The 288,358-nt window shown below is 43.4% G+C and overlaps 1 protein-coding gene, 1 long non-coding RNA gene and 2 pseudogenes across 5 annotated transcripts; all 4 read left to right on the top strand.

Annotated features, from left to right (window-relative positions):
* The first annotated feature begins 86,128 nt into the window (after window positions 1-86,128).
* LOC113600493 (40S ribosomal protein S15-like) lies at window positions 86,129-98,179 on the top strand (annotated as a pseudogene).
* An 18,610-nt stretch (window positions 98,180-116,789) lies between these two features.
* Window positions 116,790-288,158, top strand: GRHL2 (grainyhead like transcription factor 2). Of its 4 annotated transcripts, none has more exons than XM_053208642.1 (16): window positions 116,790-116,812; window positions 167,533-167,728; window positions 174,459-174,526; window positions 179,443-179,836; window positions 191,816-191,871; window positions 194,960-195,116; window positions 199,176-199,287; window positions 223,819-223,913; window positions 242,917-243,075; window positions 250,570-250,657; window positions 251,127-251,266; window positions 256,401-256,432; window positions 268,183-268,277; window positions 272,330-272,415; window positions 282,968-283,032; window positions 285,157-288,158. In XM_053208642.1, exons 2-16 carry the CDS (start codon window positions 167,561-167,563, stop codon window positions 285,269-285,271), a joined length of 1,830 nt encoding a protein of 609 aa, XP_053064617.1. In that variant the 5' UTR covers window positions 116,790-116,812; window positions 167,533-167,560; the 3' UTR covers window positions 285,272-288,158. The 4 variants fall into 4 exon arrangements, with proteins under 4 accessions (XP_053064617.1, XP_014933493.1, XP_026919915.1 ...); XM_015078007.3 differs by lacking the exon at window positions 116,790-116,812 and adding an exon at window positions 116,909-117,114; XM_027064114.2 differs by lacking the exon at window positions 116,790-116,812 and adding an exon at window positions 116,912-117,317.
* On the top strand, window positions 210,362-214,027 carry LOC128312900 (uncharacterized). The gene is made up of 2 exons (XR_008292823.1): window positions 210,362-211,574; window positions 211,927-214,027. It is a non-coding gene; the product is annotated as an uncharacterized LOC128312900 (long non-coding RNA).
* On the top strand, window positions 243,567-246,325 carry LOC106980016 (26S proteasome regulatory subunit 4-like; annotated as a pseudogene).
* Window positions 288,159-288,358: the final 200 nt, after the last annotated feature.

Below are 288,358 nucleotides of genomic sequence, written 5' to 3'. Positions count from 1 at the left end.
GCTAAAGTGTCCTTAATCTCTGTATGGTTCCTGAAGCTACGGCTGATGTCCTTGGTTTCAAATCTATCTTTTGTCCTGCTTCTAGTAGATCATTAACATAAAACTGGAAAATGGCACTCAAGTCAATGAAAAAATCTAAAATAAATCTTTTAGATCATTGGATGCAAGTGTCTCTAAACTGTCCCTGGGCAGGCTAAGTGCCCAAGGTACTAGGATTGAGACTATGTTGGTTCCCTGGCCGTTGCTGGCTGACTGTAAGATCCTGAATACATCATTTAAATCTCTGACTTGGACCTCATGTAAAATACAGCAATAGCTATTACATATTTTGTGTGTATGTCTGTGTGTGTGTGTGTGTGTGTGTGTGTGTTTGTGTGTCAAATTAAATGAAATAATAAATTGTAAATACTTCATCAGGCATCTGGCCTGAGAAATTATGATTTATTTACTTAGACTCCTTCCTTCTCCCACTCTGTGTCCCCTTCTCCCTGGCTACTACATACACTTGTTGTTCTAAAAGCTATTTAAAAGGGGATGCTTTAGGGGTATCTGGGTGGCTCAGGTATAAGTCAGTTAAGCGTCTCACTTCAGCTCAGGTCATGATCTTGCCGTTCAGAGTTCGAGCCCCACGTCGGGCTCTGTGCTGACAGCTCAGAACCTGGAGCCCTGCTTCAGACTCCGTGTCTCCCTCTTTCTCTGCTCCTCCCCTGCTCACGCTGTCTCTGTCTCTCAAACATAAAATCAACGTTAAAAAAAAAATAATAAAATAAAAGGGGATGCTTTATACATATTGTTTGCTTCACTCTCTTCCTAACCAAATTCTTTGTTTATCCACATACCTGGGGTTTCTTGTTTGGTGAGAACAAGCAATGTTGTTAAAGTGATGTGCAATTGGCCAATGTTCCTTGCACTAAAGATATCCTAACTGTCATGTCAGTATCTGTTGCATCTGTGAAGAATTTTGATTGGGATCAAGTCCAAGCAACTACCAGTGGTGGCTCAAGGTATGTTCCTTAGAGAACGAATCTGAAGCATTTGATAAACCAAGGCGGTGATTCTCCACTGTGGCTGCACATTGTGATTCCCTGGTAACCTCTAAAAGTACTGATGCCCATAAGAATCAAGAGCTTTTAAAAATTTCATACCATTGAACTGGGCAATTCCACTTCTAGGAATCAATCTACTCTAAGAAAAGAGAGATGTGAACAAAGACATATGCACAAAGCATCTCAAGCATTAAAAAAAAATTTTTTTTTAAATGTCTATTCATCCCTGACAGAGACAGAGAGAGAGAGAGACAGAGAGAGAGACAGAGAGACAGAGAGCGCGCGCGCGCAAGCAAGTGGGGGAGGGGCAGAGAGAGAGGGAGACAGAATCTGAAGCAGGCTCCAAGCTGTCAGCACAGAGCCCGACGCAGGGCTCGAACTCATGGACCGTGAGATCATGATCTGAGTCGAAGTCAGACACTCAACCGACTGAGCCACCCAGGCGCCCCGTCAAGCATCTTTTAAAAAGCATTTTCCAAGTCTAATTAAATGAATGGGGAACGGTTAGATAAAATATGATATGCCCGTAAACAATTGTAGATCCATTAAATGACACTTAGGATATGGTGTTAGAAGTTGGGATATCATTACTCTTGGGGCAGGGATTGTGACTGGGAGGGGTATGGAAGAGGTATAAAGGGGTGCTGGTAATACTGAATTTCTTGACCTGAGTGCTGGTTGTACAAGTGTCTTCACTTCGTGAAAATTCATCAAGCTGTACTCTTTTAACATATGCATTTTTTAAAACACACATAAAATTTACCATATCAACCATTTTAAGTATATGGTAGTATTCAGTACTCTCACATTGCTGTGCAAGGGATCTCCAGATCTCTTTTCATCTTGCAAAACTGAAACTCATACCTAGTAAATACTTCCTCATTTACCTGCTCCCCCAGCCCCTGGCAATCCCCACTCTGCTTTCTACCTCTATGAATTTGACGACTCTAGGTACCTCATGTAAGTAGAATTATTAACAGTATTTGTCTTTCTGTGACTTAGTATAACGTCCTTAAGGTTCATTTGTGTTGTACTGTGTGTCAGAATTGGCTTTCTTTTTAAGCTGAATAGTATTTCATAGTATGGATAGACCACATTTTGTTTATCCATTCATCCATCGATGGGCACTTGGCTTGCTCCCACCTTTTGGCTATTGGGAATGATGCCGCTATAAACATGGGTATGCAGTTATCTCTTCAAAACCCTGCTTTCGGGGCGCCTGAGTGGCTTGGTCGGTTAAGCATCCGACTTCGGCTCAGGTCGTGATCTCACGGTCCGTGAGTTCGAGCCCCACGTCGGGCTCTGTGCTGACCGCTCAGAGCCTGGAGCCCATTTCAGATTCTGTGTCTCCCTCTCTCTCTGCCCCTCTCCTGTTCATGCTCTGTCTCTCTCTGTCTCAAAAATAAATAAACGTTAAAAAAAAATTAAAAACCCTGCTTTCAATTCTTTTGGGTATGTACCCAGAAGTGGATTTGCTGGAGATAAAAATGCACTTTCTATCTGTATGTTATACTTTAATGAAAATTTAACTTTTTATTTACATCAGCAAATACTGATGCCTGGGTTTTACCTCTAGGAATTTTTATGAAATGCCCTGGGGTCAGCCTAGGCATTAGACTTTGTTAAGCCCCCTCAGTGGATTTTAACATGCAGCCAAGGTTGAAAGTCTCTGACCTCAGAGATTCATTTAGAGCATTCTTACATACAGCTTGCAGAGAGCTGTGCAGGCATCAGGGACTGGGGTATTCATTCTTCACCCAACCTATGCTATCCCTTCAATATTTTAACTTCAAATCATTCCCATCACATGGTGACCTAGACCAGGAAATAGTAGGTCAGTCAGTGCTTTGTGCCTTCCATTGGTTGCAGGTAAGGGAGACAGCACACCTGGGTCTTCATTTCAGCCCTTGCCAGAATGAGTGCACAGCGTGCTCTTTCTGCCCATGGAACAGGTAGGTGGGTGCCTCCATGATGAGACTATTGGGATAGCCAGAAGGGCCTCCCCAACATGCACACATACAAAATATTTCTCCCTGGAGCTTCCCAAAAGTCTTCACTTCCTTTTTTTGCATGATGTAAATTCCTGCCAATGAGTAAGAACCTCCTTTATTTCTCCAAACTTTTTTTTAATTCTAGTTCATTAACATGTAGTGTAACATTGGTTTCAGGAGTAGAACTTAGTGATTCATCACTTACATGTAACATCCAGTGCTCATCGTAACAAAAATCTCTTTTAAATGCCACTGACCCTGGCAGGTTATATGTAGACTATTGGCCATTTAAACCATATTGTGAATTCGTACAAATAGATATTTTTCAATAGTAAAATTATTATTTTCAAAAATAAAAACCTGTGATGTCAAGACATGGAAGCAGGGTTTTTTTCAGCCTCAGTACTGACATTTGGGCTGAATAATTCTCAATGTGAGGAGATCTTCTATACCTTGTAGGATGTTTAGCAACATCTCCAGCCTCTACTCACAGGAGATGCCAGGGGCACTATAACCCTCAGGTGGAATCACTAAAAATATCTCCAAATGTTGACAAATGTCCCTTTGGGGGCAAAATCCTCTCCAGCTAAGAGCCGCTATACTGACAGAATGAGAAGTTTGATGGAATAAGAGAGTAAGAAGAAATTTTGCAACGTTAGAAATTCAGGCACGGTTAGAGCAGATCAGGCCTGGATAAGGGTGAGTAGAGGGGTGTCAATGCCCTTTTACGTCTCTACTTGTGTCTCAGCCCCAGAAAACCCTCCTCAGTATTCTGAGGTGAGAAATAGGTGCATCATGGGAAGCAGCAGGGCACTGAAGACAAGACCATCCATATGAAATAGTGCCTTGCACCTGCATGAAAGCTCTGTGTCCCCTGGACACAGGAAACCAACTGGTCTCCTCTCCTTCGCTGCCTCCAAAATGTGGATGTTGTGAAGTTAGGGCGTATTATGGGAATCGTCTTGCCCCACCCTCTCCCATTCAAAAATTTTTCCAGTTTTTCATGGCGACAAAGGTACCTCTTGTGAACGTCATAAATACGGGTGTTCATGGACACAACATTATGCCAATTTATCACCTGTGAAACCATAACACATATTCCTAAAGTTTCTTAAGTCTAATCTGCCCAAATTCTAAACGACTCTGTGTTGCTACAGTACATAGATGGAAGGCAGAGGAGAAGCATGCTGGCTGGTGGCTGAGGCCCTGCTTTCTAGGGTGACCCGGAACTTCTGCAAACCACCTCTTCCGAATCAGGTCCTTTCCTCACCTTGGAGCAGGAACCTTAAAAACTATTTCCCAAGACTGTCTCTAACTAACAGAGTGTGTTTTATGCCTGTTTCCTTCCAGTTCATTCTCTTCACCTGAGGCTTCAGCTTTATTCAGGTGATGGGACCCTCAGCCTCTCACCATGAGGAATAAGCAGCCGTAGGCAGGGGAGCCAGCACCCCTGTGAAGGCAGATGCTAACCCCCATCCCCGAGACTTCTCCGTCCCCTGCTCCACCCAGCTCCGCTCATGACCCTAGTGGGGCGGCCATTTTGCAATGAAAGACACTGAGTAAACAAAGCACTGGCCAGGGAGATTGGCTCAGATTTAACAGAGGATGTGTACAGGCCTTCAGTGCTCCTCGGCTCACAAGCTTTAACCACTGTACAAACTGATTTAGAACACTAAAGCCCAACTGTTTGTTTAGTGCCTTTATTGACTCAATTCCCGCCTCTAAGGCAGGTGGCCTCAGCCAGCCACTCAGTCATTGTTCTGATCCGTTCTCCTCAGTGACACGGTGGCCTCCCTGTTGAGAGTTCTTTTCTTTATTTCATTTTCTGGTCCTTGAAAAGTCGGACAATTGACTCACATTTACAGATGTAGTGTTTCATTTCTAAAGAGGCATAATTCCCTCTAGTAAAAGTTTTCAGCTGTCGAAATGGGGTTGTTGCAAAATAGGGATTTTTCTACCTTCCTCTTGGAAAGCGAAGGACTGATTTCCCTGGTGACTGTGAGGAGTGTTGTCCCTGTTCTGGTATATTAACTCTTTCTGACCCTTGCTTGTAAATGGCTTCCAAAGTGCCCTAATGTATAATTAAGATGGGCCAAAAAGCTTCTACAAACCTCCCATTGTGCCTGGCTCCACTGTGAGAGTTAATGATTTCTCCAAAAGGGCAACTTGGAAGAAAGAAGCTGGATTGTTTTTCTCGTGGTCTACTGGAACAATAATATCATTTATTAAGCATATATTTTGTGCAAAGTACTATGCCTGGTTTTGTTGTTTTTAGATGTGTTGGCTCCTTTGATATTCACCATAAACTTGTGTGCAGGGTAGAATTGCTCTCTTTTATCAGATGGGGAAGCTGAGGACAGAATGGTTAAGTAGCTCGTCCACAGTCCCTCAGGGTCCACAGGCAGAGCAGGAATTTGATCCCAAGTCTGTTTGACTCCAAAGCCTGTGCTACTCCCTCTCTGGCCCCTGGTCACTCATCTAGGAGAAAAGGAAAACCCACGAGACCCCAGGTAGGGGGCGGCACGCACATGGAGTGGGCCAGGGAGCCAGGCCAGAAGTGGCACCAGTGGGGGGTTTGCTATGGCCTGGCAGGTCAGAGTCCACTTGGCCACCTCCCCCAGGGGCACAGAGCCGACATCCTCTCTTCTTCTGTGGCCAGGGCTGTCCTGGGACAACTTCCTCAAGCTTTTCTGTCAGAGAGCAGAGCTCATGTGTCACTTGATCTTTTTTTTTTTTTTAATGTTTATTTATGTTTGAGAGAGCGAGACACAGAAACAGAGCGCGAGCAGGGGAGGGGCAGAGAGAGAGGGAGACACAGAATCTGAAACAGACTCCAGGCTCTGAGCTGTCAGCACAGAGCCCGACGCGGGGCTCGAAATCTGAACGGCAAGGTCCTGACCTGAACCGAAGTCAGACGCGTAACCAACTGAGCCACCCAGGCACCCCATGTGTCACTTGAACTTGCCGCCAGTAAGGGAAGCTGGGAGAAGCACACAATACTCACACATTCACACACACACATATGCAACATGCAGATACAAGTACACTTGTGGGTCACTCAACCACATGCACACGCACATGTATTCATTCAGACACACACGTGCGCGCACTTGGACATTCATATGCACATTTGCAGACACACGTATACATGCATATGGATGCACACACACTAACGCACACACATCCACACACATATCCAAATTCATCCAGACACATTTACATCCATCCGTACACATCCACCCTCAACAATTCACGTGCAAATGCATTCACACTTCCACTTGCACACACTCACACATGCACACTCACAAATGCACGCTCGCAGTGAAATCCTTCCACTCATATAAAGTCATGCCTGCCCACTTACAAACATCCACTCACATGCACATTATTCACACACGCACACTCACACACCTTCACACGTATTTCTCTTATTCCTGCACGAAGCTAAGGTGCAAGGTCAAGAGGCCAACAGCCAACATAATAAATTGGAAGCGGGTGGTGTGTTGTGGGGTTTTGTGACTGCAAAGCCACTTGAAATCACTGGAGAGCTTAGAGCAAGGGCACTGGCTTTATTTTAAGGAAATGTGGTCTCTCTCCTAGCTTTAACTGGCTCCAGTCTTCATGAGCCAGGTTTTTGGCCTCAGGCCCTTTGGTAAGAGTATCCGCTTTGGAGTCTCACACACTAGCTCTGCAACCTTGGGCAAGTAGCTTAACTTCTCTTTGCCTCTATTTTGTCATCTGTAAAATGGGGATCATAACAGTGCTTACTTTATAGAGTTATGAGCACTAACCAGGCTGATACATGTGAAGTTCATGGGCCAGGGAAGGGCACAGATTGTTCAATAATAGTGGGCCATGATTGGGTTTACTCAATTTCATTAATCAGGCAAACCTGGTTAATTTCATTAACGAAAGGCAAACATCAATGGAAATTTTGTTATGGAAGTGAGGTCCAAGGAGAGTTGCCAAGTTTTAAGGGCTTTCTGCCCTGGTGGCTGTAATCTATAAGCTTGAGAAGGCCTCAGGGCAGAGGACAGCTATCTTTTCTTCTTCTCAGTCTAAGTGTCCTAGGGTCCCTTAGACTAGTGAGTGATAAATTGGTGGTGGGGGGGGGGGGGAGAGTCAGAAGGGCAGCATCTCAGACTGATGAAGAGGCCAGGTTTACACCTTCCTGTCCTCCCTCCCTCCTCCTTAGTTAAATTAATCCTTATCTTGTGAAAATTTTGGAGAAGGAGCCATGCAACAAACAAGACTTTTATTTTTGTGCTCAGCTTACTTGCAAGCAGCTCGCGTTTAAGGATTAGCACATTTAATCTGCACTCCCAAGACCTCTCCTCTTAAAAGTTACAGAAGAAAGTAGAATTATTTTCATTAAAGAGTAGTTAGACCAATGGCACACTATTTCGTTCTATTTCTTTCTTTCGCTCAGATTCTGGATCAGTTTGCAAAATTTCCAAGTCTTCATTATCCCACCACTTCCCCCCCACCCCCGTTCCACCCCCGGCAGGCAGTATATTGCTTTGCTCTGGCAGCAACTCTGGGTCATGCCTTCTCTTTCCTTCTTCCCTCTGTGACAGTCTATATCTTGGTTCTGTCTTTCCCTCAAAAAGTCCCCGTGGGGACTAGAGGCTGTTTCTCTCCTTCCAGCCTGCTTTCCACCCGAGTAGGTCAATGCTTGACCAGAAAGGCACTATTTGCCTTAGAATTCCAACTATTTTGTTATCAGAGCAGTCATCTCATCAAAGGAATGACCAGAAAAAGGCTATTTTACAGTCTCTGAAAGCACAAGTTCCTCTCTTCTTTGCCACAGAGATAAAGGGAGGTTTCCCAAGCAATTTTCCTTTGTAATTTGTTTTTTACGTTTGCACCCATGTTTACCAAATAATTCCTATCTATGCCTAGAGACTAATTGGAATGATATTCACTGACTGCTAATAAGAGTTACTTGGGGAGGTGACATGGGGTGATTTTTATTTAAGATTTCTGCTTTGTACTGTTCCACATCAATTGACTTAAAATGAAGAAAAAACTTAAAAACATACACACAGCAATACAGCAATCATTTAAAAAAAAATTCTTCAAAATGCACCACTTTTTTTTTTTTTTCTGTAGTAGTTTTTGAACACCTCATTCAGCTGGCCAGTTAAGCGGGACTCTTTTCAGAGCTCTGTTCAAGACAGGTTTGGGGATAAAAAGAAAGTTACTCTGGACATGGAGCCAACATTTCCCTTCATTTTGGAAGGCACGGTTGAATTATCAACTCAGAAAGCTTTTATAAAATACACCTTCTGGGAGCGCCTGGCTGGCTCAGTTGGTGGAGCATGTGACTCTTGATCTCGGGGTCGTAAGTTCGAGCTCCATGTTGGGTATAGAGACTACTTAAAAAGAAAAACCTTTTTAAAAAAATTAACAGTAAAATAAATAAACATTAAAAAAATACACCCTATGGACATATCTTTCTTCAGGTATTGTTTTGTCAGATTTCTCTAAGGACAAACACCACGGTCAGTTGGGAAGGGTGTTCAGGGGTTAGTGTGTGGGCTATTCCTGGCGTCTTTAAAATGAAAGGAGGTCCTTCTTGTACAGAAGGAAAACGCCAGTTTTCCCTTGGTGAACACCACTGGCTACACTTCAGATATACACCCTTGGGGTTAATTTCAGCTTCCAGTCGAAGTCTAGCTTCTTTCATAAAATCACGTGTATGAAATACATCTAACTTTGCATATAATTATAGATAACTCATTTTCTTTGTTGTGGCAACATATTAAAACTTATTTATCCATTCTAGCGCATATGGTCATTTGGGTAGTTTACGGTTTTGAGCTATTATGACCTGTGAGACCATAAACATTCTAGTACATGTCTTTTGGTAACCGTATGTTAGCGTTTCTGTTGAGTATGCGTGTAACAGTGAAACAGAATACAGTATGTGAACGTTCAGCTTTACTAAATACTACTAAACAGTTTTCCAAAGTGTTTGTACCAATTTACATATCCAACTGAGTGTATGAGAATTTCAACAGACCATTTTTTTTTTAAAAAGATTTGTGATGGACAGTGACTCTGGAGAGAAATACTAGCCTGAACTAGCAGATAATAATGCGCCCTGAGGACTTCCAAGAAGTCCAAAGCGCCATTCATTTTCACGTTAGACGGAAACATCCCTCTGAGATCGAAAGATCGAAACATCCTTCTGAGAGATAGAGGGGCGTGCCTCATGCCATGTTTTCCTGAAGCGGATGAAATTCTATGGAAGCAACTGAAATGCTTTTTCTAAACGCCTTACTAAGCTCCATATCTTCCCATGCTCCCCCAGAGCTTTGATTTTAGGTCCAAATGCCTGTCTGTGAATTTGTTACAGGAATTTCATGCTCACGGTAGCATTTCTACTGTAACATTACTAGTCTCAAATAACAAAGCCTAATGCTGTCACCCCTCAGAGCATTTCCCAGGCATTCAGCCAGTAAAAAGGGGCATATTCGAAAACTCTCAGGCCTGACCTTGAAGGTCTTTGGACAGCCTGTCTAGGTTTCCTGGCCTGGCTGCTCCTCAGACACACCTGGGCAGCTCTTCAAACTACATCCCCACTCTAGAACAAGTGAGTTGAATTCTTTGGGGTTGGAACTTGGGGATCCGTATTTTATAAAGTTTTCAGGTGATTCCGATTTGATTGGAGACCACTCGTCAAACTTTGGAATCACTGTTGCCTCCAGATAGAAGAAGGAGGAGGAGAAGGAGGAGGACAAGGAAGATAGAAGATAGTCATCCAATACAAATACAATAGCAAAATCCCAAAATAAGAAGGGAAGATGAGGGAAAGGTCAGGCCTTATCCTCTTCTTCAAAGTATTCAGTGGTAGGTGGTTCTGATTCCAGGGTAATAATAATTATAAGCCACAATTACATGACATTTAGTAGTTTGCTGAATGATATCACATATATTATGTCACTTAATCACTCAATACTTCTTCATGGTAGAAAGGATAATCCCCAATTTACAGAAGGGGATACTGAGGCTAAAAGATTAAGTGAGTGACATACATGCATTGAATAGTAGATCTAGGACACAAACCCAAGTCTCCTGATTCCCAATTAAAAAAAAATTTTTTTTTAATGTGTATTTTTGACAGAGAGAGAGAGAGAGAGAGCGAGCAGGAGAGGGGCAGAGAGAGAGGGAGACACAGAATCCAAAGCAGCCTCCAGGCTCTGAGCTGTTAGCACAGAGCTCAACGCAGGACTTGAACCCCGAACTACATCCTGACCTGAGCCGAAGTCAGACGCTTAACCGACGGATTCACCCCCCTGATTCCCAATTTTATGTATTTCTCTCCATCCCCTAGTACTCAAAGAGTCAGAAAGCTACATGGAGGCCAGCAGGAGCTAAGTATTCCAACTACTCTGAATGATCCCCATGAGTCTTACTGGATACTCTTCCATTCTCCTCCCTCCTCCTCTTCTCCTTTCCTTCAATATGCTTTCAATGTCTCCCATGCACCAGGTAACCTGCAACATGCTAGGGAATCAGAGATTTTTATTTTTAATGTTTATTTTTGAAGGAGGGAAAGACAGAACGTGAGCAGGCCAAGGGCAGAGAGAGACACACACACACACAGAAGCCAAAGCAGGCTCCAGGCTCTGAGCTGTCGGCACAGAGTCTGACGTGGGGCTCGAACTCACGGAATGTGAGATCATGACCTGAGCTGAAGTCGGACGCTCAACTGACTGAGCCACCCAGGCGCCCCTGGAATCAGAGATTTTTAAAAGTTCACCTTTCGGTGGGGAGAAAAACAAATCCTCGTGCAGAAATGCACCAAATGTCATGGTCACATCTAGAGAAATGACAGACCGCCACAATTAGACCAAAATGGAAAGGGGAGATTATTGCCGTGATCACCCATTCAATTGGGCATGTGGATTCATACTCTCTACTCCGACAATAGGTCCCAATTATTAACGATAAGAACTTGCTTTGGGGCGCCTGGGTGGCTCAGTCGGTTAAGCGTCTGACTTCAGCTCAGGTCACGATCTCGCGGTCCGTGAGTTTGAGCCCTGCATCAGGCTCTGGGCTGATGGCTCAGAGCCTGGAGCCTGGAGCCTGCTTCCGATTCTGTGTCTCCCTCTCTCTCTGCCCCTCCCCCATTCATGCTCTGTCTCTCTCTGTCTCAAAAATAAACAAACATTAAAAAAAAAAATTAAAAAAAAAAAAGAACTTGCTTTGATATACTCTCACTTCAAAGGGGGACTGTTTTATTTTGAAACAATCCCACTGCCTCCAATACCCTGTTAGAAGACCCTTGGAAATATGCTGTTAGGTTTCCCATCTATATTCTGTAACATGTGTCTACCCTCTCCTGACTAAATTTAGAGGCATGCTGTCTTATTAGTGGTTCATTTAGATGCTCTTTAAAGAATTATCGATGTTCAAAAGAGGTATAGAGGCCTTAAGTAACTGTAGGGAGAAGCTCAGGGATTCCCTCCTGGGTCTGGTGCATAGGACAAATGGCTTCCATGCACCAGGAAATAGCTTTGTTTATACTCAGCCCCTGGGCTGGACAGAGTAGGGGTAGGTACGTGTGTGTGTTCATATTTTCGCGGCACAGGTTGGTAGCATGTGGATTTTTTTCCCAACAAGCTATTTCAGTAGTGACAATAAACCACTCACTTTATTTTCAAACACCTACGAGTTATTCAACAATAATAAATAGTTGTCAGATGCCCAATGGGCACCAACAGCATCTTAAGCACAGAGTCCATGGTGGTGAAGGAAACAGATACGTCCCTGCCCACACTCCCCGCTTTCCAGGTTGACTACTGAGAGCCCATTAAACATTTCTGGAAGAGCAAATGTGGGCAATGCTCTTAAAACTGACACTTCACATCACTGCTTAACCCGCTTGACATTTCTGAAGCACCGCACACGACTGATGGCCCATTAACTGTGCCCTTGTTCACCCTTTGGTTTCTGTGTCCCTGTCCTTCCAAGTCCTCACATGCAGGAGTGCTTGCTCGCCTTCTCGTGATCAGTCCGTCTCCTCGGGACAACCGTGGCGTCCTCTTGACTGCTGTCCCTGCTCCAAGGGCTCTGACTCTTGTCCTATCTTCCACGTGTTCATTGGAGTTATATTTCGTTTTTCCCCTTTCCAACTCAAAATAGTCATAACTGACAACTACGTGTGTTTTAAAAACATTTACGGAGAAAGTTCCATCTATTGTCTGAATCAACGAGCCCTCGTTTGGAGCCTTCCGTGGACCAGGCTGGTACTAACCTGGAACTAACATGAGGCTGGTCCAAGATAACACAGTCAGGATGTGATAGGCACGAACACAGTCTTCTCATCCTTAATTCTGGTTCCTTCCATCTGCTGCAAGGTGGTTCCCTAGGAAGCAGACCCTGAGACGATGATTCATGTGCAGGAGGGTTGGAAGGAATGTTCTCAGGACTGGAGTCTGTAGAAGGGAAGGGGAGGAAGTGGCATTGGGCAGAGGGAGAAGTTGGGTGACAGCACAGTCTCAAAAGAAGTCTTAGCGTTCTGAACACGGGGTGGCTCTCGGAGTGTCTGCTTTGAAGTAAGACTCACAGTGGGAGGGGGTGTGAGTTCTTCGGTTTTGAAGGGGGATCAGGGCGGTGCATCTCAGCCTCCACCACACCTCCCACATTGCTAGGATTCACTGCAGGTGACTGATTTGACTTGTTGCATTGAGCTTTAAATAAAGGGCAGGGAGTTCCTGGAGAAAGAGAGCTGAGTTCCTGCGGTCAGGACTACTGCCCTAGGTGGTGGTAGAACAGGAAGAGGCTGGAATGGGTCTGATCAAGTCCCACCTGATAAATGAGCAAAGGCCAAGGTCAGGCCAAGGTGGACAACCGTATTTCTTGGCTCAGGTCTTCCTTTACAGATGCTGCCCCTTTTGCCTGGAATGTTCTTCACTCAATCTTCAGGCCTCTGCCCACATGTGACATCCTCTGTGCTACCTCCTTGGGCTCAATCTAAATTAAAATCTTAGAGACCCACTTGCTTAATATCCTGAAACCTGCTTTTGTCACATTAGTCACTCTGTGGCCCACTGGGGGACTGTTTATTCAATTTTTTCTCCTATTTTGCTGAGAGCCTCATGAAGGCAGACATTTTTTTTTAACATGGCATCTCCCGTGACTACTGGGTGCCTAACACATAGTAGGTGCTCAATAAATACCTTTTAAATGATTAAAATTGCAAAAAGAGCTACATCAGGGTTCTTTGCTTGCACAAAATGGAAACGGACACTGACATTATTAAGCAAAAAGGGGGTTATAGGAAGAGTGTGGGAGACTCCCAAAGTCACAGAGAATAGGGGTGAAAATAGGCAATACCCAGAAGCTCTACAGAGGGTCATGAGGCTGGGGCTCTTGGACAAATCAATCATTTTCAGTCGCTACCATTCAGCCTACCAGTCAATTTCCACAGGGGAAAGGGAGTGTTTGACTGGTCTAGCCTCAGTCTTGTGCTACCTCTGTGGCTGGAAGAGAACAGAAAGAGGAGAACAACCTCACCAGGGTATATACAAAAGGAAATCGGGGGAAGTTGAAGGAGAAGAAATGGATTAAGGGCAACCAATCAAACCAAACAAACCCATTTCCATGATAGGAGCCAGAGTGAGGAAGGAGAGTCCTGACTACCTGGGGGTATCAGGGAAAAATCCATGGCAGCAGGGAAGAGTCTACCCTGCTTTCTCTATCCCAGCACCAAGCATTATGCCTGCCACCCTGTAGATGTTCTAAAAATTTGTGTGTGCGGATGACGTTCCTACCATAAGCATCTGAGTCTCTGCTCACTGGACCATGAGTGGTGGGCCTACTGGAGTTTACACCTGGGAGCAGCCTGCAGCCCATGACAGATGGAAGATGGTGGGTGAATATCTCAGCTTCCTTGCCCTTGTTCTACGATGTCACCCAGAGGTCCACTGTGATTGACTCCCAGCTGCCCATGGCAGGAAGCTGCTCTTTTTTTTTTTTAGTGTTTATTTATTTTTGAGAGAGAACGAGGGAGAGAGGGAGCAGGGGAGGGGCAGAGATGGGGGCATAGGATCTGAAGTGGGCTCTGTGCTGACAGCTGAGAGCCCGATGTGGGGCTCAAACTCATGAACCATGAGATTATGACCTGAGTCATAGTTGGACACTTAACCCACCGATCCACCCAGGTGCCCCAGGAACCTGCTTTTTAATGCACGCTATAGACTTCCTTTTCTCCTCTGTCTCACGTCCCCACACCCCTCCTGGGGCTTCCTGGAATTACTTCCCAAACAAGTCACTTGCATTCAAGTCCTTGTCCCAGGTGGGCTTCCTAGAACAGCAGGCAAGAAGGCAGGGGCAGTGAGGAGTGGCTGCTCTCAGTAATTACATGAAGACAAGCAACGCTGTCAGGAGGCATCAGAGAACATTTAGTCTCAGGGTGATTCACTCCAATGTTCTTCCCACCCCTGCAACCTTCCTCACAACTCTGAGCCTTCCATGGTCATGTCCACTGGTACCAATGGGTAGGTACTCAGAATGGTAACTCAGTTTTCAGTCGATCTGAGAGAGACATAGTCAGGTGGTGGCTTAGTCCATTCAGGCTGCTATAAACAAAACACCATAGATTGGGTGGCTTATAAACAACAAATATTTATTTTCTCACAGTTATGGAGGCTAAGAAGTCCCAGATCAAGGCACCAGAGCAAATGCAGTGTCTGATGAGGGCCTGCCTTCTGGGTCATACATGGCCATCTTCTCTGTGTCCTCACATGGTGGAAGGGGCCAGGGGTGTCTCTGGAGTCTCTTTCATAAAGATACTAAGTCCCGTTCACCTCTCAAAGGCCCCACCTCCTACTCCCATCACCTTGGGGGTTAGGATTCCAACATATGACTGTGGGTGAAGGGGACAAATACTCAGTCGATAGCAAATGCATAAACTGCTATCAGAGAATCTCCCTACACACTGCCAAAGCTGCCTGGATGGCCCGTCTTGTGGCTTGCCTACTTGCCTGGGACATGGGATTTCCATAGCTCCTCTCCCAAATGATCTCCAGCGTCACCCCTAAAGCATGAGAGCCCACACAATGATGTCACTTCAGTGCCAGGTCAAGGATTGGGGGCCCTGTCTCTCAGTGATCTCTGAAACGCAGATCTAGTCATGACCTGGGTTTGCTCAAAACAAGGACTCCCCGTTGTTTGTGGGATGACATTCAGACTTCTTTTTTAATGTTTATTTATATTTGAGAGGGAGAGTGAGCACAGGGGCAGGGCAGAGAGAGGGGGGTGGGGGGACAGAGGATCTGAAGCAGGCCCTGCACTGTCAGCACAGAGCCCCATGCGGGGTCGAACTCATGAACTGTGAGATCACGACCTGAGCTGAAGTCGGATGCTCAAACGACTGAGTCACCCAGGTACCCTGACATTCAGATTTCTAAGTGTGACTCTTCGAGTTTTTCATTCATGACCTGCCAGCCTTTCTAGAATCTTCTGCCACTGCTCCTCCTTGTGGCCCCCAGGGAGCCACACCAGACTGCTATTCTCACCATCCTGCAAACGTGCACCTGTTGTCCTAAACTTGCAGCTTTGCTCTTGCTGATCCTTACTCTCCCAGGCCCCTCCCCGCCCCCATCTGGGTCTGGTAAAATCTCTTCTGTAAAGCTGCTCAGAATGCCCCTTGCATACCTAGCTAGGAGTTATTGCTTGCTGTTTCTGTCTGCTTGGTTTTTACTGTTAGCGAACGTTACCGCACTTAGTTGCATGCAAATCTGATTTCCCTAATAGAACTGAAACTACTTGAAGGCCGGCTTTGTAGCTGCTGATCTGCCATATGCTACTATGGCTCCATAAATAGTCTGCTGCTTTAAATGAATAACAATAAGCGCTTTAAAGAATACCTTTCTCCTCCACTGTTACCATATCTTTCAGGGAGAACAAGCTAGAAAGAAATCGTTTCCACTGAGAAGTCACTTCATTATTTTTTTTCAATATTTGGTTTTTATTTGAGAGAGTGTGCATGTGTGAGCGAGAGAGAGGGGCAGAGGGGGAGAGAGCATCCTAAGCAGGTTCCATGCTGAGTGTGGAGCCTGATGCAGGGCTCATTTCCATGACCCTGGGATCACGACCTGAGCTGAATTCAAGAGTCGGACATTCAATCGGCTGAGACACCCAAGAGCCCCGAGAAGTCACTTTAATATAAGGCTCCCTGAGGGGCGCCTGGGTGGCTCAGTCGGTTAAGCGTCCGACTTCGGCTCAGGTCACGATCTCACAGTTCGTGAGTTCGAGCCCCGTGTCGGGCTCTGTGCTGACAGCTCAGAGCCTGGAGCCTGTTTCAGATTCTGTGTCTCCCTCTCGGTCTCTGACCCTCCCCCATTCATGCTCTGTGTCTCTCTCTGTCTCAAAAGTAAATAAACGTTAAAAAAATTAAAAAAAAATATATAAGGCTCCCTGAGAAGAGGCCTGAAATAGCAAAATAACAAGCAACATCAAGAAAGCCTAGATATGTTCCTGGTACGAACCTGAAGGTTCTTGGGGCACCTGGGTTGCTCAGTTCGTGGAGCACGTGACTCTTGATCATGGGGTCATGAGTTTGGGCCCCATCTTGGGCTAAGAGTTTACTTTAAAAACAAACAAACAAACAAACCTGAAACGAGGCTCCCAGTGCCATTTCCTGGTAGGATCTCTCTCTTCTCTCTCAGAAAGAAAGTTTAAAGGAAGGAAGGAAGGAAAGAAGGAAGGGAAGAAAGAAAGAAAGAAGAGAGAGGGAGGGAGGGAGGGAGGGAGGGAGGGAGGAAGGAAGGAAGGAAGGACGGACACAAGGAAGGAAGAAAGGAAGGAAGGAAGAGAGAGAGAATGAGTGGGGGGCGGGGAGGAAGGAAAGATTTCAAATGAAAATTTCAGATACAATCAGCACATATATTCAATTCCTCAGAAGGAGTTCCCCAGTGTTCAGTTTCCTCTGCTGATATTGCCTGTAGCCGGGGACCTTGGGCAACTGCAATTTCAGTATTCTCCATTTTGCTCCAAGAAACTGGTGCAGTCTACAGAACAGTTAAGAGAATTGGCACCAAAGAAAACCTAGGCTCTAAAAGGACAAGCTGGTGCTTTGCTAAATGACCTCAACAAGTTCCTCCAGAAAAAGAGAGGCAGTAACTGCGGCCAGGCTTTCTTAGCCCCAGGCACTGTTCCTAAGCAGGCTGGGCACAACATGATGGAGGAGGACAGTCATATCCCAGCTGGTGGAAACCTTGTCGGTTACTTAGGCCTTAGTGTGAGCCAGGCACCGCGAGCGGAGCCCAATGCTTGCAGGTCTCATTTAATCTTCACAGGAAACTAGGAGACAAGAAGGACTTCTGTGACTTGCATTTTGCAAATGAAGTTTCGAGATGTTAGGGAACTACCCAAGGTCATGGCACCCCTCGACTGCAAGACAGGACTGGAATGGATGTCTGCATAACTCTGAAGCCTGTGCCCTAAAGTTGCTCCTTGCAAACTTGGCTGCATGTTAGAATCACCCTGGGATCTGGGGAGATGAAAAATAAACCAGACAAACAATAACAACAATAACAAAACAAAATATATAGCATGTTACATGGTGATAGGGATCTAGAGAAAAATAAAGCAGAGAAGAGGGACAGCGTGGGTAAAGGGTAGGCTTTAGTTTTAAATATTGTCAGGAAAATAATCAATAAGATAACATATCAGCAAAGATCTGGGGGGAAAAGAAGAGGAAGCTTTGTAGCTATCTAGAGGAAAAGATTTCCAGACAGAGGCTATATGGCAGGTATAAGGTCCTGTTATCAAACAACTGGCCAATATGGCCAGAGAGATGGAGGTGGGGGTGGGAGTGGGTGGGTAGCAGATGAGGTCAAGGAATCATGTGGAACCTTGTACCACTATAAGACTTTTCTGACTCTGTAAGTCTACTGGTCAAATTACTCATATTCAACTTCAGCAAGCATTTAAAGCATCTTACATCTGAAAGTAGAATTGACCTAAGCTTCATTAAAAAAATGTATCTTCAAAGTTGGAGCACCTGAGCAAATGTTTGGGACCAGGGTCCAGAGAAGGGAGGGCTGGAAAACTGGGGAAGATGGCAGAGAGGGGCAGTAGGGTCCAGCTAGGGCTCTAAGGAGTCACCCAACCACCACAGGCCATCCTTCCTTTGAATAAAAAAGAACAGGCACACCTGAGTGGCTCAGCTGGTTAAGCACCTGACTCTTTATTTCGGCTCAGGTCATGATCTCAGGGTTTCTGGGATCAAGCCCCACATGGGGCTCTATGCTGACAACACAGAGCCTGCTTGGGATTCTCTCTCTTTTCCTCTCTCTCTGTCCCTCCCCTGATCATGCACGCTTGCTCACTCTCAAAAAAAAAAAAAAAAAAAAAAAAAGGACTTAAAAAAATAACATTATAAAAAAGAACATCACAAGGGCTACTTGTAAAATCCAAGCTCCTTCATTTAAAAAAGTAATGGTACATGGATTTGTAAGCATTTCATTTCCAATTCTCCTCTTTCAGAAAGAAATCAGCAACTTTTTCTCTCCATTGCCTACCTTCTGCCTTGCCACCTATCTGACTTCTTTGATTTTTATCCTGCTCTCCTAATGATGCTCTAGATGGTTTCTGTTTAACCAGCCACAGTCCCTTTGTTGGTCTCTTCAGCTTGATCTCCTTGTCCCCGCCCCCACTTCCAGTTAAAGCACTATTTTCGGTGGTGGTTACATTCTTATTGTGGCCTATGCTCAAGGCCTATGTCCCACCACAGCACCCCCCCTTCCCCACTGCATCCTCTGATCACATCCTCTATCTCATCCTATGTCCACATCTTGGTCCCTGTGGGAGACTGTTGGACCGAGGGCCCTCAATAAACCACACCTTGGAATAGTTGCCACCTGTACAGATCCTCCTACGTTGACCGTGGGGCGGGCCATGTGACCTGCTTTGTCCAGTGGGACATTAGCAAATATGAAGCAAGCAGAGGCCTCATTAGTGCTGACACATCGAGGCTTACATTCTGGAAGTCATCTGCGCCACTGTAAAATTGCCTGAGCTAGACTACTGAAGATCGGGAGAGATCCTGATGGATGAGATGCCACCTCAGATACCGGGCCAGGCCAAGTTCCCAGTGGAACGCAGCCATGTGAGGTCAGCTGCAGCAGGTGAAGCAAAGAAAAGCTACCCACCAGAGTCTGTTCAACCCTCCGGCTCATGAAAACATAATAAATACTGTATTTGTTTTAAACCGGTACGTTTTGTGGCGTTTTGTTATAAGGCAATAGATAACAAAAGCAATCCTCATCTGATCTGGCCCCAAACCTGTCAGTCCCAGACTAGGCCAGGACATCCCCATACCTGTGTCAAGGTCAGTTTCTGCACGTCTACATGCTTTCACCGAGACCTTCTACAGGCATCTGGTTTGGGACAGCTTTGCATTTGGACTTTCTGAGCAGGAAACACATTGAGGGAAAATTGGGTGTACAAATATTCACTAATAGCATGCTGTGTTGTGACTTATGTGTGACTCACCTCATTCACTCCTAAGCCTGTATTCTATCTGTCATTACGCTGAATCATTGTTTGGAAAGGGATTCAAATTTACACTCTCTGTCAGTCAGGGAGCACAGCACTTATGGTTTGGGGTTTGTTTGTGTTTTTGAAAAATGCCCTCTTTGTGGGGTTGCCTGGGTGGCTCAGTCAGTTAAGCATCCAACTCTTGATCTCAGCTCAGGTATGGATCTCAGGGTCCTGAGTTCAAGCCTGGTGTTGGGTTCTGCCCTGGGTGTGATGCCTACTTTAAAAAAAAAAAAGTGCATTCTTTATAACGGTATTGTCTCTGTATTGATTTCATCCTCCTCACATCCTTTAGTGTAAGAGAGTGTTGGCAGCTATAACTAATTTTTTTTAAAAGATAACTGATCCGGGGTGCCTCAGTGGCTCAGTAGGTTAAGTGTTCAACTTCGGCTCAGATCATGATCTCGTGGTTCAGAAGTTCGGGCCCTCTGTCGGGCTCTGTGCTGACAGCTCAGAGCCCAGAGCCTACTTCAGATTCTGTGTCTCCCTCTCCTTCTGCCCCTCTCCCACTCATGCTGTCTCTCTCTCTCTCTCTCTCTCAAAAATAAACATTAAAAAATTTTTTTTAATAAAAAAAGATAACCGATTTAAAACAACTTAAATGTTCATTTTATTTTATTTTAAAATATTATTTAAAAATGTTTATTTTTTTTAGAGAGAGAGTGAGGGAGACAGAAGTGAGAGAGGAAGAGAGAGAGAATCCCAAGCAGGCTCTGCACTGTCAGCACAGAGCCCGACGTGGGGCTCGAACTCACAAGCTGTGAGATCATGACCTGAGTCAAGATCAAAAGCCAGACACTTAACTAGCCAAGCCACCAAGGCGCCCCTAAAACAACTTAAAATTTTAAATTTTAGCTTCAGAAATATTTGAAAAAACATATTCATTTTTCAGTAAGAAAGCTATATTTTCATTTTGAAGGGTTACTTATAAGCTTAGGCTAATAAACTTACTTTTGGTCCATTAAATGTGCACTAAAGGGACCTGGGATTTTGGACGAGTGGCCTTCACTTGAGAAGCGTTCACACTGGCCTGAGGAGTGGGTTGCCAAGATATGTACACATCCAGTGGGTGTGCTCTGGGCCATGAGCACAAATGCAGAAGTGATTTGGTCTGGTCTGTGTCCTCTATTGTCAGCCTTGGGCACAGTGCAGGGACAGAGGTGTGCTTCATAAATATTGACTGCATAAGTGAGTGAATTACCTTTATGAGCAATACAGTACCTTGGAAATGGTGTTCCATTTTATATAGGAAATGCAACATCTTGATAAGTAAAAAAAGAAGGAAAGGAAAGGAAAGGAAAGGAAAGGAAAGGAAGGAAGGAAGGAAGGAAGGAAGGAAGGAAGGAAGGAAGGAAGAAAGAAAGAAAGAAAGAAAGAAAGAAAGAAAGAAAGAAAGAAAGAAAGAAAGAAAGAAAGAAAAAATTAGAATAAAGAAGCCATTGCTCCAAAAATAGTAAAAACCAAGTTCAGTACTCTCCTTCAATCCCTATGTCAAGTATTGATGTGAAAACAAGTTCAATGTATGAGCAAATGAACTCTACAGAAGGTCAGGGAGAAATTAATTGTATGTGTCCTATTACGCATTTCATTTGAAATATGAAAGGGAAGGTGACATTTTGAAGGCAAAAGAGATTTGAAGGATCATTTTTCTGATTAAAAGGAATAGTTTGCTTTATTTTTTAAGATCCAGATATGTAAAAGTGAATGATATAAAAACTACCTCTACAGATAATAAAAACCAATTGTTGTCAACCCTATACACATATAACAAAAGTAAGGTTACATTTTGCAATACGCTTTATTTTCTTACCAATGTATTAGGCATAACTTTTCATTTTGTTATCTTTTCAAGGATTGCATTGTGTTACTCTACCCCATTTAATGTGGCTACTAAGTTATCATGGACAATTTTCCAATTTTGGATATTTATAATTATATTGTTAGAAATGGTGCTATGATAAACAATCTTATAAGTGAATCTTGGCAAATATATGATTTTTTATAGCCAAATCCTAAAACAGTGGATTTCCTGAGTTAAGTGGTATGCATTTAAATCTTTTCATGTTTCCCTCCAGAAAAATATTGTACTTTTTTTCTATTCCTCCCACTTAGTTCCTGGACATTCATCACACCACTAATTATTATGATTTTGTGTTATCTTTTTAAGCATGATAGATAAAAAATAATAGCTCATATTTGAAAATTAGCTAATTATTAGTGAGATTAGATTATTCTAATATGTTCAGGGATCATTTGTATATCTTCTTTTGTCAAGTACCAGTGTGTATCTTCTGGCTACTTTTTCTATTGTAATGTTTTTATTTTATGTATTACATAGAATTGACATTAACTCCTTGTCATGTAATTTGCAAGTATTTTGCCTGTGTGGTCATTTGTCTTTTAGTATTGATTGATATTTTTACTTTTTCCCCAAGAGAATGCGAGAATCTTAGGAAGAATTTCATGGATTTTGATAATACCATCTGGTCTCATTTTGCACTTGATTATTTTTTATTGACTTTCAGATATTGCATACACAACGTTGTAGAATAATTTCAAGTCTCCAAGGATGCTATCATCCTTCAGAGAGGACTTACACTTGCTTCTGGAAGAAAGCTTAGGGTTCTAACAATCCAGGATCAAGCTAATCTAATTCCCAGGTTTGAGATGATTGGAAGCTGCGTTCAGTGTGAAGGTTCATGTATTTCCACACTCTGTCAGGTCAGGTGTACCTTTCAGGATGCCGAGCCAATGCATGGGGCATCTACTAGAGGCTTCCCCTTTCAGTGATCTTGTATTCTTAATTTTTATCCCCTTCACTCCTCAGAGCTCTCCAAAGTGCCGCTGTCTCCAGCCTCTTGGCCACCTACTTTGGAATCAGCTAGCACTTCGAGGAGTAAAGCATCCCCAGGTGCTGGGTTTATGCCCCTGAGTTTCCTCCTTCTTTTAGACCTTGGCCATGCCATTCTTCACAGGTTTTTTAGCTCTCAGACGCCTTCAAGCAAATGTATTTTAAACTCTGTTCAGTTTTTGAAATTGCAGCAAAGTGGTCGATCTCAATTGCTTAGTCTGTCATTGCTGGAAAACCAAAGTGCTTTTGAAAACATGAATTCAGTTGGAATGTATTTAGGGTGAGTTACCCTTTCATTCCCAGCATAATTCATGGAGCAATATTTTTATAATGACATGAACCGTCGCCATTACCATACTGTAAGTGATTATATAAATCCTGATTATATAAATATTTGGGTCTATTTCTGGACTTTCTATTCTGCCGTACCCTTTTGTATATTTCTGCACCAGAACCAAGTCATTTATTGGGTACAGTCAATTGCTCTAACTTTATAATACATTTTAATACCAGGTGAGAGTTCTCTTTTCTTCCTTTTTTTTTTTTTAACGTTTATTTATTTTCGAAACAGAGAGAGACAGCGCATGAATGGGGGAGGGTCAGAGAGAGAGGGAGACACAGAATTCGAAACAGGCTCCAGGCTCTGAGCGGTCAGCACAGAGCCCGACACGGGGCTCGAACTCACGGACCACGAGATCGTGACCTGAGCTGAAGTCGGAGGCTTAACTGACTGCGCCACCCAGGTGCCCCTCTTTTCTTCCTTTTCACAAAATGTGTTTTGGCTCTTCTCATGTCTTTGTTCTTTTGGGTGAATTTTAGTATTTTTAAATTACATCTGCCCCCCCCCCATCTCATTTATATTTTAATGGGACTCTTAGGAACAACTTTTAATATTTAGTTTTTAGTGCAGAAGCATGGCATAAAATCTATTTAGACAGGTCTTTTAAAATTTATCAAAGCCTATATACAAGTTATCTTTTATTCCTGAGCTTTCTTAAGATATTTTAGTACACTGCCTGGGGTTTTTCAAGTAGCCAGTGTCTGCTGGTAATGATTAATTTATCTCATCTTGCTCAAAATACCTCATTTCTTTTTTTTTTTCTTTTCTATTTTGTCTTATTGCATTAGCCAGAACATCCACTATCCAGAGCACTGTTAAACACTAACGATGATAATGAACATCCTCGTATTCTGATTTTTAACTGGATTACTTGTTCACTTCTCTCAGTAAGTATAATGAATGTCAGCTATTGATTTAAAAGACAGTCTTCACTGAATCAATTTTTTTGAAAATATTGATAAAAGCTGCATGATCTCATGTAAAATATAGGATGTAATATAGATTATACTCATATGCTCGTATGCTTCCTATATCTTGTATTTGTGTCTTAGGTTGGTATATTAGCTTCTTAGGGCTGCTATAACAAAATGCCACAAACTGTGGCTTAAAACGACAGAAACTTATTCTTTCACAGTTCCAGAAACTGAAATCCAAAATCAAAGTGCTAGCAGGATCAATTCCTTCTGGAGGCTCTGAGGAAGAATCTGTTCCATGCTTCCCTCACCCTTCTGGTTAGCAATCCACAGATTGGCCTTCTAGATCTTCTAGATCTAGGCCTTCTAGATCTTTCACTCCAATCTCTGCCTCCATTTTCACATGACTGTCTCCTCCACCTCTGTGTCTCTGTGTCCAAATTGTCCTCTTTTTATAAGGACACCACTCTAATCCAGCACAACTGCTTCCTAATTGGTTACCTTTGCAAATAAGGTCACACTGACAGATCCCAGGCAGACACGATTTTTTTCAGGACATTATTCAATCCAGTGCAGTTGGGATCTCCCAGAAGCAGACTCTGAGATGTAGATTCATGTGCAAGCCATCTATTTCAGAAGGGCTCCCGGAGGAGGCCAGTAAGAGAGCAGGAAAGCAGAAGGAGCCAAGCAAGAGTGTGATGGCAGGCAAGACTTTTTGGAGAGATGATGCTTTGATATAATCAGGGAAGATCTGCATTAAAAATTATGCCTCACATTTGTCCCCATCTGAGGCAAGGGAGTCTGGACTGTCATATTTCCAAACCAGTTAATCATGAGATAAAGGTTGCCCGGGAAGGTGTAAAATCCCAGGCACTTCTGTCTCTGCATTTGCAAGTGAAGTGTTCCAGTAACTTCAGGGAAATGTTCCAAAGCAAAGTCATAGCTGTAAGCTATTAGAGTAAAAACTCACCTGAACTAGGTGAAGGGGACACAGAAATAGTGAAGAGGTCCAAGGAAAGTCAAAGTGTCTGCCACAGGTATCTTTTTTTGGTGTGTGTGCATTCATGTGTCAAAAATGTCATCAAATGTGTCCATTATTTTTTCTGGAAATCTGCCGGGCCTACTTAGTGTAGCTTCTAGCATTCTTCCCTAGGTAAGTCCTAGATTCCTTCCATTTCCTTCCTCCTTAATTTAGTCATCATTTACAAAGTATTATAAACCTGCTTGCCTATACTCATTGGTAGCTCTTCACATTTTAGTACACCCCTAATGCTGGAAGTCTCCAAAAAAGCTTTGAAATATGCGGTGACAAAAAAAAAGTTGTCAAGGAGAAATATTGGTAATAATGAGAGAGCCTCAGGAGTGGAGGCAGATGGCAGAGAAGGTAACAGAGGCAATGAGAGACAGTTTGCCATCAAAGTGATGGATGTGGGGGCATCACGAGGCAGGAGACGGAGAGGCAAGAGACGGAGAGGCAAGGACCACACAAGTTCTGTTACACCCCATACGCGCACATGTGTGCACACGCATACATACACACACACACACAGCAAGCATGCAAACGAACAATCCACAGAATCCCGATGAGAGCAACCCAGAGTGTGCTAGGCCAAATTTGGGCCTAGAACCACTCTGGAATCTGAACATTCTGGGGGACCCACAAGAAGACTCTTCGAATGAAGTTTTGTAGGAAAGCCTTCATCTGAAGAGATAAGAAAGTCAGGCCCTCCCAGTGTAAGAAAGGAAGCACAATTTTATACGTAGGACTCTGTCACAGAGCTGATCCTTTAGCTGAGGATTGAGACTAAGGTCAGAGGAAAGGAGGGGCGCTTGGGTGGCTCAGTCAGACCGTCCAACTCTTGGTGTCGCCTCAGGTCATGATCTCAAGGTTCGTGAGATAGGGCCGCATGTAGGGCTCTGTGCTGACAGCATGGAGCCTGCTTGGGATTCTCTCTCTTCCTCTCAGCCCCTCCCCTCACCTCTCTCTCTCCAAAAATAAATAAATATGTTTTTAAACAATTGGATGTTTACCTTCTAAAACAGCAAATAAATTTTGGTTGTTATTAAAAACAACAACAAAACAATGGAAAGGAGACTGTGGGTAAAAATGAAATGACCTCTTCTCACAAAAAGTCAGATGTGACAATGGCAGCACAAGGCAGCTCTCCACAGGGACCCTTGTAGTGAGGTAAGGGTGAGGCACTCGTCTGAGCAGACAGGACTGGCTACTTTTGTCTGCAGTGGGCATGATCTCAGGTAAGCGCAGGGTTCTGGTGTATTGTGAGTCCCACGGCGTCAGCAGAAGTGGGCGTCAGGGGGCCCACAGATAGGAGCAGATGTGGCGCAATAAGGAGGAGACTTCGTGAGGCTTTGGGAACATCAGACTGTGGTGCAGGCAGCTCTCTGGGAAGCCAGGGCGGGAGCAGGAGCGGGGCGGGGCGGGGGGGGGACAGGAGTGGTGTTGGGTAACCCACATCTGTGAGCACATGCGTTTCCTCCAGGAAACAGCTGGGGGTGGGTGAGACCGACTTTAAAAGAGAGCAGGGTAGAGGCTCCTGTGTTTGTTCAGGTCCTCTGAGAAGCAGACGCCATGCCAGGGTTAGATGTCAAGGGACTGATGGAGGACAATACCTGTGAAGGGAAAAAGAGTGAGCCAGCGAAGGTGGGGAGAGCCCTCAGATTCGTGTTGTGTGTCTGACTCCTGCGAAGGAGGAGTTAAATAGGAAGAGTCCCAGACTGCGGGCCAGTTCTCAGAAGGCGTCAGCCTGGCCGAGGGGAGATCTGGAGCCAAAATCTCCCAGTTGAGGAGTCCTGTGTCCAGCCATGCCCAGGAACTCCATCATGCTTAGTCGTTGGCTGGGTGCAGCCCATGGAAAACATGGCGGTGACACCAATGTGACAGTAGAGCAGGAGGGGCTGTCATTGGAGCCATCAGACAACCCTGCTCCCACCTTCATGACTACCACAGTCCCATACAAGCAGATGGCACCAGCACAGAAAGGTATCATTTGTGATAGTCTGTGAGGCCCATGTGATCTACATGGAAAAACTTGGGTTGCAAATGCTCACAAATTTTAAAACTCTTTGGAGCTGAAAGAGTTATACTCTTAGTTAACTGAACTCTTTTATCCAGAACTATGCCCTTATTCTCTCATGATGCCTGCTAACTAGGGCACATCTATAGGAGATAATATTAGAAGGCATCAAAGAGATTCTGAAATCACTGATAACTTGTGCAGACATGGTCAGAATGAGAACTCTTGGCCTCAGAATATCAGAAGATAACAGAATTGTTTGCATTTCTCTACATGCACATGGGGTTGGCTAGGGTGATACAAGCGAGGATATATGAAGGAACCCAGGTAAAAGAGAAACAACCAAACACCCCTCCTCCAACTGAGCAGAACTCTACAGCTGTTCAGTTGTCTAAGGAATAGAAAGACTGCTTGATGGGCCCAAGATTTCAGAACACTGGTGAGGGGAAGGCTTTTAACGGGACTGAAAACCTGACCTAGCGTGTATCTGCAACGATGCCATTTGCCAGGACTATGCATTCAAAGATTCTTTGCTCAACTGGTGCTTCTGCCGCTTCAGGTTGAGCTTGTTTACCAACACACAGCACCTAGGGCTCACCCCTGGAAAGTGTGACAGGTAAATATAGGCCAGGGGAGAAAAAGGAAGTGCATTAAGTGATGGCAACTTACTGAACTTGTTGTGTTAAGAGGTGATGGCAACCAAAACCATAAACAGCATCACTATTAAAAAGCTTAAATGAGTTCGTGCCCGACAGATCATTAGCTGTGATGTGAAGGTGCCCTGCTTTGGTCTTTAGAGGGAAACATCAGAGAGATTGTCCTGTTTGGGCCACAACAGTATCTACTGGGGCCTCTGTGAAAGCCAGAAATACAGTGGTTCCAATTTAAATATTCTCAAGTAAATGAATGAGTGAATGAATGAATGAATGAATGAATGAATTCTAAGGTAGCTGTTAACTTCCGTGGTTGTGCTAGCTTCTGGTCATCACACTTTTGTTGGTGTTGGAGGGCTTTTCAACCAAGAAGACAATACTATGGGCACCACCCAGCCTATGTGGTGCTCAGCCCTAGAGGATCCTGGAGCCCTGTGAGTTTCCTTTTATACAAGATGTTGAGCCAGAAGCTGCAGCATGTGGGGGAACAGAGGTTATGGGAACCCTTTTCAAACACATGCTTCCAATCCATAGAACACAGCATTTCTAGTTGAAGAGATGGTTGGGGGAGGATGGGGGTTGAGTACAGACAGTGTGTCACCTGTGCCCATCCTCCTTCACTGTCCCCAGTAGAGTCCCTAAGAACCCTCTTCAGGGCATATGGCAAAGGAAGCCGATTTATTTAGAGTTGGACTGGATGCTCTTTGACCATATGATGACAGAATGCCACACCATACTGGCAATCAGAGTTTTCTGGTGAATGCTGACAGGCTTTTCTAAATTTCAGCGTGGTGACCTGGATAGAACACAGACTTCAGAGTCTGAGCACGTGAGTTCCAGTCTTGACTCTGACACTGGCTTTGTAACTTTGGCTAAGAACTCCAAGTTTCACTTTCATGGCCTTTACGATGGGGAGAATAACATTTCCCTCAAAGAACTCAAAGCGAGATGCCCATGTTGTCTTGGCCAAGAAGAGACAGTCCTGCTCAAACCAACATTCTCCAGGAGCCCTTCTATGGTTCTCTGACAGCCTTTTGTACCTTGATTCCCAACATCCCCTGCAGGGCCCTGTCTTTGGCCATCTACTCTGTAGATATCATTGCAGTTCAATATCAGTTTTTCCTGGGACATGATCCTAATACACTCTTTGACTCAACCTACCATGACCATGTATGAAAAGCATCAGGGCACTCTTGGACTAGCCTTGCAGGACTCAGGCTGCTGGAGGGGGAGGGCAGTAGATGGACCTCAGACTCTAAGGCCTGCTTGGTTTCTGATCTAGCTCAGAGGCAGCCTTCCTACTGGGACTTGGGTTCTGGGCCCTATCCACTGAGAGAACATGCAGTGACTTCACCTTCTGCCAGCTGAATTTAGGCATCTCGATCCTTCACCCCAAATAAGCATCTGTCCTGACTATAAGCCACTGGGGGAAATCTTTAAGTCTGTAGTGGGTGGCATACACTGGAAAGACCAAACAATAGCCAAAGCTGGAGAGTAAGAGAACAAGTTGGGCTCACCCCAAATGAGTGCTCGCTGCCTAGAACAGTCAAAAAAGTCACCACGGAGAATCCACTCCAGCCATGAGCATGGAAGGCAATAAGGGCTCTAAAGAGGCAAGAGTGGTAGGGTGCCAGGGTGACTCGGTCAGTACAGTCCTCATCTCAGGGTTGTGAGTTCAAGCCCCACATTGGGAGTAGAGCCTACTTTAAAAGTATTAATAATAATAAAGAGGAAAGAGTGGTGGCCTGAGAGTTGGGAGGACTGGGCTCCTGTCTTGACTCAGCCAGAATCCAGCTGTCACCATCCTTCTCGCCTTCCTCATCAGTAAAATGAAAACGTTGGATGAAGGGATCCCATAGCCTTTCATAAGAAAGATCCTATGAATACAGGGCTTGAGTTACCCTGTAACCCCCCCCCCCCGCACCCCCCCGCCCTCCCAATCTGGGCACATGGGAAAGTGGAAGGAAAGCCAAACCTTCCAATCTGGCTTCTTTGGGAGAAGAGGCCCTCAGTTCTGAAGAAACTGAGTGGAAGAAACACCTCGGCCTTATCACAATTTATGCTAAATGATGCACCACTGATATCTATAACACATGTTCTTGTAATTCCTGATCTCAGGAGAGAAGCTCCCTTCTGTTCATTGTGAGGGAGTTAGCAGAAGTGAAAGGATGTGGGTAGCAAGAACTAGGGAAAGAGCTTTGTCAAGCCCCATCACCCTGGATGCCTGGCAACTCAATCTGGGGAATATCAGATAGGTAAACAAATCTGTTAATGGTAGGAAATGGAGCGCAGCTCCACAAACTAAGAAGAGAGACCGGGCCAGATACTAAAGGCCCCTTTCCTTTCCAGAGGCCATCGTTTCTGTCTTCTTGCTGATAAAGAGAATGAGACAGGGGCTTACATTGTACCCAGAACACGAGGTGGTACGGTAATCACATGTTCCAAATGTCGAGCAGCTCGACAGGAAACAAGAATAACAGAAGTTGGCAGAAGGAAGATGGGAAAGCAAGACGCCAGGATCCCCGTGATTCTGAAGGAGACAATCAAAGGAGCCAGAACACATGTCACCTCTGGGTTCAGCACGGAGGGCTGTGGGGCTGGAGGAGGTCCCAGGCCAGCGGGGAAAGGCCAATGGGTCCTCCCCCACAATCTTCCTTGAGCTTGCACCTTGTCCCTAGACCATCAGAGGACTTTCATGACAACCCAAACCCAATTTACGGCCGTTTGATCAAATCATTTATGTGAAAATTCTTTATATTGTGTATGCCACGCATGCCTCGTATACCAGGCTTACCATGTTTCAGCCTGTCTTCAGGATATTTTTGGATATTAGGGAATATTAATAGTGACCCAGATCATGACCATCATTAGAATAGCTAACTGCCAGAAACTCTTCCAAGCACTTTGAGCATATTTTCTCACTAACGTAAGTACTATTATCATCACTATTTTACAGATAAGAAGGCTGAAGCTCTAAGAGTTGAAGTCATTTGCTCCTGGTTACAAAGCTGCTCAGTGGTGAAGCTGAAACTCCATCGAAAACTAGTCACACCCAACTCTATATTTTTAGTAAATCCATATTCTCAACCAGGCTGGACAATGCAGCCAACAGTAATCAGGGGGCATTTAGTGAGCACTCTCTAATTCTCAGATCTGCCCATGCACCTTCTACTGATAATTCCCTTTAAATATTCACGGCAGCCCATAGTGTAAGTGCTATTATTACCACTCTTTTTCTATTATTATATTGTTACAGGAGAAGACGATGAGGCTTGAGAGGTTGAGTAATTTGCCTGGGATTACCTGGGATGGGAATCCAAGCAGTCAATTTTGGATGCAACCCTGGGAAGTCTGACCCGTAAACTCGTGCCGTTAGCCACTGACTTAACTTTAGAGAGAACCCTTCTGACTCACTGACCCAGAGGTACACATGCTGCGTATTGACAACGATCTGAATTTCCAGGGTAAATCCTATCTGTTCAGCAAGTTCAAGTTCATATTTTAACTACCTAGGACTCTTCTCACAGGAGCAATGTTTGATGCATGGTTGGTCACCAACAGTATGGATCTTGGGTCAGTTTCATTGCTCCCCGATTCATGCTTGGGCTTGAAATATTTATTGCACACCATTAGTAACTTCCTAGGAAAAGGAAATACTCCTATGTGAATTGAAGGATGATGGGCTTTACCTCCCCGTGAAACTTTGTATAAACCTTCCCAAAATCAATACGTGGCCAACTCCACACTTACTTTGCTCCCATTCACCATCCTGCCAGGGCTCAAGCCCTGTCACTAGTAAGGGCCAGGTTCTTAGAACTATGCTGGCTATTCTAAGCAAAGCCTCTGTGTCATCAAGAGCTTTGGGATTTCCCAGCACTAGACTTCTATTTGACCAAAAGTTCTAATCTGTCCCAGGCTTCCTTTCCCCTGTCACTGCCTCCAGACCTCCAACACATTTGAAAAGGCCCACTAAAGGGTTTCTAATGTTCACCTCCATTTCCTTCAGTTTTGATGTAAGTTTTCAAGAGTCTTATCAGCATGAAGAATCTTGAGGTTTTTCTGATGCAATCTGCCCACTTCCCAAATCTTCCACATCAATCCATCGTAATTTGATTCCAGACTAAAAAACAAACAAACAAAATTGTCAGTTCTGGGGTGCCTGGGTGGCTCACGTGGTTGAGTGTCCAACTCTTGACTTTGGCTCTCGTTATGATCACATGGTTCGTGAGTTCGAGCCCTGAGTCGTGCTCTACGCTGACAGTGTGGACCCTGCTTGGGATTCGTTCTCTCTCCCTCTCTCTGCCCCACCACTGTTCATATTCTCTCTCTTTGGAAATAAATAAATAAACTTGGGGGGGGGGAAAAAAAACATCGGTTCTTTCATATGAATAAATGCAGGGTGCTCCAAGGGCTTCACAATTTCTTTGTCCTTATCTCTTCACTAACAAACACACTATTGCCATTTGAGGAAAAAGTTTCTTTTGCATCCTTAATCTTTTGTTTATTGTTAATTGTTTTTCTCCCTTTGAACGCTTCAAAATGGCCATTTGCATCTTTCTATAACTGTGATTTTTGTCTTTTTGAACTAGAATTTGCCCAACCTTTAATTTTCTCAAGCAGTTGGACTAGATTATGGCCAGCAACCTTTTTGATGTAAAAGACCCGACAGTATTTTAGGCTTGTGGGCTATGTGATCTCCATGGCAACTGCTCAACTCTGCCACTGTAGTGCAAAAGTAGCCAGAGACAATACACAAATAAGCAAGAACGGCTCCAATAAAACTTAATTTATGGTCACTGAAATGCAAGTTTCACATTAAGTTTTCACTTTTCATGAAATACTATTTTACCAACCACGTAAAAATGTAAAAGCCATTCCTAGCTTGCCATGCACAAAATCAGGCAGTGGGCCAGACTTGGCCCCTAAACTAGATGATTCTAAATTTCCTCTTTATTCGAAGTATCATGACATTTCAGAACTAGAGGGAGCCTTAGAAGCCATCAAATCCAGTCACCCTGTGCGCCACAGAAGGAAAGAGGAACCCCCAAAGGGAAAGGGACTGACCCACACTTACACAGCCAGCAGGTGAGTGACAGTTCAGGACCATAGCAGGAGTCCCTGCCCTGCCTACAGTATGGGGACACTGAGGCTGGGTTCCATGTATAAGCAGAGGAGATCTCTTCAAAAAGTTGCCAGTTAGGGTTACCACCCTTTACTCTTTCCTGGAAATTTTAGATCCTGGTGTTTAAGTAAAAACGTGACTTTGAGCACTTAATTTGAATACATGTATAAAGTACTTGCTTCTAATGTAAAACACTAGAGAATTTGTGTAGTATACAAATACACTTTTTATTATTGCTGTTATAGTGAAGGTCAAATTAGACAATGGTTTCAATGAATTCAGAGCAATTTACAAATGTCCGCCATTTGTGACACTTTGATTAAAAAAATAAATAAAGTAAATGTATCTAGAAAATCTTCTTGGGTGATTTGGACTGAAGTGCTGAATACAAGAATAATCACACATATACGCACACATTTTTGACTTGTCCCCCAGAGACTGGTAAAATTAGCACAAATAAATTAAAAACTTCTAGACAAGCTATACATGGAGCATGCCACCTCTACTCTCTAAGAGGCCCTCCAAAGTATTAGTGACAAAAGCCTTATTGTTGTAGCAAGATTGAGTCCATCACAGGGCAACCATACTAAAATATGAGGCATCTTTGTAAAGTCTATCATTCCCCATCCAAACGATTTAACCAAGTAATAAGACCATCAAAAATACCACACTTTCCTTTCCCTTTTCATCTGTTAAAAATGAATAAAGTATTTTGGAGGGATGTGGTGTATATGTATAGGGGGGTGGGGTGCGTGCGTGCGTGCATGAGTGCATGCGTGCATGTGTGTGTGTGTTGGAGGGGGTACAGGGCAGCTGCTTTAAAAATCAATGCTTTTGGGGTGCCTGGGTGGCTCAGTTGGTTAAGCATCTGACTTCAGCTCAGGTCACGATCTCACAATTCATGGGTTTGAGCCCTGCGTAGGGCTCTGTGCTGACAGCTCAGAGCTTGGAACCTGCTTTGGATTCTGTGTCTCCCTCTCTTTCTGCCCCTTCTCTACTCATGCTCTGTTTCTCTCTCTCAAAAATAAACAAACATTAAAAAACATTGAGTGCTTTCGCTTCCCTTTTTGGTGACCAGAAAAATAGGAAGCTGATGTAGGAATAAGAGGGAATTTCATAAAAAACAGCCTATTAAAGCAAGTTTTAGAATGGTAGTGGAGGAAGGAGGAGGTGGACCAGAAAGAGAGGACTGTTCCAGCAATTCCCATCTGGAACTTGGTTTACACTTCCTGATTCTTCACACAAAGCCTACAGTTTCTTAACTTCCAGAGGGTCCCTGCCTTAGCAGCCAGCTCTGGCAAGTGATCCGGGGAGACAGTATTGCAAAGAGAGAGATGAGAGAGACCTCCAGAAGCTTTGCTGATGGCCCCCATCTTCCATAGTCATCCTGTTGTGCATTGCAGGCTCACTCACCTTTCTGAACCCTTTCCTGACTGAGGCTGTCTGTGCACACCTGGGAAGAGGGATCAGAGGTTGGAGCAGCAGCAGCCCCAAGTGATGTAAGTTCAGGTCTCCACGTACCAGACCTGGAGCCAATCTCCTAATGAGTCAGGCCTCGGTGATTCAAGGATTCAGCAAGATGCACTGAAACTCCCAGTCAAGAGGCTGGGCTACATCCTTATGTGTGGAACCTTACTTTGCAGGTGCTAAACCATTGCCCCTCTGTTCCCCAGACCTTTTGGGACCTCAAGGCCTTCATCTCACAAAAGAAAAGGATCCCGGCTTACTTTGCAGTGTAGGAAATGATTGGCTTAGCTTTTTCTCTAGGCTCGAGAGGCCCTTGGCCTCGGTGTACCATCTCGAATGTGGTGGCCTGCCTTCTCTGTTCCCTTAGCTACACACACCACCCCGTCAACACCTGGAAAGGAGAATCTGGGCATCCCACGTCCACTCAGTCAGAAGTCCTAGACTTTTGCTTCTTTCTGTTCACCTAGCTCCATTCTTGGACATATTTGATTCCTAACCTGTCAGTGCTGTCTTTCTTTTCCTACCCATTTCTAGAGCTGTGGGCTTTTATTCATGTTTGTTTATTCTTTTATTTATTCCTGCCACCAGCGTTGGATGCCACCATATGCAGGCACCATGCCAATGCTGGTGGAGAACAAGATAAAGGAGGTCCCCATGTACTTGGGACTTGAAGCTTAGCAATGAACAAGACAGCTGAGAAAGAATGACCTAAGGGTTTACATCTTTTCCATGTGGCGAGTGCTATGAAGGATATCAGCTCACTAAATATTTATAGAGAACCTACTGGAGCCAGGATGAGTGCCCAACTGTGATCATAAAGACACCCTCTCGTCCCTATTTTCATGAAAACAGACCATTAATAAAAAACTCACGCCTGGAGCGCCTCTGTGGCTCAGTCAGTTAAGTGTCTGACTTCAGATCAGGTCATGACCTCATGGTGCATGGATTCGAGCCCCATGTCAGGCTCTGTGCTGACAGCTCAGAGCCTGGAGCCTGCTTCGGATTCTGTATCTCCCTCTCTCTCTGCCCCTCCCCCACTCACACTCTGTCTCTCTCTGTCTCTCAAAAATAAATAAATGTTAAAAAATTTTAAAAGAAAGTCACACTCATGAATGTCACAATTATAATCTGAGTATCTAACAGGGGAACGTAGGGTCCTGGGGGTCAGAAGTAACTTCTGGGAGGAAATGTTATTGAAGCAGAGACCTGAAGGGGGTAGGACACAATGAGGCCCACCTAGCACAGGGCCTGCACTAATTAGCAGCCATTCACTAAATAGTAATATTTAATATAAAGTAAGTAATTTGCATTTCTTTGATAACACTCTGGTCCTCTGGGTAGGCGTCTCCACTCACCTTATTCTCACATCCATTTACTCTCTGGGAAGAACTTACTGCTAACATACTTCTATCTACCTACCTGAGCTTATTACTATCCACAAATATAAGACCAATAGCTAATTTATATTTTGGCTTCTGAGGTGGATGTCTCACTACTCTGATTAACTTAAACCCATAGCAGTCCATCCTTCCTTGGCCTCTGTACAAGCTGGAAGATTAAGCAGGAGGAGTAGGAATGGGGTGATGGATTTGTAACAACGGAAGCTTAGGGAGCCAGCAGGTGCACAGAAGTGTGGCCATGCACTCGGGGCAGAGCTTGGGCCGCAAGCCCTCAGTTCCCTCCACTGCTTATTCTTTTCAGTGCTTGTTGTCCTGAAGCACTGCCCAGGCTCAGAGAGCTTAGAAACAGTCCCAAGCCCAGGAACACAAAGTTCTCGTTTTAGGTCTTCTCCTGGGGAAGAAGCCCCTTAGTGACCTATTGTACTTGCCTGGAAAGAAGAGTCATAGGACAGCCCTGAGCTGACTTCCCAGGGGGTGGAGGGAATCCTCATTAAAATCATTTGGAGGCACTTAGTAAAGATGAAGTTTAGGTTCAGTACTGAGTATGGTTCTTAATAAAACCCTTGGAGCTTCTGGGAGGAGAGCTGTTGAGGCATGGAGGCGGTGATCAGGGGGAGGAGGAGGGGGAGGGAGGGCAGTGCCCGGTCAGGATCCTGACTCCTATGCTCACTGGGAGGACATGGTCTGACCTCTTCTCCCATTTCACAGCTATTTTGTGGCAATATTTCTGCATTGGGAACAGGCTGCAAGATCTGATCATGCTCAAGCGGTCACCTCGTTCTCCTCCTGGGCTTTATTGAGGGACTGTTGTTCATGTCCCAGCCGGCAGGTGGGCGTCCCCTTTGATGCACACAACCTCTTCCTCTGGTGGTTTTCTCTGATTCCAGTTCCTTTTAGACATATGATCTGTGATGATTTGAGGGCCTCACAGAAATTACCCAAATTGCTCAGATGTGGGATGTAGGAAGAAGAATTGTTTTAAATTATCTGCATAAGATAGCCATGTTTTAGAAATAAACTAGGAAAATTAGGGGGAAACACACATGCTCCCATTAACTTAAGACATTACTACGACTCCCATTTTGATGTACTTCCCCCATCTTTTCCCAAATGCATTTTTTTACATTGCTGTGATAATGGTCCATTAAAACCAGTGTCATATTTTGCCTTATGTTTCCATGTCTTCATAATAATCACTCTGAATGGCTAGATACTGCTCATTGAAAACATAGATCATATTTATCTTAATTGTTCCTTAATGACTTTACATTTTCTTGCACCCAGTTTTCTCACAGTGTATGACCCTAGAAGAAATGTTTTTACACATGATCCACGGTATAGGTCCAAGAAAGGGCCTGAGCCATGTGGCAGAGCAGTTCTCTGTGCTGAAGGCTGGCTCAAGTCAAGGATGCCTTCATAGGTATCTGGAGTGAGGTTAATTGCATATCAGCCAGGTAGTGCCCCATACTGTAGATAATAAGACTATCCTGGACCCTGGGTTGTGAAAAGTCAACAGGAACCTTTCTCATTTCTCATCTCTGCAGGCACTTTCTTCAAGCTCTTTCCACTTCTTTGAGCACATGGTGGATGGAAAGTGGCCACCCCTTGGTTCCTGGTTTCAAATCACCATTCAAGAGACATTCCCAGACTGGCTTCTGTCCCTTAAGCCTTGCTCCAAATTCCGGAGAGAGGAAATCTAATAGCCCCATTTAGGCCTCTCTTCTGTCAAATACAGGCAAGGAGTTAAAGTCATTCGGTTCCCACTAGAGGCCTAAGCTGCTTCTATAATGGGTGATATATCCTGTCCCTTATCCCAGGCCAGCCCTTCATTTGTGACCTATCTCCTACTTCTCTCCTTCTCAAAGTTGTGACTCCTGCAACCATCCCAGCCCTCCCTTGGGTCTCAATTTCTCCCATCATTCATGTCATTTTTGGGGTCAGCAAACGTGTTCTAGAGTCTTTCAACTTAAACAACAAACCTCCCTTGACTCCACGTCTTTCTCTATTTACCGCCCAGTCTCTCTGCCCCTATTGACTGGTAAGTCTCTGTCCTGCTGTCTCTATTTCCTCACCTTCTATTTTTTTCTCAGTGTCTTCAACTGGATTTCATCCTTCCACTTCCATTAAAATCATGCTGGTTAAGGTGACCAAGACCTTCATCTTGGCATATGTCTATCCTCCTCTAAGTCAAGCTTTCAGAAATATTCCATACAGTCAACCACACCTTTCTTGAAATATTCTCTTTTCTTGGATGAGGATACCATATATAATAGATGCTTTGCTGTGCCAGTCAGATTCCCCCAATAAGGCCAAGGAGCTCTTCCTCCAGTTGTCAGGCATGTTGGTGGTTAATCAGCTTGGGGCTCACTCCATCTCTGGGAACTGCTCTCAGACAAACAAACTGCCTTGCCCAAACCTAAGCCCCTTCTCAGGGGTAGTCCATACCCAAGGACTGGTTGATGTGAGTTGATGTGAGGGTGCAAAGTCCAGCTCCCTTGCCTCAATTTGGAACAACTCTAAAGGTCCATCCAGCTCCAGAGCTGGGCTGGACTGACTAAAAAAACCATGGCATCATATCTGAATTTCTCCCTCTGCCCAGTCCTGCTTCTCTCACTTCCCTAAAGATGTTGTTCCTGAGAACTCCTGAATCTCCAGCCCAGAATTCATTTCCAGGGGACCTGACCTAGGATAACAAAGTCTCCTGGTTTTCTTCTTACCTTGTTTTCTGCCACCTGGAATTCTTACAAGTTCATTCTTGTATATCTTCATTCCTGGTTTCTTTTCTGTCTCAACAACTTTAAAATGCCTCGTTTTTCCTCTCTTCCCCTCACTACTTCTGATCTCTCTTTAGCTTTCTTCTTTTCTTTGTTTGTATGATCAGGTTGCTACACAGGCACTAAACAGAGAACCTATAAGATAGTGGTCCCAGTCTCTCGGTTTTCCTTAGAAATAACCATATTACCCAACAGCTATACTCAAGTTGTCTGACACCTAAGGGACAGAGAAATGGCAAGTTGGATTTTATCTGCTGGGTCAAGTGAAATGTGTGCAGCAATGTTTATTCTTCCATAATTGGTTAAGTAAATAGTATTTACCCACGGCACAAACCTGAGGACCTATTAATACAAAATCAAACCAGTGATGGTGAAACCATGTACTTAGCTCCAATTCTCCTGTAAGTACATCTCATTCTTTCTCTTAATCCATTTCTATAATAATAACAATAAAAAAAAAGGGGACCAAAAGTTTGAATTTGCAGCAGCTATAAACTTTCCAGCGGGGCAAGGGAACACTTTGTCACAAAGAACTTCACAAGCTGAGGCGTCAAGAAGAAATCGGCTTCCTAGACTGTTATGTACAAATGAGATCGCCTAGATAATTAGGAAATACCTGTTACATAATGAAGTGTGCACGTCCTGAAGCATATTAAAACATACAAATGATGCTGATCTCTTTGTTCTGACAAACACACATGGTTATGTAAGATGTTAGAGGAAGCTAAGTAAAGAGTATTGGGAATCCTTTGCATTAGCTTTGCAACTTTTCAGCAAATCTAAAAGGGAACGTCTCAATACTACCCAGTTTAATTTGTAAGTCCAATTTGATTAGTACCTCTGTGATGCTGAAATGGAGTATTTGGTGACCCAACCCTTCAGAGAATTGCCATGCATACCGAAATCAGAAAAAAAAGGTCTTTAGGCAGCTAAACGCTCTCAAAAACTCAACAGGACAGGCGGCGTCATCCCAGGCCTGCGCACAGCAGCTGTGCACAAAGACAGTGGAAAGACTGGAAGCTTCTGAGAAACACAGACTGCAGCAAGTGCTAGAAGGAAAACTACCAACAAATGCACAGCTGGTTGGGGACATCTGGTGCACAGCACGCGGAACCACATGCTTCATGGAGTTGACTGAATTATAATGTGTTTCAACGGAGGACATTCATAATGATGCTCTTGGATGACAAAGAAAGGTTGAAGTTATTTTTGGCTTAGACAGAAAATGCTTCTTAGAAGGTCCTGCTCAACTCTGCTCACACACCCTCCACCCAGGAGAAATGTGGTGGAGAAGGAAGAGCATGGGCTGTGGAACTACCATCCCACACCGTCTGACCCTGGGCAAATTCTTTCATCTTTTTGAGTCTTAGTTTCTCCATCTATAAAATGAGAGTAATGATTGATATTAGATCGGTATTAGAATCTTCATAAAACAGATAGCAAATGCCTGGCACTCAGAGGGCATGAAGGGTTCAGGGAGGTGATGAATATTTATGCGCACACCTGACTGTCTTGAGATTTGGGGTTGATGCTCAGATCACCTCTCCAGCTGTGGGACTTTGGAGCCCCCTTCCCGTATGATCCCTGGGCACAGGAGGGACTGATATGGGTCAGGCCAACAATGTTGTCAAGTCCCAGCGATCAGGGTGAAGCTTATGGACTGAAGAGCAAAGAGGTGAGAAGCTCTGGCATCTTTGTGGTCTCGGCTTGACTCTGTCATCTTCTCTCTGCATTCTTTCTCATCCTTGAAGTTCCCATGAGGCTGGCAGAGTAGGTGAGTCTGGGGCTGCCATTGCCCTCAGGCTCCAAGATGGTGGCAGATTGCACACTGGCAGGTGCCAGGTCTGCTCTGAGCCTTCAGGAGAAGCACTCCTCCTTTGGATTAATTGTCCCTGACCCTTTCCACCATAAGAGTGATAAGACCCGGAGAGCCATGAAGGCGACGAGCCGGGTTTTAACTGAAGCCAAAAGAGTCCTCCTCCCTGATCTATGAGGTCCCTCCTCATTCGTCAGGGGCCAAAGGCTCCAGATGGTCATCTGGGACCAATGCCTAGAACAGAATCTTCCCCGCAGAGCTCCCTCAGAATCCTCAGCATAGACAGAAGTAGAGGATTCTCTCATGACTAACATAGTCTCTTGAACCCTTCCAATCTGCAGACATTACTTGACACCCTAGAGGGATCATCTTTCACTTGCACCAGTCAGTATCCCTGCTTTGGGCTGAGCCCTGGCTTACCAGTGCTCCCATTCTATTCTCTAAGTCTTGCTGCAAAGAAGCTTGTCCCAGGCCCATGCTTTGCGTCTGTGCTCCAATGCCCTGGCAAGAAATGTATACCCTATGCCTTAGAAAGATATCTGTTCAAATTGGCTCAATATACAAGGACTGGCAATCAAAGAAGAAAGTGCCATATATTATGAAAATTCATACATGTGGGTATCTTCTGAATCTAGACATTACTGAGCACACAGTAGCCAAGCATATTTTCCCTGACTGTCCTTGAAAGAGGTGGCAGTTTAGAGGCACGGCTTGAGTTCTCTTGAAAGCACCTGTCACTTTCCACTTCTCACTTTGCTACTGATTTCCTGAGTCCCCGCTCATACGTCTCCACCTTCTCCACCTCCTTCTGAGACTTAGGACTGAGGTCTGTCACTTCCCAACATACTTGAAACCAATTCTCAGCTGCCAGACTCTCATTTCTGACCACATATATACAGCATCTTTTCAGATATAAACATGATAATAATCACTCATAAAATTTTGTCGATAGCAGTGTCCTGATTTGAACTTCTCATAAAAAGCAGACAAAATCTAAACTAAATGGCCATGAGGTTGTGAATCTTGTTTCCTCTGGAACTGCTGACATTCAGCTCATTTCCTTTTCCAGGAGGAGGCAACAGGTTCCCATTCTTTTACCTCCTTGCCTCTCCCCTGTCAGATCTATCCTTGTCCAGTGTCCACAGGCATCTCCTTGTTATGTTAGTGGCTTCCTCAACCCTGTCAGCAACTTTCGTTTGCTCCTTTCCCTTCAGGTTCATCTTAACAGTGTCACCCGTGCTTCCCCTCCAAGAATAATTGCTGAGAACTTTGCCCCCCTCCCCAAATCCTCTTGCCATCACCCACCTCCCCTTGATCAGTGGGCGCCGTGATGGCTAGTCCGGAAGGGGTGAGTACATCAGCTTTTTTTGTTGTTGTTTTATTTTACTCTCTCTTAGAGGCAAGTGTGGATAATGATGCAGAGAGTATGAAATCTATTTCAGCCAAGCAATGAGCAATCGTCAGTGCACACTGAAGAGGTGAACCCAACAAAAGCCTTTCGAGCATCCAGCCCCACACGTGTAAAATGAATCTATGGGAGAACCCGACTAGAAACACGAAGACATCATTTTGTTTGTTGTTAAGATCATAGAAATCAGGCAAAATTGACAGAACACGCCTATCTTTAGCATTCCCTTCTTTACTAGATTCAGAGCCTGAGCTCAGTTCCATTCTATCTGCCTGAAAGCTGGCCCCACGGGCTCATTTTCACAACGGGGACAGAGAACCTCAAATACGTGGTAGTGTTTCAAACAGAGGAGCAGGTTACTAATGGAGAATTTAAAAGATCCGAAGCATTTGTTTAAATTGAATAGGACCACGAAGATGGGAGACAAGGCCTTCCCAACCTACTTAATACTGCATGCTGACTGCTTCTGGTATCTTCCATGTAGCAAACTGGCCCCGGGGAGGGGAACAGCTCAAACACGTGCAGAGACATTGTGGGGTACCAAATCATCAAGGTGAGACTTTCTGAATCTTTACCTATTTTTATCTTGTTTTCCCAATCTTCAGATGGGTGAATGGCCAAATAAATGCAAGGTGTTGGGGAGACAAACATGGCTCACACACATTTCTGCTCTTGCAGAAAGCAGACATATATCTTCATTTTCATGAGAACAATCCAGCAGAAAGAGCTCAAGACAGGACAACCACAGGAAAAGCAGAAAGGAGATGACCAAAAGGAATGGGTATCTAGGAGGGTTCTCTGCTCCAAACCATCCCAAGCCTAGTTCAGGGAGTTTTGGGTTTTGCCCACCTAAGCCTCCAGAGATCCCTTAGTGGGGAGAGTTGGGGTTGGGTAGAGCCCCAGCTGGTCTCCTCCACTTTTCTGGGGGAGCATTCCCCCAGGGAGGCCACTTTCTCCCAAGCCTTTCCCATTCAACCACATGAATTCTTAGACTTCCTGGCCCCTAAGACCTGCTGCGATTCCACTAGGGTTGACTAACCCTCTCCTCAACACCTGGAGCTCTCGGAAGACACCAGGGCATTTTTCAATAATGTTCCATAGCAACTCCATCCCTCCAGTTGCTTAGGCTACAACCTTGCGATCATCCTTGACTCCTTCTTTCACACTGTACTTTTAATCCATTGGCGAGTCCTTTTGGTCCTACTACCAAAATATATACTGGATATGACCTCTTCTTTCCACTGTTACCACCTTGACCAAGTCACCATCATCCCTCTTTTGGATTTTTGCAGAAGCATTTTACCTGGCTTGCTGACTTCATTCTTGCCCTTGTACAATCTATTCTCAACACAGCTGTCAGAAGGATCCTATCGTTCCTTTGCTACAAATGCTACAATGCCTTCCCATCTCACTCAGAGTACAAGTCAAAGTGCCACAGAGTCATGACCAGCCCAACCCAATCTTGCTGGCTTATCTGCTTCTTCATGGTCTCACCTGCCTCCTTCTCATTTTTTGGAGATACCAAGTACACTTCTGCCTCAAAACCTTTGCCCTTGCTCTTTGCTCAGGTAAGATACTCTTCCCTCAGAAACTGGCCCAGCTCATTTCTCATTTCCTTCATGCCTCTACTCCAATGTTGCCTAATCAGTAAGGCCTTCCCTCATCACCCTCCTTCCCAATCCTGACCCTGGTTGACTGTGCTTGTTACCACTTCTTACCTGATATATGTATTTACTGGTTTGCTTTTGGTAGTCTCACCCAAAAGAATGCCAGCTTAGTGAAGTCAGGAACTTTGTCTACTCAATTTACTGCTGTAACTCCAGGACCATGGACAGGAAGCACTCAGGAAATATTTTTGAATGGCTAAATGAATGGAAATTATTTGTGGTACTGTAAGGTCCAGTGAGGTATGATGGTAATCTAGACCTACACTCTGGTTTCCAAACCTTCTTTAACTGTGGAATCCTTTGTTTAAGTGAAACTAAGTGGTTGAACGATGGGGGAGAGTTGGGGAAGTGGAGGCCTTTTCCTGGGTTTCTCCTCCCACACCCCAAGGAAGTCCCCAGCGTACCCTGGCTGAACCTGCAGGGGTTTGAGGAGCACAATTTGAATACCAATGATCTGGGAGATAATTTTAATATTGTGACTGTTCATAGTGGTTTAACGGTTATTCTGTCTTTTGGCTTTAAATTTGGGCACAGCTGTGGGTTCTTTCAAGATGTTCTCTAATTAAATAACTTAACCTCAAAAGAAGCTCACCCTCCTTCTGAGAAAATAGAACTTGCTTTGCAACAATCAGCTTTACAATGGTGTCTTCTGGATCCCTTATGTGGTGAACAAAAAAAGGACTTCTTGTAATGGTATTTTGGCAAGACATCATTGAAGTAGAACCCAGGAAAAATGTTCACATTTGACTTTTTAGTGATAGGCAAAGAATAAGAAACTAAGGGATTTGTGTTTCAATAAACTTGCATGAAGTGGCTACCTTGTGCCAAGCTAGGTGCTGAAGACTCAGTCAAGAACAAGACAGAGTCTGTGCCCCATGGAGCTCCCGTTTGAGAGGGCCAGGCAGATAGAAAACACACACACAGATAATGAATTGTTTGTTTTCAGTTAGCACTGCATGCTATGAAGAAGTCAAGACTATGTCATAGAGAATGATGAGATTTGCCAAATAAGCATAGACTTCTTCACTATTCAATTGTCCAAAAAATCAATCAAGTTAATTTCCATATCTCAAAACTGAACAGTAACATTTCATGTTCAGAATGATTGTCCAGAAAAGTCAGACAAATTATATCCCTTATACTCATTTTTAAGAAGGAAATGAGAGAAAATAGAAAGGAGAGAGGAAGGAAAGAGAAAGGGAGGGGTAAAACTATGTTCCAGAAACATTTCTTGCAAGGTGAAGAAAATCCAACTACCAAAGCATGCCACCCCTGAAGCATTCCAGTCAATCAAGGATTTGTTGAACCTATTACAGCTGCATCTTATTACTCTGGCTACTTAGATTGAAAATCTAATAAATAAGTGAATAATAATAAATAAATAAATCTAAGGAAAAGAGTGCTTATACTTATTTATATTTCCTGATTTTTAAAAATTACACTCTCCCTTTAATAGAGGAAATCCTGATGTGTTTTTTGTAAATGTCATTTTGATTTCACATATACCTCATTACTTAATCTAGCTCCTTTTAGATTTACAAATGGTGTCCTAGTCATCTGTAGTCTTTACATAACCGGAAAGAATCATGTCTGGAAAAGCGACACATTTGTAAAACTGACAATCTTTCTTAGACCTTTTCTAGATTGATCCAATTTAATTCAGATTGATGCACATTATTACAGAGTTTGAAAAGAGTTGAAGACACATACTAGACCATACCAATCGCCCAATTGCTTCCATTTTCCTTGACTGACAAACCAAAGGCAAAGGCATCCTTCTCAGAGTGAGTCCAATTAAACTGAGTATGACACAGGCGGGAGACTGCATTTTTGGAGGCAATCCCCTTCCCATCCATAAATATAGCTTTTAAAGCCAACGATAAAGGATGTGACGAGGGTATGAACTTGGGGCAGAACTGATATTTTTCAGGGATGCATGGGTGGCTCAGTCAATTCAGTGTCCGACTCTTGGTTTCAACTCAGGTCATGATCTCGAGGTTCATGAGATCGAGCCCCCACTTTGGGCTCTATGCTGATAGCGTGACAGCCTGCTTGGGATTCTCTCTCTTTCTCTCTGGCCCTCGTCCTTCCCAAAAAAAGTAAATAATTAGAAAAAAAAAAAAGAACTGATACTTGTCAAAGCAAATTTCTGTCATACTAAGGTTTGTGAAGAAAACCAAATGCTTGGTCATAGTAGAGGCAATCTGGAATGTTCCTAGGTGTGGTGGCACCAATCTAGGCAGATATAAAATTAGAACAGTGCAACCAATAATAAGATTGAGAGTTTTAAAATGTGGTTCCAGTGGAGATTCCTGAGCCACGGTTGGAAGTTGGTTTACCCTCTCCTCCACTCTCAGACACCCATGTAGTAATCGTTAGCTTTGGCGGGCACAGTAGGTGCCATTTGTTTTATTCATTATCTCATGCAACTACCTTGCCAAGTGTACCATTATTATACTCATTTGCAGATGCAGAAGTTGAGGCTTCGTTGGCTAATTTGAGCAATCTCACATACTAGTAACTGAAGGAGTTAGGATTCCAACGAGGCAAGTGGCTGCAGAAGCTGCATTCATAAACACTACATCATGAAAAGCTGCACTTTGATCTCATTGTGTGTTGGCATCTCTTGTAAATTTTTGTTAAAAGAGAAAAAAATTATGTTGTTAAAACAAACCACGTTCTCCCCAAACTAGGTTTCCAGACCACCCACTTAGAGTAATTAGAACATCTCTACTTACTGCAGCTGTACCTTGCAAAGAGGGGTAAATGGTAGTCTCCACAGGGACGCAAAACTGTCCTGAGCCCAGACATCTGAGATAATAATAACAAAGAGGAGATAATGACAGTAATTAATAACAACATCCACCATTTATTGAGTGCTCACTGTGTGCTAGACATTAAGGCATTATGCTAGCTACGTTACAGGGATTATCTCAATGGATCCTTCCCCAAACCTTTTGAGGTCAGTACTATTGTTATTCTGAATTTTAAGAGGAAGAAACCCAGACTTAAGCCTTGTGCCCTGCCCAAGGTCAGGCAGGACTCCTAAGTGACACATATTTGAAACTTCATCTATTCGATGCAGAAACTGCATCCCTAATCACTAAACTCTATACAGCCCAAGGTCAAGCCAAGCTGAATGTCATGAGGAGCTGGGGTCTGGTTAATGGCCTGAGTCCAAAACAGACAGATATGAGCCTGCTAAGAAGAAAGTGGAATAAGGTATAGCAGTTTAGAATGCATTCATCAAACCAATGATTCACTCTATTATTCAACAAATACTTATTTTTAAATTTTTATTTTAATTCCAGTATTGTTAATATACAGTGTTATATTAGTTTCAGATGTACAATACAGTGATGCAACAATTCTCTACATACTAAATGCTCATCATAAGTGTACTCTTTAATCCCCATCACCTATGTCACCTCTCCCCACCCCCCCCACCTCTCCTCTGGTAAACATTAGTTTGTTCTCTACAGTTAAGTCTGTCTCTTGGTTTTCCTCTCTTTTTCCCCCATGTTTATTTCTTTTGTTTCTTAAATTCCACACATGAGGGAAATCATATGGCATTTGTCTTTCTCCGACTGACTTAATGTCGCTTAGTACTATACTCTCTAGCTCCATCCATGTCACTATAATGACAAGATTTCGTTCTTTTTTTACGGCTGGATAATATTCCAGTGTGTGTGTGTGTGTGTGTGTGTGTGTGTGTGTGTGTGTCTTCTTTATTCATCTATCAATGGACACGTGGGCTGCTTCCATAATTTGGCTATTGTAAATAATGTTGCTATGCAATCTTCGAGTTAGCGTTTTATTCAACAAATTATTCCTTGCATGCTCACTATTGGTTTAACTGAGCTGGTTCCACCCATGAGCTCTTTAATTCGTTCAGCAAACATGTATTAAGTGCTTCATCCTGGGGAGATAAAGATAAGTAAGTCCCTGTCCCCAGAAGCTCCAGCCTAGCAGACAAGTTGTGTTGACAAATCTCTAAGAAAATAATCACTAACTCAAACAAACCAACCAAGTCCCACTGACCAAACCCCACTGCTTTCTGAATGGCTCCCTTCCCACTGATGGAGCCCGGTGTCTGAAGGAGTTTTGTATTTGCAAAACTGATTTCAGAGCTCCTGCTGTTGATGTACCCTGCTAAAGGGTGCCGATCTGTGAGAGACAGCACTCTTTTACTCATTTGTGAGTTTCGGATATTCAAACGTAGACCCAGAACTTAGAGGAGGGATGCAGACTGAAATCGCTATGCATGGGGAATGGATGGGAGTTACGGCTGGTGATGGAAGGGAGTTAGAGCTGATGAGTGGAAGGAAGGGGTTTGGGATGAGACAAACCCTGTGACAGGGCAGACATCTAAGGGGGCTCTCTGAGGACAGGGAATGATTACGAGAATTTTAGGACGCCTCTATTGAAAACATGCTTTTAAACTGCTGCCTGTATTATGTTGGTTGCAATCTAATCCTTTCCTCACCCACATCTTCAGTAAAAGTCTGATATGTTGGTGTCACTTGAGAAAAGAGGAGGACAGTGCCATTCTGAGGACCCATGAGGCAGCAGGAAACTGGGTGCAGACTGACTGTGGGAACTGCAGCCCCCAGGACAGCTCAAAAACCTTGAGGTGGGAGCTTGACTTGCTGGGCTGCAAGGGGCACAGGCGGGGTGGTAAGGGCCGGGAGGGTAGTTTCAGCCCTGAAGGCAGAAATACCTCGAAAGGCTAGTTGACTGGGATAACTACAGACCCTACACTTCGGAGTAAGGGGGAGCTTCTGTCACCACAAGGACTTCCTGGATGAGATCGTTCCTAGGCTGGGCTTCCAAGGGTAAGCGCAGCCAAGCAGAGACAGGCAGCATGAACATTCTAGGCAAAATGCAGGAGGGAGAGCAGGGGGGTGCACCAGGCACAGCAGGGTCTGTGGGAGGAGCTGGCATGGGTCTGCAAGGGTGATTCCAGAAGAAGGCCAGGGCCCAGGGCTGAGCATCCTGGGGAGGCTGTTTATGCATCCACTGGCCCTGGTTCCTCAACAGTCTTTCGTGATGGAGTTTTCACGGGCTCTGCTGAAATGAGGAAAGTATGGACATCTGTGTAATTTTTTTTTTTTCCAACGTTTTTTGTTTTTTTGTTTTTTTGGTTTTTTTTTTTTTGGGACAGAGAGAGACAGAGCATGAACGGGGGAGGGGCAGAGAGAGAGGGAGACACAGAATCGGAAACAGGCTCCAGGCTCTGAGCCATCAGCCCAGAGCCTGACGTGGGGCTCGAACTCACGGACCGTGAGATCGTGACCTGGCTGAAGTCGGACGCTTAACTGACTGCGCCACCCAGGCGCCCCTGGACATCTGTGTAATTTAAGGAACTTTTTTTCCCTTAAATTATATGTATTTTTTACCATTTGGTTGTAATGACCTTTCTTTCACGAAAAGGTAACGGTCATTAAGTGGTCATTGTTTCAAATGACATACCTGACAAAGGAAAAAGTTGGCAGCTCTACATGGCTCTCCAATATTATTTTATTTAATTTTACTCTATTCTATTTTACTTTGCTTTACTTTCTTTTCAACTGCCCTAGAGAACCCAGATGTGCAGGAAGCAGGGTCAAGGGGATCGGGAGAGGGGGTTAGCAAGGCAGTGATACAGATCTGCATTTTGGAGTGAAAAGCGGTCAGGATGTGAGAGTTACTTGGGAGGGTGGGGCTGGTGGCAGGGAGGAACAGAGGGCAGAGCCCTGATGGCAAAGAGCTCTCAGCCAGGGCAGGGATGGTAAGGGCGGGATGGACCCAAACAAAGGCAAGAAATGTGTGAGAGGTGGGCACCTGGGTGGCTCAGTTGGTTGAGCTTCTGACTTCAGCTCAGGTCATGATCTCACGGTTCGTGAGTTCGAGCCCCGCGTCGGGCTCTTTGCCGTCAGCCCAGAGCCTGCTTTGGATCCTCTGTCCCCTGCCTCTCTCTGCTCCTCCCCTTCTCTCTCTCTCTCTCTTTCAAAAATAAATAAGTAAGCTTAAAAAAAAATGTGTGAGTGGTAAAGCTCCAGGAGCTGAAGGGCCTGTCTTGTTCCCCTCTGTTTCTGGTGTCTGAGGTGCTGACTGGCCCAGCCAATGACCAGTACATGCTTACTGACCGTGAACAAATGTGGAGACAGGTTGAGGGCAGGAAATGAAGGACAGAATGGGCGGGCTCATGCTTCCTGGCCCGTGTGGCTGGGTAGCTGGTAATGCCCACAGCTGAGATGAAGGAAAACAGGCAGGAAAGCAGGACTGGGGCAGACGGCAAGTCTTGCTTCAGAAGTGTGGGGTGTTAAGGGTTTATGAGACATCCAGGGGAGAGGCTCAGCAGGCAGGCCCGTCATAGGCAGGAAGGTCCAGGGAGAGGTGGAGGCTGGAGCTGAAGTTGAAAACACTTCCTAGCACGTGGCCAGCTGAGGGAGAGGGAGGGGGAGCTACTGTGGGATGCTTAAAGAATTCTCTCACCTGACTGTAAGCTGGCAAGCTAAACTTTTTTTTTTAATGTTTATTTTTGAGAAAGAGACATAGTGTAAGTGAGGAGAGGAGCAGAGAGAGAGAGAGGCACAGAATCCAAAGCAGGATCCAGGCTCTGAGCCATCAGCACAGAGCCCGACACAGGGCTCGAACCCACAAACCTGAGATCATAACCTGAGCCGAAGTCGGTTGCTTAACTGACTGAGCCACCCAGGTGCCTCTGGCAAGCTAAACTGTATCGAAAATTCCAGAACACATTAGTGTGAGAAACACGGCCCCCCGCCCCCACACTCCGTTATGAAGTACAATGTGGTGGCCTGCGGTCCTTGGTGATACGCTGGGACTTCGAAATTTACCCCGCCATCCCTGCTTCACATACCCAGAATCTTCTCTATGAATACATCCCTGATATACCCACCATCCTGTAGCAACTTAAATGCTTCCCATTTCAAATCTTGACTATACACGAAAGCCTTCCAAAGGATGAGAAAATATTCTAAATAATTAAGTTTGTATATCATAGGTTTTATCAGACACACAGTTTGAGTAGGTTAGGGGAAAAACATCTGGGATTGTTTTTTCCTCCCAAATTCAGACTTTACTGCTTAACCTGGTTTCTTCAAGGTTGATGTGATTGATGTCAATCAAGGTTGATTACTGATTCTAACCTGCTTTTACTGTAAAAATCAGAGGAAGAAAACAGATAAATGAATAAGCGTTTGGGTTGGGGATGAGAAAGGGTACCTTGTTTGGAACACTCTGTTTGGCAGGCACCGTGCGGGCCCTTGAACTAGGCTCTCATTGAATCTTCACAAGGGCACCGCAGGGCAGCGCCATTTAACACTCGCAAATGAGGGAACTGACAGGCTTCAAAACCTGTCCTCAGTCCTACGCTCAGTAAAATGGTAGAGAGCAGATTTGAACCCATATCTGTGTCTCTAAAGCCCTTGGAAAGGCTCAGCATTACTCTGATTGCTCATTTGCTACTGTCCTATTAGGCAAGGCCTGAATTTAGAGAGAACAGTGCCTTGAGCTGAAGTCTTGATTTCAAGGGTCACCAGGTAGGAAATCTCTCCCCAGATCTTCCGCCATGAGATTATTCCACTGCACTTGAGTAAAGAGGAGGCGGAGAGGGGGAAGAAAATCAATGGATCCCAACACATTTACACCCTGATAGTTCTGAGGAACGAAGGCAATGCGCAGCCTATCAGGACACCTTGACTGTCATCAGGCCAGGAGACCCACAGAGGGCACCCCGATCGGGGCAGAGGTGACTTGTCCAGGCAGATAACCTGCTAACAGAGGTCACTCCAGGAGCTGGCAGTGATGGGAGGCAGTGATGGAGAGGCTGCGTCACCACTCAGCCTTGTGATCCAGCCACCCTCACTCACTTGGCAAAAGAGCGGGGGAGGGAGGAGGTTTTTGGAGAAGTTAAAAATGAGGCATGTGGTCAGTATTTGGGGAAACACTGACAACCCGAGGGTTGCAATACAACGATATCTATTGCTGTGGGGCCTATTCGCTCATTTCTTTAACAACTATTTTTGAGTGCCTGTTTTGTAAGTGACGCTGGGGCCACTAGTGGTGAGTAAAACAGACACAGGCTCTTGCCTTTGTAAAGTTTATCATCGGGAGGAGAGGGCGTAGACGGTAAACAAAATGACCAACTGTAATCATTGCTTTGTGGGGACAGTGGCGTCAGACCTCTGGGAGTGGTCTATTCCAATCACGGTCTTGGGGAGGCTCTCCGGGTGGGCAGAGTAAGGCGCCCAGCAAGAATCAGCACACACCCCCTGAGCACTAACATGTGGCCATCTAGAAGAGAGAAGTTATCTTCTACCTCTCATGCTGCTTTTGGGCAGGTATGGGGGATGGAGAAGTGTTCCTGAGCACAAGGGCAATAGACGGCTGATCGTTCAAGAATATTCACGCCTTCCCATCTACCTCCATGGTAAGAGTATATTTCCTTACCCCTTGACTTTGGGGTCAGTTGTGTGACTTGCTTTGGTCAGTGGGTTGCTAATAGCTGTAACGCAAGCCCAGAGTATTGGCACTGCCCTCCTGCTCCTCTGCCACGGTCATGGAAAGAGCTCGCCCTTCTAGCTGCTGCCCCTTCGGCCTGGGCCCCAGAGTGAACACAGACCGACCTCAATCCGTAAGAGAAGCCCAGTCCAGCTGGAGCTGGGGCTCAGTGCAGTCACTGCTGACCCACAGTAGACACACAGAGCTGTGAGCGTGAGAATAAACGGTTGCTGTTGTAAGCGGTGAGTTTTGGGGTGGTTTGTTACACAACAGTATGTGGCAATCGCTCATTGATACAACCAGTAACAGTGCCAGGACGTAGCTGGGAGAATTAGTCTCCTCTTGCTCAAGCTCTCCCAAAACAAACAATCCAACTGAAAACAATGGATATACTATGCAAATACAGCATCCAAAAAAAAAAAAAAATCACTTAGCACTTGCCTTCTTCCCATATTCCAGCTGTCACCTCCCACAGGAATTCTGGAGCCGCCACTGTGGACAAGAGCTTCTGCCTCTGAAAGTGGGCATTACTGCAAGGGCATGGGCATCCCGGTGGCACAGGTTACTCTCTTCATGCCATTCTTGGCCTCATGGTGGCTCTGATCTTTACGGCTAAAGGCAGAAGCTTTCATTTCCTCTTCCAGTACCTTCCACGGTCTTTCTCTCTCTCTTTTCCTTCCCCCGGCCCCACCCTGACATTTACTGTGAATAGGCTCTGACTGGGTCTGTGTGGGTCAAATGGACAACTGTGGTCCAATCAGCTGGGCCCAGGATATAAGATCAAGTTCAATGAGCAGGACTGTAGGGAGCCAGCTTCCTGTGAGTGAGTATAGAGTGGGAATTTAAGGGGGGGCATTGCAAGCTGGGCACAAGGTCCCAGAATAGTCTATTCTGGGCAGGGCCATCTCTGTTATTTCTTTGTATTGCACATTTCATACAGTGCTGAGCACACATATGTGACTCCCAGAAGCTACAGGCAGACTGATGGATCTATTACAGTAGCATTTTTACACTGGAAAAGAACACCTACCATTGCACTGATTATAAAACTAGTTACCGGGCAGTATTAGGGGACCAAGATTTCTCATCATCCTCAAGTAACACTGGACAAAGAGCCAGTTAAGTGATGCCATTGCAGCCCCCATGTTTTCCCTCCAGGGGCTGAACTGAACCCCAGTCCTCACTCTCCATACCCTCTGAAAGAAGAACATTTTCAAGAAAGTCAGAACAATCTATTCCCCATCCCCTTCCCAGCCCCAACCATCACAAGTACACCTCCTCCACTATAAGGTAATTTTATCTATAGCAAGAGCCACTTACAACTAAAAGGTATATTTAAGGAAGGAAGGGAGTTCTTGCTGCAAAGGTTTTATGGCTGGATGGTCATTGCTTAGGTTTGCCTGGGGGTAATAAGGCTAAAATCAAGCCATGAGTCAAGGGAGCAAATCAAAATCTGAGTCAGATCTCCAGGCTGGGTTACAAGTACAGCAGTGTTTCCCAAAGTGGATGCCAGGAAGCACTGGTTATAGGGGACATCATGAGAAAAACAACAACAAAAGAATCTTGTGGTTAAGTCAGAACCAGTAGATCAGAATCAGCTCACTGAGCCAGAGACTGGAAGACAGAAAAGCTCAGAACAGAGTAACGAAGAAGCTCCAGAGGTCAGGCTCTGAGGGTAGAGCAGAATGACGGCCCAGCCGTGTAAAGACTACAGTAGAGGTCGAGACAAAGTGCTCAGAGAGTACTGGGGAAGGAGAGAGGAATCATACCAGGGAGACCTAGGACAATTTCCCAGACTGGGACGTGTGCCTCGCGCGCAGTCGGCATTCGTGTAGAATCAGTGATGTAGACAGGATTGGAGCAGCACTTGGAGGAATGGCAGATGGGCAGGCAGGAAGGTCATTTTGGGCAGAGGACACATTTGAACAATAGCCTGGAGCGTGGGGTTGGTTCCACCTGCAGGTGGTTGGAAAGGGGGGCGTGAGGCTTCAGCTTTGTGCGTTCTCAGCATCTCCCCAGGGAAGGGAGAGTGACTTTCAGCCTCGTGCTGTTTCAGGGCACAGCCTTGGAATGAAACAGGACCCGCCACCCTCATCAATGCCAGCTTTTGACTGAGATTGGGCCGAGACGGGGCCAGGCAGCCCCAGTTCCCGCCTGCACAAAGCGGACACCCGACCTCCCCTGGCGTGTGCCACCTGTGCTCGGCAGAGCCGAGTGTCCATTACTCTGAGCTGCAGGCTCCCAGGCAGGGCCCCCCTGCTTTGTTCACTGCCGCTCCTTTGAGCCAGAAGAGCAGCGGGGCTGGAGTCTCCTCCCCAGCCCGGACGCTTGCTTTGTTCTGCAGGACAGCTCTGCCGTTGTGTGCCTCAGTCCGCGTTCCAGGCCACTGAGAGTGGGAGATGCTGTGTCCTCAGTTTAAAAGGCTCCGGGGCTCTTGGGTGGGAAGGAGGGTGGAAAACATTGTAGAGTAAGAATGTCTATGGAGAGTGCAAATGCCCAGCGCTGAGCCTTTTGGCAAGACTTTCAATGAAAATTCACGTTCAAAGTATAACATAGAACAAAATTAGAAAGCTTCCCCTTCGTTCAGTAGTACTCAGGAGAAACCAAAGAAGCCTAGGAGACATTAATTAGAGTCAGAATCATTTCCTGGCCTCCTCCAGTGATCAACCTTTAAATTTTTGGGTTTTTCTGCCTGTAAGACGGGCCACCTCAGTCCACAAGGCAGCCCTTGTGACATGTAATGAAAGTGTTGATAAAGACAAGCAGAGAAAATGAGCGTATCTGGTGAAGACTGGGAAACTTGAGCAAATTCCCCCATCCCAAACGATCCTTCCAGCAACTGCTGACGAGAGTGAACAGAGGTATTTCAGTACTTCGGTCAGGGAGATGTTCCCAGCTGCCATCCTGGCTCGACCAGCTGTCTGCTGGTCAAACTGGGTCAAAATACTTATCTCACCCTCCTGTTAAGTGGGGATAATCACATCTACTTGACAAGTAGTTGTGAAGCTTCGGTGAAATAATAGGTATAAAACATTTAGTGCAATGCCTGTACCTCACAAGTGCTCAATAAACGTTAGCCCTTCAGGGTGAAAAGCACTACCCTACCTGTCAAGACTGTCCTTAATTTTTTTTATGCTTATCTCTTCATTTAGAGAGAGAGAGAGAGAGAGAGAGAGAGCACAAGTGGGGGAGGGGAAGAGAGTGAGGGAGAGAGAGAGAATCCCAAGTAGGCTCTGCACTGTCAGTGCAGAGCCCGATGCGGGGCTCGAACTCATGAACTGCGAGATCATAACCTGAGCCAAAATCAATAGTCTGACACTTAACCAACTGAGCCACCCGGGCGCCCCAAGGCTGTCCCTTTTATACCAAACATGTGGGTACATACATTCATAGCCTTTGATCCAGCAACCCCCCTCCCAGAACTCGCCTTAAGAAACTATACCACCAAGAGAAAAAATACAACAGAAAAAACAAAACAAAACAAAACAAAACTGGAACAGCTAAATGATGAGGTATACTCATTATAAAACATCCATTTTATGGACTATTCTGCAGCCATTAAACAGTGTTAAAAAGTGTTACAAAGAATAAATAGTGTTAAACAGTGTTACAAAGAATAGGCGAAAGAATTTTCAAAAAGAAGAACAAAACTGAACCTTATTTCAAGATTCACTGTAAGGCTACAGAAATCAAGACAGTATGCTATTGGCATAAGGATAGACCTGAATGAATCAAAATTGAGCGTCCAAAAATACACTCTTATATTTAGTTATACTTAGGGTCAACCAATGTTTTTTTTAACATTTGTTTATTTTTGAGAGAGAGAGAGAGAAAGAGAGCATGCACACACATGAATGGGGAAGGGGCAGAAGGAGAGGGAGACCAGATCTGAAGCAGGCTCTGCACTGAGAGCAGTGAGCCCGATGCAGGGTTCGAACTCACAGACTGTGAGATCATGACCTGAGCCAAATTTGGATGCTCAACCGACTGAGCCACCCGGGTGCCTCTATGGTCAAGTGATTTTTGACAAAGGTACAGAGGCAATTCAGTGAAGAAAGGATAGTCTTGCCAACAAATGGTAGTGGGACAGTTGGAGAGCCACATGCAAAACCCAAAACACTTAGATCTCACATTACACCAGACACAAAAATTAAGTTAAAAGTGATCACAGGCCTAAACATAAGAACTAAAAGTATAAAACTTTAGAATACAACAGAGGAGAAAATTTTGGGGACTTGGGATTAGACAAACATTTCTGAGGTATGATACCAAAAGCATAATCTGTAAAAGAAAAAAAAAACAAAACTGATACATTGGACTCCATCAGAATGACAGAGGTTTTCTCTTCAAAAAAAAAAAAAATAGCACTATGGAAATGAAAAGCCAAAAGGGAGAAAATACTTGCAGATAGTGTATCTAACAAAGGACATAAGTCTAGAATATATTTAAAAGCCCTTATAACCAGAAACAAGAAGAAAAACAACCTAATTTAAAAATGGGCAGGATATTTGAAGTCACTTCACCAAAGAAGATATATAAAGGGTAAATGCACAAGAAGAAATGTTCCACGTCATTAGTTATTAGGGAAATGCAAACTGAAGCCAATGAAAAACCACCTTCCATCCACTTTAAAGGCTGTAAACAAAAAGAGAGACAATAACAAGTGTTGGCGAAGATGAGGAGAAACTGGAGCCTTCATACCTCGCTGGTGGGGACGTAAAATGGTGTGGCCACTTTGGAACACCTTGGTCGTTTCTTTACAAAGCTAAACAGAGTTACCACACGACTCAGCAATTCCACTCCAACTTATCTATGTCCATGTAAAAACATAGGTTTACAGCACAGTAAACAGCCAAAAATTGGGAACAATCCAGGGGTCCATCAGCTGGTGAGTAGCCAAACGAAACGTGACATCTCCACACAAGAGATATTATTCAGGAGCAGACTACTGACATATACTACAATGTGGATGGACCTCAAAAACATTTTACTAAGTAACGTACGCCAGACACAAGTTTAGATAAAATTTCTAGGAAACACAAATCTCTTCCACAGAAAGCAGATCAGTGGTTTCCTAGGACAGGGGATGAAACCAGGAACTACAAATGGGCACAAGGGAAATTGGGGAAAATGGAATTGCTCTAAAACTGGATTTTAGCAATGATTGCACAGTTATATAAATTTGCTTACTTTATAAATTTATAAATTGACTAAGAGTCCTATAATGATACACCAAAATGGGTGGATTTTATTGTATACAAGTTACGCATCCACATAATACTTTAAAGGTTATGTAGCAACATGAGAAAATTATGAAGTTAAGTAAATATAAGAAAGCTAATGCAAAACATGTAAGTATTTAAAAGCCGTGAATGGTTACAACCAATGGGCGTAATCAGAATAAAGATGGAGGAACTATGGCGCAATAACACGAGAAATTTCGTGCGTGTGTCTTTTAACAAAATGTTCCTTAATCACTTTTTGTTATTTTAAAAAAGACAGAAGACAAGACAGACTGCTTTGCACTTGGTCCTTTCACTTTGCAGGGGAGAGGGGGAGGGCATAATAACACCTCCTACTTCTCTAGTTCTTTTCTTCTGCATTGCCAGAGAGCTTTACAGACGTCAGCTCATTAATCCTCAACAATCCATGAAGCAGGCAGAGAATAATATTACCTCCCCCACCGCACTTATTCTGATTCATTTAAAGGGTAACTTATTTGAACTCATGATGAGGGCTTTCTGCGAAGCCAGTTATAATCATATTTTTGGGTATTCTAAATCTTCACGTATGTATACACCAGAACCAATGGATTACATTTTAACCACCGCCTCCCGAACCAGGCTATTTCTGCCCCCTTCTCATTGTCCTCTTATCCACTCTGAGCTAAAGCTGAGGTGTCCTGTTACCTGGGCTTCAAAACAAAAAACACTCAGCCTGCTGAATGCTTCTGGTGGACCAAAATGGAGTATGTTTCTGTGCTATCCTCAACTTCTCTGGACCACAGAGATGAATGTTCAGGAGCCAGCTTAGCCAGTTGATGGATAACGCTTCATGTTGCTATGGTTAAGGACTCACTTCCTCTCCACCACAAACAGGTGAGGTCCCATGTTGGAGAACAAATTATTCCTAAATAACAAATCCTGAAGAATGTCCTTGTTCCTTAAGAATTCCACCATATATGTACTGTCCCCCCCCCCTTCATTTACCAAGTGACCTCCCTCCATTTTTTCAAGCCAAGAGCCGATTAAAACATCTTTCCTTTTTCTCCCTCGCGTCTCCTTAAGTAATTTCTCCCTCCTCCACACTACGAAGCATCCCACACTGTAATGGGTACACACCTCCACTTTTCTCCTTATCGGGCTGCATTATGAAGTATATTTGCTTATGTGCTTGTCTCCCTCAGACTGTGAATTCACCGAAAAAGAGTTAATGGCATAGTCATCTTTGAATCCCAGCACATGGGGATGGCGGTGATGGTGATGATCATATTAGCTGCCAGGACTGACGTAACAAATACCACAGAGAGGGTGGCTTAAACAACAGAAATTTATTTTCTCGCAGTTGTGGAGACTAGAAGTCCAAGCTCAAGGTATAGGCAGGGTTAATTTCATGCTCTCTCTTCTTGCCTTCCAGATAACCATCTTCTCTCTGTGTCTTCACATGGTTTTACCCTGTGTGTGTCTGTGTCCTACTCTCCTCTTCTTATAGGGACATTAGTCATATTGGATTAGGACCCACCCATATGAGATCATTTTTCTGTCATTACCTCTTTTTCTTTTTTAATGTTTATTTTTGAGAGAGAGAGTGTGAGGGGGGAAGGGCAGAGAGAGAAGGAGACAGAATCTGAAGCAGGCTCCAGGCTCTGAGCTGTCAGCACAGAGCCTGACGTGGGGCTCGAACTCACGGACTGTGAGATCATGACCTGAGCCGAAGTCAGACACTTAACTGAGTGAGCCACCCAGGTACCCCTGTAATTACCTCTTTAAAGGTCCTGTGTCCAAATACAGTCATATTCTGAGGTACTGGGGTTTGAGACTTCAACAATGAATTGTAGGGTGGGGAGTCAGGGGGAGGGAGGACACAATTCAGGAGGGAGACAGAATTCAGCCCGTAACAATGGTGATGTGGAGGATGATAACAGCTGCCATTTATTGAGTGCTTACTATATACCCGACACTTGACTTTCCACCTGCTCTCTCTTACTCTTCAATGATCCTATAATTATGATCAATATTTTGTCCTCCCCAGTTTACACATAAGGGAACCAGGCTTAAGGAGATTAAGTCACTTACCCAATGTCAGAGGGTTAATGTGTAGTGGAAATGAAAGTCAATCCAAGTTATTTTGCCTCCAGAATTACACCTAATCACCATGTTATGATACATGGTACATAACAGAAGTGCAGTGTATGTTTGAAGAAAGAAGGACCGAATAAATGAATGGAATAATGAAGAACATGGACATGTGACATTTAGATTCAGTTGTCCTACAGACCACATCATAGTTCTGAAAACTTACGTAAATTACGTAAATTAGATGGTTATCCTAAAAGGGAACTTCATTCTTGTCTTCTGATAACAGATTTTTAAAGGGATTCCATCAAATTTAAAATCTAGTACTTTTTTGCTTAAAAAAATAAGAGCTGCAGGGTACCTGGACTGCTCAGTCGGTTGAACGTCTGACTCTTGAGTTAGACGCAAGTCACGATCTCACGGTTCCTCGGTTTGAGCCCCATGTCAGCCTCTGTGCTGGCAGCACAGAGCCTGCTTGGGATCCTCTCTCTCTCCCTGCTCCTCCCCTGCTTGAACTCTCTATCTCAAAATAAATAAACTTAAAAAAAATACAAATGAAAGCTGAAGTCATACATTCAAAGAACTATAGAACCAGCAGAAATTTCACACGTCATCAGTTTCAAATTTCGTCTTTTTCAACTGAGGAAACAAAAGCTCAGTGAGGTTAGCTGACTTGCTGTTACTTTATTAGACTAATAACACATTAATTATGCATCATCGTTCTCCCTATTTATCATTCCTGCGCTCTTAGGTGTGGAGTAATCAAATTAGGTTCTCCTTTTCCCCAAGATCATTCCAGAGTAGTTGGGGGGTTAGAAATGTCAAAGGGTCATAGTAGGGCAAAATCAGCAACCTTTCAAAGTCACCTTCCAAGTTCTTTTCCCATTTGCCTCCCCACCGCCCGGCAAGAGCAATTCATCCAGACTAGAGAAAGGGGGCTTTTGCTCCCCTCGCGTGGCTGGGAGGAATATTCCCTAACCGTTGCTGATGAAAAGCAAAGCAAACTTCTCCAAAATTCCCAGAAAGATTAAACAAGCACATGTATGGAGTGCTGCTAGGAAACAGCTTGTGTTCATAGCCCCACTGCTCCTGACAGCATCCCCTACCAGGGTGCTGGGCCCGGCAACAGAACATGGAAAATCACAGGTCTCTAAAGACAGAAAGGAACTCACAACTTATTTAGTCCAACTTCCTTAGAGGAGGAAATGAAGTTGTAGGGGGTGAATAACTAACCCAGAATGGATCAGGCAGTTAATGAGATTATTGGAACCAACAGGTCTCTTCCAGGGAAGAAGTAGGCAGGCTGCATTAAGTGCCTCCCACACCCAGCATCCTTCTTATAGCTGGGCAGTATTTTCCAAAATGGGCTCTGCGTGCCATTCATGGTTACACAAGATGTTTTTAGCTATTGTCTTTTAAAATGAGGGGCGCCTGGGTGGCTCAGTCAGTTGAGTAGCTGACTTCGGCTCAGGTCATGATCTCCCGGTTTGTGAGTTTGAGCTCCACATCGGGCTCCGTGCTGTCAGTGCACTTTGGATGCTCTCTTCCCTCCTCTCTCTGCCCCTCCCCTTCTCAGACTCTCTCAAAAATAAACATGAAACAACATTTTTTTAATAAAATAAAATGGGCCAGTATTTTTTTTTTTTTTTTTTTTTTTTTTTTGGTAATAGCTATGTATTTGTTTCAATTGATACAAGAAAAAAATAATTATCCCACAAAAGCTATGACGGGTAAAACTGATTTAAAAGAGATGACCAACTTGATTCAAAATACATTCATTTAGATGTTTTGGAAAGTGAGTTGACTTAAAGAAAAAAGTCCAAAAATAATATTATAGATGGTACGATGACAGGACAAAAATCATGAGGTGGTGTGCAATTTGAAATGTGGGCCATGCTGAACAGGATACTTCTCTCCTTTTCATAGATGCATTAACTGGTGGGTGGAGAAGAGATGGTATCTGCCCGTAAATACAACAAAAATATATTTACTTCTAGTTCGGGGATCTGGTCTTGCCCTGTCCTTAAGCACCAGGACCACTCATTTATGTGCCCTGGTCATGGGATTCCAATGCCTTCAGGGTGGCCATCAGACAGACTTTCAGATGAATATTGTAAATACATTGTGAGAACAGCCATTGTAATGAACTTTTATTGATACACTTAAACGTTTGGTGCTGAAATGATGAACCAGAAAAGATCCTGTGGCAAATGTTCTCATGGCGTTCTGTCACTTATCAGATCCCGGTCTTTTATCTGAAAATTGGCAGATTGGACAGCAACCAGTCTACACTTGTCTATACAACTGCCGTTCTGACATGTTTACTATGAAAAAACACACTTTGTTTTTATAGGATGAATAATATCCTCAAAGGGCAACTTAGGTTTCTCGTTGCCCAATTTAAGCTGGTCCCAGATATCCTTAGCCTTTAAGTAATCCCTTTCTTTACTTACAATGTCTCGTTAAGTCCTCAAAATTCACGAAGCTGAGTAATGAGTTAAGGCAAGGCTTTCTGCAGAGTTTTTCTGGGGCTGTTTCCTCATTCACAAAGTGCTCACCTTCAAGATTTGGGTCTGGGACATTTGAAATCAACAAGCAGAGGCTTAAACCGCCCCCGGCCCCACTCCCTCAGAGGAGGAGCAAGCATTAATGTGAAGTGTGTGGGCCCAAAATTCTGTACCCCAAATCCTCTTACTTAGTCCAGTGCCTAGAGGCCCACGGAGAGTCCCCCAAAGACAGTCCATCAAATCTTCCACTCCTACAGAGAGACTTGTGGTAATGTTTTCTTAGAGTCATGATGTCAAAGGAGCATCCCAAAACAATTTGGAAAGATGTGAGTTCAGCCCTGTGGTCAGATCTCACAAGCATCTGAATGGCATGCAAGCCTACAACAAATTACAGGGCAATCCCCGGGCTGGCTTTCAAAACTTCTCAGGGAACGTATGTCCAAGGGCCCTTCTAGAATGTTGCACTCTGCTTTGTGTTAAATAGAGTTTAAGACAAGACATTCACCCGGTCTTAAAAATGTATCCTTCTTACCTCTGAACCTCCCTTTAGTGGGAGGCCGTTAAGACCATCGTAGCTAAGACCTTACAAGTGTTCCCGCCGAATACAAGCTGATTAGAGTCTCACAAGATAAACACAGCTCCGCTCCTGGAGTGAAGTTACGGGACTAGTGCCTCGCTGGCACTCCACCATCTCACCGGGGCCGAGCCCCCACCCAGCCCAGCCTTCTCGTTCTTTCTACCTGACTCTGTGGTCTTTTCCCGGTTTCACTGTATAAATTCTGGAACCCACAGTGGAAGCAGCACTTCTTGTCTGGCTTGTGGTGTTGGCTGGCTTGCCTCTCACTCCAAGCTCCAGCTCTCACCTGGTCTCTCTTTGCTCCTACCCAGCTCTCACACCCAACTCCCTTATTACTGTCAATTTCTCCCCACTCCCATGGCCTGAGGGCCTCCTTCCACCTCTCCTCTGACTGGAAACTGAAGCCTTTCCTTCCAATGAAACACTTTCCTGCTAGCTTGAGAACTTTACACAACACATTTGAAGACCCAGTTGCTTCAAGTTGACATTCTGTATTCACCACAGAAGGGAGATTTCCATAATCTCACAGGAGATCTTCTTCAAGGGCAAACCACCTCAAAAGGAATTTGGGTGGGAGACATAACCCTTGGAAATTTTCTTCAAAAACAAGAAGAAAGTAGTAGAAAAAATACGCCTTAAAAGGGATATTTAATATACAAAAATGCATCTTGTATTTTGGTATCATCACAGGTAAGGTGCCTCTTACCAGACATTGCTAACACTTTCTGACCAGTCCACGTCTCCTGCCGCGTGGGCAACAGACCAGGTGAGCCTGCCTCCCCAGACTCAGCTGGTTGTACCCAGCAAGGACATTGGTCTCAGGGATGGCCCATGGGTAGCCTGTGACACTGACTCAACAGCTAAAGTCAACTGACTCAAGTCAAATCCTTCTCGGGATTTAGGGAAAGACACCCAGATGTAAGTTAGGTATGGTAATTGGACCTGGATGACCATGCAGATTTGGGGACTGAATGGCCATCTTGGGCTGTGTGTGTACAAATAACCAGAAATAGCCAGCTGGCAAGGAGGAAGATAAAGGAGACAACATACAGAGAGAGACTTTGCTGTGAGGGGGAGAGTTGGAAATGTGAAAAGAGCACGTCACAGAGATGTCTTGATTCGTGCCTTTCCTGAGGCTGGGTTCCTTGGCTCTTCCCAGGCTCCCATGCATATATGCCCTTTCAATAAACTCCATTATTCCTAAAACAACATGAGTTGAGTCTGTGTTCCTGATTATGATAAAATTGGTAGAAGCACTGAGTGAGTTAGTCTGTGAGACGCTAACCTGGGTGACCAGCAGAGCCCTCTCCCAGGGCAGGTTGGTTAGTGACCCCTCCTCAACGCTGGCTTGGACATCAGCCCAGGAGATGCACCCAACCATATTCAGTTCTCATACCAAGACATCGGTCTCTGCCATTTTGCTTTAAAGGAGTTGCCCATCTCTTGCACATCCATGCTAAATCTCTCTAGTATAGATTCACAGACACTTGGTATAGGAATGAAATGATACTATCATGTCCAACCACTCACCTCAGAGGTGGAATCACCTCCGTAGATCTCTGGTCAATCATTTTCCAGTGACAGAAAATTATAATAAAATCACTTCCACAGCTACCATTTATTGTACCATTTATTGAGTACCTGCTATGTGCTAGGCACTATGCTAACCACTCTATAAGTATCTTCGTTTTTCTGAAAATAGAAAATTTATGTTTTAAAGGAGAAACAGAAGCGAAGCAGCATTTATTGAGCACTTACTATGTGCCTTTCTCTTTATAGACACTATTTCATGTTATACGCTAAAACCTGCTGGGATCATTTTCAAATGAAGGAACTAGGGCTCAGAGAGCTCAAACTGTTGCCCACAACCACAGCCACACATCTAGTTAATGGTGGTGTCAGTCAGAACCTTTTGCTCACATTGAAAAAATTCCCATCAACTTACGTAAAAATAGAATTTATTGGGAAGAGATGAGTAGACCGTGGAATTGCAAACCACACCATAAGGAATCCACAATCCTTGATGATTCTCTTTAAAGACTGAAAGCAAATGGTGGGAAAATATAGCTTGAAGGAGATGCTTACTATACAAAACACAGTTCGCATTTTGGTATATGCTCATTGGTCAGGGCCCTGGTCAGGGAAGAATCAGTTCCAGCTGTTTTCCACCCTCATGTCACCCAGCTCAAGACAGTGTCCTGGGAAAAAGAATCTGACTGCGCCAACTTGGGTCACGTACTCAACTCTGGGCCAGGGGTGAGTGGTACAACTTGATTGGCTGTCCCACCAAGACTGCTGTCAATGGGGAAATGTCATTTCTCCAAAAGAAATCAGGCTATTGCTTTTAGAATAAAGAGGAAGGGACTCTGGAAAGCAAAACAACAGATGCCTACCACAGCGATGGAACTGGCATTCAAACATCCTTTCCGCCGCTTTCTAGTCTGAGGAATAACAAACTTGTCTTTATATAGGATCAACACCTGTTTCCCTCCAACTTCTCCTCATTGGTCCTGAGGTTCCAACTTGGAGTCACACAACAGCAGCCTATTCTTTGTTGCATCTGACAGTCCTTCAATTATTTGAAGGCAACTAGCATACTCTCCTCCCTACGCTGCCCCAACTCCCCAGCGCTAGTCTCCTCAAATCTGGCTATAAATATTTCTGGTTCTGTAAACTCTTCCTCACATGACATGGTTGGAGCATCTTCTCCCCTGGTGGTTCTCCTTAAAACCTGCTTCAGATTTTTTTCTTTTCCCATTTAAAGCACGGGGGCCAGAGGAACTCAAGGGTAACACTTCTGATATGCTTTGTTCAAAGCAGAGTAGAGAAGAGCACGTCGGAATTACAGAACCTTAAAGACCAAATGGTCATTTGCCTTCGCTTTCTGCCTGATACAGGCTCTAGTGCCTAATGAGCCTAGTTCTGCATCTTAGTATTGCTATTAGTTAGCTGTATACGTCAGGTAAGTTATTTATGCTTTGTGGGTAGCTTCCTTCCCTGGTACCTGTAATCATAACACATGCCTATAGACGCTGTAATTATTCAATGAGACAATGCATGTTGAGTATTTCCACAGTGCCTACCCCATAGCAGACCCTTGGCATACTTACTACTATTACCATTTATTATTATTACTCTGTCCCAAGAAAGTGACCATTCAGCCTTTCTATGGCCACTGAAAGTGGGTCATTGCCAGAGAAACCATGTCTGTCCTTCAGAGTTTGCTTAAAGGCACAAGAAAGACAGACTGGTCAAAGAGCACAAAGGTCAGAGTTTATAGACACTATCAGACGGAAATATCATTTGGGAAATAAAAACAACCTTGTTGGAGAATGTGCAATGCTATAGGGTAAGGAAACAATGGTACTTCTCTTTGGGTAGGTTAAGCGCAAGTTAACTTTGCTTTCCTTCCCCCCCCCCCCCTCCCCCCAGGATTCTCAGGAAGCAGTTATTATTTCAGAATCCACGAAGACCAAGTTCTCATTATCAAGGGTAAAAACCAGCATGCAAATATTTGTCTTTTTTTTTTTTAAGATTGTTTTAAGTAATCTCTACACTCAATGTGGGGCTCAAACCCTCAACCTCGAGATCAAGAGTTGCACACTCCACCAACTGAGCCAGCCAGGCACCAAACAGATATTTGTCAATACCCAGTAATTAAAATGGCTTCTCACACCCATAGTAAGCTCTGCTCACACGACTTTCAAACTTGGATTTCCTGCTCCCGTAACTAATTAGGCAAATAAAACAAAGCAGGCCTGGAGTATACGTGTATATGCCCTGGAAATTGGCCATCACCTTTACTGCACTGAGACGCTGCTCAGAATGGCTAGAAAATGGTGGGGATGAAGGTAGCGGTCTCTGTATGGTGATCAGTGGTTTCAGAAACAACTGCAAACTTATTCATGTATGTATGTATTTATATATTTATTTTGAGAGAAAGAGAGAGAGAGAGAGAGAGAGTGTGCACAAGAGCACGTTAGAGGAACAGAGGAAGAGAGAGAATTTTAAGCAGGCTCCACGCTCAGTACAGAGCCCGACGCAGGGCTCCATCCCAGGACCTGATCGTGACCTGAGCCAAAATCAAAAGTCAGACACACAACTGACTGAGCCCTCCAGGCACCCTGACAACCGCAGACTTTAAAGTGTTTGTAGCAGTAAGGCGTCATTAAGGGGATAGTTAAGAGAACTGGGTTGGAGTCAGGAACAATAACTAGATTGTGTGACTTCCAATTTGTCCACAGAGGACCAACTCTGAGACTTCATCATGGTCTTATGAACCCTGGCAGTGTGCCTGTCTCAGAACAAGAATGCAAAGCTGAATGAATGAACGAATCAACCGCCTAAGTTCAGATCCCAGCTCTGCACTTAACCACGTGTGATCTTATGCAAGTTCTGGAACTTCTCTGTGCCTCGAGCTTGTCTATAAAATGGAGATCATAATAATACCTGTCTCAGGATTGCTGTGGAGACTCAATGAGAAAATGTGGACAGTTTAGAACAGCACATTCCCCATAGTAGGAGCTCGCTACCTGGGAGCTGTGATTGCTCTGACTCTCCAATATCATTACCACTGACTTTGGATCAGTCCTGGTACATGGTCTGTACACAATAATCCTCACGTTGCACAGATACCCAAAGAGTTAAATTGCTACATAAGCAGCTGTGTTACCACCAGCGATGGTCAACAATGAGACAGCTAAGTTTTTGTTTGCTTGTTTGTTTCTGCCAATTGAATTTTAAGATCCTTTGCTTCACTATAATTAAGTCTTTGAACTGGCAACTCTCTTTCTATGTAATCACCAGCTGCCAATTCTCCCTTGCCTTCCCATCTCACTAACAGGACTTCAGTGATGTGCCCCCAATGATGGACTTCAGAGCTTTGGGAACACACAGGGGAAGGGGAAGCACCTATCATTTATCTGGAGGTGACTTAAATAATTTCTGCAACAAAGAGAGACAATGTGAAAGAAGGGGAGGTTTTGGTTTTTGTTTTAAAGAAAACTAACTCGGTAAAAAAAATTTTTTAAGTTTATTTATTTTGAAAGAGAGAGAGAAGGGGGGGCAGAGAGAGAGGGAGAGAGAGAGAATCCCAAGTAGGCTCCATGCTGTCAGCGCTGAGCCAGATGACAATGTGGGGCTCAAATTCGTGAACCGTGAGGTCATGGCCTGAGCCAAAATCAAGAGTTGGATGCTTAAACAACTAAGCCACCCAGGTGCCCCTGAGTTGGTAAATTTTTAAAAGTTAACTACTTGGAAATGTTAGAGTTCTGAGCTTGTTTCAGCCATGTACCCTACAATATTGCAATCAATTTTCAGGTCCCAATTTCTCTTGACTTGATTCTCTCCCTTCTCACCAATGATTGAGTATGATACGGGCAAGTTAAAGTGATGTACCAAAAGCCCCTTGGAATCAAAAGGAAGCCATGTGATGCATGTGGGTCTATGTGTAGACTCTCCATTATACTATATATATTATGTATATAATATTATCCTAATATTCTATTATTTTAACCACACAATTACTTTCTTTAATTATGTTTTACCAGAACAACATTTTTAACTTTTAAAATATACAGATTATGTACAATTTATTGAGGAAAAAACCCAGAACTTTATTTTTCTGGTGTCTTCCGTAACTGTGCTGATAAAAGTAGCTAACATTACTAGACTGTCTCAAGCCAGACACTGTCCTTTAAGGAGCCTATCTTTTGCTCTTAATAATATTATGGCCTCCTTAAAAAGAAAAGGGGGGGGGGAATTGAGGGGAGGGTGGAAGGACTTTTCAGTTCTACTATCTTTGGCATTTTCTACCAGTCTGGAGTTTTCTCAGGTCTTGAGACAAGAAGCGCATATTCATCTAAGACATAAAAAAAAAAAAAAAAAAAAAAAAAAAAAAAAAAAAGAGTCCTGAATGTCTTTACAGTTTCTTCCTTGAGCTGTCTAGAGGGAACTATTTATTTTGCCTCTTTACCTTGCAAATAGCTAACGGCTTCCAGCCAGGGCTCAACCCAACCCTTTTGTGCCCTGCAGCCATCGCTGTGTCTTTAAAAGAAAACCGATTCTCTGGAATGCTGTGCGTGCACATGCCTGTCCCACTCGGCAGGCCCCACCTGCTGAGCAGGTAAACCAGATCCTCCTGCCGGCCTCTGCAGCCACATTCCAGCCAGGCAAGCTCCTACTCTCTAATTGTTACCTGTCAAACAGGTCAACCAGGCACTTGGGTCTGGTCCAAACACGCGCATGTTCCCACGAAACCCTAAACCTGCAAACCTTTGACCTTTCTATAGTTTCCCGATTCCCTTGCTTATTTCAGCCGGGGCTGATTTAAACCCAAATGATGACTTTTTAACGGGCACATAGTTTCTTTTCTTCCCCCTCACCATGGATGGTAAAGCTGATCACGCAGTGTTTGGGGTTTCTGGACTAGCACACCGTGGTAATTGGAATTGACCAGAAGGCAAAGATCAGGGTAGCAAAGCTCCTGAAACGAAACCCACTAGCTCTAAATCACTCCTGGAAATCACAGGCTGTCCACCTGACCAAATGGAGAGTGAATTCCCTAGGGTGGATTAAAAAATGGAGGTGCCTCCCAGGTGAAAACTCGTTTCCTCTCCTTCCTGGCACTAGGCCGGCAGCCAAGAATGTGGCCTATCAGCCTCAGCCTCAGACTTGCTGCTTGTGAGACCTTAAGTCACGGGAACCGTTTGGGCCTTGACTTCCTCTCTCTGGTAAAGAGTAGAAGGAGGCTGCACAGGTTCTAAAGCCTCTTCAGGTTCCATTCCAAGTAGGGGGATCATGTCACAGGAATGCCGATGCCTCTTCATCCTTACTATTTGGGGCTGGGTGGGAGGCTTGGGCACTGGATCAGCTTGGGGCCATCTTGATTAGGTTACCAGGTCTGGGCACTTTTCCTCAAGCATGGGTCTCCCCTCTTGGGAAACCTGGATAGAGAACAGGACATCCATCTGAACCTATGTTTGCCTCTGTATCTCACCTAGTGAGTGCAGTCCTTCTTAATTGGGAGAGGTGACTATCTCGATTGCTTTGGTAGTACGGACTATCCTTTTTCACTCTGCTGGTAATGAATTCAGACCCAAAACTACAGGCTCACCGAATCCAAATGCTTCATTTTGCAGATAAAGAATCTGAGAGCTAGAGAAGGGGTATGAGTTACCAGATGTCCCTCAGTTAGTCAGGCTTTACACTTAAGGGACTGTGGGAGTTAGTGAACGTTGTGGGCTAGGGGAATCACTGCCAGAGAAGCGACATCGGAAGATGCTCCCTCTCAAGACTGCTCCAATTAAGGAATGTCAAAAATCCAAGCAAAGAACACAAGCTCTCTCTTCTGAGATGGGTGGTGCTATCAGGCCCGTTTGCTGGGGCTGGGGCAGCAGGGGGAGGGGGCGGTGGGAGGTTCTCCTCTCGGGCTGGACAGGTTATTCTACAAAGAGCTAAGGATCACTGCATGCGGAGCAGGGTCTGGCACTTCCTGCTCGTTCATCCAGCTCAGACTTGTCTGCCAGAGCCAAACCTGCAGGGCTGGCTCCCAAGAGAGAAACTTCCTTGAGGCTCTGGCATGGTGGAGTCAGGCAGTCTGCAGGTCTGCTTAGCATCCTTCTCACCGGCTGCACAGTATACGGTGCATGGGCTTAAGGAGAGGGACTCCAAGCAGAAGCCTGCCTGGTTTGGTCCCCAGGGTGCCAGTAACTCACGAGGGCTGCTCTACGCCGTGGGCGCCAGGACCCCCACTCCCCCCGCCCCCTGCCCAGACAGACACACAGAAAGGGGTTATATGGACGGAGGGGGGCTTCAGAGGTCAAACTGGACAAGCGGGCCCTTTGTCTCCTTGTGAGGACCTTCCGGAACGTGTAGACCACTACGTGTTTGCTTTAAAATAAACATTACGCAGGATTTACACAACATACCTGATTAGCATTGTTTTCTCATTCCCAAACACAAAACTTTCCACACATAACGAGTTGTTCAGCCGTCAGCTTCCATCAAGTGCCACACATCCTGATTTTCATACTCTTCCCCAGTTCCCTCCACCACGTATTGACTGTGGAACACTGAACCCGTTATAGGGTCTTCCTGAGCCCTTAGCTTCCTCAACGGCATGATGGGAACACTGTCCTACTGAGGACGTGGCTGCACTGTGTGGAAGAAATGACATGGCGTTTCCTGCCTGGTATGAGGCTTCACACATAATATGCATTTAGTGGCAGCTGTTTTTGTTGCCGTGACCGATGTAAAACTTATCAAAATAGTGACCCACGTGGCCCAGTTTCAGAATGGTAGTTCTGATGATCAAAACGTAACTTCAGAGTAACTCGGAGTTCTTTACTTGCTGGTCTCCAACACCGTGAAGGGGGTCTTCTCACACACCATAGCAGCCTCCTGTCCACGCGTTGCCTTCAATTCCAGGCTCCTTCCCCTGCCGTCCCTCGTACTTCTCGCTGCCTCGACTCGTCATGTGTTGGCAAGCGAGGTGGGGTTGAAAACAGATTTTAGCATCAAAGACTCCAAAGCCTGATTAGAAAAGGCACACTCTGAAGGAGAGGGTGTTTTCGGTCATGGCTTGGGATCTTCTCCACCCTCATCCTCCTCTGTTGGCTATAGATCATCCAAATGACCACATGGCAGTAGTGATATTGGGTGACTGTCCCTCCCTCACCCTTTCTTTAGGTCACCACACTGATCACAAAGCAGGCTTTCAGAGCAAGGAGTCTAAAGGCTGAGAGAATCTACCAACGGGGTAATCTGGCTCCCAAATCCTCAAGTGTTGACAGCTCTCGTTAAAGCCCTGCCTTTTCTAAAATCAGAATGGCCCGGGGCTACCCCGAGCACACTCTACAGGGCAGGGTCAGAGCCCTGCCCCCGGTAAAAGCAGCCTGGCCTCTGGGGTGGAGGAGGAGTTCTGCCGGACATTTGGCCCAGGGGTCGATAAGGAAGTAAATCAGTCAAGGTCCTACCCAGAACAGAGGGTGTACTCAACAAATAGTTGTTGAATTCGGGCTGACTGAGCCCCATACATCCGATGAATCACCAAAACTTTTCAATTTTACCCCCTAAATCTCTCATATCTATTGACTGCTTCACATTCTCCTTGCTCTGCCTCCCACTTAGAGCACTGAGGTTTTGCATTTGAATTAATGCAACAGCATCCTAACCGAGCTTCTAAGAATGGTTTAGGTGGTCTTTGATGGTCTAGCTGAGAATACTCTCTGCAGCCTCACTCCTGGTCACTCCCCATCTTGGATCTGGGGCACACCGCACCTGCCTGGGAGACCCTCCCTGCCCAACCCCTACCCATCCCTATGCATCGCTGTCTTCAGGAGTGTCTACACTCTACCAAAACCAGTTTGGAACCCCCTCTCAGGCTCTTGCCAGTACAATGACAGGCAGACGTTCCATCCAGGTCACTACTGCAGACTGCTCGATGGGCTGTTCAATATGCGTTTTCTCATGTGATCTGTAGGACCACACAGGTGTGACCATGCCCCCTTGACAGATGAAGAAACTGAGTATCAAGACATGAAACAACTCGCCTACAGTCAGCCAGCTGAGACAGAGGCAGAGTCTATGTTAATCCAGATCTATGGGACTGAGGCCTACGCTTTTAATTCTACAAGAAGCTATCCCAACAATACTCAACTCACTCTGTAATTAAACAAGTCAGGGGTCAAATAATTAGTTAATGAGGCTCTGAGGCAATAATGAAGGAGATCAAGAGATTCTCGTGAGCATGAGAGAAACTCAAATTCAAATTCAAGTGAACGTGTGACTTTTCAAAGGAAGGTGTCTGGGTCCTTTGGGAGCAGTTGCTGTTTGAGCCACACTAGACTAGCCAATTTAAAAAATATATATATATTTGTTTTATTTTTTATTTTAGAGAGAGAGAGAAAGAGAGTGCACGAGCAGTGGTGATGGGTGGAGGAGGGGCAGAGGGAGAGAGGCAGAATGCTGAGCAGGCCCCATGCTCAGCGTGGAGCTGGTCTCAGGGCTCAATCCTATGACCCTGGAATCATGACCTGAGCCACATTAAGAGTCAGACATTCAACTGACTGAGCCATCCAGGCACCCCTAGATTAGTCATTTTTACTCACATAAGTATTTAAAAGACACTCTTACAGTCACATTCTGAAGAAATTTTTTACAATGATTACAAATGAAATGGGGGGTGGGGGGACAGTGCCTGGCTGGCTCAGTCAGTACAGCATGGGACTCTTGATCCCAGGATCGTGAGTTCAAGCCCCAAGTTGGGTGTGGAGCCTACTTTAAACAAACAAACAAACAAATAAATAAAATTTTGGGTACAGACACACATTTTTGCTTTGAGGTTAGACACTAGCAATTAGAAAGTTTTAGGAGGGAATGAGTTCTGAAAGGCAGTCCTCCAAAGGCTGAGATGTAGGGAGTGGCCACAGTGGCCACAGAGAAAGAGACCACCCAGAGACTAACAGGAAGAGCCTGGGGGAGGATGACACACGGAGGGGCTCTGGGAGGTGTGTGGGGGACACAAGAATGCCAGCACCCTATCTTTCCAAAGACCCCCGGTGCTCCTAAGCTCAGAGACAAACTAAATTTGATGCAGAAGAAACAAGCTGTCCTGGAACTGGTGGTGGTTAGAGACATGGCGGAGGGAGCTTGAATCTGAACTGCTTTAACCAGCATGGGAAGACCAATAGCATGCACCAAGTGCTGCCTAATGTCTCACCTGGATACTCCTGAGAGGGCTTCAGGATTAAATGTCTGAGTTGATACCAAGAAGGACATGAGGACATCAACTGATCTGGCTTCCTTCCCTTCCAGAGAATGAGAGTCAACATGACTTAGCCATGGGCTTTGATTGGAAATAAATATGAACAGGAGCAGACAATTAAGACTCTAAGTGTGAAGGGAGTCACATCCGGTTGCTTTGGCTCCTTCCCACCCTGTCGTCACTTTGTCCCACAGCCCTTGCCTGTTGGACTTCTGGTTTCTGCTCCAAAGGCTGGGATTCAAGATCGTGAAAGAATGAATAAGATCATCAATTCAAAACTTAGAGGATGCAGCAAGATTTGCTAAACAAATGATGTGAGAAAGGAATGTTTTTCTTAAACTAGCCATCGTAAATCTTTTCTGAGATAAGGTACGGTACACAATAACAAAATGAAATAAGAATTAATATTGGGGCTCCTGGATGTCTCAGTCACTTGGGTGTCCAATTTTGGCTCAGGTAACGATCTTGTGGTCCATGGGTTCGAGCCCCATGTCGGGCTCTATGCTGACAATTCAGAGCCTGGAGCCTGCTTTGGATTCTGTGCCTCCCTCTCTCTCTGCCCCTCCCCAACTCATGCTCTGTCCCTCTCTCCCTCAAAAAAAAAAAAAAATTAATATTGAAGTTAAGAAGAGAAAGGTAGCTATGGTGCTTATAAAAATTCCTTAATGGGTGCCTGGGTGGCTCGGTTGGTTAAGCGACTGACTCTTGATTTTAGTTTAGGTCATGATCTCACAATCGTGGGATCCAGCCCTGCATCAGGCTCTGCTCTGAGCATCGTGCCTGCTTGGGATTCTCTCTCTCCCTCCCTCTCTCTCTGCCCTCCCCCTTTCAAAATAAATAAATAAACTTTTAAAAAATGTAAGTAAAGACATTTACTTACATTTCAATGTAGAAGTATGGAACTAAAACCCACCATGTCATCAGTAGCACCCATCCAGTCCGCTAAACAAAGAAATCATATCAGAAAAGGAAACATTTTTTACAGAAGGTCTGCAGAAATCAGCTTGTGCTTTATGAGGGAGCATCATAGAATGTGCAGGCTATATCCCCAAATGGAAAGTATTGCTCCTGTTTATGGAAGAAATACGTTTAAACTTGAATGTCAGAAAACTACATGAATCAATTAGTGGCTGAGTGAAGCAATTGAAATGCATCCAACTTCCTACCTGCAAAAGGTAATAATGTTTCATCATAATGAACGATAACGGCCTGCAATGGCATGGGAGCACCACGAGGCTGACACAAACACATGCACACATACGCACACACACAAAACAGGATTTGTGCTGCTCAATGACTTCAACAGCAAGTCCTTCCATGAAGAAAGTAGTGGGACTGCAGATCCATGTGTGTCCAAACCAAATCAGTGCTGACCCTGTTGGGAGCTTTGGCGAAAAAGGAGCCGTCCAATGGAGGAAGTGGCTAAAGCTGCCTGCAGAAAAACATTAGTCTAACTTCTCTCTGGGAAAGGGAAGGAAAAGCTACACTGTTCAGGTTTCATTAATACATTTATTGAATATATTAAGAAAGTACAGGGCGCCTGGGTGGCTCAGTTGCTTAAACGACTGACTTTTGATCGGGCTCAGGTCATGATCTCATGGTTGATGAAATCAAGCCCTATGTTGGGCTCTGTGCTGAGTGTGGAGCCTGCTTGGGATTCTCTCCCTCCCTCTCTCCCTGCTCCTCCCCTGCCAACGCGTACACTCACTCTCTCTCTCTCTCTCTCTCAGATATAAATAAAAATTAAAAAGAGAGTACAATTCTTAATATGGGCAAAATTCAAAAAGACTTTGTAAATTTATACAGAAGCATTCTAGCAGTCTATCGTGTGTCCTTGAACTTGCCAAGGGCTTTCTGAGAAGACATCATCACTTCCCTCCAATTTTATTATTATTTTACTTCATTTTTACTTGAAGATACTTTTTTAATTTAAATTCCAGTTAGTTAACATGCAGTGTAATATTAGTTTCAAGTGTATGAGATAGTAATTCAGCACTTCCCTACATCAGCCAGTGCTCCTCACAGCACGTACCCTCCTTAATTCCCATCATCTATTTAACCTATCGGTTACCCACCTCCCCTCTGGTGATCATCAGTTTGTTCTCTATAGTTAAGAGTCTGTTTCTTGGTTTACTTCCCTCCAATTTTCATCTAACTGGGTAGACAAAACAAGTGACGGAAATGCAGACTGTCTCCGGCCATGGATGAGTGAAGAAAGTTTGTGTGGTTTGGTTAACCTGGGGACACAGGGAGTCAGAGAGCAGAAAAGCATATGCTATGGGATTAGCCAGCAAAGGGCAGTCCCGTTAAATAAATTAATTTAAAGAAATCACTTGGACTTCAAATGTCCCAGTTCCGTCCATGATGCCCAAACAAATCATGACAAGGATACTTGCTGGGTATCTCCAGGGCTTATGACACTGGGAGACTTACTATATGCAAAGTGCCTTACATGTGGTATCCTCTTTAATCCTGCCACCGCCACCAAAGGGCGTGCCTTAACACCATCCTGTGGTACGGGTGAGGAAACTGAGACACAGAGCAGCTGATCACCTTGCCCTAAGTGACAGAACTAGTAAGTGACCTGAGATATTAACCACTACCCTCTACCAGCCAGAGAGTAAATGCTCGGTAACCGTTGAGGCTTCCTGGCGAGCAGAGAAGCTGTCGAAAGTCTCAGCATCAACCTACTACTTCTGCTAAAGTAACACCGGCTTTGAAACACAGATAGTTGGTTTGGAAATCTCAGGGGCATCAGTGCATTCATAACACAGCAATCATACAAAGGATTTTCAGTGAACTACTACTACTCAGAATATTTGCCCATCAAATGTTGAACGGTCGCCTCTAAACATTCCATTCAGCTTATAATGCTGATTATAACAAGCAGAGTTTTGGCAACATTTAATTCTTTCCCACGCTAGAATATCCGATTCTGCCTAGTTTTGTCAATAGAGGTTAGGTTTAATGCATACCACCTAATTTCTGGATTTAGTGTTTGCCCCTTTTGAACCTGTAAGAGGTTCAACTAACATCTACAGGAGTCAGAAGTCTTACCCAGTGACATTTTGGAACAATCCAAGAAATGCTGACATTTCACTGAGATTTCATTTAAGGTGATCCAGTGGTCCCTCATGGAAACTACCTCCTTTACTAAAATCCAGCCTGATAGAGCATCAGGATTAAATGACACACAGATGCCAAGATTCCCAGCTCCTCTTGTGGCATTAAGAATGTGTTACATTGTGGAGTGCCTGGGTGGCTCAGTCAGTTGAGCATCCGGCTTCGGCTCAGGTCATGATCTTGCAGTTCATGAGTTTGAGCCCCGCCTTGGGCTCTGTGCTGCCAGCTCAGAGCCTGGAACCTGCTTCGGATTCTGTGTCTCCCCCCATCTCTGCCTCTCCCATGCTCATGCTCTGTCTCTGTCTCTGTCTCTTAGAAATAAATAAACGTTAAAAAAATTTTTTTTTAAAAAGAATGTGTTACATTGTTTTCTTACAGCCACTCACCCATATTGTTTAGGCCCCATTATTATAGTCAACATATTACACAAATCACTTGGATTTTTCTTTTTGGTATATTGGAATAAAAGTGTCCATTATGCCATTATGCAAAAACATGTAAGTAATGAGACCTAAAATACATAGCTAATAAACCCGAGAGGGTATTTACCCCAGGTAAACCGTCATGCAGGTATACAAGGGGACATACACAAGGGTGGCTTTTGCAGTGCTGTGGTGTTTGGGAGCTAGAAGCAATGTGGGTGGGTACCATTGGGGGTGTGGATGGGGAAAATATGTTGGAAGCATGGACTGGAATACTCGACAGCAGACAGGAACAAAAGACTGGATGGAGTGAAAAATGAACTATCAGAATAAGGCTGGAGCATAATGCATTTACATAACACAAGGACAGGTATATAGAGCAGCAAAACACATTTTCACAAGAATGCATATGAACACCAGTGTACGTTGTACGTGCATCAAGTATATGAGGACGGTTGCCTGTGGCGAGGGGGTGAGATACTCAAGGGAGAATGGAGTAAAAGGGAATAAATACGAGAGAGGGCCTTGCATGGACCGATGAAGACGACGTACTGTGAACTGATGAATATGACAAACTCAGGTCTGCATCTGAGGTCCAAAGCCCAGAGAAGTACATTTAACCCAAAAAAGGTTTTCATCTTGGGCGCTCAGCCCTGTGGCTCCTGAGTGAGGTGTTTGAGACCAAGGTTAATGATTGCTGGTGGGTTTCTTAAGCTCCCTGGACGTGCGTGGAGGCTCTTTAGGCCAGAGCCTCTCAACCTTGGCTGGACAGGAAAGATACCTGGGAAAAAGTAAAAAAAAAAAAAATCCCCCTGCTAGGCCCCACCCCCGGAGCTTCTATTATGGGTCTGTGGTGAGGCCCAGGCATCTGTATTTTTCCAGCACTTCCCAAGTAATTCTAGTGTGCATCCAGGATTGAGAACCCGTGTTTTAGGCTTTTTTTTTTTCCCTTTTCTAGTTGCCAGTGTTGCATTCTTCGACATTTGAAAAGAGACGGCTGAAATCAGATAATTTTCCTTTTGCCAAACATCAATCTCATGGCTCACAGAGAGCACCAGAGATAGCATAATTCATCGATTCTTTTGATTATACGATGAAAACTTCTGGCTGGCCACTGCGTGTGCTTAGGGTGGGTACTGCATAAACCTAGGGGATGTGTCCACAGCACAGGTTATGTATCTGTTGCTCCTTGGAGTGGACCAGTGCACAACCTGCTCTATGGTACATGGCAGTCTGAGTGCCCCCTGTGTGCCACACACTGGGCTAAGTGTCTTGGCTACATTGGTGAACCAGATGGCAATGTCACTGCCCTGGTGGAACTTCCAACCTCCAGGAAAGGTGGTCACAATGTGATTTCCATGAAGCGTGGCTGTGCAGTGGTGGGAAGGGCACTTCCGGAGCTCAGGTCAGGGCCCCTCACCCAGTCTAGGGGTCAGGAAGGGCTTTCTAGAGGAATTGAAATTTGGACCAAAATCTGAAATGTAAATACATAGGATGGTCTGCGATGTGGGAGAAGAACCGTCCCATCCACCAAGAGGAACATCCCTGAAAGGGTAGAGAGATTTTACCATGCTCATAACATAACAAAGGAACTGAAAGAAACTCAGAGTGAGTGAGTGTGACGGTCAGGGATGAGAGATGGGTACTCCAGAGGAAGGCAAGTTCTGGTTACAAAGGGGGTTGTGGGCCAAGTTAAGAAGTCTGGGCGTTATCACATAAAATATTCAAATATGGGACTTAGATCATTCTGGCAACAAGTAAGAGTTGATACTGTAGGGAGGCAGGGGTGGGCGCAGAGGACTAGTTATGGGACTATTGTGCAGATCGGAGTGAGAGATGGGGTGGCTTGGACAAGGCCAGGGAAAGAAGAGAAATGGACATGTGCGAATGATGTCCCAGAGAGGCAGACATGGAGAGTGCCTGAGGGAAGGGGCTGATGCTAGACAGGGGCGGGGCCATTCACTGAGCTAAAGCACAGAGAGGAGGAGAAGATGGGGTGGCATACACCAGGGAAAGATGCTGATTTTGCTTGGACATGTTGGTTTTGGGCAGCCAGTCTTGCAGGGTCAGTTCCTGGGAAACAGGCTCTGAGACCCAGTTTGATGAACAAGGTATTTCTTAGGGTGTGCTCTTGAATGCAACACAGAAAGGAGGGGAAAGAAACAGGAGTAGGCAGAAGGAGAGATTCAGCTGCAGCACAGGTCTAATGACTGCCCTGGCTGAGGCAGAGTATATTTTCCAAACATGGCCCCACGAACTGTGTCCCATCCCACATATTCTTACCGTGAGTTCGAAGTTCCTCCAAGGAGAGGTGGGGTCTATAGTCTATATTCTCGAACTTGGGGGGACTTTTAAGCTGCTTGACCAGAGTGATGCTGCATGACTCCTAAGGCTAGGTATAAAAGGCAATATGGCTTCTGCCTGGCTTCCTCTCTCACCATATGCATTTTAGGAGCCCTGAGTCAACAAGTAAGAAGTCTGGTTTCCCTGAAGTCTCCATGCTGGAAAAAGCATGTAGAGAAATCATGTAGTAGGTAGAGAGAGAAGTCTGAGGAGGCCAGCAGTCTAGCTGTCTGCAGTTTGAGCATGCCCAGTCCAGGTGCCAGACCCATGAGTGAGTGAGCAAGCTTTTAAATGCACCCGGCCCCAACCTCCAAGCTACCCCAGAAAACGCTGGATGGAGCAGAGACGAATAATCGTTTTGTCCCTTCTTCAACATGGAGACCAGCCCAGACTGCAGATTCATGTGCAAAGTAAGTGTTGCCATTGTCTTAAACCATTACACTTTGGGGTGGTTTGTTACATAGCATTAGATAACCGGCCCATCAGCTCACCTCTTGGGGACCTTTAGAACTAGGATGGCCAGGGGGCACCTGGGGGGCTCAGTTGGTTAAGCGTCTGACTCTTGATTTTGGCTCAGGTCATGATCTAATGGTTCCTGAGTTTGAGCCCCTCACTGGGCTCTGCACTGACAGCAACTGAGCCTGCTTGGGATTCTGTCTCCCTCTCTCTCTGCCCCTCCCCTGCTTGCTCTCTCTCTCTCTCTCTCTCTCAAAATAAATAAAAATAAACTTAAAAAAAAAAAAAAAGAAGAAGAACTAACATGGCCTTTCAGAGCCATTCCAAGTTGGGCCAAGATGGCAGAGGCTTCATATCCCACACTGATGAGTGACTGGATGTGGCTGCCTGAGAAGCAGTGTGACCTTGGACCAGGAGGGTCTCTCCAGCCGAGGCAATGCTGGAAGGGGTGGACAGCTGAAAGCTGGATACAAACAGCAGCCCCTGTAGCTGGGGCAGAAAGTACTTCCCTGAAGGGGGATCTGGGCAGCACATTGCTATGACTACCACAGCCAAGGAGACATCAAGCCGTCTACACCGTCTAGACCTTGGAAGAGCGTGATGTTGGGAAATTGAGCTACAGCACAGGGTTTCATCCTGTGGTTTCAACCTGCACTGAATCCTCTGAACGCAGCGTCCTGCCCTGCCAAATCAGCACTCAGGATGATCTGCAGCCTCCTTCGGGTTACCCTCGTGCCCACTAACACTGAGAATCTCTGGATAAAGATGATATCAAAGCCAGGGAGACTACAGAGGATGAAACGAGAACCCTGAAACACCACCATTTGTGACGAAGTTAGAGGAAGAAGGGCTGCCAAGGAGAAGGGGTAGGAGTGGGGACCACAAGTGGTTTCCAGTAGGAGCAGGCACTGGTAGAAAATGCAGATTCAAGTACAAGAAGGCTGAGAACACTGGAGTGTTTATTGGATTTGGCAATAAGGAGGTTCTTGTTGGCTCTAGCCAGGGAGTCAAGGTGGGTGTTCATCACATGGGGTAACTGTGGTGAGATTTACTTCAAGCAGCTTCCTGGCTGGGAATCCTGGGGCAGAGGAAGGGACTAGGGCTAAGAAGGACTAAATGAGAATTGTCTCGAGATGGACCCTCTGCACAAAGCAAAAAGAAAAGGGCTGACAACACAGGCAGCACAAAGTAGGATGGGAAAGAGTAAATGAGTTGAGAAGCTAAAGGTAAGGCCATATAACCCATGAGGGAGATGAAGGGCCAGAGAAAGGAGCTAAACCCAGGAAGATGTTTAGTGTCAAATAGTCTTCAGGGTCTACACAACCCAGCCAAGGCAACTCAGAGGAGGCTCTCATTTAAATAGTCACTTCAGGGGTACCTGGGTGGCTCAGATGGTTGGGCGTCTAACTCTTGATTTCGGCTCAGGTCATGATCCCAGGTCTTGGGATCAAGCCCCACATTGGCATCCAAACTGAACACGAAACGTGCTTGGGATTCCTTCTCTTTCTCTCTCCCTCTGCCCCTCTTCACCACTCACGCCTTCTAAAATAAAAAAAGATATATAATAAAATAAATAGTTACTTTGGTAGGCAAGAGAGCAAATGTGTTTGGAATCAACAGACTTTGATTGGGTTCCCAGCACACAAAGCAGTATCTCCTTGGAGAGTCACTTAACTTTTTAAAGCATCCATTTCCTTATCTGTAAAATGGAGATCATAATGCCTACCTGGCTAACTTTCCTGCAAGGACTATAGCTTATCCATTCATTCAGAGAGCATTTACTAAGCATTGCCATGGGCCAGACACCCCGCTAGACATGGGCAGTAGAACAGAGAACAGCAGAGACCGGCCCGTCCCTTCCTGGAGCTTGTCCTCTAGTGAGAGAGATCAGCATTCAATCGACTCTAACAACACTGACATCACTACAGTTGTGGTAAGTGCTACAAGGCAGAAGAAAGACAAAGTCTGTTAGATGCCAAATAGTGCCCGGGACAGAGCAGGTGTGAAGAAATGGTATCTACAACTATCTTCGCCACTGGGAAGATATTTAATGGCGCCGTGTTCAGAAAAATTCTGAAAAGAGGTATTTTACAGTCAGTATCTGCAGCTTCCCTCTCTCTGCTGTTTTCTCCTCCTGGGCCACTGTGGTACGTCACATTTTGCTTGTCAACATTAGTACTTAATTAGCCCCATTAAACACTTCCCGGAAGAACTGAGCCTACCGGGAGGGAAGAGGGCACTGTTTCTCAGCCTTCGAAGTCACACGTGAAGATGGCAGCCTGTGTCACTCGACATGTAAGCTTACTCTTGACATTCTTACACACGAAAACAAAGGTTTTTAAAGTGTTCTCTCCTCATGCTTTCATTTGTTAGAAACAGCACAAAGATGCTCTCTTGTGATGGCAATCTGGGTAGCGTATTGGCGCCTCGTGTGGTTTTTTTTTTTTTTTTTTTTTAATTTTTGAAGTAATGTTAACATAGAGCTGACTCATCTGGCAGGGAAGTTTGCCAGTGTGAGTCAGGAGTGAGTACGAGAGACATTTTACAACTCATCTGCCAGAAGAGTCGCTGCTAAGAGCCCCCGCTGGGATAGCACGTCTGGACCAAGCATGGGATTTGATACTCGCCACGACTCTGTGACATGCTCACTCTATGTTACAGCTGAGGGAATCGAGACTCAGACGTTTACGGAGTTGTCCAAGGCCTCACAACGGGGACTCGACCCAGGCTGCGTGTCTCCCCAAACCCAGTCCCCCGCCCCCAGGCTGTCTCTGGAAGAGGAGGAAGCCGGAATGGGGCTTGCGATGCTGGGTGGTCCCCTTGAGGAGGTCAGCGGAGGGGCCCCCGGCTTCCACTGGCTCGGCACACCCTCTCCTACTTCGGCAACTTCCAATCCTCACACATACGTGATTTGGGGCCAGGGACCGTGTGGCCCTGCTCTGAGGGAATACAAGCAGGGCGGCTAAAGTGAGCCTGGGCCTGGGAAAATGCTGACTGGGCTGGGCCCAGAAAGGAACTTGGGCAGGTTAGTACAGCTGCAGTGGCTTTGCCAGAAGTATGTTGTGCAGGTGAGAGAGAGAGAGTGTAGGAGTGTGTGTGTGTGTGTGTGTGTGTGAGAGAGAGAGAGAGAGAGAGAGAGAAAGAGAGAGAGAGAGAGTCTGTGTGTGTGTGAAGAATCCAACCGAAGGAGTTCAAAGGTGAAGGTGCTGTTTAGCTGCTGCCCTGGGTTACTCCGAGGCATACCCACTCCTGACTGACTGCGACACCACATTTTTAATTTTCTTTAAGGGGGAGTCTGAAGGAACAGAATCCCAGTGTTACCTGAGCCACTAATCCCTGGGAGTGAAATTCCTACACACCAGCAGGTATTATTTAGAGCCTTTCTCAATTAGCAATCATAACACCTGAAGCTTTGAACCGTTGTTGTATGTTTATCTTTCTCTCCAAGTTCACTCTGTTGGCTCTCAGAGCCAGCCAAGTTCAAATAACCTTCTGTCTGGCAGCCACGGAGACAACACCCCCAGCCCCCACCCCAAAGCAGTGATAACCAGACAGAGGCTGGAGCCGATTTCCGTGATCTCTGTGTGTGTTCTGCCGCCTTTTTAGTTCATTGTGCTTTGAGATGTGCCTACTGCCATCAACGATTTGTGGTAGCTTACAACAGTAAAACCATGCACCCAACAAAAACGCCCCGGAAACACAAAAACACTCAGATCAAAACTCAAGCCATGGTAAAAGAAAGATGTTCCAGGGTGTGCGTTCTAATGCTTCGTTTTCGCTTATGGTAAAAGAGACCCCATTGGAAGTGCAACACCAGGTAATGGTTAAGATTGAGCCGTTAGGAGTTACCCCGTCTGGATTTTTTTTTTTTTAATTTTTAAAAAATTTTTTATTTATTTTTGACAGAGAGAGAGAGACAGAGCATGAGCGGGGGAGGGGCAGAGAGAGAGAGGGAGACACAGAATCCGAAACAGGCTCCAGGCTCCGAGCTGTCAGCACAGAGCCCGACGCAGGGCTCGGACTCACGAACTGTGAGATCATGACCTGAGCCGAAGTCGGATGCTCAGCCGACTGAACCACCCAGGCGCCCTACCCCGTCTGGATTTTAACTATTGTGCTGTTTGCTTGAGTTCTCTAAGCCTTGCTTTCCCCGTCACTAAAAATGGGGACAACAATGCTACCTATCTCACGGGATTGAGAACCAAGTAAGATAACGTATAGAAGGCGCTTAACACAGAGCCTGGCCCATGGTAAGCAATCATTTGAGTTGTGCTGCCATTTTTACTGCCATTGTGGAATTTTAATTACCCCCACCTCGCCTCTCTTTCTGGCTGCGTGCACAGATCTAGGTGGGATTTCTCCTTCTTTGGCCTCATGTGAAGACAGGTATAGTGAATGTATTACTGGAGTCCTGTCATCCAATAGCCCAAAAGTGGATGCTATGGACTGCTCCTGTGCACGACAGCAAGATTATTCAGGCTCACAGTCCCCTGGGATTTCTTTAATTTTTTTTTTTTTTTTTTTTTTTTGCGCTTTGGCCTTGGTTGCAAGCTCTATTGGACATACACGTGGGACCTGCCATCGTCAGCTGTAGGGCTAAGCTGAGTTGAGGTGATGCCATATGCTCAGCAGGTCAGGTTGCATTGACACTATTCCAGGGGTATAGCCCAAGAAGATCCATGGGCCTCTTTCCACGCCAACCTGAGCTCTGTTGCTCTCTGAGAAACACATGCTCGTCAGAGCAACTGATGTCAGAGAACACAGGGACCCGATTTGATGGACACCGTCTATAGCACAAATACCTCCAGGTGCTCCACCCCAAATACCTAGACACACAGCCGTCACGTCTATTACTTTCTAATGGTCCCCAGTGGCCACGTGAGAGATGATCTATCACTCCTCAAACATAATTAAATACTCAGGAGAATCCCACTGTGCCCTCCCTCCCAGCTTCGCCCCAGCTTTGCCTCAGTTCCCCAGCTTCCTGAGGCCAGCGTCATCTGGACAGGCAGGACAGAGTTACCCCAAGAGCTATCAACCGAATTCTGCCCAGTATCTGTGTTCCATGTGGATGTCTCCCATTCTCTCTCTCCAGCCAACAAGATGGGTTCAGGGGCTGCAGCGGTTCACTTTTTATCTCTGCGTCCCTGTCCCCATCTCTCATCCTCCGCTCTACTTGGTGCCTGGAACTTAGTATGTGCTCCGTAAATGTTGAATCGGAGTAGGAGTATGAAAGCAAGGAAGCAAAGGAATGCAGTATTTTGCAGAGAAAATGTTAAAGGAGAAGTAAACCCTAGAGACCTTTACGTTGAGCCCCGACAGGGAACAGTCAGGGAGACAGAGGCTGTGGCTCCCCCTAAGACGTGATGAGCCTCAGCGGCAGGACCAGCGTCCAGGTGTCCCCCCTCTCGCTGTGCTGCTGTGCTGCCTCTTATTTCCTTCCTCAGTCATCATCTACCGTTCTTCTCAGAGAGACTCCAGGAGTCTGCAGGGCTCTCTGTCAGCTCCACCTCTCCCTGAAGTCACTAGTTCATTAACTACAGTATAACTTAGCCTGGCCTCATCACAAAACCAAATCAATAAATATTGATTGAATGTCTACTACGTCGACAGCCAGGTGAGAATGAGGGAAGGCAGGAAGCAAAGAAGAGAGAAGCTGTGTGCAGCTTCTCTGCCTTATTAATGATCAGTCTGACACCCCCGTGCACATTTGAAACACAGTCCTGTGAAGGCAGCAGGCATGCTTGTGGGCTTTCGGCTAGGAAAGATAAGGTGGGGAGGTCTCCGCTGCCTCTAGAGAAAGCCCCTTTCCCCCCCAGGCAAGAGGGAGAGGAGAATGTTGTGTAAATAATGAGACCCAAACTACACCCTGTTCATGTACCAGGATTCCAAGAATGATTAAACCTGACTATAGCTCCAGGATAAACAGAAATTTAACATTGCAATTGCCCGTGCACTTTCTCTCCATGTCTGTCTGTCCCTCTCTGTCACACACGCGTGCACACACACAATGTGAACATCTGCTACCCCCTCACTGGTCCATAAGGGAGGCAGTTTAGTTTGATGGAAAGGTAACACTGGGTGCACTTAAAACACTTGACTGCTGGCCCTGCTCAGGCTCGTTCACTGGGATCCTGGCTTCCTCATTGCTCCAGGCCCCTACTTGTCCATTTTTAAAAAGTATAATGCTAATCTCATTATTTATTTGTTTTACAAGGATAGCTTCATGGATGTAACAATCCTTACAAGCCGAACTGCTGTATGCCCCACACAGCTGAAGTATTCCTTGAAAGTTGACTATAGACTTCAAGTGACTGATGGGACAAGTGTCCTTATAAAGAGGAAGCACCAGAGAGCTCACTGACTGTCTCTCTCCCTCTCCTCCATTTGAGGACACAGTGAAAAGGCAGCAGTCTGCAAGAGGGCTCTCACCAAAGCCAAATGGGCTGGCACTTTGACCTTGGACTTCACAGCTTCCAGAATGGTGAGAAAAGAAATTTCTGTAGTTCAATCTACCCAGTCTATGGTGTTTTCTCATGGCAGCCACAAAACGAATCTCAATAAATTAAAAAGGAGAGAAACAACACAAAGTATGTTCTCTGATCACGATGGAATGAAATTAGAAATCAATAGCAGGAAAAAATTGGGGAAACTCACAAATATGTGGAAATTAAACACTACACTTCTATATAACCAATGGATCAAAGAAGAAATCAAAAGGGAAATCAAAAAAATGCTTTCAGGTGGGGTGCCTGGCTGGCTCCATTGGAGGAGCGTGCAACTCTTCATCTCGGGGTCGTGAGTTCCAGTCCCACGACAGGTGTAGAGATTACTGAAATAAGTAAAACTTAAAAAAAAATAATTTGAGGTGAATGAAAATGAGCACACAACGTATCAAAATGTATAGAACTCAGCTATCACGGTGCTTAAAGGGAAATTCATAGCTGTGGCTGCTTATATTAAGGAGAAAGATCTCAAACCAATAACCTGATCTTCCATCCTGAGATACTGCAAAAGGAATAAACTAAACCTAAAATGAGCAGAAGGAGGGAAATAGCGATTAAAATGGGAATTTAGGAAGAGCCGACAAGATGGCACAAGTGGAGCAGGAGAAACGCACCTTCCTCAAGCTCACCTCCCCCGGGCAGACCTGAACCAGCTGCTGGACACGTCCTACAAGCAGTTGATGCGGTGCCCAAAAGACACGAGGCTCAGCCCAGGTCTGTGGAGGACGCAGCACTCCCTACTGGAGCTCCCGTGCAAGGTCAAGAAAGAGGCTTCCCACACAGGGAAGCTGGAGGTGGTTAAGATGCATGTTCCATCCTGCCCAAGATGGTGGGCAGCATGGTGGATGTCTACAATGGCAAGATCCTCAACTAGGTAGAAATCAAGTCCCAGACGATTGGCCACTACACGGATGAGTTCTCCATCATCCACAAGCCTGTGAGGCCTGGCCGACCCGTCGTCGGGGCCACCTACTTCTCAGCTTTATCCCTCTCAAGGAGCCTGTTTCACCAATAAATTTTTTCTATCTTCTTAATTTCATTTATTTTGAGAGAGAGACAGAGAGATCAAGAGGGGGAGGGGCAGGGCGAGTGGGAGAGAGAGAATCCCAAGCAGGCTCTGCACTGTCAGCATGGAGCCCGATGTGGGGCTCCAACTCACAAACCATGAAATCAGGACCTGAGCCAAAACCAAGAGTCGGACAATTACCTGACTGAGCCACCTAGGCACCCCCACAGGCTGTTCCACCAATAAAGGCACAGACTTCTCTAAAATAAAAAATAAATAAAAATCATTATTTTTAAACTTTTTTTTAATTTTTATTTTTGAGAGACAGAGACAGAGCATGAGCAGGGCAGGAGCAGAGAGAAGGAGACACAGAATTTGAAGCGGGCTCCAGCTCTGAGCTGTCCACACAGAGCCCGATGCTGGGCTCGAACCCACGAATTGTGAGATCATGACCTGAGCCCAAGTCGGGCACTTAACCAACTAAGCCACCCGGGCACCCCCAAATAGTAATTAATTAATTAACTAATTAAAGTGAAAATTTAAAGAAATAGAGGCTAGAAAAACCACAGGAAAGAAATCAATGAAACTAAAAGCTGGTTCTTTGAAAAGAATCAGCAAAATAGACAAACAATTAGCTAGATTGACTAAAAGCCACCTACAAACAGACTTTTGGATTTAAACAGACTTTTTGCTATGGATAGGGCCCTCAGACCCCTACTCATCCTTTACAACAGCCACAGAGACTGAAGCTTTAAAAGCTGATGGTCTGGTCAACACAAAGGCAAGACTGGAAACCAAGTGTCCTGTCCACTCCCTGGGGCCTCTGACCCACCGCATCAAATGCCTGCATGTCAACTTGTATTTGAAAGGCAATAGGAAACCTAATGAAGAGAAACTTGTCATGATATGAGCTGAGAAATCCTGAGTAAATCAAATCATTGCCTCCTACTTTGTCTTCAGCACAAGTCAACAAGTGTCCTATTTTGACTCATTTGAAGAAAGGATTACTCTGCCAAGCACTGGACCTACTTTGTCTGATTGCTTAAGAACAACCCAAGGCTACAACAGATGTGGTAGGAGAGAACTTATATCATGCTTGTATAAATAGCTGTTCTCTTTCAGGATCATAGCGACGTTCGGGATTATAATCCTAGACAGGAAAAAGTTGAGCAGTGGAGGAACTAGGATGTGCACTGTACTAGAAAATATGCTCTATTTTATGGGAGCAGAATCCCCAGAACATTCCCTGCATCTCTCACAGTATTTCAGAAGCACTGCCCCCAGGGGTGTGTGGCAAAATCTAGGATGACCCTACTCTGTGATTTTGGAGAGAATGCTTGAGTCTTTCCTGAGGAAAGAGGAGCCTTCCTAGAACAAAATCAAAATCTCAGGACACTGCTCTGATGGGAGTCCCTAAATTGGTCTCCCTATTGAGCAAACAGCTTATGGCGGCCCCTACTATTCTGTGTAGGGGCATGACTACTCTCAAACATGGAGACTTTGCCCCCCCCTTTTGAAAGTTTATTAATTTTGAGAGAGAGAGCGAGAGCAGCATGAATAGAGGAGGAGCAGAAAGAGAGAGAGAGAATTCCAAGCAGGCCCAGTGCTATCAGCACAGAGCCCAACAAGGGGCTTGATCTCACAAACCATGATATCGTAACCTGAGCCAACATCAAGAGTCATATGCTTAACCAACTAAGCCACCCAGGCGCCCCTAGACTTTGTCCCTTTTAAGTAATATTTTCTCACAGGGTTCCAGCAATAGACATGCCTTCACAGTTCCAGCTAGGCTTGCTCTCCTTCTTGATATGAATTTCATTCAGCTAATGAGAGAGTAGAACCTGAAGGCAGGGAGAGGATTTTAGTTGCAGTCAAATGAGCTTGGGTCAAAGGAAGGAGTCTTGGAGTTATAATAACAACAGTTATTGACTGAGCGCTTGCTATAGCCAAAAAGTATTCAAAGTACTTTATGTGGATTAACTCATTCAATCTCAAAAATTGTAATACAGCTACTCTTATTGACTCCATTTTATAGATAAGGAAACTGAGGCAGAATCTTTAAGGAATCTATCCAATGTCACAAGAGGCTAGGTTCCATTAAGTCCTTTCTTTCTTTCTTTCTTTTTTTTTTTTTTTCACCACCCCACATAACCAGCCTTTTGAGGGAGTCAGCTTTAAGATTTGGGGATACCCGGGCGCCTGGATGGCTCAGTCGGTTGAGCGTCCGACTTCGGCTCAGGTCATGATCTCACAGTCCGTGAGTTCGAGCCCCGCGTCGGGCTCTGTGCTGACAGCTGAGAGGCTGGAGCCTGCTTCGGATTCTGCGTCTCCGTCTCTCTCTGCCCCTCCCCTGCTCATGCTCTGTCTCTCTGTCTCAAAAATAAATAAAAACATTTTAAAAAAATTAAAAAAAGAAAAGATTTGGTGCTACCAAGTACTGTTTGGAATCCTATAAACAAACCTCCGTCTTCCATTTGAAAAGACTGGAGTCTAGAGTGTCCACTAGTGTTAATGATAGAAGAGTTAATTACATAAGGCACAATATATAGCTCTAGTTTCAGTAGTTAGAGACCACCAAACCACAAATTCATTTGCTAGATCCTTATAAAATAATTCTGGATATTTCTGGGAAAAGAGAGAGCCTTGCCCAAGGGTTCTAAACCCTGGCTGCTCATTAAAATCACCCGAAGAACGTTAAAAAACGTTGAATCAGAATCTCTAGGGCAAAGCTTGGACAACTGCATTTTTTTTAATCACCCAGGGGAATGCAGTGCGTAGTGAAGGTTGAAAAGCACTCGCTTTGCCAGTATTTGATATATTCTTGCCTCTTGGAATGCCAACACTCTAGTTAATAACCCAACTGGTGACAGTGGAACAGGGTTGGGGCATCTTAGGAAAGCAAAGCCAGAATGGCTGCTGGTGTCCTGAATTCTTTCTGTGAATTAAGAACTACTCGGGCGCGTGGGTGGCTCAGTAGGTTAAGCATCTGACTCTTGATCTCAGCTCAGGTCTCCACCTCAGGGTGGTGGGTTACAGCCCTGCGTGGAGCCTACTTAAAATAATAATAATAATAATAATAATAATAATAATAATAATAATAATAAATAAAAGAACCATTCACATAGCATGTAACTACTTCCAGGTATTTCATATAAACATGACATTAAGTTAAAGAAGGTAAGTGCCGGAGCAAACACAAGCTTTTGCAAGTAAACTGGCTTGTGTTTGTCTAATCCAGAAAGGTTTCAGCAGACCTATCCGACATCCACACGTATCTCAGCCTTAGACTTTCCCTCTCTTGGCATGCAAAGGCCTAAGGGTCCCAGACTAACCATCTGGCCTCAAAGCTAAAATCAGGCTGAGATCTAGACAGTCAGTTATTTAAAAAAAAAATAAAAATAAATTAAAAGAAAAAAAAGGAAAGTGTGGGCCAAATGAAGGACAGGCAGTCTCTCCCAACAGAAGAAAATTGGCCTGCTGGCCCCGAGGGCATGGGCTAATGTACAGGACCAGAGGAAAGAAGTGGAAAGGAAACAGAATGCCATCTCTCAAGCCTGCCCCCCACTCCCTCCTGCACAACATAAACAAACAGTTGTTTGAATCACTTTGCTTCTCCTTTTTGATCCTGCACAGTGATAAAGACCATTCCTATGGTGTTTTCAGGGGTAGTTACAGAAAACTGCATTTTGTCAGTTTGAATAAGTCAATTTGAATGAGTCCATTTTTTTTTTTAAAGGCTGAGATCAAACGGAGGTGAAGGAAAGTGGGGAGTGGGGTTAAATGGTCCATTTGAGATGTTTGCCTTGGGTTACATGAGAGGGAAAACAGAATGTGCGCCCCTGGGCAACACGATGCAGGGCCCTCGCGGCGTCCCCAAGCATCTTGCAGTAAGGAGAGGCACAGGATCAGGCCAATCCCTAGACTCAAGGCAGCACGTTGAAATCCAACTCCTTTTCTAAGGCAGAATTAACCTGAAGACTTGAGTTAATAAAAGCTCTTTGATGAGCCATGATGAACAATGACCAAAGCATCAGGGTCCAAAGAAAACAATTACAAATGGAAAAATAGCTGAAACTGTTTCTTACATTTGTCACTGAAATGCAAAGTGTGTGCTATGAACATTAAATGTCTCGGCGAGTCGTACCTGTGGTCAATTTACCTGGGATCTGACGACGTCATTAAAGCGAACACAGTAACACACCAGTGGTCTTGCTTTGAATTCTGAAACCTGTGAATTTTTACGAGTTGTCTTCTTTTTTGCACATTTCATAGCACGCAGAAAGACTGAACTGCAACACTGTCTTTCCCCATCCCCCTTTCCCCACCCCCTCAACCTTTCCTTTTAAGTTTTGGCCCATATGCTAATGACAAAGGGAACACCGGGAGGGAGGGCTTTCCACTCTAAGATCCTTTGGTGCCCAGCATGGGCTGGAGTCAGGGAAGGAGGGGGTTCACTTCCATCAAGAGACTGAGTGTCTCAAATTGGATCCTCTGCTTTTTTCCAAGGAGGAAAGCCTTCTTGATGAGGCTGATCATAAGGACAGATAGGGATACTGCTAGCCAAGGTTTCTTAACTTTCTTTATTTCAGGTTTGCATATTCACTGACAAAGATCCTCATTGTTGAGAAACTGTCTGAAACCTTTTTATATGCATTTAAGCAAAGTGAATTTGCTTTCTCTAATCCCTAGGAGGAGGGCAGAGAATCGCTATTTATTAAAATTTTAAAGTGAGCCAAGTCTCTCACAAACACCCTCATTTTAAATCCTGTAACTACCCAGTGAGGTCAGCATTATTACTTCCCTTTTACACAGATAAAGAAACTAAGGTTCAGAGAGGGAAGATAACTTTTCCAAGGTCACACAGTAAACCCACGGTAGAGCCAGAGACTTCACTGGTAACATGATTAAGACTCAGGGATGGAGGCTGGAGGATTGTGGGGAGCAGAACAGAAAGAGCTACAAGACTGGAACTTCGATGAAATACAACTGCATGAGCATGATGGAAATAACGTGGACTTGGGATTTAACCAAAATGCTCGAATTCGCCTTCACTGCTGAGCGGTTTATCCTCAGGCACATTATTTCCTCTCTGTCAATTTCTCCATCCTAGTGTGTATGGAGATATGCGGGGCACCTTGCTGATCACTTTTCCTGTATGTCACGTATATCTAAGACAGCTCACATTCACATGCACCCTGCAAGCTGTTATTGATGTCCTAGTCCATTTTATGCCACCACCTAGTGAAAATCTCTGGAAATAGGGAGGTGATTGTGAACAAGGCAAGTACGCCCCTTGCCCTCACATAGCTTGCGTTCTAGGGATAATTCGAGGTATGAGTGGGTTATCATGTCTAGCACATAGTGTGACTTTAGTTTTAAACGTCAGTTTTCTCTTCCTTTGCCATAATTCGCCTCGTTGTGCTCCACGGAGTTCAGCTATTAACCTCAATCACATAAAATTAACAGTTTTAGAATCAAAAATGGTTAACGAGCAGCAGCTGTGTGTGGTCTAACATCGCACGGAAGGGAGAAGACCAGCCTTGATTTAAAACAGTAATAGAAGTAACGTCCCAGCGGAAGCTTGAATCACACTATTTTCCTTGACTTCCCAGAAAGGCAAGTCCATCCCTTGCTTTGTAAAACCAGGTTCTAATAGCAAGGCATCAAAACAGACTGTTGAATGCTCACTGAGGTAGAAAACCAGAGCCCAAAAGCAGTGTCCCACACTAGGAGCCAACAGGTGGGAACAGGGGCATGGCAGGTGTAACAGCAAACAGAGGCAGGCTGGCTGGCCCGTTGCCCACCTGGGCAGACTGACCGACCGCAGCCACCAGCCACAACCCAGAGCAGGGCAACACTGCCGGCCTTTCTCCCGGAAGCTAATCTAACCAAGAGAAAAGCACCCAAGAAAAAACAGTACCACTTTGAACCCAGGCAAGGCTTTGTCAAGGGGGATGCCCAGAAAAATGCACTCTGCCCAAAGGGAATGCTCCTTCGGCAAAAATTAGGCTGCTCAAAGAATTTGACTCCATTAACATCTCAATGACCCCACGTAAGCTTTCAATGATCAAATCTCATTAATAGTACTCTCAAGGACAATTACCTATCATTATGGATGTATTGCTTTGCCCTTTTAATTAGGATGATAATGTCCAGTGTAAATAAAGCCTTTTTTGCTAATTTCAGTTGTGCACAATGAATAGGCTTTTTTTCTTTTACTTTCCCCCGTCCCCCCTTTCCCTTAGGGTTCTTTGGACTGAATTTACTCCGGTTCCTGAAGTGTGGAAAAAGTAAACAAGGTTTTGTTTGGATTCTCTGGGCTCAAACACACAAAAGTGCCGGAAAGTTATCCCAATGAAAATAATTATTCTGCGGTTTGACAATAGTTTCAGAAAATGTTATAGAACAAAAAAAAAATTCCAGAGTTTTTGTTATAATTAAAGAGGTTGGGTGGGGGGCTATTTGGCCTATTTCCAACTGCTTTGTATTTCCACAGAAAGGTAAACAACTTAAAAAATTCATGTTAAATTTTAGCTACATGGGTATTCGGGTCATTACAAAAAGGATCCCACTTGGCAGATTAAATATTTCACATGATTACCTCAAATTCAGGTGCAAAAACTTAAAGTAATCGATATAAAATTTCTGAGAGATGAGATGAAACAAAGGACTTACAAAAAGAAACAAAAATCATTGAAACAAGTGACTTTAATCTTTCCTCGTGGCCCTTAGTGATCTTAGTCTAGTTTGTGAGAATGGACTTACCTCTGGGGAATGTGCTAATGGTCCCCAGGGTACAGGTGTCCCTCATGTGACACAGCCAGCTTGTCTCTGGAGAAACCTCTGGCCAAGAGCAGTCGGAAGTGGACGCCACGCCTCACTTATGAGAACAAGAACATCTCCCTGGCCTGTTTTGCATGTTGTTCTGAGGCTAAAAATAGGCCAAGACTTATTAAATGGCTTGAAGTTCTACAGCAGAAAATAACTCGTCACAAAAATGCCAACAGTTAGGTGGTTAAGATTATAAGTGATTATTGTATTCTTTCTTTCCACAGTGATTACTGAAATGAATTCCATAACTTTGTGGTAAAAAAATTAGGAAGTAAAAAATATATGATGCTATATAAGGTAACTTTAAAAAATACTATCTTCATTGGCCCATTTAAGGGGTTTTTATAATGGTTGGTTCTCACCTCAATTACCATTTATAGAGAGGGGCTTGCTTAAAGTAGGGTAAACCCTAATGTCCTCCACAAATCTATGAAACCTCTCTTCTATTTACCATTTAAAAAAAAAAGATATTTTTTTCCTTTTTTACAAAAAAAAGTTCACTTATTTTGATAGAGAGTGAGCGAGCACAGGGAGGAGCAGAGAGAGAGGGAGAAAGAGAACCCGAAGCAGGCTCTTTGCTGTCAGAGCAGAGCCCAATATGGGGTCCATCTCACGAACCGTGAGTTTATGACCTGAGTTGAAATCAAGACTCCAACTTTGAATTAGGTGAGCCACCCAGATGCCCTGATGTTTGTATCTTTTTAAAGATCTTTATCTCTTTATCCACAAAATCCTTGAAGATGATCTCTGTTATATTCCTAACAAATATTGAAAAATATGGAGACTGAAGAATGTGTAAACAAGCCTTTAAAAATCTGTATTTCTTGGGGTGTCTGGGTGGTTCAGTTGGCTTAAGATTCTCTCTCCCTCTGTGCCCCTCTCTCCGGCTTGTGCACACTCTCTCTGTCTCTCTCTCTCTCAAAATAAAAATAAAATAAAGACCCATATTTCTTTGGTTATAAGAAATAATATAAGCCCACAAAAATTTTAGAAACTATAAAATAGTACCTAAAAAAATTATCCATAGGGGCGCCTGGGTGGCTCAGTCGGTTAAGCGGCCGACTTCGGCTGAGGTCATGATCTCGTGGTCCGTGAGTTCAAGCCCCGCGTCGGGCTCTGTGCTGACAGCTCAGAGCCTGAAGCCTGTTTCAGATTCTGTGTCTCCCTCTCTCTGCCCCCTCCCCCCCGTTCATGCTCTGTCTCTGTCTCAAAAATAAATAAACGTTAAAAAAAAATTTAAAAAAAATTATCCATAAACCTACCAACTGGAATCAACTGTTGTCAGTATTTCTGTGTAACAGGCAGGAAGCCCATCACAGCTGGGGGCTCCTTTCCAAGAGGCTCCGGCCCTCTCAGTTGAGGGCAAGCATGCCAGGGCTCAGTTGTGTTTGTCAGCAGACCTATTTATGCCCCTTGTAACGGAAGTGATTTACTTGAACATTACATAAATTAGGGAAATACGAGTAAGAAAACAAAGAGAGTCTCTATGCAAACCAGATCGAATGTTTTGGAAAGACTCCACAGAGGCAGGAGTTTTGTTTTTTTGTTTTGTGTTTTTAAATAGAAGGGATTCTGCGCTCAGGTTGCCTTGACTTCAGTTTGAGATGGAGCTCTTCCCAGGCACTGTATTCTATGTTCTAGAACAGCTGTGGGCAGACTGAGGCTGGGCCAATCACTTCAGTCCAATAAACCACGATCTGGAAATTAATAGGCTTCAGCTTCCCTACCTATGAGATAAAATCACCTGGCTGGAAAACTCTGTATCTAGAAGACTGGAGAGGCTCTCTCAAGGACATCTGCTAGTTCCATACACTCTTGAGGATTTGCCCCAGATCCTGCAGTTGGATAACAGTTTAAATTATCCAAAGCTTTATCTCAATCCCAGCTCAAGTTTTCCCGTGCCGCCCCAGGGAAAGGGCCCCCTTCTTCCCCTCATTGCTGTTTCTTTTGGTTTTCATAATTTAGAAAGTGCCCCCAGAATGGTTAGGGGTGAGTCAAACTCCACCAAAGCTGTGTTGGTCCAGACTCCTACCCAGATCTACTCTGTTTAAGAAGGTTGGAGAAAAGGGAGCATGGTCAGGTGACGTTCCTGGATGGAGTCCCAGCTAGGTGCTGAGGCAGGAGGAGGCTTTCCAGAGACTTTCTGGCAGACCAAATGAATGGACTAGGCAGCAGCCGGCTCATTTTCCATTTGCGCCTCCCCAGAGGCATCACTGCCAAGATAGTACGAGGGGCTCTGGCAGTGACCTCTGTTGTCTTTGCCTATCTGGACCGTACCCCTCTTCCCACTGTTGCCGTGGGGACCCCTACCCTTGTCCCAGTGGATGCCATTTGGTGGGTCTATCAGTCAAAGTGCTAGAGCAAGCAGGCAGGAGGCCATCCGTCCCGAGGTAGGCCGGTTAGATGCCTTCTCTGGGATCTGAATCTTGGGCTAAGGGGCAGAAAACGGTGTGCCAGCAGCACCCTGAGCAGACCATTAACTCATTCCTGCTGACTCAGAACCTGAGAGCAGTCTCAGTTCCTGTCCCTCCTGAGCCTGAATATTTGGATTTCTTCTTGATTCTGTTAGCTGTCCATATGTTTCCACTGAAATCTGTTTCTGGCTAAAGTATCCCAAACCAATTTCTTCTGACTGAATCCTGAGGGACATAATTCATTCAGTGTGTGTATGTGTGTGTGTGTGCACGCACACGCATGCATATATGTTGTATGTATGTGTGTATACATATACACCCAAATATGTGTGTTTTGCCCTGGAAGCAGGGTCTGTTCATTTTACAGTCAATCATACAACAAATACATATTCAGTTTACCACATATATTCCTTCCACTAACATCTAGGCCACTGAGCTAGGAGTAGAAAGCAGTAAAAGGAGTAAGATTCAATGCTTTGCTTTGAACCCGTGGTGCATGTGTGTGTATGTGCTTAGCCAGGAGAAGAATCCCACAAACTCACCATACCCTGTTGTAGTGGACACCTATTGGATTATAAGCCTTGTCCTTCTAAATTGGTGGCAGTGGGATTGGGGCAGGGAGTGGTAGCTATTTCTCCTGCACGCTGCCTGCCGCAAGCTAAACCCCTCATCCAACCTAGGCCAATCATATTTCTCTCCCAGGAACTTAGAATGGGGAAGGGAAACAGGTGTGGGAGGGGAGGAGCGAGAAGGAGAGAAGGACAGAGAGAAAGGTTGAGACACGGAGTTAGTGGGTTTCCTCCATGTGGGTCAATCATAAACACTTGAATGGAATAGGAAACCATCTTCTGCCCATGGAGTGCATGAGTAACACAGCAAGGTAGTTTGCCGAGAAAGAAGAATGGCGGGACCATCAGTGAGAAACCAAGATGAGAGGCGGTGAGAGGCCACCCAGCTACAGGCCACAGACCCTTTTTGAGACCTACATGCACTTCTGTCTTTGGATTCCGTGCGACCCCTGGATCCCAATAATGTATTCTCACTTGCATGACCAGCTCAAGTACTTGCAACTCAGAGTCCTAACTAGTACAAGCATGAATTTCAAGTGCTGTGGAAACCCAACCTATAGAAAGACACTCTCTAGGGTGAGAAGAGACCCTATAAGGCTGTCTGTACATGGTAGGTATTATTTCACCCCTCTTTTGTCAGACTCACAGAACGTTCACCTTTCCTTACATCCCGAAATGCTACTGTCGGTCTTGGATTTCATGTTGTGTCACTCCACTGAATCCTCCAAGTGGGATTAGTTGAATTCTGTTTCATCGTGGAAGACAACTATTTTTAAATGTAGGCTTATGTTTTTACATTTAGGGTAACCACTCCTAAGATACTTGCAGAATTAGATACTTCAGCATTGGCATATTTTGCTTTCATTGCTGCGTTCTGCTGTTCAATAGCTTCCATTTCTATGTTCCATGAACATAAATAGATTACCACCACAGATTAAGATTTGAAGCAAGTCTGGAGTGCCTGGGGTGGCTCAGTTAGTTAAGCGTCTGACTCTGGCTCAGGTCATGATCTCACCATAAGTTTAAGCCCCGCATCGGCTCTCTGCTTTCAGCACAGAGGCTGCTTCGGATCCTCTGTCTCCTTCTCTCTCTCTCCCTCTCTCTCTCTCAAAAATAAAACTGCCTTGGTGGCTCAGTTGGTTAAGCATCCAGTTCTTGGTTTCAGCTCAGGTCACAATCTCATGGTTTGAGAGTTCAAGCCCCGCATGGGGCTCTACACTGACAGGGCAGAGCCTGTTTGGAGTTCTTTCTCTCTCCCTCTCTCTCTGCCCCTCCCCTGCTTGATCTCCTTCTCTCTCTCAAAATAAATTAATTAATTAATTAAAAAAAAAAAAGATTTAAAGCAAGTCTGACATTCACACAGTCCTTCACAAGGACACCATCAGAGGGCATACAGTGAAATTTATCAGTTGTAGCCTATACTGCACAGCATATAATACCAAATCTTTTCCTGTCATGGTTGCCATGACTAAGAACTCTTTGGTCCCATCCAAATCCTTGCTGACGCCATTCATTAACACAGCTAACTAGAGGGTACTGTTCACACCTGTGCACTCGTCAATCGAATACACCACTGATAATTCTAGAGTCGCTTAACTGATGTGAAAATTTTGGAAAATTAACTGGACATGTCGTTCGGCTGCTCGTGTTCTTTCGTTGTCTTGAACAGTGCCCGCCTGCAGGGAGCACGGCCTTTCCAGGGAGCACAGCCTTTCCTGTGCTCTCCCGGTGTCCGTCTGCAGGCCGGGGACCCCAGGAGACTGCCACTCTGGAGTTCAGGCTGCAGGCCCACTGTGGTTCTCCCATTAAGCCCTGACCTCTAATGTGCCTCTCTCAATTATAAAAATGACCTTTTGGCCTCCATCTTTAATCTTTACTTTGTTTCTCACCTTGTTCAGAACCTAGGTGTGGGAAAAAAGTGCAATTGACTGGGGGCTCCTTTGGCAAGCCCAGAAGACCATACCTCTAATTTTTCCCTCCTCATTTTGCACATGCTGAGTTCCAGTTTCTCCCAGTTGCTGGTTAGGGCAGATATATTTTGCTTCATTCAATAAGTACTTTTATAAGCTCACATCGGTAAAAGGTTTAAATGTCCTAATGTCAAATTCATAACCGCATTTTTTTAATGTGTATTTATTTTTGAGAGAGAGAGAGAGAGAGGGAGAATGAGAGGCGGAGGAGCAGAGAGAGCGGGAGACGCAGAATCTGAAGCAGGCTCCAGGCTCTGAGCTGTCAGCACAGAGCCCGACGCGGGGCTCAAACCCACGGACCAGATCTTGAGATCATGACCTGAGCTGAAGTCGGATGCTTAAACCCACTGAGCCACCCAGCTGTCCCCATAACCTCATACTGCAGCAACTTCATTCACTTTATTCACATGTTAAAATGAACTTCTGAAATGTTTATCTTCTTTTTTAGTTTGGCAAAGTTTTCATCCTGTATTGTCTCATTTATCCTTATTCTCCTTATGGTTTTTTATAACAAATATTGATTTGTGTTCTTTAGATACAGTCATTCTTTATATATTAAACATAGCAATATTCTTGATTTCCACAGAGAAATAGTCTCTCACAGTTTTCTTAAAATAGGTGGCCCTTTCAGTCTAAAGGGTTTTGTTGTTGTTTTTCCCTCATCTATGCTAAACGCATAAGAGCAGAAAACGAAACCCGTTTCTTTAAAAAGAAGCCGAAACCCGATTTTTATGTGAAATTTCAGTTAAAAAACATTTTTTAATGTTTATTGATTTATTTTTGAGAGAGGGAGAGAGAGAATCCCACGCAGGCTTCACATCATCAGCAAAGAGCCTGATGCAGGGCTTGAACTCACAAACCGTGAGATCATGACCTGAGCCAAAATCAGGAGTTGGACACTTAACCAACTGAGCACCTAAATTTTTTAAAAATTAATTAATTTTTTAATTAAAAAAGTACTGCCTCACGTCAAAAAGAATCACTGAGCATATCAACAAAATATATATGTTTTTTGGTCAGAATCCTCCCTAATCCCCCAAGGGCTGCTAGTTTGCCTATTACCAGAGGCATTAAGGAGCTCCTAATGTGGTTGGGCACAGACTATCTTTGTCATGAAATCTGTGGGGGCCAGGATTGGGGCCCCTCTTTGGGACAGGCTGTCTTCCTTTCACGGGTCTGAGATGCTTGGAGCAGGGAACAGAAGGGGGTAGGCATGGTGAGCCTATCCCAGCTAAGAACCCATTTTGCATTTTGCCTCTGGGGCAACCCAGGCACCTGGTGACTCACCAGCACTCTCTCCCAGATTCCAAGCGGGCGAATTCCACTCTCAGACTTTCTTTCCCTTAATTTTTCTTTCCCTCTGAATCTGCCCATTCTCTCTGTTTCTATTTTCTAAACTGGAGAAGTTCAGGTTCTGTAGACTGGGGGGTACTTGTGAATCCTACCAACTGGGGAACACAGCTAACAGCCGAAATAAGAAATATACAGTCACATTAGAAAGGCAAAATGTCTCGGGCTAAAATATAACAGCCAGGAAAAAAAATATTTCAATTGTTGTAGAAAAATATAATATTACAGAATCCAAAATGAAAACTACTTTTAAGAGACATATAGAACATTTTAAGCTTTCCTATAAAACTGATTTGGTAAGTTTTATCACACATGATAAAACTTTTTACAAGCCTTTGTTTTAATAAATTAAAAACAAGGGATTTTTTTTTAGTATATTTTTTATGTTTTTTGATTATTTAAATATCCACTTTTTGGAATTGCTTATTCAAATTTATTGGATCATTTCCCATTAGATTGCCTTTTTCTTATGGATTTGTACAAGTCTTTCTTCTTCTCTTTCACTCTTTTTTTCTTTCCTTTTCTTTCTTTCTTTTTTTTCTTTTGGCCTACTCCAAGGTCATGAAGGTATTCTTCTGTGTTATCTTCTGGAAGGCTTATGATTTTACTTTTAACATTTAAAATTACAATCTATCGGGGTGCCTGGGTGGCTTAGTCACCTGAGTGCCCGACTGACTCCTGATTTCAGCTCAGGTCATGATCTCAGGGTCATGGGATTGAGCCCCACATGCTGAGTGTGGAGCCTGCTTGAGATTCTCACTCTCTCTCTGCTCCTCCCCCTGCTTGTGCTCTCTTTCTCTCTAAAGTAAAAACATAAATACATTTTAAAAATTTTTAAAAAGGTGTGCTTGGGTGGCTCAGTCAGTTAAGTGACCGACTTTGGCTCAGGTCACGATCTCTCAGCTCATGAATTCGAGTCCTGAGTCAGGCTCTGTGCTGACAGCTCAGAGCCTGGAGCCTACTTAAAATTCTGTGTCGCCTTCTCTCTCTGCCCCTTCTCCACTTACTCAATCTCTCTCTCTCTCTCTCTCTCTCAAAAATAAACATTAAAAAATTAAAAACATTAAAAATTATAATAAGTTTATAATCCACCTGGAATTAACTTGTTTTGTGTGAAGTACGGAGGAAGTTCCTTTCTTTCTTAATTTAGATATCCTATTAGCCCAGATTCTTTTATTGAAAAGACTGTCCTATCCTTACCACACTGCATATAGCTTTGTCATAAGTGAAGGTATGTGGGTCTACTCTGTCCATTCGTTTTTCAAGTTTGTTTTTCCTTAAGCTTTAAAAATGACCCGTATGTGGAAGGCAATGTCTAAGACGGTTCCAACGATCCCCATCTCCTGATATTCACACCCTGGTGTTGTTCTCTCCCACAATGCATCAAGACTGATTTGTGTGACCAACAGAATACAGCAGCAGGAATGGTATACCCCACTCCCAGAATGAGGTTATAAAAGATGATGAGGCTTCTGTTTCCTTCTCTCTCTCCCTCTCTCTCTCTGTCACTTGTTCTAGGGAAACCAGATGTCATTTCCTGAGGATATTCAGACATTTTTGTGGAGAGATTCACATGACAAGTGACTGAGCCCTCCACCCGACAGTCTATGGTACAACCTCGTGAGTGAACTTGGAAAGAGATCCTCTAGCCTTCTGATGACTGCAGACCCAGAGCATGGCTTGGCTGCCACATCATGAAAGACCTTGAGCCAGAACCACCCAGCAGCCCTGTTTATGGATTCCTAACTTTCAGAAATCAAGTGAGATAATGTTTGTGGTTTTAGCCTACTATATTTTGGCCTGGTTTATTACATAACAATAACTAACATCCCATTTTCACTTAAAAATGCTCACGTATTGAAAAATACTAACAGAACTCCTAAAACTGTTTGTCAGTTTTTATGAGTTATTTCTGTGGAAATGTCAAAGGCATTTTTAAAGCAGAGAATTGCCTATTAATGCCTTACATGCAATAAGAATAAGGCAGCTCTGACTTTGAGCACACCATTGTTGCAGAAAATATGTCGCAGCAACTGACAGAATGAGAAAAAAAGCAAGATTAAATCTAAGATGTGGGGATAATTTCTCGGGATCCCTTCCTTCTGGACTATTTATGATCCTGGTGGAAGCCTAAGAAGCCTACTTCTTTAAAATCCTTAAAGTAAAGAGCAATCACCTTTCCTCTTCCTTCTTCTCTTTTTATTCCTACACTGACAGTCTTTTTAAAAAATTAATTAATTAGGGGCACCTGGGTGGCTCAGTCAGCTAAGCATCTGACTCTTGATTTTGGCTCAGGCCATGATCTCATGGTTTGTGAGATCGAGGCCTGCCTTGGGCTCTGTGCGGACGGTGTGGAGCCTGCTTGTGCTCCCTCTCTCTTGCTTCTTCCCTGCTTGATCCCGTGCACGTGTGTCCACACACTCTCTCTCTCTCCAATGTAAATAAATAGACTTTTCAAAAAATTAATTCATTTTTAAAAAATGTTTATTTATTTGTTTTTGAGAGGGGGGCGGGCAGAGAGAGAGGGAGAGAGAATCTCAAGCAGACTCCACAACGTCAGCACAGAGCTGGAGGCGGGACTGGAACCCACCAATTGAGATCACGACCTGAGCCAAAATCAAGAGTTGGCCACTCAACAGACTCAACCACCCAGGGGCCCCTAATTAATTAATTAAAAACATATTTTTTAATGTTTAGTTTTGAGAGAGAGACACAGCATGAGTGGGGGAGGGGCAGAGAGAGATGGAGACACAGAATCGGAAGCAGGCTACAGGCTCCGAGCTGTCAGCACAGAGCCTGTTGCAGGGCTCAAACCCGGGAACCGCAAGATCATGACCTGGGCCGAAGCTGGACGCTTAAGCGGCTGAGCCACCCAGGCGCCCCTCTGTTTAATTAATTTTAAGTAATCTCTATGCCTCTGTGCCCAATGTGGGGCTCAAACTCACATCCCCAAGATCAAAAGTTGCATATGCTGTGCCGACAGAGCCAGCCAGGTACCCCTACACGGGCAGTCTTAAGGTATTTAAGTTAAAGTGCAACTGGAGGGGCGCCTGGGTGGCTCAGTCGGTTAGGCATCCGACTTCGGCTCAGGTCATGATCTCACGGTCCGTGAGTTCGAGCCCCGCGTCAGGCTCTGCGCTGACAGCTCAGAGCCTGGAGCCTCTTTCAGATTCTGTGTCTCCCTCTCTCTCTGGCCCTCCCCCGTTCATGCTGTCTCTCCCTGTCTCAAAAATAAATAAACATTAAAAAATTTTAAAAAAAGTGCAACTGGAAAATGCAGTGAGGATCTAGGCCATAATGTGCACAGCAGTTTGCCTGGAGCAGAGTTGATGAAGGAGACTGTTAGAAGACTGAGAAAAGTCAGTTGATGTCCTTTCTCTCTTGATCCAGGGAGCTGGGATAAGCCAATACCTGGTTCCCCATGGATATAAGCAATGCCTTATTTTCCCCAAGTCTTGTTTTCTCCTTCTCTTCATCTCTGACTCCAGGGCCTGACCATGAATTTGCCTGACTCCAGGGCCTGACCATGAATTTTAATTCATGAGGTGTCTTTGTTTCAGAGGGGACCTCCCTGGCTTTAGGGAAACTGTTTTCGCATCCACTTTCTTTCTGCTCCCTTTGTTTTCTTGGTTTGGACATTATCTGATATCTTGGGAAAGGAATTCCCTGCTGCAAACCCAGGCCTTAGAAATTTCATCCTTAGCTTAGTTCTCACTGGCCCCCAGGAGAGTTGTATCATTTTTTTGTTTAACTGTCCTATTTTCAAATTGAGTGCCCTCCCCCCCCCGCTCCCCTCCCCCCCCATGCATGTGCCTGTGCACATGCACGCACACACGCAGACTTCCCAAGCTGTCATCCACTCAGGGGCCCATGAAGCATGGAGACCCGAGCTAGTTTCACATATTCTGGTTCTTGAAAGACTTGTTTCAAACCCTCATGCCCACTTCCGAGACCTGTCCACACCCTTCCCTGCAGCATAGCAGATGGACAAATATGGAAATTGAGTTCTGGATTTTGTTGCTTTTTAAAAGAATGTTTTGCTGATAAAAAAAAAATTAAACTCACACAGCAAGATGAGAAACAATACAATGAATCCTCTTCTACTCATTCACCTAAATTTAATAATAATGAAAGATTTTGCCACATTTGCTTTACCTCTTCTATTTCCCCCTTCTTTTGAACTATTTTAAAGCAAATTTCGGATAATTGCACCTCTACATATCTCCCTATACATTTCTGAAACGTTAGTTGTCTAAATCAAGATCCAAACCAGGTCCACAAATCACATTCAGTTGCTTGTCCTTTAAATCTGCGTTAATGCAGATTCCTCCCCTCTCCACCCCACAAATTTTTTTTTTTTCCACATCATGGACTTGTTGCAATAAGGAAGCCTACTTCTTAAAGAAGTGGTCGAGATTTGTCTATTTGGCTTCCTGGAAACATTCGTTTCCCACTCTTCCTTATTTCCTGAGGCTTGATGAGACTCCGCTTCATTTGTAGGCAATAACACCTCAAAAGTGGTGTCATAGACTTTGTAGCACTGTACCTCAGTAGGCCCACAGTGTCTGGTGGTCCTACTTTTAGTAATGCTAAGACCGACCAATGGTTTAGGTGGTGACCACCTAATAGCTCATTCTAAATTTCGATTAGCCATTCATCATGTTAGTTTCATCCATCGATAATCTCAAGTGAGTTCTGAAGGGGAATCTTTGCTGCGGCAACAGACCTGGCCCACTGGTTACAATGTACTTAAGGCAATCTCTTACACAGTTGACGTGTGAACAACACAAGTTTGAAATGCACAGGTCCATCTTAGGCAAATTAAAAAAAAATTTTTTAATGTTTATTTATTTTCTAGAAAGAGACAGAAGGCGAGTGGGTTGGGGCAGAGAGGGAGACACAGAATCCGAAGCAGACTCCAGGCTCCGAGCTGTCAGCACAAAGCCCGATGCATGGCTTGAACTCACAAACCGTGAGATCATGACCTGAGCTGAAGTCAGACGCTCAAATGACTAAGCCACCCAGGCGCCCCTTTGATAAATACAGTATAGTACTCTGAATGTATTAACTCTCATGATTTTCTTAATAACATTTTCTTTTCTCCAGCTTAACTTACTGTAAGAATATAGCATATAACATGTATAACATACAAAACATGTGTTTGTGTTACAGGTAGGGCTTTCGGTTAACAGTAGGCTGTTAGTAAAGTTTTGGGGAAGTCAAAAGTTATACGTGAATTTTAACTGCACAGGGAGTAGGCACCACTAATCTCTGTGCTGTTCAAGGATCAACTATATTTCTTTACCCTGAACCCCCAAAAGATATGGCTTCCACTCATGGCTGTATCTCCATCCTCTAAACAAGTGCTCCTTAAATATTAATGTGCATATAAATCTTGTTAAAATGTGGATTCAATTCAGGAGCCTGAGACTGTGTACTCCTAATAAGCCCTCAGGTTATTCCAAAATTACTAATCTGTGTCTCCACTTTATGAAGCAAGGCCCTAGTGCGTTTCTTTCTTTTCTTTTTCTTTTCTTTTATTTTTATTTTTTGATGTTTATTTATTTTTGAAGGAGAGACAGAGCATGAGTGGGGAGGGGCAGAGAGTAAGGGAGACACAAAATCCGAAGCAGGCTCCAGGCTCTGAGCTGTCAGCACAGAGCCTGACGCGGGGCTCGAACCTGTAAATCACAAGATCATGACCTGAGCTGAAGTCAGAGGGTTAACCGACTGAGCCACCCATGTGCCCCGGCCTTAGTGCATTTCTAGCATTTAATATCCCACAGGAGCCAAAAGGAGCTAGAGATCAGAGATTTTCAAGAAATTTTCTGATGATATATGACAACTGGCCTTAAGAATTAGGGAGAACATAAGAACTGGGCAATACTATAGGGCTCTCTTCCTGGCAAATCTACCCTCTTCTAACCTGGAAAAATACTACATGGGGACCAGTCATGGCCTCAGAAGCCCTCCTGTATGTGGCTTTTGCCTCTAGTGCAAGAGCTCATTACCATCCCCTTCCTGCTGGGCTGGACCATCTAGACTTACTCACCTCCTCTTCCTCTTTTCATGCACATCTCTGCCTGACACTCTACAACTGGATATGGAAAAAGGACAGAGATAACCATACTATGCTCTGGTTTTCTCCAAAACCTAGTATATTGAGAAGGGCATCGACCAGCTAGGGAGACCTGCCTACTATCTTCCACAGTACTCTGGAAAAGCTCAGGGCTTTCTGCCAGAACCACCCAGAAAGAGGTGAGATCATGTGATGCAGGGGACGGAGGGAGCTGTATCAAGATCAGGGCAGATAATAAAAGCAAATCATTCCTATTAAGCAAATGCTACAGACACTTGTCCTAAATTTTCTACTGTCTGAATCTCAATGCTCCCAGCTGGGTTGGGATATCAAGCTAGACATATCATGCATATGTCTTGGCTTGATATCCTAGATCCATGGCTTGGTTTTACCACCTTTACGCCCATTTAAGTTTCCTCCAAATACCCTTTCTGGCATTTTTGCTCCACCTCCTCATTTTCATTCCTGGTTTATGGCTCTGCTCATACTTGTATTTCTCAGTTCCAAGGCTTAGACAAGGACAGTCCCCTCTAGTCTGTAACCCTGCAGATCTCATGTCAGACCACATTCAGCTTGGGCATCCTTAGCAGAAGACCAGCGGGGCTGGATTCAGGCAATTGGAGTTAGATTGGGGTAGTTCTCAATTCATAGATTAGATTAGGTTAGGTTAGATTGATTAGATTGCCGTATGTGTGCTGAGGAATTGCTTAAGGTTTTCAAACAGGGAAGGGACAGTCATGATATTAGGTTATTTGAACATGTTTTCCCAGGTACAGACGTTTTCAAGAGTATATCGAAGCATCAACAGTGAGCATGCCTCATTAAAAATCTCAGAGAGAACATTCTGTTCTGCTATAGCCCTAGCCATGGTCTCTGGGTTCTCATTTTGGCATTTTCCCTTGGGTAAATGTCGCCTCTTTTCAGTTTATTTATAGTTCATTTAGACCATCAAAGCAATAACAATTCCCCAAATAGGAAGAGATGCTCTAATGGTCAGTGGGATACATGAAAACCATTTTTTTTTTATGAGAGTGAAAGTATTAATACCCTACAACTATCCTCTCACTTTCTCCATCAGATCAATTTGTGTTATTTTCTTCAAAACCTTGCCTAAAGTATTTGTCTTCTACGAGGTCATTCCTGACAAAAACTACCACATTTTGACACAGGAAGAACTTCTTCACATTCAAGGCTAGGAAGTGGCAAGGTGCAGGCTTTGGAATCAGGCAGATCTAGATTTGAATCCCAGATCTGCTACCTACCTGAACCAAAATGAAGGTCAAATTTACCATCTGGATTATGAAGCTATCAGTACTGTGGTATCCGTTGGGTTTTTTTTTTTTTTCTTTTTAACCAAAGGCCAGTCTTTCATTTCTTTCTTGCTAAAATAACCTTTACATGTTCAAATGTTGAGTGGAGATTCCTTGATTCAGCTCCTGATGGATCCAAGGTGGATCCAGCGCCTCATCTATACTGGTCATGTGACCCAGTGCTGACCAATGAGATATAAGGTAGAATTTGATGGGGGATCCTGGGAAAGATTTTCATTGCCTGAAGTGAGTGCCTTGGCTACCTTTACCTCGGTTTTAAGTTCAGCTGTGTGAAGACATGATACTTTTTACCTGAGAGGTAGATAAGCACAAAGACACTGACCTAGACCTCTGAGTTATGGAGTTGCCAATCTAATACCAGCAAGTGCATCCTCCTGTTCATCCTAACTTCTTGTCGTGTAAGATAAATTAACCACTCTTGGGTAAAAACCCCTGCTAGCTGGCTTCTCTTTGGCTTGTGGTTGAAAGCATTCTTAACTGTTGTAATTACCTATCTCATAAAGTACTATTGAAACTTAAATGAGGAACCCAGTTCTGCACCTGGAATATGGAAGGTACTCCATATATGCTCATGGAATTCATTTATTTATTCAATATTGCTGGTGAAAGTGCTCAGTTTGGTGTTTCCCTCAACTGAAGTCCCTCAACCATGGAATAATTCTAGAAAGGGAAGGATGCTCATGATTCTGAGTATCGGTCATTTATTCACTCATCAAATCTTTACTAAATGGTAGGCAAGGTGTTAAGCTCTGGGGAAACAATGATGAACCTATTAATAGGCATAATCTCTGTCCTCCTGGAGCTTAGAGTCTAGTGAAGGGGGATGGTCAATGATCGAACGCCCCTCAAGTAACTGTGGCAGGTGCTTTCAAGAAGAGGAGCATGTTTCTACAGCAATAATGGAGAAATGTATCTTCCCAATATACCTATTTCTAATCTGGAAGAGCCAGAGAGACTTCCCTGAGGATGAGATGATTAAGCACTGATCTGAGGGGAAGTTAGGAGCTAGTCAGATGAGAGAGAAAAGACAGCAAAAGTTTAGGGAGATAGAATAGTAAATGCAAAGTCCCTGGGCAAGAGGGAACATGGTATGTTTGCAATTCGTACTTTTATTTTCAAAATTTATTTTGATTAAAATCATATAAGCATGTAGGTGTATGTGTATAAGTTGTAGATGTGTATAAAACTATATCCATCGGTTTAAAAGTCAAATAATTACATCAACTGATAATGTAGAATATAGTATTGCTATTGAAAAATAGCAATCCATGCCTCACTTTCACTCTACTGCCCAATCCCGCTCCTAAGAGGTGACCTTATTTAATGAGCTTTCTTTCTAAAATGCTAACATTTACTTCCGCATTTCTAAACAATATGCCGATTGGCTGACCCTGAATACATTTCCAATTTTTCCTTTCTTGCCTGCGTTCACGTGAGGGTTTGGGAAAGGGAAAGCTAGATACCCATGTTTCCAGCCACTCTTGCAGAAGGAGGTGACTGTGGGACCCCAGTTCTGGGCGAGGACATGAAGGCACTGGAGGCTTCTAACATCAGTGCTGGAATTGCTGTCGTGACTGATGGCATAGCTGAAGCTGACACCGTGTCTTTCCCCTTCTTACTGCCTTAAACATAGATGCAATGGCTAAAGATGAAGAGATCATCTGTGTCCACCAGAAAAAGACCCAGAGGATCTCAGAGATGCCAGAATTAAGCATCAGAACTGAAGCGAGCAGCTGTTAACTTTCAGATCTTTTATTTTTTAAAGTGAATAAAACTAGGGGCGCCTGGGTGGCTCAGCTGGTTAAGCGACCAACTCTGGATGTCAGCTCAGCTCATGATCTCACGGTTTGTGAGATTGAGTCCCACCTCGGGTTCTGTGCTGACAGTGCGGAGCCTGCTTGGGATTCTCTCTCTCCCTCTTTCCTTCTGCCCTTCCCCTGCTCTCTCTCTCTCTCTCTCTCTCTAAATAAATAAACTTAAAAAAATTAAAGTGAAGAAAGCAAAATTTTAAAGCTTTCTGTTAAAGCCACTGTTAATATTTATGTCGCTAGGTTTTGATTTATGAGACTTAGGCAACAACTGTTGACTTTCTATGATGGTAGATGACATCACTCTCTGCCACAACATTCCACTTCCTCCTCACCAGTGAGACACTATTGTCTTCCTCCTTCCCGATTGAGTTTTATCACCCGTTTTAATACATTATCATTAATTCCATTATTATGATCATATGATTATTATCTGCTGTCAAGCCAAGTACATACTAAGATTACTATGATCGAATTTCCATTCTTATATAATTTCTTTCCCCCTGGACCTACTGAATGTTAACTGTCTATTTAGTTTCCTTTGTACCTATTGCTAAGACTTTCCTCCCCCTCAAAAGAATTTCTCAATACAACTTTCCACAATGTTAAATGCAATCATTGGATTCTACCCCCTACTGTCACCCAGAGACCTCTGTTGAAAGACAGTCTCTCTGAGTCTGCTACAAAGCCATCATTCTGGCCTCCCTCTAATTGCCTTTTCTGTTTTCTGAGTCTCAAGACCATCTCTTTCTTGGTTCTGCCTTGTTCCCCTAATTCCTAATGGAGCACATTATCCAATATGTTTCTGAGAAAGGGTCCATGGGAGGCACTTTTGAGACTTTGCATTTCTGAAATGGAATTTTATTCTACTTTTATTCTTCATTGATAACTTGTCTAGGCATAGAATTCAGTATTCAGAGGTATTGCTTTTAATATCTTCAAGCTGGCAGTATTGTTGAGAAAGCTAACATAGTCTGATTCTTGATCCTTTATGTCTGAGTAGTTTCCCTGCTCATTTCATTTTATTTTTACCCTCTGGAAAGGTAAGCCCAGAAATTTAATCATAATTGCCTCAATTTACATCATTTAGAATCCACTGTACTGAGCACTACATGGTCAGATCAATCAGAAGGTTCATAATGCTTAAGTTCTCAAAAATAGTATTTTATCTTTCCTCTAAAAGTTTTCTCCCCAACATTTTTTTCCATTTTTTTCTTTCCGAAACACCTGTTAGTCACATATTAGATCTTCCTGACCGTTCTTGCAATTTTCTTATCTTTTTCTCTTGTATTGTCTATTTTGCTGTCTTTTTATTCTATTTTCTGGGAGGTTTCTTAGATTCTGTCTTCAAATATACCATAAAAGGCTCTATTTCAGCTTTTACATTTTTAATGTCTGCAAACTCATTTTGGTTCTGATGATTGTTTCGTTGTTTTTAAATAGTATGCCCTTCTCGTTTCATGACTGTAATATCTTATATATTAATTATATAATCTTTATCCCATCCCTGTACGGTACTGTTTTCCTCAAAATCACTCTTTTTTTAAATTTTTTATTATTTTATTTTTTTAAATGTTTTTATTTTTGAGAGAGAGAGACAGAGACAGAGACAGAGCATGAGTCAGGGAGGGGCAGAGAGAGAGAGAAGGAGGCACAGAATCCGAAGCAGGCTCCAGGCTCTGAGCTGCCAGCACAGAGCCCAATGCGGGGCTCGAATTCACAAACCTCGACATCATGACCCAAGCCCAAGTCGGACACTTAACCGACCGAGCCACACAGGCACTCCAAAATCACTCTCTTAATTACATTTTTGCTCTGGCCTTTATACTCCATTTTGGAGGGTTTTTTTCTCAAAGGTGTGGCAATCATTGACCTCATATTTATACTTAAGAGCATGGCATAAAAAGCTTATTAGAAGTTGCCTGGGTGAGGACAGGACTTGTTGACTGATGGAAGGCAGGCATGGGTGGTGGTGGTATAAGCTTTGCTCCAGGTTCCCTAAGCTAGGTGGAGAGAGCCAGGAGATGGTATCTCCCTAATTAGCATATGGTCTTTCACCTGGCTATTCAGTCCAATGCCTCACTCTTGATGACTGATGTACCCAAGCCTCAAGTCTTCCAGGTTCAGTCTGACACTTCTGTCTCCTGCCATGGAAGAGGGATGGGTTTGTGGGCTGAGCTGTGTCTCCCCTAAATTCACGTGCTGAATCTGTAACCCCCAGTGCCTCAGAATGTGACTGTGTTGGGAGATGGGCTTTTAAAGAGGCAATTAACATAAAATGAGATCATACGGCTGGGTCCTAATCCATTACAACTAATGCCTTATGAAAACCGGCTGGCTCAGTTGGTGGAGCGTGCGACTCTTGATCGTCGGGTTGTGCGAGCGCCACTTTGGGTGTAGAAATTACTTACAATAAAATCTTTTTTAAAAAAAAGTTAAGAAAAGACAAGAAAATTAGGACTCAGATGTACATTCACAGTGACAAGACTATTTGAGGACAAAGCCAGAAGACAGCCATGTAGAAGCCAAGGAAAGAAGCTTTAGAATGAAGCCAACCCTGACAAGCCTTGAATCTTGGACCTCCAGCCTCCAGAACTGTGACAAAATAATTTTCTGTTGTTTAATATCTTTTTTAAATGTTTATTTTGAGAGAGCGAGAGAGTGAGCACGAATGGGGGAGGGGCAGAGAGAGAGAGAGAGAGAGCGAGAGAGAATCCCAATCCCAAGCAGGATCCACATTCAGCAGGGAACCCAACATGGGGCTTGACCTACCGACCAACTGTGAGCTGAACAGAAATCAAGAATCAGACGCTTAATTGACTGAGCCACCCATGCAACACAAATTTCTGTTGTTTAAACCACACAGCCTGTTGTACTTTGTTATGGCAGCCTTAGGAAACCGATACAGATGGGAGCTTGATTATGCCAGTGGGGGTGGGGACCTAGGGTCCTAACAGATTTGTATCCAGATTTTGAATCAGTCCCTCTGGTTTCAGCCCTACCATTCACTCCCACCTTCAATGATAACTGGAAATTTGATTGCTCTGCCTTATGAGGTCCTACCGACTAGTCAGGCTAGTTCCTCAGGGTCATCCTTCTTCTCAGCTCAGCTAAGTCACTTCTTCCTCCTGCAGTCACGTCCCACTTCCCCGATTTTGTTGCCATCTTTAACCTCCTCGTCCCTTCTCTTACTCCTCTATCACTGGGACTGCAGGAAGAAGTAAACACATGTATTCAGTGCACCCTGTTTTAACAGGACCACGAGTTTTACTAATGGCCAGCCCAGGAAACAGTTCTCTCCTGAAGGAAGTATGCAAACCCCAGCTGACTATTCGCTGAATTCCACACCACTAGTCCAAGAGCCTTCACAGAAGGAGTAAATGTTGATGCAGATATACATATCCATGCAACTAGGAAAAACAGAAGCGGCCCCCAAACTGCAAGAAAACTGCTATTTACCGCTCAGTTGGTTAAGTTATAAATCTATACGGTGATTTCAAATGTAGGCATCCAGGGTACCTTTCATTCTTCCCAAGGTTTCCTCTTGGGGATAAGAGCCAATCAAACAAGTTCGGGTTTTTATAGTGCAAAACACGGTTCTGCAACAGATTCAACGACAGACACGCTGTAGTGGCCCGTGGATGGTAACGTGTAGGGGGCCAACAAGCAGCAGCCAGACTTGTCTGACGAGAACGGCAGCCCTTGAAAACTCGGTATTTCTGCCCAGATGCTGCAGAAGGGGCATCCTTCTCCCAAAGTCTCACTGTAATAGACTCACCATAATGAAACAACAATTTAGTATCAAATACTAAACCTTTTACTTTAGGAAAATGTGATTAGCCGTCATAACACGTGCTAAAGATTACTAATAAAAAAATAAACAATTCCATTTTTCTTGGCTGGGAATTTAACTACAACTTTAATCTTATAAATGAAATGGTTTGGTGTAAAAGCAATACCCTTTTATCACTAGCTTGGTATCTGGAAATTTACTTGGTTGCTGCCACCTAAAGTGACAACCAAAGCTCTACACTGTGCTGAAACTTGGAAGTCTGTGATGTGTAATTTGGCAAATACCAGGTTCATTTTTTTTTTTTTTTTGATGTGCTAATTGTTCCGAGTAAAGACAGTCGTCAGCCATTATATAAACAATCACTAGGTTGGGGACTGAAGACAAAGAAGAAGAAGAAGAAGAAGAAAGGAGAAGAAGAAGAAGAAGAAGAAGAAGAAGAAGAAGAAGAAGAAGAAGAAGAAAGAAATCTGGAGAAGAAGAAAGGAATCTTGACCATCACGGACCAATAAAAAGAAAGGTTTGGCCATAAATGCCGGTTTTGTTTGCACCAAGAAATTTGGGACAGTTTGATAAAAGCTTTTGGATAATTTTTTTTTTTAATGTATTTTTTTTTAAATTTTTTTTTTAACTTTTATTTATTTTTGAGATAGAGAGAGACAGAGCATGAACTGGGGAGGAGCAGAGAGAGAGGGAGACACAGAATCTGAAACAGGCTCCAGGCTCTGAGCTGTCAGCACAGAGCCCGACACGGGGCTCAAACTCACGGACCGCGAGATCGTGACCTGAGCCGAAGTCGGACGCCTAACCGACCAAGCCACCCAGGCGCCCCTTGGATAATTTTTTAAGTAGCTGCAAATTAAAGATGACAGATGGACTCACACTTGTTTATCTTCATTGTCTCCTAAAAAGGACAGTAAAGGGACATAAAAAATAAATACACGGGAACAAAGGGGATGAAGGAAGGGTCATCTGCAAAAGATATTTCAGTACAATTCTGGGCGACGGGGTGGATCGAACAGTAGGAACCGCTTTAAGAGAACAGCAAAAGCTACACTCGCATGTCTTCCTAGAGGTCAGTACAGAAAAAGCCCAGATTATGCTACTGTGCTTCCAAGCGCCCTGGGTCCAGAGATCATCAGAGGAAAATGCTGATGAGAGGTCCCAGCATCCCAGAAGTGAGGAAGAGGTGAGAGGCTGGGGCCTGAGTGAATGTGGGCATTTGGAGTTGTTAGGCCTTCAGGTCCCCTGTCCCATTTCTTGCAGCTGGGTGATTACCTCCAGCTGGAGAAACAGCAGAGAGCCTTGTACACCAGGCATGAAGAAAGGCAGGAGTAAGGCACCTACAGGAAAGAAAAGAACATGAAAAACTGCATAGTAAGCTGTGACTCACCTGGGCTTCCCCCCCAACCCCGAACTGCTTCCAGAATATTGGCAGCCAGGTGAATGTCACTTCAGGCAAGAGATTGCAGATACTTCTCCAGAGAAACTAAAGAGCTGAAAAGGGAAGAGCCTATAGAATAAACAGCCTCCACCTGATCAGCATACAGCAAGCCCACTCCTTCCCATCCTCACACAAAGTTTCTGGTGGGGTTTTATGACCTCATTCTTAAGTATGAAAGGAGAGTCAACGGTTTGCAACATTTGATGAAAGCCTTCAACGCGGTGAAATTTTAGAATACTAGAGAACTAAGGAGCATAATTATGACATTTCAAAATATTAGAAACAAAGAGACTATTCTACAAGTTTCTAGAAAGAAAAATTCCTGGCCACAAAGAAATGGGAACCAGGATGCCATTGGAATTCTCAACAGAAACACTGGATATTAGAAGATAAAAGAGCACATTTTTATCAACTTATTAATGAAGAATTTCAACTTAGAATCCTACACTTGTTCAAACTTTCCATCTAAAGTAAGGGTTGAGGGGCACCTGGGTGGCTCAGTCGGTTGAGCTTCCGACTTGGGCTCAGGTCATGATCTCACAGTCCGTGAGTCCCAGGTCATGGGTTTGAGCCCCGCTTCGGGCTCTTTGCTGACAGCTTGGAGCCTGGAGCCTGCTTCGGATTCTGTGTCTTCCTCTCTCTCTGACCCTCCCCCGTTCATGCTCTGTCTCTCTCTGTCTCAAAAATAAATAAACATTTAAAAAATTAAAAAAAAATAAAGTATGGGTTGAACACAGCCATTTCAAGTTTTACCTTCTGTACCTTTTCTTGGTTTGTGGCTGGAACATGTGCCATGAAAATGAAGTGGTAACCAAGAAAGAAGGCGTAGGACAGAGAAATGGGGTTTTTGCTTTGGAGATGAAGGAATGTCCCAGGATGACAGCTGACCAGTGGGTCCTGAGAGGAATTCATCTTCTTTGGAGCAGGAGGACAGTGAACTTTTGGAGGGATTTTTTTTTGGGGGGGGGGAGGGGTGGAAATGAGATTGTTTGATCATTTGGAAGATAAATGTGATAGTCATCTGATAGATACGTTGTAGAAAAAATATAAGAACACGTGCATAACAAACTAAGTAAACAGATTAAAGGCTGTATAAGAAAGAAAACAACCACAGTACACTAATTGGCTCTGCTGTGACTGGTATTTGCACAGTCATCAGCTACTTAGTGGCCCTCAACTGTGAGTGAGCTATGTTGGAAGAACAGTGGAAGGGGAGATTCTGGGCTTTGAAAGAGCTAAATCCTTATCTAAAGGCAACAGGTGCTCAAAGCACCACATCTAAAATGATAAATCAAAAGACAGCAGTATAAATCATTTAGCAGCAGAGAGGTCAGGGCACCCGGCTGGCTCAGTCGGAAGAGCGTGTGACTCTTGATCTCGGGGGTCGTGAGTTCAAGCCCCACGGTGGGTATAGAGATTACTTAAAATCTTGAAAAAAAAAAAAAAGAAATGGGGAGGTCAGCGACAAAAGAGACAGCTAAAAGTGGAATGTGAACGCCTCTAGAAAGGAGATTAAGAAGGTGGGGAAAAGGTAGGTATTGCATTGTCTTAAAATATTACATTATCTTGAAAAAGTGTGTATGCTTATATTGTGGTTAAAAACGAAGAACAAAACTTTGTAATTCACTTGCTGAGTGTCAAACACGGAACAACCAAACCTTGTCTCATAATGTAATTCTCAGGAAACATCTGACCCATAAAGGTTAAAACAGAAGTTGCGTATCATCTCTGGCAACCTAGTATTAACTTGAAATAAAATAGGATATGCCTTCCGTGCCCTCTTTATTTTTACTATTCATATGTATGGACTGGATTTCCTGTCAGGACTTTCACAAATATTTCTTTAGGAACAGTGGTTATAAATTAAACCTTTGGTAATTGGTGTTGTTCCCAAACAGGAGAAACAGCACCACAAAAAAGTCAGTTTCATCCTGAACTGTTTCCATAGCAACCATATTAAGCTGGAAGGATAAAGCACCTTTGTAGTCGCTGCTTCTATTGAATTACAATGTAAATGTTGATGCCTGCCTGGGAACGTCAAATGACAACAGGCTTACAGAAGGGGTTCAGTGGTTGTTTGCAGCTCTGGAATCCCAGACTAGAGTTGCCATCGGAAGAGGCAGGCCTGGGCCATCTTGGCGTCTATTCACCCCAAATCTCCTCACCCCATCAAAACCACGCCACTAGCCATCTGCCCAGCTCATGAAAGGATGCTCACCTATGTGAAAATCTGTAATCTACCTGGTATCTTTTACACATCGGGACACGGAAAGTGTTTGCTCTGGATAAGAATGTTAAAAATGCAATTACACAACAGACTCGGCAATCTTTGTGTTTTTTCCCCCCTCGGCGCAGAAAGTTAAACTTCAGTCCCTCACTCTTCCGACAATGTCAAAAGTCCTCTTCAAGTGTGTGTTAAAAGCCCTGCGGTTGTGCTGCCCATTTGATTCCGGTTCGGCTGGCCTGGGGTACCTGGGTTCAGCTCTCCTTTAGGCCTTCCGTTCGACCCACAATCCCTAGTGGTGGCAAGTGTTTCTTTTTTTCCTGCCCCCCTCCCCCCCCCCCCCCGCCTCCACGCGGCCGGCCTCCTGGAAGAAGGAAAGCGTGGCGTGAAGCCTACTTCTAGCAAATGACCCTCAGCTCCCACGGGCTGCAAACGTGCCGCCGCTCCACTCAGGTAAACTACGGAGTGAGTTACCTGCACTTGGAGAAGGGCCTTACCTGAGCGCGCCTCTGCCAATGGCAGCTCACCTGAGGGAGCTTTGCAGCCAATCACGGCGCAGCTCGTCCCTCGGGCTTGTATCCTTTAGTGAAAGAATTCAGCTCCTTGCGAGAAAGTTACCTGTGGCCGCCCAAGTCCGCCACTTTCTGCTCTGTGGCTGCCCATTGCCACCTTCCAGGAGGACTCCGCGCCGCCCGGCCGCCTCCGAGCTCGGGCCCCATGTGAGGGGCCCCCCCTTATCCCACCTTTCCGGCTAGGTGAGGGCGCGAGCGGGCGAGCGAGCGAGAGTGGTGAGGGGGGACGGAAAAGCAGAATTACCTGTAGCTCTTGTTCTGCCATCTCGGGCGCTCTCACACACCTTCACCTGCACAGACTTGAAAGTCCAGTTTCACCAGAGGCTGAGGCTCCAGGAAAAGGGGAGCGAGTTCATTGGATCAAACATGTCACAAGAGTCGGACAAGTAAGTGGATCACACGCGCCGGCTGCTGCTACTACCACTTTGGGCTGATGGCAACTGGTTTGTTATGTTTTGGTTTTTGTTTTTTAAGTTGCTATTGTTGGTTTTTTTTTTTCTTTCTTTTTTCTTTTTCTTTTTGGTGTATCCAGACTTCTCCAGATTGTGTTTCTACCCTGGTTAAGGGGAGAAACCCTACAAGAATGTGAATGTTTAATACCCCCTTTGGGCCTTGATAGTCAAAGTAGGTTTTCCTCTTTTCTTCCTCCCTTGCGAATGGTCTCACCTCCCGTCTCCCAGGGCGAATACTTGCATATTGACAGAGGTTTTGGTAGATGAGGGCGGGAGGCCTGTTATTCCCCCCTCTCTTTAGTTGCTCCTGCCGCTTCAGGCTGCTAAGGCCATTTGGAAATTCAGCTGAGTTCCTACGAGGTGTGCAAAGGGCCTGCGAGAAGAGCGGGTCTTGGCCGCTTTTGTGTGCGCGCAACAAAGAGCCTTTATCCTGGCGCAGAAACGGCCATCTTCCCGCACTGGGGCAGGAGAGTGCGTGTGTGCGCGCCCGCGTGTGCGCCCCTGGGCCGGGGCGAGGCGCGGGGTCGCGGGGCTCCAGCCCCCGCCCCGTCCCCCTCCCCCACGCTCCCGCGGTGTTTGGCCGCCTCCCGCAGGTGCGGGAGGACCGGGCCCTACGGAAATGAGGGGAATTGATTTGAGGCCCCGATGTTGCACTTCCGTGGGGCGGGAAAGGCCGCCTGCGACTTGATTCACCCACGTCCGGACGGCGTGTGCACGCCCCTGCGAGCCCCGGGCCCTGGCGCTCCACGCCGGCGGCCGCCACCTCTGGGGTGGCTGGCGGGGCAGCGAGGGTCGCGCCGGGCCTTCCTGGGGGGCTCGGAGGGCTCGGGGCGGCGGGGCCCGGCTTCCCGCGCCTCGAAGGCAGGGCGGGCAAGCGCGTCCTTTCCGTCCGGGACGGGAACTCTGGGCTCGCCCGGGATCGGCGGCCTGCGCGGCCCGCGCCGCGGGTAGCCGGGCCCCGGGCCCGGTCCAGTCGCGTCCAGGCGGCCTCCCGCAGGCCTGGCCCCCGCCTCGGGGACGGCTTTGTGCTTAGCAGGGGGAGGTGGGGCCGAGGGCGGGAGCGGGAGGGAGCCGGAGGTGGGTCCCGCGGCCTTTCTTGGGATTAAGTGGCGACACTCCCTTCCCCCTCTCGGGCGCGTCCCTGGCTGGGAACTGGCTGAGTCCTCTTGGAAGTGCCTACGGGCCACCTTGCTGCCTGGTAACTTTGCTCTGGTGTCGTGGCCACCCCAAGGAGACCTTCCTGAGGGTGTCTCCGCCGGGTCCAGGGCGCCGGGACGCCGTCGGACCCTCTCCTGACGTGGCCCGGGGCCAGTCCCAAACTGACGGACCCTGAGTGGGCAACAGGAATGCCCGGAGGACCTGTCCAGAGGTGGAGGGGCGGGCCATCTTCAAAGTAAAGCCGCTGGTAGAGTAGGCGTATCGAACAACACAGGCTGTCATGCTTAAAAATAAAAAATAAGCAAAACCCAAAACAACAACAACAAAACCCTGCCAGATATTGGTACCGCTTTACCCAACAACGAAAAGCGGACTGCTGGCTACACCGCGGACGGGACGAACTGCTGGAAACAAACGCTGGAAGAGGGTAGGAGTGGGGGTAGGGATAGGAAGGTGTGTGATTGTAGGAGTATTGCCCAACCCACCCCCGCCACGTTTTCTCTGTAGCCTCTGAGAAGTCACTACTCGAGCTTGAAAACTCCAGTAGCCAGAAGTCGGAGATGACAGCAGAACTTTTTGGATTGTTTTGATCTTCGTGTCAAAAAATGGTTGCAAATCGGAAAAGACTTACTGCAGTTCCTTAATTAAATCACACGATTAACATTTGGTTGCACTGCTTAGTTTTGTATTACAACATGACTCAAAATGAGTTCCTAATGAAAACGGGTCGATGTTTCTTTTGCCCTGTTAGACCTAGCGTCAAGAAACGATGTATTTAGTATTGAGAAAAGTTCAGCACAATGCATTACTTAATTTTTATGGGTAATAACTATTTGGGGTTACTTATATTTAAGGAAAATAGCTTTTATCTAATCCTAGTTTCCAAGACATAATTTTGTAGCCTGGGAAAAGTAATACTAATAAGAACGATACCCATAAAAAACTGCTGCAGCCCAATTGCCTCTCTTTGCCTGGGCTATTGAGAAATTGCTTGAAATTAATAAACGATCCTTGGGATCAATTTTGGGAACTATAGCCTTTGTTTTCTTAACGTCCTCCTCTAGCGGAGGACCGGCAGGGGTGGGTCCCGGATTCGCTGGCCTGAAGTTTATGCCTTTGTGTGTGTGTTAGTTACGTGGGGTCGGGGTGTGGGCGCTAAGAAAAAGGACAGAAGAGCGAGTTACTGGGGCTTCCTGCTACAGCAAGCAGAGTCCTGGAGCCTGAGCTTTATCGGCTTCATGGGAAAACCACCTAGGAGGCATGTTTTCTAGAAGTAACCCAAAAGAAAACACACAGGATATTTTCCCATAAACCCCATCAAAGTGTAGGTAATCTTTTGGTTAGCAGAGGAAGATAATTCCAGTTAGCAAGTCTGAACTGAAGTAGCATCATCTTTTTTATGGTTGTGGACTTTTCAGATTGAAACGTTCTGCTTTTTATGTTCTGTAATGTTGATGCTATCACTAATTAAAACAAAGTATTTTTAGGACAGCTTGTCTTTGTACATATTTGAAGATTCTCTGTTCCCTCTTAAATTTTATGAAGATTTATGATCTTTGTCAACAAGCTTGTGTATTCTAGCAAGGCAATGATAGATTTAGAAACTTTTTTTGCTGCCAAAACATACAAAATATATTGAGGATATAATATTATATATATATATGTATATAATTTTGATATCCACAGGTATTTTTCATTACACAAATGTTTTCTGATTACCAGCTATTTGCAACACATTCAGATAGGCATTATAAGAGAATAAAAAGATGTATAAAGATGAGCCACATCCTCCAGGGGCTTACACTCTTGTGGAAGGTGAGACGTGAGCAGACATAATTGTAATTAAGGCAATACCTGGTAAGTGCCTAAAAAAATCACAAAGAAAATATAATAATGTATTATCAGATCATCCTCCTTCCAACTCACCTCGTTTTTGTCTAGGACAATTACTTTTAGGCATTCAATGTGGTTTAAGGAGTCTGGCCATTATTCCAGAAAAGAAACAGAAATTGCTCAAAGTTATAGATATCTCATGTGGTATAAACTTTCAAGTAATGGGATAAAACATTTTAATTTTTTACTCTTTAGTTTTATACATGCATGTTTGTTTCCATTTGGCTATATAAAATGTATTTTAAGGTCATAAACATTAAGTAATCATATCTTCCTCAAACCACTAAAAACCATTCATTTATTTGACAAATGTACCTTGAGTGCCAGGCATTGATCCTGGCATTGAGACCCACTAGTGAATAGAACAGAGTCCTTGCCCTCATGATGCTTGCATTCTAGTGGGGGGAAAAACAGACCATCAATCAAGAAGGAATACATAACAAAATAGAGGTTGATAAGTGATATGAAGGAAAGCAAAGCAGACCGAAGAGATTAAGAATAATGGGAGTTATTTTATATAAGGTGGTCAGGGATGGCCTCTCTGATGAGATGCACTGGAGATACCTGGGTCAAGAGTACAGGTCCATGGAAGAGCAAGTGCAAAGGCCCTGAGGTAGGAGAGTCCTTGGCATATTCAGAAAGGAGCCCGTAAATCAGAGAGGTAGAGAGATAATGGTAATGAAGTAAACTAACAATTCTGTCCTTCATAGTCCAGATATCTGTATATTTAAAAATAGGCAATTATAAATGGTTCTGGCAATGGAGAGGTGAGTAAATGATAAGCTAATAGCATCAGCCTTATCTCTTTCCCCAAGTAGCACCAGTTTAATGGTTAAGCTCTAGTGTTCTCTTCCCTACAATGGATTAAATTCTATATACTCCTTAATTTAGAGATGAATAAGTTCACATATCCTAGAAGATTCCTGGAAACTGGAACAGAAGAAGAGGGACCAAAGACAGCTGGTGCTTGCTCTCTCACCCTGCTTTCCTGCCTTCCTCTTGCCCTAATCCAGTGCAAACTTGTATCCTTTAGGAAACAAGATTTATCCACTGTGTTTGGAAGTGAGACACTCCAGTCTGCTTTGGTTAGCTTGGTAGCTTCAATGAAGTAAACTAATATACAGGCGAAATTAACATATTGAAAAATAAGAAAACGCTAGATAATAAGATAAGAATTTGGATTGACTTAAAAAAAGTTAAATTACATGTGTGCCTAATAAATACACTATTGTCTTTATGTATATTGTGTTTAATAATAGAAATCTCTGAGAAATCCTTTAAATCATTGCTTTCCAAACTCATCTGATTACAAAAATATCACCTGAGGCATTTGGTAAAACTACAGATTGCTGGGTCCCACCCCCTAGCTATGGAATCAGAGGGGCCAGGGCATCTGAATTTAAGAATTGTCCCAGGGGCGCCTGGGTGGCGCAGTCGGTTAAGCGTCCGACTTCAGCCAGGTCACGATCTCGCGGTCCGTGAGTTCGGTCCGTGAGTTCGAGCCCCGCGTCAGCCTCTGGGCTGATGGCTCAGAGCCTGGAGCCTATTTCCGATTCTGTGTCTCCCTCTCTCTCTGCCCCTCCCCCGTTCATGCTGTCTCTCTCTGTCCCCAAAAAAATAAACGTTGAAAAAAAAATTAAAAAAAAAAATTGTCCCAGGTATATTTTATGTACATTTATGATAGTGTCAGTTAGTGAAATAATGCTTTAAGTGAGTACTCAACATTACTTTAATAAATTCAGTATATATATATATATATATATATATATTTCAGTATATATATACACATATATGCATATATATACACACATATATATATATACACACACACACATACACACACACACACACACACACACACACACACACACACTCAGGTGTATATCCACTGTGTCAGTGAAATGAAACCTGGGAGCTTTATTTTGCATTCTTTGAGCTACCCTGTTTAAGCAACTTCTGATACAATTTCAATTTGGTTTAAGAATTCTTCGGCCCCCTGTCAATTTTGTTTGCTTTTGTTGTTTTGCTGAACTGCCCCTTCTGGAAGAATGGGATCCTTTTGACAGGCCATATATTTCCAGAGCTGCTGAGAACCTCATTTGGAGTGATGTCACCCATGTGGGTCTCTGCCAGGTTTGTAGCTAAGTGTCAAGCTCAGATTTTAGGCTGGAGCCTACTCACCAGGGAGTTAGGTTAGAGTTAGAAGGTCAACCTTGACCTTCTGCACTTTCACATTAGAACCTGAAACTAGTGCACCTTTTTCTAGGGATAGGCATTGAATTTAGAATCTATTCGGTAGCACAAGGTCAAAGATAACAAGTTCGAATCTGATGCTGTTCCTGGTGAAATGATTTAATGGGATGATGGTTGCAGTTTCATTTCTAGGGCTAAGGGTAGCTTTAAGTATTACCTGATAACATGGTAGTATACTGTCTATTGTCCTGTAAATAGGTCCTGTTTTAAACTGACCACCAGGATCAGGCCACCCAAATGGGCCCAGTGCCCTCTGGTTCAAGGAGGATTAGAGTAAGTGCTGGAGCAGTTGATGAAGCACTGTATCTAGCAATTTCTATTAGACTCTGCAGTCAAAAGGAGAATTTAAACAAGTAGTCAGCTAAGTCCAACATACATAGGCACATTTAAATAATAATACTCAGTAACCTAAGAAGTATTTGTTTGAAATCTATAGATAATTTTAAAAAGATTATTATTTTGATGTTAGGTTTTTAAATCTACTTAAAAATTTTTTAATATTTATTTACTTATTAATTTTTTTTTTTTGAGAGAGAGAGAGAGAGACAGATAGAGTGCAAACAGAGGAGGGACGGAGAGAGAGGGAGACACAGAATCCAAAAGCAGGCTCCAGGCTCTGAGCTGTCAGCACAGAGCCTGAAGCGGGGCTCAAACCCATGACCTGGGAGATCATGACCTGAACTGAAGTCAGTTGCTCAACCGACTGAGCCACCCAGGTGCCCCTAAATCTACTTTTTAGAAAGGCTTAGGTAGCTCAAGCAAATGCTTTGGTTCCTCTTTGTGACTTTGATATAACTGGGCATACATTTCTGGTTAAAAAATGAACAGTTGGGATAAAGAGTATTTTCCCTCTTACTTCCTCCTCCCTAGTCTGAGCCAAACATGTACCCCTTCCTTCCCTCCCTTCCTTCCTTTCTTCCTTAATCTGTCTGCTGATACTGCTTTCTTGATTGTTTTTTTCCTCTTATAGTACTTGGTGGAAATGGACACATGTATAGCTTCTATGCATTGAGATACATGTGAATCTGATTTTAGGTACTATTTTAGTCAGTGAACTTTACTGCATTCTCTTAGCATTCACATGGAGCATAGCATCCCAACCTTGTACCTGAGCCAAGAGTTAAGAAGATGGTAGTAGGAATGATGTTGCCTTATTTAAGTCAACTAAGTTTAACCTTGGAAAATGTTTACTTTTGAGTTATTCTTAGCATAAGAGAAACCTTATCCTAAGTCACTTAGAGTCTCCACTCATGATCCCTGGCTTCATATCAGGGTGTGGACCTTCTCTTCCTTTTCAAAAGGGATTCAAGGATTCCTGCTCAATTATAACAACTAAGTCTAAGCTAAAATTGAGTAGTGATTGGTTTGGCAAACTTGTTCAGGAAAAATTCCTTAGCAAGCAGCAACAGGTTGAATAGGAATTTTTAGTTTGTCCCAGGAGGACTAGTGGTTGCTCAGTAACAACAACATGTACCTGGGAGTCCCTCAGACAGCTTCACAAGTCTTCAAATTGAGGCCCCCAAAGTTCGGGTTAACCTTCTTCTCCACCTGGCCTGCATATTTCCATCCTTTAGAGAAGTCCCAGCTCCTTGGTTCAAATCTGTGTATCCATCCATCCGTGCATCCATCCATCCATCACTAGGAAATTATATTTTATGCTGTAAGTCTTTTAATGGTAAATAGTAAAAAGGACTGGACTAAAATGGATTAAATGGGATAGAAACAAGAAAGTATCTATCTCTTTGAGGATCTACCTCCCAACCCCCACCCCACCCCACCCATTTTTAGTAGGAAGAGGATCAAACAGTGTTTAACTTGATGTGTTTTGGTGACTACCAGGATTAAAGTAACGTTATTTCTAAAAACAGCATGTTTAGAATTGCTATATACAACACCATACAAGTACTCATTTTTAGAGTTCTTTGGAGACTCCTGGAAAAGCTGGTACATTTCAGGGGATTTCAATGTACATTTCAACAATAAGTAGGGTTATGGAGATTGTTTATGCATTTGAATGGGCATTCAGTGGAAAGCAATCGCTGCAGGGATGAAGAGCCTTATTTTACTTTGTAATGAACATGGCAATGAACTTTGTGGGGAGCACTTTTAAAGTGATCTGACTTCACATTCACTCGCAAGGAAATGCTTCCTTTACAAGTGTGAATGCAGACACCCTCCAGAGTAGAAAAAGACAGCAAGATTTGCTTGCTGTTTCTCTTTACTTTGGTGCCGGCCTTTCATCTGAACGCTGGATGTACAAATATAGCTTACCCCCCCCCCCTTTCTGCCCCCACCCCTTGCCACAGTCTTTTTTTTTTTTTCAAGGTCTCTGAATTCAGACTGGAGTTTTAGAAAAGACAAGTGCAGTAAACGCAGTAAAGAGAGGAAGAGAAAGAGAGCAGGAAGAAACTGTTCTTTAGTCACTGTTAGAGTTGCCAGCATTTTCTTAGTAGGAGGAAAGTTGCTGCGCTACCTGGCTGAGGTTTACTGTGGGGTGGCGTGTGGCTATTTATCCTTCTGGGGAATTGATACTGACTTTAACCTGAAGCCTGGAATCCTAGAGCTAGGGAGGGCTGTAGAAATCACATAGGGCATGTGAGTACCCAAGATAGGATTTGGAGCTAAAAGTTTGGTGTAAGAAGTAAAGTGCCATACACTCTTAATTCTGTGTTGCATGTTGAGGTTGTAAATATGGGTTGAAAATTGGACATTTTGATTAATTTGAAAAAAAATACGCTGGCTTTTTGGGGGAGATTGGGAACAGGGGAGGCATTGCCTATTTACTTTTTAAAATAGGAACATGAATACATGAAATGCCTGTTTAAGGTTCTGATAGTATTAGTGTGAGTTAGAATGGACTTTCCTTCCCACACTCACCCCAAATCATTGTTTTTAGTTCTCAGTTCAGTGAGCCCCATAAAATAACTGCTTTCTGTACTTCTTGTATCTAACTTTTCGAAGAAGCGCAAGGAACAAAGGTAGCTCTTTTTTGCCTCTTTCCTGAATTGCCAATAAGATAATTAACATAAGATCCGAGAACTCTTTTTTCATTATTTTTCATCTGTAAAATAAAATTGAAATAAATGAGCTCTGAGGATAATACCTGCTGCAAAATTCTGAGTCTCAGTTTTCTCCCTGCAGAGGGTTCTGGGCTGGTGGCGACTCACAGAAACTGTAAAGGGTGTTAGCAAGATAGGAAAGTACTGGGCACAATGGGACTTGCTTCCACTCTGAAACCACCCTCACCCCTTTAGCAGAATAAAAGGTGGTCTGACTAAGATGACAAAGACATCCGGCAGGTGGGAGAAATTCAGAGGGACACATGGAATTCAGATGGGCAGGTAGGAAGTAAAATCAATGGTTTACCTAGAGGAGCCCCGCACAGCTTCGCTAGAATGATAGACAAAAGGTACAAGAAAATCAGATAAAAAGAGCTGGTAGGTACTCTGAGAACTCTTTCCAGAGAGAGTCTAGGAAGTGGGTTACCCTGGGCAGGTTTGAGTGAGAATGAGGCAATATCAGAACAGATGGAACATTGAGTAAAATGTACTAAGCTGAGAACCTTAGGCTAATTGGGAGAACCTCTCTCTCCCTTCCCTTTCCCTTCCCCTCCCCCTCCCTCCTCCCCCCTCCCCCTCCCCTCCCCTTCCCTCTTCCTCCTCCCTCCCCCTCCTCTCCCTCCCCCTCCTCCCCCTCCTCCCCTCCCCCTTCCTCCTCCCCCCTCCTCCCCCCTCCTCCCCCTCCTCCCCCTCCTCCCCCTCCTCCCCCTCCTCCCCCTCTTCCCCCTTCTCCTTTCTTCTTCCTTTTTCTTCTCCCCTTCTCCTCCTCTTCCCTACTCCTTTTCCTCCTAACTAAATATAATTCAGGGACACCTATTGCCAGACAATATTACCAAGCCAGTAGTTTAGTCAGTGTTCAGGAAAGGTATTAAATAATAGAAGGATAAGAATAGTATCTGTGGTTTCACTTCAATTATTAGGTAATATATTATTTCACATCAGGCATATATAATGACCATTCATTTAGGTCTGGAATAAAATCTCCTCTGGTATCCTATTGTGTGATATGTAGGATTTAAGGTCTCTGAAGTCAATTTTCTCAGAAGTCAGTAACTGCTAACCAGGACAAAATGGATAATGGATTGTAGCTCTTGGAAGATTTTCATGTTGGAGGACTTTTTCTAGGTTACAAGTCCCTTTACATACATTTTTCTTCCTCTGCAGACCACGATTTTTTTTTTTTTTTTTTTTAGCTGCTTTGGAGTCTTGGTGTCTCCTTTTAAAAATATGTGTATCTTACATATCTTTGAAAGCATTTTAATAAAGGACAGATGCTTCAATAGAAATATGGTCAAAGAACATGAGTAGATAATGCACAAAAGTTATAAAAAAACTGGGTTTGAGGAAAATACCTTTCTAGGAGGATTATAAATTATTGTAAACTTTCTGGAAGGCAGTGTGGTAAAACCGTTTGAAATGGGCCTACTTGTTGACAGGACACCTGGATTCCAGTTGTAGGGATTTGTCTTAAAGAAATAATCAAGGCTATTAATTGTAGCATTATTTTTGAAAGCAAAATATCAGAAAATCCCTCTAGCGCCTAGCTCCAAAGGATTGGTTTCTGTGCTTGGTGAGATGGTGGGATTCTCTGCAAGCATAATAAATCCTATTAAGAAAAATATTTAATGGCAGGAGAAAATGTTCATGATGTATTGTGTTGGAAAGTTTACAGACAGAGAAAATAAAGCATCAATAATAATAGCAGTAACCCCACAATAGGTTAACAGTGGTTTGCTCTCTGGAGAAATTATAGATACTACTGTCTCTTACTTGTCTTTCTAGTTTGCTTTAGTGAGCTTGCACTGCTTTTGTGATAAAAGAGAAAAATTTAAAGGTTACGTTGTAAAATAGTCATTCCACCAGGGAGACATTTGAAAATAACGCTTACCTAGTCTACACAATGGAAAAGCCCGCCTGCTTGCTTGTTCCGGTTAGCATTTATCTGCTCCCCCCCCCCCCCCCCCAAGAAGTCCCTGCCTCTCTCAGTACACTTCACTGCTGCTATGCCTCCCTCACCTGTAGCTTTGTTGGGTTTATGTCTCAACAACCTTGTATTTTTGGATTTGCCCAATTATCGGCTTCCAGCTATTTTTCAAAATAGAACAAATGGGTGTAGGAGTTTCCAACCCTCGTATAATTTGAAGCTGGGGAATGACTAAGAAGGAGAGGAACTCCTTCCACTCAGTAGGCTGTAGGTACCTGCATGGTTTCCCTTGGAGAAAATTCTCTGTAGAGGAGGCAGCCTTGACTCAGACTCTGCCTGAGTGTTCTTGGGAGAGACTTGGTGATGAGCCCAGTTGTTTTTAAGCTATAGGAGGAACACGGAGAGCACAGAATATGACTTCCTTTAAAAATAAAAAGCAGTTGTCGGCAAGTTTGAGTTTCTGTTACTTTTTAACGACAATTTATTTTTTTCCACAATTTATTTTTTTCCATAACGTAGACTTGCATTTTCCCTGGAGGGCCGAGCGAGTGACTCATCTACCTGCTTCTACAAGCTGGTACATAGATCTTGCCAGACGGGCACTGGAGTCTGTTAGTTAAGCTGTATGAGATTGCATCACTGGATTTCCTGCAGGCTCTTTAATGGAGTCTTTGTAGAAAATATGAAATTATTTGCTTATCAACATACCCGAGAGCATCCACAGTAGGGAACAAAAAGTACACAATATGAACTTGGGGGAGAAAATGGCCTTACAGAATCACTGCAGTTGCCAAACTTCTGTCAAGGAAAGAAAAAAAAAAAAAAAGATGGGGCGGGGGAAGGGTGGAGGGAGTTTTTTTTGAAAATGGAAATGAAGTCTGTAAATAGGAGCAAACCAAAGCAATGTTTGGCTATGGGAATCAACACAAGAGTTTGAAACAAACTCATGGTAAGTATATCTTTTGGTTGTGGATTCAAAAGTGAAATTTGCAATTGCCCCTTTCTCTCCCATGCCTACCTGGTTTCCCCTCCCCCATATGTTCCTTCTTATAGTGCAGAAATGATCAGACCTCAAATACTGTATCTTACATTTTCAAAAATCGTTATATTCTTTGAATGTTCAGAGTCTAAATAAAAGCACGTATTCTTACAGGACTTGTGGGAGCCAGGAGCGAAGGGCTACAGTTTGTGTTTTTATTCGTATTTGTTGTCAATTTTAGTAAACAGCCTAACCGGTGTGGTTTGTATTCTGTTCAGCCACGTGAAACCACAAATTTGCTTTTTGAATTTGCCCGCAAATCTCGGTACACGATTCATTGATCACTTCTAGTATCCTGAGGTTGAAATAGACTGGGGTAGTGATTGTTTCTCTCTTTCCTCATTTAAAAGACCTGTATGCTTTTTGTGTCTTCCTGATCCTTCCTAAACAATGAAATACCTGTGTGGTAGATACCTGGGATACATTTAATTACAAGTTGCAAGTTTTTCTATTGCAGCATACCCATGCTTGGCCAGGTGAAAATTGAACACGCCACTGAGAGCTTTTTGGACTAACTAGATTTTGTTGTTGTTGCACCAGTATTCCTGGACTATGGAGGAAATTGAAAGGTTATGATTCTGAGATTTTTATTGTACTGACCCTAGGCTGGACAATTTGTAAGTCACTGTTTTGCAGCCTTTCTGCATGATAGGCTAAACTGCTTCGAAGGCCATCTCCCAGGCTGACTTTCATCGTAACTATTTTATAGTGTACTTCTGCATTTTCATGTGTGTGTGTGTTTTTTTTAAGCGCCATTTTGGGTGGAGACTTTCTGATTATGAACATAATATATGGTCATTAGGAAAAACTGGAAACTAGAGAAAGTTATAGAGGAAAAATCATTCATAATTCCAGGATCCTAACACTGTATATTTTCTTACAGTGTCTAGTAAGTGCCTGCATATGAATGTGGTTATAAAAGAATATATAAATTATTATCCGCCCTTTTTACAACATTCATGCCATTCAGGGCTTTCCATTTAATGCTCTATTATTAGCATTTTACTTGTTTCTTAAGTATTCTACATAACACTTAAAGATGAAATCAGCCATCTTCTATTTTTATTTAGCCTGTTTTTACTTTTTCATTATTATAAATCATGCTTGTATATAAATCTTTGTATCTCTGGTTATTACTTCAGAATAGGTTTCTGGAAGTATAAAAATGAAAAGACATAAATATTTTTAGGTTCTTGATTTGTAATTTGAAAATGACTTCTAGAAAGAGTGTAAAGCCTTTTCTTCCTACAGTGGTGGAGAGTGTCTTTTGCACATCATGTCCTCAGTAAATGAGAATTACAATTTTTTTGTCAACTCGAGAGGCAAAATAAAAGGGTACTTTTGTTTTAACTTTCAGTTTGATAATTAAGGAAGTTAGCATTTTCTCAGATGTTTATTGGTCATTTATATTTCTTTTTATTAAAGACCTGGCTCTTGCCCTAGCTACAGTTGTGTGGTGTCTTGGATGAGGGGAGCTTGGGGCTGAGTTGCAGCCATGCTTCCCCTGGGCCTCTGCCCAGTGAAAAGGGCACCTTCCAACATCTGTACAAATGTACCATATGGGTCAGCAGGGCCCTCTTCTTATTTTTTCACTCATTAAAAAAATAAAAAATAAACATCTATGATGCTGACATTTTTATTATTGATTTGTGAGGGCTCTTTACACAGTTATAATTATTAACCCTTTTATCAAAATTCTGGCTATCGTTTCCCCAACTTCTTGTTTGTCATTTAATTTGATGATGTAAACAGTGTTCAGAGCTTTACATTTCTCGGTGACAAATAGTACAGCTCTTGTACGTGTGTGAGTACTTTCATGGCTTTCAAATCGTGATTTGGAAGTTTGAGATTAACCTTTAGGGACTTGTTAAAATCTTTTCTTTTGGGTTAGCCTTAGTTTTAAGGTTATTTGAAAGACCCTTGGGGGAAAAAAAGACCCTTGATAAGGTAAATAATTGATAATTGATTGTAAAATCATTAAAATATACGATTTCTTTCAAAACTAACCACTCAGTGGGGCACTTGGATGGCGCAGTCAGTTGAGCATCTGACTCTTGATTTTGGCTCAGGTCATGGGATGAAGCCCTATGTCTGGCTCAGTGCTGAGCTAGAGTCTGCTTGAGATTCTCTCTCCCTCTGCCCCTCTTGCTCACTCTCTCTCTCTTAAAAAACAAAAAAAAAAACAAAATACTATTACTTGGAGATGTTAACACTGCTAACATTTTGACGTGGATATTTTACTGTCTGTCTTTTCCATGTATGTACATACAAATACACTATGTATACAGAGATGAGAGTAATTTACATTCTGTTTAATAACATGTTTTTAATTAATATTGATCGTGGATAGCTTTCTATGATAAATATTAAAAAAAAATTTTTTTAATGTTTATTTATTTTGAGGGACAAAGGGAGACAGGGTTGTGAGCAGAGGAGGGTCAGAGTGAGAGAGAGACACAGAATCCCAAGCAGCTCCAGGCTCTGAGCTGTCAGCACAGAGCCTGATGCAGGGCTCAAACCCACCAACCACTAGATCATGAACTGAGCTGAAGTTGGAGGCTTAACCGACTGAGCCACCCACACACCCCTCATGATACATATTTTTAATGGCCCATGGTTTTGCATGGAATGGAGACGTGCAAATTAAGCAGTTCCCTGTCATCATACATTTAGGGGTTTTTTTTCCTCAGTTTTTTACTATTAAAAGCCAATATTTGAATGATTATCCTCAGAGCTAAATCTTCATATACTTCTTAGTTATGTCCTTAAAATATGTTCCAATGAATAGACATTCCTGATCAAAGGTATGTTCTTTTTAAAGACAGTTTGGTTCATATTTCCAAATTGCCATCCAGATATTTTCTTCTCATTAATACCCACCAACGGTGTATCTGAGGGAGTCAGATTCCGAGTTCCTTCCCCAACAATGCATATTATCCTCTGTTTAGTATTTGCCAGTTTGATAGGGTAAAAGTGCTAAGTTATTTGGGACTGTGTTTCTTTCCATTTACTCAAATTGTCTTTTTTGTCTCAGGAGAGCTTTATGTTTTGATTTTAATATATATAATATTTTGATACCTTAAAAGCTCCTGATGGGGTTTTATAAAGAGTTTGGCATCACTAGGAAGAGTCAGTTAGCAGAATGTCCAGCCATGGTCTCTTGTCTCAGGACAAGTCACTGGGCCTGAGAACTGTCCCTAGTTCACAGCCCCCATCCCTTGGCAAAGAAAGCAGTGACCCAGGTCTGCGCTCAGTCTCCCTAACCAAAGACCACAAGTTCAGGGAACTGCATCAAGGGGTCGGGAGCCTATATCTCCAAGTTGACTGATGATGACTGAGTACAGGATGAATATATTCAAACAACAAATAAGTGGTCACCACACACATCTACTCCAGCTTGTGATTTATTGACTGCTTATAGGCCAGGCACAGAACTGGGCACCATGCCAGGTGCTGAGACCACAGAGATGAAACAGACTGCTAGTTTAAGGTCTGAGAAACTTAAACAATATAATTAGGGGAAAAAAAGTAATTAGAAAAAAAAATGCACATTTACCTTCTATTTTGGAGGTAATTAGTTGTGGGAAAATTGGAGGCAGGAAGGGCCAAAATAAGACAAAATATTGCAAATCTTCGAATTTTCTGCTTTATTTTGATTTGAAAAGTCCTCTCACTGTTTTTCATTTCTTAGGCTTTGGTTTGGTCAGGCTTTTATCCATTGACATTTTGGGGGGTCTATTATTATCGGTTTAAGAAACACTTTGGTTGTTTATCTAAATAGTAGGGCTATTTAAAATGGAGTCACTTTTCAAAGATAAATCTCTAGGGCTCTGTAATTAAACCTTGTATTAAAAAACTCTTCTAGAGCTAGGGTTAAAACATGTTTCCATTCTCTGTCATGTGCATGTAGCTTGTAGCGTTAAAGGTGACATCTGTAGAAACTGGTAATTTATGGAAGTGACTTGGTACTTTTCTAAACATCTCGGACAATTAGAAATTTATTTTAAAAGTGTTGGTGGCATTATAGCCAGCTGCATTAATAAGGAACTCATGGGGTGCCTGGGTGGGTGGCTCCATCGGTTAAGCAGCCGACTTCAGCTCAGGTCATGATCTCACAGTCCGTGAGTTCGAGCCCCGCGTCGGGCTGTGTGCTGACAGCTCAGAGCCTGGAGCCTGTTTCGGATTCTGTGTCTCCCTCTCTCTGACCCTTCCCCATTCATGCTCTGTCTCTCTCTGTCTCAAAAATAAATAAACGTTAAACAAATTTTTTTTTTCAAAAAAAAAAAAACTCATAATCTGGTTTGTGAATTATTGAGGCTTGTTTTCTTCAATCTTCTTATCATTAACCTTTTGGATATATAATTTTTCCCCCCTAAAGACCTAACAAAGGCACGAAAAGGAAAATTCAGCCTAATTTGTTTGGCCACTGATTAAGGAGAAAAAAACATTTAATTCCAGTAGAAGGTAGAATTCATTATTTTATTTTAATTATTTACTTTTTATTTTTATTAAAAATTTTTTTTTATGTTTATTCAATTTTGAAAGAGATAGAGCACAAGCAGGGGTGGGGCAGAGAGAGAGGGGGACACAGAATCTGAAGCATGCCCTAGGCTCTGAGCCATCAGCACAGAGCCCGACACAGGGCTTGAACTCATGAACCATGAGATCATGACCAGAGCCAAAGTCAGATGCTCAACCAACTGAGCCACCCAGGCATCCCTATTTTATTTTAATTTTTTAAAAATGTTTATTTTTCAGAGAAAGAGAGATACTGTGAGTGGAGGAGAGGCAGAGAGAGGGACAGAGAGAATCCCAAGCAGGCTCCAGGCTGTCAGCTCAGAGCCTAATGTGGGGCTTGAACTCATGAACTGTGAGATCATGACCTGAGCTGAAATCAGGAATCCAATCCTTCCCCGACTGAGCCACCCAGGAGCTCTTAGAAGGCATTAATTTAAATATATTCCTTGATTTTCTAGGATTTCATGTGAATCATGCTGTACTTTCTCTTGTTATTTAAAATTTTCTTAAAGCCATAAATTTAAGAATTGTTTGATTAGGAAGTCTACCATTTGCAAGGTACAAATAGTGGCCTTCCCCCATGAAAACTATATAGCACTATGTCATTGAAGGGCAATCTTTAAGTAATTGGTCATATTGCATATTTTTCTCTTGTTTCCAGTCTGACCCTGGAATAAGTATTTGTTCATGATTTTATGATTTCTTCTTAAATATTTTAATGGCTACAGAGCATTACCTGTGGATTTGCTCATTGACTTAAATTTAGGTTACATGTAGGTTAACATAGTTCTCACTGTATAAAATCATACTTTTATAAAAATTCTCAGACATAAAACCGTCCAAGATTTTTAGATCACTTCCTAGAATGAGTTTCTATGAGTGGAATTTACTGGATTAAAATATGTGAATATTTTTTAAAAATTTCATTACACAATAACTATACGTTTAGGGAGGAAAAAGACAAATACACCTATAATTCTCTCCTACCATTTTCAACAGAATCTTGACAGTTTCTAGATGTGTTTCTAGGTATTATGTATTTATTACATATGAATGTGTATGTATTTGAGAATTTTAAAAATTTTCATTTTTTCTACATAAATGATTTTATACATGTTATAATTTTGATTTTTCATGTCAATAATACAGAACACCTTCTTTTTTAATGGTTGTACAATAGTCCACAGTATGAATATATGCGTGGCTAAAGGATGAATTCATAGAAGTGGGTTAAAGGCTAAGCATATTGAAATCTTAGAGTGTTCCTCAAAAATGCTACTTTAATTAATATTCCAATCAATAATATTTGGATATACCCATCTGCCTACCTTCAACCAATGGATCTTTTCAGCCTCCAAAATTTTTGCTACCATGAAAATTGTATCTATTCTCTTACTTTACATTTCTTTAATTCTTTTCATATATCTAAAAGCCATTTTTATTTATTTTTTCCCCTGTGGACTGTTAATGTTCTTTGCCTATTCTATTTCATTGTTGGCCTTTTTTTAAAAAATGGCTTTGTTGAGGTATAATTAATGCATAAAGAATTGCATATATTTGATGTGACATATTTTGCACGTGTCTTAATGTACAATTCAGTGAATTTGGAAATACGTAAGCTCCTGTGATACCATTACCATAATCAAGATAATAGATACATCCAACACCTACCAGAGTTTCCTGTGTCCCTGTGTGGGTGTGTATGTTAAGAACACAACATCAGATTTACCTTCTTAGCGAATTTTGAAGTGCATAATACCGTATTGTTAACTACAGGGACTAATGTTGTATCGCAGCTCTCCATAATCTATTCATCTAGTATAACTGAAACTTTAAACCTGTTGTATAACAACTCCCCATTTCACCCTCTCCCTAGCTGCTGGGGAATACAACCCAGTGTTGTGTTCTCTCCTTTTACGAGCTTGGCTCCTTTAGACAGCTCATATGAGTCCTAGAGTATTTGTCTTTCTGTCTGTATCTGGCTTATTTCACTTCACATAATGTCCTCCAGGTTTATGCATGTTGTTGCAAATGGCAGGATTTCTATGTTTTAAAAGGTGAAGTAATATTCCCCTGTATGTATACACCAAGGGGATTCCTTATCTATTCCTCTGTTAATGGCCACTTGATTATTTGCATATCTTGGCCATTGCGAATAGTGACGTGATGCACAGTGAAGCGAAGATATTTCTTCGAGATCCTGATGTTCATTCTTTTGGATATATACCCAGAAGTGAGACTGCTGGATCTCATGGTGTTCTTGGTTTTTTCCTGATGAGTTTTAAGAGCTATGTATGCACTGAGAGATTAGCCTGTTGTCTACCAGTTTGTCATGTGTCTTTTAACTATGTTGTGTTTTTGGCTCCGCAGAGATTTTTAATTTTTACGTAGCTGAATTTTTCTGTTTTCTTAAATGGCTTCTAGATTTTATACCTTGCTTAGGAAGCCTTTCTCTATTTTAAAGTTACAAACAACCCCTTCCCCAACACTAATTTCTCCCAAATTTTATTCTGCGTTCTATGCGTTATGATTTCACATTTCTATTGAAAGCTTTGATCCATCTGGAATTTACTTGATGAAGAAGTGAAGTAGGATTCATACTTAATTGTTTTTCCAGATGGCCACTCTATTGTGCCAATACCACTTATTGAATAACACATACTTCCCCTGCTTTTTGAAATCACATATTAAATATTTATGTGTATTGGGCTGTTTCTTTTTTTTTTTTTTAATAAAATCTTTTAATGTTTTTATTCATTTTTAAGAGACAGAGAGAGAGAGGGAGACACAGAATCTGAAGCAGGCTCCAGGCTCTGAGCTGTCAGCACAGAGTCCGATGTGGGGCTTGAACTCACAAACCATGAGATCATGACTTGAGCCGAAGTTGGACGCTCAATCAACTGAGCCACCCAGGTGCCCCTTATTGGGACTTTTTCTTAACTCTTCATTCCTTTCCATTGATCTATCCAACTTATGCTTCAGAAGCAACAATGTACCTATTCACTTATCTTTATAAAATGTTTCCATATCTGAAAGGGATGTGCCATATCATTACTTTTCTTTTAAAATATCTTCCTGGTTATTTTTTCCTTCTTTTCTTTTCTATTTTTTTTTTTTTCATTTTCATATAAACTTCAGGATCAGCTGCTGTAGTTTTCAAGAAATCCTGATTTGGGGTTGGGGAAGAAGGAAGGGAATACATTAAATTTTATGGATACCTTTGGTATAGAGCTGATATTAATATTATAAATTTTTATTTTGTAACTTTTACTAATTTTAATTAATTTTATTAATATTGTTAGTATTGTATCTTACTATTTAAGAGGAGAGTATGTCTTGCTTCATTTATTTAATGTTTCTCATCAAAGATGGTAGATCTTGCATCTTTACTGTTAAGTTTATTTAAAAATAAGTTTTCTGGGATGCCTCTGTGGTTCAGTTGGTTAGGCACCCACTTCGACCCAGGTCATGATCTTGTGGTTCGTGAGTTCGAGTCCCTCATCGGACTCTCTGCTTTCAGCATACAGCCTTCTTTAGATCCTCTGTCCCCTTCTCTCTCTGCCCCTCACCTGCTTGTACTCTCTCTCTCTTAAAAATAAATAAATATTTTAAAAATATTTAAATTTTCTCAAAAGTATATTATCTTCTTGGTACTATTTTAAGTGGAGTCTTTTCTTTTTTTACATGGTTTAGCTGTTTGTTTTTTTACTTAAAAATTTTTTAATGTTGAAAATTTATATTCCAGTTAGTTAGCATATAGTGTAACCGTGATTTCAGGAGTAGATTCCTTAATGCCCCTTACCCATTTACCCATCTCCCCTCCCACAACCCCTCTAGTAACCCTCTGTTTTCCACTTTAAGAGTCTCTCATATTTTGTCCCCCTCCCTGTTTTTATATTATTTTTGCTTCCCTTCCCTTGTGTTCATCTGTTTTGTATCTTAAAGTTCTCATATTAATAAAGTCATATGATATTGTCTTTCTCTGGCTGACTAATTTCACTTAGCATAATACCCTCTATTTCCATCCACATAGTTGCAAATGGCAATATTTCATTCTTTTCGATTGTCAAGTAATAGTCCATTGTATGTATATACCACATCTTCTTTATCCATTCATCCATCGATGGACATTTGAGCTCTTTCCATACTTTGGCTATTGTCAGTTGTGCTGCTGTAAACATTGGGGTGCATGTGTCCCTTTTAAACAGCATACCTGTCTGTATACCTTGGATAAACACCTAGTAGTGCAATTGCTGGGTCATAGGGTAGTTCTATTTTTAATTTTTTGAGGAACCTCCATACTGTGTTCCAGAGTGGCTGCACCAGCTTGCATTCCTACTAGCAGTGCAAAAGAGATCCTCTTTCTCCACATCCTCGCCAACATCTGTTGTTGCCTGAGTTGTTAATGTTAGCCGTTCTGACAGGTGTGAGGTGGTATCTCATTGTGGTGTTGATTTGTAGTTCCCTGATGATGAGTGATATTGAGCATTTTTTCATGTGTCGGTTAGCCATCTGGATGTCTTCTTTGGAGAAGTGCCTATTCATGTCTTTTGCCCATTTCTTCACCCGATTATTTGTTTTTTGGGTGTTGAGTTTGATAAGTTCTTTATAGATTTTGGATACTAACCCTTTATCTGATATGTCGTTTGCAAATATCTTCTCCCATTCCTTTGGTTGCCTTTTAGTTTTGCTGATTGTTTCCTTTGCTGTGCAGAAGATTTTTATTTTGATGAGGTCCCAATAGTGCATTTTTGCTTTTGTTTCCCTTGCCTCTGGAGATGTGTTCAGTTAAGAAGTTGCTGAGGCCAAGGTCAAAGAGGTTTTTGCCTGCTTTCTCCTCGAGGATTTTGATGGCTTCCTGTCTTACATTTAGGTCTTTCATCCATTTTGAGTTTATTTTTGTGTCTGGTGTAAAAAAGTGGTCCAGGTTCATTTTTCTGCATGTCACTGTCCAGTTTTCCCAGCACCATTTGCTGAAGAGACTGTGTTTATCCCATTGGGTATTCTTTCCTGCTTTGTCAAAGATTAGTTGGCCATACGTTTGTGGGTCCATTTCTGGGTTCTCTATTCTGTTCCATTGATGTGAGTGTCTGTTTTTGTGCCAGTACATACTGTCTTGATGGTTACAGCTTTTGTAATACAGCTTGAAGTCTGTAGCTGGTTGTTTTTATATACCGTAGGCATTGATTTTTAAATGTTATTTTTCATCCACCTACCTTACTTTATTGACTTTTGCTTGTAACAATTGTTCCCCAGATTATTTTGGGTATCAGTAATGAGGTCATATTGTGTGTAAATGATGTTTATTCATCTCTTCCAGTTTTTCTACCTTTTATTTCATTTTTATTTTTAAGTGTATCAATCTATAACTATAGAACAGTATTAGCTAATACTAATACGTGTGAGAGTGGATATCCTTGTCCAACGCCTTCAGGGTTTCAGCATTAAATATTATCTACTCTTTGAAAAGCTCTTGGTTTTATGTGCTCTTGTACCTGACTGTCTAACTGAACTCCTCTATTCTAGTATCTATCTATCCATTCATCTCCTCTTTTCCTCTCTCTCAGTCTCAAATTGTCTTACGTTATCTACAAATAATGATTATTTTTTTCTCCTTTTCAGTTTTTCTGTTTTCTTAAATCTTTCTCTTTTATTACATTGCTCAGGATGTAATGTATGATGTTGAAAAGCAGGGTAGCAGAGGACATTCTGGAAAGGAAGTGGTTTTAATGTCTCATTTTTAAGCATAATGGGACTATAGGGTTTTTGGCTATCAAGAATGATTTTCATATGAAGGTTATTCTCTTACTATTCTGATATCCATTAATAAATTTCCTACTTTTTTTGGGAACAGTCTTGTATTCTTGGGATAAGCCTTTTGTGGTCACAGTGTAAAAACGTATCGATAGATTCAGTTCATCAATATTACTTTGAGGATTTTATTTTGTATTCACCCCATTCTCAGTACTTACTGGAATTATGGCCTTTGTGACATGGGGAAGTTACTTCATCGCTCCGTGCCTCAGTTTCTCCTCCAGAAAATTGGAATAATAGTAAGAGATCTTGCCTCCCAGCATTGGGGTGAAGTATATAAGTCCATGGTATATGGTAAATCTTCAGTAAATGTCAGCCATCATTAATCATTGACACTGTAACTGATCCTGTTCTCTTGTTACTTGTGTGTGTGTGTGTGTGTGTGTGTGTGTGTGTGTGTGTGTGTATGGGTCTATGCTGTCTTTTGCATTTTGATCTCCATGTTATGCCAGCTGATTAGATTGAGTGGGGAAACTTGCCATGTTTTACTACACTCTGCAATAATTCAACAATGTTAGAATGATGTATTGCTTGAAGGTTGCCTGTGCCTGGTGAAGGTCCCTGATGAACTTTTCAATTTCTCGTATGCTTCCCTTGTCTATTCAGGCTTTCTATTCAAGGCCAAGGTTTAGCATTTGTATTTTCCAGGAAATCATCAGTTTCTGATCTCTCTCTCTCTCTTTTTTTTTTTTTATCAGTGGTATGTCTTCTCATTTCTCACTCTTTTTTTGTTACTCAGATTTTACCTCTCCTACCATTACCTTCATCCCTGCCCCACCCTTACACACATACACACACACACACACACACACACACACACACACATTCACATACATACACAGACACACACAGAGAACAGCTTATCATTGCTGTTATGGATAACTCAACTAGAAAAAAATGGGGCCACAGGAGAAAAGAGTTGGGCAGTGGTTCATGTAGATAGAACTGTTGTAAAATGTAAAAGGAGACTTTTTATCTCACATCAGATAAATATATATGTAAGATTTTGGCTCAGTTTATGTGTAAGTTAATTCAGAGCCTCCAAGAAGCTGTCACTAAGATGAGATTAATTAAGCAAGGACTTTATGAAGGGAATGCTTTATCCCAGGGTCCTGTGAGGAGCGGTAGGGAGGGCACTGGGTAAGGCTGGGAGAGCCCCAAGCCTGGAGGCAAGTGTGGCCCTGAATGTGGAAGAGAGGGGGGGCATTGGGTGGAAGCCTCTTACCTGCCCAGCAGTCTATGGGAGCTTCTTCAGAGCCTTAGGAGCTCGGGTTAGTTCTGCACCTGCTTTAGCACTTGGGCTGAGCTCAGTCATTGGCAGCGGGCCGCTTAAGGGAGGCCTGGCTTCTGTGGCAGCTGTTCCCTGTCAGCTCTGTCTCCGCTGCTGGAGGTCTGCAGGATGCATTTGAGTGACTGTCACAGAGTAAAAGCTTCCTAACAGTGAGAACCTCCTAGCAGTGGAATGACTGCAGAGACTTGCTACTGCACGTGTTTAAGCAGAAGGACGTTGGTTGCAGGGGTGGTGGGGGTGGGTGGGTTGCTTAGGTTTGAGGGAGTCTCAACCTTCAAGTACCATTTCTGTCCTCTTGCCACCCCACCCCCAACCCTTCCTTTTCTCTCTTTGGTTCTTCTCCTCCCCTTCTCTGCTCCCTGCTCTTAACCCTGCCCCCCCACCATCCTTCCCATCCTCCTTCTTTCCTCTTTCTTCTCAGCTCTCTGTCTTTCTCTCTGTCCACATACACACATACACACACACACACACACACACACTCACATGCATGCGGTTGGGGTGTGTGTTATCACTCTTCCTACTTCTTAAGCTTTGTTTACAAATAAAACATTTCTTTTAATATTGAAATTAAACACCTCAGCACCTCCCTGCCTTCTCCCTTCCCTCAAACTGTCTTTCTCCCTCTCCTCTCTCTCTCCCAGGGCTTTGTCTCTCCATTAAGTTCAAGAATCTTGCAGCTGACTTGGTTTCAGTCCTGGTGTGCAACACAGTCAGGGAAATAATACTGTGAAATGGGGCCAGGGAGCTTCTGTCCTCCTGTCCTTCTGCTCCTGCTGTCCTTTGGAGTCACTGTTGAAAACCAAGGTGTATTGTTCATTGGTGGTTAAATTTTCAGGTTTTGATGGGAGGCAGTTGAAGGGTTCTTATGTACACCCTTGTAAAAAGTTTTTTTAATGTTTATTTACTTTTGAGAGAGAGAGAGAGAGAGAGACAGAGCACAAGAGGGAGAGGGAGACACAGAATCTGAAGCAGGCTCCAGGCTCTGAGCTGTCAGCGCAGAGCCCCATGTGGGGCTTGAACTCGCGAACGGTGAGATCATAACCTGAGCCGAAGTTGGAATGCTTACACCCAGGTCCCTCAACTCACATACACCCTTTCTTCCCCACCCCCCCCACCCCAACATGCCGAGGGTCACCCATAGTGCTAGAGGCTGGGGCAGGGGAGACTGCCAATGTCAAGTAGGTAAGGTGTCCAGGAAAAGCTGCGGATTGCACCCAAGACATCAGCCTGATGGTCCCTTCTCCTGCTGAGGCTTCCATTAGAAACTCCTAGTATCTCTTGCCAGCCCACTGGCGTCCTCCAGGCATGGCTGACTAATTTTGAACCTTAAAATGTTAACGTGACTAGCTAATGTAGATATACTTACTGTGCCACAGGTAGTGGTCTCAATATGTTACATGTATCAGCTCAATTCTTTCTCAAGCCACACCTCTGAGAGTTGATGAGAAAATGGGGTACAGAAAGGTCAAGTGGTGTGCCCGGGTCCCAGAGCTAACAGGCAGGAGAGCTGGGATTGGAAGCCCTCTGGTCTGATTCTTTCTTCTGAATGTAATCGTCATGCTTCCTTGCCTTCGAAAGGGAACAGGCTAGGGGTCCTGATCCCCTTGTCAGGAGATTCCCGCGCCCACCCACCTACTTTATTTCACCAGAAACTTGGTAGTTTAGTGAGTGACAACTGGTAGTCATGGGCTGCCTCTGGGCCGCAGACATGATTCATATGACCTGCATGGTATTTTTGTAATATGTATTTTTATTTGTCTCAAAGAAATGTATTTAGCTTAAAATATCTAATAATACTGAAAAGGTTTGTGAAAAATAGCTGTTTCCTGAGATCCGCCCTGCTCCTTGGATTCTGGTCTCCAGAGGCAGCCGTGCTGAACTCTTTTCCTTGGTAGCCACCTTTGTATGTCTCAGTAAGAAATACTGCTATTTCTTCATCTATCCATGTTAGGTGTTATCTATTGACTTCCAACCATGGAGGGTTTTGTAGGTTTGTTTGTTTGTTTTGCCAACCAAAATAAAAAATAGTGTTATTCTGGTATCTCTGAAGCACAGGGAGGGAGGAAAGAAGGAAGGAAGGCTGGAAGAGAAAGAAAGAAAGAGAGAAAGAAAGAAAGAAAGAAAGAAAGAAAGAAAGAAAGAAAGAAAGAAAGAAAAAGAAAAAGAGTGGGGAAGAAAGGAGGAAAAAGAGGGAAAGAAGGAAGGAAGGAGGAAGAAGAAAGAGAGAGAGGGAAAGGAAGGAAGGAAGGAATGTAGGAAGGAAGGGGGAAAAAGAAAGGGTGGGGGGAAGGAAGGAAGGAAGAAAAAAAGGAAAAGAAACTATCCCACATTTTAGCCCCACCTCCAAGTCAAGAGACTGCCCCTACAGGCAGAGCAGTCCAAGGGCCAGGTCAGTCCTGCCCAGGGCTCCACGGGGGACCAGCCCCTGGATTTGGTTCCTCAGGCCTGACTGGGAGGCTGCCTGCTTCAGTTTAGAGAACCCAGGCTCTGGACTAGGGAGGAGAGACAGAGGTCAAGGTCAGAGGTCTAGACCACTCAGTTCTGGTGCTCCAGCGGCTGTAGCCAGAAGTCAAGGTTAAGACGTGGCAGCCAAAGCCGCCCAGTTCCATGGTGCAGCGGAGAGGGCCAGAGGCCAGGGGCCTGAGTACTTCATCCTGGGTTGGCATCCAGAGGGCACTAGACCGCTCAGAAGGGATGCTCCAGCAGGGGCTGGGCTTTGTGCTTCTCGGCAAGGGCAGGCCACTCTCAGGAGCACTGCTGTCTAAGCAAGGACTGTCCTGAGCTGCTCTAGGAGGTGAGGCACTGGTACAGATACCTGGGCTGAGGCTGAGAGTTAGGGGCGCCTGAGGTTTTGGGGATGCCCCCTATTGGGGCTCTCAAGGTTGGCTCCCCTTCAGATTCTCCCAGCCCCTTCTGACCACTCCTCTCCCCAGGCTCCACTTCCCACTGGGACCCTCGAAACTGAGGAGACCAGGGTCAGGGGCCTTTGAAAGCCGGGGCCCCTCAGTGGGGGGCCAGAGAAGCAGGGAGCAGTTCAGGGCATCGAGGGGGCGCGCCAGTCACCAGGGCCGCGCAGGGAGGAGCGGTCACGAGGTGGGGTGACTGCAGGCCGTGCACACGCTGCTGCCCTGTGAGTCCTGTGACCCTGGGCCTGCAGCGGCGCCGCTGCCGTGCTCCCGGTTCGGTGCTCCCGTTAGAGTCCTCCCGGTATGGCTCTCCTAGTACGGAAGCGGCGCCAATGCCCTGCTCCTGGTGGGGTGCTCCCTTTGCGATGCTCCCTTTTCCGTCCTCCTGGTATGGTGCAGTGCTCCTCGGAAGCGGCGCCGCTTCCGTGCCCTTGGTGGAGTGCTTCCGGTGCGGTGCTCCTCGGAGGCGGTGCCACCCACTGCCCCTCCCCCCCCCCCCCCCCCCCCCGCACTGTCTCCGGTGGCTGCAGGAGAAGGGGTGCAGGAGTAGAGGTAACGTTTGCAAGTCTTGCCTATCTTAAGATGTAGTTTATCTGCCATCGTAGCTGACTGATAGTTTGGTTAGATACGGAATTCTTTTTCCTCCGAATTTCAAAGGCACTGCTTCATTTGTTGCCAGATTCCAAAGAGGCTGACCCTTGGCGGGTGACTTTTTTCTCTCTGGAAGCTTTGAAAATCATCTTCATATCCTTGATTTTCTGAAGTTTCATGATAAATGCCTTAGTCTTTCTCTCTCTCCCCCTTCTTTTGTAGCAGGCATTCCATGGACGTTTTGCTCTGGACATAAAGATCCTTCTGGAGAATCTTATATTATTATTTCTGTGAGAATCACTCCATTAAGTTCTCTTTTCTCATTAGGGAATTCATACTATTCTCACGCTGGGCCTCGTAGATTCTCCACTTTGCCCACGTTTTCCCAACTGTTGTCTATCTCTTTGCCTTTTTCTGCTTTCTGCAGGTGCCCTCGCCTTTATCATCCGACATTTCCATAGAATTTTTGACATTTTGGGGCGCCTGGGTGGCTGAGTTGGTTGGGCATCCAAAATGGCTCAGGTCATGATCTCGTGGTTTGTGATTTCCAGCCCGTGCTGGGCTCTATGCTGACAGCTCAGAGCCTGGAGCCTGTTTCGATTCTGTGTCCCCCTCTCTCTCTGCTCTTCCCCTGCCCCTGCTCTGTTTCTCTCTCAAAATTAAATAGACATTTAAAAAAAATTTAAAAAAAAAGAATTTTTGACATTTTAGTTATATATATATATATGTATATATATTTTAGTTGACAAGAGTTCTAACTTTCTTATTTCTAAAACTGTTTTTAAATGTTTATTTTTGAGACAACATGAGTCGGGGAGGGGCAGAGAGAGGGAGACAGAGGATCCCAAGCAGGCTCTGCACTGTGAGTCCACTATGTGGGTCTGGAACTCACCAACCCTGAAATCATGACCTGAGCTGAAGTTGGACGCTTAACCTACTGAGGTACCCAGGCGCCCTGCCTCCCTCCTTCTTACTCCATAGGTGCAATAACCTCTTTTTATCACTCTGAAGATACATTTATTTTTCTCCAGTTTCTGCAGTGTCTCTCTTACTTGAAACTTCTTGTTTGTGTTTTTGTTTTGACCCTCTTGATTCTTGTCTCTCTGTGGAGCTGTTCACTGGTTCCATATTTGATGCCTGAGAACAACAGCTATTCAGCAGCTGGCCGGAGCTGTGTGGGGGCGTGGCAGGGAGAGCACCAGTGGGCGGACTCCTCGATGGGCTCATTTCTCTGGAAGGTGACCAGGCAGTCAGTACCTTTTCTTTGGGCTACCTCCAGAAGTCAGTATCTCTAGGCCTTTCCTCTGGGGCCAGTGATTGTTTCCAGAGAAAGCCCTCTGCTTATAAGCAAGGAGATGGGATTTTGTAAACTGGTGGGGTGAGGGGAGTTTCATGGCTTATTTTGTGGTCTTGTCACACAGTCCCTTATTTTCATTCAAGGGTTTTATCTCTCTCTGGTGCTTGGTGCTCCCCAACCCGGGGCCTTTGGGGTGTAATATTACCAGAGAATTAGCCTTCCGTCCACACTAGGATGTGGGAGAAGTAGATGTTGGCTGCTGGGCGTGGGAAAAAGATCTGGGGAGGGAGGTTTCATCTATGTACTTTTTTTTTTTTTTTTTGAAAAGTGCAAGCAGGGGAGGGGCAGAGAGAGGGGGACAGAGGATCTGAAGCAGGCTGTGCACTGACAGGCGGACAGCAGTGAGTCCAATGTGGGGCTCGAACTCACAAACCCCAGCCAAAGTCAGATGCTCCACCAACTGAGCCACCCAGGTGCCCCATCTTTTATGTACTTTTAATCAATCTTCCTGTTTTCAGGCATTCCCCACACTCCACATTCCAAGATCCCTAGTGCTTCCAATTCCTTAGCCTTTTGGGTTCTCTGGTACTATTTGACTTGTTTCTTGACCTGTTTAGCTGCCATTTTAATGGGGTTTTAGATCATGTGCTGAACCTGCCGTATTTAACCGGAACTCTTGCCGTACCTAACTTTCAACACCTTCCTTCTTCTTCATTTGATGTTCTACTTCTGGGATATTTATTATCTCCACATTTCCTCCTCTTTGCCCCTGATTATCTGTTACCTAGTGACTCTAATTCCTGCTTCCCTTTTGCATTCCCTGTGATTGTCGCAAGCCTTTCCTCTGTCATTAATTCCATTTTCAGTTCTGTTTTTGTTCTACTAATGCTGTTGTTTTGGTCTTCTCTTAGCTCTGCAGTTTCCCTTTCTACCTAATTCTGTTGCCATCAATTTCGTCCTTTTGTTTTATTGAATTCACGTTCTTATTATGTCTTATAGTAGAAGGCAACTTCTGGGCACTGTATTCTTTTTGGGGGGAGGGGCTAGTTCAGCTTTCTTATGCATGCTATGTTCTTTCATTATTTATTCAATGTCCTGTGGTACTTTTGCCCTGTTTCTATACCATTTCTTTTTGACTTGCTCATGCTTGGTATGTTCTATTCGTACCTTGTTTTGTTATATTATAGTCAAGATGAATGATTTCTTTAGTGTCTTCCCACCATCTGAGACCCGTTTCAGTGCCCTTTCAAAGCCAGCTTGAAGCCTGGTCATTTGAAGATGGGACAGGGCGGAAAGGCTCAGCTTGGGCTTGTGTCGCCTGCGAGTGACTTGGTTAAGTGCTGTGTGGTGTTGATTCCACATCTGCAGGAAAGCGTCCTCTTCCTGTCTGGGGGGGGGGGGGGTGTCTTCGGGATTTAGGTGAGACCCCTACTTGGCCATGGAGTGCTGGGGCCTCTACGTCTGATGGAGACAGTCATCGTAGTTGTTCACACCTCTCATTTTCTTTCTCACTTCTGTCCGTCACTTGGGTTAAAAGAAAAGGGTACCTGAGATTATAGGCACCATCACTAATAATTCACAGTGGAAAATTGTCATGAAACTTCATCTAGATCTTTTAACGGTCTCTCTGCCCCTTCCCCAGTTTTTCCCTCCTTCAAAGACTCTTAATGAATTTGGCTACCATTTTGTTTTCAGTTCTGCTAAATTCTTCTTCACTGCTGGGAATATTTAGCACTAGCTCCTTCCTCCTCTCGGCGTAGCCTCTGGCTAGACCAGGGCTCCCAGGACAGCCAAGTCGGCAGAGAAAGTGTTCAGACAGCAGCCACAATAATGCCAGCAAGTCACAAAAGCCACCAGGACAAAAGGTGGTGCTGATTGGCACTCCAGTGACCTCTTTCTGTCAAAGAAATCAGGGTGTGCACTGTATTTGATTGAGGTGTGCAGGACGCCTTTATTGGGCAATACTCTAACATTTGTTGGGGAATCTGTGTTATTTTTTTAAATGCTCACTTTCCTCGGAGACAAGACAGACAAGATGAGGTTTTCTTAGAGGGTCAGATAATATAAAAATCACCACACTGACATTTGTCTTTTCTTCAGACTTTCAAGTGTATTTGAAGTAGTCTGTTACAAGCTTCACAAGCATTGTAATTAAGCAGCTACAATTCCTAGAAAGCTTTATGTCTCCTGCAACCCCACCTCTCTGTCTAGCAGGCTAAGCACGCGTTTGGCTAGCATCTGCATAATATGACTGAAGTTGGAGACGTTTTCATGCAGCGGTGATATCAGCTAGAAGAGGCAAGGCAGCTTGGATTCCCCAACACCTTGGTGTTTTGTTTTCCTTTAAAAAATTTTTTAAATGTTTATTTATTTGTGAGAGCGAAAGAGACAGTGCAAGAGAGAGAGGGGCAGAGAGGGAGAGAGAGAGGGAGACACAGAATCCGAAGCAGGCTCCATCCAGGCTCTGAGCTATCAGCATAGAGCCGGATGCGGGGCTCGAACTCACAAACCGTGAGATCGTGACCTGAGCCGAAGTCGGACGCTTAACCAAATGAGCCACCCAGGAAACCCCACAACACCTTGCTTATACACACTGACCCTATCGCGTGACCAGCAGAAGAGTCGATGTGTCTGCAGAGTCCTAGATGTTCTAGAGCTTCCAGGCTCAAGATGATCCTCTTTATTCCTAATGCAGGTTTATCCCCTGTGATGTCGTGCTTTGTCCGTAATAGAGCAGCATGCCCTCCCTGAGCCCTCTGGTACGTCTTCCTTCTGAATGATCACTTATTAAACTTCCGTGTAACTTTTCCCATTATCAAAGCATACTTGCTAGGGCACCTGGGAGTAGTGCCCGCACACTCTTCTCCTCCCTTGGTGGGGCTCCACCCGAATTCTGGTCTCTCCTCATGGGTTTGGTCACAAGCACATTACCATTTTACAGGCTGCTGATCTTTATCTCAGGTATTTCTGCCAGTGCCTCCCTGCTAGTTACTGAAACAACTTATCCTTCTCTCCATGTCCCTTCAATACAGAATGATTCACTCTTAGCCAATCACAGTTAACCTATAGATGGCTGAGATCACTCCATTTCTTTTCCCTTTTTTCTCCCAGACTAGAAAGACCACAAGTTCTTTTCATCTCTGCTAAAGTCTGTTGGTGGAGGTAATAATTTATCTCAAAAGGTTTTCCCAAGCTGCTATTCACCTGTCACTGGGCCATATTGGGGAGATAATTAGCGAGAATGCTCCATAATTAGTTGCTTTAACTTCTGTCTCCTCTATTGCTCTAGGTGAGGCACATATGTACCAGAACCTTCTGTGTCCTCTGTTTAGCACCATCTGTTGGACTGTAATGACATGCAGTGTCCCCCTTCACTGTTTGGTGAATTTTTGAGACATACACACAGACATGCTATTTTTTGTCCATTTGTGTTAGGTCTTCTGGGAAAGAGACTTTGTATTGCAGCCTCACTTTGATATGTTCAACCTGAAACCCCTACACATTTTTACTGCTTCATTTACCAAAGTTATCTCTTTTTTCTTCATAGATTCTTCCATTGTTTCTGTGTTTAACAAACTCTTCCCAAATCCAAGAGCAGATGAAAGGTTCGCTTACATATTCTTCTGTATGTTTGTATGTGCAGTTGAACACTAAATTGCACTTAAAAATTGTCTGAAATTTATTGTAAAGGTCTCCAGTAAAGGTCTAACTAGACAGACACACAAATGAAATGAAATACCGCACTTGCTTGCCCCAACATTATTGATTGGGAGAGAGATTCTTTCATTCCCCTTCCTTCCTTCTTGCCTCTATCCCTCTTTCCCTTTTTCTTTTCTTTGACTTTCCATTTTTATTTTTCTCCCTCTCTTCCTTTAAAATTTCTTTATGTGTATATAATTTTATACACAGACACAATTTGCATAAATGCACAGTATAATTATTACATAGTATTTTTGGTGCCTTTCTCACTGTCCTTTTCTTGCTGCTGCTTTCGACACTCCTGCCCTTGACCCACGTCACACACACCCCAACGATAAGTGTGTGTACGTAAAGATACAGGTGTATATATACATGTGTGTATTCCTATTCATTCACATAACATGTACAGTTTTAAAATTAGAGTATCTTTTACAACTTCAAGCACAGATCTAAGGCAGAGGAATAACTGAGTGAGTGCCTCTGATAATTGTCCAGAAGAGGAAAAACAAGTAATTGGTTCTTATTTTTCTGATCGTGTTCTCAGAAGCCCGCCTGAATTCTAAGAAGTCAAACCAGAGTTTCACTGGTTTTTATTTTTTCCAGCATTTTTATTTTAGGTGAAGCTTACTACATAGGAAAGCCCGCTTATTTTCCCCATTTTGTTTTAGGGGAGGAACATCTTGTGTAATCAGTGCGTTTGGCATGGACTTTGTATGGACTTTCCCATTACTTCCGTGTATAACATTTATGGGTCTGTAATCTTTCCTTATCTATTAGGGATAGAGCTGTATGCTAACGTTTTTACCATTGAATGTTTCTGTTAATTTTGAAGAACATGAACTAATTCACATGCTGTGTGAGATTACAATTTGAGTAAGATGGGACACCCATGTGTGCAAAGCTGGTGAAAGTGAGGACCTGCACCTAAATCAAGAATAAAGCACAGGGGCACCTGGGTGGCTCACTCACCTAAGCGTCCGACTCTTGGTTTCGGTTCAGGTCGTGATCTCACAGTTCGTGGGTTCGAGCCCCGTGTTGGGCTCTGTGCTGACAGCTCAGAGCCTGGAGCCTGCTTTGGATTCTGTGTCTCGCTTTCTTTCTGCCCCTCCGCCACTTGCACTCTGTCTCTCTCTGTCTCTCAAAAGTAAATAAACATTAAAAAAATTTTTTTTAATTTAGAAAGATTAAAACATAAAATATTGAATGCCTTGAGATAAAAGGGCCATGGAATCTTAAGGGAGGCACTATGAAATGATGTATTTTCCCATTAGATAGAAAATAATTTTTTAATGTATTTATTTATTTTTGATAGAGAGAGAGAGAGAGAGAGGGAGAGAACACAAGCGATAGAAGGGCAGAGAGAGAGTGGGAGACACAGAATCTGAAGCAGGCTCCAGGCTCTGAGCTGTCAGCACAGAACCCGATATGGGGCTCAAACTCACAAACCATGAGATCATGAACTGAGTTGAAGTCAGGTGCTTAACTGACTGAGCCACCCAGGCGCCCCGAAAATAATTCTTAATTTATCTCTTTGATGGACCATTTCAGTAGCCTCATTCTTGATTTCCTAGTACCTCTTTTCTTTTCCATCCATTTACTGCAGCCCCAGTGATCTTTGTTAAAATGCATATTTGATAAAGTTGTTCCATTGCTAAAGACCCTGCCTACCTCTCCCATGCACTTAGAAGAAGTCTTAAAATTCTTAAATTAAATTACAGCTCCTTGCATAGTCTGGGTGCTGCCTGTCTCTTAAGCTTCACCAGACCTTGCTTTCTTCCTTGTTGAAATGTTGTGGTCCAGCTACACCTCCCTTGATTTAGTTCCTCTGTTGGAACTAGGCTTCCTGCCTCAGAGCCCTCACACATGCAGTTCCTACAACGCCCTCCTTCACCTCCCCTTTTCCTTTTTTTCCCCATCTGATTTTTCCTCCCTCAAGCCTCACTTTGAGTCTCCGTTCCCCAGTAGCCCAGTCCTAAATGGCCCACCTCAGTCTAAACTAGGTCCTGTGTTAGTCTGCAGTCCCGGAGATGATGACTCTCGGATGGGATTAAACATGCGAGGATTCCATTAGGGCAACCACCCCTGAGAAAAAAAATGGGGAGGGAGCTGGCAAAGATGGGAAGGGCTACCAGACCCCCAAACAAATCTGGCCTCCTGGGAAAGAGAGGGGGAAAGTATGTTGAGCGGAAGCCTGCAAGACTCTCTTGCATTCTCAGGAAGCTTCCCCAGGGCCGCTGGGGGGGGGGGCTTCTAGCCACAGTCAGCCATAAGAGGAACCCCCTGCCTTCCATGGCCATGCACTGGGATGGACTGGGAGCAGCCCAGGAGGAAGGTGTGGCCTCCACATAATAGATTTCAGATAGATTTCACATGATAGATTTCAGAGCCCACAGCAGCTTCTTTGGTCACTCATGCTTTCTGTAGTTGGAAGACCGTGAAGTGAAGTGTTTGTGGCCACCACAGGATCCACGTGACATAGTCTCTCATTGCACCGCGTGCTTTTTCTTCATTAACACTTGTCACATCTGCAGTTGTGCCAGGGCAGAGACTGGGTCTGTGTTTTTCGTCTCTGTGTCCCAGTAGTCAGGGAAAACCAGCCCATCGTAGACACTCAGTTAAGCCTGTTGATCAATGTAGTCTTAATTTCAAGTTTGTAAGTAGAAGTGACTCTGTATATGAAATACATGCCTTCCACAATCCAATTTTCTGTTACAACTTTATACCTGTTACTCCTGTATCTAAGGGTTGGAGCCAGTTGTGCAAAAAGGGAGCTCAAAGTGTGAGCACTGGGATTAGATTTCTGTTAGCTTCTAGGGGAAGCTCTGGTGATGAGATAGATCTTGGAATGGAGGAAGGAAGGCAGGGGGAGGGAGAGAGGGAAGAAAGGAAGAAAGGAGAGAAGGAAGGGAGGGAAGGAGGAAAGAAGGAAGGAAGGAAGGAATAGCAGATATTTTGTCTCACTTGGTCAACACTATGTCCCCTGCACCTAAGTCAGTGCCTGTTGCACAGTAGGAGCTCAGTTAAGGTTTATTCAATGAATTGAGAGAGGGCAGGGTGTGTGTGTGGGGTGGGTGGGTTGGTGGAGGAGGGAACCTTTTGCCAAGCATGCATATCATTTTTACTTTATCCCCAAATAGAAGAGTGTTTATGTGTCTACAAAGCACACCTACAAATTAGCCAGTAGTGTATGCATCTTCCTACAACTTGTCCTGTAATCATTTTGATGTTAATAAAGATCCCCATGTAGTCCCAGAGAAGTGGTATGATCCTTCTGGACCTCAGTTTCCCCATTTGTAAAGCTAGAAGTTTGGAGTCGGTAATGATGAAGGATTCTTTCAGCACTTACATGCTATATGATTCTCTTCACAAACATGGAAACAAGTTGTATGTCAGGCCGTTGTGAAATACACGGACGTATAGAGTATATCTAGTTCCAAGGAGTTTTGGAACACATTTCATAAAATATGAGATGCTTTTCAAATTTTCATTTCTCTTCTAAGTAGGCCTTTTGGTCACAAACTGGGAGGGTTCACAGAGTAGAAATCTGTTCTTGAAAGGAATCAGTGGGAGCTTTTCCATTTATTTGGGTGAGGAGGGAAGGGTGCACAGTCGAAGCCTCATGCTTTGGAGCGACGAATCAAATAAAGGTTGCTGTGACCAGCTTTTATGTGTGAAGCAGAGAAAAGGAAACCAGGAATTCTGAATGCCACAATGAAGAAAATGCCCAACTTATCAGTTCCCTCAAGCTAATTCCTTCAGTCCCGTACTTCTCTCTCAGCTGGATGGTCTTTTCTTCCATCTATATTCAGTTATAAAACAATATTAAATAAAATCTACTAAATCGAGACATCACTCACAGTTCCACCAGCCAATGTTAATTGTTTTTATTTTTCTTTGTTTTGCTGGTTCATAACCTCATTTACTCACTCATTGACTCACGCTTACTTGTTTAAACGCTGTTGATAGGATAGTCAATCAGTAGTCAAGTCCTTAGCAGAATGCCCCTCCATTTGGGTGTGTCTGCTGTTTTTCTCATGATTAGCCTGGGGTTATGGGTTTTAGGGAATAATACCACCGAGGTGAGGCATCTTTCTCATCACATCATGTCAGGCTGGGCATGATGTCACTAGTTACGTCAACCTTCATCACTCAGTTAAGGAGCCGCTGACAGGTTTCTCCCTGTGAAGTTACTGTTTTTCTCCTTCCAAATGATTGAATCAGTTTTGGTTATATTTTTCTAGAAATGTTTCCATTTTGTCTAAGTTTTCAAATGCATTAGCATTAAGGAATTTGGAAATTCTTATTTATTTATTTATATTTTTAAATTAAAAAATTTTTTTAAATGTTTGTTTATTTTTGAGAGAGAGACAGAGCATGAGCAGGGGAGGGGTAGAGAGAGAGAGAGAGAGGGAGACACAGAATCTAAAGTAGGCTCCAGGCTTTGAGCTGTAAGCACAGAGCCTGACACGGGGCTCAAACTCACTAACCACAAGGTCATGACCTGAGCCGAAGTCTGACCTCAGCTGAAATCTGACTGAGACACTCAGATGCCCCCAGAAGTTCTTTTTGTACTTTGAACTACATCTGAGCTTATGTCTTCTTTTCTTTTCTAAAATTCGATTATCCTTGCCAGTTTGTTAGTTTTGTCATTTCAAAGAACAGACTTTTGATTCAAATTGTCCTTTTTATCATGTCTTCATTAATTTATGTTTTATCTTTAGTAGATCCTTCTTCTTTTTTTGGAGTAGTTCTATTATTTTTATTTTATTTTATTTTATTATTATTTTTTAATGTTTATGTATTTGAGAGAGAGAGAGAGAGAGAGAGAGAGAGAGAGAGAGAACGAGTGGGGGAGGGGCAGAGAGAGAAGGAGACAGAATCCAAAGCAGTCTCTAGGCTCTGAGCTGTCAGCACAGAGCCCGACGTGGGACTCGAACTCACAAACCATGAGATCATGACCTGAGCCAAAGTGTGACGCTCAACAACTGAGCCCCCCAGGTGCCCCTATTATTATTATTTTTTAATATTGTGTATACTTACTTAGCTCTTTAGCTTTTATTCATGTCTAATAAAAGCACTCAAAGCTATAAAATATTTACTGTTAGGTGCTGATTTATCTATATTGGCAACATGTAAGATGTATTTTATCATTTAGTTTTGATTTTTGAAAATTTCCCTTAAGAGCTATTTTTTGACCTCTTAGTATCTGGATGAGTATTTTTAAACTTCTAATTGTAGAGTGTTTAAAATCCATCTTTGTTGTTGTTGATTTAAAATTGGATTATGTGTGGTTAGAGAATTTAGTTTGTGTTGTAAGAATTCTTTGAAATGGGTTGTCTTGCTTAGTGGCCTGATACAGTGACAATTTTTATGAATCATGGGAGCTTAAAATACTGGTTTCTTTTTTAAATTCAGTTTGAAAGCATCTTTTAAAGGCAGGGGTAACTCATTATCACTTACTGTAATTGCTGATGTGTTGTCAGCTTTTATGTTTCCCACATTATGTCATCATTTTTATTCTTATTTTCGTTTCATTGAGGATATATATTTTTAAATGCTTATTTATATTTTTTGAGAGAGAAAGAAAGAGAGAGAGAATCCCAAGCAGGCTCCATGCTGTCAGCGCAGAGCCCGACATGGGCCTCAGTCTCATGAACTGTGAAAATCATGACCGGAGCCGAAATCAAGAATCTGATGTTCAACAGACTGAGCCACGTGGGCGCCCCGAGGATATTTTTTTAAAGTAGGCTCCGTGTCTAGTGTGGAGCTCAGTGCAGGGCTTGAAATCACGATCCTGAGATCAAGCCCTGAGCTGAGATCAAGAGTCAGATGCTTAACAGATTGAGCCACCCAGGCACCCCAACATTGAGGATATTTCTTTTTCTATTATTTTTCTCCAGTGATTTTCTAGAATAGTGGCTCTCAAACTTTTTGTTCTTAGAATCCCTTTACACTCTTATTAAATTATTGAAGTTCCTGAAAAGCTTGTGTTTGTGTGGACTTAAGTAGATAGATATTGATACTTGCCATATTAGAAATTAAAGATTTATGACTTAATTAAAATCATAATTGTAAACCCATTGGATATTAACATAAAATGAAAAATAAAATTTTCCGAAACAAAAGGATTTAGTGAGAAGAATGATATTGTTCTATATTTTGCAATTCTCTTTAATACCTGGCTTAATAGATGAAGGCTGGAGGGGTGCCTGGTCCATTAAATGTGCTATTCTTGATTTCGACTCGGGTCATGGTCTTGTGGTTTGTGAGTTCTAGCCCCGCATGGGGCTCTGTGCTGATGGTGTGAGGCCTGCTTGGGATTCTCTTCCTCCTTCTCTCTCTGCCCTTCTTCCCTCTCCCCAAAATAAATAAATCAGCTTAAAAAAACATTAAAAAATAGATCAAGGCTGGATTCTCATCTGTTTTATTCACTTTGTTGCAGAATGTTATTTTGGTTGAAGTGTATGAAGAAAATCCTGCTTTACACTGATAGTTGGAAAAGGAAAACATTTTTATAGCCTTTTCAGATAATTGTAGATATTCTTTGATATGGCCTCAAAATTTGACAAGTTAAAGGATAGTTGCAGTGTAGAAACTAAAATGATACAGTGAACTTTCTGTACTCTGTTACATTAAAATTCCTGGGCTTGACTTCTACTGTGAATGGATATTTGACCTGTGTGTGATTTCATAATGTCATGCATTGGCATTTGGAAATATTGGTTGACTGAGTTATTTAGATCTTCCAACTGTTACCGTGCAAAAAGTCACATCTATAAATATCTGCACTGATCTCTTTGGAAATCCTTAAGTATTATGAAGTTATCAACAATGGTAGATGCAAGCTTTCAAAAATTATACTTTTTGTTTGAAAGCTCAAATTATACCATTGACAGCAAATACTGCCATTTGTTTTCCTTGAAGTGAGAGTCACACTTGGTTTCTTTTTGAGAAAATGTCGGCCAAACACTCAAATCTGAAAGCGTAGTTTGTCTGTGAAAAACAAAAGCAGCTCCTTCCGTTTCCACTTACCGATTGCACAAAGGCTTCTCCTCGAGGTGATCTTTGTTCTTCAGAACGCAGAAGGGCTTTGTAGGGAATGCCCACTTTGACATACACAATATTGGAAAGATGTGTATCCAGAGTTTGAGATTAATAAAATTAATATTTTATACAGGTTTGTCAAGGACATTCCCAAATAGTACTTTTGTTTGTGTGCTTGGTTGGTTTGTTTTTGTTGTGAGTGTGCATCGGTAAGAGCACAATGGCTCAGGGACAGTTTTATGTCACTGCCCTGATCCATGTCAGGAATAAGAACTTTCACCCACCATTAGTGGGTACCATCAGTGCAAGTGTTAACATAGTGAAAAAGACAAATAATGTCTTAGAATTATTATGAAAACGATTTTGACCTCATGAGCCTCTGAAATATCTAAGAGACCCCATAATATTCTCATTATGAGAATTGCTGTCCTAAAATTTGTACATCCTATTTTTATCCTAGTAACTATAACCATTGGGTTTTTGATAAACCTATTTGAAGTTATATTTTATTTTTTTAAAAGTTTATTTTGTGTGTGTGTGTGTGTGTGTGTGTGTGTGAGAGAGAGAGAGAGAGAGAGAGAGAGAGAGAGAGAGAGAGAGAGAGAGAGAGAGGAGAGAGAATCCCAAGCAGGCTCTGCACGGTCAGCACAGAGCCCGGCGCAGGGCTTTGTCTCACGAACCATGAGATCATGACCTGAATGGAAATCAAGAGTCGGATGCTTAACTGACTGAGCCACCCAGGCATCCCCTAAAGTTATATTTTCTATCAATACCAAGAATTAATCATTATCCATTACTCTTCCTCCATACAAAGCAAGATTTTCCATACACCTTTTTAAAAAGCCACTCTCCTATTCTCAGATATTTCCTTCTAATTTGGTATTATTCTTTTTTTTTCTTAGTGAGCAAAATGAGCACTACCTCAAATAATCCAAAGTGATAAAGTAATAAAAATGAGTTTTCTTACCACAAAGATGTTTTCTCAGATAAACTTTTTTTTTTTAAGTTTTTATTTAAGTTCCAGTTAACATACAGTGTAATCTTAATTTCAGGTATACGGTATAGTGATTCAACACTTCCCGACATCATTTGGTATTATTCTTAACAATCCTTTCTTAGTGGCATAAATTTCATTTCCATGAGCAGAAATTATTTACAGTGAATTTCACGTTTTACTGGTGTATCTGATAACTGATTGCTATGTTACTTTTCTTCCCTCCCCATCAATGTCTTTTTACGCTTCAAACTGAGAAATAATTCTTTCAAAAGGGGCGGATGAGCAGAAGAGGTTCTGAGTGTTTTCATGGCGAAACAGATCTTGATTTTGCCCTCACACGAAATTAAATGTTCGCTGTGTTCATAGTTCCACCTTCAGACCCCTTTCTCGTCTTGCAGAATTTACTGATGCAGATGAAAAGTGGACTGGTTGACTGTTTTCTTTGTTTTTATTTTTGTTTTTTTTTTAAGTGACTTAGTTCTTTTTCCATTTGTAGGGTTTTTCATTTAATTTTTAACATAGAACTTTTGCAGGTTTTGGTAGACATGTTGTTTTTTATTACCCCTTCCTGCTCTCTGGAGCCTTTCAGTCTCAAGACTCAAGTTTTTCTTCAGCTGGAGAGCATTTTCTTCTATGATTTCTCTGATTATTTGCTTTTCTTTGTCATCGTCTTCATTGCTTTCTTCTGTTAACTCTCGCTAATTGAACATTATACCCCTAAATCTATTCTGTGTGCCTTTTACCTATGTCTTGTAGTTTCCTTTTTTTCTTTAAAAGTGGCAAAATTCCTTGGTTCGACCTCCCAGGTTATTTATTTTTTTTTTGCTCTTTTCAACTTAACCCTCATACAAAAAATTTTTAAATTTCTGACCTTTTTATCGTGTTCTGTGATGATTTCCTTTTCACAGTAACCTGCATTTTCCTTATAGATGCAGTATCTTGTTTTTAACATTTTCTGCATCCAAAATTCATTGTTTTCCTCGTCGGTAAGCCGTTTTATTCATCTCGGGGCTGCTCTTTAATCCTTGTCTCGTTTCCTAAAATACCTAATGATTCTTAGTTGTCCCGTCAACAGTGAAGAGTCTGACTACTCGTCTTTTAGAGCTGGCAAGGTTTGTTAGCCGAACAGCGCACACTCTTCGCCCGGGTGTGCTGTTGTCATAAAGTGGAAGGAGTGGCCACAGGTGCTGAGGGTACCTGGAAGATTCCTTTGCGTTTGTACAAGTGAGGTCCAAGGGAGTAAGGTGGGGATTGAATACCTGAGAAGACTTTCCTGTTTCAAGCTGAATTCTTTTCTTTGTTCTCATTTGGGAGTTTGAAATTAACTCTAGGCATTTCACCAAGTTATTTCCCTCTCTGGTCTTAGGGCTCCCCAAAGGCTAACTCCTTGTGTCTTTAAGAAGCGAATGCTCTGTCTAGTTCGGCTTGGTCATGGATGCTGAAGAGTTTTCTGGGCTCAGTGGGAAAACCAGTTCTCACTCAGTAACCCCTCCTGCACCAGAGCTGGGGTGCAGCCTTCTTGATTTTGGTTTCTCCTCTAATCCAGTCTCTCTTGCTTTCTATCTTCTCCAATTGCACTAATATTTCTGTTCCCATGTTGCCTGTACACATGATTACTTCTCCCACTTCAGGGAAACCTTTGAGATAGAAGTCCACACATAGAACGGTTTGAGATGGAAGTCTGTCCTGCAGCCTTTAAAGAGGCTTTTGTGGTTTTGTTTTGTTTTTGTTTTTTGCTAGAGATTTGAGCCTGTTAAGTTCCTCCGAGGAACTGATGCCCTTTTTAACTTGTAAAGCTAATATGGCTTAAAAATATTTTTTTTCCTGTAGAAATGGGTTATTTTTGGTTGCTATCTATATACAGTGTTTCTAATATGTTCTAATTATTTAATTTCTATTTTTATCATGTCAATTATTTAATATTTTTCGCAGGCCATTTAAAAACAGATGACGTCTAGCCACGTCAAACTAAAGGTGAATATGGGGGAATTTCTACCCTTCCCCACCCCCCTATAATTTATTTGTGTTGCTTGTTAGGATATGCAGCCTGCAGAATATTTTAGCACCTTGGAATTCTACAAATAATTGCAACGTGTTGTCTGTGTTTTCAAGGACTGTATAGTCTTCCCCTTTTGCACAATTTCTCTAGAACTCTGAATTTGGACATCATCTCATTTACTTCCATGTAAGAAATCCCCTGTCATGTTGCACCCTTGCAACCAGACTGTTTTCTAGTTCCCTTTTTTCAAGTGACTTTTTATTTTCTGATTGTGATAATAGAGCATAGTCGAGAATTGGCAAAAGGGACGGATGCTTAAGAGCTCAGACTCTGGGATGCGGTTCTGGTCTAAGCTGACGGCCCTGTGACCCTGGGCAGATTACTTAGCACTTTCTGCTTAGTGTGTTCATCTGTGCAAAGGGCATTGTTACCATTCCTGACTTTAAGGCTATTGTAAGGAATAAGTGGTAACCCGTGTTTGGGGCTTAGAAAGCATATCTGGCATATGGTAGGTGCCCAGTAAGTACGTGTGACTCATTACCATTGAACACTTTGATCTTTTAGGAACACTATTTGAAAAATGTAAAAATAGAGGGGCTCCTGGGTGGCTCTGTCAGTTAAACGTACAACTTCGGCCCAGGTCATGATCTCACAGTTTGTGAGTTTGAGCCCCGCCTGGGAGACTCTGCTGTCAGCACAGGGCCCACTTCAGATCCTGTCTCCCTCCCTCAACCTCTCCCCAGCTTGATCTCTCTCTTTCTCAAAAATAAATAAACATTAAAAAATATTTTTAAGTATGCAAGCAGAAGAAGCAAATAAAAACTCACCTCCAATTGTTGTTAACATTTTGAATTTTGATTTATATACACACAATTACCAATTTTAGTTATACCGTACATTGAGGTCTTTGCAAATTCTTTTCATTTTGTAATTCTTTCTTGTCCTCTTCCTTCCACTTTCCATTGTGATCTCTTTCTCCTTATGGTGGTTTCTAGTGCTCTATGATGTATGTGCCTTTTCTGTTTCATTATTTCCCTTATCCTCTCAGTCTCATTTCTGGATTACTTAATAAGTGGACTCTGGGCACTAGCAAAACTGGGGCACCAATGAGAGAGAGAGAGAGAGAGAGAGAGAGAGAGAGAGTAAAAAGTGTGGGGTGGGGGAGAAAGCAGGGAGGACGTGGGAGGGACAGGTATTATGTGTCAACCAGTTAATCAGCATATTTTGCAAGGAGTATATCTAAAATGGCACTATCTTCATTTCAATAAACATAAGTTTTGTTTTATAGTTTATTATTTTAAAAACTATGCGTTTTATGTGGTGGGAGGCATCATAATATTTTCACTGAATTAGTTGGATCCTCTCTTTTTAAAACATAACCATCATCAATGTGAAGATTATCAATATCACCCCAGGCTTCTGGATTCATTTCATTTCCCTTGAATTCTATCTGGATTAGGTCAAGGGTAAAGGTTAGTCATTAAGAACAAGTGCTCAGTGTGGAGACTTCCTCATAAATTTCAACTCTTGCTCTAACATGGAAACTCTGTGCTATCTCTTGTGATTTGCCTCTAGCAAGGACCAAAAGGAGGGATTACTGAAGGTGGACAGCAGTGAAATGACTTAACATTGTTGGCATTTAAATCGTGACATTAATGCTGGCTAGGATGATGGGCTCATCAGTTTCCATTTGCAAGTATTACTCTGTTAATGGAGAAAAATGCCAAGACTCCAGAAGAAAGAATAATCGTCACTTCTTGAAACTTTGCTCTTAAGTCTAGGGTCTGACTATGGCTGAAGTGATTATATGCCAATAAGCAGCTACAAGATATTGAAGTAGATGAAGACTAAACCCTGAGTGCTGAACACTCAGTATAAGATAAGATATTCTATGTGGAGAACAGAATTCGTATTATCTCAAGATAAAGGCACTGTGTGTGTGTGTGTGTGTGTGAGAGAGAGAGAGAGAGAAAACAAGAAAGAGATGTGGATGGGGGATGGAGGGGGAGATTGAAGTAGAGATTATAACATGAAATCCTGTGAATTATATAAAAACTGCATTTCTTAGAGAAAAGGAAGTGGCTTGTCCAGGGTGGAAAAATTCTTTTGCCTCCAGCTCAAGTCAATGTTGAGAATGATGGACAACAGGTAGGAGTAAAGGCCCAACAGTTTCGGACCTTTGCTGATTGGGTTTTATTCTTCCTCTTGTTTTGCCTCAGGTCCCCATGTAAATCTGCTTGGTTTCCTAGTGATGTAGCTCACATTTAAGGAGAATAGAAGAATGAATCCTCAATTTGTTTAATTTGAAGGTGAGAATTAGGAGGTGAGAGAAAGATAGTTTAGATATGATCAATAGTTAAATTAGATTTACAATTAAGGCAGGGTGCCCGGGTGGCTCAGTCCACTGAGCAGCCGGCTTTACAGCTCAGATCATGATACTGTGGTTGGTGGTGAGTTGGGGGGGGGGCACCGGGGGGGGGGGGGGGCGTGTCAGGCTCTGCGCTGACAGCCCGGAGCCTGGGCCTGCTTCAGGTTCTGTGTCTCCTTCTCTCCCTCTCCCTCCCTTGCTCATGATCTGTCTCTCAAAAATGAATAAACATTAAAAAAAATTAAATTTACAATTAAGGCAACTTACATTTGTGTAGCACTTTATTTTTTTTAATGTTTATTTATTTTTGAGAGAGAGAGAGAGGGAACATGAATGGGGGAAGGGCAGAGAGAGAGGGAGACACAGAATCTTAAACAGGCTCCAGGCTCTGAGCTGTCAGCACAGAGCCTGACGCGGGTCTCGAACCCACAAACCGTGAGATCATGACCTGAGCCGAAGTTGGACACCCAACCAACTGAGCCACCCAGGCCCCCCTTGTGTAGCACTTTATAGCTCACAATCAACTTTACAAATATGCTATACATTGATTTTATGAAAACATGAAAAATCCAGCTCCTGTCCTTCCCCCATTCCCTTTATAGTACTTGAAACTACAACTTATATATACGTAAATCTTCTAGGAAGACGATTCCATGGGGCTGCAATACGGATTGAAGAGGGGAAACTTGAAGGACAGGGAGACTAGCTGGAGGTGTGAAGAGATAGGACTTAAAGCTGGGATGATGGATATGGTAACTGACTCTGTATAAGGACAAAGAGAACTAACAAAAGCCAGCATGTACATAGCTTTTACACTGCGTCTGTACTTAATTCTGACAGAAATACTAGGGAATGCATATTATTTTACTTCATTTGAAGTATATCTCAGTTTTACAAGTGAGGAAACTGATGCCCAGAAAGATGAACTTGTCCAGGGTTATACAGCTAGTAAGTAGTGCAGCCAGGATTCGTACCCAGGCAATATGGTACTGAGTGTATCTTTTCAACCAGTACCCAAGACTTGGTTCTAGACGACCAGGGACAGACGATGGCGAGGACTGCCCGGCTGAGAAGTGATGATTAGCTTAGTTCTGGACGTGTTGAGTTTAAGTTGACAACGGAGCATCCGAGCAGAAAGTGCAGAACTGGGTCTCTGGCAGTACACGTGTGTTTGTCATTAAGGTAGAAGATCAGTGAAAGTCACTAGAATCAACAACGGAGATAAAAGAGAGAAGCCTTCAGCATCATATAAAAGGAGAATTGAGGTGGAATACAAACTGGGAAAGAAAGGCCGCAGAGGAGAACCACTCTCCCAGTGTCTTGGAAACCAGGCAAGGCAAGATTCTACAGACGTAAGAAATGGCTGAGAAAATTCCAGGAGATTAAAAACTGAAAACAGGCTGTTGGATTTTGAACAGAGGTCACTGATAGAATCAGTTCTAAAGAGAAGTCATACTAATAATATTATTATATATTATTATATTACTGTTCCTAAACTGTTATTCCTTGAACTATTTATCTGTAATGTGCCAGGCACTTCATTTATAAATATCTGGGTTATTCCTTTGGAACAGCTTTAAAAGATTGATATCATGTTCCAGATGAAAAAAATGGAAGCTCAAAGAAGGAAAGTAACTCCTCTAAATTCAATAATTGACAAAACTGAAATGAAAACTGAGATTTAGGGGCTCCTGGGTGAGTCAGGCAACTGAGTGTTGAGCGTCCAACTTCGGCTTAGATCATGGATCCCATGGTTTGTGGGCTCAAGCCCCACTACGGGCTCGCTGCTCTCAGTGCAGAGCCCGCTTCAGATCCCCTGTCCTCCTCTCCCTCCCCCTCCCCCTCCCCCACTCACTCTCTTTCTCTCAAAGATAAATAAACATTAAAAAAAAAAACACAAAAAACTGAGATTTATTCAAATCTGAGATTTATCCAAAACCATCCTCTATCTGGATCGAGAACCCCTCCTACAACAAAGTAAACCAAAACAAAAAAGACAAAAATCAGTGTTCTCCAAGAGTTATGAAAGAAATGGAGGGTGAGAAATGGATCAAAAGTGATAATTTGTGTGACTGTGTCACGTCCTCATTTTTGTTTGGGGTCTGAAGTGACATGGGTGTGTGTCTGGATTTATTGGCCATCACTACACATATTTTTAGAAGGTAAAGATATTCGCTGTTCCGTGTGCTTCTCCCTAGCACAGCATTCCTGCATTAGACTCTCGGTAATGCTTGTGGGGGTTGGTAGATTGCCTCTGGCAGAATGTGATCTGGAGCGTTTCCCCCGACTCCTCCTTGTGATCTCAGTCTCCGTCGCATGACTGCCCCACCCCTTTCCCTGCTTCCGCCGATGACCCATTTTAACTGTTCTCCCAACATCCGCAAAGTAAAGTAGTGGCTTGAAGAACAAAATGAGAGCAGATATATGTGCGATCTAACACTGCCTTTAGCCTGGCTGTGAATGCTGTCAGGTATTAAAGTAAACTTTTCTCCAGAGAAGGCCCAGGGATCAAGTTTATAGTTGCTGTTTACAGTTCTGTGTTTGAGGCTACCCCGAACATGCCATACCAACAGCCACAAAGAGACTATTTAAAAAGGTCGACCAGAGAGGCAGAAGAGCTGCCATTCCAAAAGAACAATGAGGAGAGTCAGCTTCAGAGTTACCAGCCTTTGGTAAAATCTGCTCTGTGAAACCTTTCCTTTCTTTACAAGTCTGCATCTTTGCTCAGTGTACCGGTGAGTATGCTGTGTTTATTAAAGCAGGCTTTATTCAACAATGTTCTGTACCAGAGAGATTATAATCTATGAAGCCAAAAAACAAAGTCATTCCTCAGTTATAGGGAAGAACATAAAAAGGCTCCTTTTGGCCATCAAAATGTGAAAAGAGCCAGCTAGTAAAGTGCTTTCCCAGGATATTTCTTTCCACGAATCATGTAAGGATTCACCAACCGTTTCATCATAGGCGAAAGGCTGATGAGTCTAAATTTATGAGTGAAAATTTGTGCTAGGAACCAATGAAATCGGCAATCCAGCCGACCCGGGAGGAGGGAGGAGGAAGGAGGGACATTAAGAAGGAAGACTGGAAGAAAAACCTCTCCAGTGAATCAGGACACCACTTAGTGTAAACTGAGAGTTGGCTCTTACCCTTCAGCCTGGCACTTCCTGTTAGAGTTTTGGAAATTAGCCAGTGTTGTCATTAACACGTTTCTCCTCCCAGCAATGTATGCTTCTCTCAGTCATCAAAGAGAATAAGATCCAAATCTTTTTCAACGATGAGGTCACTGCAAATAACATGAAGCTCTTCATTCATTCCTGTAGGACTGAGCATTTTAGGTGTTTAAGCATTTAAGTGAGTGTGATGGCTGGACCTTGCTGGACACAGATTAGGTTTCAGAATTTGCTGCTTCGTCCTCTAAGTAGTGGAATCAGCCAGGGTGGCACCAGCTGAACAACCGTGGAAGAGGTGATGGTGGCATTGCCACACCTGGGCTCGTCACCTCCGCGCTCTTGATTCTCCCCAGAGACCTCATTTCCTGTAGTGACAGACCCTTAAGTTGTCACCAACATTTCTGTCCCCAAATCCAACCATATCCTATGTAAGTTAGTCATTTTTGCAACATGAAAATGCTATTTTAGTATTAGATTCGAAAGTATAAATTTTTCTAGCGGACTCCAAAATGAATACGAGAGCTCCTTTTGTCAGAAAATTCCATTATTCTGAATTACCAAAATATTCTTCACTTTAAAAAATATTTCCCGTATCTGCCTATTTCAGCATTGACTAACACATTCCCTCCCTTCAGGTCTTTGTAGACACTTTAGTTCCTCCTTGGTCCTCCGAATAGGTTGGTCTCCTCTGTCGTGCACCCTTTCTCAGGCTCATCGCTCTTTTAATGCTGGTTACTTTCTCTCCTCCACTGGACTGCAAGCTGGGTGGGCAACGGGACGGGGTCTGTTTTGTTTGTCACTGCATCCTCAACGACTGGCGTAAGGCCTGGCATCCACTAAGTTCTCAATAAACACTTCCCTCTAATTAATGATTATCTTTAACACTTTTTTAAAAAAAAGTTCATTTCTTTATTTTGCCAGAGAAAGAGCGTGTGAGTGGGTGAAGGACAGAGAGGGAGGGAGGGGGAGAGAGAGAATCCCTCTGACAGCGCAGCTCGATCCCACGACCATGAGATCATGACGTGAGCCAAAATCAAGAGTCAGACGCTTAACAGACCAAGCATCCCAGGTGCCCCTATCTTTAACACTTTTAAATTATAATTGACTTTACCAAAAATTGGTGCACCTAGAAACTTTACAGGAACAATGAACGGTGCACTGATTGTAGTACACGTTATTTGTATAGCAGTGTGCTGTTTACAAAGCTCTATTTTATCCATTTTTTATCTGCTTCTCACAGTCACATTGTGCGGTTAGTAGGGTAGGCATTGCTGTCTTTATTTAAGGCATGGAAAGCTGAAACTCCAGACAGTTTTCTACCTCTGTAAATGGTGGGCAAGGACTCCCTTCCAGCACCCATGCCAGTCCACGCCACCACACTGCCTAACGGTTAGTAAACCCTTCCACCAGGGTTTTTCTCCTTTACTTCCAGATACATCATTTTACCATTTTAATCCACTTCATTTGCAGTTGGGTCAGTATCCCTTCTTTCTTCCCAACCAGTTGTTTTGCCAAACCACCGACGTAGAGTTGAAATCAGGGGCCTGGAGACTATCTAGCCTAGAATTCCACTCTGCTAAATGTGGATTTCCCACCCTTACTCCTTACCAATGACAGTGTCATTTTCTGATCTTACACCAGTGCGTGGCACCACGTCAACACAGAAAGGGCCCTCAGCACAGTCTTTGTCGAGAGTGGGCAACGTTCCTCTCTCACAAAGTGAGCTGAAAGGCCATCTACCATTGGAAGGTCCTGTAGGAGTGTCAGCCAAAAGGTACACCCTCTTTTCTAATTGAGCGACCATAGAGGACCCATGGTGGCTAAATTTCCATCTATTAATCCAGGTGTTGCCCTCACCAGTCTTGTTGCTTGTCCATGTTATGTTATTATGTGTTACAGCTGTTATTGAAATACAATAGGTCATCCTTACATTTTGGTTCTGTTTCAATGAGCAAACAACAGAGGGCCAGAAGACAAGTGCCAAAGCCTTTCTGGGCTCCTGTAGCTTGACAACTGGGGTCCTGGCCCAGGGAGCTGCGGAGGACTGTCATGGTATTTGGGTGTTTGAGTCACTGTCACATCCTCTGTAAGAAATTACCTTGTCAATTACCAAGTTTGGCTTGGTTAGGGTTGATAAATGACTCCAATCCCTTTCTGTCTCTGTTGAAAATTCTCCAGGGGCACCGAGGTGGCTCAGTCGGTTAAGTGTCCGATTTCGGCTCAAGTCATGATCTCACGGTTCATGGATTTGAGCCCCACATCACGCTCTGTGCTTACAGCTTAGAGCCTGGAGGCTGCTTTGACTTCTGTGTCGCCCTCTCTCTCTGCCCCTACCTCACTTGCACTCTGTCTCTCTTGCTCTCGAAAATAAACGTAAAAAAAAATTTTTTTTCAATTCTCCATATACTCTATTCACTTTCCATGAGGATTTTATAACCTGGAACTTCTATGTCATCGAAATATAGTAGGATCCTGTGGCCACCCAGGGTTCACATAGAATCTGTGTCATTACTGTTGCTTCGTATGGTTATTATGCAGCATGTCTACAATATGTCTTATTTACAAAGTAGCTTATATTGCCATTTCAATGAAGAGATATGGACTGGTGTATAATTTGCAAACCATTTCATTTTTTCTAATGTTTAAAAAAAACTTTTTTTAATATGAAATTTATTGTCAAATTGGTGCAAACCATTTCAAACGTAGATTCAACTAGATAAAAGTTTTTAGTAATCGTTAATGTATTGATTCCATTTAATGCATTGCACATATCTATTTATAATTAGAACTCAGAGATTTAAATGAAACCTGCTTCCTCTCAGAGTCACATGCATTCTAATATTCCTTAATAAAGAGCAATCAAATAAAAATGATTTGGCTCCTAGAATGCCAGAAGATGAAAAGCCCAAGTGCGAAGAGGCTCAACTTAACAATCCTCATACAACCTTGTAAAGACCATTATTACTTCTCAGGGGCCTAGGGGCTTTATAAATGCAATGTGGCAGCCGCTTTAGTGTTAACCTGCCCTTCTCCACTCTGGGGGAGTGCAAATTAACCATGTAATGTATGTAAATTTGGTGGAAAAGGGATCATTTCTCTGATGATGAACCTCACATTTCTCTTGCTTTCAAGTACGAAACGACTGGTGGCCTTAGTGCCCATGCCCAGCGACCCTCCGTTCAATACCCGAAGAGCCTACACCAGTGAAGATGAAGCCTGGAAGTCGTATTTGGAGAATCCCCTGACGGCAGCCACCAAGGCGATGATGAGCATTAATGGTGACGAGGACAGTGCTGCTGCCCTGGGTCTGCTGTACGACTACTACAAGGTAGACCCCGCAGCCCCCGCCTGCTCCTCTTCAGGTCCCCAGAGAACGGCCCGCCCCTCCCCGCCCCCGTTGGTGGGAGGAGTGGAGAGAACTTACTAGTTCCGAGGTCACATTGGAACTCAGCCTGTTCTGTTCTCCTTGTGTCCCTGCTTTCCCATCGCTGGAGCCGAACTTCACCACCCACCCACAGGAAGTTTTCAGTTGGGGATAATTACTTCTGTGTCCTCTGTTCACATACATGTATTTTATCTGCATATAACTCCTACTTCATACCATATTGCAAATACTTCCTTGCTGCCATTTTCACTTTATGATTTTTGGCCAATAAAAAGATGACAGGGGCGCCTGGCTGGCTCAGTCTGTAGAGCAAGTGACTCGATCTCAGGGTTGTTAGTTCAAGCCCCATGCTGGGCATAGAGATTACTTAAAAAAAAATTGCATTGAGTGCTATACTGTAATTTAGTCATCACTCAGTTTTGGGGCCATTAGGTTGCTTTTAGATTTCTCATTTTTTAAAAATAATAGAAACATTTTCTTTTTAGTTTAATTTCAAATTAGTTAACATACAGCGTGGTCTTTGCTCCAGTGATTCATCTCTTACATATGACACCCAGTGCTCATCCCAGAAAGTGCCCTCCTTAATGCCCATTTGGAGTTTCTAGATTTATTGATAATTTTAGTTTTATGAAAGGAATATTCCAATGAGTGCTTTTGCAGCAATTCCAAAACCCACTTTTGTTACAACCCTTGTTTCCATGTGTTTTGATGGGCACTAAATATTTATTTAGAAAAATCCTTGAAACAAAATGAATGTAATTCACTTACCTTACAAAAATACCTGCCATGTAATACCTTCAAAATAGGACTATTTCAGGAAACGAAACAGGAAACAGTGGTCTGTTTCTTACGAATGGATGACCAGTTCCCTTAGCGCTGGTGAAATGTAAAAAATCAACAAGTATTTACTGAATGAGAAGATTTACTGCCAGCTTTGATTGTAAACACCGGTCTTGTTTAGGCTGGGAATTGGCACAAAGGTGACAATGGCTGTGTTTATGTTGCTAGTCGGGCACAGTGAACGCTTTATTTTTGAACAAGAACTGAATCCCCGCCCCTGCCCCCTCCCATCATGAGATCACCCAAGAGGAACAATTTTCCTTTCAGTTAGCTTTAATCTCTTCCTCTTTTCCTCCCTGTTTCTTGCTCTCTGTGGCCTTCCAGCTCTCCACTTTTGCACATTGTGTTGTTTCCTTTCTCTGTCCTAAACCAGAGTTCTCACTCTCCAAAGATCTCCCACCATGAAGAGTGACCCTGATGTAATCACTTGGGTCATTACAGCTTCCTTTTATAACTATATTAAGTTAATATGTTGATAGTTTGGTAAGACATTGAAGAACTATTTTAAGAAATGTCTTGAATTAATATATTGTTCTAATTTTTTACAAATAGATTTTATTCCATCCCTTTGTGGTGGGCGTCATTTCAGATAGCTCTATTAGATGGCAATTCCTTTGTATTAATGAAAAGAGAAATATACCTCAAAACCAAATAATTAGTAATTTATAAAAGCAATGTATTTTATTTCCCATAGGTTCAGAGGATAATTATTAGTAAATGTGGTACCTATTTACCTCTCCTCTTGCATATTCTTAATATTTAAAGGAAAGTTGAAACATTGCTGTTTGTAAATATGTTGAGATGCAGAGTAAGGAGTTTACATAAAACTCAATTTGTTGTCAAGTCTATAACTCTACTGAATTAACATTTTTCCTGATTAATTTGTTAATTTAGGATATAAACATTTTTTAAATGTTTTTATTTATTTTTGAGAGAGAGTGCATGTGCAAGCAGGGGAGGGGTAGAGAGAGAGAAGGAGACACAGAATCCGAAGCAGGTTCCAGACTCTGAGCTGTCAGCACAGAGCCTGGCACGGGGCTCGAACTCACGAACCACGAGATCATGACCTGAGCTGAAGTCGGACGCTCAACTGACTCAGCGACCCAGGCACCCCTAGGATATAAAACTTTGAAATAAAATGGTTTCTGAGACTGTGTGGACAAGTAGAGTTACATGGCTCCCTTTATGTCACACAAGCTTGATTATGTTTTTGCTTGAAACATTTTAAACGTTGAAGAATTAGTCTCGTTTCCCAAAACTGTGTCCAACTGGTCATTTTCAGGCCTGAAATCTCTGACATTCACAACTTATATATGCTGGTATTAAAGTTACAACAGAGTTAAATCTACTTTGAGGATAGACCTTCTTTCTGTATAAAGTAAAATATTAATGAAAAAAAAGAGATTCTATTTTTTGAGTTGTAAGCTGTGGGAAGTTAAATTATTGTTACAATTGCTGCTGTTTTATCACTTAAATTTGATAGATTTTTTTTATACTGCTTTGGAAGTGCTAATAGATTCTTTTTGTAAAATACACCATTTTTCCTCATTGCTAAGGTTGGACCGCATCACCCCTCAGGGGACAGTAGTGGGCTTTGTCACAGAGAGGAGTGTGTGATACCCAGCAGGCACTCAAGAAATGGTGATCCCTGTCCTTGGAAACTGCAAAGGCATATCTTGGTATAATAGTTCACACATTTCAAAGTCTTTTCCTGTACATTTTTAAACTGTCACCATAGGATCACTGCAGTGAAGCCCATCAGGTTTTATATTTTATACTTCAAGCAACTAAGTGGGATTTTTTCAAGGTCAAAAGACAATCATGTAAATTTCCCAATATCCATTCTGTTACACTGTCTGTATTAGTCTGAGGGGCTGCCATAACAGAATTCCACAGACTGTGTAGCTTAAACAGCAGAAACTTATTTTCTCAGTTCCGGGGGCTGGAAGTCCAAGATCAAGGGGCTGGCAGGCTTGATTTCCGGTGAGGCCTCTCTTCCTTCCTGACTTGCAGATGGCTGCCTTCTGGCTGTGTCCTCATATGGCCTTTTCTCTGTGTGTGTGTATTTCTTTGTGGTCTCTTCTTTTTCTTATAAGGACATCAGTCTTACTGGTCTAGGGGCCTGCTGTTATGGCCTCATTTAACCTTAATTACCTCCTGCAAAGCTTGTCTCCAAATACAGTCACATTGAGAGTTAGGGCTTCAACACATAAACTTTGAGGGGAAACCATTCATTCAGTTCATAACACTGTCCACCACTAGAAATTGCCTTTTTTTAAAAAATGTTAATTTTATTTTTGAGAGAGAGAGAGAGAGAGAGAGACAGAGTGAGAGAGAGACAGAGTGTGAGCAGGGGAGAGGCAGAGAGAGAGGGAGACACTGATCTGAAGCAGGCTTCAGGTTCTGAGCTGTCAGTGCAGACCCTGCTGTGGGGCTTGAACTCATGAACCATAAGATCATGACCTGAGCAGAAGTCAGATGTGTAACTGACTGAGCCAACTAGGTGCCCCAGAAATTGCCTTTTTTTGAACCCCATTTAAACATGGGTTCAAATTTTTAAAAATCCATTCAAAGCTTATTAGATGGGATTTATTAAAAATAACCAAATTGCAGGACACCTGAGTGGCTCAGTCAGTTAAGCATCTGGATTCAGCTCAGGTCATGATCTCATGGTTTGTGGGTTCAAGCCCCGCATTGGGCTCTGTGCTGACAGCTCAGAGCCTGGAGTCTGTTTCAGATTCTGTCTCCCTCTCTCTGCCCCTCCCCTGCTCACACACTCTCTCTCTCTCTCAAAAATAAATAAACATTAAAAAAATTAAAAAAAATAACCAAATTGCTAGAATTCTCAAAATTTAGGGGCTCAAATATTAGCCTAGTTTTATATCCAGTTCAAGCTACTTATCAATAGCAGCTCCAAAGTCAAGTGTGAACTTTTGATGAATTTCAGGCATGACAGAAAAACATAACAGATTCCATTAGTTAATTTTAAAAGTGGTTTGACTCACTTTATCTTCATTCTCCCCTGAAGGAGCTGGTGGTTCATATTTATCTGATTCCAGCTCTATGAAAATAGCTTCTTTGGCTAGTTGGTTCCTAACTGTTCTGTTGACTGTAGAGTGCTGGAAACCAGTCTGTTGACTGGCTTGTTTGTCCATTTATATAGCCATGTATTTATCTGTCCATCTGCATATCCATCTGTCCATCCATCCATCCATCCATCCATCCATCCATCCATCCAACAAATTTTCACTAGCTGTGACCATCCAACAATGATGATAAATATGGAGGTAGAATGGGTATCCAAAGGCAGAGAGGACTTTGATGGCTCTGCTGAAAGAAGGAGCATTGCATGTTTGAGATACAGTGTGACTATATACATGGCAGTGATGGGGCCACCCAAAACTGAGGTGGAATGTTTTTTGCAGCCATGTTCTCAAGAGTAATTGGAAGCATTGGAGAATTTTAAGTAAGAACATAGTGGGATTAGACTTGCATTTTTTTTTTTTTAAGTTTATTTATTCATTTTGAGAAAGAGAGAGAGAGAGGAAGAGAGAGAATCCCAAGCCGGCTCCACACCCTCAGCGCAGAGCCTGATGCGGGGCTCGGACTCATGAACCCGTGAGATCATGACCTGAGCCGAAATCAAGAGCCAGACACTCAACCGACTGAGCCACCCAGGCGCCCCTAGACTTGCATTTTAAATTTTTTTTTTTTCAACGTTTATTTATTTTTGGGACAGAGAGAGACAGAGCATGAACGGGGGAGGGGCAGAGAGAGAGGGAGACACAGAATCGGAAACAGGCTCCAGGCTCAGCCATCAGCCCAGAGCCTGACGCGGGGCTCGAACTCACGGATCGCGAGATCGTGACCTGGCTGAAGTCGGACGCTTAACCGACTGCGCCACCCAGGCGCCCCGAGACTTGCATTTTAAAGGCCAGTCTGGATCTTCTTAATGGATCCAGAATGGATTTGCTGGGACTGAGTGACGGAGAAGAGAGACCATTTGGCAGGCTGATGCAGCAGCCTAGGGAAAAGATGTTGGAGGCTGAACCAGGAGGCAAGCGTCCAGAGGAAAGTGGGTGGATTTGAGTCACATGGGATTTAGCATAAATGTCTTCAAGACTCATATTAGAGCATGTCTCAGAATTTCCTTTCTTTTTAAGGCTGAATAATAATCCATTTTATGTATATACCACATTTTGTTTATTCATTCATCTGTAGATGGACATTTGGGTTGTTTCTAGCTTTTGGCTATTGTGAATAATGTTGCTTGAACGTTTATGTTTTTATGTTATCTGTCATCCTGAGTTGATAATAGGAGCTACGTTTCATTCACCTCATTCCTTCTTTTTTTTTTAATATTTATTTATTTTTGAAAGAGTGTGAACGAACAGGGGGAGGGCAGAAAAAGAAGGGGACAGAGGATTGGAAGCAGGCTCTGTGCTGATAGCAGACAGCCGTATGCAGGGCTCTAACTCAGCAACCACAAGATCATGACCTAAGCCGAAGTTGGACGCTTGACCAGCTGAGCCTCCCAGTTGCCCCTCATTCACCTCATTTCTATCTACAATGTATACTGTAGACCCTCGACACTGGCACGTGAACAGAAGACTTAAAATTGGCTTATTTTTATTTAACAAATATTATAAAATATGAGATACTCCAAGTACTTTGAAAAAATTAACTCATTTAATTTTCCTGAAAAACACTCTGAGTTATAGTACTGCCATTGAGCGTGGTTTACCAATGGGGAAAGTGAGGCAGAGCTTAGTTACTGATAGAGGTGAGATTCGAACCCAGACAGGTCTGTGTCTTGACTGGTAGCCACCTTGCTATGCTGTCTCCTTCATCCATCTGACTGGCTTGCGTACGTATCCAGGTGAGTGGAAACTGTAAGAATTTCTAGAAGAATCCAGAAGAGGGATGCTTCTCATAAAAGCTCTTTTATGTCAAAATAGTGAGGGCTGCATTTGAGTGCAAAGGTGTTTGGCTAGCACGAAGATGTGGAGATGTAGCAAAACAAAACAAAACAAAATATATAAACAAACAAAACATTCATCCAACCAACCCACCAAATCTAAACCCACTATTCATATGTTTGGAAACTATGGCAGAGATATGTGAATGACCTGTGCTGCAGTAGGGTGATTGGATGGTGGTCAGAAATGCAGCCGGCAGGAGTTTCTTTTCTCTAGTAGTACTTTTCAATAACCTTTCAGGTAATGTGCTGGCATTGTAGTTGCAAAGACAACACTAAAAGTGCATTAGAAGAAGAATTTGGAAGCAAAGCTACAAACTCTATGGGGATGGTGGTTAAAGGCTGGCCCAGGTATATTAGATGCTGCTCTCCCACTAGATAGTGTAGCCCCACGTCTGGTTTGCTGTCCTCCGTGTCAGCACCCAAAGTCCCTCATCAGAGTGGCGGGTCAGCCCCTGTTGTTCAACAGGATGCTTGTTGTTAACGCGTGATGATTTCTGTCTGCTTCAGCGTCCAGATTCCCCGTCCACACATGGTGTTCCTTTCCCCTCATTCACTTCCAAGGTGGGGCGGGCTTGGGCGGTGGTCGGGTCCAGGCAGAATTGCCCCTGTCAGCAGTGCATAGCAGAATCATGATCATTATGGCCTTCTGTTTATCATCACCCCTGTGTGTCTGATGCATTGTCATTGCCACTCGGGCTACTCGCCTTTAACCATCACCTGCCTGTAGCAAATTTGCCACCTCTTCCCGGAGAACATTCCACCTCATTTCTTTGCTTCTGCTGGTCTCTAGCTCTGCACATAGGTCACAATTGCATCTATGTGAATCTCACTGATGGTTGGTGATATTTCTAGGTTCCTCGAGACAAGAGGCTGCTATCTGTGAGCAAAGCAAGTGACAGCCAGGAAGAGCCGGATAAAAGGTATGGTATTATGTAAAGGGATATGCCTGGCTCCCCAAATAACTCTTTTTCGGTGTTTTTGAAAACCATAGTATTCAGCTATAATTTTTGTTCTTAAGGGAAGGTGGGACCAAAAAGTTTAGCCTCTTCTCTCTGTCTTTGAACAGTCTTGACCAAAACTGGATCTCTCAGTAGGGACCACAAATTGCATCCAAAGGGTCATCAGCAGGTTCTTGATGTACCCCCTTCCTGGAAGCCTGGATATCCCGAGTTAGAGGTGAAATGCTGGCAAGATAGCGTACTGCCGGGGTCAGCTCTTGTGATCGATCCCATGGCTGGGTAATTATGATCAAGCCCTTGAGGGAGTGAGCCCCGTGGAGATTGCTTTTGATGAGGGGGAGAGGAAGGAGACTGGGCTGTTTCTCACTCCAGGAGGCGGTTGGCAGAGAACCAGGCATGGCAGCAAATACTGTAAGGGGGCAGGGGCAGGACAGATGTTAGGAGATCATTATATGGCACCCCTTTTCCTGCGATCCTGAATTAAGAACCGATTGAAACACAAGACACAGACAGATTGAAATTGAAAAGGGAAAAAAAAATCAGTTTTCTTTCTGATTAAGCCAACAGAGAATGCCATTTTTGAATCTGCGGCTTGTAACATGTCAATCCTGACTTAGGTATGTCTACTCACCTAGTCTCAGGCAGGACTGCAAGCCTCCCTGAAGGGACAGGCCACTGTGGTATGGCAGGGGTGACTGGAGTCCTCTCTGTATGGCTGGGATGAGCCAGACATAAAGAGGAAACCAGAAGGGACTGAACCACCTTACTCAGCTACTTCTCCCAAACTCATTAACCAGATATATCCCTTTCCTGCAGAGGAATAGGGGAGAAACCACAGTGCTTTTCCTTTGGTGTTTCTTCCTAAAAAAAAAAATTTTTTTTTAACATTTATTTATCTTTTTGGGAGACAGAGTGAGTGGGGGAGGGGTGCACGCATGCGCGCGCGTGCGCGCGCGCACACACACACACACACACACACACACACGCACACAGAATCCAAAGCAGGCTCCAGGCTCTGAGCTGTCAGCACAGAGCCTGATGCAGGGCTCAAACTGAAGAACAGTGAGATCATGACCTGAGCCAAAGTCAACGGCCCGACCAACTGAGCCACCCACGCGCTCCTGGTGATTCTCTCATATGGAAATATGAAGTCAGGAGAAATGAAATCCCCTGCTAGCTCATATATCCAGATCTTACCTGGCCTTGTTGGGATCTGCTTATGACACGAATGGCAGCAGGAACCACCCCACCAGCCAGCAGCCCTGGGCTGTGTATCACCTCCAAAGTACACCCTTAGCAAAGGTTAAGGCTGTCTGCATCTGATGTGCGGTTTTAAAGGAATCTTCTGATGCTGTCTTGGGACCCTTGTTGGTAGCAGTGATGACAGGGAGAAGGAGCCTGATACTCTTCAGATCTTGTGACTTTTCCTCCCGTTAGCCGGTATTTATTAAGCCAAGCAGGTGCAGTCTGCTAAATCGTATACCAGTATTCATAGAAGGGTCAGGGAAAAACATGTCTAAAATATGTGCTCCGTCTGCGTCATAATAGACAGAAGAGACCATTTGTCGTTACAGCATCTTTTAGAACAACATCGTATTTTCATGGTTATTTTGTGATTTCGGTGGAGCAGCTTCAAAAAAACTGGCAGTGGGGTACAGACAAAACTACCTTGTGTAGACTAATTATGACCTCGTAGACTTCAGGTCGAATGTAATTTGGAAGGATATCATTTGATCTGCAGCATATTCAGGAATTAAGGTGCCAGGTGCTTGCATGGTGTCATTATAACTGTCTGTATATAGAAGTTGGTACTTGGAAAAATAACTGAAAGTCTGGCATGACCCAGATTTTTTTAAATGCATATTTAATGTACCATTTGTAGCCTTGCGTTTTTTTCCTCCTATTGCAATATTTGGTTTAACTTTAAATTCTATTGCGGGTGAGCCAGTAGCTCACGATAATTCTTACTTTGCTATAATCAGCCATTTTTTGGATGTTTTTCTGAAGTTCTCTAGCTTCTAAAACTACTGCTGTTCTGCAGAGGCAGTTACACATTCTAGGATGATGCTGTGTCTATTATTTCCTCATCGTGTGGTAATATCGATGGTTCAACTAGGTTTATAGTTTATAATATAGGTTTATTTATATTTATTTACAATATAGGTGTATACGACTCTATAGTTCGCTGTGTTGGCTTATAAGAATGTCCCAAATATTTTGACTTGTGTCTCTTGTTTGGGATTCGTGTGTCTTGCGTGGATTAGAGAATTAACAAATTTAGCTTGAAATGGACTCTAAGCGCAGAGGAGTTGGTTAGCTTTGAATCTGTTGGCGAAGGCAGTAGGTGTGTGCTTATAAAAGTCCAGAAGAGTAGAAACTGGACACTTGCTTTGGTAGCTAATCAGTGTAGACCAACCAGCCCTTGTACATCCAACTCACAGGACGTTATCCACATGTATTACTAGTTAATCCTCCACAAAAGAGTCTGGGGTAAAATTAGTTTGGGAAATTCCGGGTTATAATGAAACAGGCGAAGGAATGCCTGGGAGCCTTTTCTGTGTTCATGATGTTTGTGACCCACCCAGGCTGGGTTTGTTATGGCAGTTTTTGTTTTTGTTTTTTGTTTTTTTGAATACTGATTTTATCACAGACTCCTGTCTTTGAGGACCATCTGTTAACATTCCATGCAATATTCTAAACAATGGAGTATTAGGAAATGCTGACATAAACGGGTGGTCTGGGTTTGGCATCATCTAGCTAATTGGACTCAGATTAAACGTAATTTGTAAATTTCACCGTGTCTTATATGCAGATTCACTGTATTGCTCTGACCATGAAAGCAGGTCAAAGCCAGAATGTAGCCTTGCAATTTTATTCTTTAAAGAATTACTTTCTGGAATGATTTCTACAGATTTGTGACAGACTCAGAAAAGTTTAGGTACTTTTCTGGTGTCTTTATTCATGTCGGAGCCATTCTTTCCTCAAGCTTCATTCACTTTGAGGTTTTGTCTGAGAAATCAAAGCCAAAAATGCACAGTCCTGCTGGAGAGCTAGGCAAGCTCAGAGGGGCCAGGAGAGGTCAATTCTGGGAAGAAGCAATTTTATTCAAATAGTTTTCTCTCTATGAGAGATGCCAGTTAGCCCACACTAGTGGGCTAACTAATTTAAAGCACACACACATACACACATATACACACACACGCTAGTTAGAAACAAAACAAAACAAAACACAGACATTGGAGATAGAGCTCCATACAAAATATGTGTTTTTTTCCTCCATATCATTCAGAATAATCTATAAGTGAGAGGTGCCCCAAATTTTACTGACCACAGGGACTTTGCTAGTAAAATCACTGTGCTATCCACAATACTCTTCCATTGACGAATTTCTCTTTGCTTCTGCTCTCTCCCAGAATTCTGTAGTATAAATGGAAAGTATTTTATCCTAGCCTGGTGAGAACTAATTTCCAAATCCTTTCCTTTCTCTTTGTACCAGTCAGGAGGTCTGAGATCTGAGAGAGCTTGTTTTACATAAGCCCAGTGACGCCACTCTCTGAAGCTCCAAAAGTAATTCAGTGCTAAGGGTATCAATGAGCTTGTGTTGTTTCTCCATTTAGTGAAAATATTTTAATGATAAATTCTCATTGCCTTTTGTCTTTCCTGCAAGGAGGTTAGCCCACAGAACAGTGAAATATATTCTTCCCACTGCCCCCCTTCAAGTTATTGTCCCATCCCCACCTTAAAAAAATTTTTTTTTTAGTGTTTATTTAGTTTTGAGAGAGAGAGAGAGAGACAGAGCATGAGCAGGGGAGGAGCACAGAGAGAGGGAGACACAGGATCCGAAACAGGCTCTGGGCTCCAAGATGTCAGCACGGAGCCCAACATGGGGCTTGAACTCACAAACCGTGAGATCATGACCTGAGCTGAAGCCGGACGGACGCTCAACTGACTGAGCCACCCAGGTGCCCCTAAAAAAAACTATTTTATAACTTTTTCTTTTGAAAGTTTTTAAACATATCCAGGAGTAAAGAGGACAGTATAATGAACCCCCAAATACCCACCCCATTCTCCAGGTTCAGCAGTGGTAGTTTTTGGTTACACCTGCTTCATGTCTACCTTTTCTCTTTCTCTCTCTCTCTTTTTTTATTGCAGTAGTCTTTGAAATAAGTTCCTGACATCATGTCATTTCATCTCTAGCTACTTCTCATTTATGTCTCTAAATAAAAAGGACTTTTATTACATAATCTCACAATCATTATCGTAACTAAATGAACAGTACTTCCTTAATAATCACCTCACTTGAGGTCCATAGTCAATTGCCTCAAAGATCCCATTGTCTCAAAACGCCTCTTTGGCTTTTCAAATCAGGATCCAAACAAGATCTACTCATCCTGTTTGATTGTTATGTCTTTCAAATCTCTTACTCTAGAGCAAGCTTCCCACCCTCCTTTCTTTTTTTCATGCCTCTAACTTATTGAAGAAACCAGGTCAGTAAGATGTGTTACATTCTGTTTGTATGATTGTTTCCTTTTGATTTTGTTTAAGTTATTCTTCCATCCTTCTGTATTTCCTGAGAGAAATACAGAGTTAGATCTAAGCCTTGCCAAAATTCAGGGTCAACTTTTTTTTTTTTCTTCCCCTTTTCCCAACTGCACTTTATAGGCGGGGTAATTTGCATGGTTCCGGGAACAACTGTCCTACCTCTAGTCATGCGAAGATCCACTGCATTCCCTTGTAAAGTTCACCATCAGCTTTTTCCCTAATGGCATTAACATCCACTGGTTGTTGCTGGCCCCCGTTATTTTATTAGGAGTCGCAAAATGGTGATCTTTCTAATTCTGTTATGTTGGGGGGGGTGGGGGGGTTTAAACATGCAGAAACTGCCTTGGCACCAGCGAAGTCCAGAGTAATCTGACTGGAGGAGAAAACCGAGTGCAGGTCCTAAAGACTGTTCCAGTAAACCTTTCCCTAAATCAAGACCACCTGGAGAATTCGAAACGGGAACAGTACAGCACAAACATCTCCGAGAGCCCGGCCATCATCCCGGTGTCTGGAATCACGGTGGTGAAAGCTGAAGATTTCACGCCCGTGTTCATGGCCCCGCCCGTGCACTGTTCCCGGGGAGATGGCGAGGAGCAACGTGTGCTTATCTTTGAACAGACCCAGTATGGTGTGCCCTCCATGGCCAGCCATAGCACCTACCTCAAGGAAGACCAGCGCAGCACCCCCGACAGCACTTATAGCGAGAGCTTCAAGGACGGAACCGCAGAGGTGAGTCCCTGGCTGTGTCCGCAGCAGCCAGAACCTCAACCCAGAACTGCCAGCTAGTTTTGTTTCTGTTTGCTTTTGGAGTGGGATCAAGTAATTAAAACTGTGAGTTCAGAGTTTTCAAAACATGTGTTTGTATCTGTATAACAAGGTTTTAGGGGCGCCTGGGTGGCTTCGTCAGTTAAGCCTCTGACTTGATTTCCGTTCAGGTCACAATGTCATGGTGAGATCATGCCCTGAGACAGTCTCTGCTTAAGATTCTCTCTCTCTCTCTCTCTCTCTCTCTCTCTCTCCCTCTCCCTCTCCCTCTCCCTCTCTCCCTCCCTCCCTCCCTCCCTCCCTCCCTCCCTCCCCCCCTTCCTCCCTCCCTCCCTCTCTCTGCCCCTCCCCTGCTCGTGTGCTCTCTCTTCCTCTCCAAAAAGTTTTTTCTTAAAGTTTTCATTTGATTTTTCATTTTGAAAGACAGAGAGAGGTAGAGAGAGAGAGAGAGAGAATAAGTGGGAGAGGGGAGCAGAGAGAGAGAATCCTAAGCAGGTTCTGCACTATCAAAGCAGAGCTTTGCATGGGACTTGAACTCACGAACTTTGAGATCACAAACTGAGCCATAGTCAGATGTTTAACCTACTAAGCCACCCAGACACATGTATTTTAATAATTTTCTAGACCTCATCTAGTTTGTAACCTTCCAAAAGGTAGCTAAAGATGTTGCCTGTGCATTTTTTGAAACAGTGTGACTCTTTAAGACCTAGTATGATTGAATACTCAAGAAAGAATTTGTATTATCAGCAATCAAGTGTGTATATGCGTGTACATTTTATACAAGTAGAGACCACATATTCTTTTCATGTGCCTGTAGAACTTACAGAAACAAGGTTCTTTGCTCATTTGTTTTAAATTCACCAGCTTGAGGGGTGCCTGGGTGGCTCAGTCGGTTAAGCGTCCAACTTCATCTCAGGTCACGATCTCGCGGTTTGTGAGTTCGAGCCCCGCGTCGGGCTCTGTGCTGAGCTTGGAGCCTGGAGCCTGCTTCAGATTATGTGTCTTCCTCTCTCTCTGCCCCTCCCCTGCTTGTGCTCTGTCTCTCTTTGTCTCTCAAAAATGAATAAATGTAAAAAAAAAAAATTATTAAATTCACCAGCTTGAAAATTGTGGTAGTTGTATCAGAATCAACATCAGAATCCATAGAAAGTTCCCTCACCCTTAAAGTTTTCTTGAGCCTCTGTATTTGAAACCTTCTCCTCTCTCTTGCTCTGGGCAAGCACTAACCTGCGTTCTGTCACTATGGTTTCAATTTTTCTTTCACTTGAGATTCTTCTATTTTGTTGCTTTTGTTAATCGTTTATTTACTTGCTAAATAGTATTCCATGGTAAGCATATTATCACAATTTGTTTGTGATATATCTGTTCACCAGTTAATGGACATATTTTGTCGCTTCTGGTTTTGGCTATTATGAGTAAGTAATGCTGCTGTGAACATTCACATGTATGCTTTTTTTTTTTTTATGTTTATTTATTTTTGAGACAGAGAGAGACAGAGCATGAGCAGGGGAGGGGCAGAGAGAGAGGGAGACACAGAATCCGAAGCAGGCTCCAGGCTCTGAGCTGTCAGCCCAGAGCCTGACGCGGGGCTCGAACTCACAGACCGTGAGATCATGACCGGAGCCAAAGTCGTACGCTTAACCGACTGAGCCACCCAGGCGCCCCTACATATATGCTTTAATGTGGACGTATGCTTTCATTTCCTGGGTAAATACCCAGGACCAGAATTGCTAGGTCATGGGGTAAATGTATGTGCAACTTTATAAGATACAGCTGTACAGGATGGCCATGCCATTTTCATTCTCACCAGTAGTACACGAGGGTTTCCATTTTCCTCATCCTTGCCCAAACTTGGTATTGTCAGTCTTTCTAACATGAGCTATTTTCATGGATATGTGATGATGTCTCATTGTGGTTTGAATTTGCTTTTCTCTGATGTCTAGTGGTGTTGAACATCATTCATGTGCTTCTTTGCCCATTCTTACAACTTCTTTTGTGAAAAGTCTGTTCAAATGTTTTGCCCAATTTTTTTTATTTAAAAATTTTTTAATGTTTATTTATTTTTGAGAGACAGAAAGACAGAGTGTGAGCAGGGGAGGGGTAGAGAGAGAGGGAGACACAGAATCCGAAGCAGGCTTCAGGCTCTGAGCTGTCAGCACAGAGCCCCATGTAGGGCTCGAACTCCCGCACCGTGAGATCATGACCTGAGCTGAAGCCAGCTGCCCAACTGACCAAAACACCCAGGCTCCCCTCACCCAATTTTTAAATGGGGTTACCTGTCTTCTTCTTTTTATTTTTTATTTTTATTTATTTAATTTACATCCAAGTTAGTTAGCTTATAGTGACCTGTCTTCTTTTAATTAAATTGTTAAGAGTTCCTTAAATAATGTGAAATCAGTTATATGTTTTACAGTCGGTAGGTAGCCTTTTTTGTTGTTGTTGTTGTTTTAACCGTGTCTTTCAAAGAGCAACAGTATTTAATCTTGATCAATTTTTTCTCTTCTAGTTTATGCTTTTTATGTACTTTTTAAGGAGTCTTGGTATGACCCAATGTCACAAAGATTTTCTTTTGCTTTTTTCCCCTAGGTTTTTAATAGATTCACCTTTACATATAGGTTTATCATCCATTTTTGAGGTGACTTTTGTAATGGAGTAGGGAAGGGTTGAGGTCCATTTTTGTTTTTTCTCCATATCATTATCCAGTTGCTCCAGCACCATTTGTTAAAAAGACATCTTGTCTCCATTTAGTTGCCTTGGGATCTTTGTAGAATGAGTGTAATTGTGGGTTAGTTCTCCAATTTTTGACCCAAGATATTGAATGCATTTTTTTTTTTCCTATTGGTTCAGGTCAGCTTTTCCAACATTTAGGAGCCATGCCCCTGTGTTTGAGATGGTGGTCATTGGCTTCCCATTTTTCAGTCTGCCCAGGACAATAAAAGACCGTGGCAGAAGGCGAAACAGACGGTTTCTAATTTCCTAAAGAGGAGTCAATGTCGTGGCAGTGTGCCAGATGCTTGCAGCCTGCTGCCCGTTTAGTTGCCGCGGGGACAAAATGCCACCACCTGAGGCTGAGATTGCACCCTAAATCATAATATTTGAAAATAATAAACATTTGATGGGCCTACTTACTATGTGCTCTGCTCATTTAATCCTCACCCAAACCCTATGAGGGGTGTACTATTTTTGTCATCTCTGTTTTCCAAGTGAGTGAACTGAGGCACAGGGAGCCTGCCTATGCCCATGGTCATACTGCAGTAAGTGGTAGAAATAGGACTCATCACAGGCTGCCAGGCGTCAGGACCTGTGTGGGGCCTTCCAACCCTCAGTGGTTCCATTCCTAAAGACAGGGAGTGACTCACCCCAACTTTTTTTTCAAAATTGCATGTCCTCTGTCAATGTCATTAGCGGTATCTTATCTTTCAGAAGAGCCAAAGGGACTGGCTCTCTGCAGTGTCGATAGGGAGTTAGGTGGGCAAGTTGCTCTGGTGACCCTCTGTCACCACTGAGTCCCTGCTGTACTGTGTGAAATCGGGGAAGAGCAGAGTGAGACATGATAAATCCCCTGCCCTTAAGAGGCTACCATATTTCTTGAGTTCTGGTAGCTTTATAGTCAAACTTTCAATGTCTTTCTAATAAAAAATAATGCCTTGAAGTTAGCTTCCATAGTTTCCTGGGCCATATTGCTTAAAATAGTTAACAGACATTTTTTTTTTTTTTTAACCGAACAGGGATCTTGTAAGCTTTTTGGCATTATTGAATATTTATGATTTGCCCACAGGCAGTTGGGATGTTTCAGTGAGGAAAACAAAAGCAGCTTACTTCACATGGGAATGTCGGGCACATGCTTTTTCATTAAAAATTTGCCACTGAGGTTTTTCTCAGCGGGTGTGGAAATCTCCCATTAGTCACATAAGAGTCCATGGAGGTGGCCCAATGTCAACAGAACCATGATGCTGTTTGGGGGTGTATGTTATCGGTTGTGTTTGTGTTGTAGATAAGGAGGCTTGTGAAAGGAAACTATTGTATTTGGGGTTTTATTTGGAAGGGAATGAGAAAGTAACTTACATGAAACTCAACGTGAAGACTATTCTCAGGACATTTGGTGTAGCTGCCCTCCTAGTCTTGGAAATCAGTGTTTACGTTGTATATTGTATTTAAATCTGATGTAAATTAAATGGAATCGGATCTGTTGTTATCTTTAGTCGTGGCATTGCTAACTGGTTCTAAGATTAGGTGAGTAATTTCACCAGGTAAATTTCACTAAGAAAAATTTGTCTAAAATCTGGTACTTCTTTCAGGAAAACTATTAAAATGTCTGGGACTCTTGCTGAATTAGCAAATTTTATTTTATTTTATTTTATTTTATTTTATTTTATTTTATTATTTTATTTTATTTATTTAAAATGTTATATAACCTAATTGAGAAATTCATAACATATAAGAGAGGGGGTTTACTTTTTTTTTTTTTAATTTTCTAACGTTTATTATTGAGAGACAGAGCATGAGCCCAGTAGGGGCAGAGAGAGGGGGAGACACAGAATCCAAAGTAGGGTCCAGGCTCTGAGCTGTCAGCACAGGGCCTGACGCGGCACTTGAACTCACAAACCACAAGATCATGACCTGAGCTGAAGTCGGCTGCTTAACCGAGCCACCCAGGTGCCCCGCAAATTTTATTTTTTAAAAATGTTTATTTGTTTTGAGAGACAGCACACATGTGAGTCGGGGAGGGGCAGAGACAGAGAGGGAAAGAGAAAGAGAATCCCAAGCAGACTCCATGCTGTCAGCACAGGGCCCCGATGTGGGGCTCCAGCCCACTAATATGATCATGACCTGAGCCAAAATCAAGAGTCAGATGCTTAATTGCCTGAGCCAGGTGCCCTACAAATTTCATTTCTTATTAGAGACTGATTCTTCTGTATGTGTGTGTGTATGTGTGTGTAGGTGGATATCAGAGAAGTGAGCCGTTTGGCTCAACTGAGGCTGGGAGCTTTTTAAGACAGCGGTAACATTAAAAAGTTCTTTAATGGATTGATTTTAGCTATTATATTGTGCAGTCCCTTTGTAAGAACATTTGGTAAATATTTACTTCTACTGGTGCTGCTTTGATTTCTGTCCTGTAGAAGTTTACTATTGGTCTATAAGACATGGAAAGAAGAGTTTTTACAGAAAAATTATATGTACAGTCATAATAAAAATCAAAATGGAAAGAAGAATTTGCTTATTCTGTACTACAATTTTGTGTCAGTTAAAATGAGTCTATCTACCTGTATGAATAAAGGAGCACCAGAGTCTTAGTGATTTAATACACTAAAAGTTTATTTCTTATTAGTAAGAATCCTGATACATGTCTGCAGACCTCTTTCTAATTAACGACTCAGGAATCCAGATTCCGTCCATCTTATGACATTCTTGTCTTCATATGTGGCCTCTGGGCCCCCCTGCTTGGGAAGTGAGATCATGAAGATTGCAGACTGACTTGTAAATACTATGACCTGATGGTGACATGCATCACTCCCGTTCATCTTTCATTGGCTAGAACTAGTCACATGGTCTTAACTAACTAACTGCAAGAGGGCTGAGAAGTTTAGTTCTGCCATGTGCTTAGGAATGAGAAGAACTATATACATGGGCAAGCACCAGATATTTCTACCATGTATTTAATAATTCAGTCCTTGGTATGTTACTTGTCAAATTAACATAGTTTGCAGAGAATCCTGAAATGAAAGCAAGGAATGATTATTTGTCATACCCAATAGATCTACGATGGTTAGTTAGTGATTTTATATTCATCTGTAGACTGATAACTGGAAGTTATCCTGAATCTAAGCCCTGTCCAGTAGGATTAATTGTTTTTCAGTTTTTTCTTAATGTTTATTTATTTTTGAGAGAGAGAGAGAGAAAGAGCATGAGCAGGAGAGGGGGCAGAGGGAGAGGAAGACACAGAATCTGAGGGAGGCTCCAGTCTCTGAGCTGTCAGCACAGAGCCCAATGTGGGGCTCGAACTCATGAACCACGAGAACGTGGCCTGAGCTGACGTTGGACGCTTAACTGACTGAGCCACCCAGGCACCCCAGCATGATTAATATTTTAACTAGGAGCTCATTTCCTCCCACACATTTAAAGAATAACACTTTAGTAAGAAAGAAAGAGAGAAAGATATGTTTATCTTGTATACACACACACACACACACACACCATGGAGTAATAATCCATCACAAAAAAAGTTGCGATCTTGCCATTTGCAACAACCTGGATGGACCTAGGGGGTGTAATGCTAAGTGAAATAAGTCAGTCTGAGAACGACAAACACCATATGATTTCACTCATTTTGGAATCTAAAAAACAAAACAAATGAATAAACAAACGAAAAGCAGAATTAGATCTATAAATACAGAGAACAAACTGTTGGTTGCCAGAGGGAAGGAGAGTGGGAGAGATGGGCAAAATGGGTGAAGGGGAGTGGGAGATACAGGCTTCCAGTTATGGAATGAATAAGCCATGGGGATAAAAGGCACAGCGTAAGGAATACAGTCAATGATACTATAAAAGCCTATGGTGACAGATAGCAGCTACACTTGTGGTGACCGTAGCATAATATAGAGAGAAGTTCACTCACTATGTTGGACACCTGAAACTACTTTAGCATTGTGTGTCAACTATACTCAAATAAAAAAAAATGTTTTTTAAGGATAAAAGTCTTAAAAATGTTGAATCAAGTACTAAATTGGAACATAGTTTCACTTGTGATTAATGCACTTGGTTTTACTATGTTTATTTTAGACATATTGATATAATGCATACGGTACCATCAGATTTCTATCCTTTTATTACATCCATTTGTTTCTGCATCAAGCAACATTTTGGAAAACGCTTAGCATATACATTTTCTACTTTAGGAAGATTTCGGTTTCTCTGTGTGTAGTCAAATTTGCTGTGATTGGATGACCCGTTATTCAGATTGATAGCAGTCGTCTTCCCACCTCCCGAACACAATGGCCATGGAAGCCCTTGTCTGTTACACCTGGTACTTTGCAGCACCATTTGATACTTTGATCACTCTTTCCTCTTAAAAATGCTCTTGGTTGGGGCGCCTGGGTGGCGCAGTCGGTTAAGCGTCCGACTTCAGCCAGGTCACGATCTCGTGGTCCGGGAGTTCGAGCCCCGCGTCGGGCTCTGGGCTGATGGCTCGGAGCCTGGAGCCTGTTTCCGATTCTGTGTCTCCCTCTCTCTCTGCCCCTCCCCGTTCATGCTCTGTCTCTCTCTGTCCCAAAAATAAATAAACGTTGAAAAAAAAAATTAAAAAAAAAATGCTCTTGGCTTCATGTCCACAGCTTCAGTTGTCATGTATCTCTAAAGGCTTTCACATGTTTTCCTCCAGTTCATGTCTGTCTTCTTTGCTCTAGACCTTCATATCTAACTGCGTACGACTCTCCATCTATCCTGAATCTGATCTGTAGTCTTTCCTTGTGTTTTCCACCTTAGTGGGTAGCACCACCATCATGGTTTCTCAAGAAACTAGGATATTTCTTGATATTTTGCCCCCCCCCCCCTCCATCCATTATCAACTCTATCAGTGTTTCTAAACATTTCTCAAATCCATTTTTCTCCATTCTGCTTCCACCATGCTGGCCCAATCTGTCAGTTTCTCTGGCCTATAATAATGCCTGCTTTTGTACACTGTACCAGGGATAGTGTTTTCAAAATGCTTATCTGATTATGTCACTCCCCGCTTAAATCCCATCGCTTTTAAGATTGAGATATAAATCTTTAACGAGTATACAAGGCATTGCATATTCTGCTTCTCTTCTGCCTTTCCCACCTCATCTTCTACCTCTTTCCCCCTTGTGCTCTCTGCTGTGGGCTCCATTCGGTTCTGTGAACCTGAAATACTTCCTCTTCCCTCAGGACCTTTGTGCATGCTGCTCCATGTTCTAGAAGTGTGCCGTGTAATGCCATAGCCACTGGCCACATGTGGCAATGAAAATTAAATAAAATCAAGAATTTAGTTTCTCAGTCCCACTAACTACCATTTTAAGTGTTCACTGTGACTTGTGGCTACTGTATTGGACAAAGCAGATATAGAAGACTTCCATCTTCAAACTAAATTCTCTTGGACAACACTGTTCTAGAATATTCTTTGCCACCTCCCACACCCTTCCTCCTGTGTGATTTCCTCAGGAAATCCTTCCCTGCCCTCTTCCTTCAGTTTCTAGTAGAGTCAGTTTTCTTTGTATCTAAGTCTACCAGCAACTACCGTGAACACATCTGCAATCAAAGTTACATTTATTTAGCCTGCTTCAGCAGGGGACCCTTAGGAACAACTCTGTAACATAGACTTGGGAGTTGGTCTTCATAGTGTTTGGGATTATACCGGGTAAGTGTAAAGAGGGATTACGGAGGTGACAGCCAGCTCCGGACTGGATATGAGAAGTCACTGAGGCAACCTGGAAATTGGGCAACCATAGTTCAGGAGATGAGATAAGCCAAGCAGGATTGAGGATGCATTTGCTAAGAAAGCAGCAGTTCCTTAGAAGGAAGACGTGGGATCCACTTTCGTAGCTGTGTTCCTGTCTTCTGGGCTTCTGTTGGAAACATTGTTGGTCTTGTCCGTGTGCCACCAGAAGTAGTACACAAAGGCCGATTGTCAGTGGGACTGATTTTTTACTCTCTCAGTCGTGCTGTGCTCTCCTACAACTCTGCTGCTCTTCTCCAGAGTGCTGGCACCACTTTGTGATTTTTTTGAATGAATGGTATTTTTAATGCATATGTTTCCTCTGGTAGACCGGAAGTTTCATGAGAGCACACACCTCTTCTCTTTGTGCTCACTTTGGTACCCATAGCATCTAGCACACTGCCTGACACGAAGCAGATGCTCAGTCTTTATTGAAAGAGTGGATAAATGAATAAATGAATGATAAGACCTAAGAAATTGGTGGCTGATCAAAGACACGGAGGCAGAAAGTATCTGATTTTCTGACAGTTGACGAATCGTTTGTCTTTTTCCAGTAGACTCTTAAGCAGACGTCTCCTTCCTCCCACCTAAAAAAATTGTAGAATTCTAATATCCAAAATTTAAATGTAACATTCTAATATTGCCTGATATCTCGAGTCCTCTCAGGGTCGTCTTTAAAATATGTGTTACTGTACCTTCTTTACTCTCCTTTTTCTCAGTCCAAATGATTAAGAAATGTATAGATGCACACATCAAATCACAGTAAAGTACGGTGTTGTTGGCTGTCTGCTTGCCTTTGGGCATTCTACAAATTATGTGAAAAGATTTCCAAACGGTTGTGGAAACTTGGTATCTGTAACCAGAATGACCCAAACATTTTGGGTATGACTCTCCATACTGAATCAGGTAGGGCTGTAATGACCCATCAATGTGATCGGGTCTCATGAAGGATTATGATGTTTTCCAGGTGGACCACACATTTAATTTTTTAATTATAAAGACAATATAAAATAATGAAGGATAAAGTTGTAAGCTTAGACATTTTGGCAACATGTTTACTGTCTTTATTTTTTCATAGTTCTTGTTCACATGTGCCTTATTAGGGTAAGATTCTGTGTTTTAGTCAGCATGCAGTCCCTTTGAGTCTGAACAGTCGTAGTATATCACACCTTCTCACATCACCTGAGGGGTTAGAACCACAGAATTTATAAGTTTAATGTGTTTTAGTAGGCTAGTCTGTCCTCAGGTTTCAGAATTCTGCGGCATGAACAATAAATTCACTGAGGCCTGTGTTTACTAATGCTGGTCCACCAGAATTAGTTGTATTCGTATTGTTATGGGTTACTGCATATTCCATCAAAGGAGACCTTGGAAATGCATTTCCTCTATCCCTTTTTTAAGTGCCCTTTTCATCATGCTACCCTCCTACTCCAAAATTTTCTAATTCTTAACTATACTAAGTATAAATACCTTTTTGTAGATCAGCCCTGGCCAATAGAACTTCCTACAGTGATGGAAATTTTCCTGTATTCGCTCTACTATGGTAGCTACTAGCCACATATGGCAATTTAGTACTTAAAATATGGCTGGTTGCCCGAGAAACTAAATGTTTAACCTAGATTTTTAGGTCCTCCCTTCATAATCAAATCAGGCCCGTGTCCTTGTCCCCATGTACACACCACATTTGTGCCATCATTTTGTCTTGACTCATGTTGGTCTTCTTTCACCTGGATTACTTTTTCTCAATTCCTTCAATTGATCCAGCTTCTCCTTAGCTTCCATGGGTTAGAACAGTCTCCACAATTTCTACGAAATCGTCCTGTCATCTTGCTGACCTTCCTTTCCTGGCAACGCCCATTATTTGCTTTTCCAGCTAGGACACCTGGATGGATGGATGGATGGATGGATGGATGGATGGATGATTCAAAATAGTCTTTCACATTTAGTCGTTTGGTCTGTTTTACTTCGATTTGTTGTGGTTGTTGTTCATGTGAATTTGCCCATCTCTTCAACCAACTTTCGGTGGAGCCCCAGAAGATTCCCATTGAATGCTTTGTTGATTGATTGATTCATTGATTGATTGCAAAAGAAACGCAAATCTGTATCTTTGATTCTTTGTCACAATTACTGAACCAGTCAACGAGCTCCTAGGATGCACATAAATGCACTTTGATGGCAGAAACCATTTTCTTGGATCCAGGGAATTTATAAGACAACATAAAAAGAAGTATCCTGTATATTTTACTTATAAATTGTGAATTCTAGAGTTGGTGGTTAAGGATCGTGAAGAAAGTTTGGAAAATAGCTGTGAGTAACCCTTTCCTGTGAAGGAAACTGGTGAGCTGTGGTCAAAGAATGGAAGCTTATGGCTGAGAAAAGAGAGGCAGGAAAGTTGTTGTTTTGAAAGAGACACTAGAAAAAAGTCACATTGGGAGGAGCAGGTGTGTGTGGTCAACCAAGTGCTTTTTCATCCTGTTATATTCACTTCAGGATCAAGTGGGGGTGTTTGCACATCTACTTTTGAAAAGGTTTTAAAATGTAACCAAGTGCTTCCAGCTTGCACTAAATAACAACTGGGTATCCTTGGATCCAGGCTTCTTCACGCATAATACTAGGCTTTAGAGTTTCCCTCCAAAACGTACTCTTAAAATATTGTGATAAAGATGATCTTAGAGAAGGGCACTGAATATGGTCAAGTGATAACTATAGAATAGAATTTAATACACATATATTGAGTTCACCATGTACCGAGTACTGTACTTAGTCCTTTATATCTATTAACGCATTTATCCGTCTAATCACTGTAAATAAGCATTTTGCAGATGCAGAAAACATGGCACTTGCCTCAATTTTATACAGGTAGCCGGTTAAAATGTTAGAATTTGGGACGCCTGGCTGGCTCAGTCAGTTAAGCTTCCAACTTTGGCTCAGGTCATGATCTTGCGGTTTGTGAGTTCAAGCCCCTTATTGGGCTCTGTGCTGACAACTCGGAGGCTGGAGCTTGCTTCGGAATCTGTGTCTGCCTCTCTCTCTCTCTCCCTGCCCCTTCCCTGTTCATGCTCTCTCTCTCTCTCTGTCTCAGTCCTTCCCTTTTAAAATAAGTAAATAAAAAAAGAATTTATGATTTTTGGAATATGCACTGGCAATGATAGAAAATGGAAGAGATGTTTTTATATGTTTGAAGAAACAGGTTCCAGTACCTGCAGACACTTTTGCAACACCTGTGGACGTGTGAGTATGGACATGTGAATAATATGCAAAGCACAAATACCCTTTCTGTCCAGTATAATTCTCAGTGTGCAGGTGATATGTGAGTTCTGTGTGCAAATGGCAACTATTTTCATTGTAGTTGAAAACACAGTACTAAAAAATGTGTCACTTTCCTTTCTGAAGTGAGGATTTAACAGTTTGGATACATTTGTCACTTTTTGTTTCTTTTGCATGATGACTTACCTATTTGTTTTAATTTTGATGACTCGTAAATTTTGCAGAAATTCCGGAGTGCTTCCGTTGGGGCTGAGGAGTACATGTACGACCAGGCATCAAGGTAGGCTCCCGGGAGATGCCCCTAGAAACTGATGAACTGCTAACACTTGAAATGTCTCCCTACGTTATACTTTTGAACCTTTAAAAGAAAATTATTTTCTCTATTACAATGACTTCTAAATTGCTATTTCCAGTCTTGACCTACATTCTGAGGCCCGGACCCTTTCTCTGTTCTTTTGGTTACATATCCCCTCTTGGGTGATCCTCTAAAGCTTAGACGCATGGGCTCCAACTGTCCTTCTTTCGCATGGAACTCTTTGTCTTTCCTTCTTTCTCTTTTTTTTTTTCTTTCCTTCCTTCTCCACTTCTTTCATCGGTCTGCTTTTATTTCCTATCGTGGCTAAGGATGGAACCATCCTCCAGCTACCCACCCTAGAGGGGTAAAGATCTGCCTGACCTTTCTTACTACACTTTCATCATACTCGCCAAGTGCCGAATATCCTATTCTACCTGTCCTGTCCCTTGCAACTTACTCTTATTCGTGTTCTGAACTATAAAAATATAAGTGAGCTTTCTGCCAACACTTTCTTCTTCCTTCTCTTCCACTTTGCACGTATTTAGCTACCAGGTACCGTACACTCTGGTGCCCTCCGTGTACAAGCCATGCGAGAGGGATGGGGATGAGATACACCCTCTCCCTACAAGAGGCCCGTAGACTTGGAGGGGACAAGTGTAGTGATGGGCAATTGTAATACAAATTGTAAGTGGTGAGTCCTGCCACCGAGATACATAAACAGAAAGCTGAGAGGACCTACAGGCCTGTGTGTGCGATGCGGGTTGCGGGGGGGGCGGTGGGCCAAAGCTTGCAGGAAGGGGCATTTGAGCCACATCTTGAAGGACAGTTAGCAGGAGTTTTCCAGGGAAAGAAGGAGTATTAAGAACATTCTAGGTAGAGGTGCCAGATGTTCAAAGACCTCGGTCGTGATCATGTCTGTAGATAGGAGAAAATAGCAAGAAATGAATCTCTCTCCCATTTAGAAAGCTTACCAGTGATTTCTGACAGAATTAAACGCAAGTTACTCATGAAGGTAGTCAGAGCCCTCTATCTGCTGGTCCCTTTACTTTAAACCTTGTCCTCTACTGTATTGCTTGCCCCTTTTGCTTTTATGTGTGTGGCTCTCTTCTGTTCTCTCTGTTTCCGCCTAATGTCCTCCTCATCCTTCAGGATCTTGCTTCAACCTCAGACTCCCCGTTTGGTCTCCCCAGTCCGAATTTGGGTGTGTGGTGTTCATGAGGGGAAGGGGCATGGTGGGGAAGATAAGAGTTCCAAATAACCTTCTAAAATGTGGAAATACATGCATAATTTGCATGCTATAAGCCCAAATCACCATGTAGTCCGCTGTCTGGTTGGTGAAAAGAACATTGACCTATCAGTCACTTGACCTGTCTTCTCTTTCTGCTGCTGTTGTTGTCCACTGGAGTGAGCAAGTTTCTCAGCCTGTCTTCAGCTGTGAAATGAGGAAGGTGTTTTTTTTTTTCTTATGTTAGGAATAGACAGGCTTAGGGGGCACGAACTCCCCAAAATTAGATTCAAAACTATTTCTGTTCATATGTGCTTTTTTTCTGGAGAGAGGGTTCACAGCTTTCTTCATTTTTTTTTTTTTTTTAAACAAAGTCTGTGCCCTAGACAAGTTGCAAATTGCTGGTCTAGGTGATTCTTAATATCCTGTCCAACTCTCAAATTTTATGATTCATTGGCTGTACTGAAATTGCTTTTTCTAAGCAAAATGACAGTGAAATTGGTTCTGTCTTGAATGATTTATTTCCTACCTAATTCTAAGACACATATTCCGGAATTTGCTTAGTTTATCAGTTTAAGGGTAAGGTTTTTATCATGAAATGAGGAATATTGTTTTGCCCTTCACATTTCTTTCTCCTTACAAAACTTACAAAAAATTAAACATTGCTGAAATGTTTAACATAGAAAGTAGGGGTCCCCCATAATGTTGTAAGTAGGTCATTTTAAGAGGTGAACTTTGACACATTTTTACATCCAGCTTTTCAAAGACTACTGAATTAAAGAGCTAAGAAAACAATAGGCCCAGTGAAGAGCTTTTGATGATTAAAAAAATACACAAAACATTGGTTATTGGATTATCACTATAGGCCATCCAGCAGTGTAGGAGAAAGAAATATTTCTGAATGGACATCTTAAAGAGATTGTGGTGCATACCTGTTGTTTACTTTAAATAATGGATAAATTCTCCAAATTTGGGAAAATCAGTGTTTTTATTTTATTTTGCTTTTATATATTAGGGAAATTATGTAGAGCAGCGATCTGCAAACTTTTTCTGCAATGGGTTAGATAGTAAATATTTTAGATTTGGCATACCATATGTCACAAGTACTAAACCCTGCTGTTATGAAAGTAGCCATAGATAAGACATAAATGAATGAATGTAGTCGTGTTCCAATAAAACTTTATTTACAACAATAGGCAGTGAGCTAGATTTGGCCAGGGGACCATTGTTTGCAAACTCCTGATTTACAGCAGTTACCCTTTCATGAGTTCTTTTGCAGTCTTGAAAGCAAACAAACAAAAAACCAAAAATAAAAAACCCAGTTTCTGCTATGGAACTAGATTCTCAATAGTGAATGTTTGAGTTTCATTTAGGTTTTCACATTTCAAAATGTTTTCAAGTGGGATATAGCTATTTTGCAACATCTTGGTTGTACAAAAAGAGGTCTAGGTACAGGTATGAATTAAACAAAAGCTTTCACACATTTGGCTTGTTGTTGGGATAAAAGTGGCAAATTCTATCGATTCTTAAGCTTCAGGCATTACTGATTGCCATCCAAGACCTAACATTCTTCTGGCACAACCTTACGTAATTGGACAGGCTCCTCATGGACTTTTCTCTTCCTTCTAAACCATCTGGTTTATGAGCCACTATTAGAAATGCTCTGTACATTGTATTAGCAATGACCTTTGGTCTGGTCTCATCTCTTTGCCATACGTTGTGTTTTGTCTCTGAAATGGAGTAAATATTGGTTAATATTCCTACAAAATGCTGTCAATGTGAAATTGATTAGGAAGGCAGAAATGTCCAAGTGAGTGAATCTGACCACTGTTTGTTTTCTGTTCACAGTGGCACATTTCAATACACCCTGGAAGCTACCAAGTCTCTGCGTCAGAAGCAGGGGGAAGGCCCCATGACCTACCTCAACAAAGGACAGTTCTATGCCATAACGCTCAGCGAGACTGGAGACAACAAATGCTTCCGACACCCAATCAGCAAAGTTAGGGTATGATCCTTATTTCTCAAATAAAGCGCAGAGGGATCAGATGAAGGGAATTGCTACCTTCCTTCATCTTGCGGGAGGGTGTGGAAAAAATTCCAAAATAAATAATTCCAGAACAAATGTCAGAGAGTTGGAGCAGGACAGAACTTACTGGCTTACCGTTTATCATTTTAATCAGTAACCAATAAACCCCAGGGAGGGACATGGTTGAGACATGCTTTCTGGCTGTATCCAAGGGATTTTCCCAGTTTCCTTCATTACCTTTATGCTACCTAGTTGTTGTTCTTGTGTTCAATCAATTGATCTTAATTTTTCAAGCAGGTAGTTGTAAGTCGGAGCCTATTTGTGGGCAAGGAAAGAGCTGCGGCTGTCTTCTGTGAGGGAGGCTGCAACTTATTCTGTGTCCCCGGACCCTTTGCGACTTGCTTACAAAGCCCTTCTGCAGCCCGGTGCTTCCTCAGGAGTAAAGTGAGGCATGACATGATCCCTACCAGGAGGGACTCGGTGGAGTTTTCACATTCATGAGTATTAGTTCCGTTTGTTGGAAATGGAACTGTGCCGGAAGCCTACCAGCTTCTGGCATTCTCGCCGCGGCCAAGAAGGGAGGAAACTGGTAATCCTTTTCTCCTGAAAAGGAAAATCATAGCAGAGCTCTCTGAAAAGAGGTTGAAGGACTTTCCTGCCCGATTGTAAAATGATTTGTTTTACATGCTGTGTGCATAGTGCCACCCCACCTTATTTTATCCATAGCTACCGCCTCCTAAGCTCTTTAGTACATTGCGAAGAAAGCCACGCTGTCCCTAGAGAGAGCATAGTGACTTTGCCCCCATCCCAGATGCCCATGCAAAGGTAACAAATGAGGGTAACAAATGAGGGAGAAGAGAGAGAAGAGTATTTGGGCACCTGCTGGCCAGCTTGTCTGTTACTAGTTTTAGGTAAAATCATTGTAGCAGTGATCTCTCAGTCAGCTGGGTTTTGTGGCTTTGTTTCAGTGAGAAAGATAAGGAAGGTTGCTGGTCATTTCTCAGGCCAGCAGTTCTTCCTCCCTGTAAGCCTGTCCCAGTCCCAGATCAGAGCTGCGGGAGGCAGGGCAGCTGGGAGTGAGAGAAAGATGTGGAGCGAATGTCCTACCCAAGGCTGAGCCCGTTGTAGGCGGAAAGGGGGCTTGGTGTGTTCCCTACCCTGTGGTCAAGGCTGTGGCAGAGAGGGGCCATCCTCCTCCTCCTCATAATCATCGTAATGGTGGAGGGATATAATAATAATATTAATGACGACAACAATGACAGAGAGATGCCATGATACTAACAAGCGCCACAACGTAACAGCTAATATTTATTGGGTGGATCTTCTATGTGCCGGGCACTGTGTTAAGTACCATATATCTAGCAGTCCATTTATTTGAAACTAACAACAACCCTATGATATAGGCACTATTTTTGTAATCTTACAGATGAGGAAACGGAGCCTTTTAGAGACTAGTAACTGGCCAAGGTTACACAGCTAAAATGTGAGGGAACCAGGATATATCCCAGGCAGTCAGATTCCTGAACTCATTCTCTTAACCACTAAGGTACACTGTGTTGAGTCACATGGAGGGCTAAAAGCCATAAGCGTTTTAGCCTGGGACTCACCTCTGGATATATATGCTGGGCTTCATACCCTATACCCCCACGTGTGGATGCCTGGTAAGAAGACTCTGGATAAATTTACTTTTTAAAACACAATCTTGTAAATTACCAGCGCATGTGTAACGCTTTTAGATTGTATAAGTCTATAACCAGTATATATATGCACCCTCTTAACAGCACCATTATCTTCACCCTGAAAAGATGGTGGATGGTTCACATTCTAAGGCCATGACTATTGAGTTTGAGTATAGACACTCTTCCAAGAATTCTACTTCATTGAAACTGTGGAAATAATTTAATATTTAATTTATTTCCATCTGTTCATTTTGGCTAGAAAGAGCCCTGCTCTCTTACGGACTTCAGTCTAACACCCTTGGAGAGTTAGAATGGTGCCTTTCAGAGGGGTCTTTCTTCCTCCTCAGCTCTGGGAGAGCCAGCCAACATGGAGGAAAAGAGGGATGCACTTGGAACCCACCAGCATTAATTTTGGAGAACAGTGTCATTCAGAATAGAAGCATGTATGCTTGGTAATAGCATTTTCAAACTGCGTTTCTCTGTATTACTGAAGAAACAAGTTTCCAGACCAAGAATATGCCATTATTTAGGCTAACGTAGTCATTTGCTACAAAAAAAATTACCTGCTATTTTTATCTTGGAACAGAAAGAAAGAAACACCAGGAGACCACTCCCTGAATTTTTACATATACGGTAGTCCTTGCCCTGTTATGTGTGGGGGATACATTGGAGGTCCTCCCCACCCCCGCAGTGGATGCCTGAAACCATGGATAGTATGTAGCCATTTATATGCTATGGTTTTTCATTTACATACGTACTTACGATAAGGTTTAATTTATAAATTAGCAGAGTAAGAGATTAACAGGAATAACTAATAATAAAATAGAAGAGTTTTAACAATATACTGTCATAAAGGTTATGTGAATGTGGTATCTCTGTCTCTAAGTATCTTACTGTACTCTGCTCACCCTTCTTTTCGTGATGATGGGAGATGATAAAATTCCTACATGAGGAGATGAAGTGACATGAATGATGTGGGCACTGTGACTGTAACGTTACGCTACTGTTGACCCTTGGATGAGATATCAGAAGACACTTCTCTGCTTCTAGACTGTGGGTGGCCAATTGTGGGTAACAGAAGCCACAGTTAAGGGGGACTATTGTAAATGGCGAAGTTTCAGGAAATGGAAGACAGATTCAGGAAGTGGGAGAGAGAAGAATGAAACGCTTGTGGCTCTTAGTTCCACCAGAATAGCCAGTGATGCCCCTTCTTGTCATCTTTCTGTACCTTCGAGGGTCATGCTGCTTGTGAATCCGAATAATAGGGATATTTCCGAACTAGTGTTCCTAACAGACACCTGCTTTCCTGTGTAACCAATGTTCACACATACTTTGGGAATCAGCCCGATTTGGAGTTGACGGTACAGCCGCAAGCATGTATTGTGTATCTCTTATTTGCCAGGCACCAGGACCACTGTCCTTGTCCTCTTTGAGTTGGAAGCCAATGGGAAGACATTGCCATCGACAGAATAGTTATAAATAATTAATGAAATGACTACAAGTGTGCAAAATGCTACAAGGGAGAAGTTATTAAGGAATGAGAATCAATGAAACATTCTGCAATGGTAGGAAAATGTCCAAGAAGTATTTTGGTTATGCAGGGAGGAGAGCACCAGTATCCCTGATATTGTAGTTAAAGGGATTTGGGGTTGTTTGTGTTGGTAGGGTCTCATCTCGTAAGTGGCAGTGAATTAACATTTATTTAGTTTAATGAGGATTTTTATCATTTAGAACTCAAAGGGGTTTTGGATTCTTATTTCTACAAGATATGATTGGTCTTCCAAGAAAGCCCATCCAAACTGTGTTGAAATCAATAAAACAGTTGGCCTTGTAGCTTTTGGTCTGTAACTTAGATCCATGTTCATCAGTGTGAACTCATCTTGTAGTATTTCTTTCATTACCTTAGTATTTCTCTCATTACTCCACTATTCCAGCCTGAGGCACTTAATTAGGCTAGAAACAGGTGCTTGCTTCTTTATAAATGGCACCAAATTCTATGTTTCAGAATACAGAATTTCAAAAATGTGTTTGTTTTCAGTACCAAATAGATTTTTTTGGTATTCCCACTCGCCCCACAAGACAATAAATGTGCTGTTCATTGGTTAATTTGGTTGTTTATGACTCGTGGTAACGAGTAGGTAGGATTCTTTTTTCCTATGTACGGTTCTCATTTCCCAATCACTTTTTAAATAGGCCCATCTGTAAACAAACTAAGGTGCACAGCCGAGCTTGTCTGGGTTTTGTAAAGCAAGAAAAGCAGCCCCATGGGAGCACACCTCTGGCCGGACTGCCAGGACTGGAGGCTGACGCATCGGAGGCCCTGGGCAGAAAGTAAAACCTGTGATTCTCCTCTCTGCAGAGCGTGGTGATGGTGGTCTTCAGTGAAGACAAAAACCGAGATGAGCAGCTGAAATACTGGAAGTACTGGCACTCTCGGCAGCATACGGCGAAGCAGCGGGTCCTTGACATTGGTAAGTTGACCTTGACCTCTCCGTGTGGTCTTTGGTGAACTGCCCTGTTGCCGTGATGCCAAGGAGAGCCTGGCACACAAATCAGAGCTGGGACCCACGCAGCTCTTCAGGAGAAATGCCAAGCACGAGTCTGTGCACTTTGTCAGTCCATTTGGTACAAATCAGGCTGAGAAATCAAAATCAGGCTAAGCTGGGTGCAAAGCACTTTTTGTTCTGTGGAAGTCAGCTGTGCCTCATATAATAATAGTGATACATTTGGATTTGCGACGACCGTGTCGGTTTCTAAAACGTATTTCCAGGCCCTCCTGTGTTTGGGTCTAACGGCCAGTCGGGCCGACCAGATGAACTCTTATCCCGCTGTGACACGAATAACCTCAGGATCATTTGACTCTAAGGTACTTGTGAAGGTCACATGACTGGAAAGTGAGTTCTGGCTCTCTAATTCTCTGTCTAGTGTCCCTTCAGCTCCAACACATTAGGTGGTCTGGCAAATGACACCTTTGAGAGAGTTTTTCCAGCAGGAGGAACGAATTTGCCAAGTATATTTCCTGGAGTTTGTGTATTCTTTTTTAATTTTAATGTTTATTTATTTATTTTGAGAGAGAGAGAGGGAGAGAGAGAGAGCGCGCGTGTAGGGTGGGGGCAGAGCAAGAGAGAGGAAGAGTGAGAGAGAGAATCCCAAGCAGCCTCCGCACTGTTAGCCCAGAGCCCAACATGGGGCTTGATCTCATGAACTGCAAGATCATCACCTGAGCCAAAATCGAGGGTCAGACGCTTAACCAACTGAGCCACCCAGGCGCCCCTGAAACCTGTGTATTCTTAGACACGATGTCTGTTCTCTACAGACAGGTAGTCCCCTGGGTGGGACTCAGGATTCAGCCAGGAAAGCAGAGTCCATGCCAAATGGTCCCACGGAGGGAATCTGTTGCAAACATTGGGAGGGCTGAAGGCACGGGAAGGCATTCCAGAGATGAGCAACAGCAGGCGTCTGCTGCTGTTACCTGCAGGGCTGGAAGATCAAAGGGAGGAGGTTGTGCGTATTGGGAGAACCACCCAGCAAGAGCTGGAACCATAGTGGGGGCTGCCTCAGCAGGAGCTGGGGCCACAGAGGGAGCAGCTTTGCAAGAGGAGGAACTACGGAGGAGTCACTGCCAGACACACCTCTTTAAAGAATGCCAACTGGGAGGAGGGGATGGAATGCCCTGTCTTCTCCCTGTCTCCCAGCCTCCCACCAGTGCTTCCCAAGGGCCACATTTACCCTGAAGCCATTGGCACAGCCTAGCAAATGCAGTTTGTGGGAATCGACCTCTGGGATACAGAGTAAGATGGGAAGTCAGGGATCGGATCTTAAAGTTTCTAGAAGGTATTTCAGTATGCAGACAGTAATATATGTGTTTCTAAGTAATTTTAACACTGCATATGCTGTTTTTATAAGAAATAAGTAATTTCTCATCTGTGGGCTTTCTTGCCTCATTTTGCAGCAAAGAGGATGCAGTCGCAGTGAGTGTAGGCAAAGTGAAGGTTTCCATTGTGTTGGGTTTCAGAAGGTATTACTGAACCATTGAAAGAAAGGCATTACTGAGCCATGGCTTTGATTTCTTACACACTGCAATGATGGATATTTAGACACTCCATCTCACCCTTGCTAAGGTCTCATGACCAACGGCAGAAAGGTTAGTGACTAGGTTAGGGTTAGAGACTCACAATAGAACCTGTGGAACTACTTGCTGGTTTATCCTGTAAGATGGTTACACCCCTCCTCCCCCCAGTGCACACCAGCATGCCCCCCCCCCCGCCACGTACACCTCCTACTAGTCAAATGTATTTATAAATGCTTAATAATAAATAATAAACATAATAACTTTAATGAACCAGGAAACTGAGCCCAGAGAGACCCACTGACCCACTTTGCCAAGTGACTTCTCAGATAATTAGTGCAAGAGCTAGGATGAGACAGTGTTCCTCACCCAGCCCTTACATAGAAGCTCCAAGAGTGAGTGACTAGGACACGGGCTTGGGGATACTTGCCTTAACCTGCTTTGTAGCCAGTCTACATGGAGCAGAGGAACAATTTTATTTTGTTTGAAAAGTTAGCCTTATAATTATTACCCAAGAAAATGAGAGGAGCAATTAAACAGAAATATGGACTAAGTCCAAATAAGGCAAATAATAAAAGCATTTTACTGGCTTACCTGCTGGTTCAACTTTGATAGTGTTGCAAGGTTTACTTTTCTTAGACCAGAATGATTTCTCAGCTCTCACAGGACTTCAGATCTTATCTCTCTTCTTATCACCTCTTGCCTGCCTTCAGACTTTTCTCTGCAACCCTTTACACACGCATGGGCACACACACGCACACACGTGACTTATCTTTGAGATTTATGACTTTTACTAAGAAGCTTTGTAGCTTACTTGGGCCACTTGCTCTGAACCTGAACCTGAGGGGTGTTAATCAGTCCCTTAGCTTCAAATGGAAAATGGATTTTTCTCACCACAACCTCAACCTGACAGCTGCTCACAGAGGATGAGGAAATATGCAAAAATCTTATATAATTCGTTCTTTTACTAGATTAAAAAAAGATCAAACTGCGCACTCCTCTGCCAGTTGATGGCTAACACCATCTCCAGTATAAAGGGGGGGCCGAAGCCACGATCACGTGTACGTCTGTGTGTGGTGCCCCGCCATCAGCGGGAGCTCTGGAGTGTGGTGCTGAGAACATTGTGAAGGCTCTACCTTGGTTCCACCAGGGGAGTGAGCAGTGCCTGCTGAGGGTGAGGGGAGGCTGAGGAGTGCATGTGCCGTGTAGTTGCCAGTTTGGGTCGAGAACCTTCTGGTAGCCTAAAGAAGGAAAGGAAGAATCCAGCGTTTAAAAATGTTTTACTTTGCTTTAACCTCCATGAAGCTGGAGGTTATAGTTAGGGCTCCAAGGCTGCCATTTCTAAATCTCCACCAGCCACCGCGGCCATCAGGTTCCACCGGGCCCTCTGGGTAGTGACCTTGAAGTTGGGAGTTCGAGACTGAGATAAGGCCCCTTTCGCTAAAGCAGAGATTCATAACCTGTGGTCTTCAGAGTCTGTGGATGGACTGAGGGGAACCTCAAACTTCTTAAACACAATTTTGTGTGTTGAGGCATGCAGAGTCTTTCATCTCATTTTTCTGGAGGTTCCCGGGGTAACCGGCCGTCCTCCAGCTCTCTGCCTCTCTACCTCCACTCCAAGCAAAGCCCACTGAAGCCTCCGCCTCTCTTTGTATCTTCCCTGATTCCGCATCCCCTCGGCACTCATACGCAAGGATTTCTCTCTTGTCTCTTGTACCCTGTAATGATGGCTGGCGAACATTCTACATCTTTCCTGACGTACATTGATCTCACTTGGATTAGAATGTTGGTTGCTCTCCAAGGCTGCTCCTCATCCCCACATACTTCTGGTCCTCTGAGTAGCCCCTCAGTGCTGGTCTCCTGCTGGGGAGAGGACTCTCAGTGTTCCCGATGGAGTCCTTTCTGTGGGTCCGTGCAAAGGAGAGTGGGAGCCCGAGGGCCCAGGGCCCAGGGCACAGGGAATGAGGCTGCTCCTCAAAGCACATGATGCCTTGGCTCCCAGGTTCCCTGTGTCCTGATTGGAGTCGCCAGTGGGGCTGCCCTGCATCACACCAGGCACAGCCCTCCTTGGGCAGATACTTGCCCATTACATGGTTTGTCCCATCACTTTTTGCCTGTTGTCACCTTATCAAAGAGACCTTCCCTGTCACCTTACCTAAACGGCATATCCTCATCGCTCTCCAGCCCCTTCACCTGTATTTTACTGCAGAGCGTTTATCACCCCCTTACATTTTCTTTATGTATATATGTTTCTGTTTCTTATTGTCCCCCCCCCTCCTACTAGAAGGTAAAGCCCATGAGTGCAGACACTTGTCTCTTTTAGCACAGGGCCTGAGACATAGTGAGTCGTCAATAAATATTTCCTGAATGAATGAGTGAATGGACGAATGAATAAAGAAACGTGTGGATTAAACTCTTATTACACTGACAGAAGGCAGGCCTCTGGAAGGACTGAACTATGTCTTAATTATCTCTCTCATGTGTTCCTTGTCTTCTGTGTCCCAGGTTCGTTCATATATAAACATTTTGTCCTTCATTCCCCAAAACAATTCTAAAAACTGAGGTGGTGAATGGTTGAGAATTTTCCCCAAGGTCATGTGCTTGGTAAGTGGTGTAGGTGAGGTGGAAACTCAAGAATGCTTGAGCTTGCACCACTTGTGGGTTTTTTGTTTTTTTTTTTTTATTCTCTGTCCTCACTCCACTGTATATCATCTTTGGATCTCAACCCCTAGGTAGTTCATGGCCCCAGCAGGCCCTGATTACTTGTAGAGTGACTGCAGACATCCATTGCCTGACCTTGCTGATGTCCTGCTTCCCCTTTCTCAGCCTTCCTCTCTGGACATGAGGCTGTTTGGCAGTCTGGGGCATGGGACTCTTGGCTGGTGCTAGTTCTGATGTTTCTGAAAGCCAGTTCAGATATGTGGTTCTTGTACATTAGGCCATAAACTATTTTGCGGGGGGCGGGGGGGAAGGAAACATTAGCAATTAGTTCTTACTTGATAAAAGTAAAACAAACAGACTTCAGCCCAAGCGGCTCCGGCTGCTTTTCAAAGCATGCGAGCAGAGTTCTCTAAGCCTCACAAGTTCTTTCTTGTGAGCTCGTTGAATGAACAATTATTCCAGGTCATAAATGAGTTTACATTCTGCAGCCCAAGGAGCTCTTCTGTGCCAATTATACCTGAGGTCTCCTGTATGGAAGCGGCACTTGGATTGTTTCTCTTGTTTGTTTATCTCTGATTGTGAACGTCCCTTTATAAGGATGCGGAGTTAGTGCTGTCCCCATATTAGTTGCCACCGGCTTGCAGAAAGGCATGGCTATTCCTTATTCATTCAGCAAACAGGCCAGACCCTTTGTTAGGAACTAGTGATTTAGAGGTAATTAGGACAGAGCCCCTGTCCTCAAACTGCTCGAGCCTGGGGGCAAGAAGATGAATAGCTAAGATGTCACACAGTGAATGGCATCTTGGAGGAGCACTTCCCGGAGGAGGTGTTTCTGAGACCCCTCAGAGAGGATGACAAGAACATACCAGGTCGACAAGGTGCCATACGAGTGCGTGGCAAGCCAAGGAAACAGCACATGCATACCCAGGAATCAAGGCAGAAGAACCAAAATGAGATTGGCAAATTATTTTATAAAGTCTGATAAAATTGTTAGCAAAGATGGGAGGGCTGGAAACAGACCTGCATACTAGTAAGAGTGTTCATTGATTGAACTAATACAGACAGTAAGGTGAAAGAAGGAAGTCCTGAGGAAATGGGGCTGAGGAAATGAGAGAGAAGGGCTTGGGAGCTGGGGAAAGGCTTGCCTTTTAAAGGAGAATCTTAGGGCAACAGGGATGTGTAAGGTAGATGGGTTTGCTCGTCTCTCCAAAAGGAGGCCTGGGTAAAGCGGTTTCCGTGTGGTCCAGGCCAAAACTCCAGGCCTCCCGTAGAGGCTCATCAAGCCCGGCAGAGTGTGTGGGGGTCCAGGCCCCGGAAAGCTGTAGGCGTTAGAGGGCCATTGACTCGTGCCACCTGTGTCCCAGTGGCAAACCTGACCTGCAAGGAGAATGTTGGGGAAATGCTACCCCAGGGGCTTTGCAGAAGGGCATCACCGCAGCAGATGTTGAGGGTCGTGAAGCTCAGAGTTTTTCATCCTCTGCTGCTTTAACACAGTCTTGGCTTCATAAAGTCTTGTTGCACAGTTTTGTTGGGGAGATATTCAAATGTGTGTTTGTGTGTCTGTGTTTGTACTTTTTTATATTGAACTGTAGCATGCATACCTTATTTTTAGTGTTGCTATTATTGAACAGAGTGGAGTTTAGAGATCCAAGAATATGTAAGAGAGGAACAATAAAAATGATACCTACATATTGTCATTCATCCAAGTGGGTGCATTCCATTTGTACATCAGTCGTCCCAGATTGCTGGTAAGGACAGATGGAGGGAAGGGTGCAGAAATAGCAAACAAATAGGATAATGTAATGCCATGACATTTCTCTTTAGTGAGTTGTAGTACTTGAACCCAGAGCCTTTGGATAACCATCGAGGGTTTTTAGCAGCACTGTCATGGGATGATATCTGTATTTCAGACAGTTAATTCCAGGTCAGCATGGAGGATGGGGTGAAGTGAGGGAGAGACTGGTAGTGGGAAGACCAATTATAGCCGGGTGAATGGTGGAGAGCCCCCCGGAGGAGTGAATTGCAAAGGAGAGATGCAAAGTTATCCCAGGACCAAGAGACGGATTCTAGAACTGATCGATCCTCCGTGATGACTGGCTGTGGGGATAAAGGAGAGGGAAAAGATCACAGAAACAAAGTGTGGCTTTGCTAACTAAACGGCTGCCCTGCTTCTAGGTAGGGGTGTCAAGAGGAGCTACGTAGCCAGGAAGTGCAGGCTAGCCAGGTGCTGTGTTCAGCCAGGGGCAAGACGACTTTGAGGCACCGTCTACACGCGGAAGTTCCCCGGGACTCCTTTGCACAGTGGCGTCATCCACTTTTGCGCAGCGCGAGCCATTTAAAAATATTTTACGTGAACCACAAATGACAAAACGAGCTGGACTACATCTCAAGCTTACTCAAACCATGGATAACTCCAAGACCGCTTTCTGGGGAAGGCACATATTTTTCTTTGCTCCCTTTCATGGAGGGAAGGAAAGTTAGAGGAAGGTCCACAGCTGAAATTAACTTTACAGAATGAGAGCCAGAAGCTACAATAGATAAATTGAAGCACATTCACATACAGTTTCTCTCTACTGGACAGAATTAAGACTTATTTTACCACCTTACCATGCAGATGTTCCAAGATAAAGAACACCGTGGTTTTTTCATTTTCACAGCGGGTGGCATGGATTGTAATGACAATGACACTGTAGTGCAATGACACTGACTCCACAAGCACATCTAAATATGCCTCATTACTTTGTAGTCACATCCAACAAACCATTATCAATATAACTTTGTGGCTAATTGTGAAACCAACAATTTGTTCTTCGTTCCCTCTCTGTCTTCAGTTTCGATCAGCAGTCGTCTTTCCCTGTATCGGGATGTGTCAGTTACATTGTTAATATTAATCCTGTAGTCCTCCATGGTAAATAGCAGCAGGCGGTTGTAGTTCATCTTTGATTATTAGCGTGTGATTATGGGATTTTCATCTGTCCCTCATGCAAATCTATCTTTTTAGCGCCAGTTTTTAAATGCCCCTTGTATGTCAAGGTAAAGCTTTCTTGAAAGCTTAAGTCCCGATGAGGTGGAAATATTTCCTGAAGTTTCGTTCTCAATAGTTTTCTTTGCAAGTTGAAGAGAAGTCTTTCGGAAGACTCTCCAGCTCAGAATTATCCTGACCTTGGTGAATTACTCCGCTTAAGCTGTTCTTTCCAGGCTTCAGAGCTCTCTTCAGTCTGGAATCATATCCCACTTTGAAATAGGAATTGTGATTAAAATTAACGTGATTGTTTTTTTCTTGGAGTTTTCTAGAGGAAAGACCAATACCATATGATTTCATTCAAATGTGGAATTTAAGAAACATAACAGAGGAAAGAAAAGTGACAAACCAAAAAACAGACTCTTAACTATAGAGAACAAACAGATGGTTCCCAGAGGGGAGGTCGGTGGGGGGGGGGGGGTCAAATAGGTGAAGGAGATTATGAGCACACTTACCTTGTTGAGCACTGAGTAATATATGGAATTGCTCAATCGCTATATTGTACACTTGAAACTCATATAACACTGGATGGATGTTCACTACACGGGAATTAATTTTTTTTTTTTTTTAATGGAGGTTAATCTTAGTGGAACTTGAGCAGCTGCAGGAATTGGGTTTGTGGTTCAAATTTAGTGAAAGACAATTGGCGTGAGGATTGATAGTTCTTGTAATGTGTCTGTGTCCTATACCACTAGTTACCAAAAAGTCATTTCTTTTGTTTGATCAGAAGGTACTGCCCACAGTGGCCAGTCTGCTGTAATCACCTCAGACCTGCAAATGGGGCTCCTGTCTCCAGCACGACAGCCCCCAACATTTTCCCACCCTTGATGATACTTCCAGACTTAACTTCCCAGTTAAGCCAACTTTGATTTATAAAAGAGACCTGAACTCTTTGTCAGATGATGGTACTTGATCCTTCGTGAGAGACTTGAGAAGTGCCATTCCATGAGAGGACATTCCAGTCTTCTCTCGAAGACCCATTCTAGTGCCTAGCAGCCTTCAGTGTCAGCAATAAGCTTCAAATAGCCAAAGATAAGTATGTGCAATTGTACTTTTGAGTTGCAGATTGAAGAAATTCAAACACACGCTTACACATGTGAGTCACCTTCTGCTTTTAGGGAAGTGCTGTAGCCACAGTTACTGAAAATTCCTCTTCGCCATCAACTTTGGTTAAAAACATGTATGTGATAAAAGTGTGGTAGGCTATTAAGGTTATATGTTTTAAAACATTATAAGGGGCACCTGGGTGATTCATTGTGTTAAGCATCTGACTCTTGGTTTTGGCTCAGGTCATGATCTCACGATTTGTGGGGTCCAGCCCTGCACCAAGCTCTATGCTGACAGCATGGAGTCTGCTCTCTCTCCCACTCTCTGTGCCCCTCCCCTGCTTGTACTCTCTTTCCCTCTCTCTCTCAGATAAATAAACATGAAAACATTATAAAATGCAAGTACTCTTTAAAGTTTATTCAGGCAGAGCATATTGATTTTCAGTTCAGTAAGCATTGAGCCACTGTGGGTTTTCATTTATTGCATTGCATGTCTCAGTATGCATCCTAGAAGCTCATTCTGTTGGGGACAACAGCTCTGGGGAGAGTCACTTCCTTCTCAACATGTGTACTTAGTGTGATCCAGCAGTTCCTCCCCCCTTCCCCCAGCAAAGGGTCCAGAACAGAGCCAGAGTTCATATGTCCAGGCCCTGATTCTTGGAGACTTCCTTTTAAACTATTGCTGGGTCTTCCTCTTTCCTTCCATTCTGTGTTTCTTCAAAATGGCGTCCACTAGCCCATATCCTACACTGCTAGTGTCTCTCCATCCAGTATAGTCTGTCTTTTATTAAACAATCTTTTTAAGTTTACTCATTACTTTTGAGAGAGAGAAAGAGTGGGGAAGAGGCTGAGAGAGAGGGAGAGGAAGAATCCCAAGCAGGCTCCACACCGGCAGCACAGTGCCCGATGTGGGGCTTGAACCCATGAACTGTGAGATCATGACCTGAGCTGAAGTTGGATGCCTAACCAACTGAGCCACCCAGGCTTCCTTATTAAAAAATCTTAGTGCCAAATCTACAGGTCCTTTTTTGCCCCTCACTAGTTTTCCTAGTTGCTTCCAGCTTCTTCTTTGTTCCTCTCTAGGGCTCTGCTTGCCTAGAGTGTCTCTCCCTCCCTCCTTGACCTGGCAGACATTTCACCCCTTAAGACCTTTTCCTCCATCCCCACTTGGGTGGGATCTTCCTAATCTTTCCAGGCAGAGTCAGCTGCCCCTCTGTGGGTTTTGGTTTATATCTAGTCAATGCCTATATTTTAAATATTCCTACATTTTAAATATTAATCAACTATACTATAGCCTTTTCGATGAAAGTAGTTTAATAACTAATTACTAACATAAAAATAGAATACATACACTAATACACCAAGGGAAATGACTCATTTTTAACTTAACTAGAAATCATTACTGTTTCGTGGAGGCAAACACATAGGAAATTGTTTCAAAGCAAACTTTCAAAAAAAAAAAAAACTAGCTAGATTTGGAAATTAAAAATTGTAACGAAAGTGGCCCTTAGTTATTTTTCTTCACTGCTCCTGAGAAGTATGTTTACCTGGTTCCAGGATGTTATGGTTGACCAAACCTTTCCCTGCAAAGGGTTTCCTTAGTGCTGACAATTTAAAAACCCTGAGTGGTTAACCAGAAGGAATGTTACAGAGGGGATTAAAGCATGGCATGGATGCTTAGAGACCCCTCTCAGAATCTTAATAGACCCTCTGTACTTAATGCAGTAAAATGCTTTATTTCCTGTTTTATGTCCCCCCCCTCCCCCCACATTTCGTGGGCACTATACCGTCTTTCCTCTGCTTGATGGAACCTTTTCTGTATCTTCAGCAGTGGAAGACCATGCTTTCATCTCAAACATGTAATCTGCGCTTTTATTTGATTTCATCTTTTTTGTCTGAGGCTTGTTTCTTTTCTTCAGAGATGCTTTTAATGAGACCCCAGGTAACCTGATAGTCTCACGGTTTGTAGTATTCCTTGCTTGGCTTAAAAGTTACAAAAAATATGTGGAGATACACTCTGATAGTTTCGTGAGGCTTGTCTGTTGATGGAACAAAACCGCACAGCCACCATCGTCCGCTATCCTTCAACATTGACCAGAAGCCTCTCTCTGGCTGCACTTTGCAACAGACACAAACGTGCGTCTTTGCCACACCCCCGAGTGCGAAATTAGACAAATCTAAAGTTTTCCTTCTTCACTTACACCACCTAAAACTTGCCAAGAGAGAGTCTTTCCAAAATTAAATTAAGCTCTTTGAGGTTGTAGAAACCCAAGTGAGGGAAAGCTGGTCAGAAGAAACGTCTTTGAACAGGCTCCCAGGAATGCAGAGCCACCTCTAGTGTTTGTATTTTTGAAAAGACAAGTATTGCAATAACTGAGTGCTACATGAGTGAGCATGATCTTGTAGGGTAGGTGCTGCTATTATCTGCATCTCACAGATGGGGAAACCCGCTTAGAGCAGTTATGCAGATTTCCTTAGGTGGCTGCTGATCCTGTTGAACTTATCAGGACAGTCCCCGGATGCTGTGGTCAGCATTACAAATGGAAAATAGAAACAGAAGCAACGGCTTCCCTCCTGTGAGAACAAGTTTGTCTTATGGACGATAAATTTATTTATATATATATATATATATATATATATATATATACACACACACACACACACACACACACATATATATATATACATACATACATATTTTTTTTTCTTTTTTAGAGAGGTGGGAGGGGGCAGAGAGAGAGAGAGAGAGAGAGAGAGAGAGAATCTTAAGCCGGCTCCACGCTCAAGTGTGCAGCCCAATGTGGGGCTTGATCCCACGAACTGTGAGATCATGACCTGAGCTGAAATCAAGAGTCGGACGTTCCGCCGATTGAGCCCCTCAGGTGCCCCTCGAATAAATATATTTAAGAGAATTAGAATTTCAGTTTTGAAATGTTGTCTAAATCCTCTAATAATTGATAGAAAATAAGTAAACAGGAATGGCAGTGTGAGTAATTCAAGTAGCAGTGAATGTAGAAATCATTCGTGGAACAAACTAGAATAGCTGGTGCCGTCCCCCCACCCTGCACCCATCACGTACAAACTCACCTTCCTGTGTCTGTTAATCAATGTGGTGTGTGTGATGGGGCAGCCGGAGGCAACTGGGGAGGTTAAAAGTGGAGGTGAATCCAGAAGAAATGGCAAATGTTTATGAGGATGTGAGGAAAAAGGAACAGTTGTGCACTCTTGGTGGGAACGCAAACTGGTGCAGCCATTGTGGAAAACAGTAGGGAGGTTTGTCACAAAATTAAAAATGGAACTACACTATGACCCAGTAATTGCACTATTGGGCATTTACCCAAAGCGTACGAGAACACTAATTAAAAAGGATACATGCACTTCCATGTTTATTGCAGCCTTATTTGCAATAGCCAAATAATGGAAACAGCTCAGTTGTCCATTGATAGATGAATGAATAAAGAAGATGTGGCATATATATATGCATATATATACATGTACATATATGCAATAGAATATTACTCAGCCATAAAAAAGAATGAAATCTTGCCATTTGCAGCAACATGGATGGATCTAGAACAAAATAAGCCAGTGAAAGACAAATACCATATGATTTCACTCAAATTACATTCACCGGAATTTAAAGAACAAAACAAACAGAGGAAAGAAAAGTGACAAAACAGACTCTCCCGGACTTCAAGCTGTATTACAAAGCTATAATTATCAAGACAGTATGGTACTGTCATAAGAACAGACACTCAGATCAATGGAACAGAATAGAGAACCCAGAAATGGACCCACAAACATATGACCAACTAATCTTTGACAAAGCAGGAAAGAATATCCAATGGAATAAAGACAGTCTCTTCAGCAAGTGGTGCTGGGAAAACTGGACAGCGACATGCAGAAGAATGAACCTGGACCACTTTCTTACACCATACACAAAAATAAACTCAAAATACTGTTTCCGATTCTGTGTCTCCCTCTCTCTCTGCCCCTCCCCCGTTCATGCTCTGTCTCTCTCTGTCCCAATAATAAATAAACATTGAAAAAAAAATTAAAAAAAAAAGGGGCGCCTGGGTGGCGCAGTCGGTTAAGTGTCCGACTTCAGCCAGGTCACGATCTCGCGGTCCGTGGGTTCGAGCCCTGCGTCGGGCTCTGGGCTGATGGCTCAGAGCCTGGAGCCTGTTTCCGATTCTGTGTCTCCCTCTCTCTCTGCCCCTCCCCGTTCATGCTCTGTCTCTCTCTGTCCCAATAATAAATAAACGTTGAAAAAAAAATTAAAAAAAAAAAAAAAACTCAAAATGGATGAAAGACCTAAATGTGGGAAGCCATCAAAATCCTCGAGGAGAAAGCAGGCAAAAACCTCTTTGACCTTGGCCTCAGCAAACTTCTTACTCAACACGTCTCCAGAGGCAAGAGAAACAAAAGCAAAAATGAATTACTGGGACCTCATCAAAATAAAGAGCCTCTGCACAGCAAAGGAAACAATCAGCAAAACTAAAAGACAACTGACAGAAAGGGAGAAGATATTTGCAAATGACATATCAGTTAAAGGGTTAGTATCCAAAATCTATAAAGAACTTATCAAACTTAACACCCAAAAAACAAATAATCCAGTGAAGAAATGGGCAAAAGACATGAATAGACACTTCTCCAAAGAAGACATCCAGGTGGCCAACCGACACATGAAAAAATACGCAACATCACTCATCATCAGGGAAATACAAATCAAAACCACAATGAGATACCACCTCACACCTGTCAGAACAGCTAACATTAATAACTCAGGCAACATCAGATGTTGGCGAGGATGTGGAGAAAAAGGATCTCTTTTGCGCTGCTAGTAGGAATGCAAGCTGGTGCAGCCACTCTGGAAAACAGTATGGAGGTTCCTCAAAAAATAAAAATAGAACTACCCTACGACTCAGCAATTGCACTACTAGGTATTTATCCAAGGGATACAGGTGTGCTGTTTCAAAGGGACACATGCACCCCAATGTTTATGGCAACACTATCGACAATAGCCAAAGTATGGAAAGAGCCCAAATGTCCATCGATGGTTGAATGGATAAAGAAGATGTGGTATATATATACAATGGAGTATTCCTCGGCAGTCAAAAAGAATGAAATTGTGCCATTTGCAACTACATGGATGGAACTGAAGGGTATTATGCTAAGTGAAATTAGAGAAAGACAAATATGACTTCACTTATATGAAGACTTTAAGATACAAAACAGATGAACATAAGGGAAGGGAAGCAAAAATAATATAAAAACAGCGAGGGAGACAAAACATATGAGTCTTAAATATGGAGAACAAACGGAGGGTTACTGGAGGGTTTGTGGGAGGGGGGATGGGCTAAATGGGTAAGGGGCATTAAGTAATCTACGCCTGAAATTATTGTTGCACTATATGCTAACTTCCTGGGATGTAAATTAAAAAATAAATTAAATTAAAAAAAAGAATAATGGCCCTGCAGGAACTTGGGAGATGTTTTTTTCCAGACTGCACATCACATTAAAGGGGAAAAAAATAAAGGGAGAGACAGAACCAACTTAAAAAGCATTTCTTTGCCAGTTAAAGACTGGATCAAATAAAATCGCATTTTTTTTATAAAGAAGAAAAAAAACCCAGATTCTTAATTATAGAGAACAAACAGATGGTTCCCAGAGGGGAGGTGGGTGGGGGATGGATGAAAAAGGTAAAGGAGATTAGGAGCACACTTATCTTGCTGAGCACTGAATAGTATATGGAATTGTTCTATCACTATATTGTATACTTGAAACTAATATAACATTGGATGTTCACTACACCGGAATTAATTTTTTTTTTTTAATGGTGGTTAATCTTAGTGGAACTTGAGCAGCTGCAGGAATTGGGTTTGTGGTTCAAATTTAGTGAAAGATAATTGACATGAGAATTGATAGTTCTTGTAATGCGTCTGTGTCCTGCACCACCAGTTACCAAAAAGTCATTTGTTTTGTTTGAATTTTTTCAGTCTGCAACTCAAAAAAGTACAATTGTACGTATTTGAAGCTTATTGCTGACACTGAAGGCTGCTAGGCACTAGAGTGGGTCTTTGAGAGAAGACTGGACTGTCCTCACATGGAATTGGCAATTCTCAAGTCTCTTACTGATGATAACGTACCGTCATCTGACAAAGAGTTCAGTTCTCTTTTATAAATCAGAGTTGACTTAACTGGGAAGTTAACAGTGTCTGGAAGTATCATCAAGGGTGGGAAAATGTTGGGGGCTGTTGTGCTGAAGACGGGGGGAGCCCCGTTTGCAGGTCTGAGATGATTACAGCCAATTGGCCACCGTGGGCAGTACCTTCTAATCCTGTATACCTATAACTTTTTGTCCCCATACCTACCCCTAAGAGTGTTGGTAAACTAAGTAATAAGATGAAGAATGGAAAGCTAAAGTTGAACATAAGTAGTTCATGCAGTATACAAGAATGAATTACTTACCAAAGCACTATGCATGTCTTCATCATTCATCAAACTGTTAGAATGTACCAGGCACTATTTTTCAAGAGACGAAATAGTTTCATGAAAAAATAGACTGAATCTAAATCTCACTGAATAACATAGACTAATGAGAAGAGCTTAATTTTAAGCCCATCCAAGTTTATTTAAATTCAGAGCTAGAAGCCATGGTGCATACAAGGTACCACATGCACGTATGTGTTTTTGGGTCTGAACAAAGGGTATGACTTATTCTGTATTTGAAATCAAGTTTACAGCCAAGACCAGCGTTCTTCAAAAAAAATTAAATCAGAATAAAAAACACTAGCATACACAGAACACAGTAATATGTTACAGTGTAAAATGCTTTTCTTATTTGTAAGTTTATTGTCACTACAATTGAAAGCTAGAACATTGGCTTATAGATTCCTTTGCTAGAAACAGAAAGGTAAATCAAACACAAATAAAATATTAGGAGAGAATTCCAAGAAAAGGGAGAATTCCAAGAAAGATTCCCTCTTAAATGATGTGTGTGAAGGTAATATATTCAACTATGAATAGTAAATAGGAAAACTATTTATATCCAGCTTTCATATCAAAGTCACTCTATATTGGTCACATCCTATAAGTAAGTCACAAATTATGTCTTCATAATTTCAGCCATTCTTGTTCTAGGTTGTATACGGAAAGGCACTCATTTGAAAGGTAGTATGTCACAGAAATCAGAGGACTCTGGCTATGTACGTAGGCAGAATTTCTTAGGTTCCAATCCCAACTTGACCACTTAGAAGCTAAGTGATTATCTGGGAGGGGAGGTAGTTAACATTTTTTGCCTGTTTCTTATTCTACACAGTAAGGATAATTTAAAAAGCTACTGGTTACAATTGTGTGAGGTAATGTTTGGGAAGTATGTATATTTAGCACACACTCGGGCTCTCAAAACTGGTGGCTGATCCTATTATTTGCTCAGGGGTCAGGACCAAATGATGGAAATACATTTAGAGCCATTAAAAAGCAGCTCAAGTGTCAACACACTTAAGAAAAGCCAACCTCCGACTAGGGAAAAGCATGATAATGGATATAATGAACTCATTCACCTTCTTAGGAGTCATCCAGGCTTTAAGAAGCTACTTCTTTGATTTTGAAAAACAAAAAAATCTCAAAACCTACTTGGACTAGGGTTTCTTTATTCTACCTATTTTAAGTCAGAGTGAATACTTCTAGAATGATCCTCAAGTGTTTCCTGAATTTGAGCTGATTCTATGTGGTCTTTGCAGCCAGAGGGAAGCAAATGTTTGAGGACAGGTTGATAGGGGAAGTAGGGGCCAGTGTTGTTCCCCTCACCCACTGAAGGGTCTGTTTTTAGATATTGTTTCCCTTTTGTCGATGAGATAATCACGTTCAAAGAGGTTCTGTAATTTATTCAGAGTCACAGGACTTGTTGAGAGCAGGACAGAAATTAAATTTGGGTCTGTGTGTCTCCACCCCCAATGTCCTTTCTTCCTATGCTTTGGACAGCACCCCATAAATCAACTCCTTGTATGGTCTTTGCCTTTTTTTTTTTTTTTTTTTTTTTTTTTTTTTTTTTTTTTTTTTTAGAGAGAGAGAGAGCCCACAAGTGGTAGGGGGAGGGAGAGAGAGAATTTTAAACAGTCTCCACGCTCAGATTGATGCAGGGCTCAAACTCACAACTGTGAGATCATGACCTCAGCTGAAATCAAGAGTCAGATGCTCAACTGACTGAGCCACCCAGGCGCCCCACGTCTTTGGCTTTTGTTGTTGTTGTTGTTAAAAAAAACAAACAACCTCTTCTTAGGCTGCAGGGGATTCACGCTGAATTGGCAGTGTGCCATTTTCAGCATTCCAGGGCTCATTATTTCACTAGTCCAGACAGAATCCACACTTTTCAGAAGAGAAACAATTTTTATATTAATTATACCATTCCTTTTAATCTCCACAATATATACAAAAAATAATTTAAAAAGATAGTTATAATTTACCAAGCACGTGAAGCTTAATTAAGGTGAGGGAATCAACAGTTCCTTTGACGGCATTCCAGAATCACGCTTACACATACGGTTTGAGGAAAACTCAGCCTACAAAATCTGCGTCTAAAAACTGATTAACAGACCACCGATTATATGCAAAAAGTAAAAGAGTAAGACGGCAAAAAGGACTCACCTCATGCTTTCCACAAGAATTAAAATAGAAATGAATCCCATCATTTCTCTGCAGAATGTAACTTGCCAGAATTATATATGAAAAGCACAGCTCATCTGCCCATGCTCAGAAGTCCTTCGCCAAAACACTGTAGTTGGCCATTGTTCTTCCTCAAACCTCTTGTTTTCTCAGAAGGGCTAACTTTTGAACTTTTCTTTCCATCTTCATGGAGCCTCATGGAACTGACCCAAGTGCTTCTCCACTAGCTAGTTGCCATGTATGATGTGCTGTGATTTTTCTCTACAAGGTATTCGTATCTGGTGACAACTTACTGTTTAATTTTGCAAGATAAATGTAGGCAGTGATTAATAGTTTGGCCTTCGGCAACGGCCAGACCCAGATTCAAATCACAGGTTGGCCTGTTACTAGCCATGTGATCTTCTACGAGCCACTTCTCTGTAGGAGGAGGCTGCTAAGATCTACCTCACAGAGCAGTTGTGAGGATTAGATGAGCGCGTGTTGGTAAAAGACTTAGCACATGCTTGGCACTCAGTAAGCTCTTGGCTTATGGCAGTTGTTATTATCCCAAGGGTATTTGCATTTTAATGTCATGAGATGACAATATCCTTACCCCAAGGAATGGATGTTTCAGGATGGGATTGCAGGCATGAGAGCAAGCAGACATCTCGGAACCGGTGCTGTTCAGGTCTCACCATTTAGGTAATTGCTTGGGTCTCCTATATGCACGGTTTTCATCCACTTGAGGGGAAATCGTTGTCACATGGATCACATTGATAATTGGTATAGGACCTCACTGACAGATGTCGCTTTTTCTAAGACCGCATGTGGACTGAATCAGGTGCACCCAAAGGAGTAGTCATTTCAGTTTGCCACAGAGCAGTACTACCCAAAGTGTAGACCCCAGACCAGGAGCATCAGCCCCGTCTAGTGGGAGCTGATTAGAAAGGCACATTCTTTGTCACATCCCAGACCCACTGAATCATAATCTCTGGCAGTGGGCCTAGACAACTACATTTTACCAAAGCGCTACAGGCAATTCTGATGCACCCCAACATTTGAGAAGCACTGTTATAGGACACAAACACAGGCCTTTAAGCTTTGGGAAACCAGAAATCTTCACTCTACATCTTTGGGGGAGCCTCCTACAGGCCCTAAAGAATGTATATGGCTGTGCATTCCCATACACTTCACTCTGACATTCTAAGGACATACATAGCCTTAGAGAGGACCCTGGAAAGTTTGACTATCACTAGCAACGTGACATTAACAATGAGATCAACTTCATTCTTATTTCATTAGATAGAGTCCCATTTCTTTCATGGTTTCATTCTTTTCTATGCTTCAGATTAGTTGTGTACTTTAGGGTTATTCTTTTGTGTATAAATTATTGAGATTAATAAGGACGATCTTCAGGGGCACCTGGGTGGCTCCCTCAGTTAAGCGCCCAACTCTTGATCTTAGCTCAGGTCGTGTTCTTAGGGTCATGAGTTCAAGCCCCATGTTGGGCTCCATGCTGGAGTGAAGCCTATTTGAAAAAAAAATTAGTAAGAACTACCTTTAAATTTCAGATTTAAAAAAGGCGGGGGGGGGGGCGGTGCCTGGGTGGCTCAGTCGGTTGAGCATCCAACTTTGGCTCAGGTCATGATCTCACAGTCCGTGAGTTCGAGCCCCGCGATGGGCTCTGTGCTGACAGCTCGGAGCCTGGAGCCTGCTTCAGATTCTGTCTCCATCTCTCTGCCTCTCCCCCACTCATTCTCTGTCTCTGTCTCTCTCTCTGTCAAAAATAAATAAACATTAAAAAAAATTTTTAATTCAGATTAAATTTGCATAAATTTTTTTTGGAATCTGTTTCAGCCAATTATAATTTTATTTCAACATGCTGATTTTTGGAAGCATCTAATCCATTTTCCCATTTATATCCTCATTCTTACTAAGTAGATGTTAGTATTCTATAGACATTTGCAACCCAGGTACCAAACATGTAGTTTTTATTTTGCCTTGTCTTCTTTTAGAGAAAAAAATCCATTCAAAATGTAATATGTTCAAAATTAAGTGCTTTATAATTTTTTTTTTGAGTGGGTTGATTACTTTTCAGCCATGGTGGCTATCATGCAAGAACAAGCCATACACTCAAGTCACCTGACTTCTTGTCATAGAAGGGAATTCCAGGTGCAAGAGGTTGAATGGTGACCTTCAAAAACTGCTGTGTCCATGTCCTAACTCCCAGAATCTATAAATAGGACCTTATTTGGGAACAAGGTTTTTACAGATGTAATTAAGTCAAGGTTCTCAAGATGAGACCATGCTGGATTAGGGTGCACCCTAAACCCAATGACAAGTCCTTAGAAGGTAAGAGAAGAGGGAAACAGACACAGAGACACAGAAGAGAACACCATGTGAAGACAGAGGCAGAGATTAGAGGGATATGTCTATAAGTCAAGGGACACTAAGGATTGCCAGCAACCACCACAAGCTAGGAGAGAGCATGGAACCTATCAACCTTCAGGGTCTCCAGAAGGAACCAACACCGCCATCATCTTGATTTGGGTAGTCTGGCCTCCAGCGAATAAATTTCTATTGTTTCAAATTACCAACATTGTGGAAATTTGTTGTGGCAAGAAACTAAGCTTCTTATGCCAGCTCATTGACAATGCCTTTTACTAATTGCAACTATCAACATTTGCAAAATTTGGGTTTAAGAAGCTTTCTTGAGGAAAGGCTTACCAACAGGTTGCTGAGTTTCTATTTCTATACTATGAGCCATAAACCCTTAGGCAAACAACAGTAACACCGTTTTCGGAAATGAGAGGTATAGCTATTTGCGTTTTATTCATTGGACCAAAAAAGCATGTGGACAAGCCAACATCAATGTGCATAAGCTGCTTAGTCTTAGAAAACTTTCCTAGTCACAAATGATAGCAGAGCTATTTTACCATCTGTAGGAATGGCTGAGAGACTAAAGATAAACAGACATTTCTTATATTGCATAAGGTTAAAGAGGAAGGTGTGAGATCAGTCTCAGTTATATATTTGGTTTAGAATGCTTGTGGATACATTCATTCACTTACCCCATTGTTCAACACATTTATGGAGTGCGTCTTATCTGTATGATGTTAAGCATTGAAAAAACAGCAGCGTTTAAGATCAATTCCTTGCCTGCATAGAACAAATAGCTAATGGGAAATGCTGGTAATAAATAAGTAAACAGATAAATAAAATATTGGCACATGGTATGAAGGAAATAAACAAAGTAATGTAACCACTCAGTAAAAAGCAGCCTTACCAGTGTTTTTGGGTTTTGTTATTGGCATAAAAAAGCATATTAAATGTAATTGTGTTGTTCATTTATTTGTCTACTGATTTATATTCTCTCCTTCTGGACTGTAAAAGCCACATGATCAGGGACCTAGTCTTGTTTCTTGCTGTCTCCCCAGTGTGATGACACTGGCTGGTACACGGTGGACACACGGTACATATTTGTTCAATATATTTATTTGGTGATGAAGTGAATATGATACAAACTGACAGAGGCCCTATGCACGATTAGGGGATGCAGAAAGCATTGTATTTGTATAGCATTCGTATTTAAGATCCTTAGTCAAAGTGTTTGACCAAACTGCCTTGGTTTGTCTTTATTTCTAAATATGACTTTTGGTTTTTAAACATTACAGTTGACCTAAAGCTGTTTAAAAATGCTAATCAGGGCGCCTGGTGGCTCAGTCGGTTAAGCGTCCGACTTCAGCTCAGGTCATGATCTCGCAGTCTGTGAGTTCGAGCCCCGTGTTGGGCTCTGTGCTGATAGCTCAGAGCCTGGAGCCTGCTTCAGATTCTGTGTCTCCCTCTCTCTCTGCCTTTCCCCTGCTTGTGCTCTGTCTCTCTCTGTCTCTCAAAAATAAATAAACTTAAAAAAAATTATAAAAAAGTATATTTGCCTTGGACTTGTTAATTTCACTTCTGAGACTATATCTTATTGAAATAATGAAGTATATGTGAATATTTAGCCATAAAGATAATTAAATGAAGTACTATTTATGGTAGCAAAGTATCGGACATCATCTAAATGACCAACAAGAGCAAAATAAAGTTTTGGCAAAGTTATTTTTAAAATTCAGTATAATAGTATTTTGCAATTACACTGAATTGCATTTTCCACAAGTTTATTTATTGACATGGAAAGATGCTGAAGAAGTATTAAGGGGGAAAAAAAGCAAAGTAAAAATAATTGTCACAATACTGTATAAAAATATTTACATATTGTGGAGAAAGGGAGACAGACTGAGGGAAGAAACAGGAAATATTTACACAGATGTGTTGTTTGTGGAGTAGATTGTGGTCTTTATGATGAATGCTTTTTTATTACAGTGTGTATGCTTTTTTTAAAACGTAAAGATAGGGACGCCTGGGTGGCTCAGTCGGTTAAGCCTCTTGCTCTTGATTTCAGCTCAGATCGTGATCTCTTAGTCATGAGATCAAGCCCTGAGTCAGGCTCCAAACTGGGTGTGGAGCCTGCTTGAGATCCTTTCTTCCTTTCCTTCTGCCCCTCCCCCACTCATGCACACATGGTCTCTCTCTAATAATAATAATAATAATAATAATAATAATAATAATAATGCAAAGATACATAGTTTTGCTTTAAAGTTTTCCTGGGGGAACCAACAGAAACATGGACAAAGGCCATGAACAGGCAGTTTATATAAGCAAACACCTGTTTAGCTATCCCGGATGTGAAGAGATGCTTGAACTCACAAGTGGAAGAAGAAATGCAAATGTTACGTCAATAGGGTACCACTTTGTACCCATTGGATTGGCAAAAAAAAAAAAAAAAGTTAGAAATTGGGTGAGCAAAAGGGGAAATAGGATTCTGGTGGAGTCTAGATTGGCACAACACATTCTAGAGAATGGGTCTGGAGCGCTATTTTGGAGGGCATGTTAAAAAGTAGGTTTTTCTGTGATTAACCCTCAATACAGGTCCTGGTAATAAAGAGAAAACCAAATCAAACTGACTTTATTTTATTATGGATTAATATGGACTTATTATTACGGACTTTGTTTTATTATTATTTATGTCACGGGTAGAAAAAGCAAATAGGACCTACTGCTTCTCTCCGCCTGATTCATACAAGCATGATGGGTTGCATTACTGTAAGAAAGTGGTGAAAATCTTGATAAAGGATCACATGAACTTGGACTTTACAATAAGTGAGGAGGAAATGGATAAAAATGACTGGATATGTGAACTTTAGGAAAGCAGACTTCAAAATGTCCCAGCATGAGCACAGCTTGTTAAAGCCTCGAGAAGCCACCAGCCCCGGAGTGACACAGCAACCCAGAAGGACACAGCTTGAAGAGATGACCATTTAGTCAGAATCATGTCCGATTTTGTAGGCAACAAACACTTGACACATCCTGGGAATTCGTCATAACACCCAGCTCCTGTCCTAGTGCAGCAAGAAAAATATTCATAAAGATTTTATTTATTTATTTAAAAAATTTTTTCTAGTGGCGCCTGGGTGGCTCAGTCAGTTAAACGTCCGACTTCGGCTCAGGTCATGATCTCGCGGCTTGTGGGTTCGAGCCCCGCGTCAGGCTCTGTGCTGACAGCTCAGAGCCTGGAGCCTGCTTTGGACTCTGTGTCTCCCCTTAGAGAGAGAGAGACAGAGCATGAGCAGGGAAGGGACAGAGAGAGGGGGAGACACAGAGTCCAAAGCAGGCTCCAGGCTCTGAGCTGTCAGCACAGAGCCTGACGCGGGGCTCGAACCCACAAGCCGCGAGATCATGACTTGAGCCGAAGTCGGACGTTTGAGCCGCCCAGGTGCCACTAGAAAGATTTTATAAACAAAAAGACCTCTTCTCCTGGCCCCCATTGTGGGCCTGGAGTATGAGGGCACAGAGAGGTGTCCAGTCCTGATTGTGAAGGACATGATAGATCATGGTGTAAATTTTAGCCCTGAGAAAAATTAGAAAAAGCACGTGATCTTTCATTTCAGAAGAGTCATGATGAGACCTTTGAGAGAAAGAACATTTGTGATTAGGTGACCACCCTGTGAATGATCCAGACCTCGAAGGAAAGCAGATGGGCCGTGGACCTTGTTGCCATCTAGGCAGGACACGGCCGATGTTTATTTAGTACAGAATCAAAGTAGGCCAAAAGCAGGGGGAAATCCAGATGGTAAGCATAAGCTAAAACACTCAAGACATAGTGAGGATTAAAACTAGGAATATTGGGGCACCTGGGTGAATCAGGTGGTTAAAGTCCCGACTGTTGATTTCGGCTTGGGTCCTGATCTCACAGGTCGTGGGTTCCAGCCCCGCGTCAAACTTCAGGCTCTGTGCTGACAGCGTGGGGCCTGCCTGGGATTCTGTTTCCCTCTTTCCCTGCCCCTCCCTCCCTCTCTGTCTCTCTCTTTCTCTTTCACTCTCTCAAAAATAAATAAATAAACATAAAAAATTAAACAAACAAAAAAGCAGGAACATCATGTCCAGGCCTTAATGCCATGTACGACGGTGACAGTGGAGAGCGTGGGTAGTAGGGATCAGTTGCGATGTAGTCTGTGTACCAGAAAGCTGGAGACCACTCGAGGGTCCATATCTGGGGAGAGCGGATAAGTAAACAGTGGCTGATGGTTACCACAGAATTCTCTACGGCTGCTGTTAGACATAGGCATGCCACCAGCAATGTGATTAGAGACCCGAAGAGGTTCCTAGCTAAGGCTGCCAGATAAAATATAGGGTGCACAGTTAAGTTTGAATTACTGGCAAACAACAGATACTTCTTCAGGATAAGTATATCCCAAATAACTGCTAGATCTGGCAAGTCTAGCCATAGCACAGCGCAAGTTCCGGAAATAACAGCTATGCACACAGGCAAATCAACCCAACGTATTTTCTAAGCACACGTAGCAAACACCTCGATAGCTGTTGCGTTTGTGGGAGAGGATAGGGAAGAAAAATGAATACATAAATATTCACATAAACAAAGAAATAAACGAAGAGAAGGCCTTAAATGGACAAGTGGTAATAGGGAGGTGAAAATGATTAACTCAATTCTCTGCACCTAAATCCAAAAGGAAGTAAAAAAAAAAAAAAAGAAAAGAAAGTTTCCTTGCACTCTCCTGGAATCTCTTCCCTGGGTTCCTGCAACACTGCCTGGCTGATAACCAGCATATTGTTCTACCAGACCGTCCCTACAGATGACTCTGGCACCTTCCAGCACAACTAAGCTACAGGAATGTGAGGAGGTGAAGGAGTGGATATGTGTCCAGGGATTCAGGAGGGAAAAACACTAATAATTCTGTAAACCTCGTAAAAAATGAAACCAATAAGCAAATCTCTTAGGAACATCGCTTCACCTAGATTTGCTCTCCCAATAGCAGAACATTCTCATAGAGAAAATATTAGTAAAAGAAAATGTGCGAGCACAAATCCTTAACTGTTGCTAAGGGGTAGCCGGAAGAGTAGGCAAAGTTTAAATCTCCTCATTGGAAAATGACATTTAAGTACATGTCATCAAGTAACTCTTACTCTCTTAAAACCTTTTTCTTTTTTAACGTGACAGCTGATTACAAGGAGAGCTTTAATACGATTGGAAACATCGAGGAGATTGCATACAACGCTGTTTCCTTCACCTGGGACGTGAATGAAGAGGCAAAGGTGAGTGAAAAAGTAGCATTGATTCATTTCTCATGCCTTTTAAATAACGTCACCGTTCCCTGCAGATGATTCTTTCACAACAACCTCTATAAGTAGGGAAAGATTTGTTAACTGAAGCCAGGGGTAAAAAAAAAAAAAAAAAAAAAAAAAAAAAAAGGGAAATGAGCTTGTTATCTTTCTCTAGAAGTTACGCACATTCAGTTACGTGCAGTTAAATTGCCTTTTGGAGGATAAAGGAGAAAAGGGAGTGTGTGCGTTTCTCTGTGGCCTCTCGTGGGATGGGCCAAGCTGCATGCCCCTCCCCAGTCCTCCAGCTCCCTGTGCTTTATTTTAGCACATGATACTGGCAAGGCTCGTCCAGAAAACCTCGTTCACCTACACTGCAGATTCCCCTAAACAGCCCTGACTGCTGCCTTCTACAGAGGCAGGAAAGTGTTCAGAGCTAATGTGTCCATCGGTAAGTGACTGGGCAGGCCTTCTGGCCCCATGACTCCTTCCAGACAGAGCCTGCTTGAGGGAAGGGTACAGAAAGCACGACTGGGGGTCTCTGACCTTCATTCCCTGTGGTAGAGCTGGCACCGTTACATTGAATCCTGTCTTTAATCCTGACTGCTTCACCTTTTGGTCATTTTTCCTGGTCCCAGCATGGTTAGGAAAGGCAGTGGTAAAATCTACGGCGAGTTGTGCCCTGAGGGTAGATGTCCATACTGCACTGATTTGGGTAAAAAAAAAAGTAAGACGCATGACTACTCAGGTCTGTCTGCCAGACATGAGTCTCTTCGATTTTATGAAAACTACAGACTCTGCTTATGCTCACTCTTCTTTCTGTGTTGTTTAGCTTCTGATCCTTGAGCCTTATTTTGCACTTAAGAGAAGGTTCCAGATGAAACCTAAGCTTGTTTTCTGCCTCAGTTATGTACCATTTAGGAGGGTGTTAGAAGACTGTCTTCAAACTAATGAAAAGATCAATGTAAACAGTTCCCTTCGGTGCTTTATTGTCTTCGAGCAGGGGGAAGGCTGGGTGAGAAAGGAAGCTGGATGGGAGTTTGTGGGCATGAGTTATGTACAAGATGAATTGCTCAGTGTCTCATTTCACTCAGGTATGAAGCAATGTAAATGAAACTGGCTTTAGGCCCAAGAAAGGTGACCCAAATGGGTGAGCGGCAACAGAGTGCCAGAACAGCCTGGAGAATGTTCCGGTGGCTCAGTGCATCCAAGGGGAGGAAGTAGGCCTTGCAACAAACGGATGGGAGGTCAGGTCCCACACGGAACTGTAGGGAAAATTTGTCTTCTACGGTCCACTCCTCCTCCATTTAAAGTTCCTTGCTCAAATCTTGTGCTTCCCGTTCATAATGCCATTCCCTTAGCAGCTACATTGCTGGGGTAGATAATGAAAAGGCCATCTGGGCAATGGCACCATGGAGTGGGGGTTGAAGTCCTCAGAGAGTCATCTGACCTCCCTGGGCCTCAGTTCCCTCCCATATACAAACAACAGCACTTTTCCAGTGGTCTCTGCTGTTACCACACGTTGTGCTGGGATTATGACGTGGGAAGATCCAGGGCTCAGGGAAAGGCGACAGGGAAACCAATAACCCCACAACAGTGGGAGGGGTGAGAGGCAGGCCAACTATATAGGGAGCACAGGGATCAGGAAGACAGTGGGATCCTATCAGTGACAGTGTCTTGTCAGGGGCGCCTGGGTGGCTCAGTCTGTTAAGTGTCCGACTCTCGAGACTCTTGATTGCGGCTCCGGTCATGATCTCAAGGTTCGTGAGATTGAGCCCTGCTCTGGGGTCTGCGCTGACATCACAGAGCCTGCTTGGGATTCTCTCTCTCCCTCTCTCTCTCTCTGCCCTTCTCCCGCTCACGCACGTGCGCGCGCACACACACACAGTCTCTCTCCCTCTCTCTCTCGAAATAAATAAACATTAAAAAAAAAAAAAAAGAAAGAAAGTGCCTTGTCAGTGTAAAGCAAGCTATAAATGTGAACTGTGATCATAGCCCCAGTTTTCATTATCAGGCGGTCTGTGATAATGAGTGCTAGTGGGTGAATGTGTCAGTAGGGACCTTTTGAAGAACATGCCTAATCAGAGGCGATGGCTTAAATGATGGAGGCTCTGCAGTGAACTAGCAAGGTAGGTAATTTGGGGTTGAACTGACCTTTCTTTTAGCCTAGTGCAGATGATATCACTCATTTCCCATAGGTAGGAGCTCACTTTTCTTCTTGAAATGTGTGTGGTTCTGCATGTGTGTTGTTACGGGCTGACAAGTTTAAGCTCACATAGACCTTGACAAAGGGCAGTGGAGGATATTTCATATTGTTTACTGTGGCAAAATGTTTGTTTAATATATATATTTTAGTGACTATAACTTGGTTGTTGCCATTGTATGCAGTCTGGGTTGATCAAATAAGTAATAAAAAAAAAAATAATAACTTCCCCCAAACTACTGGCAGAATTTTCAAAGAAAAACCGTAAAAGTTAAATTCACTTCATTCTTTAAAATATTACTGATTTTATAATAAGCAGATTGCAAAACAAAAAACAAAAAGCAAAGTTGTATGACTGTTGAGAAAATGGTTTCCATAAAGCAAGAAGTAAAAACATCCTTCCTACAGCAGAATTGTTTGTGATTTTCATGATGTGGACTTCTCAGGAGCCATGGACCTTGCCTTCAGGTTCCTATTTGTAACATCCACAGAGAAATTTTTTGTAGGTTATGAGGCCGGGGCCCCATTCAGTGTCCTACATTATTTTGGTTTATGTGGCCAGAGGACACAAAATTATGACCTCCAGCCTTTATGTGGGCCACAGAATTATATGTTGTGTTGTACCTCATGCATTTATGTACTCCTATTTCAAATTAAAAAAAAAATTTGCCCACATTTCATAACCAGGAGATTATAATTATAATTATTATTTTTTTAGATCTAGACTTCTGGATTCTTTTGGATAATTAAAGATTCTGGCACCCATGAGTCTAAGCATTTGCAAGGCCACGAGTGGCTCTTAGGAGATACTTACTGGCTGTTCTTTTTAGTAACATCCTTTTCTCTAGCCTTTTCCATTCTGGAACTTTCCCTGCCTGGTTGTTAGGGACATGTGAGTTCTTAATGCCTCAACCACACACTCTCAAACTACTGAATATGCAATTTACATCTTCACTGGCTTTCAGTGTTGGGGAAGGTAGTGACACAGTGGAGGTTGCCAGCATTCCCGGGTGCCTTGGCCAGGCTTTGGCAGCCGGCCAGAAGTCGCCTTGTGTTAGCTCTGTTCAAGAGAGTTGCTGTGACCTTTTGAATGCCCACAGTGGTGGTAAATCTTGATCTTTGAATATGTTTAAAGAAAAATATCAGAAATCGGGGCGCCTGGCGGTGGGGGGGGCTCAGTCTGTTAACTGTCCCTACTTCAGCTCAGGTCATGATCTCACGGTTCGTGAGTTTGAGCCCCGCGTCAGGCTCTGTGCCAACAGCTCGGAGCCTGGAGCCTGCTTCGGGTTCTGTGTCTCCCTCTCTCTCTGCCCCTCCCCCACCCCAAATAAATAAACATTAAAAAAATTTTTAAAAATAAAAGAAAAACATCAGAAATTGCCTGGGTCCAAGTCTGAATACGTATCGACACGTTTGATAATACCACTTCATGGTTAAAAATGAGATTTCCTTTGTGAAAGACCAGCTTTAAAGACAGCAATGTCAGAAGAGACATTACAAACATACTTTGAGTCACAGCAGCATCATTTGAGAAAACCATATGTCTTCCTACGATAACTATGTTAAAGAAGAGCTTTTATTTGGACATTGAAGGTTCGGGGCGTTCATTAAAAAAAAAATAACGGCCTGGTATTTGGTAGTCTTAGCACATATGCATAATCAAGACTCGATGATAAAAGCTTATGCGTTTTTCGAAAGCACAGTTCCTACTTTTTTCTTTTGTTGCTGTCCTACCTTGCATTTCTAGTTCTCCTTTAGCACAAATAGAAGAATGGCAAGGATGTGAAACTCTAATCGTTTAATCTAACGATAGGAAAAAGTTGGGCCAGGGAAGGTGTTAAAACTATTAGTTAGAATGAGGCCTGGGGATTAGCTGCAGATTTTCGGTCTCAGTTGCAGCACGGTTCTGGCAGAACTGTCAGAGTTCTTCTACCCAGAACCGGTTTTGCTGGTTGTGCCACAGCGTCCCTCTGCGCAGTGACACAGGCAGCAGAAACAGTCTGCAACTGGACGTTCTTTTCCCCTCAGGGTCTGTGCGGTCTGGAAGCTCATGTAACACGAACTGGTGTCCCTGGGTCCCTGGGAATGACTCGGTGATATCTGGGTGGGTGAGGTCCTGAGTGTCCACGCTGTCACAGACTGGAGATTGATGGGGGTCTGAGCACAGGGTGCCAGCACTGGAGTTCGGGCAGTCAGACACTTGTCCCGGCCCCTAAATGGCTGGCTTTGTGAATTGCCCCTCCCGAGCTGCGGTTTCCTCAGCTGGCAAATGGCAGGAAGAGGTGACAGAGAATTAAGGTCCAGTCCATGCGATTCTGTTGGGAAGGTCACAGTGCTTCATTCTTTCACGTGACTCCCGTTTCCAAGGTCCTTTCACTTTTGCTTTTTTTCCCTTAGCCAAACGCTGGTACCTACAAAGTAGATCCGTTGCTCGCTAATCCCCAAGATGAGGAATTCCCAGGCAAGACCCTATTGAATTATCGAAGAGCAGTGAGCTCAGATTCCTGGCACCGAGCACTGCCTTTCTTCAGGCGATGACATCACCCCCAGAGCCGAAGGGCAGCAAACCCTAATTACAGACTCCCCTTTCTCCCAGATTTCTAAAGAGATTCTTGAAACCGGGCCCCTTGTTTTTGTCTGGTGCCGTTTTCTCTGTTCACAGTGATTTCAAGAAACCGCGATGTGCTACAAACGCCTCTCGTGTGACCACAGAGAATTACGTGAGCATTAAGATGCTACTTGGTGCTCTGAGGAACAAGTTTCCTTTCTGTGTATTTTCTACCGGAACACCATAGCACTGTCTCCCCCATTTCTATGCTTCATTCTTTCTGTGGTGTATAAGCTAAGACGAAGGAGGCTTCTTTCCATGAAGCCTTTTTTAATCCCTCTGCATCCAAGCCTTTTGGAATGATCTTGATCCAGTAAAAATGTTCCTCCTCCCTTAACTACCAGCACTGCTAAATAACCAAGCAGTTAGATAAACCCACTACTACTCTGTCTCCCATCCCTGATTTTTAAAAGAACTTATTATAATTCAATAATAGGAAATTGTGTCACTCCTGGGTTACTCTTGGCTGCCTGTCACCTGTGCCTGTGTGCAGAAGCAGGGATCACCCTCCAGAGCAATGCCTACCCTGTCCCTCCCCTTCTCTGTGCTGAGTTGCAGGAAGGGGCTCTGGGGGGTCGCTAGTCCAGCTTCTACTCTGCCGTATCAGCAGTGAATGTTCTTCCTGCATTTGGGGGTTCAGGGAGGAACTTTCCGAAAGGAAGTTGTTGCAATTTTAGAAAGGGTCAAGGACACAGATAAGCCGTATGTTTTTATCCCTGTTAAGCTTTTGTGCTGAAATTGGGGGTGGGCAGGGCTGAGACCTGGTCAGGGTGGGGCAGGGAACAGAAGGGTGGTGAGACGTTATGGATCATTTTCTTGTGTATCTCAGATTCTGATTCCACTAAATATCGACTCCTACGTAGCAGGCACTGCAAGATTAGGCAAGTAGACAAGGTGGACTTTAAACATATTCTCCAGAGTCCATGCTGTTAAACATCCCATGAGAGGGAAATCTGCATTTTTTTTTTTTTTTTAGACCCAAGCATACTGTGATTTTTCTTCTCAAAGCAATTTATGGAGTACAGCTCCGGAGAAAAAGAAAACAAATGGTTGGCCCCATCTCCTTGAGTAAAGCAGTTCAATCAAGCCACCATGATTTTGTCACTGTCTCCTTACTGCCCACCAGCAAGATGGGTTTGCTGCTCCAACACAGTCTCTCTCTGTCCATGTCTTTGGTTGCCCTGGTACATTTTCTATTGATATTATACATATTATTGATTAGAACGAATATGGGAATGAGGACTGTTCAGCTGAGTGAGTGTGTGTATTAGCCTTACATTAGTGATCTCATTTGCACGATCACTAACTTTGTATTAATTAAAGATCGGTGCATGCTTTCTAATGTAACTCTGAGACATCCCAGTGTTTTCTTCACCACAGTGATATACATCTATATTCCTCATTCCTCTCCAGCTGCTTTCCTTGGTCTCCCGAATTTCATTTTCATATTCATGTGCGTTATTTTTGTACACTTTTCTTTTACGCTTTTGTTTCTGTTGTGAACGGTGGTATAATGCTGTTATGAACCGTGAAGGCTATTCTTTTCTCTTTTTTGCAATGCCATGCGGGAAGCACAACATGAAAAAAAATTCAAGGCAAGAGTGATGATTATCATTAGAGAAAATAAAGTTTACAGGAGGCACACAACGGTTTTTAGCTTTATGTTTGCAACTTGAGAATAATCCAATAAACGAAAGCCCACATTTACCGATCTAGTAAATTCAAAGTAAATATTTACACATAAGCAATATTCATTTTAGAGATATGTTCCTCTAACTTTGTGGTCCCTTTGGATGCTTTAAATGAGTTGGATTTGTGGAAGAGATATCCATGTAATTTTTTAAATTGTAAGGAAATTCAGGGTGAGGGGGTACATGTTGATATTTCTTCTGAGCCCTATTTTCCTTAATGTTTGTACCTTTTATTTATTGCATTTATATCTGATTTTGCTCTGATCCCAAGGAGATATTACATGAGAACTGAGACGCGGTTTGAGGGATAGAAACATGGATGTGCTGATAAAAGTCAGCTGGCTGGCCTGGAAAATCAAAATGGAAGTTGGGAATAAAAAGTGTCCTATATTTGTAAACCCATTCTTAAAATAGAAAATGGAGGGGCGCCTGGGTGGTTCAATTGGTTGAGCGTCTCACTCTTGGTTTCGACTCAGGTCATGATCCCAGGATTGTGGGATCGAGCCCTGCATTGGGCTCTGTGCTGAGTGTAGAGCCTGCTTAGGATTCTCTCACTGTCTCCCTCTGCTTCTCCCCCAGTCGCACATGTGCACTCTCTCTTGCTCTCAAAATAAAAAAATAAAAGAAAATGGCGTTTGTTTAATGTCCCAGCATGGCCCTATAGCTGCCTTGGACTAAGGACACTTGATGTGGCCTGTGTCATGAATTCCTTCACGTTGTGAGATGTGAGGAGAGCTGTCATGGAGGGTGACTTACTCTGTCCCCATGTACTCCAGGGGGCTTCCTTTTCTTGATGCACGGGTTAACCCTTTCTCTTCCCAGTGCTGTCTTTTCTAGGTACAGCTAGTGGTCGGTAAGCTAAGCTTAGCTTTTTGCTCCATCAGCTGCTAATGGATGGGAAAGACAGCTTTTCTGTCCTCATTATCTCAATGTTAGTAGCTTAACAGACAGGCTGGTGGAAACACCAGTGCTTTGATCAGGGCCTACGTAAAAATACTAAGTTGGCGAAAACATAAGTGTTCTCACCGCCTTGTACACTGCAAATTATCCAGTCTCTTTTTGTGGGAAATAAGGTTATGCTATTTGAAAGACTGGCTTGAAATTCACCAAATCATGGTGCATCCATTAAATCGTCCCAAATTTATTATATCTCTCATTCCTTCTCTTTCCTTTCCAATACTTCTTTTTGGTCTAAAATAGTTCATCAGTTCTTATTGGGCCACCTCACAGCACTTAGAAAATTATGGTCTCTGTAGTCTTGACAGATCTCACCTTCTGATGGGGTGTTTCTAAATGGACTGTGTTCTCTCTCTGCCACGCTCCAGTGCTGGATCCCAAGGCAGAAGACAAGATAATGTAAATATCGATTTTCAGGATGAAAAAAGAAGCCAAAGTACTGGCTAAGGATGGCCATACTCCTGATGCCCCATGGGCTCATGACCTGGCCCATTACCCCAACTCCCAACCTCCTGCCAGCAGTCTGGGGAGCCCTCTTTCTGCTTATAAGACAGTCTGGGATGAGATGAGCTTGATAGCTATTGCTGAGTAAGAAAAAGTTACATCCCAATTTTTCGCCTAAGGAGGGCCCAGTTTTAAACAAGTCATCTTGTGGAAGGTTAGAGAACGTTATAAGGCATCTTTCATGGTCTCAAAGGTAAAGAAAGGCTTGGGGGAGGCTCCGGGGTGGGGTCGTGAAAGGTCCAGATACACACTGCGAAGCAGGGCAAATGGCATTTTTATGTGTTTGCTGGGGCGTGGCGTGGGTGAAGGAAGTTTTAGAAGGGAAAGGTAAACATTTGCTGGAGTCTTTGGTATTGAACTTAAACAAAGCCATGCCTTTGTTCCAGTTTTATAAGGTAATGGTTGGTAGGAAAAGCTCTAAAGCTAGAGTTAATTCACATATAGAAGGAATAATCTGTGGAAGGCATCTCACTGAAGATATCAATGGCCTGATCTTTTGTTAGGTTGTGGAGTATCCATGGTTTCTGGACTGAATTCTGCTCAGGGCTCTGTAATTTCCATGCATGAATTACTGTATGTGTGCCGAGAATTAAATTACAGATTTGGATTTCATAGACCGATGGCGGTGCGTATGTATGTGTGTGTGCGCGTGCGCTCTCATGCACACACATGCACCGAGGTTAATATTTATTCAATGATTACTACATACTGGGCACTCCGCCAGGTGCTTTGTGTATATTATGCAATATTCATATCTTAAGTGGATAACACTTTTCATTTAAATAATGAAGACTTTGAAGCCCAGAGAAGTTAGCCAGCTTAATGAAAGTTGCACAGCTAACGTGGAGCAGAGCCAGAACTCCCACCTTGGGCTATCTAAAGCACGTGCTCTTTCAGCACTGCCGTTTTGTATTGAGGAGGATCGAGCAGGAACATATCCGACATTATTTCTGGCAAAGGGGCGGTCACTGCTTCGAAGCAGCTTGCCTCTTGCATATCATGCACTAGGCCAGGCAGTGGAAATTCACGGACAGATAAGCCAGGCAAAGTGTCTGCTCTTGGAGAACATTTTGGCCAGGCTGAGAAATAAGACATAGCTGTAAATAAATGTAATATGAATGGAAGAGTGACAAAGATTCTTATGAAAATAGAGGTAAAGTGCCAGGAAAGGTCTGGAAAGGGAGAAAATTCTTTTTTTATTTAAAAATGTCCCCAACTTTTTCCTTAAAGAAGTTAGAGGGGTGCCTGGCTGGCTAGGTCGGTTAAACATCTGACTTCTGCTCAGGTCATGATCTCACAGTTAGTGAGTTCAGGCCCCACATCGGGCCCTGTACTGACAGCTCAGAGCCTGGAGGCTGCTTCGGATTCTGTGTCTCCCTCTCCCTCTGCCCCTCCCCCGCTCATGTTCTGTCTGTCTCTCTCAGGGATGAATAAACGTTAGCAACTTTTTTAAAAAAATTACAAATGAAAAGCTGAAAGAATAATACAATTATCGCCACATACCCTTCACTGGGATTGACTCATTATTAATACTTTGCCAGATTTCTTTTATCTTTTCTCTCTCTCTCTCTCTCTCTGTCTCTCCCTCTGTCTGTCTGTCTGTCTGTCTGTCTCTCTCTCTCTCTCTCTCACACACACACACACACACACACACACACACACACTTATACTTCACTTCTAAATACTGTAGCATGTAGAGAGATCACCTTTCTGCGGGATCAGGGAAGACATAGGGAGGATTTGGCATATGGGCTGTGTCGTAAGGGTCAGTTGTAATGTAAGCACATGGAAGTTGGAAAGAGGAGCACGTTAGGTGGAAGAACAGGATGCTCGAAGGTGTGGCCTGGAGAGCACAAGAAGAGCAGGGAATTTGGGGCAGGAGAACTATTAGGAGTTGTTTATAAAGAGGGGAGGATAGAAGTCATGGGAAAGGATGAGATTCAGACTCACCCCACTGAGGCATGTTGGAGGAACCAGACAAGAAAGGGGTGGTCAAGAAGGAGACTACAGAAGAAGGCAGAGAGGCAGGGGATGGAGCCGGGGAAGAAGGAAGAACTAACTGGCCAGCGAAGTCAGTGCAGTAGGTCGTGGTTTCTCAAAGCCTGGCCTTCCATGTGTGTCATCCATCTCAACTTGGGTTAGACGTGCAGGTACTTGGATCTCTCACCTCGGACCTACTGAATTGGAAACCCTGGGCATGGGGCCCTGTAATGCATATTTTACCCAGACCTCCTAGATGCCTACTAAATAGAGAACCCTTGCTTATAAATTTGCTATTGAGTCCTCGAAGAAAGCAATTTCAGTCAAATTGTGAGGACAAAAGCCAGATTAAAAATAGTGACATAGGGGGCGCCTGGGTAGCTCAGTCGGTTAAGCTGCCAACTTCGGCTCAGGTCATGATCTCGCGGGCCGTGAGTTCGAGCCCCGCGTCGGGTTCTGTGCTGACAGCTCAGAGCCTGGAGCCTGTTTCAGATTCTGTGTCGCCCTCTCTCTGACCCTCCCCCGTTCATGCTTTGTCTCTCTCTGTCTCAAAAATAAATAAACGTTAAAAAAATAAAAAAAAAAATAGTGACATGGCCTTATATACTGTGAAAAATTTATATGTGCATGTGTGTACGAAATCCATGTTGAAAGACACACGTTGCATCCTTGTAAGATGAAAAGACTACAAACAGCCCAATGGTAAAGAAATTATTACTCCTTATTTCACAGTTCTTTAAAAACGAAAAGGGCTATCTTCAAAATTTATTTAGTAAAGCAAGATGCATAACTATGTTTACTGTGGTACCATTTGTATAAAAAAAGAATAATGATATGTATTGCATGGCATATTTCTAGAAGGATACACAAGAAATTATCAAAGATCCTCAAGAGACTGTTGGTTGTTTAGAGAACTATGCAGGGTGGGGGGGAGGTGTTTTCAGTTAATTCTTTTGTGCCTTTTGAATTTTGTGCCATAGTATTACAAACTCAAAGCAAGTTTTAAGTATTAAACATGAGCCAAAAAGGATTCATATAACAACAAATGATCAGAAAGTTGAGTCACTGAATCTTTTCAGTCTGTATTTACATCCTTCCTCTGACCGGGAGCTCATTATTTATGAAACAGGCCACCCCACTGTGGTATAAGGTCCAAATTCTTCCTCATCCTGAGATGCTATTTCACAAGCTGTGTTCAGGTGAAGGGCAGTAAAGGTCCTGCCTGAGAGATTTCTCTCTTGCTCTCTCCCTGTCAAAGCCTTCTAGACTCCACCCTTCTAGAAGTGTTGTGCAGAGAGTGATTTTCTGTTGTAAAAATCAGTTCACTTCAATTAAATATCTTTTTGCTCAAATTAATGTGAATCCTAATTAACCTGCCTTTGAATCATTTGGCGATAGCATCTCAAGATGCCTTGAGAGAGAATCGAGGGAGGAAGGAGGGCTTGAACTGGGGGACTGGAGGGGACACAAAGAACTAGGCTTGCAGGGGGAGCAGCTGGGGGTGGGGGGCAAAATGGGCATGGCTTTGTTGGCTGTGCCATCAAGGTGAGGAAGGGCTTGGGGTCAGAGAAAGGAGCAACCCTAGAGACCACGGTGATGAGGAAACTCCCTTAGATTTTCACAGCACTGTACAGTTTCAGACCTAATCTCATTTTATTTTTTTAAACATCTATTTATTTATTTTGAGAGCAAGAGAGAGAGTAGGAGCAAGCGAGCAGGGGAGGGGCAGAGAGAGAGGGAGAGAGAATCCCTGCTCTGACAGTGCAGTCCCCGACTCAGAGCTCAAAGTCACATACTGTGAGATCATGATGAGCGCTGAAATTGAGCTGGATGCTTAGCCAACTGAGCCACCCAGGCGCCCCAAACATAATATCATTTTAAAGTGGCGCAATATTGGGGCGCCTGGGTGGCGCAGTCGGTTAAGCGTCCAACTTCAGCCAGGTCACGATCTCGCGGTCCGGGAGTTCAAGCCCCGCGTCAGGCTCTGGGCTGATGGCTCAGAGCCTGGAGCCTGTTTCCGATTCTGTGTCTCCCTCTCTCTCTGCCCCTCCCCCGTTCATGCTCTGTCTCTCTCTGTCCCAAAAATAAATAAACGTTGAAAAAATAAATAAATAAAGTGGCGCAATACTGAGGTAGAGATTGTTGCCTATTGAAAAATGAGGCAAGTGAGGCTTAGAAAGGGCAGTCTAAGGCCACAGTGCTGGGATTTGCATCAAGTACCTGACTCTGAACTTCCTGTACATTTTTTTCCCTCGCTGCACTTTCCCCTCATTTGGCTTCCAGTTTCCAAGAAAGCTCTGTCTTTTTTCTTACATAACTTCACTTTTGAGTCGATCCTATTTAATCCTTGCTTCCGAGGCTCTTAGGCCCCACATTCCACCTTTCTGCAGCCTCTGACATTCACCTTCTCTTAATGTGGGAACACCTCCTCCATCTTGGAAGAACACCTCTGCGTGGCCATGCTGTCTGCTACCTGCTTCCCCTATTCCTGTTCATCCCTCCTTCCCCCACCACATTCCCCAGCTGAGAAGCCTTCTGTCTGTCTCCAAGTCTTGGCTCACCCCAGCGATCTAGCTTCCTGCCCTTCCCTCCATTAGTCGGGCCTCTCAAAGGGATACAGGACCTCTTTACGTCTGAATCTGGTGGCCTTTGCTCAGCCTTCACTCTCCTTGTCCTCTCTGTGACTTGAATGTTGAGTGCTACGGCTGGAGTTCTGTCTTGGCCCCGATAATACATAACTTGACCTCATTAGGTGTTCGTGACTTGATCACAGTGACAGACACATCATGGTTGGCCTCTTCCGTCACCAGGCGCCTTCCTTTGGGCTCCACCTTAACTTCCCCCTACACACCCTCCTCTCCCACAAGGCTTGCCTCGTTGCTCTTTTCAGAGTCAGCATGTATCTGTCTTCCAACTCGTGACACCTATACCAAATCTTCCCTGGCTGACTTGCCGATTTTTCTCCTTTTCATCAAGTCTTACAGAACTTATAGTCTGGGATAGTCAGTTTAGTATCTAATTATCTACATTTCACAATAGCAAAAACTGTAACATCTCTCTTCTTTCTTGAGGATAGGACTGTACCGAACACTCCCTTATTTCCCATAGCATACATAAATAGCATCATCCATGGCATACACACACACACACACACACACACACACACGTACGTACGTATATTCATCCAGAGTATATAGTTGGTGCTCACTTTATGTTTGTTGATATGCAAGCAGGTAACAAATTTTGAGGATAAATCTGATCAGAGCAGCTCATTCTGCTGTATTATCTTGATGACTTCAGCTACTCAAAGCAATCTTGGCTCCTAAGAGGTTCGGCTAAAATGAAGGCAAGAGTATGGATAAAGAGGGAAATGTGTTTTTAGAAAGGTAATTTTCCCTTAATGCATTAGACAAATATTTGTTGAGTATTTATCATGGGACTGGCACTAGGATTAGAGTGACCTTGAGGCAGACAAGGGCCTCCTCTTATGGGCTTGCAACCCCGTGGAGCAGACAGGCAATTAGGCACTAAACAGAAAAACAATAAGATAAATCCAAACGATGTCAAGTACTATGAAGAAAATAGAGGAGCAGCGTTATAGAGTTTGCTTCTGGTCCTGGGCTGAGGTGGGAAGAGGAGGAGGAAGATAACTCTAGACGGGGTGGTCAAGACAGGTATTTGAAGAGTTGGCACTGGACTGAAATCTGAATGAGAAGGAGCTGGCAATGTGCGGGACAGTGTGTGGGGCAGCACTGGAGATCGAGGGCACAACAAATAGCAAAGGCTGTCAACCGGGAACAAGCTTGATTTGTTGAAATGGAAAGTGTTGAGGACTAAAAGAATATGGAAAACTATGGTAGACTCTGTGAATAAACCTAATGTGTATGTATGTATATGCAGACATACCCAGAGTATCTGTAGGAGAAAATAAAGAATTATGAGATTTTAAGTAATTCCCTAAAAGTGCTATATAAATGGAAGTGTCAGAAAATCTAAATTTCTTAGGTTCTCAAGAAAATCACAAATTCTCTCATTTTTTAAAAATGTTTATTTATTTTTGAGAGAGAGAGAGAGAGAGAGAGAGAGAGACAGACAGTGTGAGAGCAGGGGAGGGGCAGAGAGAGAGGGAGACATAGAATCCGAAGCAGGCTTCAGGCTCCAAGCTGTCAGCACAGAGCCTAACTCGGGGCTCCAACCCATGAACCATGAGATCATGACCTGAACTGAAGTCAGATGCTTAACCAACTGAGCCACTCAGGCGCCCTTATCTCATCATTCTTGAATCCCACCATGTAGCATAATACCAGGCACAGACAGAAGATACATGATAAATATTTGATAAATTAATGCCTGAAGGCAATGAATGAATGAATGCCTAAGACCGAGAGGTTATGTGTTCATATTGTCTACTTTTAGGCTGTCTTTCTGTCTTAATTTGGCATTGCCTCTGCACCCAAATACCATCATATAAAACGGAAGAAAAATGCTGATATTTAAGAAAACCACCCATATGGTCTTTAATAATTCTAAGAATCAAGAGGAAAACAGAGTGGGGAGATTGGCAAGAGCACACTTATGTATTTATATATTGTTTGTGTTTTAGAGGGAGAATGCTGATTTCTTGTTGTATGCTATGTCGCTCTAATCTGGAGGCTAATGCTTCTGCAATTTCTTGGAAAAGAGCTCTTCACGTCCCAAAATAAGGAAATAAGTAGCTGTCTTCATCTTTAATCAGAAGAATCTTGAAATGCAAAATACATTGTTTAAAGAGGAAAAGATAAATGTTTTCCATCAAATCATTGACATTATGATTTTTTAAATCCCAACTTGCGGGGCGCCTGGGTGGCTCAGTTAGGCCTCCGACTTCAGCTCAGGTCATGATCTCGCGGTCCGTGGCTTCGAGCCCCGCCTTGGGCTCTGTGCTGACAGCTCAGAGCCTGGAGCCTATTTCAGATTCTGTGTTTCCCTCTCTCTCTGACCCTCCCCCATTCATGCTCTGTCTCTCTCTGTCTCAAAAATAAAAATAAATGTTAAAAAAAAATTAAAAAAAAATCCCAACTTGCTTTGTAAATCAAAGATAGACCCATTTATTTTAAAAGCAAGCTCTTGAAAAAATCTTAGGGGTTAATAATCAAGTTAATGTGGTAATTCTAAACCTCATTGATTTGTATTTATTTTGATAAATCTTACTATATGCTTGGTGCACAACTGAGAGTTATTATATTCTGGGCAAAGTCACTTGTCTTTTGTAGGAACTACAAACTGGAAATTGTAATTCACATGTAAAAAAAAAGGGTTTATTAAGAAATGTCAATTGTCATGAGACTGCCTCTGTTTCTGGAAAGGTCTTGGTATATTTAGAACCAATCTTTCTGAATCAATTTTTGAACCAGTGACAAAATTATAATACTATCTATTATCTGCCTAGATACACTTGATTTAATTATTATTTTTCTAAAAAATAAATTACGTACTGTCAGAATTACAGGAATATTAATAGCTGAGGTTTTGAAAGCATTATATGAACGTATATAATATTCATAATTATTGGGTGACATACCCAATTGTTCATGGCATTTATATGCTCTTTACATAATCAGGGCTCCTACTGGAGTGAAAAAGAATTTTCTGTGCTTGACATTTGGATGAACGTTTGGTGGAGAGAAAGCATACCTTTTCCCTAAGTTTCTGTAGCATGCATTTGCAAACAGTACTTTGTAGATAAACTTCCAAGAAAATGGCTTTCACGTCTGCCGGCTGTGCGTGGAGCTGGGACATGTTTGGGTTTGCAAGATGAAACAAATAAATGCTTATCAGTTCTCAAGCCAGGGTTTTAGTTAATGTCCTTCCATCCCTTCCCATCCCTTCCAGTCCCCAACTGCAGTTAAAGTTCAACCATTTAGGTTTTAAGTGCAGCACAGTGAGACTATGATTGCTACCATGGGGCACGGAAACTGTGCTTTACTATTGGGTTCAGGCAGCCAGGCAAGAGGAGAGCGGTGCCAACTCTATTATAAAATCCCTGTTAGGATAGTTTTGGGAGCTGCCAGCTCAATGTAGCAGAGAAGGCAGAGTCTCGTGTCGTTTAGTTTGTATAGGATCAGGAGGCCATGCATCAAAAAGAGCCCATTGGACCTTTACTAAGAATCTCTCCCATTAAAAGGACCTAGTCTAAGTGTGTCCAGGTACAGTCTTGTGTGTTGTAGCTCATTTGACCTTTAAAGACCTTCTCTACCGGGTGGCTGACCGCTACAGCTCCACCAGGAAGGATTTAGTCTATTTATCGTAGTATATTTCCAGCGGATCTGTCCTACTCAAGCGGTCCTTGTAAATATACACATGCCATCAGCCCAGCTCTCTTAGTTGGGACTTGGAGCTGACAAAGGCCACAATTATCATTGCATCCTGCCTGTCTGAGTGCGGTCCACTGTGTGTGATGTATGGGTAATTCACTGACCCAAGTGTGAACCCTAATACCTTAGGAAATATACATCAGAACACTTTTCTCTTTTGGATTCTGTAGTAGTAGGAAGGTTTTATGAGGGAGTAGAAAAGAACCAGTCTGTACTGAGGCCCCCCGTGAGTTATAGTCACTACAGAAAGATTTCTGTATGAAATCCATGGTCAAAAATATGGACAATGGCATAGTTCCCCAGAGTGATCATTGATTTGCTGATAGAAAGCTGTGTTTTATACATTCTGGCCAAGATAAGCCTATTGTCAGTAATAACAATAACAATAGAAGAAGTCAAGTGTTCCCAGGAAAGTATACTTTTATTTGTTGGTTTGACCTAAAGATCAGCATTTACCGATGTTGTTGTAGTCTTTAGAGCTCCATCACGTTGCTTCTGTCTCCCCATCTGGCCTCTGACTTCCATGATTACAGGACTACAATTGGTGCATCTGTCCTAGTCCCTAGCACAGTCTCAGGAACATAGTAGGTATTTAAAAATATTTGTGGCACACATCAATGTTCTCTGCAGTTAGGGCATCTCCAGGAGCAGCAGACAGCATTTGCTGTCTACTTTTACCCTGAAAGTTCAGGAAGAGAGACAGGCCTGGTGTAGTCTTTCTCAGTGGTCTTTATCACTCCGTTCCCCTGAATCACTTGACATTTGAATTTTGAGTCCTTTTTCTCTACCATTACTAAATAATGATAGTCCATAGTCTCATCCCAGTATCTGTGCGGGCTTTGCTTCACACATGTCCTCCAGGTTCAGTGCCGTGTTCTGTGTTCTCATGACCTCTGTACTTGACCACCCTGTGTTGGTTATTACTGGATTACTCCTCTGTCCTCCCCTTGGACCGTCCACTACGTGAGGCAGGGGTCTGGCTTTGTTCTCTGCCCTCAATGTCTAATGTTGTGTTTGACTTACAGTGGGCTTGTGTTGATGTTTATAGGATGAATAATAAGAATGAATGAATGAATGAATGAATGAATGAATGAATGAAAGATATCCATGGTTACATCATCTCTAGGCACTTGTTTTCATATGATGGCTGGAAAACTGAGGGTCTGTGGCACAGTGCACAAGATTGTTGTAATTAGCATGTCACTAAGACATTTCATCTTAGCCTTATTGTTGATGTGGTGCGTTATTGCTGTGTTTCTCGTGACCAAGTAAGAGGCTCAGAAACAAAATTAAAAAATGATCTTTGTATCGATATAGCACTAAAAATGAGATATCTGCTTGTATAAATTACCAAAAACCTACAGGCAATAGAGCTTAAAATGAATTAGATCAATCCTGGTAGTAAAATCAAAGATTTGAATGGCCTTTAAAATGCAGTTCATGCCAGCGGCTCTTTGCTTTTGCAGGACTGTTCTTTTTGATGTTGCTGTGACACAAAAGGTCAAGGGTTTGAGAGTGAATGAAAATTTCAGTGGGACCAAATAAAACATGGGTCACATAATGCATCTATGCAGTTGTTTTCAGAATATTTAATAATTTACATTTTCATCCTTCAGGGAAGGATTTTAAAAATAATTTTAAGAAAAAAGTTGAAAACCAAAGACACTAAGTGACTTGTCTGAGGTCTCTTAGCTGGTTAATGTTGGAGCTAGAACTAAAACTTTGGGCTTTTGGGGGGAGCCTGACTGGCTCAGTCTGTGGGGCCTGCGACTCTGGATCTCGGGATCATGTGTTTGATCCCCACATTGGGTGTAGAAATTACTAAAAAAAATTAAATAAACTTGGGCCGCCTGGGTGTCTCAGTCGGTTGAGCGTCCAGCTTTGGCTCAGGTCATGATCTTGCGGTTGACGAGTTCGAGCCCCGCATTGGGCTCTGTGCTAACAGCTCAGAGCCTGGAGCCTGCTTCCGATTCTGTGTTTCCCTCTCTCTCTGCCTCTCCCCCGCTCATGCTGTCTCTCTCTGTCTGAAAAATAAAGATAAACATTAAAAAAATTTTTTTTAATTAAATAAACTTAAATAAAACTTAGGGGGTTTTTCTACAGATAAACTTATTGATGGATTCATCACATGTTTATTGAATGCCTGTTCTCCACCACACTCTACATTAGGTACGCCTAATACAAAAATAGTAAGAAATGGTCTCAAATCTCAAAATTAATAGTCAAGGAGGAAAAACAGATATATAAACAAATAACTATTTCAGTGCAGTAGTATGCAAGGGGAAATGTTCCCTACTTTTGTTTTTGGTTTTGTTTTGTCCCACAGGTCAGAGATTTGAGACAGTGATGTAATATTAGAAGTGACAGCTTTAATATGTTGAAGAGATAGTGGTTTACACATCTGATTTATGCATGTTTGAAAAATAGGTAAAACTTTGCTGATATGCCTAAAGGAAAGCACCAATTGTCTATTCAAGATTTAATAGGAAAGCAACGATTTTTATATATTTAAATTATAAATTACGATATATATAATGTTTCATGTGCTCAGCATGTTCTTATTTCAGCATATCCAAATGTTGTTCACTTGTCCTTAGAAGATTGTGTAGTGTTGTGATTCCAAGTCTTAGGCTTATGCATTTTTTAATAGATCCTTTTTACGGTGACTTGTGACCTTTTCCTTTCTTTCTCCCACCCTCAGATTTTCATCACTGTGAATTGCCTGAGTACAGATTTCTCGTCCCAGAAAGGGGTGAAAGGACTTCCTTTGATGATTCAGATTGATACATACAGTTATAATAATCGTAGCAATAAGCCCATTCATAGAGCTTACTGCCAGATCAAGGTCTTCTGTGACAAAGTGAGTAAAGATCATAAAGGTATCTTTGTTATTAGATACTACTTTTAATGACGTTTCCCCCTTGTTACCTTCTCTTGTCTGATGGTGTCAAATTAATTACCTTATCACACTGGGAGTTGTAATCTGTCATTTTCAATTCCTGTTAGATATCTAGGGAGTCATCAGTCAACTCTATTCTTTTATTAGTCAATCAGTTTCACCACTAATTTAATGACTGATTGACACTGCACTGTACCATCAGTCTAATTCACTTAGATAACTGAAATAATAGATTAATAATTTTTACTGGGTATAAGCCTGTCCCAGAGCATATCAGTATAAGCTGTATTATTTTATGGGTTAAATGGGATCTCACTTAGAGCTTTTTGGAATGGAAATGGCACCTATAAAATAAGCTTATTAGTAAACATGCACTCAGGAGATACAGTTTTTTTAATCACTCTGAATCCCACTATAAGAGATACAACAATTAGAATGGCAAAGCTTAAAACCCTATGATTATGTGACATGAGATCCTTACAAATCCCAAATATGAGTGGGAATAAGCAACAACAGTTTTGAGACCTGTATGGTATCAGCATCACGAGGGAAAACAGTGGGGCTACTTGATAACCAAAGAACAGGTAACCTACAAAATCGCCCCCAGGTACTCACTAGAGAGTGAAGTGTGCCATCTGAGGACTGTATGTGAAACTGGGGTGGGAGGGTACAGATTCTGTAGACTCCAATTTGCTATTGCTGTTGGGTGCAAAGGGATGGAACATTGAAGTGTTTAGGGCTCTATGAACTCCAGAAAGTTATAAATTTAAGTTTCCTTCTAGGGCAAAACTCTGCACTGAGAAAAAGCTGCTAGGAGTAGAATCCAAGTTGAATTGGACTCCTCCCACTCCTCCCCCCCCCCCAAAAAAAAGGTATAAAGTAAAGAGAAATTCCAAATAAAAAGGGTGAAGAGAAAGGATATGGAGTAGACAGATCTCAGGAAGTACAAGACTGTTTTTTTTTTTTTTTTTTATCACTTTGTGAACACATCTGAAGAGAGAGCATGAGAGCCATGAAGCTAGCAGAACTATCCGGGTCCATTCATTTCACTTAAAAATGACCATCAGGAAAGAAAAACAGTTGAATCCCAATGGGTATCTCATGAAAATGGAGACTGAGATCACACTGACTTCCCTGTGGACCTACCCATGAAACGGGTGAAACCTATAGCTTAATGTTCCAAAATGAGCTAAATGCAATTAAGAAACACACAGAAGTCATGAAGACCAACATAAATCACATACAAAACTCAGGCATGACATGTCTTGAGAATAGAGTGATTTGAAAAGAGTTGTGATAGAATTCAGAAATAAACAATTAAAATATTTCAGAAGTAAAGACTACACTAGAAGCAAAACAAGAGTGAATAAATATACCAGGGGATGCCTTAGGAGAAATATGCAAGCTGGAAAGAGCAAAATTTTAAAAATCAAAAGAAAAAAAAGAGAGATGAGAAAGAAAATAATAGATATAAAAGAGTGGTAAAGAAGATCCAATATACATATAATAGGCGTCTTTGAGGTAGAAAACTAAAACAATGGAACAGGGTTTCAGTGGCAGAAGCAAGGTGGGTGAAAGAGTGGTGGTCGTGGCCCTGGAGGTGGTAAAGAAGGATGACAAGGACCAGAAAATGAAATACGAACCTCCTGTGCCAACTAGAGTGGGGAAAAAGAAGAAAACAAAGGGACCTGGTGCTGCCAGCAAGCTGCCACTGGTGACCCGTCACACTCAGTGCCGGTTAAAATTACCGAAGTTAGAATTAAAGACTCTCTTCTTGTGGAGGAAGACTTCAGTAGAAATCAGGAACAAATGAAGACTTTAGAAGAAAAGCAAGAGGAGGAAAGATCAAAGGTGGATGATCTGAGGGGGACCCCAATGTTGGTAGGAATGTTGGAAGAGATCATTGATGACAGTCATGCCATCGTGTCTACATCTGTGGGCTCAGAACACTACGTCAACATTCTTTCCATTATAGACGAGGATCTGCTGGAACCAGGTTGCTCAGTCTTGCTCAGCCACAAGGTGCATGCTGTCATAGGGGTGTTCATTGATGACACGGATCCCTTGGTCACAGTGATGAAGGTAGAAAAGGCTCCCCAGGAAACCTATGCTGATATTGGGGGGGGGGGGTTGGACAACCAAATCCAGGAAATTAAGGAATTTGTGGAGCTTCCTCTCGCTCATCCTGAATATTATGAAGAGATGGGTATAAAGCCCTCAAAGGGGGTCATTCTCTACGGTCCACCTGGCATAAGTAAAACCTTATTAGCCAAAGCAGTAGCAAACCAAACCTCAGCCACTTTCTTAAGAGTGGTTGGCTCTGAACTTATTCAGAAATACCTAGGTGATGGGCCCAAACTGATGCCACTGGAACAAAAACATATGACTCAAATTCCGGTGGTGAGAGAGAAATTCAAAGAACAATGTTGGAACTGTTGGACCAGTTGGATGGATTTGATTCAAGGGGTGATGTGAAAGTGATCATGGCCACAAATTGAATAGAAACTTTGGATCCAGCACTTATCAGACCAGGCCGCATTGACAGGAAAATTGAGATCCCCCTGCCCGATGAAAAGACTAAACAGCGCATCTTTCAGATCCACACAAGCAGCATGACACCGGCCAATGATGTAACTCTGGACGACTTAATCATGGCTAAAGATGACCTCTCTGGGGCTGACATCAAGGCAGTCTGTACAAAAGCTGGTCTGATGGCCTTGAGAGAACGTAGAATGAAAGTAACAAACGAAGACCTCAGAAGTCTAAAGAAAATATTATTTATAAAAACCAAAAAGGCACCCCTGAGGGGTTCTATCTGTAGCTACCACATTGGCCTTCAAGGAAATGGTGGGGAGTGTCCCAGCTCCAAGGAGGGATGAGGCTGGGGAAGTTGCCCAGAGGGACCCATGTTCCAGTTGCCTTCATCCGTTGGCCACGTGCAGTGCTCTGCCCCCAATAAAACAGGCTCCTTCTCAATAAATAAATAAGTAAACATACAAATAAATAAATAAATAAATAAAAAGACAGTGGAACTAAATCAATGCTAAAGATGATAAATCGGGAAAACTGAAAATATAAACTATATGTACAAATAAATCTATGTATATTTAAACAGCCTACCAGCACGTACTTGGGAAAACTGATGCAGGAAATCAACACCGAATTGTTAATTTATTAGACTTTAAAAATATTCTTGGGGCATATAAGTGGAAGGGAAGGGGAGGGGAGGGGAGGGGAGGGAAGGGAAGGGAAGAATATAATTAAATATAATTAAAATATAATTATATTATAAATATAAATATATATAAATATATAATTATATTATAAATATAAATATAAATGTAATTAAAAAGTCACTATAAGGAAACCTTTGTCATCAAACTTTTCAATACCACTCTCAGGGACATTTAGGTAGCCTCCCCAGTAAAAGGGCCAGTAAGTCAACAGACACAGTTGTATAAATGAGAAAACAGTGGGTCAGCTGCACAGGTAACTTGTCTAAGTCACACAGTGAAAAAGTAGAGAGCTGGATGCAAATCCGGCCTGATTGCAAACGCATATTCCTTGAACTGATAAACAACCATATGCATAAAAAGCCAAAATGACAACTGAGGATTCAAAGCCTCAACAAAGAGCCAAGGTAGCCTGTTAAAAACAAAAGAGAACAAAGAAAAATCAGTACATATCTTCAATTCAGCATATTGAACATGGAAAAAGCATTTCCAAACGATGTGCAATAGGGAATTTTTTTAAAGTACAAGTGGGATAGCATTTAAATAATTTGAATTCCCTCACTGTATTCCAGATATTTCAAGGGAGATTGTAGAATTCCCCCCTCTGGGAATCTCCTTAGAGGTGAGGAGTAAGATTAGGGACAAGGAGAAAGGAAGGGAAGGAGTAGAGATACTGGGCAGTCCAATTACCCTTACATTAGAGCTGGAATTGACAGTGGGAAAGAGAGGCCTCAAGGGATGCTCATATAATTAGTTTTGTCAACAGTGTCGATATGATAAATACTAAAACTCAAAACAAAAGAAAAATGAAGGATGAATAGTGTTGTTCACCCATGCCCTAGGACTCTAAGAAACTAGTGATATAAAGAGTTTCCAGGGGTAGTTTTTAGCTTACTTCTCCTGTTGTTAAGGATAAGGAAGAAATCTCAAGCAGAATGCATTAACCTTACCTGCTGGTAATTTTTCTAATAAGCTAGATATAAAATCTTCTGTAATTTGGCATATATGCAGCTCTAATTTCAAAACCCAGGCAAAACTTACTCCTGGGAGATTGAAAAGAGAAAAAGTTTAATTTTTCCACTTTTCAAATGGGTGCGCGAATGCAAATGATTCATTTGAATTATCCTCTAAAGCAAAAGAGCTAAGAGCTATTCCATTTTAAAATATAAGATTCCCAATCACAGTTGAGAACCCTAAACAGATGCAATTCTGCACTATTTCTAGTTCTCCGGTTTGATTTATGATTAACACACCTGTGAGATACAAATAAAGACCTTCTCTAATTTATTTTTGATATTATGATACTTCTTTGAAATGCATGTTTATGCATTAAAAAATTCAGGATCTGTCTATATATCTACCTATATCAATACCTATGTCTCTGTCTTTATATCTGTATTTAATTACTTCCATTATCTTTGCTGAAAAACAAGAATTGTATTACTGTAAACAGTAACTATGCATTGTGTAAAACTTGAGAAATGAAGCCATGTTCTTTTTTTTTTAAGATTTTTTTTCTCTTTATTAATTTTTGTTTGGAAAGATCTTGGAAGTGACAATTGTTGAAGATGATGAAAAGCTAAAGATGCCCCTGCAAACTATCTTGGTACCTTGGCCAACTTTCAATCTGTTAAGGACACATTCTTAAAATAAATTCAGGGGAAACAATTTAAGTGTCAAATAAAACAAGGATAGCCATCACCCTTCAAGAAGTGGCCACAGTGATCACAAAATAATCAGGAAATCTTCAGGCATATTTTTCAAATCTGACACTCCAAAGTGAGCATTTAGGCAGGGGAAATTATTTTCAAATGACAAATTTGGTCTTTATAGAAAATTGTACTGTTCTGGAAGTAGACTTTTTGCACTTTGATAAGAGTGGAAAGAATGTCTTAGAAGCTTCGGTCACAGATAATCAAAGGAAGGAAAGGAATTCATGGAAGGTCAGGTTCAAGGAAGCTTTCTTCATCTTAATTAAATGTATCTCAGCTTTTCTGGGTCATTGTGAAGTCAAAGATTGATTTTAGAAATGGGAACTAGAAATGTTTGGATACCATCAGACTTGTTATTTTATCATGCCGATATCTGGGCGTTCTGGGCAGGAAATTTCTAATATTGACATGGCAGCAAGACTGGGCTCTATGGGGAGCCACTCATGTTTTATGTTAATCCATTTGGTTTGGCACATCAAAGAATGCCTGTAAAATAATAAGCAGGTGACTCTATTTCTTAAAAATTGACATTGAACATACATAAGTCTTGAAACAGATTAATTCCAGACCTTTTTCTCATAGTAATAGTACCAAATAAAGCACTAATTTAGAAATACAACTGCCTGACCAACCTTGGGGTCTATCTTCAGTGAGTTGTAATTTATATAAAATTTCACACTTTAATTTATGTTAACTACTATATTGTACATAACTCCAAGTACATAGAAAAATGTCTGATATGAACCTAACAAAAAATGAATAATGGGAGACTTTTGCTTATGTTTCACACCAGTTTTGACAAGGTGAGGTCTGTACATTTAACACTTCATTATCTACATATAAAAACTGTACAAAACCTTAATATATCTTGAAGAAACTTCCAAAGGATATATTTCTATATTTTATTTCCCTTTTGATGTGAATTTCCATGATGTGTAATTATCCATGACAATTCAAAACTTAAAAGTGAAGCACTATAAAACAGTTACTCCCTTTTGGTAGTGAGAAGTTTTTTTGACATAAAAACATTTAAAATATCTGGTAAAAAAGGGATGCCTGGGTGGCACAGTCAGTTAAGTGTCCCACTTCGACTCAGGTCATGATCTCACGATTCATGAGTTCAAGCCCCACATCAGGCTCTGTGCTGACAGCGTGGAGCCTGGAGCCTGCTTTGGATTCTGTGTCTCCCTTTCTCTTTGCCCCCTCCCTCCTCGAGCTCTTTCTCTCTCTCTCAAAAATAAATAAACATAAAAAAGATTTTTAAAATACCTGGTTAAATTATTATATCTGTCCAGAATCTATGTAAAGCTCTTAGAACTCACCTGGCACAGAGTAAGTGCTATGAAGAATGGAGAGAGGAAGAAAAAGAAAACTGTGGGAGCATCTGTATTTGGAAGAGTGAGAAGAAGAAAATGAGTTGGCAAAGCTGACAAAGAAGAGTGACTAATAAGAATAAGAATAATAAGAATAAGAATAATAATCAGGGAATCCTTGAAGGCCAAGAAGGAAAGAGCTGTAAGGTGATGGTCAACTGGTTAAGCAGGGTGGGATCTGGCAAGGGAAGCCAATGAAAAGTCAGATTACCAGGAACAGAGGAGCCCCAAGGAGGTGAATAGACCAAACTTTTTTTCTATTTGGTTGAATGAGCACCATCCCCAAGCACTTCTGCACACATTAAAACAAAAACCAAAATCACACTCGTATGTGCAAAATGATCTTACACTTAGTTTCCTTAGCCCTCCCCTCATTTCCATTACTGTAATGATTTTTAAAAGTTCCATGACAGGGGCGCCTGGGTGGCGCAGTCGGTTAAGCGTCCGACTTCAGCCAGGTCACGATCTCGCGGTCCGTGAGTTCGAGCCCCGCGTCAGGCTCTGGGCTGATGGCTCGGAGCCTGGAGCCTGTTTCCGATTCTGTGTCTCCCTCTCTCTCTGCCCTTCCCCCGTTCATGCTCTGTTCTGTCTCTCTCCCAAAAATAAATAAAAAACGTTGAAAAAAAAAATTTAAAATGTCCTTCAACTTGTCTCTTACCTCTGTCTTCTTCTAAAAAAAAAAAAAAAAGTTCCAGGACAATGGGCAAAGGGGAAGTTTTCTAGGGAATTCACACTCAACTTTAATGCTCTCCCTGTGCCTAGGAACCATATTGATAGGGCAACGCTTTATCTTAATGACATTTTATTATAATCACTAAAGTTACCTAACTCCCCTCCCTGGGATAGGAACCTGAGTCTGGTCGTTCTGTGTGGATTCAAAATTGAAGTTGTATAGATAGACAGGATTTCAAAAAAGGGGGCCATCTGGAAGAAGTGGGATCACTCAGAGGTGAAAATGTACTACAGACTGAGGATCAGTCTCCGCCTTCAGAACCGAGTCCTGACCTCGCCAGCGGAACGGAAACGGGGCTGCCTGCTCTCCCTTCACCCTCGTTTTGTGTCTTATCCTAGAGGTTTGTATGCTGAAGTATTCTTGCATGCTCTGATAACATGCCTGGCATTGTTTTTCCCTGTCAGGGAGCAGAAAGGAAAATCCGAGACGAAGAAAGGAAGCAAAACAGGAAGAAGGGGAAAGGCCAGCCCTCCCAAACCCAGTGCAACAACTGTGAGTGTTGCTGAGGAGGGGTGGGCTCCAGCCAGGCCAGGTCCACTAGGGGAACAGGTGGAAGGAAGGGGGTGGTGGGCAAAACTGTGGGTATGTGAGGGGTGGCTTGCTTTTCCCTAGCTGTAAAGACTGGGTGAATTTTCTCTGGGAGGAGCAAATGGAATCACATGATCACAGATTGTTTGTGTTGGGAGGGACTTTGTAATATCATGGAGACCAACATCCTCCTCCTCCAGACAAGGAATCTAGGGTGCAGAGAGGGACAGGAGGGCCCGAGAGGTGCCAGCCACCTCAGGAGTGCTCACCCGAAGTTCACGCTCTTTTCGTTAGTTTGGCAGTAGGAGAGGGGGAGATGGTAAAGAGTGTTCACCTCTCTGGCTTTTGGGAAGCTTCAAACGAGAAAACAGAGAACTCAGACTAGGGCTCACAGCTAAGAGTTCTTAGTCACGTGTAACCCTCTCACGTCCAGCCTCTGATGGGAAGTTGGCCGCAATACCTTTACAGAAGAAGAGCGACATCACCTACTTCAAAACAATGCCTGATCTGCACTCGCAACCGGTCCTCTTCATACCCGATGTTCACTTTGCAAACCTGCAGAGGACAGGACAGGTAGGACCTATCTGCTAATATCCACCTGCCATCCATCCGCAGGGCCGGTGGAGCCTTGAGGCAGAATCACATCAGGCAGTGTTGACCTTGAAAATAACCCCTGTACTCCATGCCTCCCATGAAAAGTCAGTCATTTTGTAAGAAAATGGATTTTTATGGAAAGGAATGTCTCAGGAGAGGAAGCTGAGGGGAAGAAGGGAATGAGCTGATATTAGTGAAGTGTTGACAAAGCAGTGAAAGAGGAAGAAAGTAAGGACACTGATAATCTGAGAAAAAGTTGTGTGCTGTCCCTGTGGTCTTGTGAGTTTAGCCTGATGCAACAGAGCTCCACCTCATGGTGGGAAATTAAATTGCACCTATAACTTCAGAAGGTTGCCCAAGAGGAAAACTTTATCGATTAAATAAAACCATATCAACAATTCTTCCCTTAGTAAATGAACAGTTCCCATCGAATAGGTAGATAATTGCACACCAAAAGAAAAAATGAGATTGTAGACATGCCTTTTTAAAAGTAATTTCCGTCTTCTCTTTATATCTACAAGTAAAATTAAAGAACTAGAATTAAGATAACATAAACACCCAATAATTAACTCATTATGGTAGCTCAAGTTGATGAAATATTATGTGGCCACTAAAATTATAATTACGGAAATTATGTGGCAACAGAAGAACTAGTTATGATAATATTCAGTGCGAGAAAAAAAATTAGAATACCCATTTGTGTCTATACTGTGATCCTAGGTAAGTACCTGAACTTGAAGGTAACAAGAAAATTGCAACACTTGATGAGGCGGGTTAAGTGGTGGATGATTTTTTTTTCTTTCTTTAATATTTTTAGTATTACTTATTTTATGTGGTAAATTAAAATTGGGTGGAAAAAAAAAGGACTTCCCTAGCATTATGCAGGTTTGTCTTTCACCAAATCAAATGGCTCTTAGTGAATCTTGTGTGGGTTAGTTTTCTTTCAAACTCAAAATCCTCTGACGAAAGGTTTGTTTTGAGAAATAGGGCCATACTACACACTCAAGTTTTTCTTCCGTTCTGAGTGTTCAGACACTCAGTGGAATTCACCTACAAGGAGAAATCATTATTGGCTCAACTTTGTCCTTAAGAATCTATTGTCTCCCAACCCCCAACGTACATATTGTTTCATTATAGGTATGAGACAAAGCAGTTATACAGCCGGGGTTCTTTGTTGCTGGTCATGACATAGCATGGTAACAAAATACTTCATGTTTTTTTTCTTAGAGTACATTCCACTAAAAACTAATTTAACATTCTTGTCTGACTTGTTTGATAAGAACAAGGACACAAAGGGGAAGGAAGAATGTTAAGGTTTATCAAGCTATGAGCGCCAGCACCTCATTTCATTCATTTGTTTAATTCCCAAGAACAACGGTGATTTGTATATTTACGGTCTTAGCCCCATGGGACTTTATGAAGCTGGGTATCCACACTTTCCAGAAGAAGGGATAATTGAGTTAAATTGTTCTTACTGTTTACTGTCATGATTCTGGCTTCGGCTCTGTGTCAAAGCTGACAGCGTGACCTGTTCTCTTGGGAACACGTCTCTGAAATAGACAAAGGTATAAATGAATCTTCAGAGGAAAAGACCGAATCTGGCTGCTCACGGCTGTCAGCCCTCTGGCCGCACTTGGGCCTCCGTGTCTGAGCTAGGTTCCTAGCCTGTGACCAAATCAGAAGGGAAATGTCGCCTCTAAAGTTTGTTGGTTGTAGCAGATGCGAAGCAGCTCAGCACCCCCGAGTTATTGGCGAAGTTAAGTTCTTCAATCTGGGGCCACTTTTGCAGAGCCCTCAGGTTTCCCCTGTGGCCTCGAAGTCAGAGTTAGAGGGGTCAGTGAGGGAGCCTGCCTGAGCTTTGGGCAACAAAGGAACACAGTCAGCTGTGCTCTGGGACAATGCGCGAATATTCCATGGTTGATCAACTTACTTGGCCCAAGGACAAGAGCGCCTACGGTGGCTGGCTAGGGCTTAAAGGCTGCCTTGCCTTGGAACAGCTAGAAAGCAGGAAGATGCATCCAGAGGTAGGAGGGAAGCCGGCAGTGCCAAGGCCTGAGAAGTTGGCGTGGTGGGGGTGGAGACCGGCTTTGCCCTGCAAAACAGGATCCAGCAGTGGCCAGTTAAAATATGGACCAGTTTCACCATAAATGGGGACTTGGGTAGGGGAGGAAGGCGGGTGATGGTGTGCCACTCAGGAATCACTGCAGACACAAGCCTTGTCAAAATCAGCCACATCAAAGCCCTGTGCAGCTGGAAAGTGAGCAGCCCTCCAGCTCTCAGGGTCGGTGAGAGACCCCCCAGCCATGTTGAGGGCTCATCAGCTATGGCATAGCAATTCCTAGTCACCCGAGGACACAGACTGGGGAGTGGGTATGTTCACTGTCAGCCTACGTGTCCCCTCCTCCTCCTCCATTACCTCATCGATGCACATGCGGATTGGAATCTTCATCAGAGAATTATCAAAAAGTATGAGGGAATGAACCCAATGTGCAGGCACTATGGAGATCTTCAGCCTCCCTCTCCTCACATTAAATACCAAATGGTCACTGGCTTTTCTCTGGAATGGCTTTAGAAACAAGCGATAAGGGGAGCTTGGGAGAAATTGTGAGACACAGAGGCATCATCTTTCCAGATAACGCACACTTTGCAGGCATCAGCCTTCCTCAAGGCACCTGAACCCAAGGATCACTTCACTCCTCCTCCGTACCCTCAAGAATAGTCTTCCCAGTTGTCATTTGTAAACAGCCTTCCTCCAGACCACAAGAGTGCTTGATACGAATTCAGGTTCCCAAATTCCATTCCATGTCTTTTTTTTTTTTTTTAATGTTTATTTATTTATATTGAGAGAGAGAGAGAGAGTGAAAGGTAGCATGGGGGAGAGGCAGAGAGAGAGAATTCCAAGTAGGCTCCATGCTGTCAGCACAGAGCCTGATGTGGGGCTTGAACCCACGAACTGTGAGATCATGACCTGAGTGGAAATCAAGAGTCGGACACTTAACTGACCGAGCCACCCAGGCGCCCCTAGTCCAAGTCTTTTGCATTAAAATCTCTGAAGAGGGTTCCGGGAATTTGCCTTTATGACAAAGGCTCCAGATATTTTTTATGCACTCTAACGTTTGAGAAACACTGTCTAAAAATTAAAGCCATGCGATAAGCCCTACAGCCAACAAGGAAGAAACAGCAAGGTCATTGCGTGAGAGAAGAAGTGACAATTCAAGGACAGTGATAGGGACAGTGTCACAGAGGCTATCCAGGAGGGCAGGAAAACAAGAGAGAGCTGCTTCATTTTGGGGTCACCAATCAACTTTTCAGAGAGCTGTCCATGACCCTGTCATATAGACAGACGAGGCACATTTAAAGAAACTAGCAAAAACAAAACAAAACAAAACAAAAAAACAGGCCAGCATCAGGAACTTTTTCCCAAAAGTCCAGTTGTGTGGCCAGTGCCATGGCCCAGGCTCCCTCACTTACGTGGGTCACTCTATATGCACCTAAATAGTCTCATTTCTAGAACATCACCGTGACAGATCCTCCAGAGCCACACTGAAACTTGGGGGAGGGAGGAAGAAAACATCTTACCTTTGCTGTTTTCTGTTAAGAAGAAACAAAATATACAACAGACATAAAAAATTTTTTTTAATTTTTTTTTTAACGTTTATTTATTTTTGAGACAGAGAGAGACAGAGCATGAACGGGGGAGGGTCAGAGAGAGGGAGACACAGAATCTGGAACAGGCTCCAGGCTCTGAGCGGTCAGCACAGAGCCCGACGCGGGGCTCGAACTCACGGAGTGTGAGATCGTGACCTGAGCCGAAGTCGGCCGCCCAACTGACTGAGCCACCCAGGCGCCCCAGACATAAAAATTTTTAAGAGGAGGGGCACCTGGGTGACTCAGTGGCTCAGCGGTTAAGCGTATGACTCTTGATCTCAGCTCTGGTCTTGATCTCAGGGATGTGAGTTTGAGCCCCGTGTCGGGCTCTGTGGTGGGCATGGAGCCTGCTTTAAAAAAAAAAAAAAATTAAGAGGAAAAAGTTCCTTGTGGAAATCTAAGTAATGAGTAGAATGACTCGTGCCCAAAGAGTTGCAGGTAACCAGCCTTGTCGTGTAGGAAATCTGGGCGTGGCAGCATCCCAGGAATTGCCAAGAGCCTTTGAGAAAGTTTGTAGGGAAGGCGGCAGTCTAGGCGAAGTCTAGGCGAAGGTGCTTTTCTCCCAGGCAGCTGGGGGAGGGGCGGTGACCAACCGCATTAGAACCGGAAGTGACTTTTGAAGTTAAACATATAAACGTCTGATACTAACTGGGGGTATTGTTCTTCACCCAGACACAAATGGTCCTGAAGCACACAAAGAAAGCTCAAGACAGGCCTGCAATTAATTTTTATAAATAATTGGGCTGAGAGATACATCCCACATCCCCTCTGGATTTCTGTAGTTTCATAAAAGAATATGGATGCTTCATAAATTCTTTAAATCTGATTCTGCCTGCCACCATGCTGACCACCTAAAGAAACCTGTTCCCAGAGGTCTTCTGGCCAGGAGCACCTCCTAGAGGCACATGATCTTTCCCCAGCCTGAAGACGGTTGACCGCTAAATGGCTGTGGTTGCGGGATGCCAGAATAACCCAGGCCTTTTCGGGGAGCCGGAAGAGGCCCGGGTGATGTTACGGCTGTGCCGCCTGGGACTCTCTTGCTCCCCTCTCTTTGCCAGAGCGCAGTAGCCATAGGCAGCTCACCTATGGACCCTATGGGATTGGTTACTCACAGGCCTTGCTCCAGAGATCCTGCTAAAATATTTCTTCAATATCAAAAGCCAGATTTGGCTTAGAGCTGTCGGTAATGTGATCAGAATGACTTGAGCTAATAATAATAATAATCAGATTTCTAATTTTACTTCCTTAAAATCTAAGAATTAATCCTAGGGAGAATATGAGGTTAAATCTGTATTTCCTTGGGGACACACACACACACACACACACACACACAGCATCATTAAACAGATTTGTCTTTTGTCTTCTTGAAGAGACAGTGTAAGCCTAGGAAAAGTTCTGTGCATCACGTAATAGATTTCCATTTCTTGTGTCTGACCTACAGTAAGCCTATTGTTTTGTTTCACAGGTGTATTACAACACGGATGATGAACGAGAAGGGTAAGACACTCTGTTCTTTCACTTTACCCCCAAAGTCCGTTCATGTCAGTGGAAATGGCTCTTAGAGCACTGGATAACCATGGGCTCAGTGCTGAGAAAGGCTTGACCCTGGGCACTGAGAGGAAGGCTGGGAAATGCTGCTCCCCTTCTAAGCCTTTCTTTATCTCTCCTTCCTATGATCTGCCTTTGAATAACTAGCTGTTTTTCTAAGTGGCACATCTCTTTGATTCCACCTTTTCACTGATAATCCAGTTCCTGAAATCTTTGGCCCCAACACAGGATCGAGGTGAGCTTGAGGTGGCAGCCAGGCAGACATCCTGCCCTGCTGAGTACTGGGGTCCCCACATGTACCTCTTGAAATGGGCCTAGTGTGCTAACGGTGAGGCTGGTGAATGAAGCCAGGGAGGCTGAGAACTTAGTCACTGTCCATGGGATTGTAGGTAAGAGAGGGTTTACATGGTGTCCCTAAGGCTCCCAACTGTCTTGCACATCAAGTTTCTGCATGGTTCTTTCTATGCATTTACTCATTGTATAGACTCTAGAATTTTTGAGACAAAAAGGAACCTTCGAGGTCATTTAGCTGACCCTCTCTCCTAGACTATGTACCAGAATATATCACATTAAAAAAAAATTTTTTTTTAATATTTATTATTTTTGAGAGAGAGACAGACCTTGAGTGGAGGAGGGGGAGAGAGAGGGAGGAGACTGTGTCCAAAGCAGGCTCCAGGTTCCAGGCTCTGAGCTGTTAGCACAGAGCCCAATGAGGGGCTCCAGCTCGAGAGCAGTGAGATTATGACCTGAGCCGAAGTCGGATGCTTAACCGACTGAGCCATCCCGGCGCCTGAGTATACCACATTTTTGATAGGTGATCAGCCAGCTTCTACCTGAATATTCTCACTGTATGTAAGATAGCTCATGACACCGTGGGACACTTGCACTCTGAGAAAGTTAGTTTTGTCTGTTGAACTGATGTCTACCTTCTTTTGACTTCTACCCATTGCCTCTAGTTCTCTCTAGATAAGCCTCATGCTTTCCTCCTCATTCAAACATAGTTTTATCTTTCAGCATCCCCACTCCAGGGGACACCACCGAATTTGTTAATAGTTTCCTTAGAACTGGCTCTCAGAAATAAACATCTGTCCTCAACCACGTGAGTTGGAGGTTATACTGGGATGATTTCTTGTGACCCGGACCCTATTTTCCGCTTCAGTATCTATGTTACATTACATATATACAACTCAAATCTTGGTTTGCATTATGCATGTATAACTGGAATCTCTAGATCATTTTTTTCAGAGCTTCCCTATGCTTATGCAATTTATATATGTACTTAGAAAACATTTCCAGGCGAAGTAAGTGGAGCAGATATTGCTGTGTTCATTTCCTAGAGCGGAGTTGGGCAGACTGCAGTCTGAGGACCAAATCAACCCACCACCTGTTTTTGTATTGTCTCCGAACATTTTTAAATGGAAAGAAAATCCAAAAGGAGCATGATATTGTGCGACACGTGAAAATTCCATGAGCTTCCAGTGTCCATAAAGTTTAATTGGAACACAGCCATGTTAATTCCTTTATGTCTTGTCTGTGGCCGCCTGGTGGCTACACCAGCAGAGCTGAGTCGTTCCAACACAACAGAGCCCCGTGTAGGAGAGCCCAGATGTTTGCTAATCTGGCCCTTTACAGAAAGCGTGTGCCATCCTCTGGCCTAAAGGGTAAAGAATCTCAAAGGGGTCATTCCCCAGCTGGTTAGTAGCTGAACCTTGTCCATCCAGGATCTGGCCTCTAAATTCTGACTTCTGAATTTGCTAAGTACCAAATTAGATTGTTCTTTTTATCTTGGCACATAGGTAATATATTCGCCGTGGCTGGAATGAACAGAAAGATTAGCGCTATCGGTTCTAATCTGTTACTCACATATTTTACAAGGGACAGTGTGGCGTCATGGAAAGAACAGTGACTCTGAGCTTAAGGAAGCCCACATTCTACTCCTGGCCCATTGCTTACCAGTGTGAGGCCTGGGGCTGGCTCCTTGGTCTCTGGGCTTTGGTTTCTTCAGCCGTAGCATGAGGATTTCGCATGAGGTGATCTTTGAGGTCTCATCTAGCACCAACATTCTTCCCTTCTCATGGGAAAAGTTAGCCTCCTAAGTGACAAGTGTCTGAGCCCCAAGTGCTGCTTCATGCGCAGACCTCACCTGTGAGTCTACCTCAGCCTACACGGTCCTTCCTTGCAAGTTGGCAGCATTTAGGTGGCCAGTTGACCCACTTCTAACTCGTGTGGCTTGACTTCTCAGTGAGAGTTACCCTTTGTTATTGTGTAATCGTGAGGCCTGAGGCCCAAGTCTGTGTCTGTCATACATCCAATTAGAGTTCAGTTGAGCAATGCGGGTGGCTTTGGAGCTTCAGCGTTAATACGGAGTTGGTAGTTGCCTATTGTTATATGTAAAAGTAATAATTAACCTTCAGTGGATATGTTGGCTAGGCACCGTACTAAGTGCTTTCTATGCATTGTCTCATTGAACGCTCCCGCATTCCCATGGGGAAGGTGCTGTAATTACCTCCACTTAAGAATGAGCAAACTGGAACTGTCGAATTGAGAAACGTGTTCCAAGCCACACAGCGGGCAGTGGTAGAGGGTTGGAACCCGATCTAGCTGCTTTCCCCGTGGCCTGCTTTTAGCCATCGTGTCCTGTCACCTAACCCTCTTAATTCTTGATCTGTGACTGCCAAAGAGGCATAGAGATGGGCTCTCACTGTGATAGCTTTCTGGCCGTGGGAAAGGCACATCCTCGGCTCATCTTTTGGGGTACGGGACCCACGTTGTGACAAGCCCGGATTCGTATACCTGGCAGAGGGGGTCAGCTCACTGAGCCCCGAGGACTGTCACCGTCCCCGGCACTTGCATAGCCTCCATCAGGGCTGTCTCTGGCCACTTCTACACCCCCTGCCAGGCACAGTCAGTCAGTATGAAGGCATCTGATTAAGAGCAGGATTCACGCAGCCACCAGCGGGAGGAGGCACACCAGAGCCCCTCCCCCAGCAGCTCCGAGGCCAGCGTGCTGGTCAGACACAGGCTCGTTCACCAGTAGAGCCTGTGGCCTGACGTGCTGGTAAACCTGAATGAGATTAAAGAGGGAAAACCAGAGAAAATGCAGATGAGGTGGGATGGGAAGCAGTCATCAGCCAAGGGCCTACACAGAACAAAAAGAGGAACACCTGCCTGTTCCTGCCTCCTTGTCTGATGATAAATGATGGTTTGGGGTGACTTCTCATGTGAGTTTGGCAGGCAACAGACCCCGTGCAGATTTGTTTCATAGGCAAGGGTACAAGTTAGATACAGAGGCTTTGGGTACCACTTCTCAGCAGCAGGCCTCTTATTGCACTTTGGAATCACCTTGGGAGATGAAAATTATGGGGATTTTTATTTAATTGGTGTGGGATGCAGCTTAGGTACAGAGACCTTTTTTTTTTTTTTTTTTGTAAGTTTATTTGAGAGACAGAGAATCCCAAGCAGAATCCATGCTGTCAGCACAGAGCCTGACACAGGGCTCGATCCCACAAACTGTGAGGTCATGACCTGAGCTGAAATCAAGAGTCAGATGCTTAACTGGCTGAGCCACCCAGGCATCCCAGTAGGGAGACCTTTTTAAAGTCCCCAGGTGATTCTAAAACTCAGCAGTGTTTGAGAACCACTGCTCAGGAGCCTGTCGGCCATGATTGGAATCAGGCTTTTACAAGCTCTGTAATTTAATAGAACAACTGTTTGGAGTCTTACCTAAAAATAGCAAATAATAATACCTGATAGACTTATAAGCATTAGTATCTCAAATGTCCCGGCCTATGGAAGGTGCTTTCAAAAAACAAAACTCATGGCTATTATTATTATTGTTAAGGTTCCTTTTCAGGCCCCCAATAAATGAAACTTAATTGGGAAATGGAAAAGAGGGAGATGAAGCAGAATGGAAAGAACAAGCCAGACAGGAAGAATTTCCTGTGGAATATAGGCCCTTAACCAGGGATTCATGAATGGCTCTTATGGGGAAGAGGGAAGGGCTTTAAACCCCCTGAAATCATATGCAAATTGCTATGAAATGTCATGCATGGTGGGAAAGTCTATTCCGTTACTTTTGGGGATCCGGCCTCCATCCCCATCTGACCTCTAGTTCCTGGAAAACCCTTCTTGCCTTACTCTCTTGTCCACAGTCGTCCCCACGGGAGTGCCCCCTATTCCTTCCTGCCGTGAGGTCCCTTCAATCTAGCAGCTCTGTAGCTTTCGCACTGCATTTGAGGCACAGGAACCCTTGGCAAGTTTGGGTGGTCCTGTGTCTGGAGGAAAGTGATTTTCCTCCATAAATCTTCCATTCATTGCCTTGGTGCTGCTTAGGATCCTCAAACCACAATCCTCTCCAAAACCTTCTCTTATCTCCTCGCTCATTCTCAAAGAGAAGAAGCCCCATTGTATAATCTCCTCATGAAACTTGGGAAAACGAAAGCCAGAAGACAAATGTTGGGCAGGGCAACCCTGTAGATTGGTCCCATACCAGCTCAGAGAGACAGCTCCCAGAGTGACTGCACTCTTCATGCTGAGTGCCGCCAGCAGAGGGCCCTGCCATTCCTCTTGCCAGAAGGAGAGTACTTAGATCTTGCCAAACCAAACCATGAGCTTGGTCACAGTGTTGCTGAGAAAAAGAGGCAATTCTGGTAGTCATCTACCATGAAAGCAAAGGCTTTGAGTAAAATTCAATACCTTTGGGGAAATTAGAGATTATTAACCGATCACCAGGGAGTGCATTTAATATTAAATTTGAAAAGTCATCACCCTGTGTTCATCAGCACAAAATAAAATTCTTCTAGAATTCTGCAATACAAGTTTTTTGAGTGAGAGAGAGAGAAAGGCAGAGCATGAGCATGTGCACCAGCTGGGAGGGGCAGAGGGAGAGGGAGAATCTTAAGCAGGCTCCAAGCCCAGCTCCGAGCCCAAGGCGGGGCTGGATCCTGACCTGAGACAAAATCAAGAGTTGGAGGCCTAACCAACTGAGCCAGCCAGGCACCCCTGCACTACTTCTTTTAAAGGGGCAGTTTCTCAGAGCTCCAAGTATTTGTCTTTGATAAGGTTCTCTTTGATAAGGGATGCTAAGCAAACCATGAAATGTAGGGTATGATAGGCTTTGTTTTACCACAAAAACATGAATACAAAGGTGATTAAAAGCAGAGGGCAGTTGGGGCTCTTGGGTGGCTCAGGTGGTTAAGAGTCCAACTTTTGATTTCGGCTCAGGTCATGACCTCATGGTTTGTGAGATCGAGCCCTGCGTCGGGCTCTGTGCTGACCGTGTAAAGCCTCTCCTATCTCTGCCCCTTCCCAACTCATGTGCTTGCATTCTCTCTCTCTCTCTCTCTCTCTCTCTCTCTCTCTCTCTCTCTCTCTTTCAAAATAAGTAAATAAACTTAAAAAAAAATAGAGGACAATTTCCTTAATGTCCCAAAGAGGAAATGAAAACATAAATTAAAGTTTGGGAGCCAGTTTGAATAGTGAAACTTTTACGGCTATCTCCAGAAGCATCAATGATTTACTGATACTTGCTCTATTGATTTAGTTAACCTACATTTAAAGAATAATATATAATTTAGAAACCTGTCACATTTTATGAAACACTTTTATTCAAATTCTTTTATTTTTTTTTTTTATCAAAATATTTTTTGAGTTTATTTATTTTGAGAGAGAGAGAGAGAAAGAGACTACAAACAGGGTAGGGGCAGAGAGAGAATCCCAAGCTGGCTCTTCACTGTTATGAACCGTGAGATCGTGACCTGAGCTGAGATCTAGAGGCCAACATTTAACCAACTGGGCCAAACAGGCGCCTCTTTAAATTCTTATAATTCATCTTTGATGTAGTGTCTTTCTCATCACTAAAGTTACATTTTAGCTCATCTCACACCGTTTATCAGGGGAATTCTTTGCCACTACCATCAAAGTGGAGATACAGCGCTTTTTAAATCCATATATGTGAGATTGTCCTTGGAAATTTTATCCCAAGCCACAGATATTGATTCTCGTAACATTAGAAATAGCTACACAAGTGACTGCCGCTGTGTTGCCTCCCATTTTCAATTCTGTTTTTAATTAAAATTTTTATTTCAAGGTAATGGCAGATCTGTATGTAGTTGTAAGGAGCCCGCCTGCTTTTTGATTGATACATTTTAATTTTTTAATGTTAGATATTGAATTTAAAAACCCACCCAGTAGTACTCAAATCTGTATCAGATAGGCAAGGGGAGTTTTAAAAAAATATTTAATATATTTTCATCAGTTTCTTACATTAGTACCGGTTATTCATGCTTGTATGCTGCTTTGCTGTTTTGCAAACTGGAAGATTTAAACTAAAAACTCCTTTTGTAAATTTAACCTATATTTACCCTTGCCACTGCTCTTCATTTCTTCCTCGATTTCTCTGTTTTACCTTGGGATTTTTTTTTTCCTGGTGCCTGAAGAACTCTGTTTAGTATTTTTCTTGTTGAGCTTTTGGCAAAGAGTTCTCACATACTGTTTGTTCATTGTGTGCTTGTTGTAAGTGCTTTTCTTTCACAGTCACTTTTGTGGGATAGTTTTGCTAGATACCAAATTCCAAGTTGTCAGTTGCTTTCTTTCAGTTTTGGTTTCCATCATTACTATTGAGAAGTCACAGGTCTGTCTTATTGTTGCTATTTCACATGTAATTGTCCATCCTTCCCTCCCTCCCTCCCTCCGTCCCTTCCTTCCTTCCTTCCTTCCTTCCTTCCTTCCTTCCTTCCTTCCCCTTTTCCTTCCTTCTCTTTCTTATTGTTTGAGGAGGCTGCTTTAAAATGTTTTTTGGAATTTTCATTAAGATGTTCCTACATGTAGGTTTTCTCTACTTTTTTCCTGCTTGGTATTTTATAGCACTTATTGAATCTGTGGGTTGATGTTTTTCATCAGTTTGGGAACATTATTGGCTATTCTCTCTTCAAGTAGTGCTTCTTATGTGTTCTCTCTCTCCACCCCTTTGAGATCATAAATGGGTATTAGAACTTTTTATTGTGTCCCTATGCTTTTTATGTGCTTTTCTCAAACCTCTGTCTTCTTTGCTCACCAAGCATCAGCCTGGATATTTTCTATTGACCTAACTTTCAACTCTGTTAAATTCATCTACTGAGTTCTTAATTTCAGTTATTGTCCTTTTTAGTTCTAGGATTTCCACTCAATTGGTTTATTTGTTTTAATAGATTCCAGCCCTGTATGTCTTCTCATTTATTTTCATGAGCACAATAATTACAATTATTTTAATGTTCAAATCTGGTAACTCAAATAATAATATGCTAGAAGTGTGTTTTCTGTGGGCATATTTCTATTGCCTTTTTTTCCCTCGGTCCTTTTTATTAGTATATTTGCTAAGCATTAGTTGAATGATAAACAATGTATGTAAAAATTACGGAAGATTTAGATGACCATGTTTTTCTCTTGTGAAGGTTTTCCCTGTCCTCTGGTGTGCAGCCTGCGTGAATGCAGAACATTATACCCCAGTCAGGGCAGAACTGACACTAAGCTGGATTGCAGTTTGTATTAGCCTCAGACTACCTCTAATTTATCCTAACCCCCAGACTGTAGCTCTGAGGAAACTTTCTATGGGCCTTCCTTCTTGGTGGGGTCCGGAATCCAATTTTTGCCTCTCTAGCATGGGGAGACTACTCAAACACCTTCTATGATTTTCAAGAGCTCTCTGCTTAATTTCCTAGTCTCCTGTCCTGTGTAGTTTAGCGACTTGGCACATGCCTTGGAAGGAATACTACATTGTCTGGCTCACTTCTCTGTGCTTCCCTACTCTCTGGAAGTTTTCCCATAAGCCCTGGATATCTTTGCAGCACCAAACACCAATTTCTGTTTCTCTAACTTCATAAGATTGCCAAAAGCTGTGCGTATGTGCCTTTGTCCCTGCGTATGTGCCTCTGCTAGGATGATCACCCTCTGCTCCCAGTTGAGAACTAGCTCTGAGGGAACAGTGGCTCACTGATCACCAGCTCACCTTCTTTGTGTTCTCTTCCCTGAGATTTCTGCTCCTGAAGCGCTCGCTGGCTGCCCCATCAGCAGTCTCCAATACCTTCAAGAGGTCTTCTGTTTGTTTTTTAAATTTTACACAGTTTCACATTGTTCTTGGCTAGAACACTGGCTTGCCACAAGCTACAACATCTTGTCAGAAACAGGAATATCTGTATTTCCTCTTCAAATAATCCTTCGGGGGTCTACTGACCTGGTTATTCCTTGCATTTTTGAGATTGTAACTCCAGTAATCATTACGAAATCTAGATGTGGGTTTTGTTTGTGTTTTGCTAATTCGGTCAGATGAATTCTATCACTGCCCCAAACTAGTATTGATTAAAGTCATTTTGGGATGATTACCCAACAAGTCATGTGTTATTGAAATCAGTTGAGATCCTACTCCATACTGTAGGAGACCTTGTAAGGACTTGAACATAAGAGGGCCTCCTCTTTTCTGAGGCTACATTTTCTGTGGGGAGGAAGCTCAATTCATTTGAGGCAGACATGGTAATTAGCACACATAGACCATAAGCAGAGTTGTGAAATAGACAAACTGTGTCTCCATGGTGGCTGCAACTCATTTCTGCTTTATTTTGCTGCCTCCTCACTAGGCGCAAATGGCTAGTGCACCTCAGCTTGGCAGGTGTGGCCAGAGACCCAGGCCTCAGAGCTGAACACCTTCCCAAATTTTTTCTGATGAGACTTAGCAGTTTGTGTATACCTCAGCGACTTTCTTTCCCTGAGATTGACCCCACAAGGCAATGGCTTCTTGGACTGCTAAACCTGGGGTCACTCACAGCCACACATTTGCCAGCGAAATAGAGGTTGATGTCAGAGGAAGCACCTTCTTCTGTTTCTCTGGTCCTTCTCTGGTACCGCAGTGGTACAATACAGTGTAATTGGACAAGGCATTGGGAGACCTGGAATTTGTGTCTTTTCGCCTATTAAGTGAGTCTGTCATACCTGGCCCTCTTTTCTTGCCTTTGAAAATAAATGAAACATTTGAATCCAGATCACACAAACTGATTGATTCCTGCTGGGTTTATTGATTCAAAAGTGTGAAAAAGCATTTTTTTTTTTTTGCCCTCCCAAGAGACATGTGGTTTATCCAAGATGTTATTTTAATGGCAGAGTTTGTCATGGCTCAGAATTGGGTGCTATCAAAAGTCAGCAGAACTGGAGAAACATAAATAGATCTTGCTTGGTGAGAAAAAGAAAATCACCGGTTTAGGAACCCTCACACAGCAGGAGAGCATGTCTGGTGATATTTCAGGCTCTGTACCTGTTACTAAATATCACCAGACTGGAGCTGTGTGAATAGATTTTTAATCATCTGTTCCCAAGGTCACGGTCACTCCATTTGCAAGACAATGGAATAACATGACCTGCTTTTATGATAACAGAGTTAGGTGAAGACAGAAGAAACAGTGCCCTAACAGCTTATTACTGGCATGAACTGGGACTTGAGTTTGAGTTTTCCCTCTAGTTGTGTTCGCCATTTGGCTTACTAGGGAATAAAAGAGAATGCTGACTCTTAATATCGATTTCTCATACCCTCACTCATCATCACTTCGGATTCTGAGTACCTTTATCATGAGGTTGTCCCTCAAAGCCACATTCTCTAAACAGTCTGTTTTACTTATTAGCTGCATTGCCCTGTACTTATTCACTAAAATAGGGATAAGATTACACCTTGCCCTGGCTGGCTCACACAGGGTTCATGAGACCTAACTGACGAACAAGATGAAAAGTACTTTGTAAAATATGAAGTTATTTAAAAAAATTGATAGGCCTTTTTGAAACACTTAGAGTATACGATGATAAATTAAAGTATTGTTGGTTTAATAATTTAAACTATTAGAGTTAATAGAAATACTTACTGAGATGTCCATACTTTTGTACCACTTTGTACCCCTGGACCCCACCACTGGCTTGACTTGAGAACCGATAAATAGCTTCTTAATGACAGCAATGCCAATGGGGAGTTGCCTTTGAAGCAGGGGTTTGTATTATCTTGGAAGTTTGGTATTGATATAATGTCAACCTGCCGTGCAGGAAGCTTTTCCAACGTGGGTCCTTAACTTGGGCCAAAGTGGACTATTTGTTCTCTGATGGTACATGGAAACTTGGATGTCTTTCAAGGTCTCTGCCATATTTATTCTTCTCCATGTCTCTCTCTCTCTCTCTCTCTCTCTCTCTCTCTCATCTCTCCACCTTTAATCATCATTGTCCTCATCATATCTAACAAGTAGCACTTATAGCAGGCAACCTTGTGTGTGCTCTCTGTATGTCGAATTTATTTAATTCTTTCAACAGCCTCCTTTTAAAGACAAGGAATCTGAGATTCAGGGCAGTTGAGGAACTTGTCCATATTCCCATAGCTAGTAAATTGTAAAGCAGGGGTATAAACCAAAGTAGTCTGGATCCAGAGTTCACTTCTTAACAATTCTACTGAACTGCCTGTCTGGCATTGCTTCACATGCCTGGTTCCAGGCATCTCCAGAGACAGTAGAAATTTCTCAATGTCTGTCTACTCCCTTAAGGGCTTGAAGAATACCAAGACTCCATTCAGGAGCATTTTCTCTGTGTCTGAGCCCGTTCAGGTTGCTTGCTATAACAAAATACCATAAACCGGGTGGCTTAAGCAACAGAAATGTGTTCTGGAGGCTAGAAGTCTGAGATCAGGTGCCCGTATGGTTGGTGTCTGGTGAGAACCCTCTTCTGGCTTGCAGATGGCCCTCTTCCCGCTGTGTCTTCACATGGCAGTTCTTTCTTATTAAAACGCTCATCCCATCATAGGGGCTCCGCCTTCATGTCCTAATTACCTTTCAAAGGCCCTACCCCTGAATGTCACCTTACTGGAGAGTGGGGTTTCAGCATATGCATTTGGCACACACCTGCAGCCCGCAGTACCCAGCATCACTGACTTCTCTTCAATGACAGTCTGTCCTTCTAAAGCTCTCCCTTTCCTTAAAGAGGCCAGAATGGTCAGGAACTTTGGGAGGAAATGCAGAACCACCAGCACAGCTCCGGTGGGGACATGTGGGGACCCAGCACCATATGGGATCCAGGGAGTGGAGGGAGGGGATCCAGGGGAGGAAACGGCTGGGCAGCCAAGGTCTGGGTCTCTCGAGAACTTCCACCACTGCGGTCGCATCTACTTCAGCCAGACAGAGCCATAGATGAGCAGAAAGTCGGGGCAGCCTCAGAAATGACAGCCAGCCAGGCGAGCCCATACCATCTCCATAGGGCCCCCCCCTCCCACCCCCCGTGCCCTCAGGGGCTGGCAAGAAAGTGCAGGACACTCAGGCCCCAGCTAGATGGGAGGGGTTGATAACTTGGAGACCACAGAGACCCCAGGGCTCACTCCTGCTCTCCCCACCCCAGCCCCGATCTTTTGAGCAGGAAGGAGGTTAGGTGCGGGATGGAGTGGCTGAAACCCAGACGTCTCATCTTGGGTCCATATTCAGCAATGAGGAGTATGTGTTTGGTCCATGCCCCAAAGACATTGGCACGTGTGTTCTGCCCCAGACAGGGATGACCTGGAACCTGTAGGGGGAGGAGGGAGGTTGCTGAGTGGATCCAGTTGTGGAAAACTAAGGATGGTATAAGCAAAAGAAAAAGCCCCAGAAACGCACACGTGAACCTTTCTTTTGGCCCCCTGCATGCTCTACTTAACAATTTCTGCCCATCTTTTCTAGCAGCAGTGTCCTTGTCAAACGGATGTTCAGGCCCATGGAAGAGGAGTTTGGCCCAGCACCTTCTAAGCAGATGAAAGAAGAAGGGATGAAGCGAGGTATCTCCTCACTGGCATTGCCAAGGTTACCCACCCTCCCATCATGAATGGTGGGGGCGCTTCACGGGGACAACCGTGCAGCCCCGCCCAGGCCCTGTGCTTCAGGGCTGGCCTGGGGATTGTTTATTGACACAGGAAAGTCCACAGTCTTTTCCTTCACTTTCAGTCGTATCCTTGTAAGCACCATAAGCAAACATTTATTCTTTCTGGGCACCGGTTCTCTCCTTTGCCTTGGGGGAAACAACAAGTGAGGTCAGAGGTTAAAAAGAAACTTGTGCTGCGTTTGTGACAATAGCATCTCATAAGAATCGTTCCGTAGATGCAAAGGATTAACCTCGTCCAAATAACGTGAGTTCTGACCTCACAACTGACTTTCTCGCAGTCAAGGATCTTACTCCACTTCATCAAGAGAGTAAGAAACAAAGCGAGAGTGTGTCAATGTCTTGCTCAGCATGTCAAGGCTCTACGTGACTCACTGGCCTTCCTTGGAGCAAGAGGAAAGTGTGGGGAATGGCCGTTTCCCCCCATATCCTGCTATAGCCAACACCAGGAGCTTCCAGAGATCTTAGACTATGGTACCGGAATTTCAGTGAGTCAGGTTACCAGGTTAAATATGTTCGCCGTCCACACAGGCTTGAGTTGTTTGCTAATGAGACATTTTCTTTTCTGTTTGTTGTAGTGGGATTTGCATAATGGTCAAGAGCATCCCCTCTGTAGCCTACCTCAGCCCTTCAGGGTTGTATGACCTTGGGAAGAACCCCCTGCCCCTTCAAGTCCTCATTTGTAAAAGAGGGCTGACAAGAGTTCCTACCTTTAGAGTCCCTGTGAGGACCGGTGAACTTTAATGTATGTAAAACACTTAACTCAGGTGCCTAGCACATAGTAAGCACCCTGTTCACTGTTGTAACTGTGAGTTTTATTATTAGGTCTGCATCTAGTTATGGTCTATTCATCGTGAATAAGTAATTCGTGTTTCAAAATGGAAAGAGCATGAATACCTGGGTGGTGTTAATTACATTAGCAACATTTATACCTTTAAAAGACTGGCTGATTTCACAGGCTTACCATCAAACATTCAAGTGCATTTTGAGCACCATTCCCACGTGCCTTTTATATCACATACTTCAGAATGAAGGCAGAATTATATGGAAATGAAGAATCACACAGGCGACAGGAATTGTAGCTCCCATCCATATCTAGTGCATGCTGGCTAGTCCAATGGTTGTGTTTTTCAGATTAGTTTGAGACTGTGAGGTCAGTACAAAAATTGCCACTGGGAATTTTATCGGGCTGTGACAAAAAAGTAAGTCTGCGGCCTTCGAAACATCTAAATCATAGAGACACATGAGGGCGCTGCAACCCACCAGCAATAGAGAAATGTTCTTCTGGGAGTGGCTTTTCTTTGGAAAAAGGACAGTGGAGTTACTGAGCCCCTCGCCTGGAGCTCCCACTCTGAGCTGGTCTTTCACAAACAGGAGGAATCAGGGTCAGTGATGGTTGCTATTGTTTATTCCTTGGAAGTTCTCCAGGAGAGAAAATGATCGTAATTATCACCAATGCCATTCTTTGTTGTTCTGCCTTGGTAGCTACTTCTCTGGGTGGCTCCGTGGGAGTCACTTGGAGCCTGCCCCTGTGGCCGTCTGCCTCTCCTGTGGTGTCTGGGATGCAAGATGGTCCTTAATGCTGTCGTTAATGGAGTTGATTATTTGAGTGTCCTCCCTCAGATGCACAGTGACAGAAGCGGACGCCCTGGGGCAGGCTGTGGGGGTGTGCTATGAGCCCAGCGTGCCCTGTGTGACTGTCAGCATGCCCAGCCGAGGGGGGGGGGCGGGGGACGGTGGCACGACCCTGTTTCTCCCACAGCCCATCAACACGCCTCCATCCCGCCTTTAACCCCTTACGGTGACACTTGGGGCAAGAGTATCAGCCATGCTCTTTCAAAGACAATGATTTTAAAAGAAGAAGTTTGTAAACCCAATGGAAGCAGTACTCATTTTAATAGAATATGTTTGGGGTTTCCTTAGTGTCAGCCTGCTGGAAAGTACATTTTTCTGTTGGTGGCTGCAGGAAGAAGTTATAGAAGGTTCGCTGTAACAGCCGCCATATTTTAAAATTGAATTTTCCTCATCTAGTTGTACCTGGGGGGGCCTGTGGTCTAATTGTTTCTCATTGTACTGCTGACGCTGAGTCCTCTTACACTGCCGTTAGGTCACCAGATCATTTTAGCTGAAATGGAAACTATCAAATATTCCTTCCAAAGGACTAAGTTTTGACATCTTTGGAGACACGCTCAATGTGTTTATTTAATTGGTAGTTTATTTTTATACTTGGTAAAGAGAAGAAACTTTGCAATACTTCAGGGTTGTTTTGTTTTTTTTTTTTTTCTATTTTGTCGTGCACAAACTGAACATCTGCTGTCTACAGAAAGAAAATGTAGGCAGAACCCATGTGCATTCACGTAGACTCTGCCTTTATAAAACAAGCAGCTTTAATGACGTCCTTGGGGACTGGGGAGGGGTGGGAAGAAGGGGCAGGAGTTTGAGTTAGAGTGGGGTTTCATTTTCTGGCTCCAACTTCATTCTTTCTGGTGGTGACTGTAGCTCTCTTGACTATGGTCAGAGGCTCAGCAGAGTTTCTTTTTTCTTTTTCTTTTTTAAAGTTTATTTCTTTATTTTGAGAGAGTGCGTGGGAGGGGCAGAGAGAGAGAGAGAGAGACAGAGCTCTGGTGTGGGGCTTGAACTCACAAACCATGAGATCATGACCTGAGCTGACATCGAGTTGGACGCTTAACTGAGTCACCCAGGCGCCCCTCAGCAGGGTTTCTTGACTGTACATTCTTCCTGGAATAGCCAGGTGCAGGGGGCTTCAGTCTTGGCCTTGTCCCTCCCTCTGAAGTTAGAGCCAGAAACCACATCATTGGAAGAAGGAGAGAGAGCGAAGTCAGCTCAGGGGGCTGGAGGGTCACATCGGAATGAGGTCCCCAGTGTTTCTGGGCCACGCCCCAGGGTAGTGGGTGTAGGGAAGGGTCTGCCGTGTCAGAGTGTCTTCTCTCTGATGGTGTCTGGGGTCCCGACCATCTCTCCTAGTCAGCGCATCAGCAAACTGGGACTGTTCCGTTATAGACAAGTGAACACAAAGCTGGGCTTACCTCCACTGAGGAAACTAGAACCGCGACAGATGCTTCATTGTGGCATGTGCCGAGGGTGGACCGGGGCTCGCTGGGTGCCGGGCTCGGTGCTAAGCGCCCCACGTGGGTGCTATTCATTTAAGTCTCACGGCAACATTATTATCCCCGGTTTCCAGGGAAAATCAACACTTGGAGAGGGTAAGTGAGCAGGGCCCCACAGGAGGCTGAACTGGGGTCAAAGCCAGGCCTGTCATACTCCACGTCCTCCTCTTCTCCCTCGGCTTGCCTCTGACAGGCACCGGCTCCCTCCCGGGCCTTTGCACATGCTGGTCTGGCTGGCTGGAGTTGCTCTCCCTGCCCTCTCCCCCCACCTCCCCGCCTCCGGGAAAAGCCCAGGCCCTGTAAGCACTCTCTCATGTCTTTTTCCTTCTGAACTCATCCAACCCCGGATGGCTATCTGCTTCTTTGAGGAATGCCTCAAATTCCTGCCTCCCTAAGTGACTACAGATTCCTTAAGGGCAGACCATGCCTTAATTCAGGGCTGCACCTCAGCTCGTAGCACATAGCCTCATGGGTATTTGCAATATTTGTTGAATGATCAGATGAATACATAGGAGTCAGAGGTCACAGAAGGAGTTGTATCATGGACCCACCTGGAGAAATCCACTGTGAATAGTGTGGGACAGCATCACAGCCTGCTAAGTGTAGCCTAGTTGTCAGTATACCCCATCGAGGGGCCTTGGCCCCCCGGCTGCTGGTCATCTGTGAAGGTGCATCAGTCACCCTTGTAGGGGTCATCAGGGTCCGGGGTCAGCGACCTCGCAGATACTGTCAGCCTCTGGCAGGTGTGTGTCAGGAAGTGGCCGGGAGTGGTGGCAGCTGTGTGGGCTTCTGGGTCACCGCCTCGCCTCTGCTTCTCTTTCAGTGCTTTTGTACGTGCGGAAGGAGACGGACGACGTGTTCGACGCTTTGATGTTGAAATCCCCCACGGTGAAGGGCCTGATGGAAGCGGTGAGCAGGGGGACCCGTCAGCCTCTGGGAAACCTGCTTGTGTTCTCCTGAGCTGGAGTCCGTTCGTTAAAATGCAGCCTTCCAGATGGCTCCAGAATGAGCTTTATAAAGAAAAAAAAAAACCAAAAACAGATTTAGGGAAACACTGATCTGACCTCCATCACTGTCAGGGCCTCTTAGCATCTTAAGGAGAAGGAAACTTTAGACAAACTGCCAATTCCTGTCAGTTTAAGGCTAATCAGAGTAAGATTGCCGTACAGGAAGGTTAATCTGTGAGTTTCCATTGGTCTCTGCATGAAACCAAATTAGATACGTCTAACTTCCAAATATGCACAGAACAAAAACAATTAGGAAGTGTCTTGCGAGCTGTGATAGTGAAATCCAAAATAAAATATGACCTCACGTATATATCTGAGGTTACTATCGGAGGTTATCTAAGGTGATGTATGTATATATATCGGAGGTAAGAGATATCTGAAGTCCCTCCCTCCCTTCTCATCCCTAATTTAGTCGATCATGGTGGAACCTGGGCTCAGGAAAAGTTATTTTATATTTTATCCATCTGAGTATGACTTTAATATGACTCTACTTTGGATATGATTTCTCACTGCCACTTTGTTTTTGTTTTGTTTTGTTTTGTTTTTGTTTTTTGAGTACAACTGTGTTATAGAGGATCTGGGTTTTCTATGGTGATGGAGACACTGCCAGGGGACCATCCCAACTCATTTGTGGGTCTGCAAAATGGCTACATTGGAACAGCATCTTGGGTTGTGAGGCAAAACGTTAAAATGTATAGGATAGTGGAATCTCTAAGTGGAATCATACAATATGTGGTCTTTTGTGGCTGGTTTCTCACACTCAGCATAATGTTTCAAACATGGTGTAGTATAATTAGGACTCCATTCTTTTTGATGGCCGAATAATATTCCGTTGTATGGATATACCATATTTTGTTTTTCCAAATTCATCAGCTGATCGGTTTTTGGAGTTTTTCCACCCTCTGGCTGTTTGGAATAGTGCTGCTGTGAACATTCATGTGCAAGTTTTTATTTGAACTTTTGTTTTCACCCACTGAGTAACCTCTGCCAACCCTCCCCCACCATAGGAGAGTTGAACTTCTGATATCTCACAGGGGAGTTCATTACACATTCCTTGCTTTGCTTGGCTGGGGGTATGGGGGAGAGTAGTGCACGCAGAGGAAAAAACGATTGGCAAACATGAGTGACTGGGCGCCTATCATGACTGTGCAGTGTCGCAAATGGCACTCAGAGTCTTTTGTTTCCTTCCTTGTAAACTGTGGACAGTGCCTACCTTGGAAAATTGTTCTGTTTGTTTGTACTGCCCTTGACCTCTCACTATCTTAGAAAGAACTCTTGATCACAACAAAGAAGAATGGAATTATTGTTCAACCTGTGTCATATTGGGTGGCTTTTCTTCAGGAGTGGATAATTCTTTTACTCATCCTGAACCTCCCACACCTTCATTTCAATGCCATAATATCATTACACATACAGATGTAGACACCTGGATAGAAAAAATTAGTTCTCTGTCAGCAGATGTTACTGAATGCCCCCACACTTGGTGTCATTTGGATAAAATAGAATATTCCTCTTTTCATCTGCATATTTGGTATCATGTCAACTAAGCCATCTGTGTAACTTCGGTGATTCACCTTGGCTGCTTTATTCTTTTATTTTTTTTATTTTTTTGTTTTTTAACATTTATTTATTTTTGAGACAGAGAGAGACAGAGCATGAACGGGGGAGGGGCAGAGAGAGAGGGAGACACAGAATCGGAAGCAGGCTCCAGGCTCTGAGCCATCAGCCCAGAGCCCGATGCGGGGCTCGAGCTCACAGACCACGAGATCGTGACCTGAGCTAAAGTCGGACGCTTAACTGACTGAGCCACCCAGGTGCCCCAGGCTTCTTTATTCTTACAAATAGGTTTTAAACCTGATTACAGACAGAGATTTTGTGATGATGATGGTGGTAGTGGAGTTGACATGAGTTTTTAAAGTTCTTTGGTTTTTCCAAGTGATTTTACTTAGTAATCCTACAAATGAATCTTCAGCTGCGTAGCCTCCTTGCTGGTCTCTGAGTCCCCTAAGGCCTACTCATACCTCAGGGCCTTTGCACCTGTTTCTCCTTCTGTCAGGAGTGTTCTTCGTGTGGACAACGCTCACTCACTCTCTTTTTTTTTAAGTTCATTTATGTATTTTGAGAGACAGTGTGAGCGGGGGAAGAACAGAGAAAGAAGGAGGATCTCAAGCAGGCTTCCTTCTGTCAGTGCAGAGCCCACGTGAGGCTCGAACTCACAAGACCGTGAGATCATGATCTGAAGGCTCGCTCTCTTATATCCCTCGGGTCTCTGCTTACATGGCCCTTGCTGAGATGGGCCTGGCCATACCACCTACAGAAATGGCTTTTCTATCACTGTTCCCTTACCGTGCATTGTTTTACTCCATATTTGACGTATTTAACATTTGCTAGACGTTTATTTTTTTTCTCCTCCCCAATAGAGTGTAAAGCTCATGAGCACAGGGACTTTGTGTCTTCTGTGTATCCCCAGATCCTTGAGCATAAATATTTGACTGAACTGAGTGCCTACTATATACAGGCCATCATGCTGAGTGCTGTGGGTGGCATGGTTTCACATGCATTGCTTTATTTGGTCCTTGCAATACCCCCTGGGAACTTGGCATCATCACCATCTTACAGAGGTGGAGACTGAGGCCCAGAAAGGGGGTCTCGCAAGGGCTGATAGCTCCACAGAGTGGTGACGCCGACTTAAGCCCTTGAGTGTCTTACATCCAATTAGATGTCCACACATGAAAAGCTACTTCCAGAAGAATAAACTTTCCAAGTCATAGCTCACAACAACTGAAGGAAAGAAAAGGAGGCAATAATAAACCATCAAGCAAAAGTACTATGTGTAGGGGTTGACCCCACACAGTCAGGTTCAAATCCTGGCCCTGACACATTTGAGTGATGTGACTTTGGGCAAGTTACTCAACTTCTCTGTACCCCAGTTTCATAATTTCTGAAATAAGAATAATAATAACGTGGGCCATCGTTATAAGGATAATGATATAAAATGAGATGTAGAGTTGTGCTGAAGATTAAATGAGGCCACATACATGGCACCTAAAAGTAACACATAGAAATACTCTATAGATAGATGATAGATTAGATAGATAGATAGATAGATGATAGATAGATAGATAGATAGATAGATAGATAGAGGATAACTGTAAGTACTACAGGGTAGGGAGGTGGATTGAAATTCCTCCAAGCCAAAGGGGCTAGAGAAAGGGGTAGGGATGTTCTCTGTTGTTCAGTTGGCTGATGCACACAAGGGAAGGGGTTGTTCAGTGGACCTGGTGGCACCCTCTTCAATTCAACTGAGTTGTTCACGCATGGCGATAAACGCCACTGCTTCCTGATTCTCTTGATAGGTCGAATGCAGCCACCAAGGAAGTGTTTGCAAGCCAGAGTCTCCTCCTTTTTAAATGTGTTTCTTAGAACCCACACTGAATAGTTTATAACCCCAAATAGAAGTCACTGCCTTCCAGAGCAGGCTGTCCTGTTGGATGTCTCTAGACAAGGCAGACTGAGTCCTACATTGGTGGAAATCAGTGGGAGTCTCTAAGTTCTGTCTGTCACATACCTGAGGTTTCTGGGCAAAGATAATACTCTACAAAGTAAAAATCTAAAAATTACAGCTCATCAGGCAACCAACCAATAACACATTGATGAGATATGTCCAAGATCTAGAATCCTCCTGGGTGTAAAGGAAGTCTTTGGGGTCTTTAAAAATATTAATGATGGGTTTTTAAAAATCATAGAAGTGGATCATCGTGGGGGCTCCCAGGTGGCTCAGTAGGTTAAGCGTCCAACTTTGGCTCAGGTCACAATCTCATGGCTCGTGATTTTGAGCCCCACGTCAGGCTCTGTGCTGGCAGCTTGGAGCCTGGAACCTGCTTTGGATTCTGTGTTTCCCCCTCCCTGTGCCCCTCCCTCACTCATGCTCTCTCTCTCTCTCTCTCAAAAATAAACAAACATTAAAAGAATAAAATTAAAAAAAGAAGTGGATCACTGTTGCAGGTAAATTGAAAAGCACAGATTAAAAAGCAAGCACTCTTACTAACTGCTGCCTTCAAGAGAACTATCGTGCAGCACGTCTTTTCCTTGCATAGAGAGCAGGGTTTAGGGGTGATATCATCCAGGGCCTGGGCAGAAGGAATCAATTCTTCTATAACCCACTGACAGATGGCCAGCTTCTTCCGCATGATATCTTGCACAGTCCCACTTCTTTCCAGGGTTTCTGAATTTGCCAAAACATGCTTCCTCGCCTGGCATGGAGGCAGAGGACGCTCTGTCACTGTGGCGTATTATCAAGCTGCCATTCCCTCTGCCTGTGACAGTTGTGTGGAGGGCAGACATTTGCCCTTCAGTCTCACGTGTGCCCATTTTCTCTAAGAGTTCAGAATCTGAAACCGGACTGCCAGACTCTTACCTTTGAAACCCATCTCTGCCACTTATTAGCAGGGCAAATTACTTAATGACTGTCAGCTCGAGTTGCCTCACCTGACCAACAGGGCTCAGAAAGGTACCTATTTACTGTAATGATGCGTCTGTTGGATCAGAGTGTTATGTGCCCCTATGAGAGGCACTTAGTAACTACTCAGTAAATGCTAGCTGCTGCTGCCACTCCCAGCAGACCCAAGTCCAGACTGGAATTGTGCTGGTTTTATGCAAATTGCCTAGTTCTGATCGTTATCGACTGATTTGTGAGCCGAGGTACTTGCATTCCTGCTCTGGGGCATTGGGAGTCAAACCTCTGAAAAGACCAAGAATCAGAATCACTTTTCTTTCACAAGAGAGGAACTTACAGATAGGAGTCTGATGGCGTTGGGTAGACGCATGTCCCTATTTTATTTTAAAAAAGAAGTTCCAAACGACACCAACCAAAGTTAAAAAAAAAACAAACCCTTTCAGGCCAAGCAAGTCAGAATAATAATCAGGTACAAATAACACATGGTCCAGCCGACAGCAAGTTCTCACGTAGGGAATGCTGATCAGAAATTCTTCCCTTTTTGTGCTGTGGCACGTCTTTGGTAGTGTGATGAAGTCTATGGACCCTGCTGTGAATAAAGTTTTTCAATGTACAAAATAAAAAACACAGGATTACAAAGGAAACCAATTCTATCGATCACATTGAGGTCCTTAATGAAAAATATTTGTGCTACGGGAATATATGCGCTCCTTATTCATGCACTAACATGGTCTATGGGTGGGACTCATAACTACTGTACTTTCGAAGTCTGATGGATGAACGTAATTGATATTTCGAGATCTGTGCCGTAATTCTAATATGACATGAGAATATCTGTGACTTCCATTGGTAACAAAACTCTTACCGCTAAGACTATTGTATGTTCCTAACTGAAGGGAAGGTTAAATTAAAGTCCAAGGTTAGCGAAAATAAAGATGTACGCTTTCCCCACCCCAGTTCATGTGCGTCCTCCGGACATCTGCAGACCCCAGGTTAGGGAGCGCTGGCTGAGACCAACCCGGAAGTGCTCAGGGAGTGGTGGCTCCAGGAACGATGCCCAGGGGACCCGCTCCTCCAGCACTGGTTCTGTGCACCAGCTCTGTTGACTGGGTGGGTTTGGAGCCCCACGGGGTGGGGGCCACGGTGAGCTCACTCCTGAGCAACGGCCACACCTCCATCCCTCAGCAAGGCTCCACTCGCAGCGCTCTGCTCTGGGTGCGAACCAGCACACGTCAGCGTTTCTCTCTCGGTTGGCATGTGCAGGTGTGGACGCCAGGACCCGGCAGATAGCGCAGGTGCCGGGCTTGGGAAGACGAGAGGAAGGAAGTAGAAATTCTCCCAAAGGGCAACGGTATTGAGCCTGGGGAGGAGTGACAAAATCTGTGCCCATCCTACCTTATTCAGACTATCTCACCGCTTTGGAAATAGCATGACGATGCTCAAAGAAACTTGCTGCTGTTAGAGCTTCTTTAGATAGCTATAACATAGCATCTTCCCCAGACGGTTGCTAAAGGAACTGGAGAGTCTGAGGAAGGGGTGCTGTGCTGTTACACAGCCAGGGTTCTGGGGCCCCCTTATTCCCAGTTTCGCTTTTCCATGGTGTCACTTACCTGTGGTCAGACGTAGTCCAGAAGCAGATGATCCCCTGATGATCTTTGGAGGGTCAATAGCCTGACGCTCAGCTCATTCGTGTCGCTTCATCTCGTCACGTAGGCATCTTACCAGCTCACGTTATCACAAAAAGAAGGGTGTGTCCAATACAGTAAGATATTTTGGAGAGAGACCACATGCACATAACTTTTATTACAGCATATTGTAATAATTTTTCTGTTTTATTATTAGTTATCAATCTCTAACTGTGCCTAATTTATAGATTAAACTTTCTCATAGGTACGTATGTGTACGAAAAAAACATTGTGTGTGTGTGTGTGTGTGTGTGTGTGTGTGTGTGTGTGTGTGTGTATACATACAGGGTTTGTTACTGTCTGAGGTTTCAGGCATTCACTGGGATCTTGGAGTGTATCCTTATGGATAAAAGGGGACTGCCCTACTTCCAAATAATTAAGCATGTGTGGCAACTTTGAATTTTGCATTTCTAATGAATTCTGATGTAATTTGGCTTATCTTTGTGACCCAACACATGATAGATTCTCTTTAGGAGATGTGTGTGTGTGTGTGTGTGTATGAAATATTAAATCTAGCATAGCGACGATATTATTCCTTTGTTCTTACCTGCCTTAGGTGTGTCCAACTCTAAAAGCAAACCGGGAGTATGGGCGACTGCTGTCCTCCTACAGTACTGTGCCTGTTCCTGTGGTGAAGCCTCCCACGATACTTTTCTTTCAAATCTGCCCACCATCTTGTACTTGGTGCTCAAGTGCTGTGCTGTTGGAGGCCTCAAGTTTAAGATTGCTACACCTTTTCCTACACGGTGTTTTTTATCATTGCGTAATATCCTGGGTAACCTCATCAACCCTAATGCTCACCTTGTTGTCCACAAATGTCCTCACCCCTGCTCTCCTTTGTTTGCTAGCCCTGCAGCCATCCCCTCTTTAGCCTTTGCCTCTGGTGTTTTTCTGCCAAACATCCAGCTGGTTCTCTTTCTTTCTCGCCCTTCTTTTAACTTTTCTTTTTTCCCTACGCTGACACTCTGGCTTTCGATGGAAAAAGGCAGTTCGTTCTCATTTGGTATAATGACGGATAGGCTGGATTTCCTGTCGTCTGTATTTTTCTTTATTATTGATTTTACTTTGCAGTTTCCTCTTGCTGCCTCTTCTGCTTGGCAGACTTATTAACTTGCTGTTTTCCACCTTTTCTGGAAAGTTACTGTTTACGTTTCCTCAGTTATTTCGGTCCCTCCTCATTTCTCTGTGATCGGAAGATGAAATTCCAGCTATGTTTTGCACCATCGCTGTGTAGCTCCCCCCAGCACGAGGCGAGGCCGTGAGAGCTTTGGTTTCTCCCTCTCCTGCCGCCTTCTCTTGCTTAGCCGGAGTGCGTCGGGGGTGCTCACCCCTCCGTCCCCACAGACTCCCGACTTCTTGGTGTTGCTGAGATAGTTTGATGCTTTCACTCTAACAAACGATGAGATTTGCTCCCTTAGTGTGTCCTTTTTACTTCTAGAATCTTTATTTGGCCCTTATTTTGTACCCCCATTCCATCTAACTATGTAAACAGCCACACACAGTTACATCCTGATAGATAACTGTCTATCTGTAGTTAAGTATATATCAATATAATATAGATAGATGAAGAGAGGGTGTTTGTATACATTTAAAAATTTATTTATGGCACAATGCTAGTGGTTTGTTGTCTTCCCCCTTCGCCTGGCCGAAACCTCTTTTCTGATGCATTTTCTGTTTAGATAACGTTCTTTTGTGAGTATGTTCCTCCTGGAGTGAACATTTCATTTGGGTGAAATGTTCTCTGAACTTTTGCATTTCCTCGATACCATTTTTTTTTCACCCTGATGCCTGAGGCATAGCTTATTGGTGTACAAGGTTCTTGGGGTGAAGTTCTTTTTTTCAGTAGTCTAGAGAGGTTACTCCGCTATCCTTTGGTTTCTAATGTTGCAGATGGGAAGACCGAAGCCAGGTTTATTCTTCTGTTCCTTTTTTTGGAGGGGGGTGGTGGTGGTAACTTGTTCTGGAAGGTTTCAGAATGTTTTTATTACCCTTTGGAGATCCGGCACTTTGTTCAGAATGGCCAGATGCGTGTCTTTCCTCGTTGATCTCTCCTGGGATTCAGGAGCCCCCCGCTTTGTCCAAAAACCTGGGTCTTTCTTCTGTTATTTGTTTAATTATTTCCTCTTCTCCATTAGTTCCTTTTTCTCTGTCTGGGACCCTGGAGAGTCACATCTTCTGTGGCCTACCTCTGTTCTTCAAATCTCTCTGTTCGCTTTTGTTTTTTAAAGCTGCCTTTTTTGTTCACGAGTTCCTCTATGCTCCATGTCTTTGCTCTGCTTTTGAACTTGTTTTTCTAATTGATCTTTCCTAATACTATTGGTTTGCTGTATTGACTACCAGTCTTTCAGTTCATTTACTGAACTTTAGAATGTGTTTAGTTCAGTAATCGTATTTTTGGATCAGAATTTTGCATGTGTGTGCAATCTTCATAAGTGTTTTTTTTAATGTTCTGTTCAAATGGATGCCTACAACACAAGCACCGTTCATCCTCTCCGCTGCCCCCAGGCCATGTCATTTTACATAGTGGGCACATTTAGGCTCTGCTGTGGGCACAGGGCGGTCCCATCAGTGATGGAGCAGTGACGAGTGGAAGGCAGGCTGCTGGTTCCCCAGGCTCCTGTTGCCCTCTCAGCCTTCTTTTCTGCTCCTCTGGGCTTATTCTGGGGGTGAGGAGTCCTTCCTGTGCAAGTGGAGGGGTAAGAGGTGGGAATGTGTGCTTGTACGTGGGATAAGCTCTTCCGGGGATCCAGAGCTGTCTGCCTGTGCCCTAGGGCTCCTCAGCCTCTTTTCAGAGCCCCTGTTCCACTGCCCAGCTGCCCCTGTCCCAGAACTCACTTATCCTAGCTGGCTGTGAGTCCCCCCGAGCCGCTGGGCTCAGAAGAGGCTGGTGGATCGGATTTGGGACAGAGAAGGCATGACAGACATTGAGGGTAGGTCTCTCCAGAAGCCATCTCCAAACTATGATTGCTTTATATTTGTAAAAGTGAATCACAATCGTTGTCAAAAGGAGGACGGGGGGAGGGCAAGCCACTACAGAATGGTACAAAGTGAAAAGTAAAAGAGTCTCGTTTCTGTCCATTCTCCCAGGGTAGCCGCTGTTAATAGATTAATAGATTGGCAGGTCCTTCACATATTTTCTATTTCCTTACATACTTATTTCTTTAAAAACATGAATGGGGCCACACCATATATACTGTTTTGCAATTTGTTGGCTTTTTCCCCTTCGTGTGTTAAGGACTTTATTTTTCATATAGGCTTGTCGCATTTTTAAATGACTGGATGGCTTTCGACTGTGAAGATACCAAAACATGCTTAATGAGTGCTTGTTATATATGGTTTTCTCTATTATGAACAACGATGCTTTGAAAAGCTTTGTGTACGTCTGGGCGTATTTCCGTAGACCAAGTTACTAGCGGTAGAATATGTGGGAATATGCTTTTTAAATTTTAAGAGCTTTTCCTAAATTTCCCTCCAAAAAGCTCGAGCTTGTTATTCTCCACCTATGGAATACGAGATTTGACGTTTTTCACACTCTAGCTGACACCATATTATCATTCTTCTAGTTTCTGTGAGCCTGATAACATAAAATTCCATCCTACTGGTTCAATTTGAAATTTTAAAGTGAGGAGTGAGCTGGTACATTTTTTCATGCACTTACTGTCCTCTCGTGCTTTTCTCTGTGAGTTACTTCTTCACGCTGGGTTCTTCCTTTTCCCATTGACAAGAAAGTTTCATAGTATATTGTCTGTCTTGCGCTCCTTATGGCGGATTTTGCTCTACCGGTATTTGTAATTCTCTGTTGTTTGATCAACCTTTTGACCTTGTTTCTTCAGGTTTCATGTCTTCATTGGAATGATCTTCCCTCCTTGAAGATGACATCAATACAAAGAACTGACCCATGGTTTCTTCTTATACTTTTATGGTTTCAGCCTTCCCGTGTAAATCTTTGCTCTATCTGAAATTCATTCTGATGTCAGAAGTAGAGAAGGGATCCAGCTTAACTTGTTGAATTTTTTCTATATGGCTACTTATTTAACCCAACATCGGGGCCGGGGTCCTTTTTCTTTCCGGCTAATCTGAGATGATACCTTTATTGTAGATTAAATTACCATGTGGCTGAATCTTTCGTTGAATGACTCAAGGTTTAGGCACAGGAGAGCCTTGCAGCTGAGGCGTATTGGGAGCTTGACTCCTGAGTGAAGGATACGGGCACCCAGGAGAATCTCCACGAGACTGAGAGCCGAGGTTTCTCTCTTGCCTCTGCTTAGCCTCCCCTTCCATGCTCATCTGCCTTTCTGTTATTGGTGTTACAGATATCTGAGAAATACGGATTGCCTGTGGAGAAGATCGCAAAGCTTTACAAGAAAAGCAAAAAAGGGTAAGAAAGAAACAACTTAAACTGACTTCCAAATCAGAGAAGTCTACATAGTCCCTTTAAAACAAAAAAAAATGGTGTCTGCCTTTTGTTAGTTCTGTTTCTACCTTTTATAAAAACTGTGTGTCATCCTTACAAAGGATTGCTGAGCAGCTTGCAAACGCAGTGCATTTTGAAGATCTTTAATAAGATAGGGAGGGAGGGAGACAGTGCATTGTCATGATGCCGCCTGAGATGTCCTATTGCAATGTCAGAGTGGTGGAATAGAAGGGTCTGGAAGGGGTGAGGACACTGGGGAGAGTGGCAAAGTCAGCTCTGCCAAGTGTGGAGTGTGTAAAGAATCACATGCTACTCTGGGGTTGGTTTCAGGGTGACACATCAAGAACCAGAAGCGCTCAGGGTATAGCGAATTCTTCTGAGGTGAATATTAACAAAATGATCTAAATGACCGTTGGACCTGCTTATTCTCAGCGTTAAGAACAATAACTCGTTTATGAGGCGTTCAGTAGGTTCTGGGCCCCCTGCAAGTGCTTTATATACACTGCTCTGTTATTCCTCCCCACGCTACCACCCCCCAGCCTTCCTAGGGCTTCCTGCGTATGAGGGTCTAAGAGTAGAGGCTGCGGGAGCTGGATTTAGTCCCAGGAGAGCGTTTCCACCGAGTCAGCTTCTGGAGTTATTTTCCTACAGAAAATAACTTTTTCCTAAAGAAAACAGGTCTTTAAACTCTTCTCTGAGCCTCTGTCATAAAGGAGATTGATTTGCTGAGATGCTCAGGCTTTCTGAGTGATGGGTCTCTTGGTAGAGCAGGAGTCAAATGGGAGACATTTTCCACTGGAGCCCTGTTGGGACGCTCCCTTAAATGTATGTTACAGTTTTCCTCACAGTCAGTGCAATAGGCTGAGTGTATTCCTTTGAGGATGAGATTTGAGTGGTGTCTCAAGGTCTTACTGCCGAGCAGAAATCCTCAGTGCAGACATACAGTCTGACGGTGATAATGTTTCACTTCCATCGAGCGCCATGTTAAGCCCTGCGCTAAAAACTTTAATCCTTACGACAACCGTCTAGAGAGGAGTTGTTTTTCTTATTTTTGCAGAATAAACTGAGGCTCCTAAACTTGCCAGATGACACATAGCTGTCAAATGAGTCAGTTCTTCGATGGCAAACTGAGATCTGATTTCCAAATGATGGAGAGACCCTAGAGGTTGTTGGTTCTCTTAAAACTAAATCCACTTGGGATAGTTGACCATAGGTCACACGTGGTGAAGGGCGAGCTTCAGAGCCAGGCAAAGCCAATTTCTGATCTAGCTCAGCCACGAACCAGCTGGATGACCTTGGGGAGCTGATTGACCTTCCCTGCACTCAATCTTCTCATTTGCAAGGTGGCGATGGTCACGCCTACCTTCAAGACTGCTGTGAAGAGTAAACACAAGGTCTCTGAAACCCTGAAACACATTACATTCCCAATGGGGTAGCCACAGTTCTTCATCTTTCTCTTCCTCTGACTATGGAGTACTTTTTTTTTTTTTTTGAGAGAGAGAGAGAGAGACCACAAGCAGGGGAGGAACAGAGAGAGAGAGAATCCTAAGCAGTCTCCGCCCTGTCAGCACCGAGCCCAATGTGGGGCTTGAACTCACGAACCATGAGATCATGACCTGAGCCGAAATCAAGAGTTGGATGCTTAACTGACTGAGCCACCCAGGTGCCCCTGGAGTACTTTTTTAAAGTGTATTTTCAAGAGGCAGTATGGTTTAATGCAAACGGGGGACACGTGTAGGACCCGGCTCTGTCACTAGCTTACTGTGTGAATTCCGGCTCATCTCTCTGAGCCATAGTTTTCTAATCTATGAAGCAAGAGGGTTGGGTTGAATGCCTCCGGAGACCTGTTTAATAAGGAGTCGTGAGGTTAGTTCTGACCAATCGAGGCTTTGGGTTCTTCAGACTGGTTTCTGCGGGAAGAAAATATGAGGGTCTTCTTTTCCTGCCTTACCTCCTCTCTCCTCCACCCTTCCCAGCCTCCCTTGCCAAAGAATGGCTAGGGGAGCCCCCAGCATGGGGTCGGTCCTTGCCCACCACTTGCTATTGATGGCATCTTTGTTTCTTACCCCCCATCCTCCTCCCCGGCAGCATCTTGGTGAACATGGACGACAACATCATTGAGCACTACTCGAATGAGGACACCTTCATTCTCAACATGGAGAGCATGGTGGAAGGCTTCAAGATCACGCTCATGGAAATCTGAGCCCTGGTCTCGGCATCCCCTCAGCAGGGGCCCTCGGTGCATTCCTCCCTGGGAGAGGAGGAAGCCCCGGCCCAGAGCCCAGAGCCCTGCCCCCCCCCCCCACCCCCCAACCGCTGTTACAGACTGTGCTGGGAGCCGGGCGAGGCACAGAGCCCCGTCCCTTATCAGTGTGTCTGGCCCATCCCCTGGCTCCTGCTGGAGCTAAATCCTGAGCCTCTCAGGAAGGCGCGCTGGGCCTGTCAGACACTTATTTATTGTCCACCTGTTTCTGGAGCCCTGGGGTCCAGGCCTGCCAGGACTCTGCAGGACACTGCTGGCCCCAGGTGAGACCGTCCAGAGCCCCCCCTCACCTTTCAAGGGAAACACAGCCAATCTGTTCACCCCGAAGAGCCCGAGAACGCCTCACCTCCGCTTGCCCTGAGCGGCTGGTCAGAACGAGCTGCTGCCCACTGCCGCCGTCGGGCAGGGTCAGAGGTGGACACCCGCGTCCTGGTCACAAGCCTTCAGGTGTCTCTGGGGAAGGCCGTCCTGCTAAACACGTCTGGGGGTTTCTGGTGAGTGGCCGCCAGGCCTTGTACAGGAAGACATTCGGCTACCGTGTAATTAGTAACCCAGAAGGTACGCCTGGCTATTATGTACATAGTGTTTATAATATGGCAATAATATATTTTACCTGCGGTACGTGGGCATGTTTACTGCCGCTGGCCTAGGGGAGACGCGTAGCTGAGGCTCTGCTTTCTGCGAGAGGTTTGCAGGGGACGCGCCGGGACAGGGAAGCAGCCTTCGGGCTGTCCGGTGACTGCAGGGGTGCCAGCGGGCACGCCCGCCCTGTGGGCCGCCACGCTTGCCTCCCGGTGATGTGCTTTCCGGCCTCTCTCACTCTCTGAACGGTCTCATCAGCGGGAAAGGTCGGATTGTCTGAGGCCCCAGCTCCTCCAGCTTCGGTGAGCTTTCCGGACAGACCGCAGGGGGCTTGCGGCTGGGCCCCGTGCTGGGGCCACTGCAGAACTTGGTGATCATGAGGACCGGGCCTCTGTGCAGCGCCTGACAGTTGACAAGTGCGTCTTTCATCTCAAGTGGCTCCCCCAAAAGCCCAGCTGCGGTTCTGAGAGTGATGCCAACAGCTTAGCTCCGAATTCACAGGCCGGGGGGCTGCTTCCCGTGGCCACCTCTGCTCCGGGCTGCTGGATTCGGGGGGACGGGGGGAGGGGGTGCCCCCAGAGCCTCCTGGCTCTTCCGAAGGGCAGCCCCTGGAGGAGGACTGGGAGAGAGAAGGCCTGGTCCTCCCGTACATGCTCTGGGAGACGAAGAGTAGAAAAAATGCTTCCCTAAACACTCGCGAAATCATGAACCGTCCTGGGCCGCTGTTCTCTCTGAAGGGACAGGTAGGTGGCCTGGGGGTTTGCGTTCACCCTCGTGGGTTGAAGCACTGGCCTTTAGGTAGCCAGACACGTCCCCAGCCCCAGGTCCTGCACTAGGGCAGGTTCTATGTAAGGGCCCAGATTTATTTGTAAAGCACTTTGACGTCTCACCCAGGGAGTTCTCTCTCCAAGGGCTCCCTGCCTCGCACCCCACCTGCCCCTGACGCCCAGAGCAGGACAGAAGGGCTGCTTCCAGCCCAGCTGTTTCTCCTTGAGGCTACAGACGATTTGGATGGAATGGAGAGCGGGTGCCGCGCCGAGGAAGATGTCCGGGTGATGGTAACGGGGCACCTTTCTGTGTCTTCTGGACACGTTATCCCTTCCTGTGGTGCCAAAGGTTTGCATCCCGGATTCAGTTCTGCTCCCATCTGTTCCCTCCTCCCCCGCTCTGGCTGCCATGCCCTGGACCAGCAGCGTGGGGACCCTCGTGGGTCCTGATGAAGCTCTGTTCTGTGACGGACAGATTCAGTGTTGAAAATCTATGACGTACTCTGCACTTCGCGTGCTCTTTGCCTCAGAGGTGGATTGGAACGTGACTGGCAGACGAAACGGCAAATACTGTTGGGCTGGGGCAGAGACTCCAGAGTAGGGAAGAGATAAGATTTGGGGCGTCTGACACAAGTTACCCTACCCTTTTTTCTCTAGTCTCTTTGGGGAGATGTTTGCTGGTCTTCCCCAAGAGAGGATGATCAGAGACGCCTTTGCATTTGTTTCCAGTCCCTGAGCCATCACTGTGGTGACCCCCACCTACCAGAACAAAGAATGTGAGGCCAGTGCCACCGAAGGGTGGTGCAGAGAGAGCATCACCTCCCATCTGATCTGCCCCCCATCCTTCTCCTGCCCCCTCTGCATTCTCAGAGTGTCCATGGTCTAGCTTGGATGTATGTCAGCAGGGCTTTGATGAGTACAATTTTCTGAGCGGAAACACTCTAGAAAGATAGGAAGACTTGCCTCTTCTCTTGTCCCTTCAATTTATTACACTTAAACAAATATGCTTCTCTGAAAAAAATCCATGTAAAATGAGGGACACGTGAAACAAGTATTTTTCTTACACATACCCACACTGCTCAGACTTAATGGGTGTCTGGAGATTGGAACCAACAGAAAAACGCAGTCAGATGTCATCTTGGACTTGGATCCTGAAAGACTAAGGCACGTCCCAGCCCAGAAACTTACGAGGCGTGAAATGAATCAAACATTTATTTTCCTTCTTATTTAAAATTAGGAAAATGCAACAGAAACAGAGGGTTTGTGCCAAATTCTGTGAACGGCCCTTTCTTAAAAACAAGCAAGGGAGATTGAAAGATGGACAATTTGCTCTCGTGTTTTAAACAAAAGAAAACGGCAAATGTAACTTAATAGTTTTGTAAATGGGAGAAGGGGAATCTATAAACTATAAATACAGTTATTTTATTTTTTGTACATTTTTAAGAGAAAAAAATAAATATTCATAACGTCAGAGTAAATGACAGTGTCTGGTGCTTTCTGTGAGGTGGGTGTTGGGGCTTCTTTGCCTTGTTGGAAAGGGGCCGCAGTGTGGCCTTGGGAAGATTCTAGGCCCCCTTTGGACACCTTCGGGTCCTGGACTTCAACACAGCAGGCACGTCCTCTGCCTTGTGCTCCACCCCATGGTTACAGGAGAAGAAGGCTGAAGAAATCAAGACGC

The sequence above is a fragment of the Acinonyx jubatus genome, chromosome F2 (assembly GCF_027475565.1).
Source record: "Acinonyx jubatus isolate Ajub_Pintada_27869175 chromosome F2, VMU_Ajub_asm_v1.0, whole genome shotgun sequence".
In the NCBI taxonomy this organism is placed as follows: Eukaryota; Metazoa; Chordata; class Mammalia; order Carnivora; family Felidae; genus Acinonyx; species Acinonyx jubatus.
Note: the sequence above shows the minus strand (reverse complement) of the source record. Positions and strands in the feature narration are given on the sequence as shown.

Coding starts and splice junctions, on each gene's coding strand:
- GRHL2 (XM_027064114.2), top strand. CDS start 117,298: ATGTCACAAGAGTCGGACAA. Junction 174,527..179,442: donor CAGGAAGAGCCGGATAAAAG/GTATGGTATTAT, acceptor TTAAACATGCAG/AAACTGCCTTGGCACCAGCG. Junction 179,837..191,815: donor TCAAGGACGGAACCGCAGAG/GTGAGTCCCTGG, acceptor TAAATTTTGCAG/AAATTCCGGAGTGCTTCCGT.